This window comes from Micromys minutus (genome assembly GCF_963924665.1).
Source record: "Micromys minutus genome assembly, chromosome: 12".
Lineage (NCBI taxonomy): Eukaryota > Metazoa > Chordata > Mammalia > Rodentia > Muridae > Micromys > Micromys minutus.
Genome location: NC_137981.1, coordinates 56,915,348 through 57,159,829, shown reverse-complemented (window position 1 = coordinate 57,159,829; position 244,482 = coordinate 56,915,348). Strand labels below are relative to the sequence as shown.

The following is a 244,482-nucleotide window of genomic DNA, read 5'->3' as shown; positions in this document are numbered from 1 at the left end:
GGAACTGACGGAGGATACGGGACCGCGCAGGCCCAGGCGGCGGCAGCAGGCCCGGCCTTGGGGCGGCCCGGGAAGGGGGGGAGGGGAAAGGAGAGGTTGTTTATGACCTGGTATTAATCCGGGCCAGCCGTTCGGCTCCGGCTCTAGCCGGTCAGAGGATCCTCCGAAAAGGAAGCCAGCCCTGGAGTACCTCACCCAACCCTGCAAACACGAAGCGGAACTCAAATGTGAACTAGCAAAGCCAACTGTCCACTCCAACCTAGTTCCCTTTTGAAATCAGTTAAGACACTAGAATATGTTAAGAAATAGAAGGGCCTTTCCAAACCCTAATCCACTGCCCTCATTTTGAAAGTGAAAAGGGATGGCCACGTTGCGCAGGTGACCCAGAGAATAGATAGGTTCCTAGGAATCCTGCCTCTCAATCTTTGCCAATATTGTGTCGGAAAACATTCTCAGCCCCTGTCACTTACCTGAAGTCTTCGATCTGCACCTGCAAGTACGTAGAATTGTTTTCAAATGTAGTTGGGAAACTCAAGACCCCGCTGCCTGACTTGAGTTGAATTTGGAACATTGAGGCCTTGTAAGACTAGCTATTTGTAAGGCCTCTCCCACTGACCCTGCATTTCCTGATGTTCTCCATGCTAAAATTCTGGCCTGCTGGGCATCTGAAGTGACATGCTTGTGGCACTTTTTTAAAATCTGGCTTTGTTGTTTGGGCTTTTCCTAATACTTCAAAAACATAAAAAGCATCTGAAGGTTTTTTAACTTATTAACAATCAATAGTAGCATAGTGTTATTTGTGAATAAACCGTAGTAGAAACATGGGTTTATTAGAGACTAAGACTAACTGATTAAATAACAACCAGTATATGCTGCAGGCTAGTTATGCCTAGGGCTGATGGAAATTAACATATGAAGTGTGGTCCCTGCCTCCAAAGAGTTTGCAGTATTCCAAGAAAATATAAAAACGTTGATAATCAGAAAATTATTGCTGTAATTAGAAGGAAGAAAATCTCTTAAGGGTGATAGGAATGGTTTCTAAGGTTTGTGTTTACTGCTTCTTAAAACTCAGATCTCAAGATGATCCTAATCAGAGTTCAGTGACTTCAAAATTGTTTTCACAGCTGACATTCTTCCCATGTTAGTGCATAATTTTCAGAGAATTAGTCTTTTGTTTTTTAACCAGTGCCTCTCAGGTGTGTGTGAGCCCTGCCTGTCTGAAAACGGGCCATAATAATATCTACTTCCTGTGTATTATGGAATAGTGTGAGTTAAAGAAGCAGCAGCTGCCAGTGAAAAGAAAGGAAGAAGAAAAAAAAAAAAAACAGGGCACTAAAAATGTGAAGAAAGGTAGAAGAGCTTTGCTGACAGTCACAGCTAGACCTAGGCACCAGCAGAATGCCTCTGGTCCAGAAAAAGACACCTCTTCCTATATATTAGATCAGTTTTGATGCCAGGGAGGGAGGCTAAACCAAAACTATGTTGGCAGTAAACCAAGTGAGTCTGCGGATATAGCATGCTGCAGTAATCGCTGCACCTTTTACAGTTATCTGTGATCATTTTCCAATTGAACCATGGCGGCTCTTCCCTGACTCAGCCGAAGGTTGTCATGGAGACACAGGTTAGATGTAACGATCAGGAGAGCTAAGTCTTGAGAACTAACCTGGAGCAAATAACTATAACCCATGCTTGGGATGGCCCTGGGCCAGAGATCCGGTGTTCAGCTGGGAAGCTCAGTTCTAAATGACAGATACAAAGTCAGAAACTAGGAGACACTGACTATCAAATGGGCCACACTTACTCTGAAGTAACTGGCTCACTTGGTGATGATTTAAAAGCAGTTCTTAGCCAAGACTCATCCATCAGCATTGCCTATAGAGCTTTAACACATAATGCACCAAGTGTCCTTACCCAGACGAAGGTCCAGTGGAGTTAGGATAGAGGAGAACAAGGCAGCTGAGAGGGTTAAAGCACTTGCCTCCCAGGGACCTGAGTTTGATCCCTGAAACCCACTCAGAAGGAGAGGCCACATCTCACAAAATTATCCTCTGACCTCCACATGCTTGAATTAGAATTGGATAGGCCCTGGTCTCCATATTTTAAGTTTTTCATTCAGTTGAATCTTACACTACTAATTAATAGCCACATGTTTAAGGCTGGCAAGATAGCACAGGATGTAAAGACATCATGTGGCATGCACCCTCCCATAAACACTATGCACCTATACAATATTACATGTTTGATGTACGAGAATAATGTATGCACCTGGCCTCATATGTTTACAGTGTCCTTGTAATCACTGCATTTGTTTTTTAAAACATGGAGAAAATGCTGAATGTGATCACCAGTCTGTGTAGTGGATCTGTGATGTATACACAGGACTTCAATTGTATTTGGCAAAAGAAGAAAAAGAACAAGAACACAAAACAGCTCTGCAGAGTGCGACCTTTCCCCAGCAAGCTTTGGCCCAGGAGTAAAGTAAACATGAGATGAACATAGTGAATCTTTCCTTCATTTTCTTTTCGAGGTTTTGAGGTTTCAGAGGACTTCTACTCCCACTTACATTCCTAAACATGGCCCTAAATTCAAACCAAGTATTTCCTAAGCCTCAACTAAAGAAATGACTTGTGTTGTTAAAGTGTCAGACTATGGTGTGCGTGGGGGCTGTGCTGCCGCCACACTGGAAGCTTGCACCGAGAGGCACCAGTCATGCAGGGTGGGAGAGAAGCTGGTCCCTGCTGGTGTTTTTAAGGGGATGCTGTCCTGAAGCTGGCACAGTTGCTCAGCAGTTGGAGCACTTGCTTTTGCCATGGGCCAGGGTTTGGTTCCCATCACCTACATGGCAGCTCATAATTGTCTGTCACTCCGTTCCATGGGGTCCATCACCCTCTTCTGGCCTCCATAAGCACCAGGCACACATACAGCACCATACAGCACAAGTAAAGCACTCAATAAACATAACAGCAAACAAAAACGGTTTATCTAAAAACAGGGAGTAAGCCTCGTTGTGAGCACAGGCCTTCAGGCCCAGCACTCAGGAGGCAAAGGCAGATGAATCTCTAAGTTCAAGGCCACCCTGCTCCACAGAGCAAGTTCTAGGACAGCCAAGGCGACACAGAGAAACTGTCTCAAAAAACTAAAAACAAGGAGTCCAACCCATACATCCTTGCTCCTCTTTTAGAGGGAATAAATAAAATTGTATGGAAAACTAAAACCATGGTGACTCTGCTTAAACAACAGCCTACCTAGAATGTTGAAGTAGTGCTGTTCTGGCAGAATTAAGAACTAGTGAGTTATATTCTTAGAAGGAGCCAACCAGGAACGTTTTAGATTATTTTAAACCAACTAAGCAGGGTAACCCTTTTAAACTAATCATGTGCCAATAAAATGGCTTTTGGTATCTGGATATGCCATTATCATGAGTGACTGTCCTCTCAACCAAGTGACCCCCATTGCAAAAGATCATCACAGCTGGGCTTGGTGGATTATATCCCAGCATAGAGGGACGAGGAAGGCATAATATTCTCACCTGACTGTCCAGCTGCTCTCTCCCACCTGTTACACCAACTGTTGTACCTAACTCTGCTTTAATTAAACATGGTCTGAGGGAGGGACTAGAATAGATATAATCCAGGAAAAAGAGCGAGGCGGTCCACTCCCCTGTAAGTAGTCTCTCAACCTCTGTAAGGAAGCCCAATAAACTCATTGGTTCCCCAGAGTTAACTTTAGTGGACTGTTGCCTTGGTTCATTGTTGGAACCTTCAACACTGATGTCTCTTCAACATTTATGTCTCTTGGGAGAAATTTAGCAACAGTCATCTGAACAGAACAATCAGATGAGCCCAGTGTTCCTCAGAGGTAATGTAACAGTTGCATTTGGCTGTCTACCAGCTCTGCCACTGTACCTCTTTTTCGATAGTGATGCTGAGAACACACATCAACAAGCATAACACTGGATACGAAATTACGCAAACAAGGTAATAAGATACATAAAAGGAAACTTACTTTGGACTGTACAAATTATGTAATGCAAGTCCTCAAAATATGCTACTAAAAAGATTTACATCTTTCTGATGAGGAATGTTTTACAGTAATAGCTGAAGTCACAAATGGTTCAAGGTCAGCCTTTAGAGTAGATAGATCTGGGTTAAGAATTAGTCAGAGTAGACAGTCCTTCTGGCAAAAGAACATGAGAACTGCAGATGTTTGTGTCCGTGTATGTGTGCATGTGTCTGTGTCATGGGATTGCACTAGGGTCCTTGCAGACACTAAGCGTGAGCACCATCACTCAGATTTATTTCACGTTTTTTAATTTTGAGGCAGTCTCGGTGAGTTGCCCACACTAGTGTTGAACTTCCACTGTAGCCCACACTGGCCCTGAACCTGTCCCCTAGCCGCAGCGTCCTAATGAACTACAGGCCTGAATCACTAGAACATGCCCAACTGATACTAGGTGCGCATGGACTCAGTGGCCAGCGCTGTGCTAGGCCCTTAGAGACTTAGTAATTTGATGGGAAGCAGATAAAACAATGAGATGCGATGCCTTCAGCACACATAGTAAGACTTATTGTGAAAGATTTACTTTGAAAATTCAAGGTAATGAACCACATTTCATCAGCTTGGGAATACCTTATATTGTCAACAATCATGATTTGGGAAGGAGGGGTGGCTGGACGGTTGGCTGGGTGGTTAGAGCACTGGCTGCCCTTCCAGAGAACACAGGTTCAGTTCCCAGCACCCACAAGGCTGCTCACAACCATCTTTAACTCCAGTTCAAGGCCTTCTTCTGGCCTTTGTGGACACTGTATACATGTAAGGTACAGTTACACATATAGGCAAAACTCCCATGCACACAATGTTTTTTAGTTTAAAGACTTTCAGAGTTGGAGAGATGTCTCAGTGGTTAAGAACACTGACTGTCCTTCCAGAGGTCCTAAGTTCAAATCCCAGCAACCACGTGGTGGCTCACAACCATCTATAATAGGATCTGATGGCCTCTTTGGTATGTCTGAAGAGACAGTGAACTCACAGACATAAATCTTAAAAAAAAAGAAAGAAAGAAAATTTTCATTTTGAGCCAGTGTAGGACTATTGCTAATTAAACTATGTAGCAATAGTGGCTCATCACATGGAAATTATCCTCAGTAATGAATTCTGCTAATGAGCATGAGTGACAGGCAGAACTGAGCTTTTCTTCCTTTTTTTCCTTCCTTTTTTTTTTTTTTTTTTTTTTTTTTTTTTTTAAGAATACACTATTCTTGTCTCTGGTATTTCCTTCCAAACCCTTGGCATCTGTTCTGTTCTGTGGGGTTTTTGACCTAATATGTGTCACTGCATAGTTTGCAGACTGCAATCAACTTAAAATCCGTTTTGTACGTGGCTGGTTGACTGAAAAGCTTTGTGTGTACAATTGTCATGCCACTGGGAATAACCACCGCAAAGTTTGCTTCAACTTTGACAACCCGCCCAGAACTGCCTTCTGGTGGCCGCGTTGTAAGGTGTCATTGAGAAGTCACATTCCAGCTTTAGAAGTTTTAAAAGGAAAGGTATATGATAGTGATGGGGAAATGCCATTTATTGGCGATACCTGTTTAAGTCAGTGGTGGGAGGAGATGTGGAGGGCGGTGTGAGCAGTGAGGGCGGTGTGAGCAGTGAGGGTGCGGTGTGAGCAGTGAGGGTGCGGAGGGCGGTGTGAGCAGTGAGGGTGCACAGCCCACCTGGGGATTTCTGAAGGGAGCCAGGGCCTCTACCTGGAAGAGTGCTGAGAACAGAAACTGGGCCACCTCCTGGAAGGTTTCATGTGCCCAATTAAGATATTTTGAATGTATTATTTAAATGATAGGTTGAAAAAAATGGTAGAGGGTCAGAGAGTGACCCAAAGAATCAGAGTCTAACATTCGGAAGCAGTTTCATATGTAGATGCTGGCAGTCAGGACAAAAAATGCTGGACACAGCTTTCTTCCCTCAGATTATAGCCTAAAGACTTCTTCCCTCAGATTATAGCCTGAAGACTTCTTCCCTCAGATTATAGCCTGAAGACTGCTCCCCACCAGCCACTTGTCCGCCGAGAATGGCTAACCTGTCTCCTTGATCCAGCTGCATACCAGAAGCCCCACTCCCTTGCTCATCTGTGTAACAACCGTGAATCCATGTTCAGCTGGACTCTCTGTTCAGCTCTGTCCTTATCATAAACAAGCTGAACTTCCAGGGATCTGGGGTTTCTTGATCTGAGAACCCAGACAACCCAGTCCCAGCTCTGTCTTTGTGTCTGTTCACCCATCTGGGATAAAACAAACTTGTCTAATAACAAACTGGCCTTCTTAGACCCCTGGAATTCCGTAGTTTAAAGTCAGATAGAGCTAATCTCTATCCTATCCAGAAGATACAGCATAGGGCTGAGAATTAAATTGGAATATCAAACAACACATAGCATTTTGGTATAAGTATGTCCGCAGTGATACCTGGGACATACTCATGATAGAAACAATACACTCTTTTGAAATTCATACCGTATTGTGCATCCTGTATTTTGTTTACCAACCATTGCACTACTATGAATTTAACACACTGGAGACTGATTATTAGTAAATATAGGTAGGGTGTGGGGGATATGCTATGTAACCTAGGAAATTATAAATTAGAAGTCACAGGAACCCTGAATGAGTGAAGGAAATCTACCTGTGAGTGTGGTTACATATCTTTCTTTCTCTCTCTCTCTCTCTCTCTCTCTCTCTCTCTCTCTCTCTCTCTCTCTCTCTTTTAGGATTTATTTGTCTTCAGACACGCTAGAAAAGACAGAAGAAGGCATGAGATCTCATTATAGATGGTTGTGAGCTATCACATGGTTGCTGGGAATTGAACTCAGGACCTCCGGAAGCGTAGTCAGTGCTCTTAACCTCTGAGCCATCTCTCCAATCCTATATATCTTTCTTTAGTCCAAGCATTCAAGAGGCAGAGACAAGCAGATCTATGTGAGTTCAAGATAGCCTGGTCTGCATAGTGAGTTCCACAACAGCCAGGGCTACATAGCAAGACCCCACCTTTAACAACAACAACAACAACAAAATTCTTTTAAGCTGATAATGAAAAAACATTATATGAAAATTGCATTATTAATACAAAATATCATTTCTGGTTATTAAAACATTTTAAATGTGTTTTTATTGGATGGATGGATGGATGGATGGATGGATAGATTGATAGATAGGTGATAGATAGATGATGGATAGATAGATAGATAGATGATGGATAGATAGGTAGATAGATAGATGATGGATAGATAGATAGATGATAGATAGGTAGATAGATAGAGAGAGAGATATGAAATCATCAAGTAATGGAGGAGACAAAGATCAACTAGACAACTCTCACTACAGAATGAAATTTCCAGTGCCAGGGTCACATCTAACTGAGTTGTTGGGCAGAGCAGCCCCATGGAAACCCCCAAACAACTCGGGCTATTACCAAGGCTGCTGGTTGCTCTCCAGTTGATGATGGAGAGCCTCCTGCTGAAGACAAGACTTACACATCTCATTGAACACAGAGAAGCTGGTGTCTAACTAGAGCCCTCATCCCCACTGGCTGGTTTCATGGTACTGAAAGCTATCAGAGAAGCCCTTTGACCTATAATGGAGACCTGTATGCATGATATACTAATGCAATAATGCCACGGATGTTGTGGAGTAACCAACCACGATCTGATTAGATTCAAGGCCCACTCCATGAGAAGCAACCTCTGCCTGACACTGCTTAGGTGGCCAAGAACCTGAGACCAGATAGACCGTACGGCTAGGACAAAACCAAACACTATTGTTCTGCTAAGGTAACAACGCAATTAAATGACTATTAAGGACATCCTGCTAAACCCTAGACCAGTGTCTCACTCAGCCATCACCAGAGAAGCTTTCTCCTACAAAAGATGGCAGCTGCCATGGAGATCCACATCTGCACAATGTGCAGAGAGCTCGAAGCCTGGGAACCTTCATCCTAAATGCTGTATCTCATCAAATCCATCCCCTCAAGACTCAGGGAATGACACAGGAGAGGAGGCAGAAAAAAAATATAAGATCCAGAAAGGGTGGGTGATACCAAGAAAACAGTGTCTTCAAGAAACACTAGGACTCCACTTACCAACTGCTCACAAAGGAAAAATTAGTTCCTGCCAAGGAGCCTTACTGGGCACACACACCACACATAAGGTCAGGCCCTGTGCACAGCAGTGAATGGCCAACACAAGACGAACTCAAAGGTATTTGTAGAATTTCTTTTCTCATATTGCTTTGGGGAATTTTGTTTACCCTACTGATCTTTTGCTTGGATATTATGGTTTATATACTTTTGAGTTTTTATAAGTTTTGTTTGTGTACATAGTGTATGTATGTGGGGGGGTGCTTATGTATGCCTTTCTCATGTCCTTTCTTAGTTTCATTATTTTCTGTTTGTTTTGTTCATTTTGTTTTATTCTTCTTTTATTTTTCTCATTTGTTTATTTTCCTCAAGAGAGAGAAAGAAGGCGTGGTGGAATCCTAAGAGGGGGCAGTGGGAAGGGTCTAGAGATTAAGGGGGAAACTGTTGATCTGAATATATTGTATAAAAACAACTTTGTTTTCAGTTAAAAAGGATAATAACACAACCTTGTCAAGATCTTTGTAATAATTCCATCAGTACTTTCTCCATAGCTTGGAATGTCGGAGGTGCATTAGTGAACAAGTCACCCCCCAGGTCATAAGGCAGCTGAGACTTTGCAAACCGTAAACTACACATTACAGCAGGGAGCGTGTGATACGCGCTCCAGAGGGAATTACAGCAGGACCTGAAAAGATGACTTAGCAGGTTAAGCACTCACTATATAAGAATACAGATCTGAGTTCAAATCCCCCCAACCCGTGTAAAAGCCAGGCCCTAACAAGCACTGAAGAGAAGGGACAAGTGGACCCCAGGGGTTCACTGGCAAGGAGGTCTACATAAAACAGTGAACGCCAGGTTCAGTGAGAGACCCTGTATCAAAACATAAGGTGGAGGGAGCTGGAGAGACGGCTCAGGGACTACCTCCATGTGGGGTGGGAAGTCACTGTGCAGTGCTGAGCAGACCATCCTTTTACCTATTAGGTTAGAGTCGGTTGCAGAAGGATGAATAGAAACCAGGAGATCAGTCAGGAGGCTGTTACTGTAGTCCAGAGGGCAGCAGTGTGACTTGGAGAAAAACCAGGAAGCTAACAGTGAAAGTGACTTTAGAGTCCCGAAAGGAAAAGCTTCAGACATTCAGATAATCTTCTCAGGGGAATTTTCTTGAAGGAGTTACTACGTGCATGTTAAGGGCTCTTTATACATACAGCAAGCTTGTTCACCTGAGACGCTGCGGTCCATACTTCCACCATTCTTAACGACATACACTTTACTAAAGGGCTTTGAAAGGCAAGGCATGGCAGGCAGCTCACAGCCCTGGTCCCAGCAATCAGGAAACTGAGGCTGGGAAAGCACTTCAGTCCTGGAGCTTGAGGTCATCGGGAGCGCGAGGTCATCGGGAGCGTGAGGTCATTGGGAGCGCGAGGTCATCTGGAGCGCGAGGTCATCGGGAGCGCGAGGTCATCGGGAGCGCGAGGTCATCGGGAGCGCGAGGTCATCGGGAGCGCGAGGTCATCGGGAGCGCGAGGTCATCGGGAGTAGCCCTGGAGCCCTGTCTCAAGAAAAAAAGTGTCATGACCTGAATCTAATTATAAGATTTTAGTTTTATTTCTCTTTATATGGATGGGTGTGTGTATCTGTGTGTGAATGCATGTCACGTGTGTACAGCTTTCTGAAGACACCAGAAGAGACCATTCAGTCCCCTGAGTTAAGGCAGATGTGTACGCTTTGTATGGGTGCTGGGAACTGAACTGAGATCCTCTAGACGAGCAGCAAGCTCTCCTAACCACTGATCCCAATCATTTTTTTAATAGCTTTACAAAGTACTTTCATTTGCAAAGAGTCATAAGGAGACATCTATTTTGCATAAATACGTTATATATGTTGACACATTTTAAGAAAGAAAATAAAATACAGATTCCCAAAGGCTCGCTGTTTCCCTTTCCCTTTGGAACCCAGGTTATAGAGATAACATGGAGTTATTTGCAAAGCAAGATCAATTAGAATTTAGTAAACGGTTAGAGAGGGGGAGGGAGGGAGGGGGAGGGAGGGAGGGAGGGAGGGAAGGAGAGAGGGAGGGAAGGAGGGAATGACAGAGAGACAGATGAATGAGAATGAATTTCTGGTCTATAGCTGCCTAAAGCTTATCCTGCCTTCAAACACAAATAGACACATAAATAGATCACAAATAGATCACAAATAGATCTTCTTAGATCTTGAACCTACTGGTCCTAAACTAGAATTTGATTCACACTGTCCGGCCTTAGGACGAGCTTGGTCTGAGAACTTCTCAGCCAGTTCCTCAATCTCGTTCATTTGCATGTAATTATCTTCCATTGACTCTATTTCTCTGAAGACCCCTAGAATACCTCACCTCGCAGTACAGTGTTAATGTATATTGAGTGACAGATTCAGAGGTTGAGAAGGTGGAAAGGGAATGATCGTCTAAGCTGCGGTGAGAAAAATGGTGTTCCAGAAAAATCCCTATAAAAAAATCATGGGGAAGCAAGCAGAGCCGTCCGGACTCCTGCAGAGCTGAGCTGCCACAGCGCCAGTGGTCAGCAGTTAGGAGGCCCAGGACAGAGCTGAGCTGCCACAGCGCCAGTGGTCAGCAGTTAGGAGGCTCAGGAGGCATCGCTGCAAGTATTCAGAGTGCTGTGCTGAAAGGTTACAGGCAATGACCCCACTAGCTGACCCCACAGGGGACAAGGACAAGCACTCCCTGACACTCTTGCTTCCTTCATCAGGTCACCCAACAAAGGGTGGGCTGAGCTTCCCCTTTGACAGCAGGAAATTCATGGAGACTGTTAAATCCGTGTCTGAGGCTGCAGAGCAGTAAACCTAGAATTCGGATCTGAATCTAGAGGCTAGATGTTGGGTGTGACCTTCATTATTGTTTCCTGCATGTGAGGGCTATCTGCCGGGACCTCCCATCCCTGAGTTGACAGTTGAAATGCGTAACCAATGAGCACTCAGGGATCAGACAATGACAAGGAGTCAGTAATAATATCATCGAAGCCAAGAATTTGTTCTCAAGGACAGGGTAGGATAGAGGGTAATACTGAATTCACTGATGTCCAGAGGCTGGCCGTAAAGAGTCCATGAAAAGTTTATCCCTAACAATGGGCACGAGGCAGATCCCGAGAGCCTGGTGTTTATTCTCCAACGCACACAAGGCGCACACTCAAAGCCACAGACCTCCTCACACTCATTCTGTAAGTTAAGCTTGGAATTGCAATTAAGGTAATTAATGTGGCATTGTGTAAAACCAAAGTGAAAAGAAAAAAGCCTAGAAACATCCAATAAATAGTCTACATGTATTTTTACTGGTAAATAAAATAAGTTCATGGTTACATTTAAAATACATATCTGTGTGTTTGTGTTTGGATTAGAACTCTTGCCAGTGCTAAGCACACGCTCTGCCACAGAACTACACCCCTGACCATGTATCATTTTAAAATTTCTGTCTTAACTTTTCCACCCATCACCACCTACCACGTTGGATAAGAAACTTTGATAATACCCAGCATGCCCACAGAACGCTTCCCAGCAGTCTTCCCATAAAAACCGCAATCCGGCTCAAAAAACACAGATAGAAGCTGGAGTTGGCTTGCAATGTCCTGTGAGTCATTCAACACTTTCTTCTGACCTGCTGCTTAAACCTGTCCCTCTAAGGCTTGCGAGTTCTGTCACTCGTGGATAATAACCTTTGTCTCCTGGATACTCATCGGTCACAAATATCCATAAATCATCAGGAATTATACATTTTCCTATGTGCCAATGTATATAATAGCTTAATAATCTCTGTGAAGAGCCTTGTGAAATATCTGGTACATTAAAGGTAAGTTAGGGCTAGAAGTGGGGTTTGTTGGCAGAGTACTTGCCTAGTACATGTGGTTCCCTGGGTTCCATCCCTAGGACCAAAAGAGATAAATGAACTCCAAAATCGAGACAAGCGAGTAAACGGAAGACTAACTAAATGTAAAGAAACCTCCCTAAAATAAAAACATATTGAGATAAAACTAAGACAAATGGACAGGTGTGCCAGTGCACATCTTTGGGTTTTTTTGAGACTGGGTTTCTCTGGGTAGCCCTGGCTGTCCTGGAACTTGCTCCGTAGACCACACTGGGCTCAAATTCAGAGCTTTGTCAGCCTCTATGCTGGGATTAAAGGCATGTGCCACCCACCACCCTGGTGGTGCACACTTTGAATCCCAGAACGAGGAAGACAGAAGCAGGTGGATCTCAGTAAATTCAAGGCCAGCCTGGTATTGTAGGCCAGCTAGGGAATACATAGTAAAACAGTCTCCAAAAAAGGGGGGGGGGAATGTTTCTAAAACTCTTCCCAGTGTTTGGGAAGCTGCCACCGGAAACCATGTCAGAAGCTATTCTAATACCTACGTATCACTTATCCTGTCCCGCCCCGCCTCCTGCCAGACACTAAGTTAAAGGTCAACATTTCCTCCCAGGTGAATCAGTGGAGGATTGCCGGTACTGATAAATAGAGAAACCTGAAGAACGGGTTATTTCCATAAAGTGTGTCAGAATGGAGGCAGCCTCTCCATGCATCCACTCTGTCCCATGATGTCATCAGGGGTATTAAAGCCTTCTCTGCTTTCTTGTTCAGCCAGTCTCCACGTGGGCTTGTCTGCCCGTACTTAGCCAGTTTGGTTCTGCATGTTTGCTTTGGTAGACACAACCGAAAGAAGAAAAAGAAGCATGCCAGCCGAGCTGTCTCCCTCAGAAGTTTCTGGAACTGCCCCTGTTCATTTCCTCCAGCTGTGTCACATGGCTACTTCTGCTTGCAAGAGAGTCTGGGAAGGGTAGACTTTGAGCATGCTGTTAGCGCCAGTGCAACTGAGGCAGGAAGTAAGGGAGCCAGGAGCAGCAGCAGTCACTGACAGACTTGGGCTGACTGAGGGCCTGGGAGGTCACGTGACCCTGCATCATCCTAAATGCTGAACAGCGGCAGAAAAATGAAACAAATGTCAATGGCTCTGAACTTTATTTTTTTCTTTTCTTTTACTTTTTCATTTTTTCCACACTTATTTATCTATGGGGGTTGCGGGGGGGGGGGGGAGCATGCGCACATGGAGGTCAGAAGACAGCTTGCAAGCCAATTCTCTCTTTCTACCATGTTGGTCTCAGATTAAGGTTGTCAGGACTAGCAGCGTGGACCTACACTCATGGAACCACCTCACCAACCCAGGATCTCCTTTCTAATGATTATGAAGAAATGTTTTCACATGTAGAAGGAAGTCAATGTGCCAATGAAATGACTTACTAGGAAAACTGGTCTTAAATTATTGGTACAGAACTATTTTATTGAACATTAGTATTTGATAACAATAGAAGTATATTGGAGATAGGACTGTAGCTTAGTTGAGCTTGTGTTTGTCTGGCATACACGAAGCCCTGGCTTGGATCCCCTGTACCATATAACCATATATAGAGTTAAACATTTATGACCCATCACTCCGGAGGTCAAGTGTTAGTGACTTTTTAATAAATTTTTGTTGCAGCTCTCCACGAATAAGACAAACAGTGGGGCTGGTCACAGGGTCACTGGCCCCTAAAAAGTGCCAAGATTTTGCTGCACATGCTTAAAAACACCAAGAGTAATACTGAACTTAAGGGTGTAGCTGTAGACTGTCTAGGCCTCCATCCAGACGGCAAGGCACCGAAGGTGTGCGGTCACACTTACAAAGCCCACTGTTGGACCAGCCTACACATGTAACACCCAGAGGGTCTGCACCGAGGAATAAACTGTTCCAAAGCCAGAAGAGGAGATGGCACAGAAGAGAAAGACACCAAAAGACACTGAAGAAACAAAAGCATACGGTGCGAGAACCGCTCCCGCATAAAATAAATGAAATAAAAGTAACTTTTAAAATCCCCTACAGTCCCACCGGTATTCAAAGGTACCAAGTTACTTCTGAAACTTGGTGATCTTAACTATGATGTTCCCTATAAATTTTCTTAATTAAGAATTCAAACTTCCAACATACAATGGCACAAAATATAATATATAACACTATTCCAAGAGGGAACAGTGGGGCGCGGTGAGGAAAGATGACCAAAGAAAATCCAGTAAGGCAAACCCCAAATTCTGTAGCCTCCTATATTGGTATCCGGGCCTTCCGCTTCAAATAACTTAGATGGCTCCACCCCCCACCCCCAGCTTCGATGCCTACAACACGTAGCTCTCTTGGGCTAGATCCACCCACTGTCTGCAGCTGTCTTTGGCACACGTCTTGCTCCGGAATCTCCAATATCTTGAGGTGTCTATCAAAACTTAGCTTTCCTTATCAGAGCTTCAGCGATAATATCAGAGATAATAACCTCGAAGGGCCTCCTCTCAGGATCTCCCCTGCCTCGAGTTACCAGGCTCAAAGGCACTCTGAAGCCACAGAGGAAGAATACATGGTCTCTTCAATCTTGTGTTCTTTTTATCTCCAGAACTAGTGCCACTCAGTCAACACTGCCAAGCTGGTTGCCAGCTTGGGCCACAGATGCACTGGCTTTTCTATGCTGCAATTGATTTCCAGGAGCAAGAAACCCTTTATGGTCTTTTTAACACTTGAAGGCTTGGCTAGGCATGGTCTCGTAATCAGGGAACCTTTTCTATCGCTGCAGGACTGAGCCGGAACTCCTCCTCCTCAACGCCACCAGCCTCTTCCCCCCATCCCACCCCCGTGTGACTTACGGTTGTCTTAATCTCCTCCCCAGCTGGACATTTCTCCCCATTTCCATCTGCCTCCTGTGTTTGCCACTCTTTTCACCGTAGATCTAAACAAGAGCAGCAGCAATGACCATGCCTAGGACTCAGTGTTAGGTGGCCTAGAAGTGTCCTCAACCAAAACAAGTACTATGGTCCTCACAAAAAGTCAGGACATGGGCAGACTGCAGCTGTATTTCTTGCTAAAACATCACATGGATGTTTGCTAGCCCAATTGCCAAAAGTATTGTTTCCCTCCAAATCATCATGAGTTAGGCCTCCAAGCTCTCCCCACACAGACAGGCAGGCCTCTCACCTCTTTGATCTTAACACTACTACTGCCTCATAGGTGCCTACAAAGATGGCAAAGTAAGCTCTGCTTATAGCATTCAACAGCTTCTCTAGTCCGAAATGCCCTACTCCTCAAAAAGCCATGGTCAGGGTCTTCCCAGCAGCGACCGACTTTTCTGGATTTGTTACGTCTCTGTTGCTGTGACACCGGGACCAGAACAACTTGAAGGGAAGAGGGTTTATTTTGAATTATGGATCCAGAGGGATGGGGTCCATCATGATGGGTGTCTTAGGGTTTTACTGCTGTGAACAGACACCATGACCAAGGCAACTCTTACAAGGACAGCATTTAATTGGGGTTGTCTTACAGACTTAGAGGTTCAGTCCATTATCATCAAGGCTGGCGCATGGCAGCCTCCAGGCAGACACGGTGCAGGAGGAGTGGAGAGTTCCACCTCTTGTTGCAAAGACAGCTAGCAGAAGACTGGCTTCTAGGCAGCCAGCATGAAGGTCTTAAAGCCATGCTCGGTGACATGCCTACAGCCATGCTCACAGTGACACACCTATTCCAGCAAAGCCACACCTTCTAATCATGCCATGCCCAGGGAACCATCACAGTTGGGGTCCATCATGGTGAGGAAGGCCTGGAGGCTGGAGCAGGGTCTGGCTGATTGTGTTATCGTGCGTATAGAAGAAGCAGAAAGAGGGGAGAAGAGAGAGTGAGCAGGGAGTCAGGTGAGGTTACAAACTCATAAGGCCCACCCCAGTGATATACTTAGTCTGGAAAGCTCCACTTTCCAAAGGTTCCATAACCCCACAAACAGTGTCACCCCCTGGGGATGCGTGTCCAAACATGTTACCTTAGAGAAACAGTTGTCACTCAAACCAACACGTGCACGCCAATAGAATCAACACTCCTCTGGCTGACTGTTAGGAAGTGGCAGCTTCTAAGGACTGTGCGCCTCCCACAACCTGAGCGAATCACATCTGCCCTTCCATAGCACCCCACTCCCAGTTTCTCACCTGCCATCACCAGCATCTTCCCTCTTGACCAAACTCTCCTCACTCCATTACCTGATCATTAAACAACGTAAGGGGAGCACTTAGCTAATCCATAGCTCTAACACCTGCTAGACTGACCTTATGTCTGCACAGATACTTGCTGGTGCAGCTAATAGCTAGACAATACAAATTATTACAAAAACCTGCTTCAGCTCGTCTACATGTTCACAGGTAGGACCCTCACTGTGCAACGTGTGTGTGTGTGTGTGTGTGTTAGTTTTGAGCTTTCCCTGAAACAGTCTCTTGTATGTTTCCCTGAAACAGCCCATGCTGGCCTGAGACTCACTGTAGGACAGGGAGGCTCAAACTCACAGAGATCCACCTGCCTCTGCTCCCCAGGTGTTGGCATCGAAGGCACCACTCTGGGCCACACATTTCATTCCTTACTGTTCCTCACTGGTTCCCTCTGATGCACTCAGTCTTTTCTCTTCTAAGGCGTTCTGTAAGATCCGTTTAGGCTTTGAGGAATACCATTTTCATAAAGAATAGGGAACCTTGGGAGTGTAGGAGGTGTCAAAAAAAAAAAAAAAAAAAAAAAAAAAAAAAAAAAAAAAAAAAAGAATATGAAAGCTTTTCCGTCCTTAGAGCCAATGGTTTTTCTCCTTTGAACAGATCAGGCTAAACAAACCCCTTGGCAGGAAGCGACCACAAATCTGGTTACACATTCCTGCCGTATTCCTTCATACCGAGAGCCTGGAAAGACCCAGTAGTACATACACGTCTCTCAGTCCTCTTTAACCCTTCCCAAGGAAGGGAGGGATAGGTAAAAAAGTGTAGCCGGGAGCGGCGGGGGGGGGGGGGGGGGGGGTTGTGTGTGAAGCCGAGGCAGTGTGTCTCGTATTGTGGGTAAAATGCGTCCTAAATTATGTCTGACCTTATTTTCTCAGCTATAAACATGTATCAAAACAATTCAATTAGACTAATCTTAAGAGACTAGGAAAACGTTTCTGGGAGTGACTCCCGCTGTCTGGTCTCTAATGTGGAATTCAAACGTTTTGCTGTGCGGTGCGGTGTGTGGCACCCAAAGAGAAATTCTTTTTTAAAATCTCGGTGTCGTTAAATTGTTCTAATAATAAGAGACCTAAATTTGAAGTACTTGGGGACATGAAGGCCTCTCATCTGCTGTATCAGCCAACCTCTGGCAGGACACTGTGGGAGAGGCGTGTTGCAGGCAGGAGAGGACAAAACCTACTGTTGTCTCCTCGATGATGACAATTCCTATGACATTTTGTAAAGGTATCAAGACGTTTCAGACTGGCAGACTAATTTAGTAAATAAGCAAAAATAGGGGTACAAGTTCTAGATGTTTCTATCTCAGGATATGTCATGTAATTGCCCATCCTCCCTACCCCCGAGTGACGGTAGCCCTTCCAGCACAGAGCTCCCCACCTTGTTTCGGACCTTCTGAGGGAGCATCACTTAAAACAGAGCTACAGAAGGCCCACATTTCAGCCTCATAAAGTGATTTCTATGGATGACCTTAGAGGGTCAGTGTTGACTGTCCTGTCCTCTCTAAGGGGCTAGCTCAGTCTAGCAGGCACGATGCAATGACCCCCTCTTACTCCTGCTCCTTGGGCAAGGACTGCGGACCGTAAAGGACAATGGGCATTTGTGTAATGTTCTCGAGCCTGAGAGCCCAAAGTAAACAGGAAGAAAACCATGACTTTCAGATTGTGACTTTGAGGATTGGCACGGGCTGGATTCAAGTTTACCTTTGCACTATTAAAAAGTGTGCCAGGTTCTCGGTAAACAGTAGAGTTTATCTCTTCTATAATGAGCATTAGACTATCCAAGATCATTTAGCCTCACACATAAGAAAGAAAAGAGGGCTGCAGGCACACCTCAAAACAGCCACATTTCATCACCCTGCCGGTGTTTTTGTCCAGCAGCTAAATTTATGTGTTTGAAAGTTGAAACATTTGTAAAAGTTGTAACTTTATTTAAAATGTACAAAACTCTGAGAAAGCAAGGTGAATGGGTATTGACAGACGGGCATATTTTCACATCTTTTGTTGGGCCTCACCTGGAAACATTTAACCAGAAAACATTTCCCAAAATGTCTGAGAGCATTTTCTGTTTCTCAGTGGTAGAGGGTGGTGAGGACTGAGCTTCACATTCAGTGACAGTCCCCAGGGGACCTTCACAACAAAATCAGTGAAACTTTCATTTTGAGCAACCGCGGGAGCAGGAGAGCGTTGGGCACCGGGGTGGGCTGTGGAGCCAGACAGCTTTAAGTCCATTTCCGGCTGTGTGAGCTGCGTGTCATCTAAGTGCCTGAAAGGTGGGCATGACAGTAGCACTTGAACATGGAATGTTGCCGTAAGTATTGAAGCCAAATGTACAACAATGTTTGGGATATGCTTGGGATATGGTGCTAGCTATGGCAACTGCAAATTCATGCAAGTCCTTTCCATGCTAACTAGTATAGGTAAGAAAATGCACAAACACATTTTATTTATTTACTTTTCTTACAACTTTATTTAAAAAAGAGAGATACATGTACAGATTTTTTAAAGCATTTTGGCATAAAACTATATGAATATATTTTTGTCAGTACTTAATTCTTTTAGAGGTTTGATAGCATGCATTGAAATCTTACTAGTTACCATAAGCATAAAGTACATGTAGAACAGAACGTAACATGAAAACAGTCAGAGTTTTCTTGGTGTGTATAGATTAAACGTAATGATTTTTGAATCACACAAATTTTTTAAAAAGCCTTCTAAATTAACACATCTTCAGGCTGGAGTCTGTTATGCGCTAGAAGAATCCCGAAGGCTGGGAGTCATGGGTCACTGCATGTGGTGTGTTCTGACAAATCGACAGGAAAGGACCCAACGGTGGGATGAATACTCCTAGAAGAAAGTTTATGTAGTCCATATCGGGGGCAGAATGAGGCTCTTCACTAGATGAGAAGGCCAGAGGAAGGCAGAGGAGGCTGAGCTAGAACCACGCAGTTGATTGTAGCTGAGAAAATGCAGCCATTGCTGATCTGGGATTAGGAAGAAAACCCAGATCCAAATCAGTCAAGGTGGAGAGCATCTGTGGGACGCTTCCCTGGGGTGTGTGCATGAAAAACGGAGCAGTTTACTGGGAACTGGAGCAGAGGAGACAAAACCTGTCACTCTGCAGCTGATTGGAGGCTTTGCTGTTAGTACTGTGGGGGGCCGGGAGGTGTGGCTTTCCTAGTCACTCATTCTCACACGAAGCGCAAGTGTGCAATGAAAAACCCAGTGAAGTCAACTCTTACTCCCTGTAAGTACTTATAAGCACAAAAGTGAACTGGACGTGAATTCTAGGGTTTTATACATAAAAAAGAGAAATAACACAAACAAACGTCAGTTACTGCGCATGGGGTGAACAGACTCGCTCATCATGGGTGAGTCACACGTACTTCATCAGTCCAGATGGAACCAAAGCACCAAGATGGTATAGAAGGGTACAGAGGGTCATTGTGCTATCCCCAACCAAAGTTCCGTCAGCTGCCAGGCACATTCTATGACGATCCGTCATAGCGGATGGGTCTAGATCATAGCAACACCAGACTTTCCAAAGCAACACTACTGGGCAAGATTGATTCGTTCTCTTAAAGATTGTCACAGAGCACAAAGTCCCATATAACCGGTGGCAGCCTGTCTGCTTCCTCCACCGACATGGCTTCCTTTTCTATCCCCTCACCGTCTGTGCTGCTGAGGGTTGATGTGCTCCGCTCTCTTCCCATGCCCCATGTTTCCCCAGGCTCCCCACTTGCTTTTCTTAGTCCGGTGTGATTGATTGGCACTGCTGTGAGTGCTTCTCGGATCTCTGTCTCAGTCACTGTCCTCTCCTCAGCACTGCAAAAGACCTTTCTGGTAATCTGCTCTGAAGTCCCTCCATTCCCCTCTTATATCTCACATCTGGATATCCACATATCTGTTCTGCTAATTTCAAAGTGCGTGCAGAGTATGGCCTCATTTCTTCTATCTGGGCACAATTAGCCTGGATTGCTACTGTAACCTTCTTCCTGGGCTATAGGCTTTCTCACCCTTACCCTTCTTCATATCCTTGCGAACTCTGCATCCAAAATGATGCCTTGAAAGTAGAAGTCCCATCACAACAACTTTGCACAAAACCCTGCAATCTCTCTCTGCTGATGAGCTTTTGTCTCGTCAGACATAAAAGCCATCAGTGACCTTCGAGACCTATCACCCAAGATTCAGTGTGGCTCTAATAGCACTGTGACCTTTCCGGAGTAACCTCTTCTCAATTCTACTCCACGGGAGGCAATCCGTAGCTGGCGCTATAAACCCGTTGTAGTAGTTTGAATGAGAATTACTCCTATAAACACTTGGTTCCCCTAGGGTGGGACTGTTCCGGACTAATCCTAAGGCGTGGCCTTGTTGGAGGATTGTGTCCCTGGGCAAGCTTTGAGGTCCAAAGGACTCTCCGCATTCTCAGTATTCAGCTCTCTGCCCCCTATTTTTGGATCAAGCTGTGAGTTTTCAGTTGTTCTGACTGTCATGCCTTTGCTCTACCATCTTGGACTCTAATACCCTAAACCACAAGTCCAATCAAATGACAACTCTTTTAAGTTGCCCTGGCTGTAGTGTGTTGTAACAGCAATAGAAAAGTAACTAAGACCTGGTCAAAGGCCTGGGTCTAGAGAGGTCACAAGGTCTGTGGAGGAATCTACTGTTGGTATTTTGCTAAACAGACATGTAATCTAACTTTAATCTAACTGCCTTCTAAATATTTTTGTTTATAGCCCACAGACTGGTGCAGCTCCCAGTCTTAGAGAAGGGAACATCATGAAGGGGGAGCTGAGAAACTGAAAGCGAAGGAGGAAGAGGCACACTGTAAAATGTGGTCTGCTGGTGTCTTACTTAGTCTTCCATTACTGTGATCAGACACCGTGATCAAGACAACTCTTATGAGGACAGCATTTAACTGGGGCTGCCTTTCAGGGTCAGAGGCTCAGTCCACTGCCATCATAGCAGGAAGTATGGCAGCGCCCAGGCAGACATGGTGCTGGAGAAGGAGCTGAGAATTTTACAGCTTCATCCAAGGGAAGCCAGGAGCAGACTGTCTCCCTAGGAGGAGAGTCTCACTGCCCACCCCCACAGTGATACACTTCCTCCTAACAGTGCCACTCCCTGGGCCAAGCACCACCGTTGCATAAGGCATGGCACTACAGCACACAGCAGCAATGGCTGCCCTCAGAAACCTGAATATTTAACAAACAAACCAAGAGAGAACATTTTACCCAAATAACCAACACTACAATCGCCTCAACACCCCCAAGAAATTTTCTCTAAAATATATTATACACTAGGAACCAAAAAAAGTCTCAACAAATAGAGAAAATTGAAACAACATTCTGTGTTCTCTATCTGACTACAATGGGATAAAGCTAGAAATCAATAGCAAAAGAAGACTATAGGAAACACAAACTCTTTGAAATTAAACAATTATTGACTGCTGACTCAGAAATCATTGCAGAAATCAAGAAGGAAACTTAAAAGGTTTTAGAATTAAATGATAAACACAGCGTATCCCAGTCTCCAAGATACAGTGAGGTCCCAAGAGGGAGGTTTATAGCTCTAAGTGCTTAACGTATTAGAGGAATCTCAAACAAACAGCTCACAACAAGCCTTCAGGCACCGGATAGACAAAACTAAACCAACCTCAAAAGCAGTAAATAGAGAGAATAATGAAAATCAGGATAGAAATTATTAAAATAGGGAAAAATGAAACCAAAAAAAAAAAAAAAACCAAACAAACAAACCTGTAAGCCAATCTTTCTGTGTCTTTGTCTGAACATAGACACATATTCTCAATAAAATACTTGGAAACTGCATTCAAAATGCATCCAAAGTATTATTCATCATAATCAAGTTGAAGTCATTCTACACTTGGGGATATGATTCTGCATAGGTAAATCATTAAATATGATTCACAACATAAAACAGTCTCAAAGACAGAAATCATTTGACCATTAACATTGTCTACAGAGCTAAGCTAGTCCTATGACAGCCATAGTCTACAGACCTCATTCCACAACAGCCAAAGCTACACCAAGATACCCTGTCTCCAAAAATTAAAAAAAAAATCCTTTAGAGACTAAAGATGGAGTATATTCTAACATCTATTACAAACTGATAGCTACTATCATATCAAATGAAAAACAAAAGACAAACAACAGAACAAAACCAAACCTCTGAAGCATTCACACAGAGATGAGGAAAAAGACAAAGGTGTTCCCTTTCACTAAGCCCATTCAATAGAGTTCTTGAAGTCCTGTCTAGAACAGGAAGACAAGAGAAGAAAACAAGAGGTGCACAGAACAAGAAAGGAAGGCGGCCAAGTATTTCTATTTGCATACTACCTTATTCTGTAAGCCAGAGACCCTACCAGGAAACACTTTCAGCAAAGTGTCAGTCACAGGATAATACCAGAATCAGTAGCCCTCCTATATAATACCCAAAACAAACAGACTAAGAGAGGACTCAGGGAAACGATCCCATTCACAATAGCCAGAAACAACAGCAGAAACCCTTGGAATAAACCTAACGGAGGAGATAAAATGTCCAAGCTTTGGAAACTTTAAATTCCTGAAGAAAGACATTAGAGAAGACACCAAAGATGGAAAGACTACCTGTGCACGTGATTTTGTAGGATTAATACGTAAAAATGGCCATTCTACCAAAAAGCAAGCTGCAGACAGATTCAAGGCAACCATCAGAATTTCAAGGCAAAGCTTCACAGGAATAATTATGGAATCACAAAAGACCTTAGTCATAGCGACACAGGACAAAAGAAACATTGTTGGGGTTATCATTATACCCCTTTCAATTCTGCTGTCTAAGGGACAGGGGTGACCAAGGCACCCAGGAGCAGCTGATGTTACCTGCACAAGACCTGCAAAAATCAAGCCAGTCAGCATGCTGGCACAGAGTGAGAAAAGGTTCACTAACCCAAATCCCTAACAAAGGAGCTAGGGACAGTCGATGGCTTCTGGAAGGAAAGTCACTTTTCTCTAAGGATGCAACTGTTGGTTAGGCAACTGCACTTCTGTAGGCGGCCTAAATGGAAGCTAGTGAGTGATTTTTTTAAGAGAGAAACATAAGGTTGGGGTAGGTAAAGATGTAGGAAGTGGGTCCGGGATGAATTAGAAGTGGAGGTCAATATTATCAAAATAGGTTGTATGAAATTAGCAACAAATGAATAAGTAGGGCAGGAGAGAGACGGCTGAGTAGTTCGGAGCACACGCCACCCTTCAGAGGGCCTGAGCTGGTTCCAAACACTCACGCAGGGCAGCTCACAAAAACCTGGGCGTTAGCACCCGGAAGTTAGCGCCCGGAAGTTAGCGCCCGGAAACCCGATGCCTATGGCCTCCATGCGCAGCCATGCCTACATCAAGTACACAGTATTAAAAATAAAATAAGGCTTTAAAAGATGCACAAGTGTATGTGCGAGACATGAAAGAAAGAGGCTAAGGAAAGACAAAAGGAATCTCTAGGAGTTGAGGCCAAAGAGAAGGAAATGGGGTGAGGAGGGTCACAGTACTGTATACAAACATGCAAGTTAAAAGCTAAAATGTGCACACCTGGAGATATTTGCAAGACTGGCTCTCTCCTCCCTGAGGTCCTCGATCCTCGATCCTCGGATTCTCTGCAAGGGCTCCTTTAACTGCCCCACACTTTCTCTAGTTCTTTTCCTTGTGTTGTTGTTGTTGATAGTACCTGCTTGTCACTGACACAAGCTGCAGTCGGCTTCTCTTCTGTGTGTGGGCTTTGTCTCTCCGCTGGAAGTGGAAGCCTGAGGAGGTCAGGTTGCCTTCTCCACTGATCCCCAAGAACCGCTCTGCACTGGGGGAGTCTTGATGGTGGGCACCCTAGATTTCACTGGAGTCCTGAGGGCTCCAGACGCTAGCTGGGAAGTCAGGTGACAGAAACAACGACTCTTGAACAACTCCAGATTTGCCCCAGTATCTTCTGAAACCAGCTTCTAATGCAGACTACTCAGTTTTTTTCTGAATATCTATCTTTGTAAAACACATACCCAGATTACAAACATGCCAGTTACTGCTGTCTCTGGCTCTAGAATGTCTGATTTGCTGCTAAGTTCTTTCAGTGCCACGATGTTGAGAGCCTGTCCCCTCAGCTCTCTGTCAGCTTTCATGAGGGCTTGGGGTGGAATCAGACTTGGGGTTGCATCCTATCACCTCTCCTAATTAGCTATGAGGTCTTCAACAATGTCCCTAGGAAGGATAGAAGAGGTCACAAAGTACCTATGTGCAGGATGGTTAAGAGTATTAAATAAGGGCTGGAAAGATGGCTCAGCGGATAAGAGCACTGACTACTCTTCTCAGGGGACCTGAGTTCAAATCCCAGCAACCACATGGTGGCTTAAAACCTTCTGTAATGGGATCCAATGCCCTCTTCTGGTGTGTCTGAAGACAGTGGCAGTGTGCTCATAAACATAAAATAAATACATTTAAAAAAAAACATTAAATAATGTATCTGAAAGCTGCGGTGGTACCTGATACATAGTGAATGATCAGTTTCTCCCTTTATGTCTACATGACAACAGATTGGTGCCTATCATCCTTACCCTGTCTTTTGTACCTCTGGCTGAAAGTAATTTGACTTAAGATTTTTCAGTTCTGTAATGGTGCCAAAGCAACACATATCACGCTTAGACGTTTGAACTTTCCCCAAGCTAGCAATGTACAGGACAACCTCTCTTGTCATTCCAGTCAACACCATCCTCGGTCCCCTGTGAGCCACACAACATAGCCAGTACTTCAGCCAAGCTTTGTGTTAAATTGCTTTTGCTCCATGGTGGGCCAAGTAAGTGGTTTGCATACATTTGTAATAATGTATATAATAAGCTCTTACGAACAGAGATGTCAAGAAACTGGATGGATTAATTGTATTTGGTTTTTAAAACACTTTTCAACTTAAGAAATGTTTGCTGGGGTGTGACCATCACATATGAAAGAACAGCTAAATATTATGCCACTGCTAACAACAACAACAAAAAAAACCCAAAACCACAAACAAATATTTCTACAAATAAACAGGACTGTAACTTGTCTGCCCACAATGCCCAGGTGCTGTCTGCTTCATACTGGGAAATCTAACGATGCCACATCATTCATTCATCTCCCTCCTGAGCAGCAGCCTCTCCTTTTGCCCTGGGTTAATATATGGGTCCACTGGAATAGAACACGCTAGTCACATATTCAGTCAAGCCTGCCTCTCAGTGAAATTATTTGTTTAGACAACATTACACTGAAGTCAGTTACCCACCACGATGTGCAGAAGCCGTATCCCACCAGTGAACAAGACCCTTGGAGAACATCTGAGTTAGAGACATGACACAGTGCAGAGCTCACTTCCCAGCTTGTGTTCTGTTCTTGGTACAAGATGAGAGCTGGGTGCTAACTCCTGAGAAGGAAGGAGCTGCAATCCAGAGATACTGGCTGACTGCCTTTCTTCATCCACATTTGCCCACCCCATCCCCTTATCCCATGTAGTGTTTCTTTATTATTTATTTTATGTATGTGAGTTTACACTGTCACTGTCTTCAGACACACCAGAAGAGGGCATCAGATCTCATTACAGATGGTTGTGAGCCACCATGTGGATCTCTCTCTCTCTCTCTCTCTCTCTCTCTCTCTCTCTCTCTCTCTCTCGATTTTACTCTCTTTCTCTCCTCCACCCCACCGTAGACATGCATTTGGTTTCCAGTGAGTACACTAGTGATGTCAACAAGCCTTAAGAACCTCATCAATCCCTGACGGCCCATCTCCCAATCTATAACCTCTTCAGTAGTAGCTTGTTTTTCATTCATAATTCCATTAACTGATCAAAGACTCCTCTCTGTGCTGATAGAATAATTTCCCTACTAGGATGTACATTGTACATTCTCTTTCTCCTGTTCCCCCGTAACCGGGGAAAGTCATTTAACATCCTTCAGTTGCTATCACTACCTGATAAAATGAGGACTTTCTAAGTGAATCTACGTGTTGGGAATCCACGTTCTCACAGTATTGTGAAGCACATACCATATCGTGAAGCATGTGCTCAATTTCACTAATCTGCTGTGATGCTTGTGTGGTAACGAGAGGAGCCATATTGTGTTCAGTCAAGCTGAAGAAGGAAGGCAGCTCTCCAGGGTGAGGTGGTTAAGGGCGAGTCAGAGCGCAGCTGATCCACGATTGTAAGGACAGGCATACCAGGACACAAGTGTGTTCTGCAGATACACACCAGAAACTCAGGCCACGATAGAGGCAGTTAAGTAGATTCAACATTCAAAATCAGGGAATCTACTAAATCTGGGAGAGTAAATGGATTCCTATGCTTAAAGCAAATGGGATGCTCAGAGCGAAAGCTTCCAGCAGGCGAAAATGCAAATATGGCTATGAAAATCCAAGGGCTGGGTTCTCACACCAGCGTGAGAAGACAAGTTAGAGTCAGTGTGAAATCAGCGAACATTATAGCTCCAGAAATGTTCTAGGGACCAGGACAGTTCCACGTGGTGGCTACAGAAACTTCTGCTGATTAAACACGTTGGGCAGAGACAGCAACACCCAGAAGACTTCTGCTGAAGCATCTTAAGAGAATCCAGTCTCGGAGATGCTTTCCTTCGACTGTAGGAGCAAAACTTTCCCTGTGCATAGATTGACATCTGTCTCAGACAGGTCAGCGTTAAACACTTTACTCCTCCACTACAAAGGTCTTTCCTCAGTTACACAGCAGCAAATGAGTGAGAGTCCACGAAATTACAGTTGACGACAGAGCAGCTGCAGTTTCTAGGCATGATGGTATCTGGGGTAAGGCCAGCATTTGGAAGGCTGTAGCAGGACCATTGTGAGTTAGATGCCTGTCTAGGCTGTACCATGGAACCTTTTCTCAAAATCAGAACAGTCTTGGTGCTTGGAGTTACATGCCTGGTCAGCATTTAGCTATTCATGTAACAGTTTGCCATGTGTAATGTAAAAAGTGATCCTACTCTGGGTGGGGTCTTGAGGTCACTGGGGACATTCAGAGGGGTCATGGTACTCCAACCTCCTCCTCTTCCTCTCTTTTGCTTGCTGACCATGAAATGCTTTGCTATGCCATATGGTTCATAGAGATATAGGACCTCACCACAGGTCCCAAAATAATAATGTCAAGTGATCATGCTTGGGAACTACTAAAGACGTAGGCCATATAAGCTTGCAGTATCTGTTACACAGCAGAAAGCCAATTAAAACGTCTGGTTAAGGGAAAAGACAAAAAGCAGGATGAAGTCAGAAGCTGAGGACTTAGGTTTCTTGAACTCTCCTCTTTTTCAAATCCCTTTTAAACTAAATTTGTCTTAGGAAGCCAAGCAGTGTGGCGCAATCCAGACCATCATCAGACCCAGAGCTCAGTGGAGAAGGGTCAGAGTGACTCTCAGAGCAAGATGGGTACCTCTAGATTCGCAAGACCCTGCTTCTCCCTAGTAAGATCTCCTTCTCACCCAGTGAGCCAATCAATCCCGAGCTGTTCCATAAGGCCGTCCTTAGGTTCAGCCATCTCCTCGGTCTTCACGCTGCCCCCACAACGACAAAAGACTTGAGAAAGAGATTTAGCATCCACTGTTAGGGGGTCCACGGGATAAACAGCCCTCACTAGTCTGGTAACAGCTTTGATAGCCACAGCAGCTCACTAGTGCAGACCATTTTCCCAGGTTCCCGCCATCTTAGCCTGAGCCAACATTCTGAAGCACAGTTTGTGATTGCCACGAATAGCTTTGCGAAGCTTTGCTCTTCATTCTCCAAATTCTGTTGGAGGAAGAAAAGTCTAGCTAGGCCATGGTGCACGCTTTCTAATCCCGGCCTTGGGGAGGGAGAGGCAGGCAGATTTCCAAGTTCCAGGCCAGCCTGGTTTACAGTGAGTTCAAGGACAGCCAAGGCTACACAGAGAAATCCTGTCGCAAACAGACAAAAATCTGTTCAGTATCTGCTGCAACACCCCCCCTTAACACCCCACAGAGCTCTCTACATAGCCGTTCTGAATTTCTCTCAGCCAAAGATGATCTTTCCGTCCAAATCCCTACAAACATTTTCCAGCACTGTTATGTTACCCTGTCCTATAGAACATTTCTTGGTCCATATCAGAAGCTTCTGCTAAGCATGTCCCTTACAACCTCCCCTGATTTTGTATCTTCTGTAGAACTAAAACCGTGTGCTTTTCTTCCCAGAGGTATTTTTAAGTTCCTGTGCTGGTTAGTTTTTCCGTCAACTTGACATAATAAGTCCAGACCATCTGGGAATAGGGAACCTCGATTTAGAACACCCCTCCAGCACGTTGGTCTGTGGGCAAGTCTATGGGGCAATTTCTTTAATATTTTGTTTTGTTTGTGAGACAGGGTCTCACCCTTTGCTCTTGGCTGACCCAGAAGTTGCTTGCTATGTAGAGCATGCAGGCTTTAAACATGCAGAGACAGCCTGTTCTGCTTCCTGCATGCTAGAATTGAAGACATGTGATCACACACCCAGTGCGGTCTCCTGATTGATGGTTGATGTGGAAGGGCCCAGCCCATGGTTGGCAGTGAGGTCCCTGGGCGGGTAGGCCTGGGTTGAAAGCAGGCTGAACAAGCCTTGGGAAATCAAACAATCCTCTGAGGTCTCTGCCTCACTTCCTACCTCCAGGTTCCTTACCGGCCCTTTGAGTTCCTACCTTGAATTCCCTTCATCATGGATTATGATTGGGATCAGTAAGCCAAATGTAGCCGCTCCTCCTCAAGTAGCTTTTGGACACAGTCCTTATCACAGCAGTAGGAAGCAAGATAGGACATTCCCAAACCATTGTTAGATATTTTGATAGGTTGCCTTTTTCCTTAAAAAGAATTGATTGATCAGACATGGTGTCTGTAACCCTAGCACTCAGCAGGTAGGAAGCAGAAGGATCATGAGTTCAAGGTCAGGCTAAGCTGTGTAGTAAATTTGAGGCTTCATGAAACTGTTGGGAATTGGTTCTGTGCCTTAATTCGGCTCCCCAAAGCTTCCGTTTCAGACCCGAGGGTCCCTGTCCCCAGCTGGCTTCAAAGAACAAACTGCCTTACAGCCAATGGCTGGGGAGGGAGACAGAGGCAGAACTTTTAGATGGCGTAGGCATAGGCGTAGGGGCTGAAGAAGAGAGGAAAAGCGGGAGAGTGACCATGACGGAGGCAGGAGGGCCGAGGTCAGATTTAAAGGCATGCCGGCATGAAAGAATCCAGGAAGGGGGTCCTAGGGCCCATTTCCCCGATTTGGTCTGGGGTAGCAGAGATGAAATATTCATTTTAAAAGACATTAACTCAGGAATACCGGAGTGTTTGCTAGCCTCAGGGAGATTTAGAAGTGCCCACCCAGAATTAGCTGGCCTCGGAGAATCCAAAGAGCTCTAGGGAGGAGGGCGCCAGCATGAGAAGGGCCGGGAGCCAAAGCCAGTTAACTAATGCATGGTACCGAAAACTATTTCAACAAACAAAGAGACAAAACTTGACTCTAACCACAGAGCATTCCCACACCGCTGACCGCAGGTTCGCGCTGTGCCCACATAGCTCACCAGAGGCACACGCTATGTCCATACATGTTTGGAATATAACCCATTTCATGTGCAATCTCTTTGTCCCTTGTTCACTGTGATAAAACTATTCTTAAGAATATTTCTCATTTTGATTCATTCCTCAGTCAGTAAATGTCTACTGGTCTAGTCTATTTCACGAGCAAAAAACAGGGGTGGAAAGTGATTTGATTAAATGTAAGGAAAACAGACAAATTAGCATTTGATATGATATCTCCCTGTCTGTCAGTCTGTCTGTTCATAGTCAGGATTCATTATGCTGCACAGGCTGATTTCTCACTCCCTATTTACCTCAGGCTAGCCCTAATCTCATAATCTTCCCCTCTGTCTCCTAAAAGCTAGGATTACAGGCATGCACACCATGCCTGGCCCTGACAGCTCATAATTATGTAAGTTCTCTTTCTCTCTTCTCTTCCTCACCTTCCTTCCTCTCTCCTCTCCTCCCCGCTCTTCTTTTTTCTCTGCCCTTCATGCGATGCTGAAGACCAAGCGCAAACCCTTATGCTCACGCGTGGTGGGCACAGCCTCCGCTACCGAGTCGTGCTCCCAGCCCTCCATCAGATGCCCTCAGTCCATCTCCTTCCTTCTTGATTCCCCAAAGCAATGCAGATAAATTTGCCAGACAATTATAAATATTTTCTAGTTGTGTCAGAAATGGAGCTGCCGTATTTATTTATAAAGTGCGTGCGTGCGTGTGTGTCCGTGTGCGTGTGTGTGTGTGTGTGTGTGTGTGTGTGTGTGTGTGTGTCTGTGAAGGACAAAGACCCGATAATCCCTCAGGGCTAAATTAATGGGTGGTTGTGCGCCTACCAACATGGGTACTAGAAGTTAATTCTGGTGTTTGGAAAAGCAGCAAACACTTCACTACTAAAGCCATCTCACCAGCCTCAAGTTTGTTTTTGTTTTTTTTTTTTAAACCAGGAGAAACTAACTCTAGATAAGACCAGAAAGAATTTACTTGGAATATGTGGAACTGATTACAGGCTAGAAAGGACCTGAAAAACAAGGTTCAGGAAGGACAATCTCCCCAGGGACAGACAGACACCCAGGAGCTCCAACAACATTGTCACAATAAACCCTGCTCCAGTTTTCTCCAACAGTGCTTCAGTTACCTGGCTCAGGATGCAGCGGCCCAGAATAAAATAAGGCAGGCCTCTTAGCAGACCAGCTAGGTTGCTGCAGGAAGGGGCCAAAGCGGTTACTGACAAGGAATGGAAAGTGCTCTTGGGGGCCGGGAGGACTGGGTGCTGAGCAGCCAGGGAACAGCTAATACCCAGCATGGTGTAAGCTGTGCTCTTGCTCCAGGGCTCCTCCTGTTTTGTGGAGAAAAGAAGGCGGCTGGAGTCAACTGGTCTTTCACAATCTCTCAGTATGATGTTACTGGCTTAGAATGCCAGACTACTTGTCACAGAAGTGAGTTTATGTTTAAAAACAAAGGTAAGAGTCAAGCATGGTGGTGCATTCCCACAATTCCAGGCTTGGTGGCAGGGGGAGATTCAGGAATCCAACTCTGCTACACAGCAAGTTCAAGGTCAGCCTTGGCTACTTGAGAGCCTATCTCAAGAAGACAAAGAAAAATCACGAAGGTATATAATAAATATCAACCCTAAAATAAGTAGGAGGCAGAAGGGAAAGCTGAAATGTGCTGATGTTCAAAAGAAAAATGACACATGCCAGTGTTTGTCACATTGGATGACTACAAATATATGTCCCAGCAGCAGGAGGGCTAAGTGGGAAACCCAGAGAGACACTGAAGCAGGGAGACACGCCTTTCTCGTTTACAGGAAACTCTCAGTGTGGGCAAGGAAGACCATCTGCTCTTCAAGGGTCAATGGCTTCGTTGCACACCAAGTTCCACTGCCTACCGGTCAAGGGTTAGTTCACCCACCTATCTTGTACCACCCAATCCAAACTATAACCAAGCAGTGTGGCTGCTTTTGTCATGAGCTTGTTACCTCTCAAATGTCCTCTCAGCATTTTACCAACTTTCTGTGGTTCCAAGAGTATGGAAGGCACAATCCACAGTCACAGCAGTGTCCCTTTCTCTCTCTCCTCTTCCCCCTCCTCCACTCCATCTCCCTTCCCCCTTCCTCTCTTCCTCTTTCTCTCCCCCTCTTCCTCTCCCTCCCCCTCTCCTCCTCTCCCTTCTCTTTCCCCTCTTCATCTCCCCACTTCCCCTCCTCCCTCCCCACTTCCCCTACTCCCTCCCCCTCCCCTACCTACACCCTCCTCTCCCCTCCCCCTCCCTCTCCCCATTCCCCTCTCTATGTGTATGAACATGTAGAAGTTAGAAGACAACTTCAGCTACCGTTCTTTAGTTGTTCTCAATCTTGTTTCTTCTCCTTGGCCTGACCCCCTCAATCAGACCAGCTTTGCTGGCCAGCAAGTCAGTGAACTCACCTGTCCCTGCAGTCCCAGTCTTAGTGCCCCCACACCCAGATCCTGAGACTATCTCTTTTGCAGGTGTCTTTCTTCCGCCTACGTCTTGAAAAGATGGACAAGGAGGTGTCCCTCTTGTCTTTCTGTATCTCACAGTACTGTGTGTGAAAGATTGGTGACTAAGCCAGAGCGTTGATTTTGTGTGACACCCTTCTCGCCCCACCATGCCCAGATCCCTAATGTGCACACCTGTGCAGTGGTCATTCCCGTGGGTGATGTTGTTCTTCTGCTGCTGTTCTCAATGGCCTCAGGCACTTGAGGGAGCTTCAGCTCTGATCTTTGACTGGATGATACTCCTTTTATCTCCAACCGACCCAGATGCCAAAGCCCAGATCCATTTTTTTAATTGTCTTTTCCATAAACACCTCAGATTCTGGGCATCCCTCCTTCCAACTAAAGTTAGTCCTGCTACCTAAAGGTCCGGTCAGTTGTGCTAGATGTGGCTGGAGCTCAGTCTTAGGAGCATCTAGTTCCACAGTCCCCAGTCTTCTCACCTCACCTTGGCTGCAGTATTCCCTGGTGATCCTGGTCCTTCATTTCTTTGCTGCCTTGGTGGTCCAGCCTTCAGAATCTCAGCTCCAGCCCTGCCAGAGCATCTTGGTAAATCCTCCCACTCCCAGCCCCCTCAGCTCCTCTCACCACTATGACTCATTCACTGTGGTCACCAGAGCTCTTCTCCCAACTGATAAGATCTCATGGAACCCTGGTTTCTTCACTCTGGAGTATAAACAACACAAGCCACCTACAATCCACAGCACTGACCGAACTTCCCAGCCTCCTCCTCAATACCACCTTCAAGAAGTGTATGTGTTGACCCATTCCTTCACTTTAATCATGTACACATGCTTGTGTCTGTGTGGGGATATAGGCAGATACACCTTTACATGGGCTCTAGTACAGAACTCAGGTCATTGGGCTCACAGTCAGTGCCTTACCCCTTACCCTCATTGGTTCTCATTTTTCTCTGACACACACACACAGACACACACACACACACACACACACACACACGTACACACACACCATAGCATTTACCACCGCAAATCAATAACTTAATAAAATGTACATAAAAATTTAACTTGTGCTGAAGTATTCATAGTAACTAAGAAATGGAAGCATCCTAGATGTTTGTTGGCAGTGAATAAAGAAAGTGCAGTGCATGAAACAAAATGGAGTATTATTCTGTGAAGCTTTGAATTCTCTTATTTACCACACCAACCAGAATAGACGGCTTTATGTTGACTGAAAAGACCCAGGCATAGAGAGACACATACAGCAAATCCTGTACACACTGACCCCCAGAGAGCACAACAGGAGCCACTCTGTACCAAGGAGGTCTCTTTGTGTCCTTTCTCATTAGTGAGACAAAATAGTGACAGAAGCAACTTAAAGCAGAAAGTGGAAAGGTTGTTTTTGTTTCAGCTCTGGGGAAAACATTTGTAGGGTGGGGAAGGCCTGGCCCCTGAGGCCCCATCCTTAGCATATCAAGTGGCCTCTGGTATCCCTCTGGGTCAGGAAGCAGAGCCCTCAGGCGTCAGGAAGAAGCAGAGGCAGCCAGGCTGCACTCTTACAGCCCTGTGCCCACCAATTAGGGGCCTCTTCCCAGAAGGCCCCACAATTTACCCAGAAAGCACCAGTGCCTGGATCGGTTGTTCACACACACACACACACACACACACACACACACACACACACACACGGAGCCTGTTGGGACAGTTCACATTCAAACCACAGCAGAAGGATGGGGGTGGGGATAGAAGGAAGTCTGCTGACATTTCCCTAGAAACAAGGAGAGAGGAAGGCCAAGTTCAAGCACCCAATTCACAGTTAAGGTGGCAACAGTTTGCAACAATTTATTATCCATTTTATAAAGAACTAGCAGGTAAAAATTAGGTTTCCCCAGTTATATAAAAATGATCGTTATTTCCCAAGCTGGGAATGGCAGTTTTCCTGGTTCAATCCTTTCGTATTATTTATATTTAGCAAATCATCGCACTGTAGTATATGTAAATGTGTAAAATATGTGGTAAATTAAGATTTTTAAGGGTAAATAAGAATTTGTGCTGACAGGGGCTTAGTGCTGGAGAGGTGGCTCAGCAGTTAAGAGCACTGGCAGGCTATTCCAAAAAATCAAGTGTTAGTTTCCATCATCCACTCACGTGGAGAAGCATCCCCTGTATCTCCAGCTCCAGGGGACCAGACACCCTCTTCTAGCTTCTAAGGGCACTGCATGCACCTGGTGTTCACTTAGGGACATTTAGGATGAGCTGGCACTAGGGATGGAGAGGTGGCTCAGCCTTTTAGTCATTACTGCTCTTCCAGGTGTAAGAAACTCACTTCATAATAAGAGCCCTGGAGACTTCAGCTAACAAGAAGCGGTTTGATTTACAAGCAGAGTTCAGCCTAGAATGACAGGCTCACTGACTGAGCACCAAAACCAGCTTATAAGCCCTAGTGCATGGGTGCCTCGTTACTGAGTCATCGGGAAAGTGCCCTAAGTTTCAGATGCCATCTAGGTCTTATCTTCACATTTGTCTTTTTTTTTTTTTTTTTAACAAAACCCACATTTGGGTCCATCTCTGCATTTTACATCCTGTTTATTTAGAAACCTCTCAGACACATGACTTTGCAGGCAAGCTTGGCTGTTAATGATTTTTCTACTCTGAACTTGTAGTTTGGATGACAAGCGCAGCTTAGCGGAGTATGGGCTCAAAGGACAGGCAGGTTCCGTTCATTTGTATCTAGGCCTGAGCTGGTTTTGGGTATGTTGGGAAACAGCTTACTACATCTGAAGTTAGCATTTCAGGGATTCACCCACATCTGTGAAAATGCTGGAAGACTGTGTTGTTGGTGTCAGTTGGTGTTTGAACAAGTCATTCTTTCGTGGTGTTACAGTAAGTCTTAAGTGGGTACTTTCTCCAGCTTTTGTCTTGTTTGCTATCTTTGTCTTTTGGAAATCCATTTTTGTCTAATTTCTCCTGCAACATAGACTATCACACTAATTATTTAGTTAGACTTTTACATTCTCTTGGTGTTGTTCTGCATTTTTCAACCTGGTTGCGTTCTACACGTTTAATCCATGAGTATTTCTTGTCTTGTGTTACTGTGTGCAATTTTCAGTTCCTTGTCTGTGTCTTTACTGCTCATGTCATTGTATAAAACTCAGCTGACATTATATTAACATTACATCTTGGGACTCCTCAGTCCAGGGATCTTTTTCTTGGTCCTTTAGGAATTTCTATGAAAACAACTTTAGTGAACCAAGTCAATCTCATTCCTTCATTTAAATTTGTACATCATTCTTCTTCCCCTCTAATGTCCCGCCAGGGTCTCCAGGACAAGGATGACTAGAAACGCTGACCTAGAAAAAAAGCTAGCTTTATTCCCAGAATCTTGGGATAAAACTTCAATATTTCAACATCAAGGGTGATTTTAGTATTAATATTTTAATTTGTGTTTGTTTTATAACTGACTTCCATTAAATTGGCAAAGTTACTTTCTGTCGAATTTTTTAAAAGATTCATTTTATTGTTGGAATTGTGTGAATGTCCTGTGCGTGTATTCCCCCCCCCCCATGGACATGTGTGGGTGTCCGTGTGCATTATGTGCATGGGGGAGGGTGTCAGTGCAGGTGCCTGGGAGTCCAGAAGAGGTCACTGGGTCTCCTCAAGCTAGAGCCACACTCAGCATAGTTGCTAAAATCAAAACTCAGGTCTTCTGGAGGAAGAGACTGTGCTTTTAGACCCCCAGCCATCTTTCCAGTCCATCTTCCACTTAGCTTATTGCTTTATCATGAGATCCATCCTATTGTGGTGAGCTGCACTGATCAACATTCATTATGTAACAGCCTTTTGTCAGAATTCAATTTGGAAGGATTTTGTCTAGGGCTTTGTCTCCTTTGTCAGTGTTGGAGATCAAGCCCAAGGCTGCAACACAACTAGGCAAGCCCTCTCCCACTGAAGTGCACCCCATATCGTGTCCATGGCTTTTTAGACATGTAAATCTTTGAGTGTATGTTGAGGGGTGTTTCCTACATGTGTGTCTGTACCTTATACCTGAAGAGAACAGACAGGTCATCAAATTCTCTGGAATTAGAGTCACGGATGGTTGCGAGGCACCATGTGGGTGTTGGAGACTGAACCCCGGTCTTCCGGAAGAATAGCAGTGCTCTTAGCCATTGCTGCAGCCCCATAGAGCTGTAAGTCTTAAGAGCCAGTGGTGTTAATTCAGTCAAGAAGCCAGCTAAACAAAACATATAAAAAAGCTGATTTTCCAACTTGAATCTGGAGGCAGAAAAAGGCTGATGCCACTAATCGAGCGATTATGTTGGATGAGTCTTTACTTGGATTTTTTTGTTCTACTGTGGTCTTTAGTGGATGTGATGAAGCTGCCAACATTAGGGAAAGCAATCTGCTTTACCTCATCCACCAGTACACAACCTGTGTGCACAACCCCTCGGGGTGTTCAAATGACCCTTTCACTGAGGTCATCTAAGACCATGCACAGACATGTACATTACGATTCATAATGGCAGCAAAATTATAGTCGTGAAGTAACAATGAAAATCGTTCTGTGGCTGGGGTCACATCATGAGGAACTGTATCAAAGGGTCACAGCATTAGGAATGTTGGGAGCCACTGCTCTAGTCTGTCAAGCACCTTTACAGACACACCCAGAATAATGTTTGACCAAATGCCTGACAGCACCTTGTGGTCTAACCAATTTACATATCAAACTCACTGTTAGTGACTGGAAGACAGAAATACCAGAGGAGTTGGAGGCCTCTGAGCCCTGGTCTGGTTCCTAAGTGATGTTAGGATTATCTGGTGAGGAGGGGAAATGCTATGGCAACACTGAAGGCCCTCTAAGGAAAGCTATCACCCCTCACCCCAAGGACTGGAATCTGTCTCTGGACTGAGACATGCTGCAGTCATCCCCCTTAAGAGCTAATCATGTCAGGTGGGTTCACCTTAAGCTGTGCTAAAGAGATGGGGGGAATAATTAGCCTCTAAATCGGCTGCTGTACTTTCCCTTCCCAGAATTCCCACATCCTCCTGAAGCTCCAAAGAGCCATCCCCCTGTTGAGTCTTCCTTCTGGATGCTGGCCAGCACTCAAGCGTACTTTTGCTGATGTTCTGTGATTCCTTAGTCTTTCTCTAAAGTATCCCTTCCATTTTTGCCATGTGGTTGTTTGTCCAACATGTAGACAACCTCTTAAAACTCCTACCTATGAGTCTTTAAGAAACTTCTCTCTAAAAACCAGAACAAAACCAAACCAACAAAACCCAAACTAGCCATTATATCTCTGAGATGAAGCCTTGGAAACTTTATATTTCCCATTGAGAGCTGTATTATTTAGGGTCCTCTATAGGAATAGAGCCAAGGTTTTTATGACATTAAAAACGACCATAGTAAGAGCCAATTTAAAAATCCTCTAGTTAGCATTCTTATTTTGTACTCTAAAGATACACAAAGATACTTACACACTTAAAATTCATGGCAGGGTATGTGGAACACAGAGGCAGAACATTTGCTGACAGGTGTGAACACACTATAAGAATATTTAGGGACAGTAAGATGGCTCAGCCAATAAGGCATTTGCTTCCAAGCCTGATGATATGAGTTCAGTCCTTCGGTCCCACATGGTAGAAAAAGAGAACTGACTCCCAAAGATTCTCTCTGATCTCCATACATACGCAGTGGACATGCATGCTCACACACACAAGACAGACACAATAAATTAGTTAGTTAATAAAAAAGCCAAAAAATAAAAATAAATGGCTCCTAAGTACAGTCTGTTAATCCATACAGCCTTCCTATTCCATAAGACTTACTTTCTCTTAGGAATTATAGATTGACATCTTTTTGAGGGGGGCAATAGTGATGAGGTCCTATTTATGGCTAAACACTCAATAGTGACTTATTCTTGGGGCTGCAGAGATGACTCGGCAGTTAAAAGCATTAACTGTTTTTCCAGAGTCCTGAGTTCAAGTCCCAGCAACCTATTTACAGCACCTCATTAGAGGCTAATTATCCCCGCTTTAGCACAGCTTAAGGTGAACCCACCTTACTGACAGTTGTTTCTTTGGACAGATGACTGACCAGCCTGACGTGATTAACTCTTAAGAGGACAGTGACATGTCTTAGCCCTGTTCTGGTGTGTCTGAAGACAGCTACAGTGTACTTGTATACATAAAACAAATAAATAATTCTTTAAAAATATAGTCACTTATTCTCAGAACTTTGACCAGTTATGATTTAGTCTTCACAGTAACTGCTGACCACTGCAGTTCTCTGGCCAAGGCTGAGGGCAGCCGCTAATCTATGTGTATAAACATAAATAGTTAGATGGCCGTTTGACAGCATGTCCATTTAGCAGACAACAACAGTAGGTTCCTCTAAAGAGCCTTTGACCTCCTGACCCAAGGGCCTTTGTGACAAGGTTTATAGTATCAAACATGACTTCTTTCTGTGAAGCAGACCTCAACTCCAATCCAATAATGTCTGGTCACCCCCATACCTTAATGCCTCTAATGTGCCAGTGGGTAGGCAAACACTTTTGCTGCACATGTTTAGAAAGAAGAATGCATTCATTATCTCAGGCAGTAAGATTTGAGGAAAGCACTTGAGAGGAAAATGCACATTGTGAAGGGAGTGTTGCAGCAGAATCTTATTGATGATATTCAAGAGACTAAGGAGAGCCCCCTCCTGTTATGGGGGTCTGGGATGAAAATTATGAGGGAGATGCTCAGTGTTGGGGGCCAAGTTGGGACAGGGATTCCTCAGCAACTGAAGACCTCTCTCTTGCTCTCAGTGTCCTTGTTGGGGTGGGTGGTCCAGCATTTTTTACTCCTTGGAGGTCATGTAGGCCATGAGGTCCACCACCCTGTTACTGTAGCTGTATTCATTGTCATACCAGGAAATGAGCTTCACAAAGTTGTCATTGAGAGCAATGCCAGCTCCAGCATCAAAAGTGGAAGAGTGGGAGTTGCTGTTGAAGTCACAGGAGACAACCTTGTCCTCAGTGTAGCCCTGGATGCCCTTTAGTGTGCCCTTGGCTGCCTGCTTCACCACCTTCTCGATGTCATCATACATGGCAGGCTTCTCCAGGTGGCATGTCAGATACACAACAGATACATTAGGAACACAGAAGGCCATGCTGGTGAGCTTCCCATTCAGCTCTAGGATGACCTTGCCCACAGCCTTGGCAGCACCAGTGGATGCAGGGATGATGTTCTGGGCTGCCCCACGGCCATCACAGCACAGCTTCCCAGAGGGGCCGTCCACAGTCTTCTGAGAGGCAGTGATGGCATGAGCCCTTCCATGATGCCATAGTTGTCATGGATGACCTTAGCCAGGGGGGCTAATTAGTTCGTGGTGCAGGATGCATTGCTGACAGTCTTGAGGGAGTTGTCATATTTCTCATGGTTCACACCCATTACAAACATGGGAGTATTGGCAGGAAATGATGACTCTTTTGGCCCCACTCTTCAAGTAAGGCCCCAACTTCTCCATGGTGGTAAAGATGCCAGTAGACTCCACAACATACTCAGCACCAGCGTCACCCCATTTGATGTTAGCGGGATCTCACTCCTGGAAGATGGTGATGGGCTTCCCATTGATGACAAGCTTCCCATTCTCAGCCTTGACTGTGCCATTGAATTTGCCATGGGTAGAGTTATACTGAAACATGTAGACCGTGCAGTTGAGGTCAATGAAGGGGTCGTTGATGGCAACAATCTCTACTTTGCCAAATCCAGAGCAGAAGGCAACCCTGGTAACCAGGCACCTGATATGGCCAAATCCGTTCACACCGACCTTCACCATCCTGTCTAAGGGACGAGGCTGACGTTGCACGAGAAAATGCGGCTGTCTCTGGAACAGGAAGGAGCAAGCAAAAATTCACATTTTAAAAAGCAAAAAACTGAAAGACTTATATTTTGAAATACGTCATAAATTTTTGATTATACAAATCCAAAAGTCTAAAATAATTTAAACTTCAAAAGGAATGACAGCCAGTGCCTAGAGCTAGCCTATTTTCATCATTGGCTCTAGTCTGTGGGACGCTTATGTAAACCTGGAGGGGTGGAGATGCAAGATGTTTTTAAAATGTTTAAGCATTTGATTATTGGGAACCTGACATGGATCATATATGCATTGTTACAGTGTTGTTAACCTGTTGGGACATGGTCCAAGAATGGAGTCAGATAAGAATTCTAAATTCTCACGAGAAAACTCCAAGAAAACAAGACAAGAGTAGGAAATGGTGCTAACTGGGTGACTGGAGTTTGGCGCACTTGAATTATTTTGTTTTCATTAGTAGAAGCAGACGGCATTGTACCTTTGAAGAATAAGCACAAGCCAAACACGCACACATTCACTTATTTTTGGGGCCACCTTCCTTGCAAATGGAGAGTCCTTATGACCTGGATTGCAGAGCAAAGATTTCACTATAGGGAACCAGAAAATCATTACTAAACCCTTTTCATTTGTTTGGAGAAAAAACAATGCAAAATAAACTGTATTTCTTCATATAGTTCTGATTCTAGAGCACAATTTTAATGTCAATAAAAATCATCCTAGTCTTTATAAAATTCCAGGTTGATAAACTTCTGGCATATGGCTATTATCTATATGTGTCCAAGATAAGAAGTGTATTTGAGTTCATATCTATGTTTTCCGGACTGGGGATGTAGCTCTGTAATAGCATGATTGCTTAGCATGGGGTCCTGGGATTACATTCCCTACACCGAAGAAAAATGTAAGTGTTTGTTATTCTAGAGTTAAACTTTTCAAACTTCTTCTAAGTTTTTTAATGGCACTTTGTTGTTCTGAGCATGTACTTACCTGTCTCTGTATCCACCCATGGTTCTAGACAAGAAAAATCACTTGATGATTTTCTCTGGAGTGTAACAAATCTTAAATACTTCCTTTTTCTTGTCGACATAGTCCTGATGAAGAAAGAAATATTGAAGATCTGGGATATGGCTCAATGGGTAAAATGCTCCCTGCCCATGCTTAAGGACCTAAGCATGGTCCTCCAGTATCCACATAAAAGCCACTCGCTGACCCTGATGCTTAGGGGTGGAGACAGATGGATCTTGGGGCCTCGCTGGCAGGCTAGTCTATACAAAACTGAACTTTAAGTTAAACGGGAGACCTGTGTCAAAAAATAAGAGGGAGAGGGACAGAGGAAGGACATTTAACCTCGACCTCTAGCCGCTGTGCATTTGTGAGCTCATCTGTACACACACATGTACACACACCCATACAGCACACACACAGAGACAGAGACAGAGAACAAAAATAGAAGGAAAGGAAAGATGGTGGGTGGAGCCTCAAGTGATGTCAGCTTAGCTAATTTAATATATCAACCGAAGAAAAGAGAAACAAGAATTGGACATATGACCAGATCACAAGGGTAGAACGTGCTGGCTTGGGGAGGGGCTGGGTCTCAGCCAGCATTTCTAGAACACACACAGGATGGGGAGTGTCAGAACAGACCCCCACCCCCACCCCCACCCCCTCTCGGACTCTGCTTTTCAGTGGTGCTTGGGGAGACTCTACCTTCTACTTACATCATAAATGATTCTACAAACAATGCACAAAATCCAGAAATGACAAAATTGCATGAAACTCTTGTCGTGTTTTTCAAGGCAGAGTTTCTCTTTGTAGCCCGGCTGTCCTGGAACCAGGTTGGGCTCAAACTACCAGAGATCTGCCTGCCTCTGTCTCCCAAGTATAGGGATTAAAGGTGTGGGCTGTTTTGCCCGGCGAACTCTGTGATCTTTATCTTGAGATCTAAATGACTGTTTCAAAGGAACTTTCACCTCACTGTATGGCGTTCAAAGCAGAGCTAGGCTGACATTTGGCATTTGCTAAAATATGAAATTGATGAGGTAGACCCTTGTTTCACCCTAAGAAGCCATGGCTGCTCCTCTGGGAGAGAGCTTCTGAGCCTACTTTTCCACACCCATGGCTAAGGCTTCATGGTCTCTGAAATGGCACACCCAGGCCTTGGCACATCTGCCGATTTTGAATACCCCTGCCACACTACCAGCTGAGTTGGGTTTGTCAGCCTCTGCTCTAGTGATACAAGGAGACTTTTATCACAGTTCTGAGTTGCCAGGCGTGATGTGCATGTGCTGAAAGTTGCTTCCCACCTGAAGCACAGTTAGAATTTGGGAGTTGGACCAGGGAAGTGGGTCCGAGGTCGAACACTCATCTGTCATGCATGAAGTACCAGGCTTGACCCTCAACACTACGAAAAAACAAAAACACAAACTGGAGGATGTGTTTTCCTTATGTTTTCATTACTTTGTACACACGGTGATATCTAAGTGTATTAAACATGGTTATGGAACAAATGGCCTTCTAGTGAAATAAGAATACCTGAGCTATTCGACAACAGTCAAAGGTTATTTGCCCATGTGCATGCATGTGAACTCATGCACACGTGTGCACGCATGTTTACACGTGCACAGGAAAGGCACAGGATAACTTCAGGCGCTGCTCCTCAGTAACTATCCACCCTATTTTTGAAACCCAGTCTCTCACTGGCCTATAGCTTACCAAGGGAGCTAGGCCAGCTAGGCCAGGGGCTCCAGGGATACACCTATCTCTGCCTCTCCTGCGATGGGTGACAAGCACGCCCCACCACGCCCGATGTTTTAAAATACGAGCTCCTTATTCGTGCAAGGCAGTCATTTTACCAAGCCCCGGGTCACATTCTGAAAAGATACCATCCATGTCAGGTTTTGTTATCTTTGTGGTACCAGGCCTTCATCCTCCTTTGGATGGGAAAGTTTTCCTTAATCCTTTTTCCCAAAGAAATAAGAAACTTTGGGAGATTTAAGAAAACAATGACCATTTTTTAAAATGTAGGCTTAAGGATTAATCTACTTGCTCTATATCCCGGGTAGCACAAATGCAGGGCATCTCATGGGCTAGCAGGGGTTTCCCTCTCAGATTCATATTTAATAAGTGGAGAGAGCATCTTTATGATCACACTCGTGTTCTTTTATCTTAACTTGTGGTTTCTAACCTCATACCCAGTGATAAAGAATTTGATTGGATATTACCAATCTAAGAGCAAACACTTCTTAAAGTGAAGATTGTTACCTAGGCCCTACCCCACATTGGCTATGCAGTAGTGTGCCAGAGAGATGACCCTAACTGTCACCTGGCCAGCTTGCAAGGACTGGACCTGAGGGCTTGAGAGCTTGAGACCTGCCCCCAGCCCCATCCCAACCACTGCAGCGCTTGAGACAAAGGGTCCTAAAGTTCTCATGGGCAGCACAATAGAGCTGGCCCTGGGGGAGTGGGTGCAGGGGAGCTGACAGGCAGACCAACTCACCTACCGCCCAGATCCAGGACTCGGAGTTATCCCACTCCATCATCTACCCCCTCTGTGGGCTGCACACAAAGGGCCAGCCACACAGAACTAAAGCTGCAGGATCTTCAGGACATGACCCCGGCCAACAACAGGACATGGGAGAGGAGTCCTGGTGGGGAGTGAGCATTGGAAGTGTGGCAGAAGCCAAAGGCCTTGAATCAGACCAGTGACTCATTGCAGTGAGCATCTGCAAGGGAAGCTATTTGGACAAAAGATTATACTGTGTGCGACATGCTGCAGCTTACACAGCAAGACCTTTTTTGTCTTGTTTTTCTGTTTTCTTTAGAGGATGAGGTGAATCAATAACAAAAACTTTTTAAAGATTTTATGATGCAGGAAATGGAGAGAAGGTTCTGTGGTTAAGAACACTGACTGCTCTTTCAGAGGACCCAGGTTTATTTCTAGCAGCCATGGTGATTCCCAACTGTTTCTATCTCTACCTTCTCTCCCTCCCTCCTCTCTCTCTCTCTCTCTCTCTCTCTCTCTCTCTCTCTCTCTCTCTGTGTGTGTGTGTGTGTGTATGTGTGTGTGTACAAACACAACCTTTTAAAAAGATTATGGTGTATTTATTCTTACAAATAATATTCCTAATTTTGAGTTATAGCTTAAGCCAAGGAAGAAGGGCAAGTGATTCAGGTTCTTCTTTTTAACACTTTTTTTAGTTTTGTGTACATGCAAGTTGTGTCTGAATGTGTAACTGTGTGCCATGTAAGCCTCTGGTGCCTGCAGAGGCCACGGAGGACATCAGATCCCTTGGATCTAGACTTACATATGGTTGTGAGCTGCCATGTGAATTCTGGGACTCAAACCCAGGTCCTCTGGAAGAGCAGCCAATGCATTTAACTGCCAAGCCATCTCTCCAGTCCCATGTTTACCCTCTCCAAATCACCATTAATATCCATAAATAGTATGCTTATCTCCTGATAAAGTCTTGGTATTTACTACACTATATGCATTGGTGAGGGGCATGCTAGGGATCTAACCCAGGGCCTCATTTATGCCAGGAAAATGCTCTACCACTGAGTTATGTGGCTGTCCCTATGCTTCTCGTGAGCTTCCATACAACTGGGTATCTGTCAACAGAGTCAGGCTAACTAGTAGGAGAACGTAAGTGTACGTGTCTGAAAACATCACTGCCACACCAGGTTGAGAACTATAGTAGAGGCCGTGGATTGAAGATCTCCAGGGCTGGCCTTCACTTTCCAGCTGCTGGGAGTGGTAGTCTTCATCCCCTTTAGCTAAAGGCAAGCAGAATTCTCCTCCCCTAATGGCTGCCCTCCTTAGCGCATTGCCTCCTCCCTGAAAGCAGGCTGTCTTCAGTGACTGGATGAAGGCCTCAGGGTATTGAGGCCTATAGTTCCTGACGCGAAACAAGCTAACTCAGATGGAACATCCCGTCTCTGGAGCAGCCTGTGGGACCACTTGACCTTTCTTATAGCTCCCATGGCTTCATTTCCTGCTCTTCCCAGCCCCCAGGCCTCTCGCTCCTGCAGACTCTGACCGCAGAACCTTCAGAACACCCTCCCAGCGCACAGACATCTGTCTCGGTATCTGATTTTAGTGGGAATCCAGACACCGTAGCACCAAATTCTTCTGGAGAAAAGCATGCTGGGTGGGACGGAGACTGGAGGAGGACCATGAGTTTGAGGCCAGCCTGAACAACATGAATGAGCCCGGCTCAGTAATGGTGGCGACGAACAGAAGAGATCCAGGCTCTTAAAGATCATCACCGCATTGTTGCATTTCCCAGCTGCCTTTAGTAGGGTTGCACTTGGCCTCCAATGCAACCCATGTCCTTGAAAGTCTGAAGAAACCACAAACATTCAATCATTGCTCCATGGAATATTAGTGCTATCAACTGAAAAAAAACTGTCAAAAACCCAATGAATTGGGCCGGGCAGTGGTAGCACAAGAATGTAATCCCAGCACTCAGAAGGCAGAGGGAAGCTCTGAGTTTGAGGTCATCCTGATCCACAGAGTAAATTCTAGGACAGCCACAGCTACACAGAGAAAACCAAACAGCCAACCAAACAAAAAGCCTGTGGATTCCTCACGCTCGATTGTCACACTTTTGGGGAGCAGAGTCTTGGGCAGCAGTAAGTATTGAGGACCTAGGAGACTGTGTCAGAGGACAGATTGCTAATTGAAACGGAGGGCTAGATTATACGGCTTGAATGGGGGGAGGGGCTTGAGACGAAGGAGGTGCTGCAGTGGGGGTGGAGGGTGGGAAGGGGAAACAGGGACCTTACAAGCATATCAGCTAGATTAGCAGACTGCTGTCACATGATTTCTGCTACTAGACAAAGACGAGGCCTAACCAGCTTTATCATTATGTGGTAATGATACCCCCTGACGAGTAGGTCTGAGCCTGATTTCGGTAGTGCCCTCTGAGAGCTGTCTGGGATATGGGCAACGTGGAACCGTCCCTCATCTGTCTTGGGAACCCATAGAAACTCAAAGAATTAGGTAATTTCCTACATCAATGACTAGCTTGCTTTGTAGTAAGAATCAGACTTCTCCAGGTATCTATTTTTACAAAGGAGAAACTTTTCTGATTGTCTGAGTGCTGAGTTCTACCTCCCACCCCTCTACTTCCTCCTCTATGTTTATAGATAAGGAGTCAGGAAAGTCTACTCAGTACTTACTCCTGGGGGATGGAGGGATGGCTTGGTGATTAAGAGCACTCACCACTTGTAGACAGGTAACCTTGGCTGCCAACTTGACTGCATCTGCAAGCAACTAAAACCGAAGCTGGGTGTTCTTGTCAGGGGTTTCTTGATCAGATTACTTGAAGCAGGAGGATCCACTCTTTCTGCACATTCATTTCTTCCCCTCCTGGCCATGCCTTCTCTGGTACTGAGTCCGGAAGCTGAAGACCGGCTGCTCTCCAGAGGTCCTCTAGGCCTTCAGCTCAACGCTGGAACTGCTGAGGCAGTGGGACAGCCGAGTGGACTGGAGACCTATCAGATCTGTCAGTCAGACAATATCTCATTCATAGTCCTCAGTTGTGAATTGGAAAGAAATGGCAGGGATTCCTTTAAAATAAAGATTATATAGAAATCATAACCAATTTACCAAAGTATATTGACCTAAGTATGTGACTCCCTGCTTAGGAACTCAAGTCCCTGGCATTGCGATTAGGTAATAGTCATTGCTGAAGTCACAGAAACACTTGCATTAAGCTTCTTAATCAGCAAGAGACATTGAATTCTCTAAAAGAAGGACGTCACTAGCTATTGTCACTGACACCGGGGCAAACTTGATGTCGAAGATGATGGTGGTGGGGAGAGTGACGGTGGTGATTTCTTTGCCCATTTGCAAATTGTGTGTTGAGATACTATCTCTGGTAGCTCTGGGTAGCCATGACACTGGGATCTTCCTGTCTCTACCCTAAGTTTGTGGCACCAAACCCAGATTGTTTTTGTTTTATAGTGATAAGTAAGAATTGGGCCTTGTCCTAGAGTGGCAAAGACATGTGGGAAAATGTGGTCTTTGATTTTTTGCATATGCTGTTTTATCTGCGTTGAGCACTGCTCAGCACTTCTTCATCTGATTAGTTCCTAATACTGCCCACATCCTCAGAAATCTCAGCTAAGGTACAGTGGGAACCTTCCACAGACCTCCTCAAAGGGTACAGCCATTAGGGTAAAAATAGCTAAGGAAGTTTAACCAGTGACCCCACATGGGACCATTATTATTTTAATAGGTGAGTTTTAAAATATTTAATTTGATCACTTTTATTTATTTGTGTAATGGGGGAGGGGCATATGTGTGCAGATGCCCATGGAGACAAAGGTTTTTGATCCCTTGGAACGGAAGTTATATAAGTGGCTATGAGTCAAAGATGTGGGTGGTGGGAATCAAACTTCATTCCTCTGCAAAAGCAGTGTGTTGGTTAGTTGTCAGTTTGATGTTAGGGTCATTTGGGAAGATGAAATATTAATTGAGATGATGCTTTGTTATATTGAGCTGAAAGCAAGCCTGACAGGAAATTTCTTAATTAATGACTGATGTGGGAGGGCTCAGCCCACATTCACGGTGCTACCCCAGGCAGGTAAGCAGACTGAGCAAGCCATGGGGAGCAAGTCAATAAGGAGCACCCCTCCACGGCCTGGGTTCTCGCCTTGGCTTCTCTCAGTGATGGTGTATGACCTAGAAGTTGTAAGTTGACATAAAATCTTTCTCCCCAAGTTTGGTTTTGGTCACTATGTCTATTGCATATAAACTAGGAAGCAAATCAGGACATGCGGTGAGCTTTTAACACCTATATGGGGTTTTCCAAAATATGAAGAGGTGGACTTCATTTTCTGTGCTAGGGACTACAACCGGGGCCTTGTAGGTCTTAGTAAACTTACCACCAGACCCTTGGACTACACTGTCAGTCCCACAAATGATGTCTTCAGACAACTCCCCACTTTTCAAGATTTCAGGCATCAAGAGGCAAGCTTGGGAGTCGGGAACACTTTGGGAGTCTTGCCCATAGCATCTGTCCCTTGTACTGACTCAGGGAACCAATGTGTCTTAAATCTTGGTTTCTATTTTAAAAAGCAAAACAAACCCCTAAATGCTTCTTTCACAAAAATCTGTATAAAGCTGTGACACACCCCCCTCCATAAAATTAGAGTCACATGGTTTGAGAAAAAAAATTTTTTAAATCTTTAAAGTAATCTTCCTTCCAAATACATATTATTTGATTAGTATGGTTACTGTGTCAGAGTAAGAAAAAATGGTGATGAACCCAGAAGATCGCTCAGCTAAAATCTTTCTGGAAAAAATGAAATCAGCATTCAATCAAGTTTAGACAGGACAATTTTTTGGTAGGTTTTGATTGCTGCGAGGCATTTATGCTAGGCTTTCCTGCATGGCTCTAAATTGTTTGCAATTACCTCCTCCCTCCCCAGGGGCTGTGGAGTGAGTCATCACCTTTTTTTCAAGAACACCATTAAATGATGCTGTGGCCTGCAAGTCATCTGCCGTGGGAAGCTGAGACACAGTGGGAGGGCCTTATTCCCACCAAGGCGAAGGCAGAGAGCAAGGCCAGGCCATTGGAACAAAAGTTAAAATGAGTTTTGTGGGCTGAAGAAGTCGTGCTGAAATAGAAAATGTCAATTTGCTCTTAGGCAAAAATTCGTCATTAATTTTAATCCAAAAGCAACGCGTGTTACCTGTGCTGAGGTGACAGACCTCTTCCTGCCTGCCCCTTTGTCTCTCTCAGGTGCCTGTGAAGAATGCACCCAAGTGAAGCAGTGTTTTCAAGCCCAGCCTGAAGAAAGTAGGGGTGCTTTTGGTTTCCTTTTAATGTCAGGGAACATCGACACTGAACAAAACCCACCATTTATAATAATGTCCAGTACTGGGAATGTACTGCGAGGAAAGTCAGACCTTTGTCAGAAAAAACACATGAGATGGTAGATGGTGAAGAACCTAGTGCTTCCTTGAGTTCTTTTGACAGTTTGTCACTTGGTCCCTTGGCTGGGGCATAGACCAAAACAATGTTCAACACTATGCTATGGAAAGTGTACTGCATATGGCAGGACAAGCACACATGCACGCGTACACACACGCACACACACACACACCACCACCACCACCACCACCAGCAACAACAACAATAAATAAAACAAAATGAAAAAGAAACACAATAAAATAAATTTAAATTGAAAAATAAGAAAAACAAAGCTGGTGCTTGGGTGAGGCTCTGACTAGGGAGGAGAGGAGGACTCTAAGCAGAGGACAAGGACAAGGACCCTGCTTGGTTCAACAACAGCTCAGAGCCAGACCTGCTCTGAAATCAGCTCACATAAAGCACACTGATGGGTGACAGATGCCATACTCGTTAGGAGCACAGGGACAATCTTGGCTTTTACTTCTTAAGAGGTATGTGGGCTAAATCTGTGTTCACTTGATGTACGCTAGAGTTATCTGAGAAATGCTTCAACTGAGGAAATGCCTCCATCAGTCTGGCCTGTGGTTACGTCTGTGGGCATTTTGTTGATTAATGGCTGATGTCTATCCCACTGTGGGCTATGCCTGTGCTGTAAATAAATAGGCTGAAGAAAGGCAAGGACAGAATTAGAAAGACACTAGGCAACTCAGAGACACTCACATGTTAGAACTCAAATTTTAACATTAAGCACCCTCTTTCACTCCCAGCTTTTCTACCTCCTAAAAATTTACATAATTTTCTTATCCTTTCTTTGTATGAAGTTATATTATAGTTATATTTGAAAACAATACAACTGCAGCTTTTACAGTGTTGGGGGATGGGAGACGGGTCAGCTGTAAGAACCTGCAAACATGAGGTTCTGGGTTTAAGTTCCTGGCACCCCTGTAGAAAGTCAGCTGAGCTACATGTGACCATAACATCAGAGCTTGATGTGGAGAGCAAGGGGAACCATGGGGGACAAGAAAAGGGGGGGGCAGGGCAGGAAGCTTTGGGGACAGACACAGGAGAATGGTTTCTTCAACACCGCCCATCTCTAGCATTGTCACATGGACGTGACGTATGGAGGGATGAAAACACACACTAATCCAATGAAGCAATGGTACAGGTTTGATTTCCTTAAACAAGAACCCCTCCCTGCCCTCTGTTGCCCCCAGATTGCTCCATCTGCTCCCACTGCCCCAGGCTTTAACAGTGGCCCATCCCTCCTGCACTGGTTCCAGCACGGTCACCTGCACTGCCCACTGAGGCTCCCTCGGCTGCTCCAGGTTGTTTAGGACGTGCACCTTTACACAGGGAAAGGCTTTTAAGTTATTTTCATGCCAAGATTTTGATTTCTTTAGCCTTTCATCTAACTAAGGAGCTAAACATTTAGGTACAAAGATCTGATTTGTCATTAAGCTCCTGGCCTGCTATCTATCTCAAGGACATGACGGGCCAATCTCATTTGCCTTCTCTAGCAGGGGACGATGAGGTAGTGGGCCTAAAGCAGATCAAAGCAAAACCAATCAAAGTGGTGGAGACAGGAAAGAGGACTCCGGATCCGGCTCGGTGCTCACCCTCGCTCGCTATGGAGAACACCAAACTGATGCAGAAGGCCAAGCTGGCCAAGTTGGCCAAGCAGGCTGAGTGCTACCTGCATGAAAGCCTTGATGGAGCAGGGCTCCGAGCTGTCCAACGAGGAGCGCAACTGCTGTCGGTGGCCTACAAGAACGTGGTTGGGGGCGAGGGGCCGCCTGGAGGGTTACCTTGAACATTGAGCAGAAGATTAACACCTCTGACAAGAAGTTGCAGCTGATCAAGGACTATCGGGAGAAAGTGGAATCTGAGCTGAGGTCCATTTGCACCATGGTCCTGGAATTGTTGGATAAGTATTTAATAGCCAATACAATTAATCCAGAGAGTAAGGTCTTCTATCTGAAAATGAAGGGAGATCATTTCCTGTATCTTGCTGAAGTAGCTTGTGACGACGATCAAAAACAAACGATAAAGAATGCCCAAGGAGCCTACCAAGAGACATTTGATATAAGCAAGAAAGAGGTGCAACCTTCACATCCAATCTGCCTGGGGCTGGCTCTTAACTTCTCTGTATTTCACTGAGATCTTTAACAATCCAGAGCTTGCCTGCCCACTGGCTAAGACAGCTTTTGATGAACCCATCGCAGAGCTTGATGTGCTGAACCATGACTCCTACAAAGACCGCACCCTCATCATGCAGTTGCTTAGAGACAACTTAACACTATGGACACCAGACAGTGCAGGAGAATGTGATGCAGCTGAGGAGACCGAGAACTAAAGGGCACCAGCCTCCATCCCCTCAAGAAAACCTTTTTCCATCCCCATTCCTTATTCCACTTGGATTTCCTCTTCAAGGAAGCCCTTTCCTGTGTATGGGATCAACTGTTCATAGTCTTTTCACACTGCAGCTTTGGGAAAACTACATCCCTTGGTTTGTGTTGTCTCCGCCTTCCTGGTGTGCAGTCACTGCTGTGGAAAGGTATCAATAGCTTCATTTCATATAAACACTTGTCAGACACTTGTGTAGTGGACTGACAGCTCATTTGGTGTTTAAGTAATCTGATCCAGTTCTGCAAGTTAGTGTGTTTTGTCTTACTGTGAGGATAACAGAAATGTAGGGCATTACAATTTAAAGTGATTGTAATAATGACTTCTTGATTTTGACATTCCTCTTCTGAGCCTTCTTGGGGGCTTCCTTTCAGAAGCAGCTTTTCCACGTTCTTACAGCAAATTCCTTTTTAGTAGGAATCCAGAAGTGTTAGATTGAATGGGAAAGTGCTTAATGCATCCGGGCTTGTGGGGTGGTCACAGATTGAAATGTCTCCTGTGTCACATATTCTGGAGGTTACTTCTGTCTGTGACAACAGGGAGTTTCCTTACGCATTCTTCATTTGCTGCTGTTTAAGTTGACAACTTCCTTCCCAATAAAATTCACTTACACCTCCTGCCTTTGTAGCTCTGGTATTCAATTACCTTGTGATAGAAGTAGCATGTTGCTGCCAGAATACAAGCATTGCTTTGGGCAAATTAAAATGCATGTCCTTTCTTAATCCACTAGAAAAGAAAAATAAAGTGCACAGGTCCAAGTGTGAACTTTAGTACTTATCCATGCAGATGTGCGCACATGTGAGGGGGAATCTGGTTTGTCCAGTGATTGTTCTTTAGAGAGTTGGACCACTATATTGTGTGTTTGCTAATCATTGACTGTAGTCCCCAAAAAGCCTTGTTATGCCCCATGTAACAGCAGAGTAACATAAAATAAAACTACATCTTATAAAACAACAACAACAAAAAGACCTCAAACAACAAGAAATTTGCTCCTCCCTTATATAGGACTAAAAGCACAATATCACTTATGAAGAAGTATTTGTAAGAGAATTAAAAGCCAAAAGGAAGAATGTGGTTTGTTGGGAAATGAGTGTAACTGAGGACCATGGGAAGTGAAATAGGCCAGTGCAGAAAGGCTGGTGTCATATCTTCTTGCATGTAGATCCTTTCTCGGTGGTTCCCTCTTTCCATCACACGAGTTCCAGGAATCAAACTCAGATTGACAGACTTGATGGCAAGTGCTGTTACCAAACCAGTCCTGCTTTGCATGTTGGTTTGTTTTTTATTTTTTGATGGAGTCTTGCTACATGGTCTGGATATCATGGAGTGATTGTTACATAAACCAAGTGGGCCTCAAACTTGAAGCAATCCTCCTGCCCCCTATCAAGTGCTAAGATTATAGGTGTGAATCATCCCCTTAGCTAGGACAATACATTTATAAAACACATCTTTAAAGAGGTTTTATAATAATTCCATGTTTTTAAAATAATATACCAACTGCAATAAATAATAAGAAAGGATTCTGCCAACTGGTGGCTGAGCTCTGCAAACACTCTCAAACGGTGAAAATGCAGAGATGCTGTGATCGACACAGTTTCTTGCGATGACTCAGGAAGCAGCATAACCAATGCAAGGAGACGCCACAAGCTTCTGCCTCGGAGCCCTCCCCACAAAAATGAGTTGTATGTGCTAAATCATGAACCAAAATACCCTCTTCTCCCTTACATGCTTCTGGCTGGTGTATTTTTTGCCAGTTCTCAGAAAAATAATGAACACAAGGATACAGAGAGACGTCCTCATTTATAGAACCAGATACCAAATGGGCTGATATTTTGATCTCAGGAAGTGTCAGGCTACGGAATGGGAAAAGATCTCTACCAGTTGCACATCTGATAGAGAGAATATCTAAAATACTCAAAGAACTAAAAATTCTGCACATCGAGAAAACAAGCAACCCAAACACAGAATTCTTCAAAGATGGTTGAGAAACACTTAAAAATATTCAATATCCTTTAATCTTATTTTATTTTATTAGATTTTCAAGACAGGGCTTCTTTGTGTGGTCCTGGGTGTCCTGACACTCACTTTGTAGAGACCAGGAGAACAGAGAACTCAAAGATCTACCTGCATCTCCCTCACAAGAGCCAGGGTTAAAGGCACGCACTACCACCACCTCCTAGCAAAATGTTCATCATCTTTAATCACCATGAAAGTACAAACCAGAACTATTTATTTCATCTTACACCTGTCAGATAGCTAAGATCAATAAAACACATAATGGCTCTCGAAGATGAGAATGTGGGGTAGGGAAGCACTCTGCCATTGCTGGTTGGACTGTAAACTTGTACAGTCACTATGGAAATCAGAGTGGTAGTTCTTCAAGAAGCTGGGAATTGAAACCACTCTTAGACATACACCCAAAGGGCACTCCATCCTACACACAGACACTTGCTCAGCTATATCCATTGCTGATCTTTCTATTCATAATAGCCAGAGATTGAAAACCTATGGTCCTAGATGTCCACCAACAGATGGATGGATAGTAGAAATGTAGCACATTTTCACAAAGGACTATTATGTACCTGTCTAAAGACCATCAACTTTGCTGGCAAATGGGTGGAGTAAGAAATCATCCTGAGCAAGGCAACCTTCCATGCTCAGACATGGATATTAGCTGTGAAACCTTGTGCTGGCACACTGCAATGTATAACCACCGGGGTTAAGTATAGAGTAAGGAGCTAGAGGGAAGAGTTCTCCCAAGGCAGGGGAACTAGAATGTGTAGTCATAGAAAGGTCGGAGCAGGACTTGAATGAGAGGATTAAACGGAAAAGGGTAGGGAAGAGGTGGGTGAGGGAGAAAATAAAGGGAGGGACAGCTATCACTAAGGGACAGTTGAGGGATCTATGGAAAACTACCACATAGAAGCTTCTTAAAATATATACATATATGGAAGATATCTAAATGGAATCATAAAATAACAGGGTAGACAGAGCCCCAACTGCATATCTCTTTCCACCTAGTGAAACCTTCATTTTGAAGAATGGGTACATCTAATTGAATTGGTGACCAAAGAGGCCCCATGGACATCCCCAACAACTGGGACTATTGTCAGACTTACTGGTTGATCTCCACTAACTGATAGTAAGGTCCTATTACTGAAGAAAACTCTTACATATTCCATCGAACGTAGGGAAGATGAGCTGGCGCCTTCCTAGAGCCTTCATCCCTACCGACTAGTATTTATGGTACTGGAAGATACTCTGTCTGCTACCAGAGGAAAAGGGTAAAGAGCAACCCTGCTATAAACCTTCCCATCTATAATGGTGACTGCTTGCAAGGCATGCTGGTACAATTGAGGCACAAATATTGTGAGAGTGACTAACCATTATCTGAGTGGATTTAAGGTCCACTGCATGAGATGGGATCCATGCTGACACTTCCCGGGTGGCTGAGAATGCGGGACTAAATAGGCTACGGACCTGGGGAAGAACAGAATACGCTGTTACAGGAGTATAACAATCCAATGACTCATCACGACATTCTGCTATGCACACAGACCAGTGTCTTGCTCAGTAGGAAGACCCATAACTGCACAATGTACAGAAAATGAGAGACTTAGGGGCGCTCAGGTTTAAATGGGACCTCTTCACTGAAGTCCTCTCCTTGGGACTCAGGAAATCATGTGGAAGAACATGTGGAAAGATGGCATGAGATGGCAGGGACAGATGGCACCAAGGAAACAGTGTCTTTCAGACACAACCAGACTGATGTATACATGAACTCACAGAGACTGTGGCATCATGTAGATGGCCCATATATGTCCAAGCCAGATGGGCTCCCAGCACTGAGAGGGAGAAGTGGACATGAGCTCCCATCCCTAACTAAGGAGGTATCTCCAATCCACAACTGCTTACAAAGGAAGACTTGGTTTTCTTTTGTAGAACCTCACTGGGTATACAAATCACACGTAAGGGCAAGACCCATTGCCCAGCAGTAGATGGCTAACAAAAAACTAACTCAGTGGTATATTTTTAGAGATTTTTATTTATTTATTTATTTTTGGTCCCATATTGCTTTGTTTGGGCTTTTAAAAAACAAACAAACAACACGTTACTGGTCTGAATTCTTTGTCACTCTCCTGACATTTCCAGGTCCTTACTTTCCTTCCTCTCCTTCATCTGAGATGTTTTGTGTCTAGGGTTTGTTTGTTTTAAAAATTAATTCTAATTGTGTGCATGTGTGTGTGTGTGTGTGTGTGTGTGTGTGTGTGTGTGGTGCTTGTGGGATTTAGAAGAGAGCATCAGATCTCCTTGATCAGTAGTTAGAGGCAGTTGTGAGCCAGCCAATGTGGGTTATGGAACTGAATTCAGGTCTTCCAAATGACTGCCATGGGTTCTTGCCCTCTGTATGTGTGTATATATGTATTTCTATATTCTTCCCTAGTCATTGGTATAGTATAAGCTCTCCCTATATTAACATAAAGATCTTCCTTGCTCATTTTTACAGCTACCTACCGTATATTATCATTTCTTGAACCAGACCCCTTTCACTGAGCATCACAACTGGGTTCATATTTTGCTCTTAAAAATATAGCAACGTTTTAAAAAGGCAGTTTGGGAGTGCTGGGGAGATGGCTCAGTGGGTAAGAGCACTTGTAAAAGTAAAAGGACCTGAGTTCAAATCCTCAGCACCCATGTAGAAGCTAGGCATGGTTTCACTTGCCTACAACCCGAGCACTGGGAAACAAAGACAAATGGATCTTGGGAGCTTGATGGCTAGCTAGTCTAGCCAAAGAAATGAGCCTCAGATTCAGTAAGAGAACCCAATTTAAAACGAACAAACAAACAAACAACAAAAGAAAAAACCAAGAAGAGAGTGATAGAGGAAGACCCTTGACACCCTCCTCTGGCTTCTACATGAGGACATACACTGGTCCACATGTGTGCACACAGCACTCATTCACAGGGCACATGTTGGTCCACATGTGTGAACACACCACTCATTCACAGGAGCCAGCCTTTGAAACTGCTTGATTAAAGCTATCGGTGAGTTGACTGGTACTATGGAATTTACCCAAGGCTGGGTATTGGCTAAGTTACTCTGAACGCAGCAGATTCTCTCTAATTCTCATTTTTCTTGTAGACCGCAAGGGTATCCTTTTAGGTTCAGAAACATTGGGAGGTCTCTTCGTTTCAGGATCAGTAAGGCCTGTCCTTCCTCAGGCTCTGAGGAGGCAGCCGTGAGCCTATCATAGGTCTCTTGCTCCCGTGGACTGAACTGTCTGCCATGTCATAAAACAGACAACCCATTTCTACTTCTGCAAATTTCTACCTTTGTGGCTTATACACATATCTCTTACTCTACATTTATTAAGTAGATCCTATTATCAGATTGTGATAAGTGCAGAGCATCCTAGTATTAATTAGCTTTGAAGGTTCTTGCAAGACTGGGGGTCACACAGCCTCATATACAATTACATATACATTAAGCACATGAGGTAACACAGATAATACACAGAGATGGTTGATTGGCCTCTTTTAGGATGATATCCTGGTTTGGATTTGAAAGGCTAAAGGGTGTTTCACAGGCAAACCGAAGAGTGTAAATGACATTCTGAGAGGCCAGACAGAGCTGGACACAGGCCAAGGACGGTATGTCGTTTGGTAGTGAAAGCACAAAAAGTACCACATGCAGAGGAGGCAGGAAATTGCCAGGATCTCCAGCCAATGTTTGTTTTCCTCGTGAGATAAGACAGAGTTTTTCAGAATGAAGGGGGTACAGGCTAGGTTGGAAGTTTGAGGCTTAGATGAGCTGCTGCTATGTTCATAAGATAAGGGCTGGAAAATATCTGAGAATGGCCCGTTTACAGAGAACAGATTATAGCTCTCCTACATAAAAGACCGGAAGGTATGAAAAAAAAAAATCTAAAGACAGAAATTATTGCTGAACATAGTGAATGGCACATGCCTTTCTTTTGTGGTTATTTTATTTTATGTACATTGGTGTTTTGCCTACATATGTCTGTGTGAGGGTGTTGGAGCCCCTGGAACTGGAGTTACAGACAGTTGTGAGCCGCTCTGTGGGTGCTGGGAATCGAACCAGGGTCCTCTGGCAGAGCTAAGCGGTCTTCACCACTGAGCCCTCTCCCTGTGGTACATGCCTTTAATCTCCCCCACTAAGGAGACAGAGGCAGGTAGATCAATGTAGATTTCAGGCCAGCCTGGTCTACATAGTGAGTTCTAGGACAGCCAGCACTACATAGTGAAAACTTGTTTTCTTAAGAAAACAAAGAAAAAGACATTGTTCAGTCAAAAAAAAGTAAGACGCGGGGCTGTGAATACCAAACTCCATCTTTGTGTAAAGACTGTGAAAGGAAGCGACTATTTCCTCAGATGCACAAGGCTGCTCTGGCAGGGTTCGAAGAAAGTGACTGCTTGGTGCTCTTGGTGAAGGTCTGGGGCTAAGGAAGGGGGCGTCAGAGGCCATACTGTGGAGACACCTGAATTAGCACAGAACTCTAACCATCACCCTCATATACCTATAATTCCAGTTACACTATTTACTGCAAACAAAATCTCTAAAATCTTTGAAGTGACATTTTAAAAGAATAGTGGGTAATGGAAAATAAAATAATTCTGACCTTGTGGCTGTGTTCCTTGAAAGTCATATGCTAAAGCCTAACTGGAAAGACATTAAGGGAAATATTTATTTTCATTAAGGGTGCCTATCTGGGTAGGATGAGTTGGTTGAACTAAAGGAACTAGACTAGAAAGATAACTTTGGAAAAACCTAAGGGAGAGCCTAGTCTGCTGGAGAACAGCCTGCAGACAGGAGCCTAGCAGAATTGTCCTCTGAGAGGCTCCGCCCAGCAGCCAAGGGAAAGAGGCCCATGGTCTAACATTAGATGGTGATCTGGGAGTCTTGTGAAAGAGGTGGGGGAAGGCCCGAGGGACCTGAAGAGGACAGGGACTCCACAGGAAGACCAGTAGAGTCAGCTAACCTGGACCCTCAAGGGCTCCCAGAGACTGAGCCAACCACCAACCAAAGAGTGAGCACAGGCTGAACCCAGGCCCTGGACATATGCAGCAGATGTGCAGCCTGGTCTCCATGCAGGTCCCCCAACAGCTGGAGCAGAGGCGGTCCCTGACTGCTGCCTGCCTGCCCATGGATTCCATTCCTCTAACTGGGCTTTCTTGTCTGTCTTCAGTGGGAGAGGATGCTCCTAGTCCTGCAGTGACTTGATGTGCTCCGGGTTAGGATTGGAGGTGTGGGTTGGGGTGGGGTTAGGTGGTATGAGGGGAGGGTGAAGAGAGAGGAATGTGAAGGAGGAGAGGGAGGATAGTATTGTAAACTGAATAAACTTAAAAAAAGTGAGAAACTAAGGACAGACAACACGCTCGTGCGCACACTCACACACACACACACACACACACACACACACACACACACAAACACACAAAGCCTGCTAGCTAGCTTGTGATAACAAGCCTGTAGTCACTCCCTCTCCCATAGTAGCCACATTGCTTTGGTTACAGAGAAGGAACAGCTCACAAAGAATCCTAATTACTTTATTGCATCTCTTGATGCACAACCTTTCAGTATAAGGTGAGTTAAAATCCTCCCTGAAGGATCTAAGAAACTCAAACACATCAGTTATTATATTACAGATTAATGAATAATTTAAAAACCTGGCTTTGTGCATAATTGTTTAATCTATCATCTTATAGTCATGCCTCTTTTCTCCCCCAAAACAATATTCTGGGTGTTGTTCATCAATGAGCCTGTGTGGTGTTGTGATTGGCCAGATAATGTCAAGCCAGGGTAATTCGGAAAAGACTGAAAAATCTTTGTCTCTATTGTCATGGACCATGGATGACAGATAGAAAGAGAAAACTAGAACCAGCTGGGAGGCTGAGAGACAGTTCAGTCAGTAAAATGTTTCTTTCAAGCAGAAGGCCCCGAGTTTGGTCTGCAGAATTAAGATTTTTAAAGCTGGGTATTTCACTGGGGAGACAGAGACAGGCAGAATCCTGGGTCTCACTGGTAAGCCAGCCTAAACCTACTTTAGGGAGATTTAGGCCATCAAAGGACGCTGTCTCAAAAGAAGAAAAAAAAAAAAAAAAAAAAAAAAAAAAAAAAAAAAAAAAAAAAAAAAAAGAAAAGAAAGAAAGGAAGGAAGGAAGAAAGAGGAAAGAAAGGGGCCTGGACCTGAGGAACGCCACATGAAGTCAACCTTTGGCCTCTATCTGCATACACCTAGACGTGTATCACACAGAGAGACCAGAGTGTGACTCATCCTAGAGGTATTAATGGAAGTCTGTGGTCATCTAGAAAGGTAGGGAGTAACTCTCACAGGAGAATGCTTCATGGAAAAGAAAGTATGAAAACCAGTGTAAACCATGTTTTAAGTGAGGGGCTGAAGTTGAGGTGGGTACGTGAGACATTCCATCCAGGGGTGTAGCTGCGAGGTAGAAAGCTTATCTTGCATTCTTGAAGCCTTGGATTTGACCCACAGCACTAAAAGAACAAAAGAAAAACAGATACTTCAGCTGGAGAGGACTCTGTGTCCAAAGGCAACAAAGCATAAAATGACACATTAGGCAACCAAAGCCGACACCTTCCACAGGCATTTTTCATGAATTGACAAGAATCAGTCTGGGAAAGCAGGTTGGGACAGATTACTAAGTATCTAATGTGTCTGCCTAACAAGTTTGGACTTTGTCTTGTGTACAAGACTGTCTTCTCGGGGAGCACGGAGAACCCTGCCTTTGCCATTCCCAAACACTTTTCAAGCAGTCTTCCTTCTGTTAGCTCCCCTGTTCTTGTTAGGTTAGTTAGGAAAGTTTCGACCTTGCTGTCATCTCATTCTTCCTATTGGTTTGTTTGTTTGTTTTGAGAGTCTCCTCTATCCCAGGCTGGTCTCAAACTAAGAATAGCCTTGAATTTCTGATGTGCTTGCTTCCATCTCTTGAGTGCTGAGATCATTCCACTGACACAGTGCTGAGGATTTAGCCCATGGCCTCCTGTATGCTGGGCAGGCACTCTTGCAGCCGAGATGATGCCACAATCTGACCTTCTGTCACATACTATGTTTCCTTAGATAAACTATCTAGCAGCATTTTCCTGTAGCAAGGACTGGGATCAGAGCTTTATGTATTGATCTTACTCTGTCCTCAAAACCAATTCTAAAAGGTGATGTTCTAGTCAAGGATCTTGCTAATGAGCAGTAGGTAGCCGAATGAAAAACAAGAGCATGACTGCTCCAAGGTATGGCTGAGCAGAGAAAAACAGCCAGAGGCATCAGCAAGTACCCAGACTGAAGTGTGGAGGCAGGAGAGGAAAAGAGGGAGGAGAGAGGGGGCAAAGAGAGGAGCCAAGAGAACATGTAGGTAAAATAGCTGGGTTATATAGGAGAAAAGAGAAGGGGGTGGGGAAGCTCAGGAACTGGATAGGGACGGAGGGAGCCTAAAGACTGACCATGTCTGATATGCTAATAGGCACCTCAGGCATAAATTGATTGAAGGGCCATCTGTCCCTTTTGCCAGAGGTAAGGAGAATGACACCATTTAGCAACTAGGAACTCCTTAAGTCCCTGAGGGAATGCTGACTTTTCTCTACATTCCAGACCTTAGGACAAGGAATGTCTTGGCCTAACAGTGAGTTGGAGCTGAAATTTGTCAAGAGTGTGCAGGCAACTCAGGGCATCCGCAGGGAGGTAGAGGGCTAGGAGTAGGCAGGGGATAAGATGAGAGGCAGAACATAAAGTCCAGACCCTCTTCCAGCTACAGCGTTTTAATGTCTACTTCTATGGCTCTGTTTCTGAGACAGTTCACCTGTATCACGACTTGGACTCATGTGACCCAGGCTAATCTTGAGCTCTCTGTCCTCTTGCTGCAGTCTTCTGGGTGTTAGGATTAGGGGGGTGGGGGGAGTGCCACCCTTCACATGAGTAGCAATTTCTCAGTCAGATCCTCCCAGGCCTCTGGACTCCCGTACCTGACAGTGGTCTGGGAGACTCTTACTGGTTATACAGCCTTTACCCACCACCCTCAAGTACAGAAACGTGAGGCTAAGCAGCCCTGCTCAGGCCTGTGCCTATGAACTAACCAATAGAAGCAGAAAGAAGCTTGGCTCATTCTGGTCCAGAAGGACGATCAGACAGTGAGGTGACAAGCACTCGGAGTATATTATCACCTAGATTAGACTTAAGGTAGATGAATGGTTACCCAGGTAACCCAAGTAGAGAGTGGTAGGGCTGGAACTGGAGGGCAAGTGAGTCCATTTGCACGGCCCCTGCCATTGTGTAACAGGCAATGCTGCTGGGTCTAAATGGCTTCTGCTCTGCAGCACAGCCCCCACAGCAGACTGGTCCCATCGGCCCGTTTACATTACTGTCTTGCACCCAGCCCTCTTGCTTTGTGCTCCTTCACTTCAGTTTCTACCTTGTTGCTAAGATAACATTTTAAAAGTATGGTCTATTTTATGTCAGCGTCTTGTTAAAAAAGCAGTGACTCAGCCTCTTCAGGAGCCTTCCCTGATAATACCATTTCATAGCTCTCTTCGTAATCAGTCAAATGATGCTGTGACTGGGCTACAAAGACACATTATTTACACTACCATCTTATCTTATTAATGGTGTCTAGCAGTTCCATTCATATGTCACAGGTCACAGAGCTGTCTCCCACCAACATTGTAATAGAAATGAGAGGGAAGCATCTAACACGATGCATGTTTCATTGCCAAGTCCCAGGACCCTTTAAATTCTAAACTTCAGAAAATATGTGAATTATCATCATCACTATTATTTTTACAGTGCAGCACATTTGCTGGTTCATTATTGGTTGTGTGAAATTCTGACTTGCTTCCTACATTTCTTGGCTGTAGATCCTACACCTAATCAGGAGTAAATATACTAAAAGACCATTAAGCGTAATAATTATCTTCTTTTTAAAATATTTGATTCCTTACCTCAGCTACTGTTACTGAATTTCTTTACTTATTTACCGATTTATTTAAAGCTCTGGGGCTGGAACCCAGGATCTCATATGTGGTGGCTGAGCACCTGCCACTGAGCCCTCAGCTTCAGATACTGTCAACTTAGGCAAAGCAGAGGTAATGGCGAAGTGTTTCCTCAAGGCTCTAAGGTGGGGAAAAGTGGTGCTGGGGACGCTCCTTCCTTTTGATTAGGAATAGTAAAGAGAACGTGGGTTCCTGCCAGTCATGGCCATTTCCTCCCCCACCTGGAGGTGTTCCAGTCTCCAGTGAAAGTTTTGAGGGTTGTCTCTCTAGCTCATGATGCCAGAGCAGGTCACACTGACAATGGGGAGAACACAATTTGGTGAAAAGGACTTTCAATAAAATTAATAAACTCCAAAATTTATAAAAGGGGATGCTCATGTATCTTCTGGTCATTTCATAGTACAGAGAGAGAGAAGACGAGGCCTCTCCTGAACCTTAGCCTTCTACCTGGAGAGACCATGTAACAGCAGAGACAAGATCAAGTCTACTGTGACTCACAGTGAGAATGTGGAGAGCCTAAGGTTTGGTCAATGATGAAATACTTGTTTAGATGTGAGAGGCCCTGGGTTTTATGGAAGGGGATAGAGAAGAGAGGAGTCAGGTAGTTTTACAAAGGGCAAGACAGTAGATCAGAGGTTGAGAGAGTAAGGGTATACCAGATAGCCGAAGCAGAGCATGGCTTCTGAGAAGGCAGGTGGGGAGCTGTACTAGGATGTTAAGGGAATGGTTCACAGTTCCAACTCTGGAGCTGCTTTTTCGGCATCTGTTCTCTTCCCATTCCCATTTCCTAGTTACAGAGCTGAGAACAACAGACCTCCTTCCTGGCTGCTGGGTGGGCCCCAGTCATAATAATCCATTCTCTTGTCACAGCTGGTTCTCACAAAGCATGTCCTCCAGGCCTAAGCAAATTAGCCATGGCTTTCTCAAGGGACTGACACACTCATTGCTATTGGACATAGAAGAAGCATGCAGACCTAAGACTACTGTTTCTTATTGTGTTAGGATGAGAGGGCAACAAGAATAAAAGCTAAGGGGACTGATTGGGAAGAAATAGAGCCAGTGACTTGACCACACTTTGATGAAGTGACTGAAGGTCTTCTCTTCACTGTTTACACAAACCATTAGAGAGTCTTCTCATTGAAACCATTTGACTCTGCAGTGTTGCTGCTTTGAGCTGACAGAGGATGGAAAGTGGTCCCTTCAATGAGAACAGGGTCTGCCGTGGAGACACAGAAAGCTCTCAAAGCATTTGGTCATGTTCAGAAGTGACACCATCTATCATTGCTTTTGTAAGACTACAGTAGCAATACCGAGGGTGGTTTGGACAGAACAAGGCTGGACCAGTGAGAAACTCGAGTCATATTTTCTTTTAAAGTTCCATCAAAAAGTGCCATTTTTAGATCCTTTCCTCACCAACCATAAAAGGGAATTATGTTAAAAAAATACTTAATTCAGCTAGGTGTGGTGATGCAGGCCCTTAATCCTGGCACCTAGGAGGCAGAGGCAGGAAGATCTCTGTGAGTTCTAAGCCAACCAGAGTTACATACTGAGACCCTTTCTCAGAAACAACAATCAAACCTAACTCAGGGTTAGAGAGATGGATCAAAGATTCAGAGTACTTGTTGCTCTTGCAGAGGACCTGGGCTGGATCTCAGTGAACACATGGTAGTTCCTAACCCCAGTTCCAGCAGGTTCAGACGTCTTTTTTCTGATCTCCAAAGGCACTAACATATACATGTTGTATACACACACACACACACACACACACACACACACACACACACACGAAGGAAAAACACTTATATAAATAAGATAAATATAAATTCAAAAATACTTAATTTGTTAGTGTCTACTTTATGTTCACAGAAAGCCACAGAACTTTCTGAGTATGAGGAGCTGAGTGCAGGGATGAGCTATTTGGTCTCTGTTTCACATGGGGGCTTCTGGTTCTTCTATACTCTATACAAACTCCTTTTACCTATCAATACAGTGCTTTCTTCATGTTAAAGACTTTGTTTGGTTTTGCTTTGCTTTTGCCCTTTTCCACTACAGACATGGCAGCAGTTACAGTAAAAATAATGCTAAGTCTTTGAGTTCAAACGCCCTTTTCCCTGAAGATTTGCTGCTCTTAAGGAATATGAACCTGATCCTTATCTTTTTTTTTTTTTTTTCTTTCAGGAGGAGCATCTTTGGTAACAAACATTTGCCCTGACTTGAGTTCTAGGATAAATTACCAAGTCAGTTCTGTGAATATGAGAAACACAGACCCGTGACAGCTCCCTGCCACGTCACTGGACACAACTCTGAAAAGATGCAGTCAGTCAGTCAGTCAGTCAGTCAGTCAGTCAGTCAGTCAGTCAGTCAGTATTTCTCCTTTGTCATTATTATGCTCTCTTTTCAGGCCTTACACTGTGCTCCATATCAGATGCAGGAGGTCAGGAGAGGATAGGCAAGTCTCTGCTTACAGAGAACTTACAATGCAGCGTCCAGCGTGGGGAGCATTTTGCTGGAAGTCGTGTTGGTGAGGCAGAGGCATGTATGACAACAGCTGTTTCATGTACAGTGAGCTATGCATATTTTTCTGACTCTTGAAGTACATGAAAAGTATTTAAAAGCCTCATCAGATATATCCAAAGAATGTCATGTGCCATTTCTTCCAGGATTCTTGGGACAGCATTAAAATTTTTGTCATTAGCCAGTGGCCTTCAACTAATGTCCTAGAGAAAAAAGACTAGCTTATTCTTCATCAACAGAGTCATTTCTCTTTCTCATTTGTATAATTTGCAGTGGAAAACTGAACAAAAAAGCAGGCACTTGTTGAAAATATGTTATTGCCAGATTTGTCACAAGACAGGAATTGTCTATTCCTTAGCCAAGGAAGTAGAGTCATATTTGTGCTTCCAAGTTAATAAGTCATTTTGCCTAAATGGCAATATGTGTCACATCTACATCTCTCCCTCATTTGACTACCCTTAGATACTATCTCCATCCTCTATTGGTTCTTTCTACTAACTACACTCTGATGCCCTTACCAAACACTTCTAACTTCAGCTGAAGCCTGACTTTCTGTACTAAATTCTTACCACAGCTATTCCTCTGGTTTACTTGTTCCTTGTGCTCCAGGCCTGGAGGCCTTCTAATGGTCAACTCAAGGTAAGCTCAGCTTTGAACTCTGCCCTTGATTTCGTAAGACAGCTGACCACATTCAGCATCCAGCTCACAGCAGAAACCGAATAAATATTTTCTGGCAAAACAGAATGAATGAGGATAGCGTCTGTTGAATCATTGAGTTAGGCTGAGATCCTGAGCTAAACCAAGGACTCTTGTGGTTATTAGGTCCTGAGGTTTCTGGTCTAGCTTCAGTTAACCGGCAGTTTTGGAGAGCTGCCCTGCCCTCACTGTTTCTGACTATTGCCCTTGGGACTTAAGAGCTCTGAGTCTTCTAAGAAGCAGACCTCATCAGACACAGTCTCTGGCTCTTACCTCAGCCAATACAGAGCCAGTGGACTGGTTAGTATGTTTGTGGTAGTAAGGGCATTATAAAAATGCCTCTTCTTTTCTCTCCTTTCCTTTCTTTTGATAAGACAATACATGATTGGACAGTGGAGAGGTAGGTGGGGAAAGAGGCTGGAGGAGTGGAAGAGGGGCAGAAGGCAGATGCCAGAGTCAACATGGAAGCTGACGTGTATGTTTCTCTCAGTGAATCTATAGCTTGATGAAGTTGTCATTATTATTTCTAAGGGTTTCTATGGGTCTAATTTATCTTTTCTGGGTGAGCAGTTTATATCTTTTGTCCGCTGGTTGTGAGTTTATTGTGTAGAGGGTTTGTGGATTGAGAATTTAAGATATAAACCTGTTTAAATGAATAGATGTAGAGTCATGTTTGTACTGGGCAGTGGAGGAAAGGAACACACCGGGGTGGTCATGTTCACTTGGGATAAAAGCAACATGAGTGGTAGAGTGAACCACACCCGAGTTCTTAGAGGCAGCGTAAAGCCTCCAAGTTAGAGATCCCCGCAGTGCCAGATGTCACCTGGAGGGAGCTGGGAGCTGGCAGGAGCATGGGACATAAGGTTAAGCCACCTTTTAATATTTACCACAACATTCCTTTTCATTCACTTATTCTACCACCTTTCCCTAAGACTGGGCTCTGCTCTCTCAATTCCTCTGTAGAAAATTCCAAGAACTGATTTTCCTTTGAAATTTAGGTAACCTAACTAGTGTGAGTTGCTGGCACAAATGCAGAGCAGCAAAGCTACTCTGAAGCTACCTTGCCGGTTTTTTACAAACCTGAACAGTCTTGTCCTATGATCCCGAAATCCTGCTCTTCTGTGCTTACTCATTAGCAGAATTATGTATGGACTAAAGCTAGCACACTGATAGTTACAGTTACTCTGATCATAGTTGCCAAACCTTGCTAACACACAAGACGCCTTCAAACAGAGACATAAAGGGTGGTACGGTCTAGACAATGGGATAGTTCTCAATGGAAACATAAATTGAGACATAAAGATGTGGAACACTACCACAGAGGAACCTTTCACCCAGAATATCAAGTAAAGGGATGTCTGAAAAGATGACCTATTGCAGGATTGAAACTAAGAAACACTCAAGAGAAGAGAAATCTATACTGATCTAGGAACGTGGAGTGATAAAGTTCTTTCTCCATATATTCCAGGCCCCATCTGTGTTCAATCCCCAGACCTGCATAACAAAACAGTGCCATGGAGACAGTAAAAGACCAGCAGTTATAGAGGCTGAGGAGAAAGAGGATGAACAGTTGGAATACATTGCTTCTGGGGAGAAATAAAACCATATTGTATGATTGTACAGTAGTTGAACTGTAGAATGTACAATCCCAGGAGTGAACCCTAGTGGAAACTCTGGATTCTGGGTGACAGTGACTGTGAACTCCCTGACTGTAACAAATGTTCCCCACTGGTGGGAGATGTGAGATGGTTGAAACCCTGCCAGGGCAGGGAGTGCGTGAGAGTTTACCGTGTTCTCAGCTCAACTTTGCTGTGACCATGTTTGTATAAAATAGTCTATTTAAAAAGATAGGAGTTGGGATGCCAAGATGGCTCAGCCAGTAACGGCACCAGCTGCCAAACATGATGACCCGAGTTTGATCTCTGACACCCACATGGTGGAAGGAGAGAAGCAACTTAAGCAAACTGTCCTTTGACCTCCACACTCATGAGTTGCATGCATTCTTCCCTCCAATATAAATGTGAGAAAAAAAGTTTTAAGAAGGGTAACTTAAAAAAATAGTATGGATAGGTGGATAGATAGATGCTAGGTACATAGATCTAGCTTCATTCCTTGGTGTGTATAGAGCGTACTTGTACATATATTGTCTGGGTTAGAGCACGAAAAATGGAAAAGATTAAGAGAAAGCCTTGCAAAACCCAACAAAACAAAAATTTAAAAGCCTTGTGTTTATTGTGTTTAGTCAGGCACTGAGGCATGTACCTGTAATCCCAGCACCCAAGAAGTAGAGACAGGAGGCCCAAGGCCAGCTTGGACTATATAATGAAACATGGTGTCAAAATAAAAAACCAAGTAGGAGCTGGGGAAGACTGTGTACTGTTCTTTTGAAGGACTCACATGGCTCCAACCTCCTGTACTTCCAGCTCCACAGGATCTGACACCCTCCTCTGCTATCCTGTGGTACTCACACACATCTCTCTCTCTCTCTCTCTCTCTCTCTCTCTCTCTCTCTCTCTCTCTCTCTCTCTCACACACACACACACACACACACACACACACACACACAGAGAGAGAGAGGGGGGGGGAAGGGAGGAAACAGAAAACACCTTTATGGCAGTTCCCAGAACAACTGAGTACAAGATAAGCAAAGATACTTAACACAAGCATACGTTAAACAGTGGAAAATCCTCGGGGCTGGAGAGGTGGCTCAGTGGTTAAGAACACTGACTGCTTTTCCAGAGGTTCTGAGTTCAAATCCCAGCAACCACATGGTGGCTCACAACCATCTGTAATGAGATCTGATGCCCTCTTCTGGTGTGTCTGAAGACAGCTACAGTGTCCTTATATAGAATAAATAAATAATTTTTTTAAAAAAATGGAAAATCTAGCAGCCTAGATGGTCCTTCCTTGAGGGAGAAAAAAAGATGAGAGCCACTCCTCCTGCTGGAGGCCCTGCACTGCCTTCAATCTTCTTGTGAGCTCTTTATTGAGTATTTTAAACTAGACTTGGTACACTCCCTACTGTAAAAACACTTGGAAATACGTCCTCCAGTCCTCAAGTCACCCATCTAAGAGAGCAGATACAGTATTTAAGGGAGAGGCTCTAGGGATTTACCTTTCCGGAAATTCCCAGGCATTGTGGTGGAATCAGGCTTCAGACCCATCAGACCTTAGAGTTTCCACTCATTTGTTTATTGCTGTACTGGGGGTTGAGTCTACAGCTTCCATATGCTAGGCTAACACTCTACCATGGAGCTACATGCTCCAGTCTTCACCAAACCTTCCTACTGAGGGAGCTCAGACAGCTGCTCAAAGGAATGGGATAGAAAGTAGGCAGGATGCGTCTTTCTTTTCTTTTTTTCCTTCCTTTTGCCTTTCTTTTTCTCTCTTTCCTTCTTCCTTCCTTCCTTCTTTCCTTTCTTCTTTTCTTTCTTTTCCTTTCTTCTCTTTCTAGACAGGGTCTCTCAGTGTAGCCTTGGCTGTCCTATAAATCACTTTGTAGACCAGGCTGGTCTTGAACTCACAGAGATCCACTGCTACAGCCCAGGGGTTGGGATGCATGTTTTCTAGTGTTCTTGATGTAAATACGAGGTATTTCTCTGAAGAATAATGATTTAGCATGGTGCTTGTATACTGTAGAAATTTTGAAAGCATTCTTTTGAATAAGCAGTATATAATTGAATTGGTAAGAAAACTGAAGCCTCAAACTGACTTCTAAACTGACTTACAAAATGAAAGACACAGATACCTTTATTTTCTTATCCTTAGAATTTTGACATTTGCAAAGCTCAGGCTTTTACAGCAGGATGGTTTGCCCTGACTGGTGAGCCATGCCCCTTACTAGCAATCATTTCTCCCTTTTGTCTTGAGAGACAGGAGTCACGATTATTCCTCTAAACAGAGGATCTTCATCTCTCTTCCTCCTCTTTTTATAACCACCCTGTGAATCGGCACTAGGATTCTCCACCCATAACTTACAGGTGGAGAGGATAGGGCTTAAGCAGTTTCAGCAATTTGCTTCAGGGACACCTTGTGAAGTACTCATGTCCCATCTCATTCCTTTAGCTTGGAACACCCATTCCTCTCCCTCCACAGCCCTTTGTGTCTTTCCTCAGTTGCCACAGATTTGGTCCTTGCTCCTAAGTTCCTATTTGAAGGCTGGTGTACAGCTACTCTGAGTGACCCACTACTTCCATGGGTCTCAGAATGCCGTATGCAGCTGGACTTCTGGGGATTTCATCAGATGGCTACAGGGCCCCAGGTCCCCACCCAGTCTTTTATTACCAGTTTTGCTTGTGGAATGTGCCAGGAAAAAAAAAACATACTGTTTGTTACTAAAATGGTTTGTGGAGTCTGCTATGACCCTTCCTTTTCTTGTCTGACAGTCTTTCATAATTGTCTATCCAAGAGTGAGAAGTTGATCTGAAAGAAGTTTTTTACATGCAGTTATTAAAAACAGTCTTAATAATTGGTTATAAGAGATGGCTTAGCAACTAAGATAACTTGTTAAAGGACCTGGTTTAAATCCAAGCATCCATACTGATGCTTGACTCATGGTAGGTTGTGAGTCCAGTTTCAGGGGTCCACCTCTTCTGACCTTGATGGGCTCCTACACACGTGGTACCATACAGACATCCAGGCACACACACACATACATAATATGAAGAGTGCTCTCTTGCGACTGTAGAGATGACTTGGTTAAGAGTACTGGACACTCTTCCCGAACTACATCTGATTCACAGCACCACTGGGAGCTCACAACTGTCCATAACTCCAGTTCCAGGGATCTGGGCACACACCTGGCACATGGACATACATGAACTCAAAACAGCCTTCAGACTGCTTTATTCCTTCCTTTCCCAAGTCTGTGCAGCTACTAATCTGATTATTTTATGAAGTGGAATCATAAAATAAATGATCCTTTATGATTTGTTCCTTTCATTTAACATTTTGCTTTCAAGGTTTGCCTTGATTTGTGTCCTAATGGACATCACAGAGATCTAGTAATCCAGTTTCTTTTGGACCCGAGAGTAACAGTGTTTATCCCTTGAAGCAATACATTTTCTCCCCACAGAGGCGGCGCCATTTTGCATCCCTACCTGAAGTGTATGAAGGAATTCCAATTTTCCCATAGCCCAGTCAGCATTTATCATTATAGTCACAATATTATATTGTGATCGGATTAACTGTCCATTGTCACTGGAAAAGCAAAAATGTTGGATAGCTAGGGATTGGAAACAAGTTTGGACAAAAAGACCTAGGTTCAATTGTGAGTCCTTCCGTCATAACACAAAGATTGATATCATGATCTCTAAACTCCTTCAAAGAAGCTTGTATGAGAGACTCTTCTTTCTCTACCCTCATACAACCGGTGGCAGCATGACCCCAGGAGAAATCTTGCTCAGCAGGGCCTGCTCTTTAGTTCTCCCCCTTAGATACTACTTCTGCCTCTGACTTGGGCAAGAACCCACAGAAGGCGCAGGGCTTCATTTTTACTCACACCTCTCCTGGACTGAGAAGTGGGCGTTTACTGCTTTCTAGAACAAGGACGCTGAGCATGGAGGAAACTACAACACCCAAGAGTCCATGCGGTGCTGGCAAGAGCCGCTTAACTACGGCCGACAGTACAGCGCCCTCTCCGGTGTATTATTGTTAAAACTTAGAGGCGAGTCATCTGCGCGCATGCACACTTTCGTCTCTACTAGTTTAGCATCTATCCTTCCTGCAGGCGCTTTTCCGGTCCGGCTGACGCAGGTTTTTCCCCCGCCCCATTCTCAGAGTCTGGAGAGGGTGGGGCTCTGGGCAAGCGCGTTCACAGATTTTTGAGAGGGAAGGGACGAAGCTTTGGGTGTGGAAGGTAGAGCAGAGGACGGCGGGGCGCATGCGTCCTGACGGCGCTGCGGGCCTCGGTGATGTACAGGTGGCGGGGCGGAAGTGGCTGCTGAGCTGACGCACGCGCATTGCTGCTAGTGCAGCCTCCGGAAGTGGGTTGGCCGCCCAGCGACAGGCTCCGCCCCTCCCCGCCCCCTGCTCCCCGCCCCCTACTCTCTAGGTGGCGCCGGCTTGCGGCCGGTGTGGCGGCGGTGTTGGGTTCTAGAAGCCGGAGCGGGCACATTCCCTGGACCGGAGGCAGGGTTATGGTCGCCGGCTCACGAAGGCTCGCTCCGCATCTCAGCCCGGTCCTAAACACAAGCCTGAGCATTCTCTTCAGCCACGTCCCCCGGCGCGTTCGGCTGCTCCCCGGGCGCGCCCCCTCCGATGGCGGCGGAGATCCAGCCCCAGCCACTGACCCGCAAGCCGATCCTGCTGCAGCGGGTCGAGGGGTCGCAGGAGGTGGTCAACATGGCGGTGATTGTGCCTAAGGAAGAGGGTGTCATCAGCGTCTCGGAGGACAGGTAATGACTGCTTGCCCGTGCCGCGCAGAGGTCCGGCCCTGGCTTGGTGGAAGTGTAGACCGCACCTATGGATTCTGTTCGGAGTGCGGTGGCCTTGGCCTCAGCAACTGGCTTCTGGCGAAGTCCGAGTAGCCCTTGTGTTAACAGTGCAGGAGATACCAGACCTGGTGCAGTTTAGAGGATGGGATGGGCAGAGGGAGGAGCTACCCGGCTTTGCAGGTGTTTTAGCTAAGAGAACCCTCCATGCTCCCGGATGATTTGGAGACTGCTAGTTGTTCCAGTTCTTGGTTACCCAAGAAAAACGTATTTTCTTTCTTCCATACGGTTCACCGGATCTATGTCTCTCCAGGACATCTTTCATCGAACTCAAGGACTTGTAAAATTGTGAAGGAAGTAACTTTGGGCTTCTGCGTGTGGTGCCCTCCTTTCCTAAAAGTTTGTCTTGGAGCTCAAGGGAAAGTGTCTGTCTGGATGTTGCAAGCGATCACTTTTGCACACAACTGCTTGAGTTCCTTTCCTTGGACTACTTCCTTTCCGATTGCTTAATTAGCAGAAGTAACTCTGGTTCTGCCTTCAGTATTCCTCCTTGCCTTGCGTTTTTCATTTCCAGAGGAACGCCCGCCTGAATATAGGACTAGGGTAATATATCTGAAATTACTATTTGGGTAACATCTACAAGCATTTTAGAAACAATTGTAACACGGTAGAGGTATGTAACTGTCTGAGGTTTTAGCTTCAGTCGGGTAGTTAGGTTTTCTTCCTGTAAGTTGGTACCATGGGTAGAGATATTCTCTGACTCTTAAAATTGCAAAGACAGAGCAAAAAGTGTTCACCTTAAAAAAAACATTTTAGCACCTTCTACAATGTAAATTCAAACATTTTTACTTGATTTGTTTTTTTAGGTTCTTGAATATAAAGGAAGAGTGTGTTGCATGTGTATATTACATATCTATCTATATCTGCATCATTCCTGACAAAAATGGCGCATGCTTCATTTCCTATGCAGATCTGTGGGTAAACATTGCCAACGCATGTTCATGGCTGTCAGTCCGGGAAGAACTGGAGAAACTGACGTGGATGTGGGAACCTTTTGAGATTCATAAAGAAGTCTTAAGACAGTGTTTAATTTTTTCCTTTGGTGTAACATGCTTAGACTGCATTAGACTGTTTCTGGGCTTTAAATTTTTATCGAAGAGTTATTTTTTTTTGGAATATTTTTCATAAAAACTATTGGAGGGACATATTGATAAATGTCCCTTTCCTGTACCAGAGATGAAATTGATTCCCGATTTGTAAGCAGTTCGTAAATAAGTTCATTATCCAATCAGAGGAGAAAGGTTGTCCAGACCTCAGCTCCATCATATTAGTTTAGAAACATTGGATTCCCGTCAGTGTATTTCCCTTGAAGGAAACAACTTTAGTGGCCGTAATATTCAGTTTCTAGAGAAGCTAAAGCGTATGTGCAAGACAGTGAAGAGTAAGTTTCAGTTCATCGCGGCACAGAGGAAGTGCGGTGTTTAATTATCTTTCACTTCCCCGGTTTGCAGCGTACATAAGAATTCATCTTACTATGGAGTTACTGTGAAATGGGCCTCTACTGTCATTCTGGGTCCTTGTCTCTGTGAATTTTATCACTCAGGTTGACAAGTCTCTGCTTCTTTGGGTCAGTCAACCATGAATGTAACAGTTTTAAGGCAATTTTAGTTATGGATTTCCCTAAAAGAAAGAATTGATCTGTGTTCTTGCCTTTCAAAGGCAGTGCTAGTGTCACTTGATAGGAAGATAGAATATTGATTTTCATCAACACTCACAAAACTATTACCGTTAGCTGCTTTGCCAGTTCATTACTGAACCACGAGGGTCAGCTACAAATAGCGTGCTATGGCATTGTGCTTGGGAAACCCTTCTCCATTTGGACTCGTTGTAGCCTTGATCTGCACCTTGGAAAAGAGCCTAATTTTTTTGTTTTTAACGGTGATGTACCTGTGTTCTGTCTGTTCTGTCTTCTGTGAGTTCTCCGGGGAGCGTTGTGCACCTTTCTGACTAGTGATCTGCACAGTTCCTGGCACACAGGCGTCCCTCACTACTTGCTTTATCAGTGTCTGATGTAGGACCTCCCCTGCCTACTTCTGAAAATCCAGTCCTTAACTACTGTGGATGAATTGATGTTTGCTGAGTGAGTATCGGGATGACTTGGGAAAGCCTTATGCAGACAGATAGACCTTTGTGGGGGAAGTATTGGACTAGGTGGCCTTCGACACGTTCAAACTGAGAACCCAAGTATTGCCTCAGCCTCCTTATAAGACAGTAAAGTTCGTAGTGTGTGTGTGCGCATGCGTGTGACAGTGGTGATGATGGCCAAGTCTCTTCAAGGTGCTCACAAGCTGAGTAGCAGAGATTTTACAGTATGGGTTTTGTTCTGTGTTTGTGTGGTGCTAGGGATGGAACTCTGGGCGTGTTAGGCAAGGATTCTACCACTGAGTCACTGAGCCACACCCCCAGGCCAAGACTATTACATAATAAAACTGTTACATTTAAGACAGTATTGAAAAGAGCTTTCTGGCAGGAAGAGTGGCGGCTCCACAGCCCCTATGACCTCTAAGTTCCTTTCCTTTGGAGGATTGTTACACACGAAGTACATTTTCATCCCCAGCCTTCTCTCATCAGTAAGCTGGTGGTTCTCAAATCTCCCAGCTAAAGAGTAGGTGTGAAAAGCCTTCGCTTTCACTTCACTGGGGCACAGTTGGGACAACTGGGAACTTTACTTGGTATCAAAGGAGGAAACAGGGAGAATAAAGCAGAGAGACAGTTGCCAGTTAAGCTTTCTGCCCTAATGCAGAACCTGTTCCTAGAACTCACTGGCCTTGCAGAGGCTTTGGTTGTAACTGGGTTCTAGTTACAAGGGCTACACCAAACTATGGGATCTATGGTCCCTCATTTCCCTGCTTCTTTTCAGGTTGCTCCTCCTAGACTAATGGTGTTCCAGTGGTCCTGTGTGAGACCTTCATCTGGGTCGAAGAGATGTCTCAGTGAGTGGTTAAGGGCACTTGCTGCTCTTGCAGAGGTCCCTGGTTTGATTCTCAGCACCCACATGGTGGCTTATTACTGCTTATGACCCCTGTTCCATGGAGAAATGATCTGGTGCATATACATACATGTAGGCAAAACACTAATACACATAGAAAATAAAAATAATAGCCAGTAAGTGGTGGTGCATGCCTTTAATCCCAGCACTCGGGAGCCAGAGGCAGGCAAATCTCTGAGTTTGAGGCCAGCCTGGTCTAGAATGTGTTTCAGGACAGCCAAGGCTATACAGAAAAACCCTGTCTCGAAAAATCAAAATAAATATTTAAAAAGAGGGGAAAAGTAGGTTGAAAAAGAACATCAGCACAGACCTATGTCCTGTGTTTTGGTCAAGATTTTGTAATTTACAAGGGATGTCTTATTTAGTAGAGCCTTAGGTGAAGAAAGCCAGGAAGGACCTCTGTTCAGGTATGACCTAGCCCTTAGTTAGGTTTCTATTGCTGTAATAAAGACCACAACCCAAAGCAACTTGGGAAGATTGGGCTTATTTGAAGCATGAAGTCAGGACTGGGACCTGGAGGTAGCATAAAGAAGCCTTGGAGGAGTGCTGCTTAGTGACTTGACCCAAAGCTTGCTCAACTTGCTTTCTTACACAGCTCAGGACCTGCCCATGGGTATCATGTCCACAGTGGGCTGGGCCCTTTCACACCAACCATTAATTAAGAAAATGCCATCACGGAGTTGCCCACAAGCCAGTCTGGTGAAGGCATTTAATCAGTTGAGGTTCACTTTTCCAGAAGATTCTAGCCTGTGTCAGGTTGACAAACTAATCAGCACATCTTTCCACACTCATTATATACAAACGTTAACCCAGGATAGCTGTCTTATCACAGTCTCTGCTTAGGAGTGAGGTAAGACTGGCGCAGTCTGTGCTAGTCAGAGCTGCTCTGAGTGTTGCCGTACCTCAGGGAGTTTGGAGGACGTGGCTCCAGGAGTAACTAAAACCAAAAAGGGAAGAAGAAGAAAAAAGAAAGAATCACCTGGGTGCAAACATTTGGAATTCTTTTCCTGCATACATGTGGAAACAGGGGTGGGAATGGAAACCTTGTGAGAGGGAACCTGAGGGAGGGTGGCCTAGTTTGATTCCTGCTAAAAACACTACCAAAAGTGTTTTGGGAGAGGAAAGGCTTTTGCTTCCTGGTCCAATCACAGTCAGGGCACAAGCTCCAGACTATAACTGAAGCAGAGCTTACACAGCTAAGGACTTGCCTGCCTTGGGGTGATAACTACCACAGTGGGTTGGGCCCTTCCCCATCAATCATTAATTAGGAAAATGCTACATAGACATGTCTTCAGGCCGATCTGATGGAAGCAGTTCCTCAATTGAGGTTTCCTTTCCCCAGTTGACCTTAGTTTGTGTCAAGTTGACCAAGACCAGCTAGCACAGAGGTTAAGTACTGGAAAAGGGACCTTGGGGAACTCCCTCAAACTGCTGAGACCCAGCCTTTCTGTAGCTTCCTTTAGGGTAGAACTCATGAATAATAAGGGTTACATCTCTGTAGAAGGAAATCTAATGATGCCCAGTGGCTTGTACAGAGAACTTTGTCAGATCCTTAAGTGAACTCCTGACTCTGAGTTGTAATTGCTCAGTTTCCCTAAAACAGATACTTAAAACTGAGCCTTAGAGAAACTTAGCAGCTGGGATAACCGGTCTTCCTGGGATGGAGATGCCAAGGAGCTGGGACTAAAGGGGTTTTGTTTCTTTAAAGCTTTACACTTCTAAGACTCTCAACTGCTGTGTTTCTAAGTGGCCTTATGATAGGATAAGGGCAGCGGGTATATCTTTGATGTGCCACCAGGAAATCACACCATGCAACAGATCTAGAGCAAGAGGTCTGGGTGGGGGTGAGGGGGGTAGGGAGCTGGGTTGGGGGTGTGTGGAGTGGGGGCATAAATGAGAGAGACAGAATGAACAGGACAGAGGGAATGAGAGAGAAAGAGGAAGAGAGGGGGAGGGAGAGGTGTCAGTTGATCTGTGGTGGCTGGGGCCTTGTGTGAACTGCACCTGGTGGCATCATAGCTGATGCGCTGAGTCACTGAAAGGCAGGTTGGAGGAGCATCTAATCAACACCTTAATTACTTAGTTTTATTTTGAAAAGCTAGGTTAGACTTTTTCATCTGATATATCCTCGCGGTGTGGGCTCATTTGCTGATTCTTTCATTGTGAAGTGAAGCTGTACTAATGCGTCGACCACAGTGCTGGAGTTTTATGTGCCATGCATTTTATGACACTTGAAGACGTGCACATCAGAGTTTTCCCTACAATTGCAGATGTGACAGTTGAGAACTTCTTAGATGGGTTGAAGTCCAAACTAATTTTTGACTATGTGGACTCTATTTAATGGCATGAAATTAGTGAACTCTCACCTCTGCACTAGATCGATTTTTTTTTCCGATCTGCACTAGAGATCAATCGTTTGGCACTAATACTGCTTTCAAGTCCCAACGGTTGCACTTGATGGGATTGTTGAAAGTGAGGTCTTTACTCTGCACTCAAGCCAAGCCCGGGAGTCTGCAGATGCTGAGGGCAGGGCAGCATGACCCTACGGTCCTCGTGGGAAGGCGTCTGTGTGCCATCCCCCAAGAAGGCCTTCACTGCCAGCAGCTCTGAGATGCCTGGAGTGACTGACTTTAGACTGTGTCGCAGACCCCAAAACAGAAGAGAAAGAAGATCCAGAGGACACTTGAGAGAATCATGTCCAGGCTAAGGAGACCCAAACTTTGAAGAGCAGTCCTTCTTTTTGTTTACTTAGTACTTTCCTTCCCATAACTGTTTTTGCTTTGCCTTTTGGCATAGAGAGAGGGACATTTTTCTGTCTTGATGTCATTAAGCAGGAGTTGGGAGGAGAGGGGATGCGGTTCAGTTGGGGGATCAAGTGGAGTGGGTGTGGAGCGCACACCTGGCCCTGGGAGGTGGAAGCAGAAGCTCAGTGTCAGCCCCAGCTACATATGGAGTTCATGATTTCAGACAGAAGTATTTATGTGCACTGTAGCACTAAAGTAAATGGTATACAGTGCACACTCGCTTACCTGAGACATAAAAGCCACTAAGGGGCTCTTCTGCACACTACACTGTTAGAGTATCCGTCTGTTGAAGGGGCAGCATTTTGTATGACATAGAAATTCTCCGACACACAGCCTGACTTCCTGGTGCCACTTCTGCAAGCCATTTATTTCAGTGACTTTTCACTCTGTTCAGAGGCAGGAGGCCTCTAGTTCATATGCTTTATTTAATCAATAGTAAAAATTAATCCAGGGTTCTGAGAAATAGCCAATAAGTCCAGAAGAGCAAAGGAGGTTGTTTCCTTGTCCTCTGTAGCATTTGCTGCTTTGCGCTCTTCTGTTTTTAATTTAAATTTCTTGGAAAAGAACTGGGGTGGGGGCTGAGACCAAGCCAAATCCATTTCCCCTCACGCTCAGACTGAGTCTCTCCATCTTGGAAAAGGAGGGAATTTGTGTCTCAGAACTACTTTGTGCCCTTGGGGTGCCTGGAAGAAGAGGAAGTCCTTGCAGTCACCTTACCCTGAGATCACGTGTGTGAGGAAGAATGCCGTGGTGAGGAGGAGAGTGGCATGCCTGTGTGAGATTGTCCTGGGTTCGTGGAGCAGCTGGCGAGCAGCGCTTTGGAGCTTTTGGGCAGCAGCAGTTATTCTTGGTGCAATCTTCCAGATGTATTTGTTTTGGTGCCTAATACCCAGGTGAACAGGATTCACCACATTTCTGCCTTTAGATTTTTCCTTAAATTTCAACATTTAGTTCTAGGTAGCACCTAGTCATCACCTGGGTGGGCAGAGTGATGTTTTGGAAAAACTTTATAACCACAAGTTTTAGCACCTCTCTCCAGCCCCATCTCATCCCTCCGTCAAGGAACTGGAGCAGCGAGTCAGATGGAAGCCAGCTCTGCTCTGACCTCGTCTGACTGTGGCATCTCCTGGGTTGCTGTGCTGTGAGCTGGTGGCCCTCGCATATGACAAGCACACTGCCCACATGCTTTCTGACTAATTTCCTGACCCACTGAGGTCTGGGAACCAGAGTTTGCAGTGCAGCTCTCTAGAGGGGCTGCTCAGGCCTGTTCTCCACCTTTACAGTTTCTGGTTTTGTGTTTTTTTGTTTTGTTTTGTTTTTTTTTTTTTTTTTTAAGAATATGAAACATGATCAGGAATGGTCATACATACTCTTAGTCCGAGCACTCTGTGAGTGTGGGGCAGGCCTGGTCACATAGTAAGTTCCAGGTCAGTGAGTGCTGTGTAGAGAGACTCTCTCAAAATATTCCAAAAACAAAAAGAAAAAGATATAAAATGCAGTTTAACTTGAGGGCTTATACCCTGTGAGCTAACCCCTACCCCTTGTCTTCCCTGCCTTTCTGAAATTCCCATTGTATTTCTGGAATTAATCCAGCTTGAATGGAAGTGGAGTTCACAAAACGCTGAGAATGCAGCAAGCAAGTTTGAGTACTGACTTAGTACCTGAAAAATGATGCATGTCACCTAATTGTGGATGTCATGGCTGACCTCCGTATGAGGAAACTTTTCTGCCTGGCTGGTCAGATTTCTGTAGTGCGAATCAATGTAAAGATTTTAGTGCATTTTGTTGTAACCACATTTTTAAAAAATTGAAAACAGTCCTATTTGCATATAGTATATTCTGATTACAGTTTCTCCTTCCATATTTTCTCTCACATTCTGTTCACCTCCCCACCCTTCCAACTCCAGGTTCCCCCCCTTTTTTTAATCTTAAGAAAACAGCATCTTGGGGGCTGGAGAGATAGCTCAGTGGTTAGAGCACCGACTGCTCTTCCAGAGGTCCTGAGTTCAAATCCCACAACCACATGGTGGCTCACAACCATCTGGGATCCAGTGTCCTCTTCTGGTGTGTCTGATAGCTACAGTGTTCTCCTATAAATAAAAGAAATTTAAAAAAAGAAAAAAAAACAGAATCTTTAATTTATAATGACCAACTTAATTTTAAGCAACCATAATATTTTTTCTGGAATATTCTTTTATCTTAGTAAATATAGTTACCACTACCACAGAGAATGACTGCCCGTAGCTATTAGCACAGTGACTTTTGTCATGTATCACCGTCCACCAGCGTTCCTAAGGCAGGCTTGAAAAAGAAGACTGTCATCATACATGTCCATATAATCGTCCTCACTAAAACCATGCCAGGAGCTAGCTAGTCTTTAACTGTTGTTTTGAACATGGTTTTCTTTCCGTCAGCATTCACTGATGCCCACTGTCTGCCTGGCCTGTATGTTCTGGGCCATGGCTCCCCCTGTCTCTTTCAGTTGCCTTGCTGTTCTTGCTGACTTCGAGTATGGCGTGAACTGGATTGGGAATGGGTGGTGTAGTAGAAATCATTGTCTTATTCCTGATTTTAGTGGAAGCGTTTTGAGTTTTTCTGTCCTGCAGATGTTCACAGTGGTCTTGTTGTATGTTGCCTTTATTATGTTGAGATGTGTTTCCTCTATTTCAGATTCTCTAGGATTTTTAATCAGGAAAGGATGTTGGATTTTTGTTTTCATTTAATGAGATGACCATGTGGTTTGTTTCCTGAGTCAGTTTATAAAATTGTAATAAAATAAATTTGTTGATTTATTTTTATTGAACCATCCCTGAATCTCTGTGTTGAAGCTGACTGGATCATAATGGATGATCTTTTTGATGTTCTTGAGTTCACTTGGCATATATTTTATTGTGAACTTTTGGGTCCATGTTCAGAGATATTGGCCTAAATTATTATTATTTTTTTGTTGCGTCTTTGTCTGGTCTTGATATCAGGGTAATACTGGTTTTGTAAAAAGAATTTGGAAATGTTTATATTATTATATAATAGTAAATTTTATATATTAAATATATATTACAAATATATATTAAATATAGTAATAATTTAATATAACAAACATTAAATTATTGCAGAATAATTTCAATAGTATTGGTGTTTGTTTTTCTTTGAGGGTCTGGTTGAATTTTCTGCTGAATTCTTCTGGCCTTTGCATTGCTCAATTTGGAGATTTTTAATTACTGCTTCATTTTCATTGGATGTTATGTGTCTACTTAAATAATTTATTTCCTTTTATTTTAGTGTTAATTGGCCATATACATCTAGAAGTTCATCTGTTTTAGATTCTCTAGTTCTGTGGAATACAGATCTTTAAAATGTCTTTACACATCTCTGAATCTTCTCAGCCTTTGTTGTGATGTCTCCTTTTATCTCTCACTTTATTATTTGAATCCTGGTTTCTTTCTTTTGGTTAATTTGGCTAAAGATTTTCAGGCAGTGCTAATCTTTCCAAAGAATGGTCTCTGTTTTATTAATTCTTTGTATTGTTTTTTGTTTGTTTGTTTCAATTTCATTAAGTTTATCCCTAATTTTGATGATCTCTTCCAGACTACTGTGTTTGGATATTCTTTGTTTTGTTTTTTCAAGGCCTTCAGTTGTATTATTAAATTATTAACTTGAACCCCACTTCCTTTTTTTGATGTTGCTCCTTGTTGTATTCCATAGGTGTTTACATTTTATTCAAATCTAGGAATTGTTAAATTTTCTTCTTGATTTTTTTCCTGATCCAATTGTCATTTTGTAGTGTTGGTATGTTTCTCTGTGTAGCCCTGGCTAACCCGGAACTTGGTCTGTAGACCAGGCCTCCTAAATACTTAGACTAAAGGCACGCACCATCACTGCCTGGCTGATTTCCATGGGTTTATATACATTCTTTAAGTTTTGTTGTGGTTGATACCCAGCTTCATTTCTTTGTGGTCAGATGGAATGCAGGTGTTACTTCAATTTCCCTGTGTTTGTTGTAATGCTTTATGTCCTAGTATGTGGTGGATTTTGGAGAAAGTTCATGTGCTGTTGAGAAGAATGTGTTTTGTAGTGTTGGGTGGATCATTCTGTGTCTGTTAGGTTCATTTGATTTGACATCATTCAACTCCAGAGCTTCCCTGTTTAGGCTTTTTTAAATGACCTGTTTGTTGGTGAGAGGCAGGTATTGAAATACCCACTTATCACTGTGCTGGTACTGATATAGGTGTTTGTGTATGTATGTGTGTTTTTGTATGTGTGTATGTGTGTGTTTGTTTAAAAGTCAACTACAGTTTCTTTTATGAAAATTCGTGCTCTGGTTGGTGATTATATGTTTATAATTGTAATTATCTTGGCGGATTTTTTTTACCTCTAATGAAGCTAAAATGTTTCTCCTTATTTTCTCTGACTAGTTTTGTTTGAGGTGTATTTCTTAAGATATGAGAATAGCTATATTAGCTTGTTTCTTAGTTCCATTTACTTGGAATACCATTTCCTATTCTTTTATCTTAAGGTGGTATCTACTGTTGATAGTGTGGTATGTTTCTTAGAAGCAGGTAAAAGGTGGGCCTATTTTCTAATCCAAATTGATAGTCTATGTATTTTTGCCAGAGAATTGAGACCATCAGTATTCAGAGTTACTATTGAAAGGCATGTGATTGTCTGTTCTTATTTTTTTACTTCTAGCTAGGACATACCCAAGGACATTTCCAGCTACTGGCCAAGGACACAAATCTTGGCTCCTGTTTCTAAATCTGTTTGACCAGTTTCTGCTCCCCATTCTTTCCATTGATGTCTTACTGTATCACACACTTCATTGTACTTTTCCAGACAGAGTCTCTCACTGAACCTGGAGTTCACCAATTGGCTGGCCAGTAATTTTCAGGAATTTTCTTTTCCTGCCTAACTAGCTTTGGAGTTGGTAAGTGTGTGCTGCTAAGGCAGGCACGCACAGGAGACAGTTTAGTATGCTGGGGCCCCAATTTGGGTTATGCATACTCCCTCTCTTGGAATAATGTACTTGGTAACCTACTTTTCGCTTACAAGTGCAATATATACTTATTTCCCTCCAAACAATGCATCCAACATCCTCAGAAGCACCTTAGTCTCCCACCTGTATCAGGTACATATGTGCCATTTCTCAATAATAGTGTCAGTTTTTCTTTTCTTTTTTTATTTATTTATGTGAGTACACTGTAGCTGTCTTCAGACACACCAGCAGAGGGCATCAGATTCCATTATGAGCCACCGTGTGGTTGCTGGGATTTGAACTCAGGACCTCTGGAAGAGCAGTCAGTGCTCTTAACCGCTGAGCCATCTCTCCAGCCCAGTGTCAGTTTTTCTAACCCTGATAGCAGTCAACTTTGCAGTTTCTATAAGTTTGTTCTCCAAACTAGTTTGAGGTATAGGTGTACAGTAAAACAAACTGTGTCCTCTAGTAGCATTTTTGGGAGAGTGCTCCCTTTACCTTTTTATGCCTGGTCACTCATATGTTAAAATCAGGTGCATTATAGGAAGGGGTGTGCATAGTAAGAAAAGGTATAGGACCTAATCTATCTGTAACAGTAGAGAACTCCTCAAACTATGTCCCTTAGTAGAACTAGCTCCTCTCTCTCTTTAGACCCCATATAAAGAGACCCCAGGCCTGGGCCCTAGAATGCCTTCATTCCTGTGGCCTGCTATCATTTTTGACAATGTGTTTTCTTTAATCTGTACTATTGTTTTGCTCTACGTTACCTTGATTCTTCTGCAGAGCTAAGTGTGTCCTTATTTTCAGTTCTTTGGGAAAGAGGTGCTGTGTTTAAAGATACCATGTACTAGTTAACCTTGAAAATCCATAGAGATGCCAGGTATGGGACTCGGGACCTGCCTGTAAGTTATTGGTCAGGGAAGCCCTAGGTGTACCCCAGCCTATTGCCATAGCTCTTGAGTACCTGCTGGAACTAGATGGAAAGATCCTGTTGCTGAAGATAGACACTGGTTGTAGACATATGAAGAAACCAAACAGGAACTAGTCTGAAAACTTCCTCTGCTGGTTGGCTATCATAGTGCTGGAAGGTACTGTTGGCCACGTGAGGAGAGGAGATGTCCATGATATTACCCACTGGTGAACTGACCTGCTAAGGCAAGGTATGCCCACCGGTGCAGTAGTGGCCTGGCTGTTGTAGTGAGGGGTGCTAACCAACCACTTTTGAGTTGGATTTGAGGTCTGCAGATTACAGGAAGTAATTCTTTTGCCTTGTACTGTAAGTCTGATCAAAGGCCCTAAAGGGGAGCATACTGTTGCTGTCCTACTAAATGGGCATGCTGTCAAATTGCCTTCTAAATATTTATGTTTATCCACATAGATTAGTGACTGCTGCCCTCAGCCTTGGTCAGAGAAGCTCCTTTCTGTAATGCTCAGCGGTTAATGTAGAGACCCCAGGACTAGTCAAAGTGCTGAGAATTAAGTGATCATTTAGTGCTTAACCATAAATGGGACACTTGTGTTTCGTATCTTCTCCCTCCTGGCCAGGTCTCAAGGGACATCACAGAAAAAGAGGGCAGAAAGAATTGTAAGAGGAGCCAGAGGGCAGGGAGGAGCAATGTGTAACTCCGTCCTTGGAGCTCACAGGGTCACTGCACTCATGAGCTCACTGCCCTGTGGCTGCCTGCACAAAACCAGTGCTCAATCCGGCATCGCTAGTTAGACTCGGTGGACTGCAGACAGGAGGAGGGAGGAGGGGATGACATGTGTGCGTGCGTGTGTGTGTGTGTGTGTGTGTGTGTGTGTGTGTGTGTGTGTGTGAGAGAGAGAGAGAGAGAGAGAGAGAGAGAGAGAGAGAGAGAGAGAGAGAGAGAGCGAGCACACCTTCCTGGTTTCACTGGGGAGGCAGAGGAAGATGGATCTCTGACTTTGAGGCCAACCTGCCCTACAAAGGAAGTTGCAGGACAGCCAGGGCTCTGTTATCCAGCCATCCAGCTCTACTGCAGAGTGCACAGTGTTTGTTATCCTCCCAGGAACGTCCTTTTGTGCTACAGAGGAGTCAGATGGATTTGAACTGTGGGAACATGTAGTCCTTCACATTTTCCTCGTGCCCTTGCTCCAAGTCCAGAGGTCCATTAAAATGGCCAATGTAAATCCCTCTCTGTGAAAGGTTGACTGGCTTTTGAGGTGGGGTATGTGCCACGTGTTTACTTACTGCTGTGATAACATACTTGACGGAAAAAGGACAGAGAGAGGGTTTATTTGGCTTTCAGCTTAAGAAAGAACAGTCTGTGAGGAATGGCCCGTGCCAGGAGCCTGAGCTGGCCACACCTCATCTGCGGTACCAAGTAGAGGTGAATGCTGGCGCTCAGCTCTGCCCCTCTTCACTTTCTCTTGAGCTCAGGGCCCCAGCCCAGTGTGGTGCTGCCCATCCAGAGTGATGCTTACTTCAGTCAAATCTTCCAGAAAACCCCTGACAGACACCCCAGAGCTGGTTCTGTTCTAAATCCAGCCAGGTTAATATCACGAGTGCACCCCCACCCCATCTCACTCACAGAGGGCTGGCTGCAGCCTCCAGTTGAGCTCAAGAATTGTGTTATTGTTGTCTGTGTAAAAAGAATTCTTTTAAATAGAAATGTAAACAGTGAATGAATCCGGCTGCTGTATTCCCCAATAACCACCCAGAGAAACCAAGATTTATTTCAAGCTGCATATCAATACCGAGCAGTTAAATGATCTATCATAACCCCTATGCTAATCTGGCCACCCCTCAGCGCACATGATACTTGCATATTTTATTGATCTGGCTCTTTGGGTGTCAGACGTTTTTTCTCATGGTGTCTTCTTAGACCTTCTCATTGTGTGGATCTGAAACCTCCCTCCCTCCTTCCCCTGCCCTATTTTTCCTTCTGCTCAGCCATTGGGTGGTCAGCAGTTATTGATAGGGCAGAGAATAAAGGGAAGAATGTTTACACAAACTTGAAACAGGAGATTTTTGACCTAAGCATTGCAGGGCCGTGTCCAAATTGAGACAAGATGTGAGGGCAGAGAAATAGCATTCAATTAACACAGGGAACCTTTACACACGCACAGAAGCATTATGTCTGCAGTCTGTCCTAAGCTCATTTGTCCTTCCTTAGGGTAACAGTCAACTATCTAATTCAGTCCACTGGTGGTAAATTGAATAAGCCTTTGAAAGGGAAATTTTAGCTGGGCAGTGGTATCACAAGCCTTTAATTCCAGCACTTAGGGGTTCAATGCCAGCCTGGTCCACAGGGTGAATTTCAAGACAGCTAGGGATACAGAGAGGCGAAACCCCGTCACAAAGAAAGAAAACAAGCAAATAAAAACCTCAAAAAGTCTTCAGCTGTTTTTCCCCCTCCCCATGTGTCCTGCTGAGATTGCTTCAGCACCAAGAGTCCCACAGGTGACACCCTAGTTCCCAGTTACTGAGTTCTCTGTGAAGGCAGCTCTTGATTTCTGGTTGAGGTCTTAATGATTTGATTCCCTTTCTAAGATTCAGTGTGGTTGTGAATGTGGAACTTGCCCTTTAAACCGTCATAGCTTTTCTTCAAGAAATCCTCTCAAGTCATGAAATGGAAAGGCTGTTGAGTGAATCTTGCCATGTGGTTTAGCTCCTAAATCCTGCTGCAGCGAACAGAAAACCCAGCTCCTGTGCTATTTCCTAAATACGTTGAGGGGTTCCGAGGTTCAGTAAGGAGGTGCAAAGGGGCCACCAGAGGCCAAATGCTGATACCTGGCCATGCAGCTGTGGTGGTCTTGTCCGGAGGCTGCTTTCCGGTCGTCGCTGGGTTGGCCTTCCAGACAGGAAGGAGGAGAGCAGAAGGTAAAGGCGGCCACCAGCTGCCCCTGTGCTCAGTCAGAGCTTCCTGGAAGCTCAGTTCCATGACTGCTGCTCACGTCTCCTGAGCCAGTAGTGTGTCTCAGCGTCACACAAGGCTGGCCCACTGTGTGTCTCAGCCTCACTCACACAAGGCTGGCCCACTGTGTGTCTCAGCCTCACTCACACAAGGCTAGCCCACTGACACCCTCAGTGGAATTTTGTGGGGAAAAGTTTTGAGAAGAATTTAGACCATGTTTAAAACCAGCAGGACTTGGGAAGAATAGAATATCTGAAGGATTTATAGAAAGCCTGCTCCACACTGACCCTTTAGGATGACAGCGCTCTGAGAGGCTCTGCAGGCATTTATACACGAGAAGTAAGTTTAGTGAGAACCCAAAGAACAGAAAAGGGAGAATTAATTGTCCTACTTGTGAAGATGCTCACTTAGCTGACATAAACTTGGAGCTAATTTAAGGAACGATGTCTTGAAATCGAAATTATAACAGAAAATTTGGAAAGTATAAAGCCACATTCATTTTAAAAAGTCAATGTTAAAGCCAGTCTTGTAGGTGAAAGCCTGGAGGAAAGTATTTGTAATATGTATTTAAACTATGATTATTCAAAATAAAGTCCCTGTAAATAAATAATAATACCAACTTAATTTTACTGAAAATCTGAACACAAAGACATTACAAAAAAGTTAGAAATAAATAATTGGACCATTATTATTGGACGACTTAAAAGAAACCCTGACGTACCACTGGGATTCTGATCTTAACAGCTGTTCTTAAAACTTGATATTATCCAGTCTTGTAATGCTCTGAGGAGAGAAGGGCCCGCCATCATTCTGGAGACAGTTGGGCTGCAGTGCTGACTGAGACACACAGCATGGCCTTCATCTGGGCATGTTTCAGGGCGTTACCATGGCTTCACGTCGTGATTAGGGAAGTGTGAGACAAACTGTCTGTGAAGACGTCAGTTGTTTGGGCCAGGCAGTAATTAACATCAGCATTGTCTATGGGCTATGGATAAGCAGGTTGCAAAACAATATATAAGCTGTTTTATGTCCTCTCTTAAATTCCATGTACACCTGAAATCATGTAGAAGACTTGTTAATGGTTTTTGTTTGAGATAAGATCTCATTGTATAGTCATGGCTGGCCTAGAACCTACTGTGTGGACCAGGCTGGCCTAGGACTTACTGTGTGGACCAGGCTGGCCTAGGACTTACTGTGTGGACCAGGCTGGCCTAGGACTTACTGTGTGAACCAGGCTGGCCTAGAACCTACTGTGTGGACCAGGCTGGCCTAGGACTTACTGTGTGGACCAGGCTGGCCTAGAACCTACTGTGTGAACCAGGCTGGCCTAGAACCTACTGTGTGGACCAGGCTGGCCTAGGACTTACTGTGTGGACCAGGCTGGCCTTGAACTCAGAGACCTGCCTGCCTCTGCCTCCCAGTGCTGGGATAACAGGTGTGTGCCACTCCTCTCCATCATTATTGTTTATTTTTGATGTTACTGTTCTTAATTTTAAAAGTCTTACTCTATGTATGTGAATGCTTGGCCTGCAGGTATGTACAAACTGTGCCCAAAAGGTCAGAAAACATCAGACCCTGGGACTGGAGTCATGAGTGGTTCTGAGGGGTGTGGGTGTGGGTGTGGGTGTGGGATCCTGCAGGAGAAGCCTGAGCTTTCAACCACTGGGCCATCTCCCCTGCTCCACATTTGAAGTTTTAGTAAGGATAAATTGATGTGTATTTTGCAAGAAGGAGCCATCAAGTCTTTAATTAGTAATCACCTTTCAAAGGAAGAGTGTTGGAAAACAGGAAGGCATAAGAGCCTGATTCCTCAAATGTTAGAATGCAGAAAGTGGTTTGGTTTTGTGGGTTATTTTTTGGTTTTTCAAGACAAGGTTTCTCTTTGTAATCTTTACTGTTCTGGGCCTTGCACTGTAGACCAGACCTTGAACATGTAGAGATTTGCCTGCCTCTGCCTCCTGAGTGCTGGGATTCTGACTTGCCTTCTGGGAGTGGGAGGGAAGCTTATGGAAGGTGTGGTAGAGACAGACAGACTTAAATTCTCACAGAAAAGCCATCTTTCAGTTCACCTCACAGTTTTCCTTTCAACTGAAGTTGAAGTGCAGTTGACAGACAGAAAGCAAACTAAGATGGCCTCTGTTTTCAGTTCCTTTTGAGACAGAAAGTAGGAATAATTTGTCAGACTGTCATTTTGAAAAGATACAGATCTTAGGGGCTTGTACACCAAAGATTTCCTTCTTACCAATGTTCCACCACAGAACTGATAGGCAAACAAGCCATAAGCAACGGGAGCAGAGCCTTCCCCATGACCAAGAGGGTTTGGGAGCATCTGCGTTTCCCAGCCGGGACCCTTGGAGGGTGTGGCAGACCAGGAAGGTGAGGCTCACTTCAGGAAAGAAACCATGTTTGCATGGTTGCTGTGCACATGAAGATCAGTGCAGAGGTCTGCATCCCTGTGACGGCTGTCTCCAAGTGTTGACTTGTCCTCTTTGTGGCATCCTGGACTTCCTCTTTCCTTTCTCCCCCTCCCATCCCTCCACTTTGTAGTCCTCCCATCCCTCCTCCTCCTACTCTTTGTAGTCCTCCCATTCCTCCTCCTCCTACACTTTGTAGTCCTCCCATCCCTCCATTTTGTATTCTTCCCATCCCCTTCCTACTTTTTGTAGTCCTCCCATCCCTCCTCCTCCTTCTCTTTGTAGTCCTCTTGTCCCCAGGAACCCTGCCCTTCATGCTTTTCCTTTCATTCCTGTTCTCTCATAAAGGAAAAGGTTGCTCCCCCCTCTTCCCCGCCCCAGGGTTTATGGCTACATCTTGGCAGCTCTTCCTTAGGCATATCAGCTCAGGAGAGGGAACAGGGAAGAGAATTCGTGGTGCACATGCACACATACCTCACATTTGACATATTTGAGCACTGCTTATGTGCCAGCCTGGTACTTGAAGAAGTTAGGCCAGTGGATAGCTGTCCTCACATGGCTGACAGTGGTACTGGTGATAAATTAAGGATCAAGATGGTGCTTACTTGGTCTGTTAATAGCTTCTGAATGCCTTGAGGGCGGGGATTGTATCCTGTGCTGCTGTGAGCTACAGTGGTGGTGCATAACTGACGTGTGACCTGTAAGTTACACATCTGCCCTGACTTACAGTGGGGTTGTGACTGCATGCTTATGGGAAAGCACATGAAACTTGATCTGTCTAAGAGCTCATTTCCTGAAGAACAGAAAAGATTTAAAATTAGGCAAAGGAAGAAAAGAAAGGAAGGAGAAACTTTCTGGTGCCCATCATTAGTAGAACATAAAGTCAAATACATTGATTCACCTGAGCTGCTTACTGCCCTAGTTCAACTACGCTGGTGTGGTATCTGTTGTTTACCAGCATGCTTTTGACTGGGCACTGCAGTTCCTACCAGGAGCACTCGGAGAGAAGGCCAGACTGCAAATCACTGTTGTGTAAAAAGAACCAAATTCAAAGTTGACTTTCTACCATGATTTTCACTTTTACACCATCGCAAAGTTGAAAAGTAAGTGAGAACACTGGGGACCAGTGGCCATCTGTAGTTGGAGGAGTGGATAAAGGAGTGAGCTCACAGAAGGACCACCTGCTCCTCAGTCGGGGTCCTGTGACTCTGTCCGTCCTGCGTAAAGTGAGCCTGTCCACTCCTGACATCTGTCCGTCCTGCGTAGAGTGAGCCTGTCCACTCCTGACATCTGTCCGTTCTGTGTAGAGTGAGCCTGTCCACTTCCAACATACTAAGTGCCACTCTTAGGGGGAAGCATCTGTCCCCAGCAAAACAACTCTGATTCTCAGGGAATGTTGTTGGAATTTTCTTGAACACAGAACATTATAGTTCTACAAAATGGACACTTGCCAGTGCCAAACAATAAGGACTTAGTGGGCCTCCCTAAGGGAGAATCCGTGGGAATCCTGGAGGAGTGAGTGCTGAAGAGGAACAGGCACACCACACCCGTTCCCTCCACAGTGGTCACTTAGGCTGCTGTGGAATGCCCTAGGTAATGGCAAACTGCAGAACTTAAAGGGAGGAGAAGCCAGTGGTGCCTCACTTTGTTTGATGTTCCCTTGTCTCAGCTGTGACCTCCGCTCATTTGTCACAAGATCTTCCTCTTCTGCTGCTACAGGTAAATAGTCTAGACTGATTTTTTTTTTAGCGATTCTCCCACTTTCTAAGTTAGGCAGTAGTAGTGAGGTCCTTCACTAAGATCAGGGATGGCTTCTCTAATGCTACTTCATGTATGGTCAGTCTGCCACCAGGCAGAGACAACTCGGTAACTTATACAGACAGTGAGCTTTTATGTTCTAATAATCTGGGCTGATCTTTCTCACAGGTTCCTTCCTTGTTCTGTCTGTCCATCTGTCTGTGTCTCTCCCCACAAAAATGACAGCTCTCATTTTAAAGGGAGGAAGAGGAAGTTTATTCTGGGTCATTTTGAGCAACCATGACCTGGGAACACAGATTTAGGTTACCCTAGATTGCATACTCCAGAGTTTCGTGACATTTTACAGTTTTATGGAACAAAGGAAGTCATAAGACAAGGCAAGCTTGCAAGACAGGGAAGCTTTTCTGTACGCCCAAGATGCTCTCTGGTGACATTCTTAGCTTGGGCTAGTGAAAGTGAGAGGCCTACTACATTAATAGAGTCCAGGTTTTCATCTCTTAGTCACAGGGTACCCTTCTGTCATGGAGGTGGTCAAGGAACGACCACCCCAGAAGGCAGAACTAGCCCAAGGGAAGCAGTGAGCTTGGCTCTGCAGCTCTGCAGTCTACGCACAGCACCGCAGCCCTCAGTCACCCAGACTGCAGACACAGGCTCACTTCAGGAGAAAATGGCTTCAATGCAAGTCTTTTACCAGCTTTTGGGAAAGCGCTTTGTTTTGAAACTCCTAATGTCCCAGATGACGATTCTTCACCTTTCACATTGCTCATTAACGTGGTGTCTGGGAGAGGGCAAATGGGTGGTCGAGAGACTCTGTGGTCTGAGCTGAAGAGTGGTAAGGGAGGCACCCTCCTAGATGCCTCCTGTTGGAGACTTGGGCAGTTCTTGTTCATTGGGCCAGGTCATGCTTTTGAGTCAGCCTTTACCCAGAATCCCATGTGGGAAGTGTGGCATAAGCCTCTGCCCTCTAGGCCTACCCTGTAAGAGGACAGAGTGGGTACACGTGTTCATGTACTTCCTCTTCTGGTCTCCAGTGTTCTTGTTCCCCAGGTCCCACTGCCTTCAGTGGTGAGGTTCATTCTTTTAGGGTAAAGCTTCTCTCTCTTCCCCTTCCCCTGCCTCCCTCTCTCCCTTCCTTCTTCCTCCTCCTCATCTGTTCTGTAGCATTTATGACCTGACAGAAGCCTTGCTGAGAACACCTAACATTTGGGGTTATTTGTATTGAGTACATAGCTTCTAAAAATAACCCTTCATGGGGGAACAAAATAATCACCAGAGACAGAGGGAAGGAGGGATCTGGGTGGGAGGTGGGAGGAAGGCAAAAGAGAAACAGGATCAAGTATGGGATGGGGAGTGGACAGGAGAATGAATGAAAATATACAGCCTTGGAAGTGGGGAGGGGGCACTCCACTGGAGGCCTGGGAGTGACGGTGACCTTAGCCAAAATGTCCAACAGTGGGGAGTAGAAAAATTCACCTCCAGTAGATAGGGCCTCAAATGGAGGGACAGGCTTACCAAACCACAGTCAACATTTCTGATCCAGAATATTTCCTGTCTAAAAGAAGTGCAAGGACAGAAATGGAGAAGAGAGTAAAGGAAAGGCAGTCCAATGGCTGCCCTCTAAGAGGCCCTACCAGCATCTGACTGACACAGAGGCAGATGCTTATACCCAGCCATTGGATGGAAGTTGGGGACCCTTACAGTTGAACTAGGGGAAGGATTGAAGAAGCTGTAGGGGAAGGTGACCCCATAGAAAGAGCAGCAGACTCAACTAACCCGGACCCCTGGGAGCTGCTACAGACTTAGCTGAAGACTGCCTGGTCTGGCCTCAGTTGGGGAGGATGTGCCTAATTCTAGAGAGACTTGAGGCTCCAAGGAAGGGGGATGCTTGGTGGGGTGGGGAGAGCACCCTCTTAAAGGCAAGGGGGGGGGGGAGGAATGGATGAGGAATCATGGGAGGAGGGAACTGGGAGGGGGCAGTGGCTGGAATGTAAATAAATATAATAATTAAAAAGTAACCCTTCATTAGATGCTGCATTAATGGAGAATTGATTACCTTGGAAAACAGACACACTTAAGGACTGGTTTGATTTGAGGAGTCTTAAGGACTTCATATTTTAAGCAGTTTTGAATAATCGAGTAGAGATGTCTCAGCACTCTGATTACCCTATCATCCATGTTTCCTCAGACACAAATGACTAAGGACACATTCTCCTGAGCCCTCCCAGATTTCACCAAAATAAACTGGCAAAGTTTAAATAAGGAAAAATGCATATAAACTTACTGATGTATGTACTAGTTATTTAAAATACTTTTTAATATTCATTTCGTTACTTTGGGGGTACCAAAACATGTGTGGTGGTCAGAGAACAATTAATAGGGATTGATTCTCTCTTACTACATGGGTTCCAGGAATTGAACTCAGGTCATCAGGTAAGCACCTTTAACCACCGAATGAGACCAATAGGAAGCTATCATCCTGTAATGGAAGTTGTGGCAGTTTGAATGAGAATGGACCCCACAGGCTTTTATGTTTGAATGTGTGGGTCTCACTTGGGGAGCTGCTTAGGAAGGATTAGTGGGTGTGGCCTTGTTGGAGGAAGAGTGCCACTGGGGGTTGGCTTTGAGGTTTCAAAAGCTGTGGCCAGGCTCAGTCTCATTCTCTTCCTGTCATGTGCTTATGGGTCAGATGTGAGCCCTCGGCTACTGCTCCAGTGCCATGCCTGCTTGGTTGCCTGCCGTGCTTTCTGCCATGATGGTCACGGACTAACCCTCAGAAACTGTAAGTCAGCCCCAGTTAATGCATTCTTCGGTAAGCTGCTTTGGTCATGGTGTCTCTTCACTGCACTAGGATAGTGACTGTCTTATTTAGGGTGGGTTTTACTGCCAGGAACACACACAACTTTATTTATTTATTTATTTTTTAATATTTATGAGTACACTGTAGCTGTCTTCAGACACACCAGAAGAGGGCATCCGATCCCATTACAGATGGTTGTGAGCCACCATGTGGTTGCTGGGAATTGAACTCAGGACCTCTGGAAGAACAGCCAGTGCTCTTAACTGCTGAGCCATCTCTCCAGCCTGATCAAGGCAAACTCTTATAAGGAAAACATTTAATTGGGGCCGACTCACTGACTCAGAGGTTCAGTCCACGGTCATCAAGGTAGAGCAGGGCAGCTTCTAGGCAGGAAATGTACAGGATGAGCCGAGATTCTACGTCTTCATCTGAAGGCCACTAGAAGACTGGCTCCCTCGTGCCATCCTCACAGTGACACACTTCCTCCAACAAGGCCACAGCTTCTAATAGTGCTTTTTGTATGCTGGCCAAGCATATTCAAACCACCACAGTGACAAAGACAGGAGCCCAGAAAATGGTTCCGTAAGATCGGCCTGTAGGCAAGCCTGAGGGGCTTGGCTGTTGCTGTGGGAGGGCCCAGCCCACAGTGGGTGGTGCTATCTTTGGGTAGGTGTTCCTGAGATATAAGAAAACAATATGATCAAATTAGGAGGAGCAAGTCCAAAAACAGTGTTCCTCCATGGCCCTTGCTTCAGATCCTGCCTCTAGGTTTTTCTCTGGATAATGGACTACAAGCTGTAAGATGAAATAAACCCTTTCTTCCCCAAGTTGCTGTTGGTGATGGTGTTTTTATTACAGTAATAAAAGCCCTAAGGAAGACAGGTAGAGGATGTGGTGGTTTAGACTGAGTACTTGAATGCTTGGCCTAGGGAATGGCACTAGTAGGAGATGTGGCCTTGTTGTAGAAGGTTCAGCCTTATTGGAGGGGGTTTGTCACTGGAGGGTGGGGGTGGGGGCTTTGAGGTCTCCTGTGCCTAAGCTCCGCGTAGTATAAATTTATAGCCTCCTCTGGCTGCCTTCAGATCAAGACGTAGAATTTTCAGCTCCTCCTGCACCATGTCTGCCTACACACTGCCATGCTTCCTGCCATGATGAAAGACGGAACCTCTGAACCTGTGAGCCAGCCCCAGTTAAATGTTATCTTTTATAAGAGTTGCTTGGTCTTGGTGTCTCTTCACAGCAATAAAACCCTAACCACGACAGAGGACAAGCTGTGGGAACTGGTTTTCTTCTTCCACCTTTAGGTCTTCAGGATCCAGCTCAGGTCATCAGGCCTAGAGGTTGAGTCCCTTCAACTGCTGACTTATTGTTCAGGCCCCAGCCTTTTATATCAAATTGTTCAGCATGCACAAACCCAGCTTGTTTGGAGGTATTTCTCTGAGTCCCAATAGCAGTTGTGATCAGGAAAAAAAAAATACAATTAAGATTAGCTTACATGGCAGAAAGAGATTAAATAACTTCAGAATTGATATAATGAAACAGTACTGCTTAACTTGAGTGCTTTTTATGGTCTGAATTCAAGTTCAGATACACTTTGACCCTTTATTTGTAATTTGGTTTCCGGTTTTGATTGATGTAGAAAAGTGAGGTGTTTATGAGGGAGAAGGAGAAGAGGAGCCTGACTATTTTAAATATTAAATGCTGCATTTCCTGGCTATGAAATTACACTGAACTTGGAGAGCTTTATTCTCTTGTCACAGAGGTCCAGGGGTTACCAGAAGCACATTTGTGTTCTGACTCAGTGCAGGAAATGGGGTGGGGACAGTGCTGAGCTTTGTGGTGTCTTTGACCCGAAAGACAAGGTTTGACTTTGCAGGAGTGTTAGTGGGACACTTCTCTGTTCTCTGCCTTTTCACAAGACTGAGTTGTTTTTGTTGTTACCTGTGTATGTGCTCATGAAGTAGACTGAGTTGTTTTGTTGTTACCTTTGTATGTGCTCATGAAGTAGACTGAGTTGTTTTTGTTGTTACCTGTGTATGTGCTCATGAAGTAGACTGAGTTGTTTTGTTGTTACCTGTGTATGTGCTCATGAAGTATTGGTGCATGCTCATAGATGCACCAATATGTGTCAAGCTCGAGGGTCTTTCTTTTAAAAAATAAACATGTTAATCCACTTTTTTTGAGAATTTTATGCACTGTCTTTTCATCATATTCCCAATTCCTTCTGTCCCTTAACTGCTTAACCCTTTGGTGGTTGGATGAGAATGGCCCATAGGCTCATACATTTGAACGCCTGGTCGCTAGTTGGTGGAATTGTCTTGGGAAGGATTAGGAAATATAGCTTTGTTGGAGGGGCGTTGTGCTACTAGGGATGAACTATGAGGTTTCAAAAGCGTGTGCCAGGTCCAGGGCCACTGCAACCCCTGTCCTGCCACTCCTCCTCTGTGTCCATTAAGGAGTAGTGACAGAGACAGTGTTTGCTGGGAGGAAGAAGGCGGGGCTTGGAGTGAGACAGCACTGGTTGGTTAAGTTAACTGTTTACTAGCCTGTCAGTGTTAGTTGGCGTCTTTGAAAGAGACATGGTGAAGGTCAGACAACATGCACAGAAATACAGGAGCATCCTCCATGCTACGAGACTCAGCCAAAGGCTCTTTTCTCTTTCTTCTCCAGTGAGACTCAGATTGTCAGTTTCGATCGGCACTTAGCACTTTAGCTATTGACAGTTTAATTTTGTAAATGAAATGGATTATGTGGCAAATGTGTGACAGGTCTGAAAGAAAACTGAACAAATTCAATACAGTTTTAATTTTGAGACTCTTCTGTTTAGCATTTGGTGTTCACAGACACTTGTCTCTAATGCTCTCATCACATGTGTTTAGTCTTTGGTAAACACAGCCACAGTGACATTCTTTATGGGAGACCCAGGAGAGACAGGATGACCTAAGAGGACCTTTGGTATAACACAGATACTTTTAGCAGGTTTGCTCTGGTGTGTTCAAATTCTGTTTGTTTCTTTATTTCTTTATTTCACAGTGCTGGGAGTGACCCTCCAAGGCCTTTGGTTATGTATGTTTGGCAAATGCTCCACCACTGTATCTTTGGCCTCATACTCTGTGTTCAATCAAGTCAGTTTTCTTATAGGACGATTTGTGATATCAAAATGTAATAACGTTTTAAAAGTGAGACGATAATTGTAAGATTGAGCAGCACGGAGCAGTCCTGTTGACCTTTCTAGAATATATATTTGTACACTTCATTAAATATTCTGTCTGTGAATGTGACCCGTCTTGATGTTTTTAGAGTGCACACCAGCAGTACATAACATCTGAAATAAGGAAGTTAATCTAGTCTGTCTTTGCCTTGCTTTGAAACTGAGAATGTGAGACTGAGTTTTGAGGTATGGAGATGGTAGTCCTGGGAAGCTGTCTGTAAGTCAGTGGGGAAGTGATGATGTGTCTGAAGGAAGTCATTAGGCATTTGTGGTTCATGCGTGGAGGGTGTTTATAGAAGGAGGTTACAGACACACACCTGCTCATTCTCTGAACATTCATACGCTCACAGCTCACTCAGGAACACAGGCGGATACTGGCATTACATAGCCAAAGAACTGGGGCTCCAGGTAATAGCGGATGTAACTGGACTGTTAGCAATGTTATTCTGTCTTTCTGAAATGCAGTGAATGGAGAGGGTGCTATTTGGGCCAGTCATATGTAAATGTCCTGGCTTGATTCGGCTTGAATCCGACTCTGGAATGGTGCAAATTTCCAATGGTTTCTCATTGCAAAATAATCTTGCTGTTTTGTTTTCACCATACATTACTTCCGTTTTATTTGTGACCAGTAACTGACAAGCAGCGGAGGAAGGGACAGGAGGCAGACAGCCACTTGTGTCTGCAGCCAGGCAGGAGAGTGCTCATGCTCAGCCTGGTTGCTTCCTCCCCCTTTTATTCCCTAGAGTTCCAGCCCAGAGGATGGTGCCCACCCATACTCTGTAGCCTTGACTGTGCCGGAGCTAACTCTGTAGACCAGGCTGGCCTTGAACTAGCTCCACCTGCCTCTGCCTCTGGAGTGCTGGGACTAAAGGTGTGCACCAGCAGCACTAATTCCCTGTTTGTGTGTGTGTGTGTGTGTGTGTGTGTGTGTGTGTGTGTGTGTAGATATACAGATATAACAATTTATAGATACATCAGTCATGGTTACACACAATGGTGTGATCACGGGTAGTTTATCATCTTGTGCTGCTTATATTTTTTTGAATTTCTCATATTTTTCCTAAGAATGAGTGTGTAAACAAAAAAGGAAGAAATGTGTATAAATCGGAGAAATAAAAGGGAAGTGATATTGAAGGAAAGAGGAAGCTCAGCTGCCCTCAGCCATCTCTTGGGTTTCCTGGGAAATCTTTGTTTCTCAGGTAAGAATCTGTCAGGTTGATTTACATATGAAGGTTTCTAGTCCTCTATCGCCTACAAGGAAAGGAAGTGTGTGCTGCTGCTCAGGCGTACAAACATGGCGTGTAACACGTAAATAAACGCACAGTTCACACTTACTACCTACCATATTGAAAATGAGGTGACAGTTAATCTGTGTCAGCATATGAATAGACTTAGAATTACATAGGATACAAGCCCCTGGACACCACGCAGATGTTTCTGGAGAGGCCCACAGATCTGTGTACACTCGGTCTCACACTGGTGTGCTTTCTGTAGCCAGGGCTGCCCCGCACTCAAAGCAGTCTCTTGTCTCAGCTGGCCGGTCTGAGATTGTAGCCCAAGCCATAATGCGTGGCATTTGTGCTGTTGGTGCACACCTTTAGTCCCAGCACTCCAGAGACAGAGGCAGGTGGAGCTAGTTCAAGGCCAGCCTGGTCTACAGAGTTAGCTCCGTGACAGCCAAGGCTACACAGAGAAACCCTGTCTTGAATGCAATGTTTCGGTACAAATTTGTAGGCAATCGAGTGGGAATACGGAGTCTGCCATTATAAAGGAATTAAGTTGTTTAGTCAACTTGTAGCCTTGATCTTTCATTCTTTTGTTTAAATCAGTTTTTTCACAGAACACTGATTCAGTCTTCTATTAATGGCAGCCAAATACCACTCTGAACCAAGAAAACTATGTTGAATTTATTAATTACTGCCATGTATGAAATTCTTGCATGTGTGTGTGCCATGCAAGAAATTTTTGCATGTTTGGGGGTGTGCATATGCAAATGTGCGTGTGCACCCTTGCACGTACCAGAGGCTGATGCTGGGCACTGCTTCCATAGATCTCTGACTTGTTTTCATTGAACATGGAGCTAGATCACTGACTCAGCTAGACTGGCTTCCAGCAAGCCCCAGGGATCCCCTTATCTTTGCTGTCCCAGGAATGGTGGGACCACAGGCATGCACCAGACTTACTTGTGGATAACCAATTACTGGCCTTTGATTACAGCATGTGACTGTAGAGTAACTATGTACGAGTGGAATTTCCCTCCTCATGCCAGCTTATCATGAGACTTCAAGTTCGGTTTTTATAACTTATTGAATTTGATTTGTGGCTTTATATTTATATCTTTCTGTTTCGTTTGTGACACACCGAGTTTAACCAGGGCTGTCTGTGTAACTGTAGATTTGGAGGTCTCCAATTGAGCCTGATGGGCTCCGCAGTGGGCACATGACTCAAAAGAATGTGCGCTCTTCCTCTGGTTTCCCTCAGGAATTTTCTTTTAGTTTGGTAAATTTTGGTTTGTTTGTTTAAGCTGATAGGATTTTCTTTTTTCTTGTCTTTTTCTTCTCTTTTCCTTTTTCCTTTCCTCTTCCCTCTCCTACTTTCCTCCCCTCCCTCCCTCTCTCCCTCCCTTATATTCTCCCCCCCTTTCTTTTTTTAAAACAAGGTTTCTCTGTGTAACCCTGACCATCCTAGAACTCACTGTGTAGAGCAGGCTGGCCTCAAAATCAGAGAGACCCACCTGCCTCTGCTTCCCGAGTGTTGGGATTAGAGGCTTATGCCGTCACTGCCTGGCTCTGTTTTTTTTTTGTTTTTTTTTTTTCTTTTTTCTTTTTTGTTTGTTTTTCTTTCAGTATTTGCAGTGTTGTTTCTTTCTTTCTGTACTTTTCTTAAGTAGCTCCTATATATTTAGTATTTCTGCATTGTTTGCTTCATTATTAAATCCTAGAAGATGGTTCTAGTTGTAGTGTCAATACCAGTAACCTGTTCCACACCCTCTTTTAAAGACAGGGTCTTGTAATACATATCCTTCTGGTCTCAGACTCTAGGCAGCTTAAACAGTCCTCATATTCGTGACTTTTCTGCCTCATTCCCTGGTCCTCCAGTTAGGGCTAGAGATGTGTGTCACCATGGCCAGCCTAGGGACTTGTTTTCTAAGGGTAGTTAACCAATTAGTGTTTACTGGCTGCCTGGATGTGTCTTTGGCCTGTTTTGTGTGTAGGTTTTAAAATTATTGTTTTCTTGTATACTGTTTTCAAAGTGAGTCTTATTCTCTTTATGATTGCTTTCTTTTAGAGAAGAACAATGTTCTTTATGAGTACATTTAAAAATTGAACTTATTATTTTAACAGGGTCTGTGGGGTTTCCCTAAGCCAGATGAGTACTTCAGGGTGTTATTCCTTCTTCCCTTTCCCTCATCTTCTGAGTTTTGTGGAATTAATGAGAAATGTTTTGTCAGTTTTAAACAGTGTACTCCCCTTCTGAATATTTGCGTTGTGACTTCAGTCATGAGTACCGGTTGCGTGCAGTGCAGCCGTTGAGTGTTAGAGCTACTGCTGTTTCCTTTGTTTCTGTGTGTCCTCCACTTTATCAGGTTCTACGTTCAGTTTTGTTTTCCACTTGATTATTTATTCTCCATTAAGAATACTTTTTCCAGAGAGAATGTACAGAAATCGTGTTTTGGAGTCTTTTATGCCATTATTATAATCACAGACCGGACAATGGTACGGATAAACAGGAAACCCGAGGTTGGACTGGAGAGGTGGCAGTGGGTAAGGACACAGACCGTATTTGGTCCCCAGCAGCCATGTCAGGTGACTCACAAGTGCTGTAACTTGAGTCTCAGATGACTAGACTCCCTCCTTCTGGCTGCACACACATATAGTTAAGATAAATCTTAAAACAAAAGCCCTTCCCAATTGCAAGTAATAAACATGAGAAAGAAAGAAAATATAAAGCTAATTGTTTTTCTAGTTGTAATTCTGTCATGGATTTGTTTGTTTGCTTTTGATGGTGGATAAGTGAGTAAGTGCATGTTTGGTAGTGTGGTATGAATATGCTTGGTCCATGGGAAGAGGTACTGTTAGGAGGTGTGGCCTCTCTAGAGGAAGTGTGTTACTGGAGGCAGGACTTTTAGGTTTTACACATCTATATCTAAAACCAGCCTTCTCCTGTCTATCTTTGGAAGATGCAGTCTCCTGTCTGCTTTCAAATCAATGTGTGTGTGTGTGTGTGTGTGTGTGTGTGTGTGTGTAATATATTATTTATTTATTTATAAGAGTTGCCCTGGAGGGAAGAGCTTTGTTATGGTTTGGGCTAGTCACCTCTGCTGGTCAGAGAAGCTGGGGACACATCCTCAGATGCTGGGAATCATCCTTGACTACCTCTGTCAATGGAGAAACATGAAGGTGAGACTCATTTCTAGTAGACAAACCTAAGTGGACTGTCACGGCGCTTGACTGCTGCCTTTAACTGGAGTGCTGTGTGTATGCCTGGAAGAGGGTGTCAGATGGCCCTGGACAGGAGTTAAAGACAGACTGGCAGACTCAAGGAGCCCTTTGAATGCTTGAGTAAATGATGGGGATGGACCCAAGTTAGAAAACAGTTTCTTCAGTAAAGCAATGGAGACTCTTCACATCACTTAGGGAAGCTCAGTTCAGGTTTTGGGAAGGAGGATAAGTGAAATACAGAAAATTAATAAGAAGAAAACCTCATTTTGGAATTCTCTTTCTCCTTGATCCTTATCTTTCCTACTTATAATTTTGCTTTGAATGTATAAAGACTAAAGAAACAGGATATTTATTTAAGAGCTTTATACCAAGAAATTTGCCTTAAAAGCTGCTATTCTGTGACAGGAAAAATGTATCAAGTTTCTGTTGGATTCCTTTTTCAAAAAACAAAACAAGACTTCTTATATCTTTAGATTTTAAAGGTTAAAACCAATAAAAGCACATATATGTGCACACTGCTTTAGGCAGTTGTGTATGATAATGAGATTTGTGTTTTCAAAGCTTTTGTTGTGAATATTTTGCCACTGGAACTGATTGTGAGAAGCTGTCTTACAGTGCTTTACTATGGCATTCTTGACCTGTCCCCTTGATGACATTTCTTGCCCACTCCTGAGACCACTTGTCTTTCTAGCCATGACCTTGTTATGAATGGTGTTTGTACTCACTGAGGATGTGCATGTTTGCCTGTTTAAGCAACATTGTAGTGCCATTACTCAAGGAAGTTAAATGAGGTGAACCATAACTTTCCCCCTTTTCTTTCTTTTTAAATGTAACAAATAACTTTTAATGTTCCCCTTCCCCTCCCCCTTTGGAGAAGTGTCAGGAACTGGGTCAGGATGAGCCACTGAGAGGGTTAGGAAGGTGGGCCACAGAGCTGGGCTTCTTTGTGTCTCATCACATGGTGTGTTGCTGGCCAGGCTGTGTTAGCACCCTTTTTACAAGAAAACCTTGTGGAAGAGACAGGTGGCAACTTTGCAACAGGACCACAGAGGTGACATTCAGCAGCCTGGCCATGAGGTTGGATGCCTCATCTTCTGAAGAGATGCCGGGTCTAACTGGCGCAGCTTGGCTTCGTTCCTGGGTGGCTAAAGTTCTCAGCGCCACAGTCAGCTGAGCCATCTCCAGCTACTGTTGACAAACACGGAGAGCACCTGTCCCGAGGAGGAGGTAGGTTTGGAACATAATTCCTTTGATGGCTTTTTAACAGTGGACCTCTAAGGACTACAGGGGATTCTTGGGCCTAACCCTCCCTAGTCCGCCATGATTCTGTTGACTCTGGTGTCTCTAAGGGAGCACGTTCTGGAACCTCTGGTAATGTATGTGGTTGGCATGGCTCTTCCCGAGGTCACGATGGTGTGAGCCAATGTAGTGGAGATATTACAGGAAACCTCTGATATTGGAATGTCAGCTTTCATTCCCGAAAGCCTGTGCTTTTTAAGAAAAAACACCACTGAGATGAGGGAAGAAAAAGAAGAGGATAAAGTAGAAAAGTTGCAGTTCGAAGAGGAAGATGTCCCTTCTTCGAATCCAGAAGCTCGTGAACAGAATCAGCCTTGCAGACCTATTGGGACCCCTTCTGGAGTGTGGGAAAAGCCACCCAGTGCCAAGCAACCCTCAAAGATGCTAGTCATCAAGAAGATTTCCAAAGAGGATTCTGCTGCTGCCTTTTCTGCTGCATTCATCTCCTCAGGATCCCACCATGCCAGGGAACAAAGTGTCAGCTGCACCTCTAAGCCCAACACAGGGAAAGCTAACAGAATGGAACACAAATCTGGAACCCTTCCCTCTAGCCTGGAGTCTGCTTTTACCAATCCAGTTTCTGTTACTAAAGCAGTGGTACCAGCTGCTCGTGCCATTCTCAACTCTCCCAAAGAGAGTTCCTCCACTACTACCCCTCCGATGGAGACCACCAGCTCCTCTTACCTGACCAAACTGATCTAACGAACCACTGACAGGAAGAGTGAGTTCCTGAAGACTCAAGGATGAACACAATGGAGACTGCTCAGAACGTAGAGACTGGCCAGCTGGAGGGGCTAAGACTGGAGGGCAGCCACACACCCAAACCAAAGGAAAAGGGAGAAAGAGTTGTCTTCAGAACGGTCTTTCTCTACCCATGGTCATACTCTCTGGAAGCTGAGCACGGGTTATTAAAAGCAATGGGATGGCAGGAATATCCTGAAAATGATGAACGTTGCCTCCCACTCACAGAGGTTGAACTCAAGGAGTCCCACATGAGAACAGAGCAGCTATGAAGAGATGGGTTTGGAAAGAATGGCTCGCTATATACTTAATGTTCTGGTTTGCTTGCTGTTGCATTGATAAGACATTCTGACCACAAGCAAAGGAGAAGGAAAGGGGTTTTATTCTACTCTACCCGTTAGTCCGTCGTCCAGGGAAGCCAGAGCAAGAAAGAGCTCAAGGCGGTGACCTGGAGGCAGGACAGAACCAGAAACCAAGGAAGAACATTGCTCATTCCTAGGCTTCTGCCCTTTCTTATACGGCGCAGGTTCATTTGCCTAGGGATGGCACCACTCATGGTAGACTGGGGCTTCGGACATCAATTAGCCAACGAACACAGTGCCCCGAGACACTCCCACAGGCCAGTTTGATGGAGGCAGTGTTTCAGCTGAGGTCCCCCTTTCCCAGGTGTGTCAAGTAGACAGTCAAGATTAGTATCTCCAGTCCCAAACTCACTCAGAACTGAAGCTATAGCCACCCTAGGTTATTATCTTGATCAAACAGAACTGAGTGGAGTATGAAGTGTGTGGGTGTGTGTGCAGCTCCGCTCACCTCTTCAGGTATGTCTGGAAGCCAGACATCAGGATGTCGTCCTCGGTTTATTTTGAGTCAGGATCTCCGAGCCTCGCTGTAAAGGCTGATCCATCTCCCTGTTCACAGTCTCCAGGACTTTCTCTTCAAATTTCAGGTGTTTATTCTTTTCTTTCTCTTTACATTAGACCATGTGTGTTGAACCTTGCTAACTGCAGAGTGAAGAATTTCAATCTGATAAGCTCCTTTCAGTTCTGCTTTTTCCCATTACAGTTATTTCATTTGTAACTTTTTGTTACATTTGTAATTTGTTAATTCACCCTCAGTGTTTTCTAAAATCAAGGTCACAAAATGCTGTGTTTCGTTAAAGCTTCTGCTGATTAAAAGACTCAAGACAGCTGAGCACAGAGGGACCCAACTCTCATTCCAGGGCTTGGAGGGCTGAAGCAAAGTATTTTTAATTGAAACTTGTCCCAAAAAAACAAAACAAAATACCAAAAAAAAAAAAAAAAAAAAAAAGAGTTCCAGCCCCTTTTCTTCTCCCTTCCCATTGTGGAAGGCGAGAGGAGGCCCCTTGACCTTGACCTTGGACTTCCTGTCCTCCAGAAATGTGAGCCAGCATATTTCCATTCGTTACAGTATCCTGACTGTCCTCTGGTAGCAGCAGCAGGAGGCTCACAGAGACCCTCGTGTGTTTGAGCAGTCCCCTCTTCTCGTTGTGTGTGTCGTTTCTTGTTTTCCATTGGTTTCCTGTACACCCAAGATTGGGTCTCCAGGGACAGTAGGTCAGGGTTTCCTCACGCAGGTCTCCACCTCACCGACACTGTTCTTTGGGGCAGCAGGTCTGCGGTCACCTTCAAATACCGTGCTCTGTTGGCGTTGCACTTTCCTGCAGTAACTTTCCCGACAGTGGTAGCAGAATCTTTTGGATCACAGAGAGTGTTCACAGAGAATTTATATTTTAAAAATATTTCTTATAGTTACTCTAACTATTCAGATTTTTCCACTTCCCTTAAAATAATCTTTTCTCTGTGTGGTGTTGACTCCTCTGCCCAGTGAGTGGTGGTTGGTTCATTTTAGTTGATTGTATTGTCAGATTGTGTAGGTCATGGTTAGTTCTCTTCCAGCATAAACAGGGAGAAGTTACAATTTACCTTTTCTCTTTCTTTCTTTTTCTTTTTTATTTGCTTGCAGGGTTTGGAGTGAGGCAGGGGTGTGGGGTGGCAGTCTAGAATTCTAATAATGTGTATGGGGTAGGGTGGGGGCCGGCAAAGAGTGGGAGAGAGCTGCAGAGTGGACCGTTGTTCTGAAACAGTGGTCCTTTGTGTCCCCTTGGCCCCTTGAGGCGTGCTGAGGCCTGACCTTGGCCTCTAGGCAGAAGTGACTTCTCAGCTGGTTTCTCCAGCCTTCCCACCTGGGAAGGTACTGCAGGCTGGAGTGTGGAGGAGTTAGCTCCTGCGGATGGGGAGCGATGGGGAGTTTTAAGTTCGATTTCAACGGCTATTGTGTTCCTAGTCTAGTTTTGTTTATAAGCGTGTGGTGTGGACCTTCTGTTGACTCCGGCAGCAATGTTTCCTCGTGTGCATGATAATTTGAAATTTACAATGGCTTCAGGCGCTTAGAAGGATGTCTGGTTCTCATAACTGATGAATGGGAGAAATTTTGCTTTCAGTTCTGACTGCTGAGTGAACCCTGTCCTTTCTTAATCTTTTTTTTTTCTTTTTACAAAACTCTATTTACTGTGTGTGTTTGCACACATTTTAATGAATGAAGTAAGTAAAAGATCTACACTTATATAACTGATTAGATTCACATTCCTCCCATTATTTTTAGTATGTTTTCAGTATGCCTGCTAATTGGATCTGTGTCTGCACTTTTAAAAAGACCAGTTTATCATGGCAGGAGAGGACACAAGTGACCAGCCTGAGGGTTGGAGGTGGGCCGCTTGGGTGTAGATCCTTTAGGCTACTTTTCTTCTCTTCATTTTTATTGGTTATTCTCTGTGTTTATATTTCAAATGTTAACCTCTCCCCCAGCTCTCATCCTCCCTTTCCTCCCCTTGTTTCCATGAAGGGGCTCCCTCTCCCAACCACCCACTTCCACCTCAGCGCCTTAGCATTCCCCTACACTGGGAAAACAAGCCATCACTGGACCAAAGGCCTCTCTCTTCTCCCACTGGTGCCAGACACTGCTGTCCTCTGCTGCATATGCACCTGGAGCCATGGGCCTCTCCATGTGTGTTCAATGGTTGGTGTTTTAGTCCCTGGGAGCTCTGGAGGGTTTGTTAGGTTGATAGTGTTGTTCTTCTCATGGGTTTGCAACCCTTTCAGCTCCTTCAGTTTTGGCTACTTTTAATTTCTAAGAGGTTAAACAGATTAGTTATGTCTCTGTCCCATTTATCATCTCTAAGGGACGTAGTGATAATACCAATTTATAGGGCTCTAATAAAGATCAAAGCAGGGAATTCTCTTAAAGTCATTCAAACTGCTTGGCTCAGTGTAAGGACTTAATAAAGCTTCCTGTTAAGGTTTGGCACACACCTTTAATCTCAGAGACAGTGTGGATCTCTGTGAGTTTGAAGCTAGCCTGGTCTACAAATTGAGTTCCAGGGTGTCGAGGGCTACACAGAAAGACACTGTCTTGAAAACCAAAACAAAACAAATAAGGAAATTTACTAACCTGTTCGTCCCGGACTTTGTGGTTTAGACATAGTTTTCAGAACTAAAGGGTAGAAGAATGCTGACTGCTTTGTTTCGTGATTGTGTTTCCTGTTCACTTCTAAGTGACAACCACTAAAAGGCTTTAGTAACATCAATGGCCCATTTTCTGTGTAGGTCACTTCTTTCCTTGCTACAACAATAACTGACCAAAGCAACTTAGAGAAGAAAGGTTTTGCCTCATGCCTGGAGAGGAAGTTCAGTAGGTGGAAAGGGAGGAGGCGGGGTGTCTGGAGTTATGGGAGGAACTACCAGAGCCACTTTAGTGTGTGCTTTAGAACGAGGAAGATGTCTGTAGTCACATTACTCTCAAATGTGTCTGATCTTTCTTAATCTCAGAAGCTAACAGGTCAGGCCTGGTCAGTACTGGGATGAGAGAAGCCTGGAGATTCTGGAGTCTGTGGGCTAAGAAGGGGAAGGAGGGATGGAGGAAAGGAAGGAAGGGAAATGAAGACAAAAGCAACCTTCTAGCTTCTTTATACTCAGGCTCTTAAAATATCACGAATCCAGGCAAGAGTTAATTGAGCTAGTGTATGCAATGACTATCACATAGTGAGACTTCAGAAGACCTTTTTTTTCTTCATATTTTCACTACTAAGAAACAGATCCTAGAGCAAGGGAGATTTCTTTGCTAAAACGTTTATTTGCTGACCCACTGGGGATGTTACTTGGATGAGATGATCCTCTGTAGTCAATAAAAGCTAGGACAACAAGGTTCATAGAGATCTGACCCCAGAGAGGTATTCTCAAGGTTCTGAATGACAAGACTTGACAGCCAATGACTTATAAACGAGCATTGTTTTCTCTGTAAACCTGTGAAGAACAACAGCTCTGTGTGACAGCCACATGACAGCCTGGACTTTATGTTCTCCCGCACCTACAGGCGTAGGCTAGAATGCGGGGTGCTATGTTCTCCCGTACCTACAGGCGTAGGCTAGAATGCGGGGTGCTATGTTCTCCCGTACCTACAGGCGTAGGCTAGAATGCGGGGTGCTATGTTCTCCCGCACCTACAGGCGAGGCTAGAATGCGGGGTGCCAGGAGCTTTCCCACCCTGGCTTCTCTGTACTAAGCGTGTTACATGCTTCTGTTTCTACGTTTGTCCTACTGGTTAAACAACTTCAGAAACAATTGTGGCACAGGTTCAGAACCTCCCAAATCTGAAATTGGCACTGCTCTAAGTTGGGACATTTGAGGACCAACGTAAGTCTATAAGCGGAGAATTCCATGGCTGAGTCACAGTGAAAATGCAGGTGCACTGAGGCTGTGGAGACCGTGTGAGACTTGTCTCTAGACTTGAGTCATGGTCCTGAGCTATTAATGATAAATGCACAGGCATTCTAAAACATGAAACACTTCTGGCCCTAAGCATTTCTTTCTTTAATTTTCAAACATTTTTATGTAGCCCAGGCTAACCTCAAATTCACTATTAAGCTGGGCTTTGAAATTTCTGATTTCTTGCCTCTCCCTCTCAAGTGCTGGCACATGCCAGCCACATCTTGTTTTATGTGGTGCTCAGGATTAAACCTAGGATTCACTTGTGTCAGACAAGCAAACCTGACAACTGGGTTTCACACCCAGTGTTAACATCTGGTAAGAGGCTCTCAGTCTGCAAGGGCTTGTCTTTACTGTTTCCACATTGCTTCTGAAAGAGACTGTAAGCAGGGTCCATCCTAGAACTTGTGCGAGGACTGAGGACTGTAAAGAAGGAAAGCACCCAGTGTCCTAAATGACAGCTGTCTGTACACTGTCACCGATCTGCGGTGCTTTTAGGAGGTGGTTTTTAAGAGGTGGGGGTCTAGGAGGAACACTAGTCAGTGAAGAGTTCCCTGGGGCTTAGCCTTTTGATTTTCTCTTTTTGCTTCTTGTCCTCAAGAGATGCACAGTGGTCTCTGTCACGACTTCCACTTACAGCGCACGGTGCCTCTAGTGGCCAGGCAACCATGGATGGAAACTACTCAGATCAGCCTTGCCTCCTTTAATAGGATTATCTCAAATATGTAATCACAGACGGGGAGAGGTGGCGGCTTTGATCACATCCGCACTCTCCATTCTCTTGGATCTGGACGGGGTGGACTCACTTCCTCCTTCAACTGTGGAAGTGCCACATACACTCTCATCAGAGAGACAGTTTTGTCTTTTGTTGGTTGTAGACTATAAGGCCCCCTCCTTTATACTTATCAAGTTATTTTGCCTGAGTTAACAGGCCTGTTTCTACCAGAGGCAGTTGAGAGGGAACTGACCATGACCTGGTTTTGTAGTGGAGAAACTCCCCCGTAGACACCCAGAGACACATTTCCATAGCATTTCTGAATCCTGTCAAGTACATACTCAGCACCAACATCACACCTGGGTTGGACTTCCAGCACTGATCTTGAGTGTGCAGACATGCACACATTCATACATGGCCAGAATATCCATCTTCTGAGATGCTTAGGTTGTCAGCCGTTGTTAAAGTTGGAAAAGTCCCCACGGTACGGTGAGTATCGAGATTCACTAGCGGACGGAGGAGGTTGGGGAGGACAAGACTTCAGCAGAAGGCCAGTGTGCACCTTCTCAAAGGAATGACGGATCAGGACAGCAAAGTAGCAAACTAGTTTATGCAGGTTTTCGTGTGTGGGGACACACACAGAACAATGCAACCAGGATTTTCATTTTTTAAATTTAATTTGTGTAAGTTTTAAAATTGTAGGATCATATTTCATAGCTGTTTAAAACAATAAAATGAAAATACTAACAAATTATAAGTTCTTATCTGAAATATTTTTTATTTGCAAATAGAACGGCAGTGGCATTCTGTGTAACTCACCCTGTTGGCTGTCTTTCTTGCTGTTCTTCATGACCTATGAAACTAGACATTGACACCTGCTGGGTAAGAGAGCAAAGAGCAGCTTAGCCTGGGCTGTTGCTGCAGGCGGATGTGTAGGCAGGAGCAGCCGGAAGAGGGAGGGAGATGCTGGAACTGCACTTGATCCTGTGAGTACTGAGTGGCTTGTAATTAGGTCATCTCAGTGGCTTGCTGCAGACCAGGGAAGGGAGAACTAGGAGCTCAGAGTCTAGCAGTGTCTCAGACAGCAGTGAGTGTGAAATGGGGCAGTGAAGACAGCGGACAGGACTGACCTCAGATTAAGGGTGGAGGTGGGGTTAACAGCTTAGTCATTTATTGGTGGTAGAGGCGCTCTTACTACTTGAATTATTCTCTGACTTTGGTTAATTTAATATGCATGGGTAAATGCAAGTCAGAACTTAGCAGTGCATCGAGTAACTAGAGTGAGTGTCTGTGCAATGTCAGTGTTCTCAGAGAGAACCATTTTCACAGCCTGTGTACCATGCATGAGAAGCTATGCTGTGGGACAGTGCTGGCTGGCAGTAATGCCGTGACGGCTAAGCTCACACTCTGCTCTCCACAGGCCTCCTCTCCACACTGGTGCATGTTACACAGAGCAGGGGTTTCCCCAGCAAGCTTCCCTTATACAGTGGCCTCAAGTGCATGGGATTGTGTGGCTTCTCAACTTTCACTCAGTTTTAGGCATTCAAACCTTTGTGCACTTTAGTGAATTCTTGAGGGTTTTAGGAAACAATTAAGTTGCAGCTGTTCCTTTGCTCCCTATCCCCACTCCGAGCAGCATAGGTTCACTAACAAAGGAAGGCTCTGTGTTCCGGCTTCTGGGTACATTTCCCCAGTTTACGTTCATGCTTTTCGGTAAGTACAACAAAACCAAGGAGATCAACAAGTAATCAGTTCTTTCTGCAGCCAGCAGGTAGAGGCATTTTACTGTTGAAGATTTATTAACATTTCTTTGTGCCGAGCATTTGACACATTGGGGACAGTGATGACTAACTCGGGCAGTTATAGGAAAGGTTCAGTGTGAAGGAAAGCTAATGTGATTTCACTATGAGGTTGTTAAAAATCCACAGCAAGACATTGATTGTGGGAAGATGCTATCTGTATGCTTTGGTTTGTCTTTCTGTCTTCCTTCTTTTTTACCTCTACCCCACCCTCTTTGAGGAAATGGTCTCACTGAGTAGCTGAGGCTGTCCTGGAACTGTGTTGATGAGGCTGGCCTTGAACTCACCAAGATCTTCCTGCTTCTGTCTCTGAGTGCTGAGATTAAAGGCGTGCTGTACTATGCCCTTCTCTCTATGGCTCTTCAGGATATCAAGAGTTTTTTTGTTTGTTGTTTCAGCCATTGATTCTAATTCATGACTTCATATCAAAACATCATCTTGGAGGGCAGGGGCCACTCTTGTATGTTCGCTTGACTAGAGTAAAGCTGTAGTTTTACTCTATTACCATTTATTGTCATTGATGTCCCTGGTTCCTTTGTACAGAACGTCAGTTTTGTATTAAATTTGTCAGACATAGTTCCAGTCACTCTAAGAAAATGTGTTCACATGCTGCTAGAGGCCAGAAATGGGTGGCAGATCCTAAGGGCTGGAATTAACAGATTTTTGTGAGTCATGTGACATGGGTACTGGATCTGAGCTCCTGTCCTTATAATTAAGCAGCAGCAAGTGCCACTCACAGCTAAGCCACCTGCCCAGCTTGTTCCAGTTACTCCGTAATCTAGGGGCCTGAGTGACTCCAGAAACCCAGTGCTTGTCTCTGTCATAAAAGAGGGCATGTTCAAAGCGACTGAGTTATGTATTGTGGAGCCTTGAATTATTTCATGTCACATATTGTTTTGTAGTTGGGAGAAGTCTTTTTTTTTTTTTTTTTTTTTTTATGGAATTATGGCCAGCATTGTAGAAATAGACATTTTCAGTTCTCTGCTTCAGGAAGCCTGTGCACCACGATGCTGCTCTAATCCGCTCCGTCCTGCTCTTTGCTGCTGTCATAGATGTATACTGGAAAGTTTTAATGTCGCTGAGAACATTTTCTTTCCTGGTGGGAGAATTTGGTACTGTGTACAGAGTTCTTAACATTTGGGTACATGTATTAGATAGTTGGCGCTGACCGGCCAGAGTTTTAACAATAGAACCCGTGTAAGATTTGCCGCTCTCTAAGTCAGAGGTCAGCTGATCTGTTACCTCCTCATTAGTGTCAACGAAGGCTAGTACACCAACTAAAATTGCAAAGTGGATGGCAAGTGCTTAGTGTTAATGTCAAGTTAATGTCCACTACAATTTCCTATTTATAATCTCTGTACTCCCAAATGAGGGTGTTTATACAGCTGTATACAGTTGATGGTAAGTATCAAGAGCTCAGATAATCTAGAAGCAATTTATTGTGAACAATTTCAAACATACGCAAGCACAAATATAGTGCCATTTAATGCCACATGTCTGTTGTTAGTTGTGACATGTTCTCTGTGTTTAGGTTCTTGGAGAAATTCTTGGGGTCTTCTGTGAAGTTGCGTGTTTGAGTCAGCCTGGATTTGCTTTTGTTCCTGTGCTGCCTGAGGACAGTATGAGATAGGACACTTGAGACTTTTCTAGATGATGTAATTGGATTTTGCACTGATTGCCTTGTGTTAAAGAAATCTAGTTGTTTTTATCCAGACAGGTTTCCTTTGCTGGCGTCTTTTCACAGGGCAGGATTTATTGTCACTCACCAGCACTCTTCAAGGTCACTCTTGAGACTTTCATTTAGCATCTTGACTAGAACCTTTGCCTTTGCTTCTATATTCAAACCAGCGTGCTGTTAAAGGGGTACAGTCAAACGAGCGTGGGGTTAAAGGGGTACCAGGGCCTCCAGAGTCTAACAGGAGCTCTTAGGGCTAAAACCTGGAGGTGAATTGTTACAAACTTTCTATTGTCTTGGGTTTGGGATCTGTGATTGTTTACTCATGAACACACTGGCAGGTTGGTTGGCTTGGTTGGTTTTGGACTTTAGGCACATACTCTTCCTTTCCTGGTATTGATGGCGTCTCTCAGGTCTCTCTCTGTCTGCTGCTTTGGCTCACTGAGCTTCCTTGGAAGAGTGACTTGACTTTGTGTTTTTGTCTTGCGCTTACTGTGTCTTCTTGTTTTTAACCATGGGCTAACAAACCTGCTGCAGTGACCCTTCCTTCCTTCCTGTTCCCTCCCCACTACTGTCAGAGTCAGTGTTGGAAATACCCCATCACAATCAACCCTGGCTCAGAGACTCTTTGTTCCTTCTTTCTTAGGGCATCACATCTGATTCTTTGAGCCCAAGTTTCAGTTGGATTTTAACGCTGCCCTGCTCTGGAGTGGCCGTTGTCCACTTGGCCAGGATGGCTTCGGGCCACTCATCTTGCTGTTGTATTCTGAGTGCGGTGTTATTGGCAGCTCGATGAAGACAGCGATTTTAGGAAGGTAGTTATTCCTCTGAGTTGTATTCATTTAGATTTAAAAAAAAAAAAAAAAAAAAAAAAAGACAGAGCCTCTCTAGCTGGCCTGCAGTTTCATACATAGACCAAGCTTGCTATAAGCTGGCTCTGAATTTAGAATGATCCTCCTGCCTCTACCTCCTGAGTGTAGAGCTTGTGTGCCACTTGCTTGTTTTTATTTTTTAACCACACATACCCACCTGCAATTTCAAGAGTATGGTTTAATGCTTTTCCATAGTTAACCAGCATTGTAAAGCCAGCGGCTTCATTTCCTTCCAGAACGTTTTCCTCCTCAGAAAGAGCCTGTCTTTCATTGTCCCTGGAGAAGGACACCTGGGAGATTTAAGGCCACTGGAAGAGAACAGTTGGCTCCACCTGCAGATCGGGGACACTGACAGCTAGGACTCTCTGAGTGGCTTCTCTTGCTGCTCAGTGTTTCATGAAGTTCCCCTGGAGGCTTCACCCCATGCCTGTCACTGTCACAGGTAGCAGGAATATACTGGTATGTACTGCTATATACTGGTATGATGAGACAGACCATTCATTCCTCCAGTGACTTCTAGAGCTTTCCCTCTGGGCAGGGCTGATAAGCACAAACCCGGGTCAAGGGTTTGACTCTTCTTTCTTTTACTGTGGGGGCTTCTGTGAGGACAATGACACATGGCTAACAACCAGGACTCTGCGAGCCTCTGATCTCTGTCACACTCTTGCTACTCACTGTACCTAAAATGTCTTTATTTTCTCTCTCGTTTTTGTTTTCCTTTTAGACAGCCCCTTAACCTATTGAAAGCAAGTCCCATGTGTTAAATACTGTATGTGATAAAAAAAAAAAAAAAATCAGTATTACAGCATGTAAATTCAGCAGTGTTTTTAAGAGTTAAATATAAAAGTACTCAAAAACATTTTGCAAAGTTGTCAGAGGACGCCTTGTCTCCTAGGCGGGCAGCCTTGCTGATTAGTGCTGACAGCTGACGTCATGTGTCCTTGCAGGGTGAATCCTTGAGCTTCATCTTGCCCGAGGAGCCCCAGGACCTTATATGAGGGTTCTTCTTTAAAGAGAGGTAATATGCAGAAACACCACAAGTAGGAGGGTGTCCAGGAAGCCGGAAGCCCAAAGCAGTGGTGGACAGAAGCTGTGTAATAGGCCCAACACTAAAATCAGATCACAGCTTGAGGGAACAACACACAAAGGCCAGACCACAGCCCAAGGACACTTTGCAGACATGGCCACTGTTTACTATCTCAGCTCCTCAGTAAAGCCCATGGGACTTCCTCCTGGACCCTGACTGCTAGCTACCCCAGGACTCTCCCAGAAAACCTGCTTCTGTGTTCCAGTGTTTGCTCAACATTAACACGGCACACAGTAGAAACAGAAAAAAATCTGCTTATGGTTTCCCCCAAGAACTGGTGATAGAAAGTCTTAGCCACGGCACTGTTGAAGCCCAGACACAGGTGGCGGGAGGCGCAGGAGCACTGGGCGTGCTCACAGTGACCTGCACCAGAGCTGCGAGGAGAGTTTATTCCTGTTCCCATCATGGTACTTCCTGTAGGAACCCTGACCCCGTAACCTCACTGCTGGAGTGCCGACAGATGACAGCGCAGTCCTTGTCTTCCTCCGCATGTGCACTTGATCTATGGGTCCCTTTAGCTTCATTTTTAGGGTCTATTTTATCCACTTCAAAGTACTTTCAAAGCTGACAATCATGCCACTTGCTTATGGTTTTTAATCAATGTAAACTGTTAAGGTTCTTCCAGAACCTTTTTACTTTGGAATAAGAGAGACATGTCTCAGGTGGTTAAAATGCCCAGGGGAGGTGGCGGTCATGTGTGTACCTCACTGGCTCCTGTGTGACTTCAGGTGACCAAAGGCTGATAATATTTGTTGAGCAGTAATTGCACTCAACCCCCGTGCCAGGTTGTGGCATACTACACTTCTTCAGCCGGCGACAGATGGGCCCTGAGAATTGCTGCATCTAAGAACATTACGGTGTCTGTGAGTCAGCAAAGCGGTGTAGGTCTTTCATAGGAAGGCCCTTGATTGGAGGAATCAAACTGTGTGGCAGAAGGGAGCAGGGACTGAGTGGCACCCAGCTTGAACTGCCTTTATGCACTGGAAGCCTCTGGGCACTCAAATGTATTGAGCATTTACGAAGGTGGAGGTAGCTTCTGTGTGAGCTGAACGTGGTGTAGGAGTGACCGGTGATCAGAAATCTAGTAAGCAGAGAGAGCTTTCTTCCTTAAGTTACTCCTCATACACTTTCGCAGAATCTCTGCAGTGGTCTTTCCATGTGGAACATTTGCATCCTTTAAACAAATTACTGTAAAAACTACCGAAAGACATTGACTGATCCCATTGCTCAAACTTTTCCTGTTAGCAGATCGCTAGGGGCAGGTTCCTGGCCGGAGTCGTGCTGCTCTGGTGACGATTCTTTTGGAGAGGCATTCCCTGGAAATCCAGACCTACCACGCAGAGTGGAATTTGATCTCTACCCCTCACCCCAAGTTACTTCAGTGATACAAAAACAATTGTCCTCAGGGAAATGAGGCTTGTTACCATGGTAACTAATAAAGGTTGCTTCATTCTCAGGCACATTTTTAAAGCCTAGATTTCAACATGGATAGACTTTTTTTTCCCCCAGTAGCTTAGTAACCTGTGGTACAATGTTTGTTGACACTCCTAGCCCTCCTTTTTCTCCTCAGGGGAAAAAAGGAGCTCTGAAGATAGATAGTATTTCATTGTGTGCTCACTGTGAATTTGGAGTATTTCTTAGGCATGTTGTTGGCAGTGCCCTGACTTTCTAGATCTCAAATCAGGGCACAAGGGCAGTTCTTTTGCTCTCAGTGACCTACCCTGAAAGATCTCAGCCTTTCTTCCACACCCCTTGTGCTATCTAAGGGTCCTCACAGCAGCAGCTCTTCTTACTGATCTCAGCACTGTTCAGCCCAGCTCACACCTTACCATGAATACCAGGTAGGCGGTTCACGCTACCACAGCCCAGATGGGATTGTCCAAGGTAAACACTGCCTTCCATAGAAACATCACTTACTAATGAAAGGCTCCACTGTTCACAGATACCCACAGCCAGCCAGCACCCAAGTCTGATGAGACACTTCCCAGCTGCTAAAGATCTATTCTTGTGGTTTCAGACCCCTTGGCTTTGCTCTCTCCCTAACCCTCTTGCTCTGTTAGATTGGGATTGATCAAGGTAACATGGAAATAAAAGAAAGAATAAACCAATCTCAGCAGAAGCAGAACAGTTGAAGAGCGCCAGCCTCTCCGTGATAGTGGGGTCTATGGCTCAGGTGCAGGGGCTTGTGACTTTATAGGACAGAGGGGGGACTTTTGGGGAGGAGAGTTTTATCAGTGGATGTGTCCCTTATAGGTCCAAGGCTGAATGAGCTCGGCAGACGTCCTATATGTTGGCCATTTTCTCAGGCAGGTGTTCTTATCCCCGTGTTGACTCTGGAGTCTCTCTGCTGCCCCAGGCTCCTTGTTTTAGGTTATGAACTCTTCTGGGCTCTGGAGATGAACTGTACATACATGTTAGACAGTGTTCTAGCACTCAGAAAAATCTAGTCACCCCCACCCCGGCCTGGTATAAATTGAAGTTCCTGGAGGTAGGGAGGGGGTGGTGAGAAAGCAGGGTTTGTGTTAGTTCTTGAATCACTGATAAAATTTAGTGACCATGGATAGTTAGAATATTGCAGATCCAGAGCCAGTTACCTGGGGACTGTTTTTAAGTCTCTTTGAAAGTCTTCTATTGCCCACTTCTGTGTCTGACCTGATATCCTTTTGACTGTCTCTTAAACCTTTTACACTATTATTTTCTTTATGTTTTCACTACCATATACTAGTTATACATAAAAGGCATCGCTGTATCATTGTCATACATGTGCTTAGCTGATTTTCCATCTCCTGTCATTGTCTACCCCTTTTCTTTTTAAGCATCTTAGCAGAGCACTAGCTTCCTCCAGTCGTCAGCCTGTATGATTCTCACCAGTGAATTGTGTTTGGTCTGACTTATGGCTTTGTTTTGCTCAATTACTAATAAAAGCTCGAGTATTTACTGTCAGTGTAGAACATGCTATTTGGTATATCCCAAATTCCTGTTCATAGATTATGGCCTCTCATAATTGGCTCAGGATAAATTACCCCTTATTCCTTTGAGGAGACAGCAAACCAGTTGCTGTAGGGTAACCAGGGCTTTCCACAAACAAACAAACAATTGGGATTTTGTCCCTGGATCCTTACTTTAAGTAGCCTCTACAGCCCCCTGTGGCCTTCTGGCTGGTCATTTACACAGTACTGCTGCTCACTAGGATGGCCCCCTAGGCTGCCCATTTGCTCTCCTATGGGGAACTTGCTCCCATTCCCTCTCCACTTTGCCCGCCTAACTTGGGGCTCTACTCAGTGCCCTCCGCACGCTGCCCCTTGTCAGTCCTACCTCACCTGCTGTAGTTCTGCCACCTGCTGGCCATCCCTGGGCATGTGCAGCTTCTCCCTATCCCAGAAAGAGGGCAGCACATTCAGCTGGGATGTGGCCTCCTTCCCCAGCACACTGACCCCTGCTGGCTTAAACTTGTCTCTGAGTTACAGTGATTTTCCTTTCTTTGCTTCCCTCCCTTCATCCACACTCTGCCCCCTCCGCCTGTCTGTTTTATGTGTGTGGGTATTTCATCTGCATACTGTGTGTGTAGCTGCCAGAAGAGGCTGTCAGAGTCCCTGGAACAGAGTTACAGATAATTGGGAGCCATCATGTGGACACTGGGAATTAAACCCAAGTCCTATGCAAGAATCCCTATTAAAAAATAAAGATAGGGTCTTGGGTTTTGTTTGTTTGATCAAGAAACAAACAGACAGACAGACAGACAAACAAACCAAAGCCTCTTCCCTGTGTAGCTTGAGCTCACAGAAAACTCAGCAGAGATCCCTCTGTCTCTGCCTCTGAGTGCTGAGATTTAAGGCATCAATGACCACAGCTGGCCCTCTGTCTCCTTTTTCCATTTCTTTCCTCCCATGTTTTTATATATTGGAGCTGGGCAACGACCCTGGCTTTGCACATTGTCTGTGTAAGTAAAGGGTGTATATATATATATATATATATATATATATATATATATATATATATATATATATATATATATATATATACACACACATAAACATATACATACACATACACATACACACACACACACACACACACACACACACACACACACACACACACACACATACTGGCCATAGTTGACAGTCTTATGAAAAAATTCTTTCAAGGAAAAAGGTTTGCACTTACTGTTAAAAACTTTCTGTATTGTTTTTAAAAATATGGTTTCCAGGAAAAATTGAATCCTATAAGCTGTTGACAGTGGAATCTGTGCTCAGGAAGTTTCTCCTCATCCAAATCGCACTTCTTATCTCTAGGATGAACCTCCTTCTTCCCTGCCGCCACGTCACTACAAGTCGGTCTGAAGAAGGCAGTGTTTATTGAACAGGGAACTAGTTAAGGGCTTTCCTGAGGACTGAATGCCTCTTTAGAAATATTTATGTTTTTAGAAACAAATGATATTTTTGATCTTGAACTTTGCAACCTTGCTTACTTTAACTGTTAGCTATAGGACGGCAGAGGCACGCAGAGGGAAGCGTTTGTTGGTTGGGCGTGAGTGTGTGTATGCTTGAGTGCAAGTGTGCGCGTGCATGCGTGTGTGTGTGTGTGTGTGTGTGTGTGTGTGTGTGTGTGTGTGTGTGTAGGGTCAGGTACACATAGAGAACTGCTTTTCCTATGTAGATGCCTTTACTCGTCACTTTTTTTGTTGGCTGTGAGTATTTACTTGACTAGCAACAGTTTAAGGGATGGAGGCACTGTTTGGTTTACAGTTGGCTGTGGCACAGTCTCTCTAGGTGTGGCATGAGGCAGGGGTATGTGTTTGCAGCTAGAGACAAAGGTGAATGCAGTGCTGTGCTGTTTGCTCCCATTTTTTCAGTGTCGGTGCCCATGTGTAGTGCCAGTCGCCTGACAGTTAACCACCTCACCTGTTACTTAGTGACAGATTGCTATATTATTTCATCTTTCTATGAGTGTCAGGTTTACTTTGCTCTTTTCCTAGTGCCATAAATATATCATTAGGTTGTTGGCCTGTGATCTTGTCTAACTAGGCATTGAATGCTGTAATTTCCCATCTAAACTTTGACTTCCTGGGTTTTGCTGTTTGCTTTCAATTCAGCTTATCTTACAGTGTTTCTAATTTTCCTAACAAATTTCCCCCAGCTCATTGTGACTTTTTCCCACTGTCCCCTCTGTTCCTGATTTTAGCTTCATTCTGTGGTGATAGACAATGGTTGTGTATTGTGCATGCCAGATGTGTGTCCTCCCATTGAGGTGTGGTGTGCCTGTGCATCTCACTGATTGTGTAACTCAGGCCTGTAACTTCCGCTGATTCTCAGTCTGGTTGCTTTATCTGTAATTGAAAGTTATACACAGATGCATTTTATTAGCTATTGTTTATCTGGGACAATCTTAATTTTTCCTTCATTTGTGGAAGAGATTTGGAAAATACAGGTTTTAAGTTTAATTCTTTGAGAGTTTTGGGTTTTGTACAATATTGGCCTCTTTCCCCTACCTCTTCCCAGATGCAGTCTGCTTTGTCAACCCACTGAACTTTGTGACCCCCACTCGTTCTAAACAAAGCAAACGAGACCCCTTTGGGACCAATTTGTGCTGCCCAGATATTCTCGACTGTGTGGTCTTCTGCTGGAGCATAATCAGCTGATCAGATGTGTTCTTTTAGAAAACTTCCCTTCCGGCACCTAACGATTGCTGTTTGCTTCCCTACTGGGGTGGAGTGGAATTGTGCGTCCGTCTTCCCTCCTATGCTGGGATTTGGTCGGGCTTGGTCTGGCCCGGGTTCTGTACAAGCTGTCACGACGGCCCTGAGTTCACAGTGCAGCTGTTTTGCTGCGTCCAGAAGATGCTTCCTGCCCTCACCAGCACTTTTTACTCTTGCACTTTCTGCTCCCATCTGTAATGGTCCCTGGGCTTCGGGTTGTCTCTGGCCAGCTATGTGTTAGTCACCATCTGTGGCAAATAGGAGCGTAGTTGGGGTTTGCAGACATACTGATCTGGTGGTCCCCACTTGACTATCCTTCAGCTTTGAAGGGAAGGTCATCTAGGTAGCTCTTGGTCGATAGTTGTCTTTTTAGCACCTCCCCTCTTTGCCCTCTGCTTCATTGAGAAGTTGGCTGTTGATACCCTATTAGAGAGTTGTTTTCCTCCTGATGCCTATAAGAGTTTTCTCCTTGGCATTTGATGGCTTCTATCTGTCTGTCTGGTCTGGTGCAGTCTGTCTTCCTTTAGTGTGTTTATCGTTTACCAGATTTGGTGAATTTTTATCTATTTTTCCTGAAATATTTTCTGTACCTTTCTTCTGTAGGGCTCCACATTTGAAAGTTGCTATCTTAACAGATGCTGTCAGGTCTCAGAGGCTGCCTTTTGTTGTTTGTTTTTCTTTTGTCCCTTGTTCTTTTCAGTTTCAGCTTCTCACTTGGATTCAGTGTCCTCGTCTTTGTTGTCTGCTCAGACCTGGGGCCTCTAGTCCTACGAGCTTTGTTTCAATTACTGTGCTTTGCAATATTCAGCCCAATTTCCTTATAGAATCTCCATTAGAAGGACTGTTCCTGGCCCTTTCAGACATTCTTCTCATCCTGAGTTTATGTTGTCTGTGAGTTCTTTTTGGCATATTTTACACAGTCTGCAGTAAGACCAATGCTTACACCTCTTCCTGGATAATTTCTGTTTTGTTCCAGGAACCCATACTTTCTGTTTCATGTGTAGTTTACACTTTACTGTTAAGAACCGATCCGAATGCAGTAATTCTGGAAGTCAGAGTCTCTAAAATATAGCTCTCTTACTTATTTTCTGGTTCTCATGTGGACTGCATTTCCTGTGTCTGATCATTGAGAGCTCGTTTCTGTTGTCTCTGAGGTCAGCCAGCAACCTGGGACCATGGAGGAAAGGAATGTTTCTACCCCAGTCATTTCTTTTGAAAGAATCTGCTTGGGAAGCCCTTCATCCCTAAGAGTTAATGAGCAGCCTCTGTTCTGGCCACTCACTGAGTAGTCAGGAATATCAGAACAGACCTTCAAACAGTAGAGGGCATTTCCACCCTAGCTCCAGCAGGCTACCTCAGGAAAGAAGCCATTTGCCAGGCTCCCTGCCAGGCTAGAGTCTGGATGTTGGAAGTTACTTAGTGCTGGATCTAGGGTATCACTCCGGTGCTGGTGGTTAAATATAAAAGGTTGCTGACCCCTCCCTTCACGAGCTGCGGCACTTGGGAGAGAGGGCCTTGCTCCTCACCTGGGCAGTGTTGTAGGACTGGTCCTGGTGGAGAGGGGAGAGGGCACGGGTGAGCCAGCCCTAGGAGCAAGAGGGAGATACAGCTGGCCTCACTGCTTGTCAGCTATGATATGGCATTAGTGTGGGTATGACACCCTCCCTCCTCACCTCTCACCACCTGTGCCAGTCAGGAGAGCTGCCCCTGGTGTCATGAGTCGGTGAGCCGCCCTGTCCCTTTCCAGCTGTAGTGGGTCCAGCATCTCGCCTGAGCAGTAGGGTAGAGCTAGCCCTGCTGGAGGGGGCACAGGAGAGCACACCCCCCAACCCCAAAGGCAAGAGCACAGGAGAGCTGGCCTCTCACTCTCCCTTGTCATCGATAGTAGTCAAGAGAAGTGACCCTAGGGTCATGGGGGGCTAGTCCTGCTCCCCACTGGTGAGAGCAGCAGGGCCGGCCCAGCCCTCCACCAGTTGCAGCACTTGGGAGGGTAGGCTGTGGAGGCATGGAACTGGTGAGCAGAGGACATGGCACAAAACTGCCCCTGCCCCCTCCTGATGGCAGCATTGGGTGTCCTGGCTGCTGCAGTGTTGGAGAGAGTGTCCTAGTGGTGTGGATAGGTAGGGCCAGGACGCTGACCAGCTCTTCTGCCACCCAGGCCCAGATCCCCCCAAATCTGTATCATCTGTGAATGGCTGGGATGTGTCGGGGTGGAGGGGCCCTGCTGATTCAAGACTGTAGCATCTCCATGGCACAGGTCAGCAAAGGGATGGCTGGGAAGAGTCCTGTTGGCGGTGGTATCCCAGAGTGGGGAGGCCTTGAGCCTCACTCATGACTCATTGCAATGAGCGTTTGCAAGTGGAGATATGTGGATAGAGATGGATATACTATGGGACACATTGTGACATAGTCAAGGTCAAGGCATTTGGAAAGACAAAACAATGAGGGGAACATTTTAAAAAACACTCAAGATAGACATATGCATTCCTATATGAAGGTGGCATTTCTAGGGTTATGTAATTTTGAGTGCACTGCACCCTTAAATTTAAGGAATATGGATTCCTCAATTCGTAAAATAAGTTTTAAAATGTAAGGAATATAGTAGGATCTTTAGAATGGCCTATGTAGTATGTTTCTCTATTTAGTATACCTGGCATGAGTGTGTGTGTGTGTGTGTGTGTGTGTCCGTCCATATATATGGATATATACAGTGTTAAAAGATTTGATTTCTGAGTATCGCTATTTTGGCATAACTCCAGTGCTGATATTATGTGTACTTTTTCTTCGGTTGCAGGACAGTCCGTGTTTGGTTAAAGAGGGACAGCGGACAGTATTGGCCAAGCATTTACCATGCGATGCCTTGTAAGTATCTGGGTATCCTGAGAACCAGGTCTTTACTCCAGTAGCCCGTCCTTCCCTGCTTTCTTTTTCTGTATTTGCTTCTTGAGTGACTAAGACTGAAAGTTGGGGATCTTATTAAACTGGAAAGTACCATATTAAATAATTCTCTAGTTTCCTAAAGCTCTCAATATGGAAAGTGAGGACATTGTTTGGAAATGGCCTGTCTATTGGTAAGTTCTAATGAGAGGAATGGAGAACAGACACAGGCTCCTGGTTACCTCAGTCCCGTCTTGTCACTAACTTTGCTCTAGCTCCTCTGAAGTTTATATCCTCAGACAATTCAAAGTTCTATTGGCTGATTACATGTATGAAGTAAAATTGTCCTTGTATTATTTTTAAACCTTTTAAAAAAGTTCAGGACATTGAGCTTTAAGCACTGAGTTCTCAAGGATTTGCTGAGTCTAAGACATTGTAATTAGAAGTGGGTTCCATTCTCCAGATGTTGTCTGAGGAGAACATCCTTGTACACATTGGTACTGTACCAGCCTTGATGTCATCGACATAAGCCATCAGGGCAATGGCGGCCGAAAACCAAGGGCAACAGCCAGTTTTCCACTCTGGGAGATCATAGAGCTGAAAGAGAAAGGAGAGGAGAAGACAGGAGAGAGGAGGGAGGGGAGGAAAGAGGGAGGAGAAGACAGGAGAGGGGGGAGGGGAGGAAAGAGGGAGGAGAAGACAGGAGAGGGGGGAGGGGAGGAAAGAGGGAGGAGAAGACAGGAGAGGGGGGAGGGGAGGAAAGAGGGAGAAGACAGGAGAGAGGGGGGAGGGGAGGAAAGAGAGAGGAGAAGACAGGAGAGAGGGGGGAGGGGAGGAAAGAGAGGAGAAGACAGGAGAGGGGGGGGGAGGGGAGGAAAGAGGCGGATGTATTTTTCATGTTGCGTTAGCATAAGTTCCTCTGCAGGTAAAGAACTGACCTGTTAAGAAATTACTTATAGTCTAGTATTTTATTCTTTAAAATTAATAAGACCTACTCTATACTTATTTTTTTCTGTAAAATAACTGTTCGAATTTATTATAGCAAACTTTTTCTTCCTTATAAAGATAGGGTCTCACTGTGTAGCTTCCTTAGTCTGGCACTTGTATGTAAACTGGCTTGGCCTTGAACTGACAGAGCTCCATCTGCCTCTGCCTCTTCCATCTCCTATCCCTCATTTCATTTTACATGTGTGAGAATAGCTAGGATCAATAGAACAAGTGACAGCTCGTGCTGGCAAGGATGTAGACTAAGGGAACATGCCTCCGTTGCTGGTGCAAGTGCAGATTTGCAGCCACTATGGGAATCAGTGTGGCAGTTTCTCAGGAAGAGCAGGATCAATCCACCTCTAGATCCAGTCCCAGCACTATTGGGCATCACCCAGACGACATTTATTCTACCACAGAGACACTTGCTCAGCATTTTCTTTCCTGTTCTAGACATAGTAGCCAGAAATCGAAAACAACCTAGATGCCCCTCAACTGAGGAATGGATAAAGAAAATGTGGGTACCAGCTAGGCTGTGGTGGAGCAGGCCTTTAATCCTAGTACTGGGAAGGCTGAAGCAGGTGGATCCCTTTGAGTTTGAGGCCAGCCTGATCTACAGAGCAAGTTCCAGGACAACCAAGGCTACACAGAGAAACCCTGTTTTGAAAAACTAAAAAGAAGACAAAGAAAATGTGGTGGTATATTTACACAATGTATATTTATTCAAGTATTTAAAAAAATCATGAAATTTGTAGATAAATGGGTGAAGCTAGAAAACAACCTGATTTATCCCAGGCCTAAAAAAACATACATGGTATGTATTCACACACACACACACACACACACACACACACACACACACACACACACACACGAATGCTATCTCTTAGGCTGTGATTTAAAAAAAAAAAAACAACCTAGAAATGTTTTCTATGATTTTGACTTGGTTTTCTTTCTCTTTTTTCATAGCTACAGTATTTTCATTGTATCCCTGATTCCAGTATGTTTTGGATCTAGAATTTTGTGTATATGTGTGTGTGTGTGTGTAAATAAAACATTGTCTTATGTCTTTTGCCCGGTTGTCTCTCCCATGTCTTGTAATCTCTTCAGATTTACTTCTTAGTTTTTGGTTTCATTTTTTTATTTTCAGTTTGGGTTTCCTTAATGGTTTTATTTCTTTGCTAAATTCTACCTCCCCATCTTGATCTGTTTTCATTATTTCTTCCAGCTGTTTGTGTTTTTATGATGTCCATTAAGGCATTATTTGTATCCTCTGCAGTCCTTGGACATACTCATAATTGATACTTCGAAGTCCTTATTTTGCGCTTCAGCTTTTCTCAGGGCCTGTTAACAGTGTGGTTGCTGCCTTCTGGAAGACGCGTGTCTGGGCTTTTCACGTATGTGTTTCTGCATTGAGATCTAGGCAGTAGAGTTACAATGTTTGAAGTTATGGTATTCATGGTATAAATATCTGGTGGTGTCTTTATTGACTGGGCGTTTGGGTCTGAATCAAGAGGCAGAGTCTATGTGATGGGTGAGCTGGGTATAGCTTAGGGGTACACTGTAGCAGGACTAAGAGCCAGTGTGGAGAGACCAGAATGGAGGATGGGAAGGGTTGTAAAGGCTGCCTCCCTGAACCCCAACATAGAGAGTTCACTGGGGGTCCCTAAGACTGTTAAGATATGGCAGGAATGATGTTTGGGAGCATGTGGAAAAAGGAAAAATTCTGATTTTCTCTTTCTTCTCCTCCAACTTTAAGTAAAATAACCAGTATTTGCTCTGGTCTTGTCAGTTTGTCAGACTTGACATTAACTGCCAAGAAGAGGCAAAGGGAGGCAGGAACGGAACAGGGTGTGTAGCTCCCAGTGTTGTGCAGAGCAAAGCAGCAGAGGCACCTGGGCATGGCAGAGCCTAATAGTAGAATGGTTTCCCTGAGAGCATCAGCTCTGCATCTGTAGTGGGGCACACTGGCTTTCAGGAGTAAGACCCTAGGTATTCGTGCAGGCTTCTAAAGGAAATCAGGACACTCCTACTTTGGTCCCCTGAACAGTCATTGGAATTGCGCTGTTGGGTTCTGTACAAAGTGACTGGACCAGAGTCTTTGTTTTAGCAAAACCTCTAGGTGATTTCAGTGTGTGTTAAAGTTAGAATGTGGTCTTCTAATGTGTTGTTGAGCAATACGTACATGTTTAAATGAACCCAGTGAAGCCTCATGCAGATACAGTATTGATTTAAAAATATGAAAATATAAGCCACTATGTTAGTCAAATATTTATGATATGTCTGCTATACATAGGCCTCTGATGCAAGTACCAGGAATGTGCAGATGAAGACGAATCACAGGGCAAGGTGATTTCTGGAATAGTTTATTCTTGGGTGCTTCAGTGTGGCACACAGGTAAAATATAAGGGGAGGCTGTATGTACTGGTCACAGTTGTCAGTAATTACATTTTATTGTCATACATGCTAACTTTAAAGTTGAGCAGGTTTGGCTTTTATTTCCTAGAATCTCACAAATTTAGGGAACATAGTAGTTAACTGCTCAGGAGGCATGCCAGCTTTTCAACCTGAGAATCATCTCACCTGAGGAAATGAGCTATGCTTGCTCCTGGAGAACTTGAATCAGATTTAAGTCTCTAATGGATTCTTCTGCAAGCTTTCATATTGAGTGTTTAAAAAAAAAAAACAATCAAGATTACTCAGCGCTGTCCCTAATTAATGGCTGTGTGGCTTTGGTTACACAGTAAGTGAAAGGGAAAGAGAATCAAGTAAATGGCTGCAGGTGGTCACAGGTGGTCATGACTGTGTCCTGTGCCGATACTGTCCTGTGACTAGTATTCCACAAGTGTCCTTTCTTGACATTGTCGTCTAGAATAGTTACAATACAATCTTTGTTGTGATTGGCAAGAGAGTAGATCTTCTGTATCTTTGGAAGAAGTGGAGGCTCTGGGTGGGAGGAGTAGTGAGGCCTGGTGCTGAGTCACCAGCAAGGCAGCGTGTGAGAAGTGACACATGTGGAACAGTGACCGCAGATGCATTGTTCTAAATACCAGGTATTGTCCTGCTGGTGTCCCTATCCCTTTTCTAAGCCTTCCAATCACCTGAAGGAAGAAAGCCAGAGGATCCAGCCTTGTGTGAATAAGGTTGGCCCCCACCCTCACCCCCATCCTCATCAATCTGGCTTTCCCAGGGGTTTTGCACTTTGACAAGGAAATTGTGGTTTTGTTCCTGTCAGGAACCTAACACTGGCGACATTAAACCCAAGAGCATCTAGGCATTTGTGTATGCAGATGCAGTAGGAGCTGCAGAAGGCAGAAAAGGAAGGATGAGCCAGGCAGAGAACCCCCTGGCTCCAGGGGAGAGAGGGAGGCTTCCTTCCTCATTCTCCTAAACCAGTCAGAATCCTGGCAGAGCTCTGACTCCTGGTCTACTAAGTGCACCCACATGAGCTGTAGCTCCACATATGCAGCCAGCCTTGGGGCAAATAGATACTTTCTATCCCCCCTGTCACACTGTCCTGGGCCTCGGTGACCTTTAAACAGGACGGACTCATGTCCTGTTGTGTTACCGTGGTGTCGTACTGAACATGGCAGACAGGAGGGAGGCCATGCAGATATGAGAGGAGAAGGGAACTGTTTATCCTCCTTTCTTTAGTTTCTTTGGACACTTTGTCCAACAGATGTCCACGTTTCTTCTGACTACATGCAATGTCCAGAGGATGTGGGGGTAAAGTACGGCAGTTGGTTTCTACACTCCTGATGCTCACACTGTGTGAAGAAGGCAGGTCCTGGGTAAGCACCCCCCAGTTCATTGAGGATTATAGCAGGAGACTATTCCTAAGGGCCTGTCACTGGTGTTCTCAGAAGAAAGTTTTCACTCAGGGGTAAGACAAAAGACAGGGAGGAATCCGCCTTGTCAGCCATGGTGGCAGGCGGTGGAGACGTGAGAGCACGGGTTCACAGTGGCCCTCAGTGCCAGCTTCTCCTTTGGGAATAGGGGACCGGTAAACTACCTTGGCTGCCAGAGACGCAGTGACTGTAGGTCAGGAGGGTTAAGGCCTCATGCAGGGCACTTGGAGGTCTGGAGGCCACGTGGAGCCTCTTTCTCAGGTCAGGCAGGTGGGATTTAAGTTAGCTCCTGGGTATTTATGAATTTAACCCCAGGACAAAACAGAAGCCCCCCCCCCCACCTCCAAATAACAACAAATACAAAGATAGGCCCATCACACCAGCTACTGAAATAACTTGTGTTGCCATCTGTCCAGCGCCCGCCCTGCCTCTTGAGTGTGAGTTTGTGTTAGAGCACTCAGATTTTACACAGGTACACCTTGCCACCCTCTGCTCCTAAGTGCTTGTGGAAATCCTGATTTTTGAACTGCCTGTTTCCAGATCCAATCAAGGCCTACTTGAGGAAGAGGCAGATTGTGGCAGGTGGCATGAGCCTAAGCTCTGACCTGTCCAGTTGGAAGCCCTCTTCCTGAGTCCTCCATTCACTGTGCCCCGGCTGCTTACATCGGTGTCCGTGGGACATTCTCTGCAGCTGTTTTCGTTTTAAGGGAAGAAGAGACAGTTTATTGTGGCCAGTTTGAGGGACCATGGTCCCAGAAGCATAGATTAGGGTTACCCTAAATTCCATGTTGTAGATTTATGATAAGTCAATACATGATTGGACAGTGGAGATGTAGATGAGGGAAAGGCGAGGAAAGCGGAAGAGAAGGCAATTCTGAGGGGAGATGAAGATGGAGCTTGAGGACGGTGATCTGGACCCAGGTGGACTTTGGCGCTAGGTAGATATAAGTATTTTAAGGAATTTTATGGGTAATTTATCTCATATAGAAGGGCAGTGTATATTTTGTCCATTGGATGTAATCTTAATGTGTAGAGGGTTTGTGGATTGAGAGTTTGACATATAAACCTGTATGAAAAGCTGTTGGGCCTTAGAGTCATGTTTGTGTTGGGCAGCGGGGTAAAGAAGACGCCGGGACGGTGATTCTACCCGGGACGGAGGTGGTCATGCTGACGGAGTAAGACCGCAGGGGTGGCCTAGATCACATGACAGAGTTCAACGCACAGCTCTATACTAAAAGCGGCGTCCTCGGAGTGAGACTGTGGGGCCAGTAAAGAGTTGGATTAGTTTATTATTTAATATTTACTGCAACACCGTGTTCTCTTGTGGAAGCAGTTTTATAGTTTTACAGAATAAAGTCACAAATCAAGCCAAGTTTGAAATACGTTGGTGGGTACCTCAGAGATTCAGGTACAGCGGGATGAGAAGCTGTTCTGTAGGCCCAATGTACTGTCTGGTGACATTCTTAGCTCATGGGTTGAAGGAAGCTAGTGGTCCACAAGGTTTTTATCTTAGTCATGGGATGTTAGTTCTGACACAGATACGGGCAAGGGGAGGCTGTTCCAGGGGTAGAGCTAGCCCAAGATAGACAGTCACTGTAGTATTGCACACCCCCACCCCCGCCATTTTTAGATCTGTAAAAGGATAAATGTTGCTTAATTTTTAAATACTGCTTGATTATGCTATGGGACAGTTCAGATACTAATTAGGCTTAGAACATCATACTTGAGGCATAAGCCATTATGGATAGTGTGGTTACTAGAGATAGATGTCCTTTACATAATTTACTGGAGAGTCAGCCCAGATCTCTGGGTATTCCTAGGTAGATAATGGAATTAAAGTTTAGGTTAGAAACTTTTATTTTACTTTAGGCAAACTACACTGAGTAATAAGTATATACATACATACACACGTACATACACACATACATACGTATATACATACATACACACACATCCATCCATACATACATACATATGTACAATGAAAAACAACTCTAGCCAACATTAATGGTCGATGTGGGGCTTTAGTAAAGCAAATAGACACAACACAAAGGCACAGTAAAGCAGAAGTACATAATCTTCATTTGGAACCTCATTAAAACCAATATTAGTATGACTTCATCATTTGAAATATACTAGGTAGAATGCTAGATATCATAATTTTTTACATCTAATCACAAAGTTTTGAAGAAACATGAACAGATGAATGTTTAGTTTTTTAGGGTACTCCATTGCCAGTGTCATTGAAGATGAGTACATCCAGAATTTTCCAAGTCCAACAGGAATGTGCTTTCAGAGGATGTGAGAAAGTCCCTGCCTCCCAGGATTGAGTTAGAAGGTCCTGGATGCTGTTGAGCTTTAAATCAGAGAAGAGTCTTTGAGGTGATCGGTTTTTTCTTTTAGTTGATAAAATCATATGGGTTCATTTTGAACTTTAGTTTTCATAGATAAAAGTGGGGAGGATCTGGAAGGAGCTGGGGGTTGGGAAACCATCTAGTGAGAAACAGGAGAAAAGTCTTACGTTAAACATTCTTTATATAGTAAGAATATTTTAAAGAAATCATTCGAATTTTGTTACTCACTCTATAACAAGATAAAATTTTATATAAGTACATTTTTAGAATCTACTTTGGAAGGAAATCCTTATTAAAATTTATATATATAATATTCACCTTTATAGCTTAATGAAATCTTATAAATACATCTTATAAATAATAAATATTGTTTTATGTAAACATCTAGTATTTAAAAAATTTAAAAACATTTACTATGCCTAAAGGTATTATGTAATAGGTTTTAAGATGTTTAGGATAACCACATTTATAAAGTAATACGTTTTATCAGGCCTTACTCTGTGATCGTCATAGCTAACCCTGAGTGTGCACATGTGTAATCTGGACAAAATCCTAATCATAGTTTAAGCACACAGCAGACAGGCACTGAGAAAACGGGGACTGGCCATAGTGAAGGAGTCTTTCTGATACAAATAACACGAGCACAGCGGAAAGACAGCAAGAACATGTTCAGAGACAACTATGACACAACCGCATGAAATTAGGTTCACGCAGCTCAGCAGACGGGGAGGAAGTTTACTGACATGTCCTTTGAGATGAGAAGAGGCTTCTTACCAGGAAGGAGCAGCAGGTGAGTTTGCACTTGAGGTCTCTCTGTCTCTCTGTAAACAGCAGCAGAAGGAGAGGCATTTGATTGTGCCCCGGCTGCATGCTAGGCGTTAACTCAAGGTTACCACCTGTGCTAAGACATGCCTGGCCACCTTTCCTCAACAAGCCATTAAAAATGTCACAAGTGGGAAGAAAAAAAAAAAAAAAGAGGTGGTCACATTGAGAAGTGGGGGACAGAGAGATGCAGCAAAGCCCTGGACTCCATCTTTAGGGTCCTGAAGTAAGCTCAAAGTTTAAGAAGAAGGCCAGGGAAGGCCCTAACCCATCCCAGCAATCCTATTTGTTTCCCCCTTTCATCCTGTAGGCAGTTTGACACATTGTTAGAACTGTCTGCACTCACCTTCCTCTATGGAGGGATGCAGTGAAGAAACCATCAAAATGGCTGTTCAGCTTCGGACTTCGTTTAATGAGAGACCTTTGTCAAAGAAGTAATGCAGAGAGTAGTGGAGGGTGACAGTTGGACATTTTAATTGGACATTCCAGGTGGCCTTGGGTTTTGTGTTCACAAGTACATCCACCTGCAGACTCATGTAACTCTCTCTCTCTCTCCCTCTCTCCCTCCCTTCCCCCCCCCCCTTCTCTAATAAGATGAAATAAAATGATGAATCTGGCAGTTGTTTTTTATAAGGGACTGGAAAAGGTAACATCATTTGCTAGGAACAGAGCAGTACTGATATATCGTTGAAGCCATGGATGCGTGCACCTCTCGCCCTCCACCTGAGAAGCTTCTGTTGCAGTAGTCAGCAGTTAATTCAGAGACCCACAAGGGCACGATGTGCAGAGACTGAAAGACTTCAAAAGAATGTGTTTTATTCTTACTACTGCCATAGGGTAATAACTCCCACCATAGTTTTCTGAGGCCACCATAACAAAATCCTGCAAGGGAGTCAGTTCAACAGCAGGACTTTCTGTATTGTCTCAGGTTCTGCAGGCCGAGACCTCAAGGTTTCTGCACAACTTTGGCTCATCTGCAGGCTGTGAGGGAGTCTGGGCTTTGCTGTTCTCTGGTTTCTGGTAGCTTCCTGACCTCATACTTAGCTCTGTCCACACCCTCACATAATGTCTGAATTCTGCTCTAAGACATTAACGATGCTAAATAAGGGCGTCTCCCTGCTTCAGCCTGGTGCAGCTTTGCTAATTAAACCCACAACTCCACTTACAAATAAAAACACTGTATACTTACCACCACAGACCTGTATGCTTTATTTGAATGTAAACTTAGGTCTCTTTTAGCTTCATACAAAGAAAATGATGCTACAATTATTTTCAACTAGGAACCTTCAGTTTACCTCATAAACAGAGTCAAAGCCCCCTGGCAGCTCAGTTACCCAATCTAAGTTCTGAACTAATATGCTTTTCTGCACTGGTGGGTGTATTTGAATGTTTAGCATCAGAGAGTAAAGTCTAGTTTTTCTCCAGCTCAGAAAGCAACACCTGCTCCTATTTAAAATGTGGCTCAAGTGGTTCAGGAGATTAGTGATCAAAAGTTTACACAGCACAAAGCAGAGTCACTCTTGTTCGCAAGCGAATTTACATCCTGAATTGCCAGCATAGGCCAGGACCGCAGCCTTTATTCTTGCCAGCTTTGTATGTCTGACTTGTATATTCAGTACGAGGGCAGCTTAAAAACCAGGGGCTTGGTTGTAAAACTGTTTTGACTTTGTTGGCGAGTATGGTTTAAATGAGCTGCTTGAGGAGACAGTGGGGTGAGTTTAACCACACACTTAACTCATCAGACACTCCTGAGTCAGTGACAATCATTAGACACTCCTGAGTCAGTGACAGTCATTGTTTGTTAATTCCATCAACGTGTTCATCTCTTTCAGCTCCATGTTCATGCATGTCTTTTAACCCGGAAACAAGAAGACTGTCCATAGGTCTAGACAATGGTACAATCTCAGTAAGTACAAATAAGTAAGATTTCCAGTTGAAATACTTGCCTTCCTGCCTAGTGTTATGCACTGTGATATCAAGTTGTCTAATAGTTTTAAGTAGCCGTCATTTTCTAGACGTCATTTTCTAAGTAGAACGCATGGAGCACAGGAACTCAGTGAGGGAGAGGCTGTCTTCACCTCTGTGCTGTGGCTCAGTGGGCCCTGCCACTGTGGTGGTTCCTGGCTGTGGATGTTAGCAGGCAGACGCTGTAGCTGTGTGCGTTTTCATTAGTGAGAGGGAGCTGATATTCCAAACTCGATGTACTGTGATACTGACTGTAGATCAGATGTGTCAACTGAGTGTTAGCAACAGACACACAAGGGGAATGCTTTCCTTCCATCTGCACAACGGATCTTGTGTTTGGTGCTTTATGTTCTCTTGGCTCCCTCTTGTCATCTGAACTCTCTTTAACATGAACAGAATGCTGCAAACATGAGTTTGTTGAGAAAGTACAGATCAAGATTTTAGATATGGACCCACATAATATTCGATTCATTGATTTTAGGTCTTGAGAGAACTGAGGTGCTTAGGGGTTAGACATTTAGGTTTTATCTGTCTTTATCTTACTTACTGACCTTTTAACTACTATACTGACTATGAACAAGTGTGATCCAGCTGTTTCTCCATTCAGTGAATTATCCTAGCTGGGTGTGGTGGCCCACACATTTCATTCCAGAACTTGGAAGGCAAAGGCAGGCAGATCTCTGAGTCTGAGGCTAGCCTGGTCTACAGAGCATGTTCTAGGACAGCCAGGGCTACATAGAGAAACTATGTCTTGAAAAACAAAACCAACAAAACAAAACATCCAGTGTTGCCTTTAGTCCTGGATGTTCTAGCACTTGTGAACCGAAAGATCAAACACTGCAGGTTACAAGGGCAGGGGCAGAGCACCAGGCAGGGGCTGGAGGAAAGATGCTGTGACCAAGCCCACTATGGGCGCCACACTAGAGAAGAAGACGAGGAGGAGGGAGAGGAGAACATTGAAGAGATGGAGAGGAAGGCAAGTGGAGATGTTGACAGAGTTGGGGACAGGTGGCCTTTGTGCCACCACACTATGGCATGCAATATCAAAGAGTCGAAGAGCCTGTCCTTCCAGATAGCTGAAGGTGAACTTGTCAATATCACACTCTAAGATCATATTTTATTTAACAGCTTAACTTAAAATTTATACATAATAGAATATTATGTATATGCCTGTAGTCTTACCTCGGCCTGTAGGAATGTTAGAGATGTGTTTGAATATTTTCTAATTTTGAAGTAGTTGCTAAATGGCCTTAAAGGAGATATTAATAATATTTTTAAACATAAATAAGTTTATCAGCATTATTTGTGGGACTTCTCTAATGTTTATTACTTGGTAAGATTTTCGATTTCATTTGGTAGTTCTCTACACTGCTGCTTCCTTGTCACTTTAAGGAGGGCCATATTTTAAAGGAGGAATGCATATACAATAATTTATTACGAATTTTAAATGTTATTTTTGTCTTACATGTATGAGTGTTTTGCATATATATGTGTGTGTATGTATATATACACACACACACACACATATATATGTACATATATATATGTGCATATATCTATATCTATATATATATCTATATATATCTATATCTATATCTATATCTATCTATCTATCTATATATATATATATATATATATATATATATATATGCATCACATGTGTGCCTGATGCCTGCATGTACCAGAAGAGAGCATCAGGTTCCTTACAGGAGGCTCTGAACTGCCAGGTGCATGCTGGGAACTGATCCTGGGCTATCAACAGGCACATTGAGTACTGTTGGCTGCTTGCTGAGCCATCTCTCCAGCCTCAGTTATTTTTAAAAGAGAAAAGAAACAACTGGACTGCTTAGTGAAGCAGAAGGGCTGGTTGCAAAGGAAAAGAAAAGACGGGCTGAGACCTGGGTGTTGCACATTACGTAGTAAGATTGCTCATGGGATGTTCACTGCCCCTGGAAAGCCTTGGATCTCGGTTACTTATGAATGGTCCTTTGCACTTTTAAAGTTGATATAGATGGTTAGTTGACTTGGACAAATTTGACTCTAGAGGCAAGTTATGGGTAGATATAGCTATTTATAGAAGTGGGGAAACCACTGACTTACTCGTCCTCTTTGTAAACAGAGCTCTCAGGTAACAGGAGTATCAGGGGCAGGGACTTTTGTGTTTTTCTGGTTATTTACTACAGGGTCAAGATGCCAAATGACCTGCCTCTAAAGCAGTGGTTCTCAGTCTGTGGGTCGCAGTCTGTAGGAGTCAGATGACCACCTCACGGGGTTTGCCTAAGACCATCAGGAACCACAGATATTTATATTATAATTCAGCTGTAGCAAAATTACAGTTATAAAGTAGTAGGTTCTCAGCCGGGGAGTGGGGCATTGTGCCCTCACTCTGTCAGTTATTCTCTCTAGAGACTCCTGACCAGTACACCCCTTTAAATATGGCGTAGAGTGAGAGAGTGGAGAGAGGGACTCTTCTTCCGTATTAGGGATCTAGCTGCGTGGCATAGGCTGACCATTCAACCTCAGCCCAAGGCCCACACTATGCTCACCAATGGTTGACTTCTCGCCAGGCTTTTTTGTTTTGTTTTGTTTTTGTACTTGATTACCTCTTTGCTTGTCTTCTATTATGTATTAGTTGTGTGACCAATTACTTGTCTTTCTACCTTTAGCTACTTAAAGACACAGCGCCGACCAGGTCTCCATACCATGACCTCAGTGCACCACCTACTCCTCCTTGACCTTGCTGCTTGTCAGGATTACCCCTTCTGTGCTGCTGCTTATGTGTGTAACTGCTTATGTATATGTGTATGTATATTGGGTGTAAGCTTTTAAGTTTAAATGTGTTTCAGTTCAACTAAGCACAGAGGCTACGTGCCTTGTACCTTGTAAGGGACCGGAGGGGACCTGGAGATCTTCCCAGGAGAGGGAGGTAGAGGACAGTATCATAAAGATAAAGGGACTAGGAGGGCTAAGGGAGGGAGGGGAAGGGAAGGGAGGATAAAGGAGGGAATGTGGGGAAGGACAACTAAAGGTTGTTGTGTTGACACTTCTAGAGGAACGGAACTGATTGAGAGAGAGACAAAGACAAAGTTGTGTGTGTGTGTTTACTAGAGTGCATATTTTTTAGAGTGGCTTATAAGTTATTGTCTGATTGTTTCAGTAATGACTGCCATGGCAGGCCCAGGAATCCAGTCCACGAGGCTGGTCTTCAGCATGTGCTGGAATCCAGAAGATGTAGGCTTTAATGGCAGAGAGGGAATGGACTTGCAGCAAGGGCAGGGCAAGCAGGCAAAGAGCAAGCACACTTCTTCCACAGCAGTGGCTCTCAGCCTTCCTAGAGCCACGATCCTTTCACACAGTTCCTTGTGCTGTGACTGCCAAGCATAGAATTCTTTCACTGCTCCTTCATAACTGTGATTTCGCTACTGTTATAAGCCATAATGTAAATATCTGTGTAGTCTTTCTGGGGTCTCAGCCCACTACTATTCCACAGTCTTTGGACTGCCACCAGATTTAAGGTGGATTTTCCTACCTCAAAAGACTAAAATTTGGGGTGTATCTTTCCACTTCAAATGATTCAGTCAACAAAAATCCCCCACAGGCTTACCCAACCACTTGGGTTTTAGTTAACTTCAAATGTAACAAGGTGATAACTTTTAACAATTGATGGGAGAGATGCCAATATAGAAATAGTTTCCGTTCAGAAATTTTTTACCAGTCCTACTCAGCAGTAGTTATAGATAGTCATAGAAATGAAAAATGTTTATTTTTGTAAAATTACATTTTTTTCACCAAACGGTTACAAAGTCAACATTTTTATTAATATTTTGTCAAGATAAATTTGGGTCTTGAAAGAATTTTGAACAAGCACTGTTTCAAAGAGTACTTGTTTTAAAACTTATATTTATGTATTTGTTTATGGGATGCATGTTCTACTGTATGAAGTCCTGGGGACAACACTCAGGTTATCAGGCAGCACCTGTGGCCCTCAGCCAAGGTCTCAACAATATAAACATTTTTTTCTGGAGCTATATGTATTGATATGCACTTGTAATCATAGCTCTTAGCTACAGTGAATTAGAGACCAGCCTGGGCTCTATATGATCTGTCTTAAACAAAACAACACAAACCCAGCCTTCTCTGGAAGTTACTCATATCTCTGTGTTAGAGGAACTTTGGCTAAGACTAGAGGAAAGAATTAATCTATATTATTATTACTGTGTAAAATAAAATGTAATTGATCATATGTGGACTTGTTTGGGTCATGACTTTCCTACTTGGGTGTGTGTGTGTGTGTGTGTGTGTGTGTGTGTGTGTGTATACATGTGTGTACCTGCACATGAATGTGCCTGTGTATAGGGATAAGAGGCTAAGGTTGCTTGCTTTCCTCGATCACTTATGTCTGAGACAGGGTCTGTCACTGAACCTGGAGCTCACCAATTAGGCTAGACTGACTGGCTAGCAAGCCCCAGGGGCCCTCTTGCTTCTGCCTCTCTAGTGCTGGGATTATAGGGTTATAATACCTACTCCCCCACACTCCTTTGTGGGCATTGGTTTCGTGCTTGCACACCAAGCACTTCACTGACTGAGCCATTCCCTGACCCTGTCTTACTGCCTTTACTTGTATTGGTTGACATGGGTTAACGAGATAAATAGGAACTAAAATTTTATCAATTCCCCCTTATAATACTGAGCTTTACCACCCCACTCCATCCCTGCTTCCCATCAACCCCAACATGTAGGTTGTGTTCCTCGCATGTCTCAGATGGAGACAGTGAAGCCGGGAGGACTTACATAGTTTATCCAGTAAGAAGCAGCTGGCGAACAAGGGGAGCCCATCCATGGCCTTGGGAGTCATGTTCTCAGATTGGGAGTCTGTCTGTCTCTCCTTCCCAGGCTGTGAAAAGCAGACCGTGCTTGCTTTCAGTTCTGTAGCAGCAGAGGTCCTTGGACCACTGTGGTGCTGTGCCACATGTTAGGTGAATAAAGGAGAGAGCGTCTGAGCCCACCCCACGGCACATGCGCAGAGCTCTGCACTTTGCATTCTGTGTTCATGTGGTTAGCTCAGGCCTAGAGATGCACCTCCACATGCCACGTCCCAGACTCCTCAGACCTGTATTATGCACTCAAGTAGAAAACCTAAGTAAGGCTGGGTTAGCTCACCTGACACATGGAAGAGAGCTGGGAGGGAGGAGGGAAGAGGGAGGACGATGAGAATGGGAAGGGGCACAGGAAGTAGAATGAGAGTGTGCTCCTGACGGTTTGGGGGCGTAACACATTTTTTTTTTTTTGTACATTCGGAAATTGCAGACTTTTGCATTGCTGCTTGCCCTGTTCTGTAGGGATTCACACTTTGCAAGTTAAGTGAACAGCTTCCTCGGGTGGCTTTGCTTGATACTGTGTCATGGGATGGAGTTCATGGTGGCGTGTATTTTCACAGAAAAACACAGGGACAGAATTTGTATCCCTGGTAACAGGAGATCCCCAGGTAGATGCCCAGAAACTTCAAGAGAGATGAATGTACTTATCATAGGGCACGGCATTTCTTTTTCAAGTAAAACAGAAATTGTGTCTTTGAAGATAGCAGCATTTAGCATCCTTTAGAGAGGAACCTGGCCGTCTTTAGAGGTGTGGTCACCCCCTAAGGCCAGTGTCACACAATGGCAGTGCAGTGTGTAGTGACCTGAGGGGCAGCAGTCCCTTGTCTGTTTCTGTGATTTCGGTTACCCACAGACAGCTGTGCTCTGCAAACAGTAAGCACAGACTCCAGAAGTAACTGGCTCCCAAGTTTAAGTGACTGTGCTGTCTTAGTTTTCACTGTTAATCTCTTTGGTGCTTAATTTACAAAGTAACTGTGTTATAATCGTGTGGGAACCAAATCGGGGTCTGGGGTTCAAACCGTTCTCATTACAGGCATCCATTGGTGGGCTTGGAAGTCAGACACCCCTTACAGGTGGGTAAGGGGACTGACTGTCCCCGTGGGAACAAACTGAGTCGTTGGTGGCAGTAATGCTTCAGGGGCCTGCACCTAGCCCGGACTTTCCCGGAGTTGCCACAACAGATGGCTTAAAACAACAGAATTCATTTTCTCAGTTCCAGAAACGACACAGAAATGGAGATGTTGGCAGGGCTGCGCTCATTCTGAGGCTGGCAAGGGAGACTCCTCACTTGGATGGCCTCTGGGACTAGCTGGCAATCCTTGGTGTTCTGTGGCTGGCAGGTCCCCCACTCCTGTGCTTACCTGTGTGCTCATCACATAGGATGCCAGCCGTTGAGGTTAGTTACCACTCATCCAGTATGGCCGCATCTACCGCATATCTTCAGCGCTTAGCCTGCCACGTCTTAACTTCCTCCACTTATAGTGAGGCTGTACTTAGAGGTTCCAGGTAGTTGTTCCATTGGCCCTACTGCAGTGTCTCCACTGTTCTCATAGTCCTTTGGCATGAGACATGATGCCTTTAGGAAGAAACACTCAAAGATGTTAAAGAGGAGAAGCCAGAGTCCCTCCAGGGAGAGAAAGATGAGAATTGGAAAGAAGGCTGTTCTGCAACTAGCTGCCCTCCTCTAGATAAATGGTGCACTGGGCAGCTCACAACCATGGTAGTGGTGGCTGAGCTGCTTCCCTGACCCTGCATAGACAGGATTGTTCCAGTCCAACCACTAGGAGCTGTGTAGACAGTTTACGAGCGAACTGGAAACATTTGGACAAAACTTGTATGTTTAGCTATTGTTTTTAAGAGAAGAGGGAAGGATTTATAAACATTTATCTTAACAAGATGTTTTGAGTAGCTTTTTCTTATTAGTGCTTGTCATGGATTGTTATGAGCCTACAAGGACTACACCCTACACCACCACACCTATGTGATGAAGTCATGCTGGGCAGTAATGACTGCTTGCCCCTGAGGAAAGCATTTCACTGTGTGGAGTCAAGGATCCAGTCAGTTCCTGGCTGCAGAGTAGAGTTCTTAGAGCCCTTCCCCTTCCCGCTATGCTGCGGCACAGCTCGCCGGCTCCCCTCACCAATCGTTACAATGCAGTCCACGCTTTTTACTCCAGAACAGGTTGCTTTCGGGCTTTCTGGTCTGACTCCATCCAGAAATAAATCCCTAACAGTGAGAGCTAAGGATGGTTGTAAAGGAAGTTCCTAAAAGTCTTACGTTCATAGAAATGTGGAGCTGGGATTTAGGGCCTGCCTTCAGAATGGTTATTCTTGCAGTTCCTGACACTACTGATGATGTCTACACTACAGCTGCTTCCGAAACTGCCCGTCATCCTCAGGGATGCTGAGGTGGCTCGGCTGGCAGACTCCTTTTCACCAACATAACAACCTGAGGACCTGACTTTGATCCCTAAAACCCTTAAGATAGAAGGGAACTGACATCCACCAGTTGTCTCTGACCTTCAGACACGGCACATCTATGCATTCATGCACACATGTGCAGGACACACACACACACACACACACACACACACACACACAGTAAGTAAGTAAACACCATTTCTGAGTTTTCTAAACATTTATCATCACTGGGGTTTTTAATGTGAGCCCCTTCCAACATTAGGTCGCATGTTCTCCTGTGTTTGTGCTGAGTTATAGTGAACCTAACACACTTGTGGGAGCTGCACTGGGGACAATCATTCTAAGGCGCTGATGCACCAGTGGCTTGCTGTCAGTGTAGGTGACTCCCCAGAGGGGATTTCATCAGAGAAAACTGTGGCAGTCACTGTGCCTTTGGCGTTTGTGTGGGTAGTGGACTTTCCTGGAACCTCTGAAGGCCAAGCCTGTCTCCCTAATGTCATTCCCTTGCAGCCCATTCATGTCTTCTCCGGTACCTGTGTGTTCTTGTAAGCCTTGGTTGAGCAACAGTGAGTGAATTCAGTGCCAGCAACTCCTTTGGCGTGAGGTTATTTTGTACTACCTGCACTGGGATTATTAATTTTTATTTGTTTACATTTTGGGGATAAGATCTCACCATGTTGCCGAGTTTGGCCTCAAAGTCTTGATCCTCCTGCCTCAGACTCCGGAAGGTTAGGCCACCATTCCACCCTGCAGCTTTAGAATCTAGAAGACCTTTGTTTGAGAAGACTTTTCTCATGTGGCCTGGGCTGGCCTTAAACTTTCTCTGCATTGGAAGATAGCTTTGAACTTCTGTCTCTATCTCCTGAGTGCCAGGTATGGACCACTAATCAGTGCCTGGCTTAGTAGGCCTCTTGACTTAAAGTTGAGTAGGCCAGTTATAAATTCTCTAGCACAGATAGAGGAGCACCCAGACTGTCCTGTAGTTAGGCTAAGGAGGCTCTATAGTGTTGAGGATGGGTTAAAATCATTCATCTACTATGTGTGGGGGCCAGTCGCCACAGCACACTGTTTCAGAAAGTTCGTGACAGGAATGATGAGGATGGATGGCCAGTGCTTTCTCCTCCTCATCTTAAGACTGTACCCGAGTCTTCCTCCCATGGTTCCTTCCCATTGGTCTGGAAATTCTCAAGCTTCTTAGAAACAAAAACTGAAACATTATAACTCTCAGCCTTTCCCTCTTATAATTTCACTTCTCCTTAAAATCTGACTTCTCAAAAGTATTCTTTACAGTCAGCATAGTATAGTTCCTCACACGGAAGCTACCTCAGTTAGGGTTTTGGTTACTATGATGAAACACCATGACCAAAAGGCAAGTTTGGGGGAGTGGCTTAGGCTTACACTTACCACCATATTTGGGAGCTCCAAATCTGGAGGCAGGAGCTGATGCAGAGGCCATGGAGAGATGTTACGTACTGGCTTGCTTCCCCTGGCTTGCTCAGCCTGCTTTCTTATAGAATCTGGACCACCAACCCAGGGAAGGCTCCACCCACCATGTACTGGGCCCTCCCCCATTGATCAATAATTAAGAAAATGCTTCACAGGCTTGCCTGCAGCCCAGTTCTGTGGAGGCATTTTCTCAGTTGAGGTTCCCTCTTCTCAGATGGCTCTAGCTTATGTCAAGTTGATAGAAAACCGCAATCTGCCTTCCAGGCCCTTCAGCCCAGTTCCTGGCTGATTCTGAAGGCCTGTGTGCACCTAGCCCCTGTGTCTGACTCTCCAGCAGTGTTGAAACCGGCTCTGTTGGGCCTTGCCTTCTCACACTTGAGCATCCCTCCAGGATGCAGCATCCTCACCGTTTGTGTTGTGCCATTTTTGTAGGCCTTAACATGGGCTTTTGTTGACTTTCTTCTGTTCTCCAGCCCCTGCTGTCCTTGCTGGGTCTATCTATAGCCAGCCCTTGTCTGGTGCTGGAGTTAATCCATATTTGCTCTGAGGCCGATGTTTGTTTCTCTCTCTACAGCCTCAGCCACAGGTCACTTGCCATGCGTGTGACAAAATGAGCTTTGTGTTTCTGTCTAGACCTTTCTTGTGTTTCTCATTGCAGATGAACCCCAGACTGCCACGTCTAAAATAAAGCTCATTCCTCCTACATGCAGTGCCAGTGCCTTCATGACGGTGACTGGGGCCACCGAGTCCTGTTACACCAGCCAAGGGTCTTGTCCCTCCTCTAACTTGCTATTTTTCTTTTCTGTCACTTACCGACTCTCACCTGTTTACCAGCTTCCTTTCCCTCCCTGTTGCTCTCTTCTCCCTCCTCTCATTATATCCCCCCCCCCATTCCTTTACTCTTGTCTTCCTTCCAGACCTTTCTCAGTTTCTCCTTTACTGGCCATCTCACAGGCTGACCAAGTTCATTTTCCATAGTAGGACTAAAAGGCTCTTTACAGAGGTAGATTCTGCTGGCACGTGGGAGACAGGGAAATGTTTTTAGATGGCCATTGTGACCTTGAAGATCTGGTCCTTGCCACACCCACATCCTTGGTTTGCACAGTGCCTTGTCTCTCAGTATCGCCTGAGCAGTCTGCTTTTCATGCTTACACGTCTTCACAGGGCGGGAGCTGAGCCTGATTGCTTCTCTGTGTCCCTGACACCCGTATCCTTCAATTTTAAATGCTTGGTAAATAAATACTCAGAATCAAGAAGTGAATGAATGAATGAATGAATGAATGAATGAATGAATGAATGTAAGGTCTGTTGAGCTGATCTTTAGGGGTTAGCAGCCTAGGCTTTGGAGTCTTACTGCCTGAATTTAGTCACAACCCTTCCCAGTGAGCTGTCATACTGCACAAGGTGCTTGGCTCTCTGTCTCAGTCTACATTGGGGTGAGAACTGTGTTTATTTGCTATAGATTGTCTCAGGTTGACACATGGAAACTCCTAGTACAGCCTGTGTGTAGCACAGGGAAATATTAGCTCCTACCAATGTCACTGGCAGCAGCAACAATCTCCAGAGCCAGCGTCCATGAATTTTCAAACTCCATGGCAAGTGGATTTAGTTGACTGTGTCCAGGGGTGAAATTCCTAAGAAGTGTGGATGTTCAGCTTCTGCTGTCATCTTTTGTCTTTGCCGTCTTGTCACAGTAATTCTCCAGTAATTTACAAACTGCAGACCACCATCATGTCGACATGTTTAAATTACTGCTGACTCACCATCCTTAAAAGGGGCTGGTCGGATTGCTCAGTTGGTCCATTGCCTGCCCAAGGATCTGAGCTAAAAATCTCAAAGCATGTGCTAAAAAGCCAGGTATAGTGACATGCCCCTGTAACGGGAAAGGCAGAGACAAGAGCATCCTTGGAGACTGATGGCCAGCTATTACTGCCACATCAGCGAGCTCCAGGTTCAGTGAGTGACATTCATGGAACAGTTGAGGAAGGCACCCAACATTGCTTTGTTCCTATCCTCACATGTGTATGCATTCTCACTCACACACAGAATACATACATGTACATACACCACACCCATACAAGAAAGGCTTTGACCTTAGAAACTGTATATATCGCTACAAATTGATGACTGGAGAAAGCCTAGAAAGTTTTTTATCAGATAGACTTGCTTTTTCTTACCCTAGGAATCTGGCTTTTATAGGCCTATGTTGAGAGAGTTTTCTGTGTGCTTCTCTCTCTCTCTCTCTCTCTCTCTCTCTCTCTCTCTCTCTCTCTCTCTCTCTCTCTGTGTGTGTGTGTGTGTGTGTGTGTGTGTTGAATGTGGATTCTCTGTCTTTATATCCTGTGCTGGGGTTACAGGTGGACTACTACATCCACAGGTTTTTTTACATGGATTCCGGGAGTCTGAACTCTGGTTCTCAAGTTTGTACGACAGGTGTGTTACCTGCTGAGCCATCTCCCCAGGCTCCTACATATTTTCACATGGGCTTCGTCTCTCAGGGAGATTAGGGTCCTGTCAGTTTTCTCCAGTCACTGTCAGAGCCCAGATGGCTGGTGTGACATTTCATGTCAATCACGGGTTAAGCCATTCTGCTGTCTAGCAACAGAGGAATGGGTCATGTCCCTCACAGGACCTTCTGACATTTGTTCTTGTGCTTGTAAAGCTTCAAAACTTGCTAGAGCCAGACTGTGGGGAGGCGCAGTCATTCTTCCCTTGCAGAATGGCAGCCAGCTAGTTTTGATGCAGAAGGCTCCTGTCAGCAGAGAAGGGTGTGTATTAGGTCTGCCCTGGTCTCTGGGGTTCAGTGCTGGGCTTGTGCAGGGATACAGGGTGTAGAACTAGGGTAGGTTTTCTTTCCAAGGCATGTGCTCCTAGCCCTTTGCCCCCATCCCAACCTCACTAGAGCGTGGACGAGGCTGCACAGCACGCATCCCAGCTTCTCCCCATTGAAGATGTGAGAGCAGCTCTTTCCCTAGTTACAGGGCAGGGAAGCTGTGTGTTTCCAAAAACCTAGGCTCTTGTAGTGTATGGAGGGAGAGCTCAGAGACTGAAGAGGGACCACTCACCGCACTGACAGGAAGACCAGCACAGCTCTTCCATCAGCACCCATCACATGGGTCCTAGTCAGGGTTTCTATTCCTGCACAAACACCATGACCAAGAAGCAAGTTGGGAAGTTCCATATCGCTGTTCATCACCAAAGGCAGTCAGGACTAGAACTCAAGCAGGCCAGGAAGCAGGAGCTGATGCAGAGGCCATGGAGGGATGTCACTTACTGACTTGCTTCCCCTGGCTTGCTCAGCCTGCTTTCTTATAGAACCCAGGTTTACCAACCCAGGGATGGCTCCACCCACAATGGGCTAGGCCAGGGATGGCTCCACCCACAATGGGCTGGACCCTCCCCTCTTGATCACTAGTTGAGAAAATGCCTTACAGCTGGATGTCATGGAGGCATTTCCTCAACTGAGTCTCCTTTCTTTCTCTGTGATAACTTCAGCTTTTGTCAAGTTGACACAAAACCAGCCAATACAACCTTGGTCAACTGGTTTTCCAGATTAGAGAGAAGTCAGAAACATTAGTGCAAGCCACATATGGTGGTGGTATGTGCCTGTAATTTCAGCCACTTTGGAGGCTGAAATAGGGGGATCCTGAATTGCAGGCCACCATGGGCTACCTAGTGAGGCACCCCACACATACTGAAGGAAAGAAGTAAAGCTGGTTCTTTAGCCTTTAGCTTTCTGTTTGGGATAGGGTAGAAGGGTTTTTTCTAGGGTACTGAGCAGGTCAGGGTTCCCTGTTTGGTAGTTTTCTAAGTCTGAGTCCCCTCCAGATCCCTCAGTCTGGCACTGTAGAGCTGATGCTCCTCACAGCTCTTGCCCTCCCCTGTCCTGCTCCTGCGCTTCCTGAGCTCAGACTCAGCTGCAGAAACTGACTTGCCTTCAGCCTGGTGTCTTCACAACACTTTAGGTTTAGCAGACTCTAGCTAGACTTAATTCTCCTTTGCTCACAGTGAGCCCCTGTCCCTTTAGTAGGTGGCATCATGTGGAGCCCCATGCAGAAGCATAATCTACATTATTCCTCAACCCCAGAACTGTCTACAGTCTGTGTTCACTACAGTTTTTTTTTTTTTTTTTTTTTTTAGTGCAGAATAGAGTTTATTCAGGCCATGGGAGAGTTAAGAGGGTAGTAGAGGCAGAGAGAGAGAGAGAGAGAGAGAGAGAGAGAGAGAGAGAGAGAGAGAGAGAGAGAGAGAGAGAGAGAGAGAGAGAGAGAGAGGCAGACAGACAGAGAGAGAGAGAGAGACAGGAATAGAGGAGTAGAGACCGGCCATGAGCACGTGGAGGGAGAGGGGGGAAGGGAAGGGGAAGAGGAGGGATAGGGGTGGGAGAGCAAGAGAGCCAGGAGGCAAGAGGGGCCAAGAGAGAGAGGAGGGGGCAAGCAGCCCCTTTTATAGTGTCAGGTCACTGGGGTGGAGTATACCTGGCTACTGTCAGGTAATTGAGGGGTGGGGTTTACAAAATCCCAACATTCCCCCATTTTAGTTTAATTAAAAAAGAAAAAATTAGAGGTGATGGTGGACCAGGAATAGGGTTGTTGTGATCTCTTGATTGCTTCACGCTTGTTTGGGGCAATGTTTCTAGAGAGTCCAGAAAAGTGGGGGTAGGGATGTTTGTCCAGTCTTAGAGTTGGCTGTTCCCTTGTTGTCCAGGGTCTGTGGAACCATCTGAGGATAGGTCAGAAGGAACAGGTCCAGTGGAAGCGTCTGTGTCTGAGAGAGAAGGCTGAAGCATCTGTAGGTTGCTTCTCTGGAGCTGTTCTAGATGTAATGAGCGCCTGGACTTGACAAGATGCTGGAACACACACATGTATACATTATAGGTAGAGATTAAGTACATTTGGTTTGGAAGAAAGAAAAATTTTTCGGGAGCAGTCCTAGTGCTGCCATCCTCCCCTTTTCTTATTGTAAAAAGGAGAAAAGGGGGAGGGGGAGGCCGATGGTGAAAGAGGAATAGGGACAGCGAGTCTCATTGGCTTCTTCCTGCTGTCTTGGAGCGTCATTGGGGGTGCAGCTGGCTTTTACCATCGGGGTCCACTTGGCAGATATTTACATCAGGCTCCTCGGTGGACAGTGGCTGGTAATCCTGTAACAGGAACTAATTAATAAGTTGGTTAGAAAGTTTTTGTATCTACCATTGAAGGAATGTAGAAACAAGATTGATAAGGTTTGGAGCAAATTACTACAGAATGTGTCCCGGTATCTTAGAAGAGTTTGCCATGCCATGAAGAGGGATAGAGGAATGGTGTGGGGTCATGGCAACGTCAGAATCAGGGCAGCTGTATGTTGATAGTACTTACTGGGGACCCTGATTGGTTTTTACAGTAGAGCTTACCAACAACTTCTGTCTCCCACCTGGGATCTCATGGATCTTGTATGTGGAAAAAGAGCTGTAGGCGTCTGGAGAATCACCTTAAAAGGGTCCTGGTAGGGTCTAATAATTGGATGACAACAGGAGAATGATGTTTAGCAACAGACTGGGGGGGTCTACCTGAGAAGCTGGTAAAGGAAACATGTTTGTGTTAGTAGGTTGACGGGCTAGAAGAAGGAGCAGAGAGGTTGCTAGCGAGCTTGGGTTCAGGTGAATGGTGGGGAGCAAAGGAAATAAGAGGCTCCCAACTTAGCTAGAAGATCTCTTTCCCAATAAGGGGACAGGACATGTTGGAACTACCAAAAAGGAATGACTGAGAGGTACACCCCTAAAAATGTAAGTAAGTGCTGGAATCTGGTGAGGAAGGTAAGGTGTCTTCTTACCCGACAATAAGAAAATGAGAGGGAGAAGTAGGTCCCCAAAACTCCACCAGGACCGAGTAAGTGGCCCCAGTGTCCAAGAGGAAGGAGATGGGCTGCTCACATACCATGATAGCTCCCCGTGGCTCCCTGTTTGTGATGGCAGTGGTCAGGTCAAGGGAGCCTGGGCCTCTTCAGTTATCCATAGCCAAGCCTGGAAGGCTGGAGGGTTATTTGGGCGTGATGTCCCTCTGTCCTGCGTGACACGGGGCAATCGACGGCCCGATGTTCCTCTAGATCGCACTTAGGACATGGCCCCTTGGCTTGTGAGGGCTGGAGCAAGCTTTAGCCCAATGACCTATTGACCACATCTGCAGCAGGGGCCTGGTGGTGTAGCAGTGGCTAGGGCTGGTCGGGAAGCCTTTGCCAGCATATGGTATTTGTGAGCCTTTTTACCTTTCCCATGGTCCACTTTAAAGGCCAGCACCAAGACTTCTGCCTGTGGAGTTAGGGTTCCCCTCTCTAGCTTTTAAGCTAGTCTCTTATGTCGGGGTAGCTCTGGGAAAAGAAATAGGTCATTAGAAGTTGTGGGTTTTTAGGGTCTAAGTTAGTGTCTATCTGTTTGATGGATCTCGTCTGCATGCATTTTTTCTGCTCCCAAACTCTCCGACTTTCCTCAGGAAGTAAATTATTAGTGAGACTCATAGTAAAGCATGGAACGTCAGACTATAAGATTGCGGCACAGAAGAGGACAGATAGGGAGGAAAGGGGCACTGGCAGTGGTGCTTGAGGCCGGGTGGCGTGTCCACATCCGCATGTGAGTCTGGCCGTGGAGGGGAGGGTTTTGAAAAGCTTAGAGTAGCATGAGTAGAAGCTGAGGTAGAGGTTTGGATTTTGCGGCGGAGAGAGGATGGCTCATTGGCTGGATGGAGAGCTGTGGTGTCATCTGCCTCATTGCTAAAAGCAGGTGGGTGGGGCTACAAGAAGAACACAGAGAAGGATTAGAGCGGAGATAGATAAATGCCTGTACACAGGGAACATCTTTCCATTTACCAGATCGTTGGCAGTATGAGTGAAGGTCTCATAAAATTAAGAGTCTAGGGTGCCATTTTGAGTCATTATCTAGTGGATACTGAGTCCAAACATTGTTGCAGAGTTGTATCAATTTAGATGTCTTTAGCTGAGGTGTCAGTGTTAGAGATTTGAAAATTTCCAGGAGACATCCCAGTGGGGAGCCTGGTTTTGAGACATTGAATTGCCCATTGGGAAGAAGGGACAGGGAGGAGCTACCCAGTTATCAAGCTAGCATCCCAGTGGATAAAACTTGGTAGAAAGTTTCGCCTATGCTCAGGGGTCGAGAGTCTTCACTCAGACTCCTGGTGGCTTCACCAGATTCTGGATCTGGCAGAGAGTGCCCTCGCCAGGCCTGGTCTTCGGCTGAGTGAACCGGCTGCTAGAGCCCTGGGAGACGGGATAAAATAAAGGGCACTCCCGAGGGGACCTTCTCAATGGTCAATGTCTGTCTCAAAACTGTGGCTATAGAGAATTAACCCTCTTTGCCCGCCTTGTTTAGGAAATTGGGGATTCTCTCTGCCAACTGGAGTGATAATCTCTACCAATTTCACTACAGCTTTTAAAAGAATTCTTTGTCCCTTATAGTTTTGGCTTTGGCTCCTGCTGCCTGTTATCTCTTTCTCCTTTTTCTTATATCCAAACTTGGATTTATTTTAGTCCTCCTTATAGTGTAAATTCTCAACAAATTTGGAAAGAATGAAGTTCAAACTACTTTTTTGTCCCCACTTATTAACCTACCTATCAGAATTTTGCTACCAAATATCAGATATGTGTGGTTCACATCCATACATAAGGTGCCTCATTACTGAAGTCAGATGCTAGCCCTCACAGCCGACCTCTGCTCTTAGCCCTCACTAGGACTAATCCTGTGTTGCAGTAAATATTAAAAAATAAAAATGGTTTATGTCTTTACCGGCCCTGAGGTCTCACTCCTCAGGCTCGGCTTTAGTACGGAGCTGCGCACACCTCTGCACCTGGTCTAAGCTGCCTCTACAGCCTAACTTTGTCTTCGCAACTCCCTTCCCTGGTGGTTTTCTACCTCCTGTTCTCTGCCTTTGTCCTGGGGTGTTTCTGTACCCCAAAATCCCACATAAACACAACTGGGTGTAGACCCAGATAGTTTTTCATTCAGGTTTATGTATTCAATTCTCAATCCACAAACCCTCTACACAACAAGATTACATCAGATAGACAAGATACAAACTGCCCTTCTATATGAGATATTAGACCTGTAAAATCCTTAATGTTCATAGCTGTTTAATGCCACTCAGTTCCACTTGGGTCTAGCTGGTCTTTTCAGACATTCATGTTGCGACCTTCACCCTTGTTCTCTGACCTCTCCTCTCTGCTCTTCTCTCTCCACCTCCCTTACCCCGGCCAGTCACTGGCTTTCCTTTATTTTACTAATTAAAATGGTTCAGATGAAGTCACCTCTGGAGCTGTGACTGGGCTGCCCTTCCCAAGAAGGGAAGTGGAATTAACATTAAAATACAAACAGCTTCAGGACAATCCACACTCCTAGTTTTTGGTGCTTGAGTCATCCCTTTGGTGTAACTCCTTACATGGTAGATACTCTTTTATTTCAGCAGTAGATAGACTTTTCTTTTTGATAAATGCAATTATTTCATCTGAAATTGAAGAGAATTCCATTTTATAGTCATTTGTTACCTTGAATTAAAAGACTTTTTTGTAAGCTTATCATTTTCAAACTAGTTTTCTTCTTCCCTACCTCCAGTTCTTGTTGGTTTTGTGGGGGCATGGGAACACTGGGTATAATCCTGGGCTAGCCCAGAATTCACTGTGTAGGCTTACCTCAAATATGTAATAATTTCCCTTGAGTTCTGGGGTTACACAGATGCTCTACCTCCATGTCTGGCAAGCTAGTTTGCTTTTTGTGAGTACTGCTTTGGGCTGGTAAGACTTAGTTTTATTTGTCATTTTGACTTTGTTGTTGTTCCTTATATTTTATGTACATATTTGTGTCTTAAATAGAGTTCTGGGCTTAAAGAGCTGTGGACTTAAAGTCAGAAGGAAGGTTTATAGCAAGATTGAAATAGATGCCTTAGCTAGAAGTAGCTTGAGATGCAGCATAGGGAGTTTTCTACTGACCCGGGAAGTGAACGTTGGTTAGTCTTGAGGTTTTTGGGATCAGATGCCTTTTAAAAAGTGCTCCTAAGTGGAACTAACAGTCTAGCTGGATGTTTAGTGTAGCAACCATGACATTCAGAAATGGTTTCCACTTCCATAGGGAAGCTTTTTTATATGCTCAGAATAATTTTCTCAAAAGCTTTGAGCCATTTTAGAGCGTCAGCAGCTAACCTGTGGTTTGGGTGACAATGGTCCTTATCACCCACGTGTTTGAGTACTTGCTAACCCAGTTGGTGAAACTGTTTGGAAAGGATTCAGAGGCGTGTCTTGTGTCACTAGGGGTGGAATTTGAAATTTTAAACGCCAGTGCCAACCCGTTAGCCTTTTCTGCCTTGTAGTTGTGTCTTAAGATGTAAGCTCTCAACTAGGACCCCAGCGCTATGCCTGCCTGTCTGCTGCTGTGCTTCTGCCGTGACGGTCATGGGTTCTAGCCCCCTGGAACTCTAAGTCCCAGATTAAATCCTTTTTAATAAGTTGCTTTGGTCCTGGTATTTTACCACAGCAACAGAAAAGTAACTTAGACACCTGTATAAATTAACCTTCTATGTGATTTCCTACTTAATATTACAGTCTAATTTTTTAACCAATTTTTTTTATTGGAATAGTTTTACAAATTGCATTTGCAAAGAAAACCGAACAGAAGGTACTCATGAAGGCAGGTATGAAAAAATGTGTATTCATTTAAGAATCCATATTTCTCTTCACTCTGTCGGAAGCGAGCTGCCAGTCAGCTTGAGTCTAACTCATGCTCTGATACTTGAGTTGCTTAAGATTGAGGGATGCGAATGTTCAAGAACTCTTCGACTTGTTTCATCTTCACAGCTCTTGGACTTTATTTTCTCTGTGCCAGGCCACCATGTTCAAGAGAATATTTTTCATTTGGATCTGGGCACTGGATCGTCTAGAGATGGCGATTTCAGCTAGGCTGCCAGAGTTGGCCGGGTCCACTCGCAAGCCTGAGATCTCAGCTTGGTGGGCAAACGAGATTTTCTGCCACCCGGGCTTCCATGCAGAGCACCACAGTACTGCCGAGTTCCTGAACTGGGAACCACCACGGCAGTACTCGAAGTCGCAGGGACAAGGCGAGCGCTGAACAGCTTCTGAGAGGAAGGGTCATGAGTTGGTTTTTCTGGCTTGGCGTGAGCATTGGCCATGTGGGTCCCATATTGGAACTCTCAGACTGCACGCACGAAGAGGTCCTAACTTACTATATCCAAATGTTGTTGAAAATATTCATTCTCTTTTACTGACCAGGAGACTAATGGGGCTTGAACTAGAGCTTTCTTCATGTAATAAATCTGTGGTTTTAGCCTTAAATTGGACACCTCCTCTCCCTTTAATACCTTCCAAGAACATTCATTCCTGAGACTCAGAAATTGTCCTGGGGCTTCTGTCTTGACCCCTTGACCTTCTCTCGTGGGCAGCTGGTTGTTTATACGCAGCATTAAGAAACAAAAACATTGTGGAGAGAAGATGGCAGACAATAAATGGTGTGCCAGCCAGGTGAGCCGCTGAGGAGCAGCCTGACAGTTAAGCGGTGTAGGAAGATTTCCAGTTTGCTGCTTTACGTATAAACCAAAGTCTGTGGGCGAGTTTGTAGGAAGGAAACTGTGTGCTAGTTTTCCATCACTGTGACAGCATCCCCAAAGGGAAAGAAGCTGGTTTTAACCTCATTCCGTGGCTGTGCGCTCCATCATCCAGGGGCACGTGCAGAAGATGCCTGCCCACTCTGCAGTGCTTTAGACACAAAACAAGACGGGGAGGAGGCACACCATGATGACTTCACTCCACTAGGCCCTGTCCCCACAAGGTTCTACCAGTAGTGACACCTGTGACTAAGCCTTCAGCACGCGGTCCTGGGTGACAGTGAAAGTCTAGACCACTCCTGATTCGTGTCAGGTGCTCAGTATGGAGAGATGGTCAACCTGTTCCTGCACATATCCCAACTTTCCTTCCGTCCCTTATCCCACACTCTTCTGTGCCCTGGCATATTAGATGTGATCGGAGGTTTCTTACACAGCCAGAGGCAAGGCTGAGCAGAGACTGAAGATAAAGTGTTTTCTTCCCTCCACTTCTTACAAGGACCTTCATCAGAAGGGGTGAGGGGTTGCTGGGTGCAAGATACGTGATAGGCGGCAGCAAAGCCTCAAAGCCTCTTCTCATACGTCTTTGCAGATGGTGAGGTGCCAGCAGGGTCAGGCAAGTCTGAGCAGGTCAGCTGTCTTGTGGAAGCCAGTGCCTCTCAGACTGAGGCCAAGGAAACCGAAGCTACTCCATCACAATTCTAAGAGCTTGTCTTTTTGCTCCCACTCCCTGGCTATGTGTGGATTGAATTCAGAAGCAGCTTGAGACTCAAACTGCTTCTCTTCATTCAGGAAGCCATTAAAATGGAGACATACAACTCTTGTCACTAAGCTTTGTTTTTAAAAAGTTCCATTTCTATGGACTTTATTAACCTATATTATACTGAGTTAATATTTTATAGTTTATCAGTTTTCACTACTAGTGTGATAAATATCAATTCTTACAACTCACATGAATGAATGTCCTTCAGAGTCCTGAGGAGTTTTGAGAAGCATGCAAGTCCCAGGATACTTGTTGAAACCCAGAGTAAGGCTCATAAAACGTGAGCAGCTTGCAGACCTTGGGCCAGTCCTGCCCACTTTCTGAGTTTCAGTTCACAAGGTATAACTTCTGTGGCTGAAAGCCTACACTTGTTTTCCTAGCATCCTGGGCTTCCTCATTGTTCTCCAAAGACAACCCCAGCCCCTTCTAACACCTGCTAAGCGCGGTTCTTTTGGTCTCTCTTCCCAGCAGGGGTTGGTTTTAGCTTACTTGGCCTGTTGATTTTCTCTCAAACTTTAATAAAAGATTCTCAAGTTTGAGGGAAAAAAATTCCAGCCAATTGTAGAAGGTCATTTTGAGCATTATTCTTCTAGGATTTGAAGTTTTATTAGTGGACTTCTTGAGTACTCTTGTGATGTACAGCAAAGTGGAGATGATGAAGGTGTAGAGTTTGGCCTGTGCCCCTGCCTTCCTCGTGCACCCCACCGCTGTATGAACATATCCTAGCAGAGCGGTGTGCTCACAGTCGGTATGAACTCACGGACACATCCGCAGTCTTGGTTCTCTGCGTTCTGGGCATGGACGAGCGCCAATGTCATGTGGCTGTCACTGGATCATACAGTGTAGTGACATTGCTCTGTGGTGACAGAACGGAAGCTAAGTTGTCTTGCATTCATTGGATTTTCTCACTGAGCACAGCAGACATCCCAAGAGAGACACTGAGTGTGAAACTGGTTAACCAACACAGCTTTCTTGCGCGGCCTCTGGTCACAGACTCGACTCTAAATGGAAAATCCTTTTTCCTGCCTGCAAGTCCTTGCAACCCAAGGAATATGCATAGAACCTAGAATAACCTACACATGCAGACTGTTAGGAAGCAGACAGTCAGTATGGCTCACAGCTTAAATTTGATTCAGAAATCCCTGAAAACAGAGGCAAAAAGTCGACACTGAAAATTCAGAAGCTATGTGATGAAAATGTAGCAACACTTTCACAATACTGACTTTATGTCAGATTCATATGGAGGGGTTCCTTATGTTATTAAAACTAGACCTACTACGTGATCCTACTTAGGGATGCCTGTCTAGCGGGACTGACAGCAGATATTTGCAGTACTCACAGTAGCCAGAGCAGGGGAAGTTTCTGTCAAAAGATGAATAAAGAAAATGTGTGTACATATGATGTTGAATGTTGTGCATTGCATCCTGTTCCATGTGATGAATATCAGTAGACCTGAGGACAGCGTGCTCAGTACAGTGAAGCACACTCTAGAATCACAGAGCAGAAGAGCTCTGTGAGGTTCACTTGCATGAGGCATCTCAGGAAGTCATAATCACAGAAGGAAGAAAGGTTAGCGCAGAAGACCCGGGTGAACACATACTGTCTTCTGTCTCAGCAGTCTGTCTGTATAGTATTCTTCCTTGTAAGGAATCCCAAGTGTTCAACATCTGTTTGATTTACACCTTGAAATCTCGAATTTAAGACCCATTTTAGAACAGTAAGTACAGTGTGTAAGCGTTCTCTCCCTGGCATCGGAGGCTGTACTTACTCTACTTGCAGTGGTGCTGATCCTTGGTTCACGAACTCTAAAAGCCACCTATGTATCTCATTAAACTCAACAGTAATACAGTAAGTTGATTGATTAAGTAGTTGAAGGGTTATTTTTTTTCTCTACTGTTAAAGTTAATGCTAACTTTAAGCCAAAATCTAAATAAAAACTGAGTATTTAGTGTAAGGGAGATAGAAGGATGGGGTGGGGGTATATATATATATATTGGGGTGGAGTATTATATATATTGGGGTGGAGTTTTATATATGTATAGGGGTAGAGTATTATATATATATTGGGGTGGAGTTTATATATATATTGGGGTGAAGTATTATATATATTGGGGTGGAGTTATATATATGTATAGGGGTAGAGTATTATATATATATTGGGGTGGAGTATTATATATATGTATAGGGGTGGAGTATTTTATATATATATGTATAGGGGTAGAGTATTATATATATATTGGGGTGGAGTATTATATATATATATATATATATATATTCGTACGTGTGCTCACACATGTGTATGCATTCACCGTCAGTTAAAATCAAGACATTAGGTAAACAATGCTCTGAACACGTCTGAAAACAGGCTCAGTTACTATGAAATGAAATTTACTCATGCCACATCCCAACTGTAAACTCATGGAAATATTTGTACAATGGTGGACCTCTAGTTCCCCCGCGGCCATCAGACTTGGGTATGTATATTCAGTAGATGGTTTTATGGGAAGAAAAAAGCTTCTGGGAAATAGTAACTGTTGACTCCTTAGTGTAGAAACCTGGCAGAGAAAGGACTTCTGTAAAAGGAGAGCCTTCATACTTGTGAAGAAGCATTACAGTGTCATTTGCATATTACAGAATTGGGTCAGCTTCTTCTAAGAATAAGAGTTCACTATCTAAATCTCATTATTATCTAAGGAGATGTATTAGAAACAACAGAGGTTAATTCATTTTTTTAAAATTAAAATTGTGGCTTTTGTATTAGAAATATGAATCTTTTAAATTTTTGTGATATTTCTTTTTTACTTTGAGATTATAACATAATCACATTGTACCTGCTTCCCTTTCTTCTCTCCACAGCCCCCATATACCCTCTCAGCATTTCTTAGTTGCCTGTAGTTCTTTATGTAGAGCAGAGACTTTGTGGCTTTCCTAGTCTGTATTGACGTGTCTGTTGTTGGCGTCATTTGGCTCATGTTTAGAGAGTCCTATTGGTGAGACTTTATGGTGTAGCTTCTGACATTCCTAGAAAATAAAATCTCTCAGAGAAAACTCCTTCTTTCTCTGGTTTTTACAATCCTCCCACCCCATCTTTTACAATGAACATTGAGCCATAAGTATAGGAGATGTTTTATGTATGTATAATATATTATATTTATATAAATTTACATATATTATATATTACAACATGTAATATATATATTCATTGGGACTGTGCTTCATAACTGTGTTTTGATTGGTTGTTATTTTCTATAGTGGTCTCCATTGAAGTGTCTTTGATGTGATATTGAGGATTATACTTGCCTGTAGGTATAAGAATAAATAATTTAGGATATAATTAGGGATTTTGCTGGTTTAGCAAAATGGCAGTTTTAGATTCTCCTCTGAAATCCATGGCTTCACTAGCCTTGACTACTTGGCTAGGTTCCCAGTACAGGTAGATTTCCCGTTGTGGAGCGGGTCTTAGGTCCAGCTAGAGGCTGTTGGTTCCTGTCAGACCATGTGAGCCACTGCTGCACCTGTGGGGTTATCATGCATGAAGGTCACCACTGTGTTCACAGGTGTGCTAAATAAGACTCTTGGTTGCTTTGCTCCTTTGGAGCTTGCATGGTGTTCTTATCCACTGCCCCAGCCTGGCCATCCATGCCTATGCCCAAACTAACTTCCAGGCTTTTGACAGGACCTGCCCTGCCTGTCCCCCAGCACTCCAACCATAGGCTCATCTCATGCCACATTCAACATCTCCACCTAGCCTCATCTGCCCACGCATCCTGCCTACCAACCAAGTCTCCTCTGTCTGCCTGACTTCATTTCACCTAAGCCATGGTTGTCTTCCAGCCTAACCTGCCCACACATCCTCTCCTACGCCCTAACCCACTTCATCGATATCAGACCTAAGATGATAAAAGAAGTCCACATACAGGGTCTCATTGCAGAAATATAAACAGTATGGAAGATCAAGCCAGGAGTACTTCACCTCCAAAACTCACAGGTTCTGTAGAAATGCTTGCTAATGAGAATCATCCAGGTGAACATAAGATATAGAATTTTTAAAAACAAACATTGTAAACTTCATCAAAAAAATTCAATGAATTTAAAAAAAATACAACCATCTTGGTGGAATTAAGTAAAAAGAACTTGAGAATAAACATCTGAGTGATGCCCAGAAAAGCAGACATAGGCAGTAGACATGACAGGCACAGCCCAAGACTGGAGGGTGGAAGCATGGATGGGTGGAACGCTGAAGAGGGCTCGGGCTGAAACAGGGCGGCATCGAAATCCCAGGTGCTTAGCTAGAAATGTAAAGGAAAAACCAAGTGGAACAAGTCTGTCAGAAGGTCCTGAAGGGAAAATAGGGGAACGTGGGGAACAGAGGTGGAAACACAGGCGGGACAGTGGGATGCTGTGGGGCAAACCCAACTTCAAGTCAGAGTTGTAGGTGGGGGAGAAGAATCCAAGTCAGCGGTGTAGATCAGCTTATCGAATTCTAAGTGTGGTCTCTCCTTCAGCAGTGGCTTTGTGTAGCACATCCTGCTTAGAGCCTGGTGACTTCTCTGTGACCTTTTGCTAGGTAAGGAAGCACAAGCCACCATTTCTTCCTATTCTTTGTAAATTTGGGTGTGGGCGTGGTGATTGCTCTGTCTGTTCATCTGGAAAGAAAGCTTTTATAGGGAATGTACCTAGTTCTATTTTCTTGCTAAAAATAGACGCATCATGCACCCAGACAGTATACATCTTTGATACACCATACACTTGACAAACAGTTGATAGCTAATGATCTAATTTTAGACTCTATTTTTATCTCTAAAGTAGTGTTAGATTTTAAGAAGTAAGAGAGATTACTGGCAGGCTTTCAAACAAAGCAAGAAACTTAAAATGTGAATTTAAAAATATTTTATTAGTGTATATATGATATATGTGGGGGAGGGGTACACACATGCCAAGAATAATTTTGTGGAGTAGGTTTTCTCTTTTTTATTTTATGTGGGTTCTGTGGATCACACTGTGCTTGGCAGGCTTGCGTGGCAGGGGCTATTGGTACCGAGCCATCTTGCTGCCCAGTAGATTTTTTAATGTATAAATAAGGTGCTGTGGCTTCATCACCAGGATTCTATGATCTGTTTCAATCATCCTTACATGAGGGGGACAGGGCTAAGAAGTGTGTAATATTCCTTGACTAGCCACACCGGACTAAAGAGACAGAATAACACACAGCACCGAGAACGTCCTAAGGGTGACCAGAAAACAGCAGGGTCTGTTTTATTCTGGTGAGAAACACCTGACTGCCCACCAGCATCCTCCTTAGGCTGACAAAACTCAACAATAACTTGGATTAGTTGAGGCAGCTCTGTTACCTAACAAAAGACTTGGTGTCTGTTTGATAGATGTATTTCAAATGCAAATAAAAGGTGATTAACAGTTTTCTGGTGTGTTCTAGAGGGTTGTGATTGACATGTGTCTCAGCAAGCATGGACTGGTAGTACTTTTTAAATGACAGAACATGTTAGCAACGTAAAAAAAAAAAAAAAAAAAAAAAAAAAAAAACCACTCTTGCCCAATTGAAGTAGTTTCACCATCTGATTGACTAATTTGCTAGGCTTGTTTTCAGAGAAAGCAAAGGCGACAAAGAAGAGTGAAGCAGTGTCTGCAGATGCTCAGAGCTGCTCAGACTGGTTAAGGATTAAATATAAAGATGGGAGACAGTTCAGCTGTATAAACGTAAACATAAGTTCCAGTGCAGAGCCTGAGGATGTGGTCAGGCTGGTAGCATGCTCTCATCTAATATGCACGGGGCCTGGGTTCCATCTGTGGCATCTCATAAACTGGGTTCCGTGCTGCAAGCCTGCAGTCCCAGCCCTTGGGGTGGAGGCCAGGGTTCAGGCCATCGGTGAGGCCTTCAGTGCTACCAAAGATCCCACAAATATAATACAAAGGCACAGAGAGACACTGTCAGCTTTACTTATTAAATAAAGAGTGTGTTTCAAAGTCTAGAAGTCAAAACCTTCCTAACATTGCATGCACTGTCTCGGGCGTTACTGTTATCCAGATGCCCTGGGTTTATTGTTGCCAAAGCCCAGAGTCCCGGGCTCCTCTGCCACTCTCTCCCTTACAGAAACACTGCACTGCTAGTTCCAAGGTGTGACTTGGCCAGGCTGCAGGTAAGCTGTTTGCAGAGGTGGTGTCATTGTCATTGTCACAGAGCGGACAGGAGATGGAGAACACTGCACTGAGGGTCAATCCCCTCCCCTTCCTGCTCTCTGTGTTCTTCCTACGGCTGTCCTTACTTCTGTCTGTCCAGCCACTTCCTGACTGGCCGGACTTCCCTGTGAGACTCAGGGCAGCTTGGTGGCTGTGCCAAGCGTGTTGTGTTCCCCTCTGCTGGCCTTTCCCCAGCTCCAGCTTCCATCTGACGGCTTTACCTCAGAGATAGTTGTTGGGTTGGGGGTGGGGAGATAGGGCACCAGTTTAAAGCAAAATCTAAGGCCCGAGCAATAAATCAGCAGTTAAGAGCAATGGCTGCTCATGCAGAGGACCTGGTTTTGATTCCCAGCACCCATGTGGTGGCTCACAACCATCTGTGACTCCAGTTCCAGGGAATAAAGCAAAATCTGAGGAAAAATGTGTACAGAAAACGAGGGCCAAGTAACATATATGAAAAAAGTAAAGAAACTGCGGTGTACATCAGACCACAGCGAGATGCCATTTCCTTGCACGTTAGTCTGGCAAAGGTGAAAAGAGGAACTCTCCTGTGGGTGAGACTGAGTGAATCCTTGTCATGTGAGTGGAGAGACCGAGTGGCTTATGGTTCATGGAGGGTGATGCAGGGCCCTGCGCTTGAGTCAGCAACCTTGTGCGCACCCGCCATGAGTCATGTGCCTCTGCGTAACAGCGGATTTAGAGACATTAAATAGAGTGACCATTTAAAAAGAAGGGCCGTTATATAGGACATCCTAGAGTTATCAGAGAGAATAAAACTAAGTGAATTCCAGGAAGATGGCGCCGATATATTTTACGGGGGGGGGGGGGAGGGGGGATACTCATTATCCTGTTTTTAGACAATCTAACTAAACAAAACTACTAAGTGTGCACCCCTCTGTGTAGATTCACAAAAGCATTTACCTTTTTAAACAGGGTGTACAAGGTATACCAAGTAGTCTAAGTCATTTGCTTAAAGAATAAGCTTGATGAATGTGCTGACTTTTCCCATGTGTGCCCCTTGTGTGCAGTGTGTGCAGCGTGTGCAGTGTGTGTGGGAATAGGCATTAAAATCGGTGAGGTGGTAGACAGACAGTGGGGTGGAAAAAATAAGAGGGCAGATTTTTTCCCAAAATAATTTAATCTAATCTTTATCAGTCAATCCTAAAGAAGTAAATGTAAGCTTTAGCCAGAGTTTCCTATTAGATTATTTATATTAGCCATATGTAACAGTCTGACTGGTCAGTGTCTGTCAGGCCTCGAGTGGACATGTTTTCTCATGTAACATACCTTCTGAGAATCACAGCACGCTATACACTTACTTAAAAAAGAAAAGGGAAATTGATGAATAAGAGGTGACTGCCAAATTTTTATATTAAAAAAGCATCGAGGGCTAAAGAAATGCCTCAGCCATTAAACGACCAGGCTGACAACCAAAAAAAAGCATCCCTGACTAGTTTTCACAATCTGTTTTATTATAAATACTGTTATTACACTGTATAATAACAGTATCATAGATGTAATTTCAATTATACTGATATCAAAGAAATGACACCATAGAGGGACCTGTAAATAGTTATCAGTGGCATGTTTAGAGTAACATGTAGTGTCCATGATTAAAGATATATATATAGATTAATAAAAAATGATAATATCTCTCCCAATTTTCCCTGCATGTATATTTTTATTATCAAAGGAAGAAAATATTTTTAAAAATTAGCTTATTAGTACAGTGAGCTGATAGTTTTTATTTTGTATGCATGTCTTAAATCCTACACGAAGACCTGGACCAATTTTTATTGTGTGCCTTGCCTTTTCCCAAGAGGAAGTTAAGGCCAGTGAACCATGGCCGTCTGTGTCACAGATGACACAGCTTGTCCACTTATCTGTTGTGTTTGCAGCAGACATGTTTTCCGTGTGTGTCAGAGGCTCTGAGAGACCAGGCTTGTGTGAGGCTTTGGCAGCCGGGCAGCCACACACGCTGTCAGTTCCTCTGGAGGAGGCCTGTTTGCACAGTTCCAACTATTCTGTTCCATTTTGTGTTGAACTCTTCAGAAATGAGGAGATGCTCTGCCACTCCCCAAAGGATTCATGATGTAAGTCTAAACTGGCAAGTTTAGTAGTGTTTTTCCCAAGGAAAATGTTTTGAAGAAAATTCCTTTGTAGGTAAGCTTCTTACCGGGACTGTGGCAGAAAAACAGAACCAAAGAAGCTGTATGTCCTGTCATGCCGTCCTCTTTTACCTTTGTGGTGCCTGTCACAAAAATCATACTGTGCTTTCGCCTAAAAACATTACATAATCTCTGGGAACTCAGTAAGCATCTCATAGCAAGAAAGGAGCTACCATGTCTGTCCTCCCACCCTGCTTTGTAAGGAAGTCATCAGAGAAAAATTCTGGATGCTTCCAACTATGTGAAAAGCTTTATTGTTCTGTTGGAAGACTGAATAAAACACTGCTTTATAATTCACCTTCTAAGGATATGCGGGTGCTTGCATTTAAGATGCTTAAGGAACTCAGCTGCCTGCCAAGCCTTATCAAAACCTGGTTGGTGTCTTCTTGAGCATGGCTGGTGCATTGGTAGTCCAGGCTCACCTCATCAGCTTAGGAGGTGGCGTCACACAGCTGACAGACATTGGTTGAAGACTCTCTGGAGATTCAAGGATTGAGCAGGAGCAGCCCTGGGAGCTCACTGAGGGACAGTGAACTGCTGATGTTATCAGCAGACTCCGGATTGCTAACCTCAATATCTCAGTGGAGAACTGCTGCCCATTTGCTCACTGATAAAGTCTCAAATGTTTGCTGTGGCGCCAGCGAGATTTTGAATTAAGACTGGCTTGACCAGAATCCAGACTTAGAACATCATCTCATCTAATACAATTTCTCTTATCTAAGAAAAGCCAACTTGAGGGTTGTGAGGTAAAATTTCTGATCTTACATTGGATCAGAGCTTGGGTTACTCTTGGGAGAGGGACACACATGCCAAGTTGATTGACAAACCAGGAATATTCTCTGTAATTCTGTTATGTGGTCTGTTTACCAGAGCATAATTGTTCATTAAAAACTTCAGTTTTGCTTGGGGCCTGGAGGATGACCACAGTTACGAGTTGCTTTCCCAGAGGACCGGGGTTCAACTCCCAGCACCCAGAAGATAACATCCAACCATCTGCAACCCTAGTTCCAGAGGACCTGCCTCCCTCTAGTGGCCTCCATGGGCACTGCATGCATGTGGTGCACAGACATACATGCAGGCAAAAACACCCATACACATAAATAACAATCTCAAGAAAACATTCCTTTTGCTTAATGTTTTTCTCTTGTCTTGTAGGAGTTTATTTTGTCTGAAGATTATAACAAGATGACACCTGTGAAAAACTATCAAGGTTGGTGTCGCAGGAGATCCGGACCCTGCTTTAAAACTGTTCCTTCATAGTTCCATCCACACCAAGAACACCTAAATTACACGGGGGAACAAAAAGAGAAACCCTGGGAGGCCAGCATTACCCCGGTTTATGAGCTAAGTCGTTGAGGCCAGAGAATCCAGGTTCTACAGGGGTCAAGTGCCAAACCGACTAGGGCAGGGCAACTCCAAGTCTGTGCTTTCTGGGAACGGTACAGCAGGTCCAGGAAAAGTGGAGCCAGCCTCAGGTTGCTTCATGTTTGGTGAAATGCTTTGAAGTGTGTGTGGGGGGTGATAGTTTCTATAATGTCTTTAACAATGGCTTATTGGCCAAATTCATTCTGACAATCAGTAGTGTCTGGAGGGGACCTTTATCCAGACCAACAAAACCGTGGAATCAGGGCATTGGGTTCTTAATGCCCAGATGTCATTGAATCCAGGTATTTTAAGCTCATTCACTCTTTGTAACCTTCCAGCATCTCATCCATGGCCTCCAAAGACACCCAGCTAGCTTGGGTTTGGAAGGCATTGCTTTCTTTAAGATTTGGAGCTAAATGTATTTCCATGTGATTTTATTCCTTAATTGTTTTTTATACATCACTAATCAAATATTTACTGAGTACCTACAGTGCTCCACTAGCTCAGGAGTGTAATAATGAACAGAAATATATCGTGTCTATAAGAGGCTTATGTGAGAGATTTTAGAATGTGCCCTTCCAGTTTTTGCTTAGTTTGTTGGAATCACAAAAACTTGAGTTTCACCTCCCTTCAGCCTCTTAAACAGCTACAGAAGCGCCTGTTCTGTTCCTTCTCCTTGGGTCATCTTCGTTCACTTCTCTGACAGAAGCATCTTATGTCTCAACTGTTTTGTTTTTTTAAATAAGCTGTTGTTTTCTAAAACCATGTTTGACTGTCTTGTTCGGATCTGAGGTCTCACATTGTAGCATTAGGACCATTTAAAAATGCAGCCTGGTGGTTAGTGCTGTGTAACTTTTTGTATGGTTCCTAATGCTCATGCTCTCCCCTCATAAGGGTGAGCTAGACCTAGAACATGGTACGTGATGGAGATCACTTCCAAGATTATGTGCAGAGACTGGGGCATGCACTCAGCTTCCTGCTCCCTAGTGTGCGTGTCTGATGATGTGAGCTAGCCTGTGGAGAAGCCTGCGGGCTAATGAGCCAAGAAGCATCTCATCAGCAGTCAGTGAGGGACTAATACTCCCTGCTCAGCAGCCCATGAAGAACTGAACCCAGCCAAAAGCTATGTGGGACTGATTAGAACCTAGCTCACCCTCTGCTAAGCTTTCCAGGGACACCCCACACACGGCAATTTCCTCCCAGGAAAAACCTTATGGCCGGAACATTTTTGAGCCACAGAAACTCTGAGATAGTAAGATGCTTTGAGACGTCGACTTTGGGATAATTTACACACAGTAGATGCGTGTGAGTAAATTACACACAGTAGGTGCATGCGTGTGAGCTGCTGAGTAGACCCCACTCCTCTCCTGGGCCCAGTTGTGGCTCACGTGGGGCAGGCAGCACTGCAGTGTCCTCACAGCATGTTTCTGGGCTGCATCCCGTGCTTTGGAACGTCTGCTTTTCTTTCTTTGTACTACTAACTCTTGGGCTTGTTGATCAACATGTTACTTATCATTCATTTTACTTAGCCTGTCTGCTCAGTTTATCAAGACACATTGAAATTCTAGTTGCCATTACATAAATTAACTCCCTTCAGCTTTGTGTTTTTCTATCTTGCATCTTTGTTAAGAGTACACATCGGCAGAACCTATTACTAGGATTTGTTGTTTGTATGCTCTTACTTGCCAGGTTTTCTAGCATAGCCCACATGCTTTTTGTCAGACAATTACAAAAACCCAATAACCAGACTCTTGTGGATGTTTTTTTTCACAGACTCCTAGTGCTGATGGTAAAATAATTTATTTTTGTTGCTTCTTTTAATCCAATGTTAAGTTTATGAGAAAAAAACAAAGTTTCCCATTTGCCAGAGCAAAGAGAAAAGCAAATCACAGAGGGTTGATTATACCCTGCACTGACTTTGCAGCTAGCTCCCTTGGGGAGATAGAGAGCCAGGAATAAGGTCACTGTGTGTGACTGTACCCCTAACAGCAAGAGGTACAACCCAGACCTGAGTAAGACAAAAGGTTGGAACTGAGATTTCTACAAAAAGTCCACAAAGGATTATGTCCTCATGAAAAGGAAGGGATTGGATTCCTCTACTCTAGGAGATAACAGGAATTTATCCTGATCTCAACCCTATAAATAAGAAAAACCTCCGATAGGTCAAAACCCATCTGAAAATTCTTGCATGTGAAATACAAATCTAAAACAATCATATAAAGCTGGAAGCTCTGTGTTTTGAAAAATGATTATTAAAGTAGTTACTGATCAGTGATATCCCCAAGCACTACCAGAACTACAGACCTGTTTAAGACAAACTACAAGTGTGAGCAAGTCACAAACAGTTGGTGTAAGGCTGTATGTCAGTGGCACGGCCTTGGAATTGAGCTCTGGCAGAACAGTCGAGCAAAAATGCCCACACAGGATTAACTTTTACTTTTAAAAAGTATTAAAAAAGCAGAGGAAGCCACCACACATATTAACACTCATGTTAGCAGGAGTCACAAACAGAGGAATTAGAATGCCAAACCTTGGAATATGATTAGTACCTGAAAGAGATTATAGCATCATATTTAAAATTTTTAAAAATTTTTTATTTTATGTATATGAGTGCTCTATGTATACCTGCATGCCAGAAGAGGGCATCAGATTACATAACAGATGGTTGTGAGCCACTCTTATAGAAGCTCCATCTATGGCTGGAGGATGGCTCAGCAGTTAAGAGAACTGACTGTTCTTCCAGAGGTCCTGAGTTCAATTTCCAGCAACTCTGTGGTGTGCCTGAAGACAGCCACAGTGTACTTGTATACATGAAATAAATAATTCTTTTAACAACAAGAAGGAGGAGGAGGAGAAGCAGCCGCCTGTATGTGCACAGTGGTAACAAGTTCCTTGGATACTGTGAACTGACATCATCCAGAAGCTCTGTGTATGACACCGTGTTGGTATGTGTAGGTAGACAGAACAAATGAAGTCAATAGATCTTTGAAAGTCACAAACGGCAGATCACTCAAGAAGAAATAGATGATTCTTAAGTTGTATATATGTAAAAAGAAGTTGACTTTTTAGTTTAAAAATCTTCCCCTAAAGAAAACTTGTATCAGGGTTCTCTAGAGGAACAAAAGTGAGAGAGGGAAGATGATGACTGATTGAAAGATAGATAGATGGATGGATAGATAGATGATAGACAGACAAACTGATTGATTGCTCAATTGATTGATTCATTAGAATGGCTTACAAGCTGTGGTCCAGCTGATCCAGCAAGGGTTGTCTACCAGTGACCAAGGAAAAGTCCAAGAACCCAGTGGTTGTTCGGTCCATGATGTTGGACGTCTACACTGGTCTTCAGTGTACAGCGGAAGCCCAGAATGTCAGCTGTAATGGCAGTAAGGAATGGATTTGCTAGCAAGAGGGAGAGCAAGCAGACAGAGAGAACAAGTGTCCTTGTTCCTTTCCCTTTACTTTCTTAGACATAGATATATTCCTAGATAAATTCCTAGAGGGTTTCATGGGTTATAGTTTATGGAACATTAAAGAAAAAATATTTAAAAAATATGTGAAACTACAGGAATTCTTTTGGAAATTGAGAAGTAAAAGACTTCCCAGCCCATTGTTAAGAAATCAGTATTTCCTGATACTAATGCTATACAAAATCAATGCTATACAAAATCAATATGAGAAAACTAGAATACCATTATCCATACAGACAGATGCCACAAGTGTAAATTTTACCACACCCAGCAATATATACAAAAGAATGCATTATGGTCATGTGAGAGTATCTTAGGAATGTAGTATCAGATTCACAATAAAGACTAAACGGCAGCCAGGCAGTGATGGGGACCTTCAATCCCAGCACTCAGGAGGTGCATGGATCTTTCTGAGTCCTAGGCCAGCCTAATCTACATAGAGAGTTCCAGGACAGCTAGGACTGTGCAGAGAGATTCTGCCTCAACAAATAAATAAACAGGGTGAGCAAGGGCATTTGGAGAGAGACAAGCACGCCATCAGCATGGTGAGGAACTGCCGCAAACCCAGCTCTGTGGCAGGATGATGCTGAGACTAGGATGCTCCTTTCCCCACTTCCTACTCAGGAAGCCAGACAGCAAGCCCGGGGATAAGAATCTGCCTTCAGGAATTTCCTTCTGAGGAAGAGTTGTCTCCTTAGATTATGTTTTTGGTTTTTGGTTTGGGGGTTGTTTGTTTGTTTGTTTGTTTTTTGAGTTTTGGAGAATTTGTTTTGTTTTCCCACTGACAGTCACACACTAAGAAAACTGACTTCACCATAGAAACAAAGGTTTGCTTTGCTGTTCACATGTGTGAGAGGCGGGGGGGGGGGGGGGGGATTCAAATATGCCATTTTCTGTCTCTGCAGTGACTAAGAATGTTTAACACTGCAATTGGCAGATGGCTTTACTGCAGTGGGGCTGCAGACAGCCACCCACACTGTGTAATGCTGCTTAGTAATGGAGGTGGGAAAGCTGCACCTCCTCCTCAAGAGTCTGCCCCTGCCCAGCAAACCCCAGCCAGGCTTCAGAATGCCCTCGGCCACTCCTCCCTTTGTATTTGTTGCCTGGCATCACATAGTAAGAAAGCAAAATTCTTCTTGCCTGAGTTTGTTAAGTAATGGAGAAGCCATGAGACCTTAGCCAAAGGTCTCAGCTTCACTGCACCTGTTTGCCCAGGTGAGCAGCAGAGAGATGGCCAGAAGCTAGGAGTAGGCTCTCCTTACTCTCAAGTTGTGCGATGCAAAAATTCTTCTGGAGGGGTTGTGCTTGTACATGAGTAACCATAGGGAGTCACTTTCTCTCACATATACATCTGTATAACAGACATTTCATTCTTAATCTCAGCAACTTCTCTATTGTTGTGATAAAAAATACTTTGACTCTGTCAATTTACAAAAAAAAAAAAAAAGCATTTATTTGGGCTTATAGTTCCTGAGGTAGAGTCCATTATGACAAAGCAGAGACATAGAGATAAGAACAGCTCACAGCTAACACCTTGATCCACAAGCTGGAAGCAGAGAGAGCCCACGCTGGGAATGGCATGAGTCTTTTGAACCATCAAAGCCCATCCTCAGTGACACACCTCCTTCAACAAGGCCACACCTTTGAGTCCTTCCCAAACAGGTCCACCAACTGAGGACCAAACATTCAAATATATGAGACTATAAAGGGACAGTTCTCATTCCAACCACCAACATTCCCTTTATTTTCCAAGCAGTTGGGTTCTGATAGGGAGCTGTCAGAATTCTTTTATGGGTCTAAAAATCAGATTTCATCAAAAAGAGATCAATATACTTTTCCTCTAGGGGGAGTGCACATAAATTGATCACAAGTGACTGTTGTAAATGTCATTCCTAATGTGTCGTGTGGTGACACTAATCCAGTAACCCTAGCATGCTTGGCCAGGCTTTGGGGTGGGAAGCTTTCTGGGGCAGTAATTCTTGGGTGCATACAAGCAAGGACATGAGGACAGGACATTGAGAAGAATTAGATTATTAAAGCAGAACAAGTGTTCATAGGGCATCCTTCCCAACTGCTGCTCAGAGCTGCTGTTTTTTCCTGTCCCTAATGGCTTTGTCCTTCAGCCTCTTCTGGGGTGGGTGAAGAGAAGGATGTAACACCAGGCTGCAGTTTTCTGAAATGTGGGGACAAGAAGGATGTAACACCAGGCTGCAGTTTTCTGGAATGTGGGGAAGAGAAGGAGGTAACACCAGGCTGCAGTTTTCTGGAATGTGGGGAAGAGAAGGAGGTAACACCAGGCTGCAGTTTTCTGGAATGTGGGGACAAGAAGGATGTAACACCAGGCTGCAGTTTTCTGGAATGTGGGGAAGAGAAGGAGGTAACACTGGTGTGCAGTTTCTGTTTCCTTAGGCTTTATCAGTCATTTTTCTCATCTTAATTTTTCAGCACATCAGAGCAGAGTGACGATGGTCCTGTTTGTTCTGGAACTGGAGTGGGTGCTGAGCACAGGACAGGACAAGCAGTTCGCCTGGCACTGCTCTGAGAGTGGGCAGCGCCTGGGAGGTTACCGCACCAGTGCTGTGGCCTCGGGCCTGCAGTATCCTTTGCTGGACAAGGTCCTTTCTCTGATTCATAGTAATTTATAAAGTGCACAGCGTAAAGGTTTTCTGTTTTTTATTTACTGTTATTTCCTGTGTGGAAAAGGTGCTCAGAGAACTTCCTCAGGCGCAAGATATTGGGGGTGTCTATGGAAGGGGAGTGGAGGGGCAACATCATTATAGTATCAGGCCTGCTGACTGCTGTTACGGTTCTGACACCTAGACAGGACACCGCCAGATGTGTGATCCCTAGCTGTCAGGAGGACTGACAGATGGACATAGAACCATCAACAAAATATGACATTCAGTTTTAATAAACAAGTCATTCCCCTTGCAAGAAATCACTCCTAATGCTATAAATCCCCCGATGATGCTTAGAGAGTGGGCCGTGAGATTTCTCTGTGTTTAGAGTTGGCTGGTAAAAATGTCTGCTGTGCAAGCTTAGAACCTGAGTTCAGTCCCCAGAACTAACTCATGGGGAAGGAAACAACTGACTATTGGAAGTTGTCCTCTTACGTCCATGGGCTACACACTGTGGTGCACGCTAGTAATCATAAATTAAACTTTAAACATTTCTTGACAGGCTGCCATTCTAAGGCACAGTGAGCAAGCTGTCTCTAAATGGTATCCTGCAAGCTTTGTTCCAGGCATGAGACTTTCTCCGAATCCACTGTACAATATTCTTGTCTCGCAAATCGTCAGTCTGTCTACGTGGGGGTGACTGCCTCCCAACACCAGGGAAGCTCACTTCTTGCTGGCTGGGCTCTGAGAAGCTGAGCATCAGTTGGTGGGGGACATGTTTCTCCCACATCAAGGAGGAAAGTTCTCTTGTATAGAAAAGTGGAATCCTCCTGTTTCTGACAGGAAGAACACGGAAGCTGATACTGTCCACAGAAGCAGGAACAGTGGAGCCTACTTTTGGTTTATTTCTGTATTTATAAAGTATCCAGTCAGTTGCAAACAAAATGACAGTATGCTGCGATTTCCTTACCTTGTGTGGCAATGGCTACAGTTAAAGGTGCACAGAGGCTGGTGCTGATGCTGTTTTCTCACTGGAAGGACAAGATGAAGGGATCAGGATGACCACAGTGGAAGGCTGTAAAGATGGAGTTAGGGACCTTATCCTTGGCAGGGCAGCACCACATGAACATAGACGACCCTTCCTCATGCTTCAGAGCCAGCTGACACCCAGACACCGCTAGTAAGAACAGAACCACTGTCCTGAGCAGTAGCATCGGTAGTACCAATAGTACAGTGCGCCTGTACTGCGGCTTACATCACCAACCACTGTAATGCTGTATCTGTGTCTTGCTTAGCCAACCCAGCCAGTGTGAGCAAAGACACAGATGACTTTTCAAACTATCTGAAAATAAGAAACAAAATTTGCAAGTAAACAAAATTACAATCAAATTCACCTTGATCATATTAACCTTTGTTTAAGGTTCCAAAAGTCACTTTCATTTTATGACATTTTACTAAGGACAGAACCACGTTACTGGTTACCAGAAGCCCATGCATGAGTGAGTGTGCGTGCATGCGTGTGTGTATGTGTGTATTCACACAGCCCCTTCCAGAAACTGTATGCCCCACCAGACTTGAGTGTAATAGCTCCAATTTTCAAACTACAATGCCAGTTCTTACTCCTGAGCATCTTTGCACTGTTAAAGACTGGTGGCAGGGCAGGGGTGTGAACCAAGAACCTTGTGACTCTTCCAAAGCCAGGGGGTCCACTGCCAGCCAGTTCTAGGGGGTGAAATAGACAGATTATCAGGCAAACTGCTACACTGTGTGTCCCACCTCCACCTGTCCCCTTCCGTTTGTCCTGCCACTAACCACTCTTTAGAGTTCTGTGCTTGTTAAGGAAAGGGAGCTCTGATGAAGCGATGTAATCCTTACCTCTTTGTCTTGCGGAGGACAGCTGCTGGTGCAGGGAGGCCTCCACAGGTGACACAGCACTGTCCCACCTCCACCTGTCCCTTTTCAGACTTAACAAAGTTGACTTCAGACCACAATCATATTCTCTCTTCCAGGCCCCAGTAGAGAGCAGTAGTGACAATAACCAAACTCAAGCAGGAGACCAAGGGGACAAAGGGCCTGGCCAGGTGAACTCTCAGTCTCCAAGAAATATGACCAATCATAATGACAGTGGTACAGGGAGAAGGGAGAAAGCATTTGAGCTGAGCCATCCTCAGACCCCGCGAGCTTCTGCACAGGCTGCGTCTCCTTGATGTGTTCAGATCCAGATGTAGCAACAAAGGCTTAGGAGCCCAGAAAGGCCCCGGGGTTTGTTCCAGGTCCTGGGAGAACAGGATGCTAGAACTTGGACAGTAAGATTTTTTAGCTGCACAGTCCAGGGTGAGCTCTTTCCCAGAGGGCCATGGGAAACAGCAGTGTTTTCTTGTACTTGCTGGTCTTTAGTTCAGGAGCCATCTTACCCACCTTACCCTGTCAGCATCTCATCTTCTGACCATGTTTTGACCATTTTTAAATGCTTTCCCAAAATAATTTAAGACTCTTCATGTTTTATCTTTTTCTTGAAGAGTTATTGGAAGTATTTCTAAAATGTCACCCTGTATAGTAAGATGTCTTCCTACTAGTATCTCTTAGGAATATTCCCAGTCATGTCAGAAGTTCTGGAAACGCCACTAAGATTATCTTAGCTCTTTATGTCACATTAATGGCACCGCCAAGCACCCCAGCACTCACCGAGCACCCCAGCACCCACCGAGCACCCCAGCACCCACCGAGCACCCCAGCACCCAGTGTCGTTCTGCTTCAGCCCCTCGAAGGCACCATTGAGACCGTGGTTTGTTTGGGGGTTTTGTTTTTTGTTTTTTTGGGGGGTCTCTCTGTGTTGTCCTGGAACTTGATCTCAGGCTAGTCTCAAACTCTAGAGATCCCTCCGCCTCTGCCTCCTGACTCTAGGATTAAAGCCACCAAGAGAAAACATTTTATTGGATACTTGTCTGTCATCACACCCGCTCTTGATACTTCTGTCCCTTTTTGCCACATATTTAAGCAAATTCTAGACCTTAATGTCATTTTATCTAAACATACGTCATTATGAACCTCTGAAACGAAATACTTGTTTATAATCACAAAGATATAGTTAGCTCTGGAAATTAATGATCCTTCATAGGGCTAAGTCACCTGTTCTCAGCTTACAGTGCCTGCATGGGGGGTTAGAAAGTGGGGGTAGCCAACCCAGCCAGTGTGAGCAAAGACACAGATGCACCACTGCACCAGTCTAGACAGTGTTGTGTATCCTCATTCCGCCTGTGGAACAGTTCCCAGTGTTTCTGGAAGCTTCTGGATTTACTTTCCAGAGAGTCCTCATTCTAAATTGATCCCTGCACTTCCACTGACATCCCGTACTTTGTTCATCGTCCTGTTCCTGGTTGAAAAAAACATGCCTAGCTTCAGATAACACGTCGACATTTGTGTTGTGGTTATGTTAAATGCATAAATTAATCTGAGAAGTGGCAGCTTAGTCACGTTGGGTCTGAATATCGAGCAGTTTGTATGTCCTGGTTGTCCAGCAATACGTATATCCTTCTTGCCTTCCAAGACCTATCTCCGAGTTCTGCGAGCCTGGTACTGCACATGCCTGCTTAAACTAATATATAGATTGGTTTTGTTTTTTAACTCATGAACCCCCACTTTGCAATCCTCAATGATTATATGATAGATTTGATGTCGAAACCCGTCATGTGTTTATTGGTGATCACTCGGGCCAAGTAACCATCCTCAAACTGGAACAAGAAAACTGCACACTGCTCACGTCCTTCAGAGGGCACACAGGTAAGATCTGCAAGGCTCAGTCACAGAGAAATATAAAGTGGATGGGAAAGCACTTTGAACGTCCAAATGTTTGCAGGTGGCAGAGAATGAACTAGAGATGAGTCTGAAGCACTTAGCTGGTTATAACGGTCAGTAAGACCAGAAGTTTCTCTCCGTGATTCTAACAGAAGAGGAACCATTCTGTCTTCACAATGCTAAGAGCTAGTTTCCATGTTGCTATGGAGAAGTAACATGCTGACTTGTTGTTGAAGTACTTGAAACCATGTCACAATGGCACGAAATTCAGAAGACTGATAGGACACTTGTCCTGGTCCCTCTTGGAGCAGTCACTGTGTGTGAGAGATTCCCATGCCCAAGACAGAGGAAGAGGGAAGCTAGACAGCATAAAAGGTCAGATTCATCTTTCCTGTCAGGCCTAAAGTTATAACCCAGGGTCCTTTATGTAACCTTTACATCACTAGTGAGCTCACACCCGTGATACAAATAGTCACTCACAGCCCTGGAAGGACTAGGATTGATGGCAGTAGGTGACATTTTACTCGCACCGTTTGGGGTGCCATTGGCTCCAGAAGATGTTGATTTGGGAAAACGTGTTACTGCCTGTTTTTATGACTGTTATTCGGCCTTAGTGTGGTTTGTTTATTTTGTAGGATTTTTGTTTGTTTTGAGTTTTTTGGTAAATAACTCATGATTTAGTATAGAAATAATAATCTATTTAGATGTCATAGAAAAACATAAGTAGATGGGAAAGTATTTTTAACTAAATAGTGTCCATTTAGTCCTAAGAAATTTCCAGGGAGTGGGGCAGTGAGGGGACCAGAGAGGTGGCTCAGTGCTTCAGAGTGCTTAGTGCTCAGTGCTTCAGAGTGCTCAGTGCTTCAGAGTGCTTAGTGCTCAGTGCTTCAGAGTGCTCAGTGCTCAGTGCTTCAGAGTGCTCAGTGCTTCAGAGTGCTCAGTGCTTCAGAGTGCTTGTTGTTCCTGCAGAGTTCACAACTGTCAGAAACCAGATCCGGGAATCCGACCTGTGGTTCAGGCCCCAGTACCTCCTTCCTTTGCCACATGCTTCCTGGTGTGTTTATGTCTTTGGTTGATGGCGTTCTTCCTTGTGGTGATCTTGGAGTATTAACGTCGAGACTCACTACCCACCTTCTTTGCTTGTGCAAACCAGGAGCCACATCTGCTGTTCGCTCTTGAGATTTAGACCATCAGCGAGGCGTGGTTTCCTAGCCCATGCAGAGAGCCGCCTACTCTCCTGTCTGCCTGTGTTCAGTACTCCAGATGCCTGTCTCGTGACACCCTCTTCCCTTCCCAGCCTCCTGCCTGTTCTGTACTCGGCTGCATACCTGAACAGACCTTTCTTTCGCCTCACCTTCTGTGGGCCCAGGCTTCTGTGGGCCCAGGCTAATGCTCAGGATGCCCACATCAGCACAGACCCCCTTCGGGCCCCAGCCCCTCTCTGATGATTATTACACTTAGGTTTTGAGCCCCCTCAGTCTTGTCTATAGCAATTTCCATTACTCTTGTAATACTATTCATCAATTACAAGATTTGCAAAACATAAAATTTACTGTTTTAACCATTTTTGAATATTTTGGGGTGTGAGACATACATAGCTAATATTGTGTCACCGTCACCAGCATCCATCCATAGCTAATGCTGTGTCACCGTCACCAGCATCCATCCCAGAGCATCTTCCTTCTGCCTCTGGCTGGTCTCAGAATTCCTAAGTCTGCCTCAGTTCCCTTTCTTCTGACCCTTTGCTCTGTGGAGTTTATCTGAACACTCTTGGTCAGAAAGAAACACATAGATGTCCTCAAATTCCTCACAGCCCCTAGGGAGAGAAACAGGCTAAGGTGCAGTGGTACCCGCTGACAGAGGATGGGAAGGGGCAGGGCCTCCAGAAACAGAACCGGCTTCCACGGAAGAACAGCATTCAGGGCAGCTGGTTCCTGACCAGAAATCCTTGGGAATGCGCGAGAGTTGGATTCTTAGGGAAGGAGTGAGCGGGCGCTGAGAACCCTTGGACAGAGACCAGAGAGCCTCTGCTGAGTGCTGTCACTGCTGCGCACCCCTCTGAGGGTGTACCCCTCTGTCTGAAGGAGGAGTGGACACAGTTGTGACAAGGTAGCCAGAAAGAAAGCTACCGTCACTTTAGATCCTAGGCTCATCCTAGACTTACTTTACTGTTCTTGAAAAAACATTCATGAGTTGGAGCCAAGAAACAGAGTCATCCAATCCCCAAGAGCTAGAGTTGCAACATTCTGGTCTTTAAAAGCAGCTTACACTCTTTTAAACTGCTCCATCTCCCCAGCTCCAGAAACTGTGTCCTAATGGGCTGTTGATGGGGCAAGGGGAGGGGATAGATTCTAAACAAAATGTACGATGCTGAAAACCATCACTGAGTGGACTACAGGTATAACTCAGGGGGTTGCAGGAAGGTTGTGCCTGGCAACTAACCAGATTTGATTTAGACAGAAGGGACCTCTTGACTCTTTAGAGGCCACTTGGGTCCCCTGAGCTTTCTGTTATTTCTGAGTTCGCAGGGTGAGCAGCTGTATCTGGCCGCCATGTTTTTGGCTGGATATGGCTGAGAGCCGTGTTTTATGCATGCTTGCTGTTGTGTGAAGTGTTACATGGGTATTTGGTCTTCATCTTTCTCGTAGTTTGAAGCAGACTCACCTCATTTTTATCGTGAAGTGTCTGAGGCAGACGGCAGCTCCGAGGTTGGTAGCTCTCAGGAGAGCAAATGAGGTGGTTGAGGTGCTTCTTGCAGAAAGGAGCTGCATGAGTTGGCACAGCACAGCTGCCACGAAGGCTCAGTTATGGGCTAAGCTCTTCCCATGCCGGGGCCTCCTCTTCTGTGCCCTGTACAGTCCCAGATTTGGCCAGAGACCATTCCTAGAAAGGGCTTTTAAGTAACAGTCAATCAAAGACCAAAGCAAAATCCATTAGGTCCTGAGTGTTTGAGGATGGACCATAGTTATTCACCTTGACATCTCCTTCATAGATTGCCATGGCTATTTGCACCTTCTTTTTCTTTTCTTTCAGGGGGAGCCCTGGGTATTGTTCCCATGTTCTTTTTCTTTGGGAGCCTTGGCCATTGGTCCTGTTGTTGTGTTTGATGAGGAGCCACGTCCATTGGTTCCCATTGTGTTCTCTGATGGTGTCGAAAGTCATGTAGAAATGTGGTTGGAGTAGGGAAAGACTCATTGGAGATCTGGGGAAGTAATTTTGTGTTCTTAGCTCCCTCTGCTGGTGTCAGGTATTAAGAGTCTTTTCTGAAGTACTTTATTGATGCACACACGTCTACTAAAAAGCTCGATGTTGAGCTGAGCAAATCAGGAAAGCCTGTCATGACCACTTTGATCATCAGTAACATCATCTTTGTTTGTGTAATTTTAGTTTTGTAAGGTCTTACTCTATAGCTCAGGCTGGTCTCAAACTCATAGTAATGCTCCTGCCTCCCAAGTGTGAGCCACCATGCCCAATCCAAGAAGTATTCTGATTAACTTGAATGTAAGAGAAACAGGAGGGTTTGAATGTAACCCATCAACATCTTCTGATCATAAGTTCAACCTTATTCACTCACTGTTTAGGAGAATACAAAGGGATATTGTTGACTATAATAAAAGAAGTTCTTATTCAACAGTTACATTGAGAACTTTGGCTTTGTCACTTCTCCCACCTCTCTGAGGTCTGACTTGCTCTCTGTGTGAGTGGTCAGTAAAAGAAGTGTCATCCTTACCTTACTCACTTCAGACCAGCCTGGGAGCACATCAGACTAGCAGCTGCAGACAAGATGCCCTGTGGGTAGAAGTGCTGTGAAGCCCTGATGCTGCCCATGGCTGCTTGCAGGCAGGAAGAGAGTCCTCTGCAGTCGGAGAGAAGGCACATGTACATACTCGTCCACATCAATTTTTAAAGTTGAAAAAATAATGAAAGAAATGTGAATAGCTATTGAAATGCTTAGTTCAACAAATGAATAATATTTAGTTTAACATTTAAATCTTCAGATAGCGTTGAGGCAAACCCAGTAAGCAGCCATCCATGGTGTAGGATGTCACTCCACCAGTAAGAATTCTGTTGATTAAAATATATGTACCATAGATTTTGCCATTTCAGCTCTTGTGGTGGGATAGTTCGGGGAAGTATTTCTGGAGTTACTTAGTTTCATGAAGAGTCCATCATCCACGAAGTCTCTAAATCCATGATGAATCTTTTCAAGCCATACTTTCTCAGAGCCCGCAGTGATCTAAATCTGTTCTAGTTTAAGAATCTAAGCTGTTCATCCTACGTGTTTTATGGGGAAACAATCTGTCACTGTGCCTTGTTTTCCCGAGTGTAGTGGCTTCACCAGTGAAGAGGCCACTTCAGCTTCCCTATCATCTGTGCTGAAAAGGTCAGCCGGGCGAAGGCGTCACGGCAACACTGCTTACCCAAGGAAAGGTGTCTCGGCCCCGCCTTGTCTGCTGGGAGGAAGGCCAAGGCCATCCCCTTCCTTGTTCAGCTGCTGGCTCTTCTGCCTGTGTGTATTGGATATCAGCGCAATCCAGGCAGGGTTGTTTATACTGAAGACGCCATGAACAAGTCTGGGCTCTGGCCTCCCGGAGCCTGTCTGAAGTAGTAGCCACTCTAGGGGAAGATAGTCTGTGAGTCGTGGAAATTTAGGGAAGGCTTGGCGCGGATTGGAGAAAAATGTTTTGTACCGTTACTCATTTGTCCGCATCCTGCCCCAGTGCTGTGCTTAGCTGCTGTTGGCAGAAGGTGGAGTGGGTAAGGGTCAGGGTATAGTTAACCACTTGTTGCCAGGGCAATGAACTGAGGACCATTGTGAACAGCAGTGAGTGCAAAGGGATTGTCTGTGATCTTAAAAGTCTTCTGGGACAGTTAGCAAACTTTCCTAGATGCCTCCAAGGTATAAGACCTTATTAAAGCAAGTTGATCACTTTTAAAATATCAGCTTCCAATAAACATGAAGCTATTTAATCTTTGAGTATTTTTCGGTAATTAAAAAAAAAAGAATGTTTCTGACATTCCTATGTATTTGTTGACTTGTGTTCATTTCATATAGAAAATTTGTTTCTATTCTCAGTATTTGAGGGGTTTGATTTATAAGGAGATTGCTGGAGAAGAAACTGTCATAATATTGGGTAGCCACACACTTGAGCACTACAGCGTAGTCCTAGCAATTAATCCAGTCGGTTCTCATCCTGTAGGTCCTTGTAGTGATCACAGTGGTTCCTCCCTCCCTGCTTCATAGCTGAGGAGTGCTCTAGCTTCTTTTCTGTTGCTAAAACACTCTGACTCATGAGAGGAAAGGATTTATTTAGGTTAGACTTCCTAGCACAGTCCATCACTGAGGGAAGTCAGGGCAGGAACCCAAACATAAATCTGAAGCAGAAACAGTGGAGTGGTGCTGCTTGCTGAATTGCTCACTGGTTCACGTTCAGCCAGCTGCTATGTGTATATCAGGACTACATGACTAGAAATAGTCACCCACAATGGGCTAGGTCCTGCTTTAACAAACCAGAGACACCCCCCCCCCCCAGATTCCCACAGGCATGCCCGAAGGCGACTTTACTTGAGGTATCTCCTCTCAGATGACTCTAGACCTGTGGTTTTCAACTTTCTAGTACTGCGACCCTTTACTACAGTTCCTCATGTTGTGGTGACCTACTGTTCATAAAATTATTTTTGTTGCTACTTTATAACTCTTGCTGCTGTTGTGAATTGTAATGTAAGTTATCTGGTATGCAGGATACCTGATCTGCAACCCCTATGAAAGGGTCATTTGACCCCATGGGGTCATGGCTCACAGGTTGAAACCACTGCTCTAGACTGTGTCAAAAGACAGTTAAAGATATATAAGACAAGGATGCTAGCACTTAGGGTATATAATTGATTTATAAACAATTTGGAATCTCAAGTTCCCAAATGTCTACCTCTGATATTGTCTCTAATCGTACCTAATATTCAAATATAAAACCACGTCATAGTTCTTAAATAAAGACATGCAAGTAGTCATTGTCATCTCCCTGCAGGTAGAACGGTGCGCTGGTTAGTTTCTGTCAACCTCATACAAGTCTGAGTTGTTATGAAAGAGAAAGCCTCAACTGAGAAAATGCCCACACCAGATTGGCCTGTGGTGCATTTTCTTGGTTGGTTATTAACATGGGAGGGCCCTGCTCATTGTGCGAAATGCCACCCCTCAGCTGGCGGCCCTGTATGCTACAAGAAAGCACGTACTGAGCAAGCCTTGAGCAGGTCAGTAAGCAAGCCCTCCTCCATGTTTCTGCTTCAGTCTCTGTTTCCAGGTCCCTGCCCAGTTTGAGTTTCTGACTTCCCTCGACCGTTAGCTAGAAGTGGAAGATGGTAGACCCCTCTCCTTCCTTCCCATGTTGCTTTAGGTCATGGTCATGATGGGGTATCACAACAACAGAAACCTAGGCTAAGGCAAATTGGAAAATAGGAGTGAGCGGGCAAAGCTGAGAGGAAAGGTGCAGTGCACTGGTAGGAACATTGTAGATCGTTTCAGCCTTTATAGAAGGCATTAGGGAGGGTCTTCAGAAAATCAAAGCTTACTTGTAGGCATGGTGGCACATGCCGTTAATCCTAGAACTCAATAGACAGAAGCAGGAGGATTACCCAAAGATTGAGGCTAGGTTAGGGAACATAGTGACATGTCTCAAAACAAATGAACAAAAAACAAAATTCCACATTATCCATGTACTATGGTTATACTCAAATAAAATGGAGTGTGTATACCGAGACAGCTGCCCCTTTGTTGTAGAATTCCTCACACCTCACATAACTAAGACATGGGAACAAACATGCTGAATGGAAATGTTATGTGCGTACACATGTGATGGAGCTATCATGTCATATGAATGTTATGTGTGTACACATGTGATGGAGCTACCATGCCATATAAATGGATGAAATTTGTCCACCACATTGAATGGACTAGATGACATTGTGTTAAGTGAAATAAGCCAGACACAGAAAGAATACCACATGATCTCGCGTGGATTTTAAGAAGTTAGTCTCATAGAAGCAATGGCTAGAACAGTGGTCCCCAGCTGCTCAGTGGGTACTAAGATGTGGTTAAGAAGAGTAAATTCTGGTGTTTTGTTGCACATAGGGTAACTGTTATTGACAGGACGGTATTCTGTACCTCAAAATAGCTGGGAAGGATTTTGAATACTACTACTGATAAATGTTTGCTCCTTATATGATTGATGTATACATTAAGTTAAAACATCACACTACACCCCACACATATGTAGTTACTATGTATCTAATTGAGCATGTCAGTTCTCCTTGGTTATCGTCAGGGTAAGGAGCAGTACTAGTTAATAAAACCCAGCTAAGACTCCAAATAATGTGATATTTCCACTCTTAGAATAACACCAGTGACTTGTCCTCTGTTGTTTATAGTAATTGATTTTATGATGCATTACAGTGGTTGTAGATGCTTAAAGGTTTGTCTTTGGGGGGGCAGCAGTTTTCTTTTCTGGGGCTTTCTCACCCACTCATTTAAGAAATGCTTTCTTCAGGGACTGTGTGGGTCCTGATGCCTTCACGTTCAGATTTTGTGGCAAGGGTGTTGTTCTGTGACTAACACCCGCTGTGTCTGTTCTCTCTCAGGAGGGGTGACAGCACTCTGCTGGGACCCGGTCCAGCGGGTACTGTTCTCAGGCAGTTCCGATCACTCTGTCATCATGTGGGACATCGGCGGGAGAAAAGGGACAGCCATCGAGCTCCAAGGACACAAGTAAGGCTGCTGCTAGCCCTCCATGATGTCTCTCATAGCCTCCTGCCTGGGGCAGAGCAAAAGCACCAGAAGGGGCAGAACAGGACCATAGTAACCGTCAGGGATGTAAGTGACCTTAGGGACGGGTGAGCTGGCATGGCCTCTGCAGCCGTGCTGTTGAGACAGTGCCACACGCCTTCTGTTCTGCCTGCTTCTCAGCAGCCTCTCAACTATGTAAGGACACAGTGGGGCTGAAGAAAAAGTACAACTGTGTTAAACACACAAATGGCATCTTGTTATTAGCCCCAGTAGAATTCAGCACAGCAACATGCTGTACGGGATTGTATCCAGTGTAGCCAAAACCTAGGCTATACCCTTTAGGTCTGTACACGGAATGATGGAATCACCTGACACACCACGCTCTTCTCAGGAACCAGTCTCCATCACTAAGACCGACTTTCTACAGCTCTCCTCAAGCCTGAGAAAGCAACAGCAGATGAAGCGTGGAAATAAAGCGGCGTCCACTCTTCCTTCGCTTAGTTTTTAACCATGAGGTAGTTAAGTTGTCATGCCTTAAATCTGGAAATGCCCGAGCAGATTATTACCCAGCCTAAGGACGGGCATTCATCACTGTGCTCCACTTCCTGTGTGGGAGAGTGACAGTCCTGGAGCCTCAGGACACAGTGTCCCTGAACGCGGCCACCAGCTGTGAATGCTGAAACACTTTTTCTCAAGAACTTTTTGGCTACAAAAGATCACTGCTGTATGTATCAGGAAGCCGGAACACAGTGGCTCTCAACCTGGCCCTGGCGCAGGAATCACCTAAGACCATTAAAAGACACAGATATTTACTTTGTGATTCTTAACAGTAGCAAAATTAGGAAGTAACAACAAAAATGACATTATGGTTTAGGGACACCACGTGAGGAACTGTAGGAAAGGGCCACAGCGTTAGGAAGGCTGAGAGCCACTGGCTTCACAAACGAGATGTGGCGCAAGCGGAGGGGCATAGGTTCTCCCCTTGCCCTGGAGTGTAAACGGAGGCACCCATTCTTTTAAAAGCATGGCGTTTTGAATGAATGTGACTTTTATATTAGTCATTAATTAGAGAAGTGCTTAGACATTATAGGCAGTCCAAAGGACAATCTACACAAGCCGTGGGAGCACTGAAGTGAGAGCTGGGGAAACAGCTCAGTCAGCAAAGCGCTGGCCATGCATATGAGGGCCTGAGTTTGCTCACTGGGACCATGTAAAAAGCTGGGCATGGCCTGTCATAATGACAGTACTGGTGGAGCACAGAGGGTGGCCTTAAATAACAGCAACACAAAGGTTTATACAGTAAACTTCTTAGCCATGGTACCCACAGTTGACCTTTAACCCCTGTATGCACACCCCTTCCCACAGAATGCTGAAGTTAATGTATGTGGATGAACAGCCGGCTTCTTCATGACGTGTGTCAGGACTGGGGATAGTGGTATCGTCATTGGGCAAGATTTTGGTGCCATCAGTTTTCTATGATACAGTGTTGTAAAGTAGATGTACTATTAATACAGACCCTGTAGAACCAAATAACCCAGAACAGTGTGCGAGCTCCCTGCTGACACAGCGTGAAAATAGACATGATCATCTCCCATCTCTGCCTCCCCAAACTCAGGTCCTCATGTTTGTGTGGTAAGTCGTTCACTGATGGATCAATTGTTGTAAAACTCACTGAGCTATTAGGAAAATTAAGGGACGTCTTAACAGCTTGGAGTTGTGTTTGAGATTGGCTTTTTAAAAATGTTTTTGTTTAGATTATAAAAGTAGAATTTACTGCATTGTAGGTTAGACATGGCTAAGGAAGAGGAAAGACATCATTGTATATTGAGAAAATAAAATATTAAAACAACAGGATTCTAGGCAGCACGCCTCCTTCCTGTTCTGAGTAAGCTGCAGGCCCATCCTGCTGTACTCTGGTTTAGTTGCGCCTGTTCATGGTACCTGTAACCAGAACAAAGTGAGTTCCCACAGTTTAAGGGAAACCTCATTAGTCCACTGCACAGTCTAAACACTGTCTAAGAATGTGATAAGACCCATAGCCTGAGGGTGACTTCACAATGACTATTTTAAAGTACTGGTGGATACAATCCCTTTCTTGAAGCTCTGAAGCCATCCTTTGTGGAAGTCTGGCTTGACTGTCAGGAAAGATACATGTAGCCTATTGAGATTTAAAGGCTTATTGGCCATGTCTCACAAGGTAGCCCAGACTGCCTTGGAACTTGTTATAGCCTATCTCAGCCACGAACTCACTGCAGTTCTCCTGCCTCAACCTCCCAGTGCCAGGATTACCAGTATGAGCCATTGTGCCTGATCATTTTCTTTTCTTTCTGTGATATAGGATTTTGAACCTAGAACCTCATATCCACCAGTAACACTCTGTTACTGACCTCAGCACAGACCTTGATTCTACAAATAAATAGTACAAAGACTGCAGTTGTGTGTAGTAACACTGACTGCAGTTGTGTGTAGTAACACGAACTGCGGTTGTGTGTAGTAATGTGGAATGAAATTAGATATAGTATCTCTTTTTAAGGTGAAGGACCAGATCTTTATGGTTTTTCAGGACCTCTCTGGGAAGTTTCTTGACAAAGTCTTGACACTGAACATCTTGAAGATTATATTTTTTTCTGAATGGTGATTCAGTGTGAAAAGTCAAAATCAGTGGTGCTGCTGAGTCAGGGAACTTTGCTAAGTCAAGAACACTGGCTGTCTGTGCAAAGTAGTAATGCATATTTTTGCATAAACACTGGTTTATGCTAAAGCAATATAAGGAACAAAGCCTTTTCCCCAAGTGATTGCTCCTTATCTCCATCCCTTCTTTAAAAATAAAAAATCAAGGACATTAGTCAAGTTCATATTAGGAGCCAAACAGGATTCTGAAGTCACACTCTGCCCTCGAGGCTATAAGATAAATAGCGCCTTTTACACTGCACTCAAGGAAGTGATGAGGCCATCTGAGAAGCAGCTGCAGCTGAGGAACATGGCCAGTGCTGTGGTGTCCCAGTGGACTTCTCAGACACTGTACAACACAACCAACCACCTCCTTCCAAGCCACTCAGCATTCTCCTCTCTGAAGTGGACATCAGTCTTACTAAAGCCAGGCAGTAGGAGAACTTTCAAGAACATCAAACAGTGGATTTTTCCCTCCACACTTTTTCTGTTTTGGAAATTTATTTTTCCACATAATATGTATAATGTCCAACTGGAATGGATTCCTCATTACAGTTTACAGATGAATGTTTTCTTTTCATCTTAATGTAAAAATAAATGTTGTGTCAGTGTCTTAAACCTAGGGTCTTTGGTTTCCTCAAGTGTGTTGTGAGGAGAGGGCCTGGGCCAGTGGGCTTCCATCCCAGCGCCTCTGCTTCCCCAGTGCCGAACTGCAACTCTGCATGGCCACGGCTGACCAGCCCAGCTGCCAGAGTCTCACCTTTCAGTTTTATGTATGTGACTATGTTACCTGCCTGTTTATCTCTGCACCGTGTGCCTGCCTGCTGCTTGTGCGGCACATACCGGCGGTTGTGAGCCACCATGTGGGTAATGGGACCCATTTCTCAGGAAGAGCAGCTGGTACTCCTAACCACTGATGCATTGCTCCAGCCCCTTAGTTACGCATTTTAACTGTAATAGTTACCAAGATAACTGAGGTTTTATGGAGAAAATCGGGAGGAGAGAGGCTAGAGACAGTTGAGACCTGCCTTATGCGAGCATTTCAGAGACTAGCGAAGCAAATGCACCAGAGTTTCCCCTGGAGCGTAGACATTTACTTTCAGGAGGATTAGCAAGACGTTACACTGAAGTCAGTGATCATCTCTTATTGACTTTCTTCTGGGCCTGGGAAGACTAAGGCAGCATCTAAAGTCATTTTAGGTCTGACCATTAGGGTGTTGAAGGTCCTGTAATACCCCCACCTACTCCTTGGTAATGTCCGGCTATTGATGGTGTTGACGCTGTTGTCTGCTGGAGCCTGTTACTTGCTTCCCCAAAATGGCTCTAACCCTTGGTTTCCTTCATAGTGACAGAGTCCAGGCCCTCTCCTATGCGCAGCATACACGGCAGCTCATCTCATGTGGCGGTGACGGTGGAATTGTCGTCTGGAACATGGATGTGGAAAGGCAGGAGGTAGGTGAGGCCTCTGTGCTGCTCTCTCCTGCTTGTTTCTATAATGAGTAAACCATGAAATGAGGTACGTTTAGAAAAACTCAAAGGAGGAGTCCTTAGGGTGGTTTTAATGGAAATACAGATTCTTGTCACTGTTTGTCATATTCTAAACAGTCTCCAAATATGAGACTTTGTCTTCTTAAGCACAGATTTAAATTTTACAATAACACGTTTTAAGTTAGTTTTGGTTTTAGTCTCTAAGCATTTTAACAACTAATATGTTTGCTGAATATTCCCTGAGCAAGTATTTTGAAGTTAACAATTTTCTATTGACCTAGAGTTATTCTGGGTGAGCTTTCCCTTGGCAGTGGCACTCTTGTCCTGCCTTCCTTACTCAGTGTGAGAGTTAGAGAAAAGCACACTTAAGACGAAGGATTCCCTGGGCTTGCCCATCCCTCACCCAGCCTCACTGGAGTTAGCCTCAGTGTAGTGCCCTCAAATGCCAGGAATTAAATGATTAGGAAGATTACAGCTTTATGTTGTGGGATCGTATATCCACAGGAGTTCTGTCAGCAGCTAATTAAAATGACCGTTACTGGTAGAAAGCAGGGAAATGTAGAATATACTTTTGAAATTACACTCAGCACCACCCATGCCCTGGCAGAGGATGGTTACAGCCCATGCGGAGCATGTTCAGCCCTAGAACTAGAGATGGCGTCCTGGCTTCCTTTGAGTTCTAACAGTCAAGTTTAGCTTTTTGTGGGCTTTTTTTTTTTTTTTTTTTTTTTTAAATAGAAGAACAGCCCAAAGGAATAGAACAGTGTTGTTTCCAAAGATGAAAGCAGGCATTTGGGAGCCGGCTTTGAGCCATTTTGACGTGCATATATATATGAACATTCAGACTTGTCGGTGGGTTTAAGATCCTGTTATTGGAAGCGCTGATGAGAAGTGGGAACGATTCCATCCATCTTTTGCAAACACCATGCTTTATAAGCATCTGGGAATTACTTCCTGGTTATGGCTGAGGCCATAAGTTTGTTTTAGCCTAAAGTGCTGCTGACAGTTTCTAGAAAGTCCCAACGACTGTTAAGTGGTATAAATAATGAAACCCCAGTCACCACTAGTAAGGCAGAATGTCAGTGCTGGATATTTCGGAAAGGAAGTCGCACAGTGGAACCTGCGCGTGCTGTTACTGGGAGGTTCGTGGGCTGTGCAGGGGAGACACACCAGGAGTAAGAGCGGGTGAGTGGTGGGTTCTGAGGTGTTTGGTGCTGATGGGAACGTGGGCAGGAGCTGCAGGTAGAGGACAGTGCGGGGCTGGAGAGGGACCCTGTACAAAAGTCAGAAAATGCTCATTAACAAATAAAAACCAGGTCTGTGACTCAGGATACTACCATATATCTACAAAATTAATAACTTAACAAGGAATCTCCATGTTGGCAACATCTACCCTTCTGTTCTTCACATTCACAAACAGCCTATTAACACAAAATGGAATTCTATTAAATGTATTGATTTTTTCCCCTTGAATGTCCTGATCTTAGATACCAACTATGATGTATTGTGTGTGTGTGTGTGTGAAGGTGTGAGTGGTATGTGTGGTGCATTTGTACAGATGTATGAGTGTATGAGTGTAGTGTATGTGCATTCTGTGTATGTATGAGTGGGGAGGTGTGTGTATATATATATATATATATATATACACATATGATATGCTTGTGTGTGTTTATATATTTATAACTGTGTAGTGTATGTATGTGAGTGTGTATATTGTGTCTATATGTATATGAGTGTGTGTGGTATATGTGTGTGTGTGTTTAAATGAGAATATGTGGTCTATGTGTGAGATGTTTATCTATGTATGTGTGAGATGTGTGTGGTTCATATATCGTGTATGTGTATATATGAGTATGTATGTCATATGTGTGCAAATTAGTGTTATATGTGTCAGTTTTTTGTGTATGTGAGTATATGATTGTGTATGCATGCATATGTATGTGTAAGAGTTTGTATGGTGTATGTGTGTATGTATATAGTTGTGTGTAGTGTATGTGTGAGAGGTGTGTGTAGGAATGTATATAAATGTGTATAGTGTATCTGTGTGTATGTGAACTTATGCAAGCAGTGTTGTATCACAGGTCCAGTTCTGCCTGGACTTTCTATACCAGAACCTATTTTGAGCTCTTCCCCAACCTGCTATAGCTCAGTTAGAGTGCTTACTTAACAAGTATGATGTCCTATGTACAATCCCCAATACAGCACTCACGCAGACCCATGCACCAAGATGTATGCGTATGTGCACATGTGACATGCACACAGGACTCGCACACACATAAGAGCTGCTAAGGAATGTTTAGTGAAACATGATTTTAAAGCCCGTCTGCCTTATTTAGACTACTTATGGTGAGGCTGCATATATGTAATGTGCAGTTAGACCTCATAGTATGTAATTAGAGTGGGGACAGACTTTCTCAGCATGGTGGTGAGGAGCCTGCCAAGTGTGACCCTGGCCACTCCCTCCAGCCTCATCTTTCCAGCTGTCAGGTCTCACTGAGAACCCCAGCCTATGCCAGAGCCTCTGTTAACCTTCAGCGCACTCGCTTCCCTTCGGCTCCGGAACTCTCAGACAGTCTGGTTACTAATACTGTTTTTATGACATCTTCCCAGGCTGTGGTCATCTCTGTGATTCTAGCTTCTGTTTAGCCACCACTGTGTCCCTTCCTCGGGGCCTGACTTAACAGACCTTCTCTGACTACTTTGGGTTCTGATGAGTGTGTCAGCTCTGGGAGTGTGAGCAGTGCCACGTCTCACTGTGACTTCATTCTCACTCTGTGCTTTATTTGCCAAGACCCCCGAGTGGTTGGACAGTGATTCCTGCCAAAAGTGTGACCAACCTTTCTTCTGGAACTTCAAGCAAATGTGGGACAGTAAGAAAATTGGGCTGAGACAGGTAAGTGCCATGTGCTCTGTTCACGTTGTTGGAAGGGACTTAACCGTGGAATTGTGATCGTGGGAGTAGTGCCCACCCCCCTCCTAGTGCTTCGTTCTAAGTACTTGAGCAGTAGGTACAGTTTTAGAACTTAACAGTGTCTACTGTGGGACACCTTAACATTAGAGTTGTCACATTAGCTCATGTTAGTTCCCAGCCATGAAATTACACGAGCATGCTTACTTCTTAATTAGTCACTTTCCCTCCTGACTTGGTCTCAGCTGTTTATAACACTGATTATACACCATTTTCAAACCGTGCTTCTGTGGTTTGGTTTGGTCTTCCCCATGGAAATCAAATGTTAGGTCACCTAGGTTGAACACTGCTAAAGCTTCAAAGATATGGCCACTGGGGGCCTTCTGTGTAGCTCACGGCAACAGTATTTGAACAGGATGGAGAATGGGGGACTTCCCACAGGTTCCCACTCTGATAAACACCAAAGTCAAAGGGAGTAGAAATCTGCTGTGCCCCGGTTGCTTTCAGCACACTGTTGCATTGTGTTATGTTGTGCAGTGTGTGTGTGTGTGTGTGGTGTGTATGTGGCATGGTGTCTGCCATGTATATATATGTAGTCAGTGAGTTACTGGGGATAACTGCGCTCTAATCCTTTTAGCACTTTATAGTGCTGTCTATCATGTTAAATATTATTTATCAAATATAAACTAAGCCCTTCTACCTAAGACACAAATAAGTCCCAGTTTGGCTACTCACACTTGGTGACATGGCATCAGCCTCCTAGAGCTGGGACTATAAGACTGCTCCTATGGCCAGCTCTGGGGCACTCGGACCTGGTGTCTTACCCAAGAGCAGTTAGTGTATGAGTGTGCCAGGAGTGCAGCCAGCCACAGCATCCTGTTTCCCTTTCCTCCCAGCACCACTGCCGGAAGTGTGGGAAGGCCGTGTGCGGCAAGTGTAGCTCCAAGCGCTCTTCCATCCCACTCATGGGCTTTGAGTTTGAAGTGCGGGTCTGCGACAGCTGCCATGAGGCCATCACAGACGAAGAGTAAGTCCACACCGTGCACACCCTCACAGTGCGCCCACACCGTGCACCCTCTGGGTTACAGACAAAGACGAAGAGTAAGTCCCACACCAGGCATCCTCGAGGATAAGGACAGAGCCCAGCCTGAGAATCACACTCCAGAGAGATTCCACCTGCCTGGCTTGCTGGGGCACAGTAGAGACTAAAATATGCAGGAATACCACAAGACATTCCTGTGGTTATAAGAGGCAGGTGGAGAGGGGATGCGTTCAAAGAACTCCCTGCTGGGCTCTTGATAATCTCAGGGCAGATACTCAGAAGCAAAGCTGACTGCTTTCTCACTGAGAATCTCCAGGGCAGCCAAGACCAGGACTCACCTTGGTATCCAGGCCGGGGTCTTTACAGATTGATCAAGGGCTCCAGCAGTTGTTAGTTTCTGGGAAGAACGAAACCCGTTTCTCTAAGATGGGAATAGTCCAGATGCCCTCCTCTCTGCTGGTGTGTTCTGCCTGGTGTCCTGAGGTCTTAGCTCTGATTTGGGACAGACAACTCTGTGAGAATTGAAAACTATCTCTAGACACTAAGCAAAGGCACAGAAACAGTTTGCCACTAGTGGGTGCTGGTGGATAACCAGTCTCCAGTCCTCCCAGAACTTTGAAGTACAGTCAGATCACATCACCCTGTCAAATACACATCAAGATGTCCTTCCCAAAGTGGTTGTTCGTGTACACTGATTTTTTGCCTCTTGAACACATGATGAGATTAATGAGAATTCTAATCGTTAGAGAAAACTGCAGGGGCCTTAGAATCTTCATCTTATCAAGACAGCTCTGAGTCTAAGAAATTTCAAGTTAAGCTGAAATCATTTACAGTGATCATTTTACTACTGAAAGTCTTTCCTGTAGATTCTACTATAGCGAAGGGACGGCCATTTTCTGAGAGCTCACAGCCGTGTAGAGACCCTGAACCAGGATGAGAGGGTGCCTACCTGGCCTGCCCAGCTCCTCCGCTGGTCTTCTGCCTCTTTGGCAATCATGCCTCTAGAGGGCCAAGGCAGCCAATGGGCCTTAACTAAAATTGGCAGCAAAGCCACAGGCCAAAGAACACAAAACAGGCAATGCTGTATGTGTATTAAGATATTTATGTGGCTTGATACATAAACATATATATGCTGCTTGTGGAAGATTTAGAATACCATCTTAAAAACTTGTACTTGCAGTTACACGAGTGGGAAAGAGAAGAAAACATGGATAGCCTTCAGTTAAGCAGACGGTGGTGTCACTTAAACAACCACACCTTTAAAAAAAGATATAGGCCAAGCCAGAGTGTCTTCCTTCTTCCTAAACACAGACGTGGCAAAAGTACTGTGGTCTTTAAAAGACTTCTCCAAAGCACAGGTAGAGATTTTCATGGATGCCATTTCCTGAAGGATCTTGGGAGCTCCATTTTTTCTATTCTGGAGGCCGTAAGAATCATTTTACCTTGTTCTCCTTGTAAATTCACACGTGAGAGCCAGTGAGGTGGCTCAGTGCGTAGAGGCTCTTATGCCCAGGCTGTCACATGACCTCAGCCTCTGGATCCCACAGACAGCAGCAGAGAACCGACTTGTCCTCTGGTCTCCTGGTGCACGTACGTTCACACTAACATGCACAGGCAAGCACGCATACACAATCAGTAACCACAGCATGTGACAGATCACCAAGGCATGAAAGCAAGGGCATTGCTAGCAGCGAAGCAGTCGTCAGCCATTAGGCTAACCTTAGACTCCCGTGTCATCCATGTGTCCACCTCTTACTCTTGTCTTGCTCCTTCCAGACGGGCGCCCACAGCCACCTTCCATGACAGTAAGCATAACATTGTACATGTGCACTTCGATGCAACCAGGGGATGGCTCCTGACTTCTGGAACTGACAAAGTGATTAAGGTGAGATGTTCTGCTGTGAGCCTTGGACGCAGATCAGGAGTGTGAGGCTGTGTTCAGGTGTCCCTGGAAGTGGGCATTGGGAGCCTGCTGCATGCACCACGCCAATGCACAGGACAATTTACTGAGGCTATGATCTTTAAAAGACAGTAGCAGGACCTGGCTACCTGGTACGCACCTTTAATCCCAGCACTTCAGAGGCAGAGGCAGGTTGATCTCTGTGAGTTTGAGGCCAGCCTGATCTGCAGAGTGAGTTCCAGGACAACAGCCAGAGCTACACAGAGAAACCCTGTCTCAAAATAATGATAATAATAGGAAACTAAGGAGATAGTTTAGTTGATAAAGTGTTTTTGCAAGAACTAGACCTCATCCCTAGAACTCACATCTTTTTTCTTTTTTTTTTTTTTTTTTAAGTGTGGGCATGGTAGCAAATGCTTTTAATCACAGAGCTGGGGAGACAGAATCAAGTGTATCCAGGGGACTCAGGCAACCTGGCTTAATCAGCGAGCCACAGGTCTCAGTGAGAGATGCATGGCTCCTGAGGACCGATGTTTGAGGTTGTCCCGTAACTCCCATACAAGTAGACACACACTAGCGAGTAAGTCCCACGGGCACAAGTCACAGGAGTCACAGTGGGTCACAGTGATTGGGACCCAGAGAGGGAGGTACTACTCTCAAAGCTCTGTGAAGCAGAGCTGTGGTCTTGAACTAACTGGATGTTGGTTGAAGGCAGGACTGGAATCAGTCCCCAAGTAATGTGTAAGCCTTTTTCCTACCCAGCTCCATTCCTACCAAGAGTGCTTATCCAGGCCTGTAAAGTTTGTAACAACAGAGGCCTGGGACAGGGGGGCGGACTCTCTGTCACCCTGTCCTCTTGGAGGCAGCAGTAGAATGAAGTTGTTAGAAGTGACTTCAATCAAGGTTCAACTTGGAGGCCTGTCCCTTCCTTGCTGATGTCTTAGAGAATTGTTTGGAAGGTCACCCAGGCATGGGCTGGCTCCTCTCTCCCTTGGTGGATCTCATATGCCTTTCTTCTCCTTAGCTGGAGCAGCGTGTCAGCCGCCCTCATGTAGTCCAGCAAGTGCTATGTGCATTTGCTTGATAGCTGGGAACAAAACCAAAACATTGCTTTGAATTTCGCCCTTTCTGAGCATTGTTCATCCTCAGTACAGTTTGACCTTAATTCATCCTTGGCTTCTCTCTTCTTTCAGCTGTGGGACATGACCCCAGTGGTGTCATGATGTGTCTCCCAGGGACTAGGGGACGGTTCTCACGGCAGCAGCACTTGAGTTCAGCATCATTAGAGGAGGAGTGAAGTGCTCGTACGAGTCAGCAGAGAGACAGGCTCACAGAGAGTTTGCAGCCTCCCTCCAGGACGCCTCATTGTCCAGGCCACAGTAAAGAAGATACTTTTTTACCCAATGGTTTATACAGCCTGCCTGTGCTGCATTGTATACTGGAAAATCTGTGTGGATGTTTAGCTTCTGGATGTTAGCTATCTGTTCTGCTCATTGCTTTCTGTGTCAGGAAAAAAAGACAGAGAGAGGGAGACATCTTTAAAGGTATTGTGTCCTCATAAAGCGGTCTCCTCCTTCTCAGCTCGGCATGCACAGATGGTTCTTCTCTTTCCTTGAGATTTCCTCCACCGGCCTCTCTTGCCTCTCGCCACAGTGGATAATCACAGCTTGTCCCAGTGTTTGTCTTTCACGGCCTGGAATACGAGTGGGAAAACCATGTGTGTCCAACAGTGGCCTCAAGAGTCACCCGAGGAGCAGGTGTTGTCCGAGGTCCCTGCAGCTCTGCCGGGACGCAGGTCCTGTAAGCAGCCTCACCCTGCAGAGCCTGCCCCTCTCAGAATTCAGAGAGCCTTTGAGCCTTCTGTGATTTGGACTACGGAGATTTGGGGTTTTTTATTTTATTGGGTTTTTTTCCCTTTGTTCATAACACAAAAAAACAGAACTGTCTGTGCTCCAGAAGGAAGTGTCTTTCTGCGTGGCATTGCCTCTGTATGTGAACATGTATGACTTTAAGATTAGAAGCCTGCTCTCTTCACCATTCATAACCTAGTGTCTCTTTAGAAAACACAGGTATTTAAGCATCTTTATGTTAATATATACTTGCTATAAGGCCCGTGTGTGATCTAGACAGAGGTACTAAGAATGGCGCAGAACCTCCAAAGGGACTCAGTCCAGCCTGATGAGGAAGGATTCACTGGGACTATCAGTACAGGATTAAAAGTCGCCGCAAGCCTGTGCCGAGAAACGGGCCAGTCTCTCCAAGCCCTGTACACATCGTCAGAAATGTCACGGCATTGCCAGGTCACGGGCCTTCTGGGTAAACGGGCAGACTGCTCACCCTGCCCTCTCCCAGTCAGCCACCACACTATCACTATCTTACTCACTTCTGGCCTGACAGGGGCTGCCTGGCACTAGGTACTTGAATGAAACACAGTCCCCTGTGACTTTTGTTCTGTCCCCAGAGAAGCAGTTCCTTCCATGTCACCGTTGCTTCTCTTTGCAGAGAGAGTAATAGTCGCCATGCATGGATACCAACCGCCCTTAGCACTGGCGACCCAGAGCGCTTCCTAGGACCAGCCCTGCCCGTGGCCACGCACAATGTGAATGCATGACTCTGCCCAGGAAGTCACCACCACGATGATTAGGGCCTGGCCTGTGACATGCCACCTAGCTGCTAGGAGATTTTCCTGCACGGTCGCTCCATCACAGAACTTATGAGCACTAAAACATTCAAACATCAATGGTATGGTCGGTTGCTAGAGTCTCTGGCCACTTGGCAAGCTGTAGACCGAGAAGTCCGCCTGTCTGAACTGCACAGGGAAGGAGTACAGTGTTAGGGAAGCAGAGGCTCAGGGTCCAGCCTGTGTGGATCCCCAGCCCTGTGTAGGTTGAGTTCAGACCTTCATTAGAACACGTTACACTGTTGGGTGGCCACACAGCATTCTGGGCATGTCCCAGCCGCGGCCCGTCCTCGAGTAGCCGGAAATCAGAAGTTGACAGTGATGAAAACCATGGGTGTATACCACAGATCTGCCAAGGTTTCTGTGTCCCTGCCTCTCCTCCCCCTTACCTGTGTGGCTGTTGATGGAAAAGAATGTATCAGAAACCCATACATGCATGTGATACTGTGAATTCTTCCACCTACTGGTGCTGACAGGATCGGGCGTTGACCGGAGCCCGCAGGTGTGAGGGCCGGCACAGTACTTGGCTCGTGTCTCCTCTGGGTAAGAAAATGACACATCCGTCATCCTCTCATGTTTACACTTCTCTTTCCTTGCTGTGCTGTGGAAACCACAGCCCTAGTACCGGTAGCAAGGACAGCCATGTTGGGAAGCAGGGAGACTGCACACACAGCCTTTTCCTAGTTGGTGGATGAAAAGCATCTCTCAATATTAGTTTTTCCAAAGGAAAGAATTTAGTGAACTGCCTGGGTGTCTCTACCTTCAAAAAAAAAAAAAAATGGTTTTAGGATAAGTACTTGAAATTTTGTATCATTTTATAAAAGGACAGTTAACATAATTCATTTCTCATTTAGTTGTTTGAAATATTCATGAAAGTACAAAAATTATAAAGTTGGGAAGAAATGTGAGGTCTCAAAAGTCCCAGGTTAGTCACACCAGGCATTTGACAGAGATAAAGCATAAACGAGACTCGCGAAGAACATCCAAAGAGTAACGGCATCCGCCGTTAGCAGTGGCCTGTGGGCGGCAGAAGGCCTGCTCTCTGCCGGGGCAGGAAGTCTCTGGACTCAGGGTAGATATGTTTTATGTCACATCAGAGGGTGGTGCCAGTGATCTGTACACCGACACCCTCCTGACGGCTCTGCCGGCTGAGGGCTGCTCCTCTCAGTCTGGGCCTACAGCGTCCATCACTGAAGAGAGGCATCGTCCTCAGAATCTCAGCTACATTCTAAATATTTCTGTTTAACATCCCTAAGAAGCTTGAATGTGAGCTTTCCAGCAAGAGAATAAGTGCAGCATGTGTCTCAGGACGGGGTGTGCATTAGCGAGGGACCTCAGCTCTGCCTCTCCATAGTACAATACACATATATTTGTATGTAAGTGAGCTTGTTCACTAAGATTTATATTTTAAAGCAAAAAAAAAAAAAAAAAAGCATTTTCCAAAGTGCTCTTATTTTTCTTTCCCTTAAAATAAAGTTGGGTTGAGGCGGATCCTCAGCACTGATGAAACGGAACTGACGTCAGTTTGCTGCTTTGTCAGGCTGTCAGGTCCTACGGGGAAGCCTGTGTGCCCCTGTAAACTTGTTCACCTTGGCACCTCCCTCGGGGGGTTAGATCTGCATGGTCACCTTTCATCTTTGCATCCCACCGAAGGCCTGGAGGCTGGCACAGGCTTGGTACCCTCCCGTGGACTTCCCGCGCCACGGCCTGTTGAGAAAGATTTTGAAAAGATGGTCAGATCTCTAAGTGAGGCGTGGGTTTGACCACAGTGCTTACAGTCCCCTCTAGACCTGTGATTCCGGTCCTGTGACTGCTGTTTATCACAGGACTAACACACATGACCACGGGTCACAGAGCTGACCTCACGTAGGCAGATGAGGACGAGTCACTCTCTGGTCGTTTCCATCTAGGGCTCTGTTAGTTACTGCTGTGAACAGACACCGTGACCAAGGCAACTCTTGTAAGGACAGCATTGCATTGGGGCTGGCTCACAGGTTCAGAGGTTCAGGCCAGTATCATCAAGGTGGGAACATGGTGGTGTCCAGGCAGGCCTGCTGCAGGAGGAGCTGAGAGTTCTACATCTTCATCTGAAGGCTGTTAGCAGAAGACTGGCTTCCCGGCAGCTAGGATGAGGGTCTTAAAGCCCACACACACAGTGACACACCCACTCCAACAGGGCCATGCCTTCTAACAGTGCCACTCCCTGAGTCGAGCATTTAGAAACCATCACAGGCTTAGTAGGTGTGGTTTTAGAAAAAGATAGTGAAATTGTTGGTACCATCTAATTTTAAAGATACCTCAAAGTGTTCTCCTTCAGGGGTTGAGATTATCTGACTGGGGAGACATAGTGTTTAGGAAATTAAGATTGGTTCAAAGGGAATATTTCAAATCTCATTTAAATATATTGTTTTATTTTTGTTTTTTTTTTGTTTTTGTTTTGTTTTATTTTGTTTCTGTCTCTCTCTTGGTTCTTTGAAATGCATAAGAAAGTGATTTTTTTTTTTAAGGGAGAGCAGTTTGAGGTCTTTACTTCTGTATAGTTTTTATCTTTTAGATGCTTTTTGTTCATGGCCTATGTCGGTGTGAAGTATGGACCAAACCACTTACAATTACCATTGTTCTGGGTGTGCTTCTGGCTCATGGCACTTGTCTTGTATCTTAAGTGGCTTTTTCAAGGTATTGTCATTTGGAGAGAAGATTCTCACACAAGTGTAAAACTTCCTAACTGGACAGTGGGAAGGTGTCCGCCCCGCAGTGGTACCTGCCCATTGCTTCACTGTAGCCAGGTGCTTTGCACAGCTGCCACCTGGGGCCCACATCTGGATGTGGCTGCCACATGCTTCTTACTTTATGAGCATCTTTTTTCAGAAAAATCAGGAATTAGACTAGGCAGGGACTCAGCTAATTGTGCAGTAAGCCTGAAGCTAGAAGCTGGAAGGGGTTTCTCTGTGGTGGTTTTAGCCACGCCCTCTGCAGCTGCTGTGCCCTGTGCCCCTGGACTCCACCCCACGCTGTGATGCCAAGATGACTGGCTGTCCTGTGCAAGTGCTGCATAGTGCTGCGAATGCTCCTCTCCTGTTTCCCACTGGCTGCCCTCCAGCCTCGTGTGTGTGTGTGTGTGTGTGTGTGTGTGTGTATGTGTGTATGTGTATGTATGTGTATGTGTGTGTGTATGTATGTGTGTGTATGTGTGTGTGAGTGCGTGTGTGTGTGTGTGTGTGTGTGTGTGTGTGTGTGTGTGTGTCTGTGTGTGTAGCCATTTCCAATGTACTCCTGAGCAGTGGCCTCTGTGGCTTAGAATAAAGGGTCAAACACTTGCCTACCATCTCGGTCTCTTCGTTGTCCAGCGTGATTATATAAAACTAGCAGCTCTTACTTTCTCTACCCTTGTGGCTTCGGCCCATCTGGGAGGGATGGGGAAGTTTCCAGGCTGTTCGCTCGCCACCCGGCTACACAGACCTTGAGAGGAGTTGCCATCTTAGGTAAGCCACTGTTGACCAGCCTGAGGTCAGCACTCAGCCATGGGCTGCAGCCATGAGTTTCTCTTTAATGTAGGGTGCGTTCTCCATGCACGGGAGAGTTTCCAAGTGAAGACCCCAGAACTTGAGGAAAAAGAGTCAGGAATCTGATTGGCCCTTAAAGTAGACAGAGTTAGAAATCTCGTTGATTCTTAAGATAGAGTCAGGAACCTTGTTGAAAGCTCTAGAGGTCCATTTTATAGAGAAGAAATAAGTACAAAGAAAGAAAGGCTTCCTGGGAAAAAGAGCTAGGGAAGGGTGCTTCCTAGTGCTCCAAGGTCCTGCCTGTCCTGCCTCATGGTACCACCCATGCCCAACACAGCAGGAAACCCACGTTTTCCTCACACAAGAAACAAAGCCATAGATACACGGTTTGGGCTGTGTCCTCTCCCCAGCCCCTCCCCCCGTGGCTGTTCATCTGGCACATACCCTCCAAACAGGTCTATCCAGGGATGCCCCCTCCTCAGTGTTCCCTGGCAGTTGGTCAACATCTGAATGTCTCCAACTACATGGAAGAGCAAGGTATGTTCAGTTTAGCTTGAAAACCAAGAAGTTGTGCAATCAGATTCTAAATGCAGTGGCTGGCTTCACTCCAACTCTCACGTTACCGAGAGAAGCTGAAATGTAGAGAGGGTTTTTTGTTTTGGGGTTTGTATTTGTCTCCCCCAAAGACCAGGTGCTTGAAGCTTTACAACTAGGCCTCATTTAAGTTGCCCCTGTAAGTTTATAGTCACAGACAGGCACAACCAGGCAGAGTGCAGCCTTCTGCCTGGGCACAGAAGCAGCTGCCCAGTGATTAGCCTGTGGCCTCGGGTGTCCCCTCAGACTGACAGCGCTAATAGCCTTATACTTAGGATATCTTAGAAAGCCAAATAAATGAGAGATTTAAACATGAAAAACCCCGGTGCCTCGGTGCTCTGTCAGAGTCTCGCATGGGAACAGCACACGGCCAGCATGGCCAATTACTCAGGCATCAGATCCCAGCAGAGAATTTAGAAGATGTGGAATGTACATACGTGAGTTAATGTTGGCGATTTCAGGATGTGCAGTGTCAGGAGCTGGGGACCTGGGCAAGAGGGACCGAGTATCTCCCACAGAGGAAGAATTGAGAAGAAACTCCTGGGCCCAACCCTACCTCCCAGTTTCAGTGACAGGTGACTTTCCCTAGAAAATCTATTTCTGCACACCCCAGATAAAAAGGGTAATGGCAAACCAGAGAAAGGAGCCCACCGAACCCAGTGAAGCAGCAAGTTTAGTGGTAACCCAGAGAGCTTACTGACAACTGTGCCACAGATGCCCTCCTCCACCCCAGTGACCACTACTTCATATATCCTGGGGGCCAGAAGACACTTGGAACCCCTTCCCCATGAGGGGATGTTAATGGAGCCAATCTTGTGAGGGTCTCATGTAGATAATCACACCTCTGATTTCTGCCGAGAGGGATAGATCTCTGTACCTTGTCTCCCAAATGGTCAAGAGTGTCCTCCTCGTGTGGATCACAGGGAGCTATCAATATGTCTAACAAGCCCCTGAGCTGGTGTTAGGGAACCTTTTTCTCCCATTCTCCCTTCATGCAAGTCTCCAGGCAAGGAAGAATCTCCCTGCTTTAGGAGATTTGCAAGACTTGGCCCCAGGGTTATAAAAGTAGCAGCAATTACTAGCAAGAGAGATTCCTGGAGCTGAGCTGCCTGCAGGCAGTCAGGGAACTCCAGGGGCTAGAGTGGGGTTTTGGTGGTGTTGCTGTTGTTTGAATCACCCATGCCCTGGTGCATGCCTCCAAACAGACTCACTGGTTCACTGAGCTGACATTGTTCGTGTAGGTGAGATTATTTCTTGGAACTGTCAGTCGGTGCCCCATCTAAGGAAACAGAGGTCTCTCCCCAGGAAAAGTCACACCACCAGTTCACTGGGATATAGGCAGCACTGATGTATACTTTATCCTAGACGAATGCTGTTGGGCCATAGATCCTAGGACCTGTGTGAACGGTTAGAACCCACCTATCTCAAAATCCAGAGGAAGGCAGGGAGAATGGGCAAGGAAAAGAACCTGTTATCTGGAACGGGCAGCTCTCACCTACAATCTGAACACTCAGAAGTCTACAGACGGCTCATTGGTCTGTGACCTGCCTGAGCTATCTGTTGACCCTACCCCCTCAAAATAAAATGATCCCAGATGTCTTCATTTGATGAGTTTTTGCCGCGAACATTTACCAGTGGAGGGAGGGTTAGGACAAACACAGGCTGGAACACCAGGGTTATAATTCTATCTTCCTTCACCAGTGCTGTGATGAACAGCTTCATTTTCCATCTTTATCCCTTGGGGGAAATCTTAGAGTGTCTTGTCTGTTCAGGCATTAAATTTGCTAACATGCCTTGGCTGTCAACACACCTGCAGTACGTGTGAGAGCCTGGCTCCCCGAAGCTGTGACGATAGTGTCCCCCACCCACAAGCTGCCTGAGGTCACCGTTATATGAGGTCATAGTTGGCGGCAGATCCAGAGGAGAGCTGTGCTGTCTTCCAGCACTGTTCATACAGCCTTCTTCCTGCTTCCAGATAATTCCAGCTGTCTCATCTCTGTGCACCCATAGTTTCCCAAGTCCTGGGTGGCATTAAGGTGACCCAGATGGCTTAGGCCTGCCTCCGTCATGTCAGGCCATGTGCAGTCATTCTGCCTTAAAAATAACCGTGCCCACCAGGACACTGACACACCGGTACCTGCTCAGCAGTGCACAAGGCAGACTGGGGGTGGGGGGCAAACCTGCTTTTGAGGATGCAGTTCTCTCTTCCCTGTTAGGCCCCCACTCCATGGGAGGCAAAAGCTGGTCAGCCCTTGTTAAACTGGTTTTAGGTCATTTCAGAGAGATTCAGGCCTATGACTGCTGCACAGTTATTTTTAGATGAAACGTAAGTGGCTCAGCCATGAACGGCTACAACACACCTGAAGTGTTGAACCTGCCAGAAGGTACTGAAGGAAGAGGCTAGCCAGGTTCACTCAAGTCTGGATCCATAGCTTAGAGCAAATGACAAAGTTCCCCAAGGTATGGGGTGGGGGAGGGGGCTGGAATCAAGTGCATTAGGCAAACCCCTGCGCAGCTTGGCAAGGGCTCTGTCTGGTACATGCTTCTTGATTCCACGTTCTTCCTGAAACATCTTTACCCATCAAAGTTAGACTTAGATCCAGAATTGGGTCCTATCTCCACTGGAGGGTGCAAGGGTAAGCAATGAGAGCGGGTTCTAAGACACTGGCAACTTGTTTGCCGGTCCCTCAGCAACCCCTGTGCTTGTTCTTTGCTGTTCGTGGAGATGGGGGTGGGCATTTGCCCAGCTTGCTGTTCCTCAGAGACCAGAGGAATGGGACCTCAGAGGAAAGGCTAGCATTGAACAGGCAGGCAACTAACATGGGAATTTGCTCCTGCCCCTAGTCATTAAACCCCTCCCACTTTCTCCATGAAACCTCATCAAGCTCCTCCCACCTCCCCAGGAAACCTCATCAAGCTCCTCCCACCTCCCCCATGAAACCTCAACTATATTCAGGCTGTTGTCCTACCCTGATGGCTGACCATGCCCTACAAGAAGCCCAGCTCTGGTGGCCCAGTAACTTGTGTGCTGCCTGTTCTCTGGGACAATTAAAGAAATACAGCCTTTCAGATTGGAAGTTGAGACATAGCCTGCCTGATATGAGAGGGAAGGGTCAGCGAGCAAATGTAGGACAGCTTAGGGTGACAAGAGCAATGTCTGTTATAAACTTAGGACGATTTATTAGAGCTTAAAGGAGAAGCCCAGGGCAGGCGAGCTGTAAATCTTAGATGCTGTCCAGAGGAGAATGGGGGAAGAAGGAAAAGACCATGTTAGAGTCACTGGTACAGAGGTGGCTACATGGTAGGGGAGGAGGCTTCAGAGGAGGGTAAGGCCCAGAGTATCAGGAGAAGCAGACTTTGGTTCTGGTCAGGATCTGAAAAAGACAAGAGAGGGAGGGAAGGAAATAGAAAAATTGCATAATTAATATGTTAAAATCTCTGAGGCTGAAGTCCAGTCCAGTAACACAAAACCTCTACCTAAATCAGTCTACATTTGGTGATGGTTACACAGACTGGCTTAAAGAACAAAAACATGTACAATCAAAGTCTGTCTGAAAGTGCTCATTTTTGACGAACATTTTTATAATCGATATTTTGAAGCCCTTATCTTGTGCTTCAGCTTGTGTCTTGGCTATTCTAAGAGGCAATTTATAGCTGTAAATGCTTACATCAAAAATCGGAAAAATAGCCTATTACTAACTTAGTAGCACACCTAAATACTCTAGAAAAACAAGAAGAAATGATACCTGAGGTAATCAAATTTGGGGCTGAAATCAAAATAGAATAAATAGCAATTAAAATACAGCAATACAAAAAAATCAATAAAACAAAACATTGAAATCAACAATTAATAAATGGGAACTCATGAGACTGAAAAGTATATAGCAAAGGACGCTGTCATTTGAGCAAAGTGGCTAAAGGATCGGACAAGAACTTCACCAGTTCCACCTCTAATAGAGGATTAGTATCTAGAATAGATTTAAAAAACTTTAAAAACATGAACATTAAGAAAACAACCCCAGTAAAAATGGGGTACAGAACTAAACATAGAGTTCTCAAAAAAGATGAAATACAAATGGGTAAGAAACACCTTCTTTAAAAGATTTATTTATGTGTATTTCATGTGTACGAGGACTTTGTGCGCGTGCACATCTGTATACCACGAGACAACATCAGACAGTGGTGAGCTGCCAGACAGTGCTGGGAATCAAACTCTTATCTTTCAAAAGAGCAATGAATGCTGTTCACTACTTCTTCGGCCCTCAAAAACACTTAAAAAAAAGTTCACCATCTTTAACCATCAGGGAAAAGTAAATTAAAACAATTTTGAGGTTTCATTTTATCCCAGTCAGAATGGCCAAGATCAATAAGATAAATGATAATTCCTGCTGAGAAGGATGCAGTGTAAGAACATCACTGCCAGCCGGCTTCGCTTCTAATTTCAGGGTAACCAGGCACGAAGCTTATCTGGGTTCACAAGATCTCGCTGGGCTTAAGTGCCGGGGGTGGGGGAGCCTTCTCCGAGATGGTTTTCAGTGAAACCGTTCCTTTTCATAGGGCGGTAACAAGAGCCGTACAACCCTTGGGAGTGGGGAGGGGTTTTCTGAGGTGAGTGTACATTATTGTCTGGTGCCAAGGTGCTGGGAATGTTTGATTTGCATGAAGAGGGATTCCAGGTGCTTGTTGAACATGTCCTTATAGGGAGAGGGAAGTTAAACCTGTAATGCGACCAAACATGCAGGGCCAGAACAGGAACGGAGCAATCCTGCCAGTCTGCAGATTAGATTTTCAGGGTTGAACATTACTTGACCACACTCTTGCTCTGGGCTGGCTCCCCAAGTCACATGCTGTCTGCCCCCACAATTCATTTCCGGTGGGAGTGCAAACTTGTCAAGCTCCTCTGGAGGTTCCTCAGAAAACTGAAAAGTCCAGCTCCGACACTCTTGGGTTGGATGTGGACGTGAAGGACAGACACTTGCTCATCCCTGTCCGCAGCTGCCCTGCTCACTGTAGCCCGAAGTTTGAGACAAACTAAGTATGTGTCAGCTGATGAATGGAGCGTGAAAGTGTTTACACAATAAAATTTACACAATGAAACTGAAAAAAAACAGAGTCACCATGAGGATGTAACCCAGACTCAAAAGACGAGTGTTACATGTTTTCTCTTTCATGTTCACTTTTAAGCTTAATTATGTGTTTCAGTCCAAGTTGCCACAGAGGTTAGATGCTGAATAAGAGACCAGAGGCAGTAGGGGGAGCTCTTTCAGGGTAAGGAAATAGAGGACAATGCTATAAAAAGATAATAGAGAGACTAGAATGGAATTGAGTGGGGGTGGATGGGAGGTTAGGGGAGGGAACGTGGGGAAGGACAGCAAACACTAAAGGTCTTTTGAAAAGCCATGCGGAGTCCTGCTGTTGTCGAAGCCTCCTCTAGTAGTCGATCTCTAGAGGAGCAGAACTGATGACAGGAATATCCTGATAGATGAATGCATATTCAAGTCGTGAAATGTGAATTCATTGAACACAAATATATTAATTGAATGTCTAATACGTGAATGTCAATAGGACATTATATGAATATGTACATTAATTGAATATACAGTCGATGGATATAACTATATCATGTATGTCCACCCCCTAAACATCATAAGCTATTGCTAAGGTATTGGTTGCTCTGTACAACCTGGTAACAAGGCCCGACCTCTGAAGACAACACTTACGTCATTGAACACGGAGAGGTGAAGCAAATCCCCAACTAGCAGCTTCATCCCTACTGACCAGTGTTTATGGGACTGTAAGTTACTCTTCGCACTACTGCAGGACAAAGGTAAGCATCATTACTCAACTACAAACCCTGTGACCTACAGCAGCGACCTGCCTGCAAAGTATGCGGGGCAGTGGTGGCACAGATGTTACGTAGGCTCACGTCTTCTGAGAGGACTTATACCTGACACCACTAAAGTCCCCCAAACCCCAAGGCTAGATAAGCCTTGCCCTAGGGGAAAACCTAATACTGTCACCAAAGGAACCTGGTGAGAGAAATGAGCTATGGACAGTCTGAGATACCTGTAGATTGGGGCATCATGCAAGCCTCACAGAGAAGCTGCTTCTTGCAGTAGATGGGAGGAGCTAACACAGAGGCCCACAAACGGACAGTCTGCAGAGAGTGAGAGACTCTGGAGCACCCAGGCCTATGTGGGATATCTTCATCAAACCCTTCCCCAACCACAGCTCTATGCACCTCTTACTGGATCCGTACTTAGCCCTGTGTGGGAGGCGGAGCCAGTGACTCATTTGAACTCCGGCTCTGAGACACGGAAACAGAATCAACATAGGCAACCGACACAGCTTGGTTTTGTTTTGTTTTGTTTTGTTTTGAGTGTTGTTGATTAAAGCCAGGGATGTGTGCACACTAACCAAGTGCCCTACCACCAAGCTATACCTTCAGCCCTAACATAGCAAGCACCTTAGCCCAAGTTCTTTACTTACAGAAGGAGGCTCATAGCCAGCCAGAATACCACATGGGTGCTGAAATAAAAATGTGTATAAATGTTCTACAAGGCCTGGGAATTTCACTGGACAAATCAGTTGCCGTTCATTGCTGGTTCCTCATCTGAGATTTTTAGCTGTGACTGCCCTGGACAGAGCACTTAGCTCCCCGGGTGCAGGTTAGCTCTGGGGCTCTGTGTCCTTCATTCCTGTGGGCCTTCAGCCTTGGCCACTGATGGCTGTAAGATTTCTGTGCGTTTTCATGTTTGCTGCTGGCTGGTTGCTCTGTAGCTGCTTCAGGGAGAATGACAAGGGACTTGTGCTGCCTGCTCAGCCTGTTCTGATGGTGCATCATAAGTGACACCTTGGAAAAGGCAATGAAGGCTGACAGGAAGGGCTGGCTCTCCCTCCTGGGCATCCCTCTCCCCGCTCTATGAGAACAGGCCCCAGAGAAGTGCCGGTTCATGGTTTCCTTCCATGGGGTTGTTCCCACTTAGCCCCCTGCCTGCTCTGTGGACACATGCCTGTCTTAGTCCAAATGCTTACAGAATCCCGTTCTCTAGGCCGTCCGTCCTACCAGACACCCCATGAGGGCCGTCTAGCACACAAAGCAACAGCAATGCTGCTGGCAAGAGGCCTCCTGAATCTTTTGAAGCCCTTCTTTCCCCAAATGCAGATCAAGCAATTGGTTCATACATGTAATCTCAGTCTTCATGACATTGAGGCATGTGGGTCCTGGGGTCCCAAGCCAGCCTGGGGCCTGTAATGAAATCCTATCTCAATAAGCAACTTTTTAATTAAAAAATTTAAATCCAAAGTCCAAAAACGGGAGGCTCATCCTTCAGAGCCAGGGCAGCATGTGTCTCCCTTGAATTGTTAGCGATGAGAGTTTGATGCTAGAGATGGAACCAGGGTGTTCTTTAACTGAACTGCACAGCAGCCTCGGATGGCATGTTTCTCTGGCATTGCCTCCCAGCAAGGCAGACTCAATGACTCTCACCGCCTGCAGCAGGAACTGCCCCTCCTCGAAGACAAGGAGCACCTGCTGTTTACCTCATGTGACTGAACAGCCTCCACTTTCGGAGACTTTGAAGGCCAGAAGGGAAACACAGAATAAGCTTTCAAAATAAGATAAAAGAATATGGATATGCGTGTCTATATAATAATAATTGTCATATGGAATTTCAGAGAGGTTCTGTCACCCATCCAAGTTCCCACAGAATGGACAAGAGGTGGTAAGTCACCAGCTGAGTCTCAGGCAGTGCTAAGAGAGTGGCAGTCTATTTTGTTCCCTTCATGAGCATGGTGCCAACTACTCCCAGCCCAATTCTCATCTACGCACAGGCCTGCCACTGACATATGAATCGGTGTCACCTTCTTGTTCCCAGAATTCTTCAACACTCTGAGTTCCCTGATGAATTCTTCAACCCCACTTCTAGAGAGGTTCCCAATCCTCTATCCTCACCCGGTTTATAGCAACAGACACATGCTTGGCTGTTAACCCTGGAATGGGGAGTTGTGTCTGTCCCGTGTGGCCTCGTAGCCTTGACCCACAAAGGCAGAATGGAGTGAGTCTGGGCTTGGAGCCTGATCTGAACTGGTTAGTGGAGCATCCCCTAAGTGTAGAAGTGACACACTGGGCGAGCATGACAACAGCTGCAGCTGACCCTCTGCCTGGGATGAAAGAGATAAGCAGTTGATAAGAGTTAGTGGACACAGTTCTAGAGAAGCAGAGGTCAACCAGTTATCAACAGCCCTTTCATGCTGGGCTGGCCCTCCTGGATACCAGCTCTGCCTTGTTCTCCAACGCCGCCTGGTTACCTCACACTGATAGTCTGCTTAGTAGATTTCTGGGTTTTTTGATTTGTTTGTTTTTGTTTCTAAAGATTTGTTTATTTTATTTATATGAGTACACTGTAGTTGTCTTCAGACACACTAGAAGAGGGCATCAGATCTCATTACAGATGGTTGTGAGCCACCATGTTGCTGCTGAGAATTGAACTCAGAACCTCTGGAAGATCAGTCGGTGCTCTTAACCATGAGCCATCTCTCCAGCCCTGGCTTCTGCACACATATGTTCTCAGGAGTCCTCCAAGGAGAGTCAACCAATGTTCAAAATAAGAACATTTCTCTGAAAAGACAGAGGCCCAGCCGAGGCTGGGGATGGTAATGGGTAGTTTGGTAGCACGTTTCAGCATGGGTCAATAAAGAACTTTCTACTGAGATGCTTCGCTGATATTGGGGATAGGCAGTTTGATGGGAGTTGGGGGTAGAGCAATAACAAGGGTGTAGACTCCCAGGGGAGGGCAGGCCTGGGAGGGGGAAGGCACTGTCAGGTATTGGAAAATTTACCCAAGATTAATCCTCCTCTGTAACAAGAAATTAGCTCATCAGGATTGCATATGTTATAAAGAGTGCTCGTCAGTATCCGATGTACACAATTCCGCCCGAGAAGGAGTTATGTCAGTGGAGGCTCATTACAGGACATTTGGGAGTGGTATTTATATTGGACACAGTCTACTAAATACAGCACCAGGGACTTTTATTACATGGGTACATGACTTAGAGTAAATATCTCTCAGTAAACTAATTAAGAAAGGATGTAAAACATGCTCTGGGAAGAGATGCCTTGTTCTTAAAGCATCATTACATAGCAGCCTCTACAGATGCTGAGACTATTCGACGTCTCTGGTATGAGCAACTGCAACAGCATTAAAGGTAACTGTCTGATGAAAAGATACAAATTGCAGTGTTGGCCGGTTTTATGTCAACCTGACACAAACTACAGTTATCTAAAAGGAGGGAACCTCAATTGAGAAAGTGTCCCCATAAGTTCTGATTGTAGGGCGTTTGCTAAATTAGCGATTGTGGGGAAGGGCCCAGCTCGTTTCTGTATGTGGTGTTATCCCTGGGCTGGTGGTTCAGTTAGAAAGCAGGCTGAGTAAGCCATGGGGAGCAAGCCAGTAAGCCGCACCCATCCACGGCCTCCACATCATCTCCTGCCTCCTGGTCCCAGTTCCATTTGAGTTACTGTCCTGTCTTCTTTGGATGATGAACAGTCAGGGAAGTACAAGCCAGGTGAACCCCTCCTCCACAAACTGCTTTGCTCAGTGTTTCATTACAGCACTTGTGACCATAGCTAAGACATGGCTTTTAGATTTAGCAAAGGAAAACTAATGTTTTCCTTAAGGTACCTACAGGGACCTGGGGGTAGCTCAGTGGTGGAGATCACTTGACTAACTTGCAAAAAGCCCTGAGTTCAGTCCTCAGCATAGCAAAGTGAAGTACATGCATGTAAAAGACCGGCAAGATGAACCAGAGGGTAAAACCGCTTGCCTAAGGACCTGAGTTCTATTCCTGAGACCCACAAAGTGCCTTTCACACATAAGTTCTGGTGCATGCACCAGGTACACACAGATAAATTAATTAATAAGCAAACAAGTAAAGTGACTTGAATTTTTTTATTCTTAAAACTGAAATCTTTGAAGCCATCTTGTATTAAAGTTAAGATTGAGCAGGATGGCTCAGTGGGTGGAGAGGCCTTACAAACCCCGACAACCTGAGTTTGATCCTTGCATCCCACAATGGGCAAAGAAGACAAACTCCTAAAGACTGTTCTCTGACCTCTATGCATGTACTTGTTCACACACACACACACACACACACACACACACACACACACACATAATACAATTAAAATGTTTAAGTAAAAACTCAAAATTTGTAAGTTAATTTTTAAGGCCACTTTAGTGATTGGCTGATGGGTTAAATGTTCCACCCACTGTGCTTTCCACTAGGGAACACCGTTGCCATTCCGTTCCAGGGACAGAAAGACTGACAGAAAGACAGACTGCTGCACAGGCTAACACCATCTGGTGAGCTCAGGCACCCACATGCCAACTTTCAAATTATACTTGGGTGATTTCAAAGATCTCTGAGAAAAACCCGAGGAGTCTCAGCAGAGTCTGTCCAAATGCTTTCAGCTTGACAGATGGACATAGGCTTGGAGTGGTAGAGGAAGAGTTGGGGTTCTTCTGTCTTATCCCAAGCTTCAACGCTTCCTTATGCAGTGTCATTCGATCCACAAATATGTACCAAGGGCCAGCAAGATGGCTCATTGATACACAGTATCCACCTGGCATCACCAGGCACCAGAGAGCCAACCTCCACCTCCCCCAGAGACAGTGGCCAAGCTCCAATAGTGAGAGCCACTATGAACACGTGGGGGTGGGGCAGGATGGCTCATGTAACAGTGACATTTCAGCCAAGTCACATGAGAGAGGCAAAGATGAGCAGGTGGAAGGTCGGGATGGGAGTGGGCATGCAAATGGAGGGGTTGACCAGGGAGTAGCACTTGGTGAACCAATCAGAAGGCAGGGCCAAATAAGCAAGGAAGCACCACTGCAGGCAAATACTGTCAACGTGTATGAAGCCAAAGGCAGACTGAATCAGCAAAGCGGATGTGCATGGCTGAGGTCCCTCTACTGCCTTTGATAAAAGAAGCCTCTGGTGACAGTCGGCTTCATGAGCTCCACGGTGGCCAAGTGGTACCATCAGAGCTGAAGGAAGGGGACAGGTAGAAGGCAAGTTTCAGAAGGACCCGGAAGGTATTGTTGATGGTGTGGGCGGGGCCAGAGGGGAGGTGTCAAGGATGAATAAGGTGTGCACCCCACATGGGGATGGTGCCAGGTACCACTAGGGGCTAGTTAGAGAGGGAGCGGATCACAGAGATGATAAAAGGCCAAGATTGGTCATGCTGAGTTTGAGAGATGTGCAATCTGGACTTGAAGTTCAAAGAAGAAATCTGGTCTAGATAGAGGACCCACAACACATGATAGAGTGAGAGATGGGGTAAAAGAGAAGAGAACGGGATAGGGTTAGGGAATTCAGTGTCTACAGGCTCTATGAGGAGGAGCTGTCACTTAGGGCAGGGCTTCTTAAACTTGCCCACTCAGGAGCCTTTTGGCATAAGAAATCTATACATGACCCCAGGTATAAAGGTATAAAACATAGGTGTTCAAGTAAAGCATTTATAGATAATAAGCTTCAACTTGTCTCCACAACTCCTTCAATTCTGGCTTGCTCAACATTTTCAGGCTATGCAGAATCACCTTCTTCGGGATGACACCGCCCCTGGTGGGCTAGGCCTCCCATACCAATCATTATTCGATAAAACACCTACAGAAACACAGAAAAACATGCACAGGAAATACGGTGGCATCATTCTTTCAGTTGAGGTTTCTCTTTCAAGATGATTCTAGCTTGTGTCAAGTTGACCAAAGCCAACCAGGACATTTTTTAAAAAAGAAATTTATTTTTAAGCAATTTGTGTGTGTGTGTGTGTGTGTGTGTGTGTGTGTGTGTAAAACCATTTGTATCCACCATATAGCCTTTATATTCAATATATAACATATATAACCATTTACTGAAGACATGCTGATGAGATGGCATGTTTATTTTTAAACTTTTTAAAAAAGATTTATTTATTTGTTATGTATGAGTACACTGTTGCTGTATTCAGACACACTAGAAGAGGGCACCAGATCCAATTACAGATGGTTGTGAGCCATCATGTGGTTGCTGGGAATTGAACTCAGGACCTCTGGAAGAGCAGCCAGTGCTCTAACCACTGAGCCATCTCTCCAGCCCATGCTTGTTCATTTCTAAGCAAAAGACTAAATCTTGCGCAAATGTTTGGTTCTGTAGGACACACACTACCTTTTGTAAACTGTGTGCTGTCTCGGGAGCTCTCTCAGAGCCACTGTCCCCAGGGAGGTCACATGATATGTGCTATGCTCACAAGACCCAGAGTCTCCTCCACTCCAGGGAGGCCACTCGGCACACACTCAGGTTGACTTCTGCCTTTCACGAGCACAAGCAGGAAGGTGCACACGAGTTTCTGATGTTCAACCTGAATGTCAGGCATACTTCCTGCCTGTCAGGGAGCAAGCACTGGGGCTGGACCATTAATTGATGCTTGGAGGCTTCTGGAGATCTTAGATCAAGTATCTCCTCTGCCAGGTGCCTCAGGAAACCTTTGACCCCTTCCTCTACGTCCCTCTGGATATAAAGATGGCTCATCGTGTGAGGGAAGCCTTGGAGGATTAGTGAAGGTGGAAGAGCCTGGGCTGGGGGACCACACTACACAGACCCAGCACTGTGGCAGTTGTCAGGGAAACATGCAGGCTCCCAAGACCCTGACTGTGTGAACTGCTTTGAAGGTTCTCCTGCTGGTGTTGAAGGGACTCTCAGACTTCACAGGTGACAAAGTAGACAGGGAACTGAGCTACCCCAAGTCCCTTGACCTGGATACATGTCTCAGCCTAATAGAGGATCGTTTGTGTATGCCCTCCAGGCTGTGATGGTCCACGTCAGTGTGACTTGTCCTAAAGGGCAGTCTGTCTGTTGTGTCTAAGCTGGTAATGGTCAGTGGTGTACGGTGAGTGGTTGGAAGGTCACCAGGTGTGAGGTGACCCCTGTCCATGTGCTCTTATACACTCAGCACACTGACCTCAGAATGCCCCGTAGGCAAAGTAAAATCCCCAAAGGGCTCTTGGCCCCTGAATACCAAGTTTGGAAAGTCCGGCAGAGCACGCATCAGGATCCCGCATGGAAGCTGCAGATGCTCGAGAGAACCAAAAGAAACTCACTGGAGCCTGCCCTGAACCTCAGGATAGTTGATCTCATTCTACCAGCCAACATAGTCTCGTGGTTCATGGTTCAGAGGGGGTTAGGGGAAGAACCGTCCTAACAGGAGAATTTCCCTTATGGCAATTCTGCCTGACTCCTGTCTGCTCTGGGCAGGAAACAAAGAACTAAGGAAGGAGAGTGGTCTAGGGCAGAGGCTTCTAGCTTTTTACCATCTCTCAGTCTACTCGCTGACCCCAGGTACTGTGGACACAAGGCAAAGTCCGAGGATGCCTTGGAGCAGGAAGTGGATTTGCACAGTCTTCACTCATCGGCTGTGTCCTTGTCTGCCGTCCCCACACCGCCCTCCCCAGCATCAGACCCTCTGCCCCCAGAGTCCCTGAGAACGACCATTTGGAAGCAGAAGAAACTGCCCGGGGTCATAGGAAGCGCCTGGATTCTCCGATTCTCCGGAGAAGTCTGTAGCGCCCTCTGCTGGAACTCATCGGCTTTGAGCAGGGTAGAAAACTCACAGGCAAAACCACTTTTATAAATATTTCCTGTAAAAATTTTCTCTTGGGTTTTCTGCATAGCACACGTTGTAGGGGTTTTGGTTCGTCGCACTTGAGAGGCAATTCTTTTGACCAAATAAATTCTGATACTTGACACTGTCGGCCTTTCATTCTTGTCACTAATGTAAATTGGCATTGAACGTTTACCCAAATTGTAGCAGCACTGGCCTCGTGGATTTTGTTTAAGTCGGTATATTTCTGAGACTTGAATATCAGTGAGTGAAAAGCTCATATGCCGTTAATAATGTATACGGAGAGTAAGAGAATCCGAGTTTTACTTCAGAGAATGTCAGCAGGACACAGGTATGGTGCTGTGAAGCTTCCGGGAGTGGGGAAAAAAATGGGTGTAAGAGAGGGAAGGAGGAGGGGCTTGAAGATGCCGTGCAGGGGAAGCACGGCTGCTCTTCCAAAGGACCCATGCTTAACTTTTTGGCACCCACAACCTTTGGCTTGTAACGCCAGTTCCAGGGGAGCCATCGGCCTCTGGCCTCTGCAAGCCCTGGGGTCACATGATGCACAGACATAAAAGCAAGCAATGCCCACAGACAAATAAGCAAACAGGAAAATGAATGACAGCAGGGGTCCGGAGAGACCACTCAGCAGTCAACCTTGCTGGCTGTCTCCTAGTGGCCCAGGTTCAGCACAGATTCACTCCTAGTGTTCTAGGTCTAGCTGACTACCCATGGCTAGATGAAGTGACATGTATGGTCCTTTACAAACGCCCTTCTGATGGGCCTGGAGAGGTGGCTCAGCAGTTAAGAGCACTGGCTGCTCTTCCAGAGGTCCCGAGTTCAATTCCCAGCAACAAATTTGCTTCTGGGCTGATACTCTGGGCTACTCTGGGCTAGAGCTGAGATCTTGTTACGTTCAGCTCAGTAAATGAGACCTTGTGGTGGACAGAGCAAGATGAAGTGTGGTCAGTGTGTGATTCCATGTCAGTGTGTGATTCCATGTCAGGAAAGGTGGATAGCAGTTTGCCATGATTTACCAGGAAATGGTTAGTTAGTTAGTTAGTTAGTTAGTTAGTTAGTTAGTTAGTTAGTTAGTTAGTTAGTTTTCTGAGACAGGGATTCTCTGTGTGACAGAGTCTTGGTCTCCTGGACTCAATTTGTAGACCAGGGAGGGAGGCTTGAACTTGCAGAGGTCCGTCTGCCCTGCCTCCCAAGTGCTGGGATTAAAAGTGGCACCACCACAACTGGCCCAAAATGGTTATATCTTGTGTGGGGAAATTGTCTGGGTAAGTATAAGACAGACATAATCTGTAAATGATTGTGACATTTGTTCATAGGAGCAAGACAACAAATTGTTATTTGATGTGCTACCTACTCATATGTCAACTTGACACAAACTAGAGTTATCTAAAAGGAGGGAACCTCAACTGAGAAAATGCCTCCATAAGATTGGCTGTAGGGCATTTTCTTGATTAGTGATCAACGGTGGAAGGCACAGCCCATTGTGGGTGGTGCCATCCCTAGGCTATGGTCCTGGGCTCTATAAGAAAGCAGGCTGAGCAATCCATGGGGAGCAAGCAAGTAGGCAGCATCCCTCCATGGCTTCTGCATCAGCTCCTGCCTCCCAGTCCCTGCCCTGTTTGAGTTCTTGTCTTGACTTCTTTCAAGGATGAACAGTGCTACGGGAATATAAGCCAAATAAACCCTTTCCTCCACAACTTGTATTTTGATTTTGCTGTTTGGCCACAGCAATAGAAACCCTAAAACAACTAAGATCTTCCCTTTTGAAGTATTTAACAAACATTTCCATTGATTAATGAAGCTGCACCAGGCAATGGTGGTGCACACTTTCAATCCCAGCACTTGGGAGGCAAAAGCAAATGGATCTCTGTGAGTTTGAGGCCCTCCTGGTCCGCAGACTGAGTTTCAGACAGCCAAAAGTACACAGAGAAACCTATCTCAAACCCCCCAAAAGAAGCTGTAAGATTTTCAGCCTCTTTTATTCGCTTTCAGAGTTCCTCCCTCCCTCCTGTCACCCCCTCTGATTTATTTCTTTGCTTTCATATGTTTCTGAGTAATTCTCATGAACTTAAAGTATTGTTCCAAATTATTTTCAACACTTACTCCAGTTCTCTCTCCTCTCCCCCTCCCCCTTTCCCTCTCCTCTCCCATTTCTCATCTTTCCCCTTTTCCTCCCCTCTACCATCTCCCCCTCCCCCTCTCCTTTCTCCTCTCCCCCTCCCCTTTCTCCTCTTCTTTCTCCTCTCCCCTCCCCCTTCTCCTCTCCTTTCTCCTCTCCCCCTCCCCTTCTCCTCTCCTCTCCCCTCTCCCCCTCCCCTCTGTCTCCTCTCCCCCTCTCCTTTACCCTCTCCCCTCTCCCAGTAATATTCTCTCCACTCTTACATAATCTGAAAACCCTCAGTGTCCTGTCTTCTAATTTATTGGCTCTGTCTGTGAGTATTTGTCTGTTTTATAGTTTTATCTTTATTGTTGATAGTTGTTAATCTGTTGAGCTTCTATTACAATTTTTAATTTGTATTATTTTTTGTTTGTTTGTTTTATTTATTTATTTTTTTGAGACAGGGTTTCTTTGTGTGACCCTGGGTGTCCTGGAACTTACTCTGTAGATCAGGGTGGCCTCAAACTCAGAAATCTACCTTCTTCTGCCACCCAAGTGCTAGGATTAAAGACATGTGCCATAATTGCCAGACCTGGAAACAGCATTTTAAAGATGATTTTATTTTTATTTGATAGGTGTTTGTATTTTACCTCAGGTACATGTGTGGACCACGTGTATATCTGGCGCTGTGGAGTCAGAAGAGAGTGTTGGGTCCCCTGGAGGTGGATTGAGAGATGACAGGCAGACAACACGGGTGTGCTGGGAACTAAACTCAGGTCCTCTGGAAGAGCAGCATTTGTTCTAGCTCAAAGAAAGCTTTCTGATTTTTAAATCCATTAGTTAAATTTTGAAATGTCATAAAGAAATGATATCTGGGCATATTTGAAATCAATATTTATGTTTATTGGCAAGCTGAATAGAACCTGGTTAGAGAGCTGGAGTGTTCGGAGTGAAGGTTCTGCTGTAGCCGGCTGTGCGGCCCTTCCTGTTTTTATGTGTTCTTACTTCAACTTAGACTTGAGGGGTTCTTGATAGTCTGAGAAGACAATGGGGGTCGGGATGGGCAGGAGAATCCACCAGTACCTGCAGCACTTCCATCTTCTCCGGCAAGCACCGATTTCATCTTCTGTGACTTTGCAAATGTTTCTTCTGCAGATGCCCTCCAGACTGGTGCACAGCATCTCAGACGCTCCTAAACCACTTCGAACTGCAGAGAAGGAACCAGGGGAGGGACAGGCCAGGGTGTGAGTGTCAACATGGGGGCTTCCTTACACATGAGGACAGAACGGTCCTGGGCTGGGTGCCTCTCTGTGAGAAAAAAGATCCAGACCCAGATACCCCTGGCAGCTCCTGCATGATAACCCTGCCCACAGTAACCCTCTCTCCCCTTTCTACCAACAGTTTATTCACATTTATCCATAGCTTGCTCCTTAGATTTTTTTTTATAAACACGTGAAAAGTCTAGATAAAGCTTTACAAGTTACTGTGTTAAATATCAGACTGAAACAAAACAAAATAGATGTTCTAAATATGCTGATTTCTTCATCACCTCGCTCCTTTATACAGAATGTCAAACTCCTGCTGTTCACTCACAAAACTTTTCTATTCATAATAATAGAACAGTCCGGATGCCTTTTTTACAGAGATTACATTCGATAGAGATCTAACAGTACCAAAACCAAGCCAAACCAAACCAAACCAACCAAACAACAACAACAACAAAAACCAGCTTGAATAATGAGGCGATTCAAAAAATGGCAAACATTTTGAACAAAACCATAGAGTGATGAAATCAGATCTGCCCTGGAGGATGAATCAAGAAGATCGGCAGAGATTGCTTTCTGAGGTCATGAAAACAAGAAGAAAATGTCCAAGGAAGGCTACAGTTGACACTGAGGGTTAAGTCCCTGGACTAAGTTTCTTCAGAAAAGACTTGGATGGATGGATGGATGGATGGATGGATGGATGGATGGATGGATGGATGGATAGACGGACAGGTGGATGGATGGATGAATGAGTGGATGGATGGAAGGAAGGATGGATGGAAGGAAGGAAGGATGAATAGATGGATGGATGGATGGAAGGAAGGAAGGATGAATAGATGGATGGATGGATGGATGGATGGATGGATGGATGGATGGATGGATGGATAGATGGATGAATAGATGGATGGATGGGTGGGTGGATGGATGGATGGATGGATGGATAGGTGGATGGATGGATGATTGGATAGGACATGTTTTTAAAAGTCATGTAATATTAAAAATAGGATCCATCTCATACCAGGCTTACAGGCCATGGTAAGGATAAAGATTTGCATCTCTGATGTCGTGGTTGCCTTACCTCATCTCCCCTGATGATGCTAAAAGCAGCTGTGTTCATATTTACTGTTCTTGCTTTTCTTACCTTCTTTTTCTCTCTCCCCTTTGATGGGGCAGAATCAAATTTCCATGGGAAAACATTGTAGGGGTAGTCTGTTGTAGTGCTAGTCTATGCTAAGCTAAGAATCCTATTTTATGATTTTTAATTAATGTATACATACAATGTTATACAACATGAAGTTGTTGTATATGACTATACATATATGTATATGATTAGTTCATATTGTGGAATCAATGTGCCTCCATTGAGTAAGGCTGTCTATGTGACTGAGCTGCTGCCTGCAACACTGATATTCACTGAGAGAATTTGGCTCCAGATCTGGGGTCTAAGTTAATAACTGTCTTAGTGAGGGCTTCTGTTCCTGCACTGTTGGCAGGTGTGAGAAGAGTGTCCTACGTTTTACATGAACATCTGAAGATGAAGGGATTCCTTGTGTTTTAAGCATCCCCAGGGTCTCAGTCACAGTCTGATCCTCTCTTTCAGGAACTTGTGAGTACAGCAAGCGAGATGACTACACGTAGCAGGTATGCGGGGATATTTGAGGCCCGAATTGGAATTACTTACTTGGTGGAGAAATGGCTCAGTGGTTAAGAGCACTGACTGCTCTTCCAGAGGTCCTGAATTCAATTCCTAGCAACCACAGGGTGACTCACAACCGTCAGATGCCCTCTTCTGGGGTGTCTGAAGACAGCGACAGAGTACTCACATATATAAAATAAATAAATCTTAAAATAAAATAAAACTTACTTGGAGTCTTAGATCATATCATTCACCCCTATAAAAGGAACATAGGAACTGAGAAAAAAAATCTCTCTTTAGTTACAAATATACAAGTAGAAACTAGTAAGTTCTGATGAAAGCAGAAACCAAAACACACTCGGGATAAGGGGTACCCGATACCCCAAATGGAGTGAAAGACAGGAACCCCCAACAGAACCTCTTTGTGGTACAGCAATGGAAAATTCCTAAAGATAAATGGAGATCCAAGGAGTCCCCCTGGCACAACAGCACTAAGGTACAGAAACGCCTCATAAAGGAGTGAGAGACAATCGTGAGTCCTATATTAAACACACTAGTTTTGAAATCAGACATCTAGACGGAAACATCATTGCACAGTATACTCCAGTCTGGAGTGCTAATGGAAAAGTCTGACAGAGAATTGAAAGACGTGAGACTCTCTTTAAGTTCCTTAAAGTAAAATGGAATAGAGTAGAGAAGGGGGCTAGGAACTAAGCCTCGGGGCTCCCTCTCCCCAAGAAGAACCACCAGAAAAGATGAAGAAGCAGTGGCAGATGCTGAGAAGGAGCCATCAGTGAGGTAGGCTGAGAAGCCAGTGAAGCTTCTACCCCAGAACAGAATGACTGAATATGGAAGATTCTGAAGAGGGAAGGAGCTGACGGGAAAATCAGCCAACAGGTAGTTAACAGTGGTGGATGGATGGCAGTTGGGCCAACAGCGTGGTGACTGTTAATGAGTGTGCAGGGAGAAAGAGAAAGCTTTTCTATGAATGGTTCAAGGCAAAAGCAATTTCAACAACAGAGTGGGAGGGTTGGGGGATGATTGATGGGGATATATTTAAGAGAGAATGAAAAGGGGGCGATTTCAAGACCAAGATTCCAGATCATGATTTTAAGGTGTTTTCTACAAAATGACACAGGAAAAGCCAGGAAATACTCTTTTCTTAAGATCAGATAAGCAATAGCATATTTGTATCTTGGTGATGATAACTTAGTAGGAGTCGGATTAATGTAAGATTACCGATACAATGAACCGCAGCAGGAAGATCCCGAAATACGCAAGAGGTGGAGTACATTACACACAGTTGTAATAAATCTAATTTCTCATGGTATCAGCTCCATCATCTGTGAAGTAGCTATTTTAAATGTGATCTAATCTTTCCTGAGCAATAGTACCAGATTACTGTGAGGTATACTGTTCTTTCAACAAAATGTCTCTGTTCTGTTACTCTTTGTCCCTTTGTTTCTTGTGTTTATTGGCTCCTTCCCCTTCATTCTTTGAACATTGAATTATGATATTTTTCTAAAGCCACACAATCCATTTGGCACTCAGTCCCATTCCTCACACCTGCCCTACGTTGCCACTCACCATACAGAAACCTGTTACTCGCCAAGGTGTGACAACTTGGCGTCTTTGCTTAGTATTTATCTGCAGTTCTTTTCCTCAGGTTCATTTCGAGGTGCACTTTTCCTGTATGACAAAGGTGTGTCGCCCTGGCTTTTGTTGGTTTATGTTTTGACCCAGAGCCAGGGAACTGATTTTCTAGTTAGGAGATGTATTATAAGTGTGTAATATATTTTGTCTTCATAGAAGATGTTCTGTAAATGTGTGTAATATATCCCATCCCCACTGTCAATGTAGGGATCCTCCTGCTGTAGCTCATTCCCATACCAACCTCCCAGTGCCTAACAAGGACTCTGACTTTTCCCTTGTGTTGGAATATTTGTCTCTTCTCATAATATGCCCAGGTCTTTGGACCCTCATTGAACATCACATCTCCTTGGGGAGTTTCCATCTCTCTTTTGACAGAGTAGATGTCCTCATGAGGCTGCCTAAATACCGCTGCAAAATGTCCTAGAAGACCTAAGCATCTACAAAGAACTCATGTCTCCCACGGAATCAAAGAAAGGATGTAACAGGACATGACCCCACTTGACATTTGGGTAAATGGCAGTGATGTCTGTTTCATCCTGACATAATCTTAGCAGAGCTGTGGATATTGGGTTTCTGAAACTGTGAAGTTAGTTAATCTCTGACCTTCCAAAGAGACTTTTAAAGTGAATATGCCCCTCTAATTAGCCAACAGCTTACCTCGAGGCAGGAGGCCCATGAGGAAGACTAGAGCAGAGAGGAGCAGATGGGGTCTCATGGCAGAAGGGTTCGTGGAGTGAAGATGTAGACTTTGGAGCCTGGACTCCTGGAGGATGGCGGAGTCAGAGCTTTTTATGATGGTCCCGGTCTGTGGTTTGTTCTTGGCTAGCAGAGCCTAACAAACAGAGAATAACTTATTCCCCCACAGACAACCTTCAGACTCAGAGGTGGACATGAACACAGCAATAACTCAGGGAGGAGAAAGGGCAGCGGCTCCCAAGTGGGAAAGACAAGAGCAAAACAAACCAACAGAACCAAAAGCCCAACTTCACTACTCACTGTAACACATGTCACAATAGCTAAGATGTGTCGCAAAAGAGTAGATCAAGGCCACAAGAAGAGAGAAGCCCCAGCATTAGACCTAAACAAAATGGTTGCTTTTTTTTTTTTTGACCAAAAAAAAAAAAAAAAAAAGGTCACTCAATGGGGAAAAAAAGCTTTCTCAACAAATAGTGTACATCAAAACTTGAAGCCCACATTTAGAGCTGTGTACCCAAGGACATGCTTTATAACTTTAGGAGTTTTAAAGCCTTGGGCTACTTACTTCCAGCTCACTCTTTCTGCCTCCTGCCTTCAGCTTCTGGTTTCCGCTGCTACTGTGGGGCTTGTGGTGAGGCCTCTCGGCAGGGACGCATTTTTATTTCTCTGACACTCTTCCTTCTGTAAATTCCTTCTGCTTACCATGTATTGTCTCAGCAATGGAAAAGTGACCAGTACAATGTCTATCAAGGGATGAATGTGTGAAGGAACTGTAGAGACAGTGACCATCAAGAAGAGGGAATCGTGTCCCTTAAGGGAAAGCAATGGGAGTGAGGCGGTTGGGTTGGGTCAGATAAGCCAGACTCAGGAGGATGATCACTCATGTATTCTTTTCCGTGCCTTTCAAGATGGCTCAACAGCTAAGAGCACCTGCTGCTCTTGCAAAGACCCCCATTTGGTTGCCAGGCCTTATATCAGATGACTCATAGCCACTTGTAATTCCAACTTCCTTCAGGTGATCTGACATCCTTGGGCACTCACATGCACATAAACAGACACAGATACAAAATTATTAATAATAACAACAATAATATGAGTCATTTAAAAACAAATTTAAATAAGTTTAAAATAAGACGTAGAGATGCCAAAAAGCCTGTTATGAGAAAGGAAGGCACCTGGAGAGATGGGAGTGGAGAGCAGGGGTGGTGGGTGGGGCAGAGGATGCTACTGCAGGGGTTCCTATTACTTCATATAGCTGAAGTGTACCTCAGGAATAAAACAACAGCAAAAAACAAACAAACAAAAAACCAAACCAAACCAAAAGAACAACAACAAAAAACTTTACCCAAACAGAGGTGTGGCTTTGCCCTTAGTTGGACCCTGGAGTTTTCTCTTTGAGAAAACTTTCTTTTTCTGGGGCCTTGATTCAAGATTGCCTCTAGGATAACATTTTGGAACATTGTGTTTGGCTCTCACACATCCGGAAGAACAAGAGACTACAGTTTAGTCCAAAGCTCAGGTGTTTGATGGAGACTGCGGGTCCTAAGTGTAGGCAGGATGTGGCTGGAGTTCAAGCAAAACTCAGAACCAGACACCTGAGCGTCCGGCCGGCAAGAACAAGGCTGCTTCTTGTCCATGTTGCTGGACCAGCCACACACCTTTAAAGATGCTGTTAGGTCTGATGTCCAGATGCTTCCGGACACTCTCCTTGAACACTCTTCCTTCTCCTCACACTAGTGTTTGAAAACATACATTAAAGTGTCTTCGCAAGCTCCAAATGTGCTTCAAATATTATTATTATTTACTCTATTTTATAGGTCTACTCATATATTCCACCATTTGTATCATAGGAATGTGTCTATTTCTTCTAAGTAATGTCTGCATGGGCCACGGTCGTTTTTTGCCGCTGTATTTGATTTTATTCATTGTTTGGACTGTTAAAAGAGTCAGCTTCTGGTTTCACTGGTTTTCTACTTTCCAACCCACAGACCCACATCTTTTCCTTTATTGTCTCCTCTATTTCTCTGCCTCAAGCATGGCTTCCTGATTTCCTTAGAGGCCTGTGCTTCCTCGTTGTCTAGCGTTTGAGGCTATGCACACCCCTCTTCTCATGGACTCAAATACGTTCTGGAAAAGTTATACTCTTTGGTTTCATTTATACTCCATTCAAAAAATTAATTTCCACTATAAAATTCTTTTTTGGTTATATCATTTAGAACATGTTTTGTTTTCAAATATCTGTTACACTCCTTCATTTCCTTCCCTACCCGTCACCCTCCATTTCTTTCCAGTTTAACTCCATGCAGACTAAAGAACATCCGTTGGTAAAGACAGTCTCAGGGAGTTCTCACCCTCGGATTGACCACATCAGAACGGGTCAGGGACACTTCATCACCCGGATATGAAGAAACCACACATCCTGTTCTTGGATTCTTGCTCTGTGTGTGGGTATCTTTCTGGGTTTCAGATTCAGCCTGTCCTTTTTTTTTTTTTTTTTTTTTTTTTTTTTTCTGCTTAAGCAGATTTTGAGATTGTAGATTGCTAAGGTTGGAAAATAGCTCGAATGTCTTCATATGCCGTGCTACATCCCTTAGCGAATCAGAGGACTCCTCAGCATGTTCAGGCTGAACCATCTCATCGGCCTCCAGAATTTCTAATCAATCTTAAAAATAATGAACTTCTTAGAATACAGCTAAATGCCTTTTAAACCAACTCTCACAATTAATTGTACCCACAGCTGTGACTAGGAAGCTCCTGATGCTTAGAATCAAGAGATCAGGCGCTACAGAGGTAGTGTTGGTGTTTAAAGAAGGCATTTTCCCTGCCTCTGCCCATACCTCAAGACACTAGCTGATCCAGAGATGTAGAACTCAATTCCAGGCCTCTTGCATGCGCTCTCTCTCTCTCTCTCTCTCTCTCTCTCTCTCTCTCTCTCTCTCTCTCTCTCTGTCTGTCTCTCTCTCACAGTGGCTTTTCAGTACTTCCACCAATGACAGAAGCCTTCAGAATAAATAACTACTCAGCACCTTCCTCAAAGCTAAGTTCCCAGCTCAGTGTCAGAAGCAAGTCTACAAGCCGTATTGATAAGCCACCCCAAGGTGAGCAAAGCACTGTGGAAGTTCAAACCAAGAACTGGGCACACAAAATCAATCATTATTAGTCTGATAATTCTGGGAATGGTTCCTAGCCAAATATCCAGCCACTTAGGAAGCCAGAAGGCTCCCACAGAGCCTAAGCCACTGTAACCTAATATAGAAAGAAGGCTGGATGATCATAAACTTTCTAATGTAGCCAAACCATGTTCCTATTCAACAAGGTTTCCTGATCAAAACTGTGCGTGTGACCACATCCTTGGTGAATCCAGTGGCCAGGAGCACAAAGATCCTTTAGTCTGCCCGTGCAGGTCCCTCTACAGAGCACTGTCATGAACATCCCTGATGAGGTAAAGAGGGACACTCATTGTCTGGACGAAGGCATCCCACTGATGTCAGCAAAGCCACCTTTCATCTTCACTGTCTCTGAGATGCCGGGCCAGGCCTTCCACCATGATGATCTCTGTCCTCAGCTTTACCACTTTCTTCTTTATGAGTCAAGTTCTACCAGGTAATGATAAGCTCTGCAGGTGCTTTGGTGAGAGGAGGGTGTCAGACGTGGGGAAACGATCCTCAAAGGCTAGCCACTGTCACCAGTGGCCCCGAAAAACGAGAAACCCACCTTTTCCCACCACAACTGTAGCTCAGAGAAAGTCAGGGGTGTTTCAAGGGTTTGCAACCCCCTTTCACCCCATTATAAGTGTGAATTTAATTGGACGAAGTTACTAGGCATTACTAGATCTGAAAAAATTTAAAACTGAGATAATTCTAGTAAATATCATCAGAACTCTGTTTACTCAGGAGAGAAGTTACTTATCTTGACCACTAGCTTAAGAGCTCTAGAGGTCCAGGCAGACAAACTGATGGGACTTGTGGCCTTGGGACCACATGTAGGACTGCAGCCTACAATGTCCCTAACCCATCACAGTAAAGTGTCTGCTTCCTTGGCCTCAACCCTGTGCCAGAAGGCTCTGGCTTCCCTCTTCCTTTTCAACACCCAGGCTGATAAAGAAGATCTGAGATGTAGGAACAAGAGCGGGTCTCTAGCATTTGGCATGAACCATATGACATGGCGCTTTGCTTGGAGTAACATATACAGGCTCCCGCCTGACAGAGAAAACAAATCAGGAAGTCCGAGAGAGGGTAAGTAGCAGCGTGCTTTACGGCAGAAGCGATCGTTCTCACCCACTTCGGTGCCTGCAGGACCTCCAGATGGGGCAGACTCAGAACTCGGCCTTTGTCCCAGTTACCTTGGCTGTGTGCTTTATTGATGAGAAATGTACAACAGAAACTGTCACTGGAGGTATGATTATCTTAGTAAATTGAATTTCCTTTCTACATACATGCAACTAAAGACTCCATACTGCTAACTAGTTCATACTGATTAATGCTGGGGCGGTGGGGGTGGTTTTTAACCCAATTCCAACACTGCTTTGGGAAAGGGAAAGGGAAAGACAAAAGTGAAAAGAAAATGGAGATTTAGAAAAGTGGTTTTCCTTCATAGATACTTCCCTGCTGGGAAGCAAATACATAAAGAATAAAATCACATGCTGACCTTTGATCCCCATAAAGTCATACATAACTCAGCTTTGGTTGTTACATGAGACCCTACCTCAAAATTTTTAATTAAAAAAAAACCTTGAATTTGGAAAAGCTGTGTGTGTGTGTGTGTGTGTGTGTGTGTGTGTGCGCGCGCGCCTATGTTCGTGTGCATGCGTGTGCTCGAGCTTGTGCACGTGCGCACGTGCTGGTTTGTGAGTTTATCATTTTGGTTAAGTTTGGGTTTTTTTGTTGTTGTTTTGTTTTTGTTTCTTGGAACATTAACAGGGTTTGTTGTAGCTCTTGATCTGGCTACTTAGCCAGGGATGTCACCGAGCTTCTGATCCTCCTGCCTCCATCTCTCAGATGCTGGGATTCCAACACGGACTTCCGAAGCCTGCAGTGCTCGGTCTCAAACCCTCATGCCTGCTATGGCTATATGTGCAGGCATCCCTGCTAGGCTACTGCGTAGTGTGTGTTCTTCCCATCCATGAGGTAAATTTCTGTCTGAACCACAAAGAGTTAAGTCAATTTAATGCAGTGGAGCAAAGACCACGCAGAGTAGATCTGACTCATACACACAAGGGGGGACAGCCTCTGTCTGCCACAACTAAACACTAGCGCAGAAGCAGGAACCCACCGAAGAGAATGGCGGGGAACGGAACAAGCCGGAGAGACAACGTTTTGTTTGTCTCTTCCCTTGTTCTGTTTTTGTCACACCCAGAAGCCAGGGCAACAAAGTGAAAATATATGAATGGATGACCCCAAACTAAAAAGCATCCTTCCCAGGAGAGGAAACAATCAGCAGAACCAAGGGACAAACTACTGAATGGGAGAAAATTTTGCGAATTATCACTTCCTCATTTATATGATGAGGAAGTGATAATCAGAATATATCGGGAACTCAATATACAGTGAGAAAAATCTAATTTTTCTTAAAAAGACAAGATTATTTGAATAGACCTTTCTCTAAAGAAAGTGCACAGTCAGGAATATACGGAGGAAAATTCTAAGTGCCCAGAGAACGCAAGTTCTGTCCATAATAAGATATCCTGTCACCCCATTTGGGTAGCTATTATCAAAAAGGAAAAAAAAATCACAAGAGCCAGTGAGACAGAGATGGGGAGGCACAGGGCCAGTGGGGACAGAGGTTGCTACAGTGAAGAAAAAGTGGTGGCTGCTCAGTTACCAACAGAACCTCAGAATCCGTTAATCACACAACTAGAAGGAAATGCAACGGGATTTTCAAGATCCATATCTACGCTCCAGTGTTTATTGGAACATGATTCATATTAGGAAGGAAACTGTTCATCTTTCGAGGGATGAAAAATGTGATATCCAGATCACAAATACAACAAAATAGCATCCAGTCATTTAAAATGGACAAAATTCTGCCATTGTCAGGAACATGGGTTGAGCGGGAGATGAACTGCAGTGTTCTGTGAACCAAGCACAGGAGACAAACAGCACATCACCATGTGCTTCTCCCCATGATGCAGACACTCCCCTAAACCGGCAGCTTACTCTAGCGAGCTCTCTCCTGAAACTTTGGAGAGGTGTCTGAGCCTCGTTTTCATGACAGCATGGGTAGAATCAGAACATACATGAAGTGAGATCACCCGGGCAGAGAAATGAAAACGCAGTGTGTCCTCACGTATTAGGGAGGCTTGAGGAGTCCGATAGTGAGAGGACAGGGGACTGGCCATCGGCTGGAGCAGGGATGGGTGACATGAGAACAGGAAGAAAGGTACCAAGACGCAGTACTAGTGAGGGAAAAAACACTAGTGAGGGAGAGAAACGTCAGCATGCAATGCTTCTAACGTGGTTTTTCTGATTTCTGAGAATGTCATACACATATTAAAACACAATATATTTTAATCCTGTTCACCACTCCTCCTCCCTCTAGCTTCTCTGTTCCCCTTCTCACCTATGCACAACCTTGTGTATCTTTTGTTGTTGTTGCAAGGCATGCCCATAGGCCAAATGGTGTTGAGAACATTGTAGGGTTTTCTGCTCTAATTTTAAGAAGGAAATGAATGTAGTGCTGTAAATCTGGCCAAGGACTCAGACTTGGAAAGCTCCTAGGTTCCAGTAGTAAACCTACTGCTATGATTTGATGAAGCCTCCAATATTGATTGTATCACTTTCTAAATGTTCATCTCTCTACCCATGGATTAGAGCAGCTTTCAGACCTAAACTCACAACTGGTCAAAGTGTGAAGAGTCACTAACTATAGAATGTCAGCCACAAATAAGACATCTGTATTACACACACACACACACACACACACACACACACACCACGATCAGGAAGCATTGAAGAAAAGAAGGAAAGATTCTAAGAGACAAAGGTCAGGGGACAGCAGGGCAAAACAATCTCTTCTGGACATGACAGTAGCTGCCCTCATGAATTCACAACATCACCAGATTAAGCCAGGTAACATGTCAGCACAAAGGGGCTCACAAGCACCCCACACTCAAGAAGCTATGGACAGTTGACAACTTCTGCAGGAGGAAGAGTTGGTTTTCTTCAAAGGCCTGGCCCTGGTAAGCAAACCATGCTCTAGTGAACAACCGCACCTCACAGGTGTACAAGGCAGCACAAAGGGAACCCAATGGGTTGTTAGAAAAAGGTGCACAATGTCTAATTATACAGTTCAAAACACTAGGGACCAAGTGCTTGACCACGTTTGAGGAGAGAGTTGCCAATTATCCTAAGTGGACCGTTGCATACGATGTACATGGAGCTGATCGCTACACTGCCCTCTACAAACGGGCGTGACATGCATGTAGAGAATTCAATCATGAATTGTGTTCCCCCAAAAGAGGGAGTTGACTGAAGGTGCTGACCGCTGTGGGACTGAGAACACAGGAAAGAGAAGGACACCATTAACCATAATGTAGAACCAGATGTAGTTCTCTATTATTAGGTTAATTTGTCACATAATTTAGAAACCCTAAAGTTTGGAAATACTCCCACAAAAGCAGTTTTACTTCTTTGCATGTTAAGCTTCACTGATCAGGAGGAATCACAGGCCCCAGAAACGAATAAAAGCTCCGCACTTCGCCAGCACTGACCACCGTCCACATTGCCGACCACTCAACCATGAGATCCCATTCCTTCCTGTCTGTCGTCTTCCTCATCGTGATGATGATGCCGAGAGGTAAGCTGGGAATAGCTTCAGGAGCAGGACTCCTTGGGAGGTCTACTGGGGTGCACCCCTGTGCTTTGTCCCTCACAACTCAGATGTCAGGACAGACATGAGTGCCCCAAAGTCTAACACCATCAGAACTGGCAAGGTCCAAATTCAGAAAGGAGTCAAGGACCCCCATCATCATAAAATGGGGACCAGGAATCCCACCATGGAGAGAAGAAGCCCAACTAGAGAAACAGAGGCAGAGAGGCCACTAGACGTAACACTCGAGTCCGCAGACTTTAAAAGACATTGGCTCCCACCAGCATCACCCTCCAAGAGAATGAAGATCAGTCCATATTGCTGAGGTACAGAGTCTATTGGTGACGTGGATGTAAGTGCCAGAAACAAGCAAAAGGCTCAGGAGCAGAGGAATTATGGGGAAAGTAAAGACAATGGGAGGCTTCAGTGAAGGATGTCAGTCATAAGGAAGCATGTGAAACTCTGGATTGCATCCCTGAGACCCACAGTTCATACGTCTGAATGTTAGAATCTCGAATCAAAGTACAAACCACAGCAGCCCTCTTCTGACTGTTCCGTGCAGATCCTGGGGAGAGCTTATAAAATCCTTTCCCCACTACATTTTGGAAGAAAGGGGGCTTGCTGGGTATACCTCAGGGAGCAGAGGACTGGATGGTAATGAAACCATCACTTGCTGGGTGCACACATCTCTCAAACTACCATCTGTCCTCACTGAGAGAGCCCTTTTTGGTTCATCTCTGAGATTCTTAAAAAAAAAAAAAAAAAGATTTATTTATTATATGTAAGTACACTGTAACTGTCTTCAGGGCATCAGATCCCATTACAGATGGTTGTGAGCCTCCACGTGGTTGCTGGGAATTGAACTCAGGACCTCTGGAAGAGCAGCCAGTGCTCTAACCACTGAGCCATCTCTCCAGCCCTACCCCCCCCCCCCATCTCCGAGATTCTTTTAAGCATGGGCTCCCACTTGTGAGTTTGAGTCTAGCTTATGAGCACCCTCATTATCTACCCGACACATAGTCGTGTCCTTGAAGAGGAGAGGATGGAAGCCTCTATTCACTTCTCAGATGGAGGCAGAGAGCTTGGATGTGGTGGACAGACTCGCAGGATCCTGTGATGTAAAATATGACAGTAATGTGAAGTTATGCCAGTGGCCATGCCTTTCACGTTAGATGACAGAAGCCATGCTTACAGAAAGACTATGATTTTACTAAGATCACCCACATGGCTGCAATTCTGAATCATGTTTCTCTTCCTCCAGGTCCTTGTTATTTCTACCAGTTCACACAGACATAAAAATGGTAACTGATTTCTGCCAGACTTTCACCTCAAGACCCTTTAACTAGGTATTGAGGAAACTACAGAGAATTTTTTTTCCATGTGTAACACCACTGAAGGACCAGGGGTGCTACTAAAGATGTGAAATAAAATAATGTGCTGTTTTACTTACACAGAGACCTAAAATAATCAAACTCAGAATAGATACTACAATGGTGGTTATCAGACTCGGGAGGTGGGAGGAAGAAGGACTGGAGTGTTCAATAGAAAAATTCAGTTAAACCATTTGATGAATAAGTTTTATAGATGAATTCTAAAACTTCAGGTCTATAGCTCTGAAAAATGTTAAGAGGCTGAGCCAAGTGGTAAGGCTTCTTATGATGGAGAGAGTAGTGAGAGACTGTTGAGGATGAGGAGAGTCAGCCTCCTGCAGAGCTCACAGGGAACTCAGAGAGAGGCCGGCTCTGCAAGTCAGGACCCCCAGCTCCTCCCAAACGGGTTACTCTGTTAGTGAGGACAGAGAGAACCAAAGCTCTGCAGGAGGAGAACACTTCACATGGCCAGGTCTCTTGTGAACCCAGGATGCGAAGATAGGAAAAGGCCAAAGATTCTTACTTTTACTGCATCTTTTTATTGTTTGAGAATTTAATGCACATACAAAATGTGTTTGGATCGAACCCACCACCTAATCCCTCTTTCCAGTCTTCTATCCCCCTACTTTTTTCCCTCTCTCCTAACATCCTGAGCTTTGTTTTTAAAACCACTGAGTCCACTTCTGCTCAGGACCATGAGCAGAAGCCTGTTGTCTCTGTAACACCCACTGTCATTCCCAGTGGAAGGGATGAACCTCCCTGGTGCTGGAGAGGCACTGACACGTAGCCTTAGCTACGTTCTCCCCAACAGTCAAATGAACCAAGAAAAACGTGTGGACGCACTTGAGGAATAGTTGCTGTTCTCAGAAGCCTCTCCAGGCATGTAGACACAAAGACATGGAGTATGGAGTAACTCAGTAAACACGTTTCTTACACAGTTCTGAAGGTGGGAGGGGACGTAGCTTGGAAGTAGCAGAGGAACTGATTTTCTAGAGTGAACATTGAGATGAGAACATCTGCCTCTGGTGAGGATGTTGAGAGCATGGGTTAAGTCCTGCTGTGAGAAGATGTATGGATGCTTCAGTCCAGGGTGATTCACTAGCGAGGAAACTGAGCAAGACATTGCTTGTCCACTGAAGTTCTAACATGTTTTCCATCACGGTAACAGTAAACACTTCCATGCATGTATTGCCAAGATGAGGACCACATCTCTGAAACCTCACAAGTTAGCACGCTCACCCCAAGGAGCCTCTAATCTCAAATGCTTAAACCCCCCCCCCCCCCCAGCAAAAAAAAAAAAGACACTATTTCTATGTGTTTGGTTTGATCTGTCTGTATAGGCAACATTGTATCTTCCATTCCAGAGCCATTTTTCTAGGGTTGTGGCTTTGTGCACATTTACAGGATCTTGAAAGTGAGTTAACATGTGTTGTCCAATTTCTTTCTGTGCAGGAAAGGCTGGCGTTATCCCAGGGGAAAAGCAGTGCATTTTGTTAAAAGGGGTGTGCAAAGAAATATCGTGCACATCCACAGATGACACTATTGGCGTATGTAACGACGAGAAGAAATGCTGTAGGAAATGGTGGGTGTTTGAGCCCTACCCAACGCCCGTTCCCAAAGGAAAGTCTCCTTAGAGGAAAGAACATGACAAGCCCTTCAAACTCCAGAAAACATGGACAAGCTTTGCAGAATTCTGCATACCTACCCTCACTTCCCTTGCCGGAAATAAATACCCCAAGTCTACACTTCCTGGTCGATGCAAGCCTTTTAAAAATCTTCCAGAAGTTAATAAAAAGAACTGAGGGAGGGAGGGGCAACTGCTTCAGGATGTACGGAACACCTCCGTTCAATGCCCTCCTTTACTATTTTCAAAACAGGGTGTGAGAAATTATTTGAGATTTATCATAGCAATACTTTCATCTCTAAATTTAATAATAATAATAATAATAATAATAACTGGAAGAAAATGTACAAGAAGAATTTTATACCCTAAAAATATTTAATCAAAATAAGCATCCAATTAAAAGATCAAAGTAAAACTTGAAACATGTTGAGTAATGAATAAGTACATACTGTGTGCACACGCTGGACATTTCATTTCATACGTACTGTGTGCATACACTGGACATTTCATTTCATACGTACTGTGTGCACACGCTGGACATTTCATTTCATACGTACTGTGTGCACACGCTGGACATTTCATTTCATACGTACTGTGTGCATACACTGGACATTTCATTTCATACGTACTGTGTGCATACACTGGACATTTCATTTCATACGTACTATGTGCTTGCCTACACTGGACATTTCTTCATTTCATTTCTTTCATTTGCTTCTGAAAGCACAGCAGTTTTCTGGGCTGAGAGTGAAGCTCAGAAACAGAGCACTTGACTAGCCCTGACTCAAAGCACTAAAAATAAATATGTTTACTAAGGTCACTTGGAACATATGGCCCCTACTCCCTCTCCCAAACACAGCCTCAAATGACATAATCCAAATGCCTAAAATCTAAAACAACTACATTTCTTTAAATGCGTACTGCTGTGATTGGTCAGTGTGTTCCTCTCTTTATGACAGTTTAAAACAATTGACAGGCACATAAAATTTATTAACAAAATCAGCCAAAAGATGTGATGAATCCTCACCATCAAGAGCCCAACCCCTTTTATCTTCCACAAGTAAAGATATACCAAAAAAATGACATGTCTCAACATTCTGTGCATACACACAATACTGAAACACAGGGACACCCTTTTATACTCTGGGCACAACTCTGGGCTGGTTGGCTTTGTCAACAAATCTAGTCCTATCTGAGAAGGATCTTGATTGAGAAAATAACCTCTGTAAAACTGGCCTGAAGGCAGCCTGTGGGGGCATTTTCTTGACTAATGACCGAGGTGGGAGGGTCCAGATCACTGTGGGTGGGGCCAGATCACTGTGGGTGGGGCCAGCCCTGGAAGAGTGTCCTGGGTTATATAAGAACACAGGCTGAGTTCGCCAGGAAGTAGTGTTCCTCCATTTGGTCTGCTCCAGTTCCTGCGCTGAGTTCCTACCCTAGCTTCCCTCAGACTAGACAAGCTGTAAACCGAAATAAACCCTCTCCTCCCCAGGTTGCTTCTGGGTATGGTGTTAAGCTAACTAAGACAAAAATCCATTCTGTTTGTTTCCAGATATGGACCCAAATTTGATTTTTTTTTAAAAAAAAATCAACCTATTGAACCAATAGCATCTTTTAGATGTGTCTTCTTACCTTATAGGTCATGTGATTATTTCTAAGTGAACATCTTTCTGGATTCTTCAGGCAAAAAGCTTTGCTTACTGAAATCTCTTGTAATCTCATCAGCTGGAGGGATGAGATACAGGCCAAGGAGAGATTATTGTTGTTGTTGTTGATGGTGGTGGTGGTGGTGGTGGGGTGTGTGTGTGTGTTGTGTACTCTAGTGTGTCTGGGTGCCTGCAGGGGCAAAAGAGAGCATCAGATTCCCTAAAGCTGACATTACAAGCAGTTGTGAGCTGCTTGATGTGGGTCTTGGGAATTAAACTTGAGTTCTTGGTGGAGGAAGAGCAAGAATTTTGAGCCACTGAGCTGCTCTCCAGCTCCTCCTTACCAAATGGCTGGAGAGAAATGAAAGTCTGAAACCAAAATTCAAAGAACGAATCTCTCTAAAGATATTCTAAAGCCCGAAGACACCAAGATCCAATGAATTAATGAATTAATGCCTGGAATGGAATTATTTCTCCCATACTGGAGTCCGGTGTCAATATCTGAGAACTTGAGCATTAGTTTCCTCATCACAAGGATCCTTCAGTGAGTTGAGAACCTTTCGTTCATTCGGTATGGAGTCTCCTGAGGTCTTCACATTTCCTCAGAGGGAAGGGTTAGATAGAAAATGGAAACTGACAAACCAGGAAAGCCCAGGAGATGACTCGTTTGGTAAAGTGCCCACCACACTAACACAAAGACCCAAGGATAGATCCCTAGAGCCTTGTTTAAAAGGCTAGCATGGAGCCATGTGAATGTAAACTCAGTCTTGGGATAGGAGGCGAACAGGAGTGTTCTTGAAGCTTATTGGCCACAGCCTAGTCAAACTGATATGCTTCCGTCTCAGTGAGAGACGTTCTCAAAACATAGATGTGGAGGGAGGGCAATGAAGGCAAGACCTCCACCCATGCCTGCACACACACAAGAGCCTACAACACACACACACACACACAAGACAATATAAAAAGAAACAGCAAGATCAAAAGGAGGCCAAATGGAATCTCCAGTGTTGTATGGTGCTTTGAAAGAAAATGGCCCTACAGGTCCAAAGGGAGGTGTGTATTTGGAGTAGATGTGCCTTTGTTGGAGGAGGTGCTTGAGTAGGTGGTGAGCTTTACGGTCTTAGAATCTCAAGGCATTTCATTTCTTGCTGCCTGCAGATCTGGATGTAGAAATCTCGGCTCATCCTCCAGCACCGTGTCTGCCTGCGTGCCACCTGGCTTCCCACCATGATGATAATGGACTGCACCTCCAAACCTATAAGCCAGCCCCAATTAAATCTTTGCCTGTATAAGAGTTGCCTTGGTCATGGCATCTCTTCACAGGCACAGAACAATAAGACAACATGGAGACCTGGAATGCTTCATAGAGTCATGACCAGGGGACTTCCCACAGCGGAAGAAAAGGGAGACAGCATAGACAGGATGTAGAGAGGACTGATTTCTCTAAAAACACAGAGATGGTCGATGTTTGGGGTCTTGTTTCAATTCCAGGTATGCAGTATGGGGCTGTTATGGTTTCTCTCGTGCTCTAGCAGGGGCATGATTTTGCCAGCTGAAACCAGTTTACATTTGGAACTCTGGGACTCTTGAGAGGGTTTAGACGTGTGAGCCTGAAGGGGGCCCTGCACGAGCAGTGGATGTTCCTGTGCTGCTGCTTGCTGGGTTTATTTCTGGTTATATATATCCTGACAAAGAAGATGAAATTTGCCCCAAGGAGCTCATTTCCCCTAATCATCAGGAAGTAGTCTAATGAGATTGATCTCTCTTTCCCCCTCTAACCCTCTTTCTCTTCTACCTAGTGTTGGAGGGTTGGAAGGGGTAGGGGTGGCATAAGAAGGTAGGAAAAAGAACCCAATAAAGTAGCCAAAAGTCGGGCTATCCCAAAGAGACTTCACCCCTTTGAAAAATCATCAATCCTATCTCCAGGAAAGCGCCACGCTCTTCACAGGCTGAATTAGAAGGCCTGGAATCCTCTGCTTCAGGAAAGGAACCTCCCGCTGTCTACACATCTGGATGTAGAGCTCTCAACTCCTTCTCCAGCACCATGTCTGCCTGCATGCTGCCACGCTTCTCACCATGATGATAATGGACTGAACCTCTCAAACTGTGAGCCAGCCCCAATTAAATGTTTATAAGAATTGCCTTGCCCCATCCCATACTCAGCTGAGACACCACAGCACTGTTTGTAGCAGTCATTGTGAGGAGCCATCTTCCTTGGTAATTTCAGTGTATGAGCATCTTTGGGATCCCATCATACTTGTCCCCAAATCTGTCCCCATAAACTTTTATAGACCCACAAAGCAGAACCCAAGACACATAGTGCCCTACAACACAGTGGCAGGTGTTCAGCACAGTGGAATGTTGTGTTTCCCCCAAGCCTTAGGAACCAAGAGGCTTGACCCCTGTGTTCGGAGACTGAGCTCCTTCCCCACCCCGTTGCCCACTGCTGCCTTCCAGTGCCAACACCTTTTGAGAGTGCGCCTTCCTTACCCAACAGTAAGAAGCATAGAGACACTGAGGTCAAGGGCTAGAAAGAGACATCCCAAGCAAGTAGAGAAAAAGATGTAAGCAGATGTAACTACACTCAGTCAGCTAAAACAAATTTTAAGTCCAAACTGAGAGGGAGGAGGATAGGAGAAGAAGGGATAAATAGATCAATTCAATAAGAGGAGACAACAATTATCTATACATGCCCTACCAGAGTACCCAAAGTAAACATAATCATTGTTAGGTCTTATGGTAATAAGTGTTCATTGTTAACTTGACACAATCTGGAATGTGCCGGAAGATGAGTCCTGTGTATCCTGGGTGTGGTGTCTAACCTTCCTCAGAACTGAAACATCTCATCCTGGACAGAAAAGGGCGCCACATAAAGACACACAACTCTTACCTTACCTGTAAGACTCGGGGAGCTCAGAAAGTCACAAGATCTACGAGGCTCCTAAGCACTAAGCGATTATTGGGGTAGAGGAGATTCCTCAATGGAGCTGCCTGCATGTTGGTCGAGGAGCCTCTGGATCATGAGTCCTCTGCAATTACGTGCCCGCCCAAGGTCACCTGATATGGCCTTAAGGTATTAACTCAGGCTTAGGTTGGAGAGGCCACAGCACAACTAGGACTGTGACAATTTTACTGAGAGCAACCAGACTTTACACACCTTTATCAGAAACAATTGCAATTGCCAAAATCAATACAGTTGTAGTTGCCAGGGAGAGTGCTTGCAAGCTAATTAGGGCACACAGGGTTAATGTCTAAGACCAACTGTCCTCTAAGTCCCCATGCTTCCTCGACTTCTGAGGAAACATAAAGAAACACAAAGAGGCCTGAATTTTCACTGTCTGAGGGAGAGCACATTGTGCCCCAGGAGTCCTGGACTGTCACCTGAAAAACCTATGAACCTGTGAACATGTGTCCAGAGGCAGCTAAGCCACACCAACTCTATGGTTTCCTGAACTCAAACCTGCTGGGCGGGCGCGTGTGCTGCATTTTCATTTGAATCATCAGTGTTCTTATGAGCAGACCCCCACTCACGCTGTTGTAAGCAACTCCCAATAAATTCATTGGTTCACCAAGCAAAAACGGAGGGAATTCTTGTTGGTCTAATACCCATGCTCTATCTGAGTGACTAGACATTTACTCACACACCATGTGACCCGAGCCCAGTGCACACTAAGCTCTGCTTTCCTCCCTCATATAAGTGAAGTGTATCTTCTATACCAGGATCCATATGGTAAGAAATTTGATGGACATATGCAGAAATACATATTATAAATCCCAGTGTGGGGTTTCTACTCTCCTTAGACCATTAATGTTACCAGATAAAAGACACACTGCCTTTATATGTTTATATATGCCTTAGGCAGCACAATAGCTGGGCAACTGCCTATCCTCCATGTTGTTAGACTCAATCTTCCTATCGATAACTCTATTATTACTACTATGTTTGATTTGGGTTGCTCTTAGCTCCAATTAGGCAGCTCTATGGGCCACATTCTCTTGGCCCTTAGCCCATGGTAGCTCTTTTTTCTCTTCTCCTTGTATATTCTTCTCCTATTTCATGATGGCTTCTCTCTTTTTCCTTCTCCCTCCAAGTCCAAGAAACCTCAACCCCACCTATGTCTGGTCTGCCCAGCTATTAGCTTTTGGCATCTTTATTTACCAGTCAGAATTAACTTGGATCCCAGGAGCTAAGTGTCAGACTTCAGGTCTTGTAGACCGGCGCTTAGCATTACAATAGATGGTAAAAGATAAACCCTCAACAGAAATATAGCAAAAACCCTCCTGAGTAACTTTATAGCATTAAATAGTGAAAGTGTAAACATAAAGCAAGAACAAATAAAAGATACCGTGGAATATCCATGAAGCCTATTCTGTAGCAGTATGTTCATACTATTCTGAAAGGAGGCTGGACATGCTCCAAGTATATGTGCGCCTCAGAAAGGTTGCAGTGGAACATAATTAGTATAACTGGTGTGCACTGTTTGCTATGGCAGCACATATACTAAAATTGGACTTGTGCAGAGATTAGCTCCTGTATAATCAATGTGCAGTGGTCACCGTAATTTCAAAGTGTTATACAGAAAGTAATGGAATAGGGCAATGTTCAGAACAAAATTAAAAACTGGAGATAGATCTGTCTTAGCTGCCATTCTATCACTGTGGCGAAACATCAGGACCAAGACAACTTGTAAAAGGAAACATTCAATTAGAGGTTTGCATGTGGCTTCAGAGTGTTTGTGGCCATCATAGCAGGAAGCATCGTGGCAGGTAGGCAGGAATGGTGCTGGGACTGTAGCTGAAAGTTCACTTCTTATCCACAGGAGGCAGGCAGAGAGAGAGAGAGAGAGAGAGAGAGAGAGAGAGAGAGAGAGAGAGAGAGAGAGAGAGAGAGAGAGAGAGAGGAGAGAAAGGGAGGGAGGGAAGGAGAAATGAACAAGACTGGGCCAGTGGGCCAGCCTGGTGTGTCATACACACCCCCAGTGACATATCCCTTCCAGCAAGACCACACCTCCTAATCCTTTCCAAACAGTTCCACTAACTGAGACCAGGTATTTAAACATGTTGACCTATGGAGGCCATTCTCATTCAAACCACCACAAGATCCTGAGAGGAAAAAAATGGGACCAAAAAAAATCCAAAATAGTAATGACTTTTTAGTTTAGAGTGACATAATATATGTATTATTATGTTAACAACTGTATTGTTTTCCTGGTTTTCAAATAAAAACATACTATTTAAAGGAGGTGAGGAGGGGAACAGGGACGGGGATCAGGTGTGGGGAAAAGGGGGTTGGGAGAGGTCTAGAAGAAAGTAAAATTGGTGGTGGGGGGCATCTCTGGGTTGGGGAGGCTCCCTGAAGTCTAGGGGGTTAACCCTAGCTGAGACTCCTAGCAGTAGGAATATGGAGACAGAAGCGGCCACTCCCTGTAGCCAGGCATGGCTTCCAGTGAAGAAACGGGAGCATCCATAAAGCCTTTCACCTAAAATTTGTTCTACCTACAAGGTTCACAGGCAAGAAGATGGAGCAGAGACTGAAGGAAAGGCCGACTGATGACTGGCTCAACTGAAGACCCATCCCTGACACTATTAATGATGCTCCGCTATGCTTGCAGACAGGAGCCTAGCACAGCTGCCTCCTGAGAGACTTCATCCAGCAGCAGATAGAAACAGATGCACAGACCCACAGCCAAACTTTAGATAAAGCTCTGGGGAGTCTTGTGGAGGAGTTGGGGAAGGACTGAGGAAGCTGGAAGGGTCAGGGATACCACAAGACCTACAGTTTCAACTAACCTGGGCCCATGGGTGCTCAGAGACTAAATCACCAACCAAAGAGCATGCAGGAACTGGATCTAGTGTCCCCCCACCCGCCACATTTGTGGCAGACGTGCAGCTTGGTCTTTATGTGGGTTGCCTGCCATTGGGTCCCCTTCCCCTAGCTGACCGCCTTGCTGGGCCTCAGTAGGAGAGGATGTCCTCAGTCTTGCTGTTACTTGATGTCCCAGGATGGGAGGTATCAAGGGGGTTCCCCTTCACTGAGGGGGAGAGGGATGATGGGTGAGGGATTTGTAGGGTGGGACTGGCAGTAGAGGAGGGAGGGCTGCAACCCAGATGTATAGTGAATAAATAAATTAATGGAATAAAACAAGTGAGAAAGATAATATGGAGTAGGTGAGGTGTGCTGACACATTCCTTTAACCCCAGCTCTGAGGAGGCAGGAGCAGGTGAATCCCTGTGAGGTGAGTTCCAAGCCAGTCAGGACTACATAGTGAAACCGTGTCTCAGAAGTAAACAGTGTTTACTTTGAGGCACAAGTTTACATATGCATGTCTGTTTATACATATATGAGTTACTTGTAATTTTTTAGTTACAAGTAATTTAACAGAGTGCTCAGTGCGAAGGCAAGAAGAGCTATTGAAATTCATAGGGTGAGAAGTGAAAACATTAACCCAGAGAACATAGCTATTTACTTCCCCCGCCCAAAAAAGCAAAGTGTGGGGGGGGGGCTTTGTATCAGGGGGAATGAAAATGAGAAAAGAGAAATAATTTTATGTTTTCTTTTTTAAATGTGAGGTTTTAGGGTATTTAAAGTGGGACTACTTAGTTCTAGATGAAGAAACACCTACATTTAGAAAGATCACATCTGAAAGAAGCTGATGTGAACTTTTCCATACTGTTGATTAGAAGGCGGGGGTGTTAATTATGTATTGCCCAACCAATGCCTTTCTGGCAAGCTACGCTCAATAAAACCCATTGCTAAGCCAAGTTTACCATCTGATAGTAAGTTTTCTTCTTCCCCCTTCTGCTACTGCAGCATGTGCCCAGTGGTGATGTCTCTTTGACCCTTGAGAAAAGGCACTGGCAGCTCTGGCTCAGAGGCCCCGGGTGATATGAAAATGCCCTGGCGTTCACCAGCCTATACCCCGAGCAGAACAGAACTTGTCCTTTGATGTCCCTGATGGCAGGTGGCAGCTGGGCATCACACAGTGTCCCTGAGCATCCAGGCAGTACGCCTCGTTCCAGGTCTACCACGCAGGGAAACACAGCAATTGAAAATGTCTCAAAGTCACTAAAAATCTCTGCTATAGTGCTCCATAAAGGGCTTCTATTGCTCCTCATAACTTTTTATCGCTTTGCCAACGTAAACTGTGTTTTGCAAAACCAAGGGTTTGTGGATAGGAGATGACAATCGGTAAATGCTGGGCTCCTGATCAGAGATGGTAAAAACCCAAGCCAGAATGCCCTGAGTGGATGCAATTATCAAGTAGCACATACCCCCCAAGGACCACCACATAGGTCAGCCTTTGAGCTTCGAGGACGCTGGGAAAGAGGGAGTCCAGGTGTCTCTGTTTTAGTAACTTAGAGGGAGGACCGAACCCAGGCTTAGAGAAAGACATGGCATATTCCTTTTCTTCATGTGTCCTTGTAGTCTAGAATGTGTGCATCCTTTTTCAGGACCTCCAGTCATGTTCCCAGCTCTGTTCACACATTGTCCTGATGGTGGTGTCTCCAAAGTCTCAACATTTTTGATGAACCTGCAGAGAAAACATAACTACATGTTTCATCCACTGAAATCCCCAAATGGGAGGAGCACCCTAGCAAGCATTGGCAGAAAAAGAAATTCTCATTTTAGTGATGGAAGTTCCCAACTTGGATGAGTCCATCTGGAAAGCTATGAAGATCGTGGGGCTGGAGAGACAGCTTAACAGTTGAGCGTTTAAGTTCAGTTCCCAGCTCCACCTCAGATTGTTCGCAAGTGCCCAAAGTGAGTGATGGTCATGCCTGTTGCGTGCTGTCTCCTGGTACAAAGCCTCATTGGAACACAGAAATGTTCTTGCTGTTGAAAGGTTCAATAACCATGCGGCAACGTACCACTCCTGAGCCAACAGCACAGAGAGGTTTCTCCTCATTCCGGCCTCCAGGTCTCACCAGGCTCCCTCTTCTGCAATGAGGATCTGGCTCTCAATCCTGGGGGTCCTCACCTTGCTATCCACACTCCCTCTGGGTAAGACAAAGGCTTTTCATCCCAGGGATATGAAAGTAGAGATGTAGGAAACACAAGGTATGTACGAAGTTTGAGGAGCAGAGGAAAAGAAACTGGGCAATTAGAAGAAGGTGGGAGAAGAAAGACAGGGCACATCCTCTGCCATTGTCCTGGGTCACAGGATGCTGACAACCATAGGCAAAGGCTTGTGTTATGTGTTTCTTTAAAGTTGGCTGAAACTCATGGTTTTACTTAATCTGTGTGGAAATTCTATAAGGTAGGTCAGCTCTACCCAAATTCATTTTAATGTTTATTAGCATATATTAATTATATATAATAATGGGTTTCGTTGTGACATTTCCATACATGTACATGACATATTTTGGCTAAATTCTATTCCTCATCTTGCCCCATCTCCTTCAAAGCTAGTATCCTCTCCTTTTGTTTGAGGGGGTTGTTTTTTGTTTTCTTTGTTTGCTATGGTGGTTACCTTGGGTTTGGGTTTTTAGTTTTGTTTTAGATGATAATTAAATCATTTCCCCTTCCTATTTCTCTCTCAAACCCTCTCAAAAACCCCTCCTTGTTCTCTTTCAAATTCATAGTTTCTTTTTTATAATTAATTGTTATTGCATGCATATTAGGAATATGTACACACACACACACACACGCGTGAACACACACATTTTTTATTAATTATTTATTCACTTTATATTCCGATGGCAGCCCCCTCCCTCCTCTTCTCCTAGTCCCGCCCTTACAAGCCCCTCCTCTCATCACCTCCTCTCCTTCTCCTCAGAAAAAGGGAGGCCTCTCATTTGTACCAACTAGCCTAAGACATCAAGTCACAGCAGGACTAAGTGTATCCTCTCCCACCGAAGCCAGACAAGGCAGCCCAGCTAGGGGAAGGGCATCCAAAAGCAGGCAGCAGTCAGGGACAGCCTCTGCTCCAGTTGTTAGAGGACCCATGTGAATACCAACCTGCTATACACAAATTTTTAAAGTAGTAAAAATGAATCCTTTAAAAAAAAAAAAAAACCACCCCACCCACCTCCACAAAAAAATAATAACAAAAAAGCATTACAATGAAATGTACTTGTCTTCTCTTCTCAAAGCCAGAGGCTTCCTTGAGAATCAGGGGTGTTCTTCAAAGTCCCGACGCTGCAGGATGAAATGCTATACTAACGAATATGCCATTAGATACTGCGAGGACTGGACCATCTGCTGTCGGTTGAAGAAGGAGGCCAAGAAGAAGAAGATGTGGTGATGTGCTGAGCTCCCTCCTCTTAGATTCCAGGGAAAGGCACCGGAAGTGTAGAAAAGTTCCTTGTCAACCCACACACAAATGGTGTGATGAGCCAAAGGGATTTCATGCGTAGATGGTCACATGCACACAAATACACGCCTTAGCACACCGTGAATCCGTTTGCATGCATATAGCTCTCAGCAGATTGTGTTTTTAACTCTAGACTCCATATATGTAAGGTTGGCCTTGGTAGTGCTAAATCAAATCAGTGGGCAATTTAAAGGAGGAAGAGAAATGAAAGACTACTGGGAAGAAGGAGAAGAGGAAAGGTAAAGAATCCAACCAACACGTATCAAACACGTGCGTAAAATTGTCAATGGATACATCTTATTTTAAAATATAAAAGAAAAAATTCTGGTCTTGGGTAAATTATCACCACTTAAATGTTCTTATCTGTCGGATGAGTTTGAACAGTACCCGAAATGAGAAATCATGGCAGATACATAGATTAAAATGTGTTACCTGATTGTTCTGTGCTTGTATACGTCGTTTTGGCTGCAAAGGTTTTTGTTGAGGAGTCCGATGTTATATAAGACCTGAGTAAGAGTAGGGACCTCTCTCTCCTCCAGTTTTCAATGTTTTAACTATAATATGTCGTATGTGGAGTGTGGAGCTGTTGTGCGCCTGTGCAGATGGGAAGCACCGCTCCTCAGTGAGCCGGAACCATGGAAGACCCTGGCTGGTGAGGATCACGGAGCCCAGGCGGTGCCCCTTTCCTGGGACAGGGTGCAGCTCCTTCCCTCAGCTGTTGTGCGTGGATTCGTGTTTTCTTTCCTGCCAGGCGTTCACGGTCTCCTTTTGCTTAACTCAAATACAGCCAGTCAATGCAAACCAAAATAAGGTGGCGCATTAGAAGCTATCTAATTGATGATGATTGGCTTTCCCACTGGGAGTAGAACCTGAGGAAGCAATGGAGAAACTGAGAGAACCTGGTGGACAAAAATGGGCCAATGTGGACCCAGAAGAACGAATGTCTGCTGCCGCCACAGCGTTCACACATATCTGTGCAGGGCGGGGTGAAGGAAATTCAAAGGGAGAGCCCAGGCTGGCCAGTACGGTCCCTACAGCAGCAGGAAGGAGACCCGCTCTTCCCATGCATCTGCCTCCCACATGCCGGAAGCCCTGCCTCCTCATCAACAGTTTCAGAGACTTCGCAAAAAGGCAGAAAACAGTGATGAAGAGGAAGGTGCTGCTCAGAAAGCCAGACGGGGACCGGCCGGTGACAGATGAGTCTGTTATCGGCGAATCTGAATCTGGTACAGAAAGTGATTTGGATCTCTGGGACTTGAGACACGGGCTGACGAACTTGCAGTTCCAAGAAGGCACAGAATGCCCAGCTCGCCCATCACAAAAATTTAACCGACCATGTGAACACCAAGGAATTTCACAAAGAATATCTGCTCATCTGCTATCTACAAAGAGAAGAAATGGGCCCTCCTGTCTATGAACAAGACTTGATCATTGCCAGCAGACCCAGGTCCTTTATTACCCCCGGACTGGATCAGTTAAGCCAAAACCGGGGCAAGATAGACAGAGTAGCCAGATATTTTGAGTACAAATGGAACTGGGACTCAGTGCGGTTTCCTGGTGAAGATCATAGAAAGGAGTTACGCTGGAGTGTCCGAGGGCAAATGCTTTCCCAAACAGAGCCTCAGTCCAAGCCTCAACATGTGCATGTTCCAAACAATTACCTAGTACCAACTGAGAAGAAAAGATCTGCCCTTCGTTGGGGTGTCCGTTGTGACCTTGCAAATGGTGTTATGCCCAAGAAGCTTCCCCTTCCCTCTTTCTCCTTCTTAAGTCACTTTTTAAAAACCTGTCTCTACTACCAAAGGATTTAAGATAACCTAGTTCTCTATCTCTCCTTTAAATATAACTGCCTTGAAAAGCAGATAGAATGCAGAATAAGGATGCCACTGGTTCTTCCTATGTGGTTGGTATGTCACACAGATATACACATAGATATACACACAGATATACACACAGATATACACACACATATACACACAGATATACACACAGATATACTCATAGATATACACACAGATATACACATAGATATACACACAGATATACACACATATACACACAGATATACACACAGATATACACATAGATATACTCATAGATGTACTCATAGATATACTCACAGATATACACACAGATATACTCATAGATATACTCATAGATATACACACAGATATACACACAGATATACACACAGATGTACACACAGATATACACACAGATAAACACACAGATAAACACACAGATATACGCACAGATATACATACAGATATACACACATATAAACACACAGATATATATATAGATAAACACACAGATATACACACAGATATACTCATAGATATACACACAGATATACACATAGATATACACACAGATATACACACACATATACACACAGATATACTCATAGATGTACTCATAGATATACTCACAGATATACACACAGATATACTCATAGATATACACACAGATATACACATAGATATACACACAGATATACACACACATATACACACAGATATACACATAGATATACTCATAGATGTACTCATAGATATACTCACAGATATACACACAGATATACTCATAGATATACTCATAGATATACACACAGATATACACACAGATATACACACAGATGTACACACAGATATACACACAGATAAACACACAGATATACACACAGATATACACACAGATATACACACAGATATACACACATATAAACACACAGATATATATACAGATAAACACACAGATATACACACAGATATAAACACAGATATACACATAGATATACACACAGATATACACACAGATATACACACAGATATACTCATAGATATACTCATAGATATACACACAGATATACACACATATAAACACACAGATATATATATATACAGATAAACCCACAGATATACACACAGATATAAACAAAGATATACACATAGATATACACACAGATATACACACAAATATACACACAGATATACACACAGATATACACATAGACACTTGAATTCCAGATTGTCATTCTCAAATACAGCAATTGTGTTGGGAGGAAACTACTGAAATCTGGGTTTGGTCAAAGTAGTAAGTGCCATTTTGAAAGTACTTGTAAATTGTGGGGCTTTTTGTTTGTTTGTTTGTTGTTTTTTGTTTTGTATTAAGCTCATCTATTAAAGAATTTTGGCTTACAAAGAAAGAGATCTTCAGACCAATTTTTCTCATGAACATTGATGCAAAAATACTCAATAAAATTCTTGCAAACCAAATCCAAGAACGCATCAAACCAATCATTCACCATGATCAAGTAGGCTTCATCCCAGGGATGCAGGGATGGTTCAATATGTGGAAATCCATCAACATAAGCCACCATATAAACAAACCCAAAGAAAGAAAACCACATTCTCATCTCATTAGATGCTGATAAAGCATTTGACAAAATCCAACACCCCTTCATGTTAAGAGTCTTGGAAAGATCAGGAATTCAAGGCACATACTTAAACATAATCAAAGCAATATACAGTAAACCAGTAGCCAACATCAAACTAAATGGTGAGAAACTCGAAGCAATCCCACTAAAATCAGGGCCTAGACAGGCTGCCCACTCTTCCCCTACCTATTCAGTATAGTACTGGAAGTCCTAGCCAGAGCAATTAGACAGCAAAAGGAAGTCAAAGGGATACAAATTGAAAAGAAAGAAGTCAAAATATCACTATTTGCAAATGATATGATAGTATACTTAAGTGACCCCAAAAATTTCACCAGAGAACTTCTAAAGCTGATAAACAACTTCAGCAAAGTGGCTGGATATAAAATTAACTCAGAAATCAGTAGCCTTCCTCTACTCAAATGATAAATGGGTTGAAAAAGAAATTAGGGAATAGACACCTTTCACAATAGTCACAAATAATATAAAATACCTTGGTGTGACCCTAATCAAGCAAGTGAAAGATCTGTATGAAAAGAACTTCAAGTCTCTGAAGAAGGAGATTGAAGAAGATCTCAGAAGACAAAAAGATCTTCCATACTCATGGATTGGAAGGATAACAGAGTAAAAACTGGCTGTCTTGCCAAAAGCAATCTACAGATTCAGTACAATCCCCATCAAAATTTCAACTCAATTCTTCATAGAGTTAGAAAGAGCAATTTGCAAATTCACTTGGAATAACAAAAAATCCAGGATAGCAAAAATTATTCTCAACAATAAAAGAAATTCCAGGGGAATCACCATATGTGACCTCAAGCGGTATTACAGATCAATCCTGATTTAAAAAAAAATAAAGCATGGTATTGGTACGGAGAAAGGCAGGTAGATCAATGGAACAGAATTGAAGATCCAGAAATGAACCCACACACCTATGATCACTTGATCTTTGACAAAGGAGCTAAAAACATTCGATGGGAAAAGGACAGCATCTTTAACAAATGGTGCTGCATCAACTGGCAGTCAGCATGCAGACAAATGCAAACTGATCCATTCTTATCTCCTTGTACAAAGCTCAAATCCAAGTGGATCAAAGATCTTCACATAAAACCAGGT

At 44.7% G+C, this 244,482-nt stretch overlaps 4 protein-coding genes and 3 pseudogenes across 7 annotated transcripts; 6 read left to right on the top strand and 1 right to left on the bottom strand.

Moving 5' to 3' along the window:
• The first annotated feature begins 50,622 nt into the window (after nucleotides 1–50,622).
• Nucleotides 50,623–51,348, top strand: LOC308427796 (14-3-3 protein theta-like; annotated as a pseudogene). Its single transcript has one exon. The product of its transcript is annotated as a 14-3-3 protein theta-like (transcript).
• A 20,155-nt stretch (nucleotides 51,349–71,503) lies between these two features.
• WDFY2 (WD repeat and FYVE domain containing 2) lies at nucleotides 71,504–194,653 on the top strand. Its single transcript, XM_080925987.1, has 12 exons — nucleotides 71,504–72,023; nucleotides 122,842–122,909; nucleotides 132,765–132,838; nucleotides 162,511–162,565; nucleotides 168,636–168,786; nucleotides 172,476–172,588; nucleotides 180,236–180,362; nucleotides 184,397–184,502; nucleotides 187,330–187,431; nucleotides 188,343–188,473; nucleotides 190,265–190,373; nucleotides 191,582–194,653. Exons 1-12 carry the CDS (start codon nucleotides 71,887–71,889, stop codon nucleotides 191,609–191,611), a joined length of 1,203 nt encoding a protein of 400 aa, XP_080782113.1. The 5' UTR covers nucleotides 71,504–71,886; the 3' UTR covers nucleotides 191,612–194,653.
• On the top strand, nucleotides 100,653–103,732 carry LOC308428003 (vasculin-like protein 1; annotated as a pseudogene). Its single transcript has 2 exons — nucleotides 100,653–100,703; nucleotides 102,506–103,732. The product of its transcript is annotated as a vasculin-like protein 1 (transcript).
• A 19,271-nt stretch (nucleotides 194,654–213,924) lies between the features above and the next one.
• Nucleotides 213,925–218,192, bottom strand: LOC308427795 (beta-defensin 109-like; the record flags this gene model as incomplete). Its single annotated transcript, XM_080926013.1, has 2 exons — nucleotides 213,925–214,130; nucleotides 218,135–218,192. The coding sequence occupies 2 exons, from the start codon at nucleotides 218,190–218,192 to the stop codon at nucleotides 213,925–213,927; spliced, it is 264 nt and encodes an 87-aa protein (XP_080782139.1).
• A 7,717-nt stretch (nucleotides 218,193–225,909) lies between these two features.
• On the top strand, nucleotides 225,910–228,983 carry DEFB130B (defensin beta 130B; the record flags this gene model as incomplete). The annotated part of the gene is made up of 2 exons (XM_080926684.1): nucleotides 225,910–225,967; nucleotides 228,802–228,983. 2 exons carry the CDS (start codon nucleotides 225,910–225,912, stop codon nucleotides 228,981–228,983), a joined length of 240 nt encoding a protein of 79 aa, XP_080782810.1.
• A 9,580-nt stretch (nucleotides 228,984–238,563) lies between these two features.
• LOC308428216 (beta-defensin 43-like) lies at nucleotides 238,564–239,864 on the top strand (the record flags this gene model as incomplete). Its single annotated transcript, XM_080926626.1, has 2 exons — nucleotides 238,564–238,621; nucleotides 239,713–239,864. 2 exons carry the CDS (start codon nucleotides 238,564–238,566, stop codon nucleotides 239,862–239,864), a joined length of 210 nt encoding a protein of 69 aa, XP_080782752.1.
• A 949-nt stretch (nucleotides 239,865–240,813) lies between these two features.
• On the top strand, nucleotides 240,814–241,703 carry LOC308427883 (centriolar and ciliogenesis-associated protein HYLS1-like; annotated as a pseudogene). Its single transcript has one exon. The product of its transcript is annotated as a centriolar and ciliogenesis-associated protein HYLS1-like (transcript).
• The last annotated feature ends 2,779 nt before the right edge of the window (nucleotides 241,704–244,482 follow it).

Excerpts from the sequence above, each read along its gene's own strand:
- WDFY2 (XM_080925987.1), top strand. The coding sequence starts at position 71,887 with ATGGCGGCGGAGATCCAGCCCCAGCCACTGACCCGCAAGCCGATCCTG. Across the intron at positions 184,503-187,329 it reads TGGATGTGGAAAGGCAGGAG|ACCCCCGAGTGGTTGGACAG; the intron begins GTAGGTGAGGCC and ends TTATTTGCCAAG. Across the intron at positions 187,432-188,342 it reads AGAAAATTGGGCTGAGACAG|CACCACTGCCGGAAGTGTGG; the intron begins GTAAGTGCCATG and ends CTTTCCTCCCAG.